General features: G+C 37.2%; 2 protein-coding genes across 3 annotated transcripts; one reads left to right on the forward strand and one right to left on the reverse strand.

The window, feature by feature from the left end:
• Positions 1-9,443: 9,443 nt before the first annotated feature.
• Positions 9,444-125,220, reverse strand: RNF111 (ring finger protein 111). Its single transcript, XM_043987713.1, is given in 17 exon segments — positions 9,444-11,111; positions 13,638-13,741; positions 14,820-14,915; positions 15,942-16,034; positions 28,235-28,361; positions 31,178-31,303; positions 34,172-34,523; positions 43,688-43,940; positions 48,244-48,560; positions 60,957-61,125; positions 61,127-61,149; positions 62,131-62,199; positions 62,202-62,235; positions 62,237-62,285; positions 66,733-66,856; positions 88,044-88,936; positions 124,905-125,220. Coding segments are annotated over 16 exon segments (2,928 nt in total). The 5' UTR covers positions 88,918-88,936; positions 124,905-125,220; the 3' UTR covers positions 9,444-10,993.
• A 42,736-nt stretch (positions 125,221-167,956) lies between these two features.
• On the forward strand, positions 167,957-212,123 carry SLTM (SAFB like transcription modulator). 2 transcript variants are annotated; one of them, XM_043983049.1, is made up of 21 exons: positions 167,957-168,267; positions 169,733-169,820; positions 180,496-180,560; positions 183,369-183,563; positions 184,034-184,081; positions 188,664-188,691; positions 190,176-190,590; positions 191,162-191,211; positions 193,102-193,220; positions 197,144-197,293; positions 197,400-197,509; positions 197,618-197,781; positions 198,645-198,730; positions 198,935-199,092; positions 201,626-201,806; positions 202,405-202,529; positions 203,037-203,207; positions 203,844-204,158; positions 204,271-204,415; positions 205,721-205,881; positions 208,872-212,123. In XM_043983049.1, exons 1-21 carry the CDS (start codon positions 168,100-168,102, stop codon positions 208,978-208,980), a joined length of 3,051 nt encoding a protein of 1,016 aa, XP_043838984.1. In that variant the 5' UTR covers positions 167,957-168,099; the 3' UTR covers positions 208,981-212,123. The 2 variants fall into 2 exon arrangements, with proteins under 2 accessions (XP_043838984.1, XP_043838983.1); XM_043983048.1 differs by having other exon boundaries at positions 167,960-168,267; positions 190,122-190,590; positions 208,872-212,119.
• The last annotated feature ends 17,113 nt before the right edge of the window (positions 212,124-229,236 follow it).

A 229,236-nucleotide genomic window follows, 5' to 3' on the forward strand; every position in this document is an offset into this window, starting at 1 on the left:
CCACCCCCATGGGACAGTATTTTCAAAACACAGAATTTAGTCTTTTTGTAGCTGTTGGCTGTCTACGATTTTTGAAAGTAATAGATCAGGATAGAAGAAATATTTGGGTTTTACTAAGAGGAAGATTATAGGGAAACTTTGGTATTTAGAGTTCTTAAAAGTTATGCTGCTTCTTTCCTTTCAGGAATTAATGTTTCCTCTCCAGTGTCTTACTCTAATAACAACTAATATTTGCTTAGTGTCATAGGGTTTGCAGAGTGCTTTTCTTCATATGAGATGGCACAAGTATTATTATCCCCATTTTAAATGTAAGGAAATAGAAACTTAAGAATATTCAAACCCAGTTTTCCTCCAACTTCAAGACAACCTTGTTGCTTCTGAATCACATTCACATAGCACAGCTCACTTCTTTATTGATAAATCTTTTCTTCATCCTGTTGCCCTTTCTTACTATTTTCTTTGGGATACAGACCTAGTAGTGGTATTACTGGGTCAAAGGGTATGCACAGTCCCATAGCCCTTTGGGTGTAGGGGATGCGTATTGATTTGAGGAATGACTTAACAAGTTGTGTATGATAGTAATGGAATAGTATTGTGCTATAAAAAATAACAAACAGGATGATTTTAGAAAAACTTGAACGTACAAGAACTGGTATAAAGTGAAGCGAGCAGAACCAGGAAACCTTTGTACACTGTACCAGCAATATCATAAGAGAAGAACTATGAATAACTTGGCTATTCTCAACAATACAATGATCCAAGACAATCCCATTGGATTCATGATGAAAAATGCTGTCCACCTGCAGAGAAAGAACTCATTCTGCCTGAATACAAACCAAAGCACACAATCATTCTCTTCCTTCCTTTCTCTCTTTTCTTTCCTTTATTTCTTTTGTCATCCTCCACAAAATGACTAATACAGAAATGTTTTACATGATTGCACATGTATAACCTATATTAGATTACTTACCACATCAGGGAGGGAGGAGAGGAAAGAGGGAGGGATAGAATTTGGAATTCAAAACTTTTAAAATGTGAAAAAATGTTTTAAATATAACTGGGGGTGGAGAATAAAATATTATTTTAAAAATTACTGGTCTGGGAAGCATGGATGACTAGAAGGGTAATACCATCAATTGAAAAAGGAAAGTTAGAAAGAAGAACAGGGAACATGTTTGTTTATTCATTCATCTGTTCTTTTATTTTCATGAAAGAAGAGTATAGCTCATAAGTTCAGTTTTGGAATTGTTGAGTTTGAGGGCCTTGTGAGATCAAAATGAGCTTCAAAAAGAAGTCAAGATTTAGGAATCAAATTTTGAAAAATAAAAAATATATAGTCAGATAAGAAGAGGGCTGAAAATGCTTTTATCAGGTGGCTACATGACAAGAACCATCAGAGATGAAAAAGCAGGTATCTATAGAACCAAGAAATTACAGATATGTAAGCCAAAAGAGGATAACAGTATCAAGGAAGGTAAGGTTAGGTGGCTCAAATGATTTAGAAAGGAGAGGGATGGGGACTGAAAAGGGTATTGGGTTTGGCAATTAGATTGCTTGGGACCTCTTGGAGAGTGACTTCAGTTCATGGAGAAGCTAGAAACTAGACTGTTGGAAGTAAATAACTGCCTAACAAATTGTCTTATATAAACAAACGATAAATTTTGAGTTGACATACTTAAAATTCAAGGCAACCCTGAATTTTGGTTTCTTATTCTTCATATGACAATGTCCCTTCCTCCTAAACTAGAGAAGAATCTTGTTGTCTAGAGCAAAGCTTCTTAAACCGTGGGTGGAGAGCCCATATAGGGTCTTGTAACTGAATTTTGGGGTCGCAAAAAAAACTTGGCAACAGTAAGAAGTTATTAATACCAGGGCAGCTAGGTGGCGCAGCGGATAAAGCACCTGCCCTGGTTTCAGGAGGACCCGAGTTCGAATGCGGCCTCAGACACTTGACACTAGCTATGTGACCCTGGGCAAGTAACTTAACCCCAATTGCCTCACCAAAACAACAACTACAACAAAAAAAGAAGTTATTAATACCTATTTTATATGCCTATATACCTAGGTTTGTGTAAAAATTTCTCCAGCAATATAAAGTATAAAAAGGGGTCATGAGTGGAACAAGTTTAAGAAGCCCTGGTCTAGAGCTTGAGAAGTTGAGGAAAAGAAAGGAAAAGCATTTCCTTTGGAGAATGAGATTAGAAAGAGGCAAAACCTCTTGAGGAAATTTGCCTTCAGTAGAAGTAGTGGGATAATGAAAGTATCTGTAGGAACCTGGAAAGAGAAGTATAAAAAAACAACCTTAGGAATTAGTGGAGGAAAGAGGAATGGAGCAAGGTCAGTTTCCTTGTCCTAGGCTCCATTTAGTTAGTTGTGAATATCTTCCCATACTGGGAGGCTGAATCAAGACTTTTTTCTATGGACCTGTCTGAAATCAGATGCACCTTTATTACTGTTCTTAACCATAGCCCTAGAATGACCGGTCACTCACTATATTCCATGCTTTCTTTCAGCCACCCTTGTAAGAAAAACAGTGCCCATAGTCCTTGGAGAGGTGCTAAAGGAGACTTCAGTAAATAAAGGGATACAGACATAGTTGGTGCCCAACTAACATCCCCTAAACTAATTAATCTCTTACCTTTGGCTTAATTGCATTTGTTCTATGTTCTCTAAAATGTAAATGGTTGTTAGCTGTAGGAAATAGAACTAGGATCAATAAATACAACTTCATTTCTGACATTTCTTGCAGTAAGACATAAGTTCTGATTCTTTGTCCATGCATTCTCAAAGATGGAAGGAGCAGTCAGGAAAAGAGATATTGCCACTTTTGTGGGAAGATATTGATTTCAGTTGCTGTAATCCTGGGGTTAAAGTAGCTCAAGATCTGTGTGTAAAGGAGAGGAGAAACTAATAGAAATTCTTGACTTTTAGGGAACCAGTTGAGTAAAATTAGACAAAGTAGAAGTGGAAGAGGCCAAGATATCAATGCATCAGGCTAGATCTGGATAGGAATTGTGGAAGTAGGTATAGGGAGAGAGCTTTTCCTTTATTCTGCTGGCGCTTTCCCCCATCATAGGCCCCTGGAAAGTGAGTTAAGGGATGCAGGAAAAAGTATTCTGAAACATTATTTGGAGCTATACTAAAAAAAGTCACTGTGATCCAGCAATACCACTACACAAGGCATATGCTCCAGAGATACCAAAGGAAAAATTCTAATACCTATAAAATATTTATAGAAAAAAAATTTTTTGAGATATCAAAGAACTGGAAACAAAATGAATGCCTATCAGTTTGGGGATGGCTGAGCAAATTGTGGTATGTGAACTCCGGAGAATTGTAAGGCACAACAGGATAATTTTAAATGTATAAACTAATGTAAAACAAAGCAGAATCAAGAGAACAAATTACAAAAAGGTCACAATAACGGTAAAGGAAGATGAAACTGAATGACATAAGAACTCTGATCAATACAGTGACAAATTTTATCACTTGGACTGTTGGTGAAGTATGCCTTCTTATCAGAAAGGTAGTGGACTATATTTTGTAAGACATGAGCAATGTGTTGATTTGTTTTGCTTAATTGTAATTCTTTGTTGACAAGGGAAATTTCTCATGATCAAGAGAAGTCACTGGAAAGTGATGATATATCCTTTTTTTTGGGGGGGGGGTGAGGCAATTGCAGTTAAGTGACTTGTCCAGGGTCACACAGCTAGTAAGTGTCAAGGCTCTGAGGCTGGATTTGAACTCAGGTCCTCCTGAATCCAGAGTCAGTGCTCTATCCACTGCACCACCTAGCTGCCCCAATGATGATACATCCTAAAAACAAACATCAGTAAAATGCTTTAAACAAAAGTGATCCAGAATAAATGGGAGCTCGTTTAGCAAAAGGGAAAGGGTTCCATTCTGGAGAGCACAGAGAAATAGTGGAACAGAGGAGAATATAAACTCTGAAGAAGAACTGAGGTGAACAGAAGTGAGAGTATGAAGAGGGTTAAGAGAAGTGAGAGAGGGGGAACAGCTTTAGCAGGGGTTGACTGAATTTTAGGATTAAGGGGAGCAGGGGCAAGCTTGCCATTTCATAGACATAACCAGTTGATATGGGTCCCTTTTGTCTTAAGATTCTATGAAAACTGGGGGCCTTTACTGCCTCTGAAGACTAATTGGTGACTGTGGGAGATGAAACACACACACACACAGCCACTGCCTTTAGATGGCTCAGATTTAGACTTACAAGACCAGACTGAGGTCTGATCTTCAAGTTTCCTTCAGAGCTGATCCATTGCCACTTCAGGCACCTAAAAACTGAGGCCTGAGAAAATGGGGAGATAGCTAACGTGTCAGATAGATGTTTCAAAAGACCACAACAGGCCACAACTTTGGACTGAATCAAAGATGATGACATTTAATGTGGATTCACTTGGGCTAAAAAACAAAACAAAACAAAAAAACCTAACCCTTTTTTGTGTACGTATGTATGTGGATAGATAGGCATTTCATCTGAAAAAGATCTGGAGATTTTAGTGGTAGAGATAGGTTTAAGTCAGTCTTGTGATAAAAACCTGTTGCTAGTTTAAGCGATTCTAAAAATACTTAGCACTATATAAATGTCAGCTATGTTTGCCATGAAAGTATGTATTGGGGGAAAAAAAAAAGAAAACAAGCCCTTATGAGTCAGCTCACAGATATATAGATAGCATCTCAAAGATGAGTCACATCAGCTTTTTTGAAGAACAGGTAGAAAAGCAGGTGAGTTTAAAAACAAAGGCATCGAGATTTTGTAAGTACAGTTGAATTCAGAAAGGGACACAAAGCAACCAAATTTTTTGTTGCTTTTCACTAGGCTTTTTTATAACAGGGTTCATGAGAACTTTATAAGACTAAGATATAAATAAATGGGTTAACTTTATGTGATGTTGGGGGTGGAAACCCTTTTATTCTAGATCTTTTAATTAATTCCACATCAAGAATACCCTCAAGGGATCCTTTCCCAGAGAAAGGTTCTGGGAAAAGTGGGGAAAGGAGATGTTCAGGTGGCAGTAAATGTCCTTTGAAAGAACCTCTTCTGGCTCATTTGAATATTTCTTCGTTTTTTGGTGCCAGATTTATCAGCACATGTAATTTCCTCTGGTCCAGCAGGTCATCCTTGTCTGTAGGGCTAGAAGGGGAGGGGGGGGGAAGGTGGCACAGAGAAGAGCCCTTATTTCTAAGGTCCCTTTCAGCAGTGCTTCCAGGTTTGCTTCTATTTTCTACTTGAGAAACCAATGCAGTGTTTTGGGAATGAGGGATTGGTCTAGAGGGGGAAGCTATAGTTCTTAGGATCACAAGGTTTCAGGCTAGAAGGTCCCTTACAGATCACCTAGTGGAACCTCATTTTACAGATGAGGAAACTGAGATAGTGATTTACCAAAGGTCACATAGGCACTAAGAAGCAAAGGTGGAAAGTCAAACAAATCTTTGGACTTGAAATCCAAGACTCAAGATACCTCTAGTTATTGTCTGTTAAGATGGGAAACAGGATTTGTGAGGGTATTTAATTTCTTTGAATCAGAGTCCTCAAGAGAAAAAAAGTTGCCTGCTTACCAAATTCCTTTACAGATTAAATCAGATGAGATAGGCTACCTGGGTCAAGTGGGTAAGAGATGAGTAATTAAAGACCAGTGAGTGTGTAGAATAAGGGACAGTGGCTATTTGTGAACAGGGAAGAATGGCATTGAGATTGTGATCAGAGGGGAAAGACACTAACAAAAATCCTGGAAGAAGAGTGGTGCAATGTGATGTAACAAGTCAAGATGGTAGCAGATGAAAAGAAAAACTTTTTTTTAAAAAGGGTCTCAACATTATATGCAATGGCAGCGAATTGTGTGATGATCAACTGTGGTGGACTTGGCTCTTTTCAGCAGTGCAATGATCCAAAACAATTGCTTTTCTTTTTTTTTTTTTTAGTGAGGTAATTGGGGTTAAGTGACTTGCCCAGGGTCACACAGCTATTAAGTGTCAAGTGTCTGAGGCCAGATTTGAACTCAGGTCCTCCTGAATCCAGGGCCAGTGCTTTATCCACTGAGCCACCTAGCCACCCCGCCACCCCAGATCCAAAACAATTTCAAAGAACTCATGATAGAAAATGTTCTCCACATCCAGAAAAAAGAACTGTGGATTCTGAATGCAAATTGAACCATACTATTTCTACTTTTTGGGTTTTTTTTCTTTTTTGAGGTTTTTCCCTTGTGTTCTGGTTCTTCTTTCACAATCTGACTAATGCAGAAATATGTTTAATGTGATTGTACATATATAACCTATATCAGATTGCTTGCTGTCTTGGGGAGGGGAGAGTGGGAGAAAAATTTGGAACTAAAAATCCTATGAAAACAAATGTTGAAAACTATCGTTTTATTTTGTTTTGTTTGCGGGGCAACGGGGGTTAAGTGACTTGCCCAGGGTCACACAGCTAGGAAGTGTCAAGTGTCTGAGGCCAGATTTGAAGTCAGGTACTCCTGAATCCAGGGCCGGTGCTTTATCCACTGCGCCACCTAGCCGTCCCCAAAAACTATCTTTTTAAAAAAATTATTATTATTATTATTATTTTTGGTGATGCAGTTGGGGTTAAGTGACTTGCCCAGGGTCACACAACTAGTGTCAATTGTCTGAGACTGGATTTGAACTCAGGTACTCCTCACTCTAGGAGCAATGCTCTATCCACTGTGCCACCTAGCTGCCCCGAAAACTATCTTTACATGTAACTGGAAAATATATTTTTGTGATTAAAAAAAGGGTCTCAGGTGGTTCATGAATATGGATGAAATCACCAAGGATGAGAGAAGATATGGACAAACACACCGAATCAAATATTGAGATTATCTTAAATGGTAGAAGCTGGTTGACAGTATTTAACAGCAATGATTTAAATATATAAAACTATAGCCAGGGATGATCTTTCAGCTTTGTATCTATACTTAAATGTTTGTTCAATAATAGATTATCTCCAAGATCTCTTTGTTAGAAAATTCCACTTTTCTGGGTTTATATTGTTTTCTCTCAATAGAACGTTAAGCTCTCTAAGGACAAGGACTATTTTGCTTTTTAATCCCCACTAATGGATGAAGAACTAGATTCAGAGCCAAAAGGACTTGGGTTAAAATCCTGTCAAATACTGGCTATGACCCTGGGCAAGTCACAACCTCTCAAAGAAATAAATCTTTTAAGGAATTTGAGCATGAATGGGCCATTACAGATCAACTATCTTAACCCTTTCAACCTAGTGGACAGTATTTAGACTAACCAAAGTCAAACTACAGTTTGTGTCAGATATAGGGGTATGACTGGGTCCCCACTAGCCCATATCCCTTCCACTGCTCTTTCAATCATATCTTGCTCCCAAAGGATTGTATATGAGCAACATCTGTTATACATTTTTCAACCATGTTTTTTATATATGTATATGCAATTATTTACACATATAAGGGAAATATAAAAATGTGGTTTTTTGACAATTATCTTTTTTTTAAAGAATATATTTATTCATTTATTTATTTATTTGTTTTGGGTGGGGCAATGGGGGTTAAGTGACTTGCCCAGGGTCACACAGCTAGTAAGTGTTAAGTGTCTGAGGCTGGATTTGAACTCAGGTACTCCTGAATCCAGGGCCAGCACTTTAACCACTGCGCCATCTAGCTGCCCCGACAATTATCTTTATAATAAATGTTCCATTTAGAATGGCAAAAGTGGCTGTCCTAGCCCATTCAGTTAAACTGTAATGTGAGTTTGAACTCCTTAAAGTTTAGGTGTTTTTCATTGTATTGAAAAAAAAACTTGGCAGGCTAGACAATACAGGAATTTGTGACCTTATAAACAAACTGTATTCCAAAACTCTGTAATTATATTTTTTAGAACATTGAATATTTTCCTTCATAAACATACACAAAGAAAAAACTAATAATAAAATATAAAAATAATTGGAATATTTTAATATTATCATTTAGTGTTCAAGTTTCATAGACCATTAATTTTAATAATAAAACTATTCTTATCCATATCCATAAATAATTAACATGTTTCAGATGGGGAAGAGTCTGCAAGCAATTAAAATGAAAAAAAAATTCAAGTGGAGGAAATATGTCAGGTCATATAAGAAAACAGTCCTATTGTTTTTTTACACATATTTGTTGACAAGTATTTTTCCCATTAAAATGATAGGTGGCCATTCTTACAAATTTTATATTGAAATTACTGGATGCAAGGAAATGAAAAGCACCAAAACAAATAAAGCACAACAAAGTGAAGGAACTCTTTTAACATTTTTCCACTGGATCGTTTTCCTGTAAGGGCAGCATTTTAATGAGTTCCAACATTAACAGCAATTGAAACTAATCCCTTATAAAAATTATTTTATGATAAATAGCAATGTTCTGTCTAAATAATAATAAAAAATCAACAATAGCCATGATCAAACAAGTCAAAGTGTTCCTAATTCTGATTTAATATTACAAACACTTTAGCCCTTTACTGGGAACCCAGGTTTTCTAGTAACTAGTCAGAAGATATTTCCCCAAATCCTTTATACCATTACAGGAATAATATATATATATAGAAAGGCCACTTGTCCTTTATTCCATTAAGGTGGAAGTCTGCCTCCATATTGCAACCATAGCTTAAAACTCATAGTTTGTCTCTGAAAATACATATATTATCATGTGATTTGTTTGTCACCATAAAGAAATTAAATTTAAAAATTAGCTGGCTAATAATCAGTTTTCCCTCCCCCTAGGAATCAAAATTTTTTAAAAATGATAATGTAATACAGAGTTTTTAAAAATTGGTTGAATTTTGTGGAGCTGATAGAGGTGGGATATGCAAGAGCTGTGATTTCATTGGCTTGGGGAATACCTATTGCAGTAAATCCTTCCACCAATGCAGATCTTCAGCACTCAGTAGCTATTTCTTTCTTTCTTTTTTTTTTTTTTTGCAGGGCAATGAGGGTTAAGTGACTTGCCTAGGGTCACACAGCTAGTAAGTGTCAAGTGTCTGAGGCCGGATTTGAACTCAGGTCCTTCTGAATCCAGGGCTGGTGCTTTATCCACTGCGCCAACTAGCTGCCCCCCACTCAGTAGCTCTTTAATTTATTTTAGAAGAGTTGCCTGGGAAAGTGATTTGCCCATGGTCAAACAACTGAAAGGCATCATAGGTAAGCCTTGAACCAGGTCTTCCTGATTTCAAGCTGGCCCCCTTATCCACTATACCATGCTGTCTTTGACTATAAAAACTGTTACTATTACCCCGAAGCCCCCCAAAAAAGAGGATGAAAAAAGGTAAGTAACCTTAATTTAATAAAGACAAAACACCAAATTGGGTGGATTCAAACATTAAGTTATAACACAATTTTAAAAGCATTCTTTATCCCATGATTTTTGATGTTGCTTTATACACACTATGAAAAAACAAGGACAATGGAAATTGAAGGTATTTATTAATCAATCCACTTACAAAGCAGGTGGCTTAATGCAAGCTTATTGACATCTTCACATATGATCCATAGGAACATGTCTTCCACATTATGACAGTAACACTGTCTGGATGCATTTGCAACTTGGGGCATTACTGAGCACATTTAAACAAATAAACTATGCTATTCTGTAATATGAAAGTATTCTGATAAGGAATTTGCATCCTGAAGTGGATTAAAACTTCCTCCAAAGGAGAAATGTTAGTACATTAACTTAACTCTATATACTATATTATTCAGCAAATCTTAACTATAGAAATTAATATTTTTAAACCAGTGATTGACTGTTGGCAATGTATACAGTGGAATTCTATAACCAGAGCAACACTAGGTAACAGCATAATTTGTGCCTCACAGTATCTGCAGATTTATAGTTTTTCAAGTTTAGTGAGAAATAAAACAAGAGACATGTAGATTTAGCTAACTTTATTAACTTTTAACTAATAAAAATCCCTTGAAAATGATCCTGGGACCTTTATAAGTTCTATGAATGCATGGATACCTGCCAACAATTGCAATTCTAAATCTTGATTGAATGTGTTTACAAAATCAATGTAAGCAGATATCTTAACTAGACGTGCTTTAGCTAAAGACTGAAGAACAAAATTCTACATGTCTTTTTTTCAGTTTCCCTAAAAATTCCTTAAATCTGCAAGTATATACAATCCAGCTAATGGAAATTAATATTTAGTGTTCGTTAGAGCTGTTTTACAGCAGGGAAAATTAAATCAGGGAATCAAATTTCTAGACAATGTAAGAAAAAAGATAAATACAATCAGAACAGCAGTATAACTGTATAATATCGATATTCATCTATATCTGCATTGTGCTGAAAGGAAATTTAAAAGGATACACCAAGAAGATTCAAATCAATCACTCTGGTGAGGTTATGCCACCTGCATCTGACTGAATATAATTTGTATTCTGTTCCCAGTATTAAGGATGGTTTTAAACTCAGAACTCATATTGTAAATATACAGCAGCCACTTTGTCCTACTTAAGGAATGTCTTAATACACAATATTATCATTTTCTAGTTTATCTCTATACAGTAAACTAAAATACATGATTGATTAAATTAACAAATTCAAGGTTAGTAATGGATGAAATCATAATTCTCAAAGCTTGGTACTATGTAAAAACAAAAGGACCACACAATTCTACTTCCTAAAGCAGCTAATCTTGCCTGCAAGTTTAGGGTCACAAAGCCCATAATATGTGCAAAGAAATGCAATCAATACAAGAAACCATGCAAAAATACAGTAAAATAAAAAGGGAAATGTAAAATCTAAAAAAAAAAAAAGGCTTTTATAAATACATTAAATCAACTGTATACACAAACTGTAGGTCTAGCATTAGTTGTACCATGTAGCAGAGCCAGCACTCTTTAAGTTCAATGCTTCCAAATCTGCGCAGGTAAGTCATGCCATCTTTGGTTGACTGCAGTACCAGAAAAGATAGGAATGGGAGGGAGGGCAACAGTTCTGGGAAAATGGTGTCAACTTTCACTTGGCAGCTGAGCTTCAATGTCCACTCTGCAAATGGGGCACTTCTTATTAGTAATTAACCACTGGTCGACACATACTTGGTGGAAAAGGTGCATACATGGAAGGCGCCTAAAATATAAAAAAATTTTTAAATTAATGATATGATGAAAACAGGTGGCATCTCTAAAGACCTTATCAGTTATTTCAAGGCCACTAGGAACTTGTTTTCTCTTCATAATGACATTTTAAATGTAATACTTTAGACAAAAGGGATAGGGACAATTTAAGAAAAATTACTAGGATGATTCATTTCTACAGATATAGAAATATACAATACATTATGATCATCAGAACTGCATTGGTAGTTATGTTCCATATGATAACATATCCACCTTTGTTCAGAAGATGGATCAGACTGCTCTTACCAATTACATAAAATTGCAAAATTTTGTTTTGAAAGTATAATTTTTATACCCTTTTATAAAAGTACCACTTTACTAGAAACATGTTAAATAAAAGGGGTTCATTTTGGTGAAGCAAACCAGGTTTTTAGTTAACAAGTTACAGGAGCTCCAAGAGGATTTCCATAGTACTAAGAAAGACGGGATAGCATTAATTTGTCATTTTAAGAACAAAGTCAAGTGACATTCACCCTAGGTAAAGTATTGACAATGAAGTTATTAAGCCAATTTTAATTCTTCATTCAGACTTGCTTATATTTATATAAAAGAAAAAAAGAGAATTTATTTCTACCCCTTTAAGTCTTTTCTCAATTAAGGCAGTTATCCTATGAGTTAAGATAACAAAAGACTTCAGGGTGGGTGCTCTGGTGCTCCTATCAACAACACAGATTAATGCTGATCACTGCCCCTAACCATCTTTGAGTTACTGTGGCAAAAAGAAAAAGAAGAAGAAAAATCACATAGTGGTTAAATGTGATGAGGTTAACCTCTTTCTTTCTTTTTTTTTTTTAATTGATGCAATTGGGGCTAAGTGACTTACCCAGGGTCACACAGCTAGTAAGTGTTAAGTGTCTGAAGCCGGATTTGGACTCAGGTCCTCCTGACTCCAGGGTCGGTGCTTTATCCACTTCACCACCTAGCCACCCCTGAGGGTTAACCTCTTTCAAACTCAGTTATGATGATCCAGGGATGATACAGAGTCCATTACCAGGTCCAGACTTTTTCAGGTTTCAGCCCTATTCGTGGGATTGCACTCTACTGGCAAAGCTTCTAAGAACCAAGGTCAATACCACCCCACAGTGAAGAATTGGAAGAGGACTTCATTGTAGGCGACAAAAAATTATTCTTTTAATACTAATTTATCTGGGGCAGCTAGGTGGCACAGTAGATAGAGCACCAGCCCTGGAGTCAGGAGTACCTGAGTTCAAATCCGGCCTCAGACACTTAACACTTACTAGCTGTGTGACCCTGGGCAAGTCACTTAACCCCAATTGCCTCACTAAAAAACAAAACAAAAAAAAAAACCCCAAAAAACCAAAAACAAAACTAATTTATCTGAAAGCCTCCCCAACTGACATGTTGGTTCACTACTGTAAGATATTTTCAGCTCAAATTCTGAGGAATTACAGTTTTGCAACATATTATGTTGGATTGGGGAAAAAAAGAAACAATCTATTATTTGCGACCTGAGTTCAGAATCTCAAACTTAAGCAATTTTAATTAATTTTATCCACTAATTTACTTCACTAGTGCAGACTATATCCCACTTATATAAATAGAATTGCTTTTGTATCCCACAAGTGAGTTCGACTTGTCACAAGAGATTTTTGTATGAAATGAACTCTGGCTCTTCAGCCTGCTGGGCTGTCCTGTCTCTTGAAATGAATTTCTTCACCTGTAAAACTAGGAGAGTGGACTAGATGATATCTAAGGTACCTTTCCAGCTTAAAATGTACACAACAAATTTTATTTTTCTGGAACTCTGAAAAATAAAACAATATGGCCTCCAAAGGAGAAGAAAGAATACTTCCATCCCAGATTCTCCAAGGTGGTCAACTAAAAACTTACTTGCTAGAAAACAACCCTACCTACCATTTCTACATGTCAAAATTCCAACAACAGGATGTTCTAAAATGGCACCAGTGCATAATATGACAACTGCTATATTCCTTTAAATTTTGGAAACACTCTGCCTCATAAAAATCCTGTGAGGAAAGTAGAGACCCTAGAATAGCTGCTTTCTTACAAAGAAACTTGGGCTCTGAGAAGTATAGGGACCTGGTCACAGTCACAAAGTTCTTAAGTATCTAAAGAATGTTTATAAACAGTCTCTTTGCACATCGTACCTTCACAGAGGAACAAGAAGAGTCATGCCCAAGAAGGAAAGGAATCTAAGCCACTATCTCAATAAGAGATGAAAAAACAAAAGGTGCAGCAAAGTGACAGTAAATCGCTCAAGGTCAAAAGCCAATGAATAGCAGAACTTTAGGCAGAACTTGGATTTCTCAACAACTAGTACAACAAACTAACCCTACTACCTATAGAGGTATGCACTAGACCCCCACGTCAATCATGCCTAACATCAAAACTTGTTTGGAAGAATGTGTTAAAAGAAAGGGTAAATCAGGCTTAATATTTGGTTTTCTAACCCTTGCTATAAACAATTAAAATAATCTGATTATTTTTTAATTACCTCACATCTTCACCTTCCTCTAAAATAGACAAACAAATGGTACATTTTTCCTCTGTGTCTTCCTCAGTTCCCTCTTCCCCATCTTGTTTGCAGTGCAGTTTCCTCTGTGAGAACCAATCAGTTGTTACCTTATTAGTAGAGATGACATTATTGAACAACTGAGTAAAATTTGTTTTTTAAAAAAATCAACATCATAAACATCAACAAAACAACAACACTGAACAATATCAAATATAAGATTTTTAAATAAACACCTCTTGATAGCTAATAAAAAGATGCAGCATGGTAAATAAATCCTAGGAGGCTAGCACTCATACTCTTTTTAGCTTAAGGATTTAACAGATAAAAAGTACTATCATTAATTCAGTGTGAGGCCTTTAACTCAAAGGTAGCATATAAATGTAAAAGATATATATATAACAAATATCATATGATTTCTATCATTTTAAATAGTCAAAATATTTAGGGGAATAATTTTTAACTCACCTTGTACATTTGTAAAATTAATACTTATTTTAAAATACTGTGCATATTTACTGATGTTGCCACCATCAATAACTGGGAATGAGAATAAATAGTTCTAAATTGTAGCGACCCAAGAAATATTAGTGATTTCTCATTACAGCCCTTAAAATTCAAAATAAAAAAACGAGGTAACTGTGGTCTTATGTCTCTGTATATAGCATGATTCATTGTTAGGAGCTTCTTGGTGAGCATGTTTAATTTATCTAGTTCATCAACTCCATGCTTAAAAAAAAGTACAATCACTCAGAATCTAAGGTACAAGAAATTAAAAAGAAATTAAAAGAATGCCATATAATTGCAGAGAATTTGAAAATTACTTAATTCCAGATATCTTCATAAATGTCAAAGATGCCACTGTCTTTATGCCACCTATACATGTTGCTTAGAAGTGGTATTTGGAAATCTACAAGCAAGATTTTCAAAGTTTAGAGTGCAACCTTAAATAACCCTTGACCAAATGCTACAGAAGTAGATAATTTGACAAAAGGAACAAAATTTATCTTAGGAAGGAAGTAACTTGAGCCCCAAATAAAGCAACAAGGCTAACTTAGAAGACTAAAAAGAAAAACAAAAACAAAAATTAAAAAAAAAAAAACCCTTAGAAATATTTTTCAAATTCCCCACACTGGCTATTAAAACTTAAAAAGAAATTCTCACCTTTTTGTATTTGTGTGGGTATGTACATCTTTCAATTGTTCCCTGGGAAGCCCCACGATTGACATTTCCTAACCGCTCTTCCAAGTGAATCAGTTCCTTTAAAAAAAAAAAAGGATAAAAGAACATGAATATCTAAACTAATAACTCCACAAATCAAAAGGAAGATGATTTCAGAGAAGAAAAAAAAAGCCAACAATGATTTTAATTAGTTATATGCCAATTTCTCTGAAATTATAATACAAAAAAAAATTTGGCTGATTGAAAAGAAAAAGTTGAATCTGATGTTTTATTACATTTAAAAAGCATGAAATTAGGATATTCATATATAACAAAAAAAAAATCTAAGAATAACCAAATATCTTCTCCCCTGAAGATTAAATGACCAAGAACTTTCAGATCTGAAACAGACCATGAACTCTGAGAAATATGATTACATTATTTTCTGATTTATGTGGCTTAGTTCATTACAATCTGACAGCCACAGAGAAACTGTAAAGGTCCACAAATCTATATGTGAACAAAAGCATTTCCATTCAAAGTTTAGTGCCAGTAAAATATGCGGTTTAAATCAGAACGACATAAATGAAAATGCTTCCTCTTGACTTGCATTCAGTAAACATTGGCATCAACTAATTTATATAGATGCAGTCTTTGTATTTGAAAAGTTTGGGAAACAACAGACTACTTGATTATACAAATAGCTTTATTCAATTTGTTTGCTGAATATTTATTTCTCTTAACAAGATAAACATGCTGAGATGGAAAGATTTAGAATAAGGAGACACATATTGTAGACCTCTTGCCCTACCCCTAATTTAGCTGTGCAATCACAGGTATCAGCTTTTTCACCAGTAAAATGAAGGGGCTGAATTTCTAAGTTAAAGTCTCTCACATTATGTAAATTATTCATTCTCCTCTATGTGTGTATGTGTGTGTGTGTGTGTGTGTAGTAACTACAAATTCACACACAACGAATGCTAATAATTACCTTGAAAATTAGTTTGCATGCATTCTTTCTCTTTGCACTATACCTCAAGCAGATGCTGAAACTAATAAAAGTTATATGCTTTGTCCTTTATTAAATACGTTTTGGCCAACAGCTACGCTTATTTTATTACAAACCTCAAAATTTCCCCTGAAAGGGCCTCTAAATGATGTTCCATCCAATCCTGATGAAATATAACGGATGTGAGGGTAGCCTGCCATGTCTGGAACCTATTTAAACATAGACACAAGTTAAAACTATTCAGAATAATTTCACTGCATTACTTTTCATGATGGAAAAAAAAAGTTTATTGGCACTCCAAGGCATCAAGAAGTTGGAGTAGAGCCCACTGACAAATCCAAGCTCCAGCCTGCTATTATAGACAGTAGGGTAAGGCAATCCCAATTGGCAGATATTTTAATGATGAGGATATTAATCATTACAGCATCACTGGGAAATAAAATTAGTTGTCAGGTGATGTGAGTCGTCCTTAAGGGGACTTAGCCCTTAGCCCAGTTTGGCTGAGCACAGTACCCAAAGGTGAGCAAAATTAAAACATGAGGGTCACTAAGACTATCTTTTGCCCAGTGGCCCTGACTTTGCACAATCCGACCTTTGGGACTAACCATATTCACAGTATAGCACCACCGTTTTTCAGTCATGTACAATTCTTTGTGACCCCTTTTGGGGTTTTCTTGGCAAAAATCCTGGATTGGTTTGCCATTTCCTTCCCCACTTCTTTTGACAGATGAGGAGCTAAGGCAAACAGGGTTAAGTGACTTGCCCAGCATCACACAGCTATTAAGTGTCTGAGGTCAGATTTGAATACTGGAAGATGAGTCTTCCTGACTCTAGGCCTAGCAACAACAAATTAGGAACCCACAAATCACCTGAAATTTCAGAGAATTTCAGTTTTTTACATATTACTTGGCTCTTTCTATCTTTATCCAAACTCTGTATTTGATATGGACAATGTCATCCACAAGGTTAAGGAAGGGGTCCAATTTAGAAAATAAGCCCTCCTATCCCTTAATATTAGAACAAAAATACTTTGAAGTAAGAAAGGATATGATTTTAAATTCTTTATTATTTAATTAATGCAATTTTATGTGTAAAAACTGTAATCTAATCTGGGGAATTTATTACTAAAACATTTAAGCCTGTATTTCCTGTTAGACACATTTGGAAGCCAGTCATACATATATGTATATATGTGTATATATATATATATATATATATGTGTGTGTGTGTGTATATATATATATACATATATATGTGTATGTGTGTATATATATATATACACATATATAAAAATAAAGTGTGTGTATGTGATTGTATATATATATATACACACACACTTAGATTTCTAATATTCTATTCCTATTGCTTTCTCAAAGTTTACTACTCATTTAAATCTAAAAACTTTTACATTTTCATCTTATCTGCCCTTTTCAAGAATATCTATATTTATCTTTCTATATCCATCTAGACATCTATCCACCTCATATCATCACTTTAAAGACCTAATCTTATTCACATAAAGACCTTATTCACATATATAACTATTACAGAGGAGATGTCAAACGTAAGAACTCAGGTTATATGAGTTGACCACAAATTCACATCAAAATAGTAAGATCTTTCATATTTGCATCCTATTATTTTAACTCAAATTAATTTATTAAGTGAAGGCTTTATCATTGTAATTAGAAAATTTCCACTGTTCACCTGCCCTGGTTATAGAAATTTGCTATAAAAGGAAAAAGGAGGGACAAGGTTATAACAATATCAAGACTGTCCCTTTAAAGGAACAGACTGATGTGACACAATCCAATAAGGGGAAAAAAACTGCTTTAACTGTTTGAATCCAGACAAGTCACAGCCAGTCACACAGCTAAGTTCCACATTATTCACAAGGTAGCATAGCCAGGCTCAGAATTAACCAGGTAGGAAAATGTCTTGTTCAAAAAGAAAATAGCACCATGGGGTTTACTGAGTCAAGAGGTTCCCACCTTCACCTATACAAGTGTGGTAAAAATTACTGTGGTAAAGATTAATATCGAGGGGGCAGCTAGGTGGCGCAGTGGATAGAGCCCCTGCCCTGGATTCAGGAGGACTTGAGTTCAAATCCAGCCTCAGACACTTGACACTTACTAGCTGTGTGATCCTGAGCAAGTCACTTAACCCCCATTGCCCCACAAAACAAAACCAAAAAAAAAGATTAATATCGGAAGTTTGCGCATGCTACTGAGTGGCTTATGAAGGACCTCCCAAAGGGGAGGAAAACACGAGGACCTTCCGGGACCCCAACTCAAAAGTGCGGGGGCGGGGGAGAAGAAGAGACAGGGGACGGGGGACAACAGAAGTTCTCTCTCTCTCTGGCTGTTGACTTAGTTGTGGCGCACTTGGGGACCTGGCAACTGCTGAGTTCTGGGTTGGTGAGTTAACAATGGAAAACCCTAACTTTAGTGTTAAGACTATCTATCTGCATTTCTACTTCTTTATTTCCTTAATTGGGTTCACCTTTGTGTTCTAATTAATTCCCAAGCAATAAAACCTGATCCTTTTTGAAGTAAAGCTCAGAGGCTCCTTTTCTTATTGGCCTGGGAGATATAGATATAGATATAGATATAGATAGATAGATAGATAGATAGATAGATAGATAGATAGATAGATAGATAGATAGATAGATAGATAGATAGATAGATAGGTAGGTAGGTAGGTAGGTAGGTAGGTAGGTAGGTAGGTAGGTAGGTAGGTAGGTAGGTAGGTAGGTAGGTAGGTAGGTAGGTAGGTAGGTAGGTAGGTAGGTAGGTAGGTAGGTAGATAGATAGATAGATAGATAGATAGATAGATAGATAGATAGATAGATAGATAGATAGATAGATAGATAGATAGATAGATAGATATGGTAAAGTATAAAAGGGAGAGATTAATAGTTATATCCAATTTTGACTCTCCCCTCAAAGGGATCTTACGGACCCTCCCACCCTCCCTAGTTTGTCCATGAGCCAGCTAATTTGGTGGACTTTCTCTTTACCTCCCGCCACTGACTTTCCCTCATTTGCCTAATCTCCCTTGCTTTAAACCTCTAAAAGCCTTGCTTTAAAGAACAACATGTTTGAATATTCTGCTTTGCCTTTGATTTTTCTCACTGGAATGCATTGGGACAGCATAACGTCCAGACTTAGAGGATTAGTTTGCTCAATGTTCCTTCATAACATTACTGGTTTTTTCCTCATTCATACAGCAAAAAGTTTTTGGTAAAATAGTCTGAGTGTGAATTTTACAGAAAACACATTTAATATTAGTAGAAAATTCATGTCTGCAGTTGAAATACATTTTAATACCATATTCATAGTTCAAATGACTATGAATGTCATTTTTGCTATTATCATTGTTATACTATGGAGGAAAGTGCCACGTGTCAGGAGAGGCCCCAAGATAGCTCCCTCTGCTGGAGATAACCCAAGTTCAGAAACAGATCTTGACCAATCTTTAGAATCAGATCAGCAGAAACTGCTCCCCCTGCAGGAAGCTATAGAACATAGTCCCTCAATCTTTCTCAGGGAAAGATTATTCACCTGTAGTAGTTCTCAGACTACACCCACTTTGGGTAGCATATGGCATCTTTCTTGAATGGTAGACTATTGGCTTCATTCATTCAATCATAAGTGAAATCATAACTTAGACTATTATAGTACAGTTCCATAAGATTTTACCTCAAATAGCACAATTTCACTAATCACATATTATGTTTTCAATAACAGCATAGAGCACATAAAGGATATTTCATTTATAAATTAAGAATAATGACATTCTGGAATGTCACATATATAGTGAGTACATGATACCTGACTCAAAGCCCCCCAGAAAATCTACTTATGGTAAGTTTCCAGAGTAACTGATATCCATATTCCCCATGGCAAAATAAAGGCTTTGAATCTAAAGTGTATTGTTATTAAGTTGGTTTAAAGATGTAACTTCAATACATACTATTTAATTACAGATACAACTTCAAATTTTCATAAGTGATAGCAAAATAATTTCAGATGATACTCTTCACATTAAGTAAACTTGTAAATTTCCCCACTTTGCCTGGGTCTTCTCTTAGTTTCTCAAATTTCAATACTTTAGAACTTTACAACAGATGATCAGCAAGGCTGACAAAATCTTAAGACCATACCCAAGTAGAAAGTCCCAAGGAACCTCACAGATAAAGAGAACTTGGAAAGGCCTTGGCTACGTTTTCTCCCCCAACAGTAAATTATTAGTATTATCCGTTTTTAAAGCAAACACACCCCATTAAACATTTCCAAACGTCTTTACCACACTCTTTTAACAGTTCAATCCATAATTGAACAGCATCCAGACTAAAAAGAGGTTACTTTTCTAAAACCATTTCTTTTTTTTAATTAATAAAGTATTTTATTTTTTTCTGTTACATGTAAAGATAGTTCTCAACTTTTGTTTATACAAGCTTTACAATTTCAGATTTTTCTCCCTCCCTCCCCTCTCCCCTAGACAGCAGGTAATCTGATATAGGTTTTATATATATATATATACACACACACACACACACACATAATAACATTAATCCTATTTCTGCATTAGTCATGTTATAAGAGAAAAAATCAGCGTAATGATGAAAAACCTCAAAATAGAAAAAAACATCTAACACCATTTCTGACACAAGTTTCCTGAATTTCACAATTTCATGTATTTAAAACATCACACAAAACAAATTGCCAGTCAAATAACAATTCAATCGAATAAATTTACAAATTATCTTACGCAGAATATCATTTATTTTTGGCATTCTATACTGAGTGTATTCAAGACCAATATAGAGTACTTAGATTTCCTGATATTTATGTAATGGTTACCATGAGTTAGGAAATGTAGTAAGCATTTTACAATTATTATGTCACTTGATCCTCACAGCAACCCTGGGAGATGGGTGGTATTATTTATCACCTTTACAAATTAGAAAACTGAGGTAAATAGAGGTGAAGTCATTTCTGGTGTGAATTTCCTTAATGTCAAACAGCAAATGTAATTTGCATTAAAGTTGTTTTTTACCACAATTATCCTAATAGGAAAACATACCTCACTGTAAATGAGACTGCATTAGAATTTTAGTTTAAGGAAAAATTTTGACCAAATCAAATCTGGATTCATGATCATTAATGGTAACATTTAGATTCTTACTTTTCCTAAGGGCATCTTGTTTTCAGTTAGTTCAAGTTCAAAAGTTCATGGGTGTACTCTCAGATCCCCTCAATTTTTTCCCCTTTCTCTCTAAAATCAGCCTAAATAGGGAGGCAGCTAGGTGGTGAGGTGGATAAAGCACCAGCCCTGAATCCAGGAAGACCTGAATTCAAATCCAGCCTCAGTCACTTGACACATTAATAGCTGTGTGACACTGGGAAAGTCACTTAACCTTCATTGCTTTGCCCCCCCCCAATCAGCCTAAATGAGCAAAATTAATTCCTCTTATATTCTTAACATAATCCCACTCAGATACGTTAAGACGATGGATAAAGGACATACCTCACCTTACCCATTCCCCTCCTCCCAAAAAAGGCACATAAGCAGGAAAATTACTTATTAAAAAGAGAAAGAGGGTGCTTAATTATTTTTTTTCCACAAAGGCCTGTAGCAGAACTATTTATACTAGACCAAAGATAACAATATCTTCTTTACCAATCACTTAGTTAAAACTTAAATTTGTTAAAACTCTTACTAAGTGTCTTAGTAGATAGAACAAAGAGAAGGGGGAAAGGGGTGAATTCCTATGAGTTTTCATTTGTAATCTTAAATTGTCAGTGGGAAGGAAGGTACTGAAGAGGACACTCATACCATTCATACCATAAGACAATCCTGGAAAGCACAAGGGAAATAGGGAGAGGGGTTTCACCTGGCAGGCTCAAATTCCCATTCTCCCTCCTTTGGAACTCCCAAGATTCTAAAACGTCTTTCAAGCACAGAGTACTGTCTGTTTAAAACTTCTAACAGGTAATTCTCTAAAAGTTTTTCATATATTTCTTATCACAATGGAATCAAGCTCTTCTCAAACCCCTTGCCCCAATTTGAACCCTATACACTTCACTTAACCTTCCACTCTCATGATCAATGGAAAGGGACTCCACTTTTCTTAAGTTTTCTACTCCTTCCCCTCCTACCTGTGTAATTTAAAATTCTAAATGTGGGTCCTAATCTGTCCCCCCAGTTTTGGGGGGAAACTGATGATAAACGAGTTTAGGTTTTTTAAGGGTTTATTGAAAGATAGTAAAAGATTTCTTATAGCCTGAAAATCCTCACCTTCCTAAACCTATCACTTCTGAAGTCCTCTCCCACCATTCCCACTCTGAAGTCTCACACCAAAACAAAAGCGGAAGAACTCTCTCACCAGCATCCACTTCCTCCTTTTTGTTCCCCTCCCAGAAATGGGAGGTTCTTCAAGCTGATTGGCTAGCACCATTCAAATTCATTGGTTCACTGGGCCTGAAGGAGGTCTCAATGTAAAGTTCAAAGTTTTTAAGCTTCTGAGAACAATGCCTTCTTAAGTACCCTTAAGTACCAGCCAGATGTGATTACAATCTAGTAATCTCCAGGTAGGCCCCTGAGCATGTGCTAAATCTCATCTATCACATTCCATTATCTTGACAAATATCTCTACTTACTTAAAAATTCTTTCATGAAAATTTTCCCTACCAACTTTGAAACTAACCTTTCCTTTTACACTCATTCTTCATTTTTCTTTATCTTCATTCTTTTCTTAAGTTCCTCTCATCTTATTTCTCAATCATAACACTCCACTGAATCTCTCCTATACAGATTTCTTTATACAATATCACTTTATACTTCTGGATTTGCACAGTCTATTTCAATTTAGGTGGGTTAGCTACAACTTTACCTAAACAATTAAATTCAGTTAAATCGTTTCAAACTAGCTCCAGTTCTGCCTACTCTCTAGTATTTTAAAATTACATCTACTGAATATCCCTATCACCCTCCAGGAAAAGGTGAGAGGTTGTTTGTGCTTATCCTTAATCTGCAATCCTCCAAAATCCACTAAAATATTCTAGCAGTCATCATAATTTGGAATTTCACAGTAAAGATATTACATTTTGGTTACAGATTTTTGTCTTTATTTTATGTTGCTATAAATTTGTACATACTGGAAACAAAAATTTTCTTCCTTCTTATCTGAGTCTGCCTCCCAAACTCGACTAGTTAGAAATGCAGAAAGAGACTGTCTTTCTGAAGTCTTGCAAAGTTCCACAGAAAAGTTTCTACTCTTTTCATTCTTTTTCCTTTGGCTGATAAGGTTACAGAAAGTCAGTTTGGGTTTACCCAGACACAAAACAGAGACTTGCTGACAACAGGCTTAACACTTAACACTTCAAGTTCAAAAGTCCCATTTATCTGGCCAGTCTGAACTGAGCTCTACTTCTCAAGGTTTGGACATTGCCTGTTGGGCAGTTTTACCTTGTACAAGCTTAACAGCTTGACTAATGGAGAGACAGCAAGGAGGCTTACTCTGTCCCATCCTTGCCTTTCTGTTCCCTTAGTTTGTTTGTGGTGTTCAGTTGTATCTAGCTTTCTGTGGTCCCGTTTGGGGTTTTCTTGAAAAAGGTACCAGAGTGGTTTGCCATTTCCTTTTCCAGCTCACCTTACTAATGAACTGAGGCAAACTGGGTTAAGCAATTTGCCTAAGGTCTCATACTAAGCATCTGAGGCTGGATTTGAACTCATGAAGATGAGTCTTCCTGATTCCATAGCCAGTGCTCTATCCACTATGTTACCTAGCTACCCCTTGGCAACCTAGTATTGGGCAAAACCTGCTCCTCACCACTACCTCATTCTCTTCATGCAAAAATAAGAATCAATTTTGGGTTTTGCACAGATTTCTCCTTATACTTCCTGAAATTAGGGAATTTAATTCTCTGATCATTTTACAGCTGATTAACTGCTGAGAGGCTATACTCAGATCAAGGATCAGACAAAACTCTGAATGCTGGCTGTAGTAGTAGATGGTAGACTGATCCAGTGATAGTCATGCAAGTGAAGGGTCCCTTTGTGGCTGCCAAAACTGCCTAAATAAATAAATTATTAATTAAAGTCCTGATTCTGGCCTCACCCTGGTTGATAAAGACAAACTCAAGCATCAAGCAGTTGGAGTGGGGCTAGCCCCACAATGAGAAATATACTTTCAGGGCAGCTAGGTGGCATGGTAGATAGAGCACCGACCATGGAGTCAGGAGTACCTGAGTTCAAATCTGGCCTCAGACACTTGACACTTACTACCTATATGACCCTGGGCAAGTCACTTAACCCCAATTGCCTCACCAAAAAAAAAAAATACACACACACACACTCACTCTCTCTCTCTTTCATCTCTTTAACTCACCATTCCCTCTTATCATTGATGCCATTCAAAATCAACAAATATAAATAATTCCAAATTCTGTAATAGTAAAGGAAACTCATGTAATGATTTCTAAAATGTAACCCCAAATAACTATTGCATAAAGTAAAAGTTAGTCTTCCTCTAAATCTCAGTTTACTTAATCTTGCACAAAGGAGTTCTCTGCAGAAAATAGAAAAATACAAGGATGGCTCTGTAAGTTAACTACCTCAAAAGATTTTTACAAGCCACTGTCAAGTTTAATTAAATGCTACACTTATATACCAGGGGGTGTCATTAAAATAGTTGTTTTCCTAATACAATTTCACTCCAAAAGTTTATTAAAAAGACACAAGAGGGCAGCTAGGTGGTACAGTGAATAGAGCACCGGCCCTGGAGTCAGGAGTACCTGAGTTCAAATCCGGCCTCAGACACTTAACACTTACTAGCTGTGTGACCCTGGGCAAGTCACTTAACCCCAATTGCCTCACTTGAAAAAAAAAAGACACAAGAAATTCTACTTTGTGATCTATGACTGTGTGTGAAACATTTTTAAGCTTCATCAAAACAAAATCTGAAGTTTGAGATCTAATATTAACTAAAACAAGTTACAAAATATGGTGTTTCCTAAATTAGTAAGAAGCTGTAGGGGGGTAGAGCCAGGATAACAGAGAAAAAGCAGTGACTTCTCAGAGCATTCTGCAAAATCCCTCCAAATACCTTCAAATAATGCCATAAGAAACTGTTGTTGTCATTGTTTTAAAACAAAAAGAAAAAACAGATTCTGGGTTTAAAGCCTGAGAGAATAAAAGTTTCATCATCACCCCAAATCAATGAAATTTAAGAGGATTTGAACTGTTTAAAACTTAAGTAACATGAAATATATGCTAACAGAGCTTATGAGTGAGAAATCAGATGAAAGAGAGTGACACAAAAATCACTTATACCTATAGCCACTGAAGGGAAAGATTTATGAGATGATTTTAAAATATTTTGATCAGGAAAGATTTATGTATGTAAGATTTGGCATTTCAATGGGGCTTTAAAGGATCGCTAGGCTTTCAAAGGGTAATTTTCCAAGTTTCTACCTCTCCGTCAAGCTCAAGACCTGCATTTCCAACTGCTTATAGGATACCCCCACTCAACATGGCCAAAGTAATATATACATTATCATTTCCATCCCCTGCCTCCACACCTCCCCTCACTTAGAGCTAAAAGGGCTTACACAGGTCACCTGGTTCATCATCCACCATTTACAAAAACTGAGATCCAGTGAAGTTAAGTAGTTAACTACCCAAGAAGACATTAGACAGTATATGTCTCAGATTAAGTCAAGAGCTGTCCTCCTTACCTTGTATACTACACTGTTCTTTATTACTTAAGAATTTCTATCAGTGTAACAAGTCTGGCCCACTCATCTAATAATTGATACCTTGCTGATATCTTTGATTCTTTCTTCTCCCTCACTTCTTCTACCTAGTGACCAAATCCTTTCAATTCAACTTGTGCATTATCTTTTGTCCTGCCCTTCCTACCTGTTTTCACCTCTACTACCACAGCATCAGACTATGCTGTCCTTGTGCCAGTACTTTGACAATGATTTCTTTCTAAGAGCTTCCACCTTTATTTCTCTTCCTGTTAGCCTCATGGTCATTAGACACCACTGCTAAAATATCCTCACAATGTCTCTGGTGCAATTGGACGCCCCCCCCATATTCTGGCACTTCCCCATTTTTTCACCACTCGTAATTCATAGGATTGCCACTCACATATTCTATACATCAAGCTAAATTGAACTCCCTTCTGTCACTGACAGGTCCTCTTCGTGCTGTAATTCACACCTGGAATTTCCTCTTTTCTAATCTTTGCCCATTTCAGATCCACCAGAAATTACCTTGAATTTCCTTGTTGTTGTTCAGTCCTTTCAGTCATGCCTGACTCTGTGAACAATTTTGTGGTTTTCTTGGGAAAGATATTGAAGTGGTTTGCCATTTCCTTCAAGTTATTCTGTGTGACTATTTTTATACATAGTATATTACACACACCCTCACCCCACTCCTGTACTACTGCTGTATTAGAGCAGGAATTATTTTAAACATAAACTTTGTATCCTGCTGATGCTCTAGATATAGTTTTTTTATGGACAGTATACACTTAATATTTGATGAACTTAAAAGTGAACAGTGTCAGGGGCGGCTAGGTGATGCAGTGGATAAAGCACCGGCCCTGGATTCAGGAGTACCTGAGTTCAAATCTGGCTTCAGACACTTGACATTTACTAGCTGTGTGATCCTGGGCAAGTCACTTAAGCCCCATTGCCCCACCAAAAAAAAAAAAAAAAGTCAACAGTGTCAAGTGCTACCAAAAAATCAAGAAGGATCACTAATTATTCGTGGATTTGGCGACTGAAAGGTGATTAGTGATCTTGAAGAAAGCCCTTTTAGCAGAGACAAGATACAGACATCAAGGGGAAAATTAGTGACGGTCCATCATTTCTGCAAACTTTGGTAGTAAAGAGAAGAGATAATTTTGTTTGTTTTTTAGTTTTGATAGACCACAGAATGCTTAGAGATAGAAGTGAAGGAATTAGCAGATAGAGCATGAATTTAGTCACTATTTAAAAGAGGGATTTGGACCAGATGATCTCCGATGAACATTTTTTTTTAAAAAACCCACAATTCCTTCAAAAATTAGTAACTATAAACTTTTCGATATGTGATTTATTAAAAAGCACACGTACATTGAGAAAAGCATTGCTGTAATTTTGTTTTTTGTAATGCGTGTGAGTGTAAGTGTGTGTGTGTGTGTGTGTATGCCAAAGGCACTTGGTTATTTAATAATCAATTACAGCATTTAAATGTACCTCTTATATGAATGTGTATTAACTAAAAGCCTACATACAAATATTTAATAAATTTAAAATAAATCAACATGAAACACTTCCACTCAACAATAAGAAGGAATATAAGTACATAATTGCATGTTCTATCAGATGATGTTGCTAAGTCAATTTTTTAAACTTTTTTGGGGGGGTGGCAGGGGTGGGGGGTAAGGGAACAGGGGAAATGGGGAAGGAAAAACATTCCTATCAACCAGTATCTCATTTTTGCCCAGCCCACAATGGAGACAATTTTTACTACTAAACGTCAAGTATCAAGTGAAAAAAATTGAAAATGACAATGACATTTCAAACTTAAATAGTATTACGTGTTAAATCAATTTCAACACAGTGCTATATTAAACTCACAAAGTAGGATCAAAATTTCAGGCATTCAAAACAGCTTAAATTAGATGTGGAGGTCAAATGTGACTATATAAAAAAATTTCAGTCCTTCTAGGGATTAAATAAAAGAAAGTAGCCAGATCACTGCAAATATTTCACATTAGTCAACAATCATTTATTAAGATACTACTATTGGTGCAGTTAGGAGGCACAATGGATAGAGTACCCAGGGAGGGAGGGAAGGAGGGAAGGAAAGAAAGAGAAAAGGAGAAAAGAAGAGAAGGAAGGAAGGAAGGAAGGAAGGAAGGAAGGAAGGAAGGAAGGAAGGAAGGAAGGAAGGAAGGAAGGAAGGAAGGAAGGAAGGAAGGAAGGAAGGAAGGAAGGAAGGAAGGAAGGAAGGAAGGAAGGAAGGAAGGAAGGAAGGAAGGAAGGGATACTACTATGTGCTAGGCACTGTGATAAGAGCACTGGAGATACCCTGCTCCCAAGAAGCTTATATTTCAAAGCCCACGCCGTACTAATAATAATGGGTCAGAAGTAGTAACAATTTCATACATGAAGGATAAGACTGTAATTTCATCTAAATTATAGCAAATCTACTTCCTATCTTTTACTGGGCATTACTATTCAACATTAAATTTAAATTATTAAAACAACTTATATAAATTCTATGGAAACAAAAAAAAAGTTTAATACTGCATATACTGCCTTTCAAAGAACTATTGAACTTAAAAAAGGAGAACATTTCAAGAAAATTATTCTAATAACAAAAAGTTTACAAGTAGCCATCTTACCATTAATGGAAGAGCTCCTAGTTGTAAATGATGAAGTCGAGGAGGTGCATGGTAATGAGCCAAGTGGGGGTGCAGTGCACCTGGAGGATAGGTCCCTGCAGTCACTCCAGCTTCAATTCCCAATTCCCTGCCAAAAGCAAAAAAGTCAATACTTTAAACTTTAGGTGTTATTCATGTCAATTATCAATCAAAACCGAGATTACTTCTGTGTACCTTTCTTTCTTTCTTTCTTTCTTTCTTTCTTTCTTTCTTTCTTTCTTTCTTTCTTTCTTTCTTTCTTTGGTGAGGCAATTAGGGTTAAGTGATTTGTCCAGGGTCACACAGCTAGTAAGTGTCAAGTATCTGAAGCTGGATTTGAACTCAGGTCCTTCTGAATCCAGGGCCAGTGCTCTATCCACTGCGTCACCTAGCTGCCCCTGTGTTCCTTTCTAAAATTATTTCTTGCTTGACATATTTAGTTGAAAGTGTTACCAAATAATTCTAGTAGTTCAAAGGATTACATTTATCTCAAAATAATAGTTACAATTTTTAATAACAGCAGCTTCTATTTTATTTTGGATCTAGACTCATGACTCCATTTGTTAGTGAACTTTCACTGATCAAATTCCACCAATGTAGATCAACATTTCGATTGTGACTTATTTTCAGAGAAATGCCAGTGGCACTGAGAGGTTAAATGTGACTTGCCTATAGCCAAATTGCTAATATATATCAGAAGTAAAATCTGAACCCAGGTCTTCCAGAATACAAATACTTTAACCACTGGGTTACTTTGTTTTTCTAATTATCAGTACGTTAAAGCTTAAAGTAAGTTTTTATATTAAAGTATGTGTAAAAGGAGCAAAAAATCATGAGATTCTGTCTTTAAAAATACAATACAAAGTAAGTGAAATTCATTTTAGTGCAATTAAGTAGACATCAAAAATGTTTTGTAACAGTTGAATTTTGTGGACTACTAATTTTTTTAACTTGAGCTAAGTTATTTAACTTCTTTGGGCCTTCATTTTTTTTTCTTTGTAAAGTAGGGGCTAGATGATACCTGAGTTTTCTCCCAGGCCTAAAAAGCTATGCAGTTCTATTGCTACAATATACAAAGATAGTACTACATTGTTTAAATAAAGCAAGTTCTTCAGTGTATGCTATATTCTAAAATAAAAGCAGATCTTTGGTTCTGTTAAAGAAGAGACCATGTTTTCATTTATGGAATTTTGGGATTTTTAATTAAAAATGGCTTAAAGAAATCAAACAATATTGTGTCTCTATTAACTCTGCACTGCAGAAAATGCCCAAGACTGGCCTGAATGTCATCCCTCGCCTGCTCCCCACAAGTCAGTCCATCTCCTTGATTCTGTACCTCACTCAAGTTTTAGTACATGCAATTAAAAAGAAAACATAATAGCTGAACCAAAACCGAGTCATTAAACAGCCTGACTGCTGTTTAGATCAGGCATATAGATGCAAACATATTTTATAGGTCTATGCACTTAACAAAACTGGTTCGATTAAGATGAGCAGAACATATATTCAAGGACCCATCAGATTGTTAAAAACAATACTTTATCCTAGAGAATCAACTAAAAAACGAATTAAAACAATTAACAACTTTAGCAAAGTTGCAGGATATAAAATAAATTGACATAAATCATCAGCATTTATATACATGACCAAGAGGAAACAAGAGATAGAAAAAGAAATCCCATTTAAAGTAACTATAGAAAATATAAAATACTTGGGAGTCTACCTGCAAAGACAAACCCAGGAACTCTATGAACACAATTACAAAACAGTTTTCACACAAATAAAATCAGATATAAATAATTGTATAAATATCAATTGCTCATGGATAGGCAGAGCTAATATAATAAAAATGACAATTCTACCTAAATTAATTTACTTATTCAGTACCATACCAATAAGACTACCTAAAAATTATTTTATAGAGCTATAAAAAATAACAAAATTCATCTGGAAGAAGAAAACAATAATTTAAAACTGGTTTTATTTCTGGGACCTGCTTCACAATACTATGATGATGTGCCTTATATATAATAGGCATTTAATAAATGCTTATGGAATTAAGCATTTATTAGAAAATAACATTTTATAGAAAATAACAATAGCTAGCATTTATATAGTACTTTAAGGTCTACAAGGTGCTTTATAAATTATCACATTTAACTGTGACAACAACTCTCTGGGGTAAGTGATATATCATCCCCATTTTAGAGAAGAGAAAATTGAGTCTGGGACAGGTTAAATGACTTGCATGGATCACAAAGTCAGTGCCTTGCTGACTGTCACACATTAAAGTTCAAAGCCAGAATTCCAAGCCTGATCATTTGGGCTACAAGTACACTTCTCTTTCTACTATACCATACAGCCTTTCTAATATATACAAATGCCCTAAAGCAAAATCCCCAAATTTAGAATGTGAGATTCACGTGGACTAACACAGGAGAAGCCCTTCTAGAGAGAATACCTTTTGCATTTATTTATTTACATGGTAGTTTATGCAAGCAAATTGCTTTATCACATCTTATCCTCACAAATAAAAATTGTAAAATTCTCCAAAGACAGTGACTAACAATAATACTTAAATGCACAATATAAACAACTTCCTGTGAATAATGAATTATAAATCAGGGTTGTGCAAACTTGCCTAAAAGGTATGCCTTGTTTACATTTATTCAATCTCATTTTAGGCTTTGAATGGTTTTCCCCAACACCAAAAAAAAAAAATCACTGTGGATTAGGAACCTTAATGTCATTTTGGGGGACTGAAGAGGAATTTAACTGGAAATAAGCTAATATTTGCCTATAGAAGACAATAGTACCTAGATTATTTGGGGCAGAGGTGTATGGACTTGGGGCAGGGGGTGGGGAGATGGAACACTGGTTTGCTACAAGATAACAATCCTCACAAAAGAAAAACAAACAACTCACCAAGCAGACCTTTCTGGACCTTGTCGAGGGTGTGAAGACATTGTCTGAGGCACATGGATGTGATGCCCATGACCATAATTTGGGTGCATCCGATGTGGATGGGGAGGAGGGCGTTCATGGGCCCTCCTAAAAATAAAGAACAAATGAAGACAATTAGAAATAATTTAATACTTACTGAATTACTTTTTTGGGGGGGGGGGGGGAGAGGCGATTGGGGTTAAGTGACTTGCCCAGGGTCACACAGCTAGTAAGTGTCAAGTGTCTGAAGTCATACTTGAACTCAGGTCCTCCTGAATCCAGGGCTAGTGCTCTATCCACTGTACCACCTAGCTGCCCCTACTGAATTACTTTTGTTTGTTTGTTTTTTTAGTGAGGCAATTGGGGTTAAGTGACTTGCCCAGGGTCACACAGCTAGTGTCAAGTGTCTGAGGCCGAATTTGAACTCAGGTACTCCTGAATCTAGGGCCGGTGCTTTATCCACTGAGCCACCTAGCCGCCCCCCCCCCCCGAATTACTTTTAACAAAGGAAAAAAAAGTATGATTCTGTAATCATCTTCAAGTTATTCATATAGCGAAATCTCCTGGTTGATATCAACATAACTTTACAGAGATGGAAGGAAGTTTGGAGATAGATCATCTATTCTAACTCACTTTCTGAGATGACAAAACTGAGGTTTAAAGCACTTGATGTGATATGCCCAAAGCCAAAAAGGTAGTTATAGGACAAAGGTGCTATTTGAACCCAGGTTCTCTGATTCCAAATCCCACACTATTTCCACTGTGACACCTGTGTTCTGTCTTCATCCCCTCAAAAAATCACCATGCTTTAATACCTTTTTTTTTTGGTGAGGCAATTGGGGTTAAGTGACTTGCCCAGGGTCACACAGCTAGTTAAGTATTAAGTGTCTGAGGTCGAATTTGAACTCAGGTCCTCCTGAATCCAGGGCCAGTACTCTATCTACTGCGTCACCTAGCTGCCCCCTATGCTTTAATACTTTAATAATTATTTACTTAATTATGTATCCAAAAAGTATGACAATATTTTTATTTACTCACCCTACCATTGTCACATCCCCTCAAAATATCATTCAATGCAAAAAGTTTCAGTATAAATTTTGCTAACTGCTACATTCAACATTTGACATACATACATATATGTATATGTATGTGTTTATAAGTGTATCTCTAAAAAAAAAAATTAGAAAAAATATTTAGGGGGCAGCTAGGTGGCGCAGGGGGTAAAGCACCGGCCCTGGATTCAGGAGGACCTGAGTTCAAATCCGGCCTCAGACACTTGACACTTACTAGCTGTGTGACCCTGGGCAAGTCACTTAACCCTCATTGCCCTGCCCCCCCAAAAAAAAAAAAAAATATATATATATATATATATATATATATATATATATATATATATAAAAATGGGGCAGTGGGGAGAGTTGAAGGAAATGGTGAATAAAAAAAAAAATCAACAAATTTAAAATTAAAACTTATTTTCATAATTTTTAAAATTTGCCATTCAACTTTTTTTAAAAGTCCCTTTCACTGGGCACAGAAATACATTAATTCCCTGAAACTTTTATACTTATTTCCATTCACATTTTCTTTTTATAATCCTTACTACACTAGAAACAGCAGGGCTCAAGGAAAGAGCCAAGAATCTGAAGCCAAAAGCCCAAAGTTTATCTATTAACTCTGATGTCTGTTACCTGTGTGACCCTGTGCAACCCACTTGTACCATCCCTAGACCTCAGCTTCATAAAATGCAAAAGTGGGCACCACATAACAATTGAGGTCCTTTGATCTTAAGATTTTCCTAAATGTGTAATTCATCAATGGATACAAGTATACAGAACATCCTAAATAAAGCAAAAAAAAAAACAAAATTAAGAGTACTTTTGCACTCTTACTGATTTTTCTGTAAGCTTGTCAATTAGATACCATCCACACAGCTGAATCTCTATGATCACTTTGATGATTCTATAACCAACTGCATTTTTTAGATGTACTTGGCAACAAAATTTATTAATTGGACAATTTTGTGAAAAGATTTACAGGAGTTAAACTACAAATGACTAAAAGGATTTTTAACTTAAACAGAAGACGGTAAATAAAGAATGTAATTTCCTTATCAGTGAAGAAGAGTAACACCTTCATTGTCCAAAATAGTGGAGAAGTTAAATATTTGGCTCAATTTTAATTTCTAAACAATTAAAGACTAAGTAGAACCCCTCTGTTTCAACTTTATGAAAATTCAACTATTTTATTCAGTAGTTTTACTTTTTTTGTTGTTGTTTTGGGTTTTTTTGGCGGGGCAAGGGGGGGTTAAGTGACTTGCCCAGGGTCACACAGCTAGTAAGTGTCAAGTGTCTGAGGCCGGATTTGAACTCAGGTACTCCTGACTCCAGGGCTGGTGCTTTATCCACTGTGCCACCTAGCCGCCCCCAGTTTTACTATTCTAAACAATCTTTTATTAAAAATCTATTTTGCACTACTTTAAGTCATTTTGAATATATAGTACAATGCTCTGTGTGTGTCATAAGAAATTATACACATTTATGTTTTTGTACATTCGCCTTATCTCTTCTTCATTCCTACTAAAATGGATTAAGTGCCATCCAGATAACCCAGGTAATGTAAATGTAAGCATTTACCCTAACTCTGAGTCCTCCCAAATTCCACAGGCTAGTCACCAACTTCCTACCAGATCCTAAGAATGGATCCCAGGGTCTTTTCATCTTCCCCAGAAGCTGAACCCTACTCTTATATGTGCTGGTTGAACGTGAGCACCTTTAGTTTGCTTTTCTATTTCTATCCTGAGTACAAGGCATGCTACTTTGAATGGGGAAAATGCTTTTCTTTTGCGCTCTCTTCTTCTTCCATTCATTCATATACTAACTTTAAAATATAGCTTGGAATTTATTTGCTTTAAATACTTAAAAAAAAAAAGAAAAGAAAAAGGTGAATATGATTTTCTTGCATAAATTTAGAGCTTACGTTGGATGTTGCATCATCCTCCTCCTTTGGACCTCCATCCTCTGGATCACATCATGAGGATGTAGTCTCTGTGCCGAGGGTGCTGTAGCAGGGATATGATGTGAAATTGGCTGGTGTGTAGGGGGGAGATGCTGAGGAATTGGAGCAGCTGTACTGCTTAGATGGTGAGTTGGGGGTGGAGGAGGCACAGGATGAGATGCAGCATGTGAAGTCATCTGTGTATGGAAGGGATGTACAGGATGAGGAATAACATAATCCACTTGAGTTGGGGGTTGAGTCTGAGAAGGAGGGTTCCCATGAGAGTGGGGACATGCAGAAGTTTGATGATGAAGTGGTCTGGTCAAAGAAGGATCTGAAAAATACAATTAAAAGGGTGTTTACATATAGGCACAAAACAGTCTTTATTACTTATTATTTGTCATTAATCAAATAAATGAGAAAAAAATAGCGTTGCAATTAAAGTAGCACTGCAAAGTCAGGGAAACGGTCATTCAAGTGTAACCATGAACAAGTCAACGAACTGATTAGCGTCCAAGAAGTTCCCTAACACAGAAGGCTGTTCTCCACACACAAGTGACTGTTCTCCACCAACAGAGGGCATTATCTACACACTGATGAAATCTTGAGATAGAACAGAAAGGGATAGTATCCTTACAATATATTTTGGCCATACCATTCTCTAAGCTAGATGGTATGTCATGAGTTATTTGCCCAGCTTTACTATTATCAAGACTGTATGCCACTATACAAGTCATTTAATCTCTGGGGGTTAAGTTCTCTTATGCAGAAAATAGGGGAGTTAAATTAAATGATCACTTAAAGCCTCTTCCAATTCTAAGTGACATCTGGCTAATTATGCTTTCAGTAAAAATATTTACATTAAATATACTGTCAGGCATGTTCATGTTACAGAAGCTGTGCAATGGTCAAGTTCATTTCTTTTACATCACAAAGAAAATCTCAAGTGAAAACTCACACCTCAAAGAAACTCACAATTTCTAAATTATTTCTAAATAGTTTAAGGAATAAATCTATGTGAATGAAGTCATATCAACACACTTCATTTATGATTTTGCCATTCATATCTTTTGGATTCCCTAAAATATTACAAATTTCCCACTATACACTTTGTTTCCTGTGATACTATAAGCTGATTATCTAAATATTATCATCATAGTTACAATTGAAAGAACTGATTCTCTCATGTTTTCAACATATCACCCCATTCAGTAAATGAATAGATGACTAGTCAGTCTTAATATCAACCTATTATTTTCCTATTTGACACTTATTTGCAGACAGTCATTCGCTAACTTTCCAAATACTTTTTCAGATATTCAGCATCTCCATCTGTAAAATGGAGAAAATGTCTAAAACCTAGCTTCTTAAAACTGTGCATTACAACCCCATGTGGGGTCGTGTAAAATTTGGCAACAAATTATGTATATTATACTATGTATACCTATTTTACATACCATATACCTGAGGTCTCATAAAAAACTCTTGGGTGAAAAGGGGTTATGAGTGGAAAAATTTAAGTAGACTGGGTCTAAAATACCTACTTGGCTGTGATAATCAAACAAGACTGTATATGAGAACTATATATGCAAATCATCAACTTAGATACAAATATCTGTTGTTGTTTGTTGCTGTTGTCAGCAGCTAGATATATGGGTGGATAAAGCACTGGGCCTGGAAAGTCAATCAAGACCTGAGTTTAAATCCAGACTCAGTCACCTATGAGCTCTGTAATACTGGACAAGTGATTTAACCTCTGCTTGCATCAGTCTCCTCAACTGTTAAATGGGAATGAGAATAATAGCACCAATTAAATAATATTTATAAAATTTTTAAAAGTGCTTAGCTACCATATGAATAAATGCTCTAAATCACTATTGATTAAAGAAATGCAAATTAAAACAACCCTGAGGTATCACCTCACACTTATCAAATTGGCTAATATGACAAAAAAGGAAAATAATAAATGTTGGAGAAGCTGTGGAAAAATTGGAACACTTATGCATTGTTGGTGGAGTTATAAACTGATCCAACCATTCTGGAGAACAATTTGGAACTATGCCCAAAGGGCTATAGGGATGTGCATACCCTTTGACCCAGTAATACCACTACTAGGTCTATATCCCAGAGGGATCATAAAAAAGGGGAAAAGACCCATATGCATAAAAATATTTATAGCTGCTCTTTTTGTGTTGGCAAAGAATTAGAAATTGAGGGGATACCCATCAATTGGGGAATGGCTAAACAAGTTGTGGTATATGAACGTAATGGAATATTACTGTACTATAAGAAATGATGAGTGGGCAGAATTCAGAAAAAACCTGAAAGACTTAAGTGAATGGGTGCTGAGTGAAGTGAAGAGAACCAGAAGAACATTGTACACAATTACAGCAACACTGTGTGATGATCAACTGTGATAGACTTAACTCTTCTCAGTAATACAATGATCCAAAACAATGCCAAGTGATGGAAAATGCTGTCCACATCCAGAAAAAAGAACTGTGGATTCTGAATGCAAATTGAACTGTACTATTTCTACTTTTTTTTTGTTGTTTTTTGTTTTCTTTTTTGAGGTTTTTCCCTTTTGTTCTGATTCTTCTTTCACAGTATGACTAATATGGAACTATGTTTCTACATATATAACCTGGGTGAATAATGAAAGGGCCAGAAGTTCAGTTGGGGAATGACTAAACAAGTTGTGGTATATGAATGTAATGGAATACTATTGTGCTGTAAGAAATGATGAGCAGATTTCAGAAAAAACTGGGAAGATTTATATGAATTGATTCTGAGTGAAAGGAGCAGAACCAAAAGAACATTCTACACGGTATCAACATTTTGTGATGATCAACTGTGATGGACTTAGCTCTTCTCAACACTACAATGATCCAAGACAATGCCAAAAGACATTTATGGCAGAAAATGCTCAAAACATTCAGAAAAAGAACTATGGAGTCTGAATTGTAATACATAACCTATATCAAATTGCTTACTGGCTTTGGGGGCATGAAGGGAAGGGAGGATAGGAGAAAAATTTGGAACTCAAAAAAACATCTTTGCATGTAATTGAGAAAATTTTAAATAAATAATTAAAAGCAGAAAATACAAATGCTGAAAACTATCTTTACATGTAAAATAATAAAATACTTTTAAGATAAACCTAAAAAAACGAGTGCATGGCACAACACCTGGCACTGCTACGTAGATGCTATTACCTTCCCTTTCCCCCACATTATCTAAACTTTTTATGCAATTCAAAAAATCTAAGCAACTTTGTTCTTTCCTAAGTTTTAAAAAATGCATCTTTACTTGAGGATCTAATTTCATATTAACTTTTTTTTTATTAGTTTGTTTTTTTGGTGAGGCAATTGGGGTTAAGTGACTTGCCCAGGGTCACACAGCTAGTAAGTATTAAGTGTCTGAGGTCAGATTTGAACCCAGGTCCTCCTGAATCCAGGGCCAGTGCTCTATCCACTACGCCATCTAGCTGCCCCTCTTCTTCTTCTTCTTCTTTTTTTTTGGTGTAATTTCATATTAACTTTAACAGGTATCAATTTTATATCCTACATAAATAAAAGCATTTTTCACCTTAAATGGTTTTTTTTTGTCCTATTTCACACTTTAGTATCTCACTGGTATTATTTCAACCTTTAGCTACCAACATGCTGCTAATCTTTTCCTAAAACCAAGTTGGTTTCCCTCACAGTCCCAAGATGCTTTGCTCTTTTTTTACCTTTATCCCTTTTTATTTAAACATGAAATGTAGCCTTCTTTATACATTGGCTATGACTAGCCAATCTTTAAAGTAATTCTTCTAAAAAGTGAAAACATTCTACAATGCATCCCTACTATAATCATATTCCCTCTGATTCAATAAGTTACACATGAAAGTGAGTTGACAGATTCATAGTTATACCCTAAATTACCAAATGAGATATAGAGAGGCACAGGGATTAAAGATCACTGATAAAGGGAATTGGGACAAAACTCCATGTCTTAAGTCCTAGTTCCTTATTTTTTTCACTGGTCAATCAATGAGAGAGATAGACAGATAAATAACAAGGATTTATTAAGTTTGTACTATTAGCTTTACAAATATTATCTCATTTGATGCTCAAAAAAACTGTGGGATGTAGGTAGTATTCTTATCCTCATTTTAAAGTTGGGGAAACTGAGCCTGATAGCATTTAAGTAATTTTCCCAGGGTCAAAAATCCATTAAGGACTGTGTGACCCTGGGCAAATCATTTAACCCCAATTGCCTCACCAAAAAAAAAAAATCCATTAAGCGTCTGAGGCCAGATTTCAACTTACATTTTTCCTGACCCCACAACTGGTATTCTATTCAATGAGTCACCTAGCCGTCTCTATATACTCACAATCATTGGGTGTGTGTGTGTCTGTGTGTGTGTGTGTGAGAGAGAGAGAGAGAGAGAGAGAAAGAACAGGGTTGATAAAGAAGTATAAACCAAGGTCCCCATGACTTATAATATTGTTGGGTACATAAGATGCATATGGAAAACAAAATAATAAGCTGAATTGTATGGTACAGACAATAAGTGCTAAGGAACAACAGGTTAATGACAAGAGGAATAGTCAAAGAATAATTGAAAGGAGTGAGTTGAATCTAGTCTTGAAGGAATTTCAGAATTACAAGTAAAGTTAACTAGATAAGCAAAGGCAGAAGGAAAGTATGTATTCTTTGGAAGATATGGAGTAGGGCCAACATTAGACTAAAGAAAACAAAAGACAGAATCATATAATTTTAGAATTGAAGAGACTGTTAAAGATCATCAGGTTCAAAAGTCCTATCATATAGTAAAAAACTGAGGAAATAGAGTCACTCTGGGTTTCCTAACCCTTTCAGCTTTTTCTTTTAAATTTATATATTTTTATTGATTAAATTTTCATCTTTTGATATTTGCCAAAAACTTTACATTACAGATTTCATCTACTCGAAATACATATAATCTTTAATATTGAGGACACCAATCCCTTCTGAATTTACTGTGGAATATAGTATATAAGAAGTTGGATAAAATGTAATTTTTCCCAGATTGCTTTCCAGTTTTCCCAAATTAATGCTTGGGGTTCATAGAACAATGGGTTATTGTGCTCAGTTAGGTCTAATTATTTTCCCTTTTCACCTGTGCCCATTGCCTTCCTTCAAGGTTCAGCTTAAATCCAGTTTCTGCAAGAGACTTTTCAATGTCATTTTCCTCCCCACAACCTCACTGCTAGTGCCTGAGATTACCTCCCATGCATGTAGTCTCCCCCAATTACAATGAGCAGGGACCTTATTTTTACATTTTTTTCCTATCACCAGTAACATCTGGCACATACAGAACATGCTTAAAAAATACCTTTTGGCTGACTTCCAATTCATCTTCTGGCTTTATGATAGAGTTTGAGATCTGGAAGCACTTATTCTCTCTTCATTCCTACCTTTTGTCATCATTTTACATAATATTTTAGATCTCTTTTTCTTCCAAATGAATTTTGTTTAGATCTATAAAGTAGTCCATTTATAATTTTCTCGTTACAGTACTAGCTATGTAAATACTGGTAAAAGTAGTTATCTCCTAGCTTCCAGATGATTCTCCCTCTCTTCTCAAGGAATTTAGCTCCTGGCTCAAGCTCTCTCTCCACCCTAACCCCCTGCCATGATAATAGGAGACTTCACCATACACAATGATAATGATCCTTCAGTCACCATGACGTACTCTTCCATTCCACCTCAATTACACACAGAAGACTCCTGATCTTTGCCATCATACACAAGTGTTCTGCCATGATCAAGAATTCTGAAAATTCTTTACATGATCATAGCTTCCTAAGATTCCATCTCTCCCTTGGCTTTACTCCTCCTTAAACTATTCTTCTTTACCATAACAATCAGTCTCTCTATCCCCAGGTCTGGCCTCACTTTCCTTTTCAATCTCTAATCCTCTAAGTTAACCAGTTAATTGTTACAGTCCTTTATTCTCAACATCCTTTCCCCCTTGTCCCATCACTTCCTTCCAAGCACCAAATCATGGATTGCTTGATTCCCTTATCACTCTATTGGCCCATATTCTCAGCAGAAGACCTATCCTTATACTTACTGGAAAAAACAAAAGCTAGTATTAACAATGAACTCTCTATTCTCCTCAGTACAGTAAATCTCAAAATTCCTTAACAATGTTCCCAATTCTCTCTTCTTTTACTCCAGCATCCAATGGAGAAGCCCTTCTGACCAAAGCTACTAGCACTTCAGTCATCCCTGATTTCTCTAACCTTCAATCTCATCTACTAATTCCCTAACATCCCCCTCAAACCATCGTCCTTTAGCTATGTTCTCACTCACTACTTAACTCTCTGTACCTCTGTCACAATCTGTCCTCTGTGCCTGTAATGGATATTCTCCTGACTTCCAGTTTTTATGAGTCCTATTTTCCTTCAAAGTTCAGTTCAAACACTACCTGTTATATGAATCCTTTTCCATTTTCACCTTCTTCAGCACCAAGTGCCAGAGACAGCTAGGTGGTACAGTGAAATAGTCAATTTCAGTATGGATGATATGTCTCCTTATACATCTGAAGCACAAAACGACATCTTCAAGAATAAGAGGGGGTCAGGGCAGCTAGGTGGCGCAGTGGATAGAGCACCGGCCCTGGAGTCAGGAGTATCTGAGTTCAAATCTGAGCTCAGATACTTAACACTTACTAGCTGTGTGACCCTGGGCAAGTCACTTAACCCCAATTGCCCCACCAAAAAAAAAAAAAAAAAAGAATAAGAGGGGGTATCTTGGACAAGATAGATAATAACTGAAGTGTTTGTGGTTATAGTTTACCTTATTAAATGAAGAAGGCAATAAAACAGGGTCAAAGGGGAAGAACAAATTTTTGGCGACTCCCCTGCATTAATTTACATAATTCCACATGGGATCAGGACCCACAGCTTAAGAAACTTTAGTCTAGTGATAGCTAGCAAGAGAAACTACATAAACTCTCTGCTGTTGACTCACGTACATGAGACAACTGAGAGCTTAGGAAAAGGAAACAATTAAGCTAACCTGGTAGAATTTCTGGTTATAGGACCACAGAATTCTCTGGTACTGAAACTGATCCATGAAATGCCTGATGGTCTAGGAGGGAGTAAAGTTGAATTTATTGTTTCTGGAAGCAATGATTTAAACTGGGAGATCTGGCACCTTTACCACTACCATCTTTAATTATGAGGCCTATTTTTTAGGCATAAGCCATTAAGATGTAGCAGAGTCTGGTACAACTATGTAATGTAGCCCTTTTAATGATATTATCAGACATCACATTTTATGATCTCTCAGACAATTCCCATTGGTTCCTTGTCAGAGGAGGTAAAAAAGTACAGGAGAAGATAGACCAGAGAGTTCTCTAGTACTGAAATGCAACTGAGTGGTACCTGAAAGTCCAATAAACAATAAAGCTGGCTTTACCACATCTGGAAGAAAATTTAAGCTGGGAAGTGGCTGGAAGAGTTGGTACCTTTACTGCATTTTGCAAAATAGTTCATATCAAGAATTCCTTAAGTAGGGGCAGCTAGGTAGCGCAGTGGATAGAGCACTGGCACTGGATTCAGGACGACCTGAGTTCAAATCCAGTCTGAGACACACAACACTTACTAGCTGTGTGACCCTGGGCAAGTCACTTAACCCCAATTGCATTACCAAAAAAATAAAAAATCCTTAAGTAGTGACTCTCAAAAAGGCTCAAGGAGAATGAGAGCAGTGGGATATATTTGACTGGTTTTGAGTCTTTATATATAGTGATATCCTTTGCGGGGAGGGGGTATTCTCCATTTAACCAAGCTGATAAAAGCCAGAGAAGTGTTATGCATATTTCTGATGAAGGGAAGAAAGGTGATAGGAGAAATTTTGGCAGTAGATTATTCCCAGAAAAATTAAGAACATTTTTTCAACAAAATTGGCATGTCTTCCAGAGTAATTAATGATAACTTGGAAGAAAGGGACACTAGAGTACCAAGAGACAAAGATAAACTGGGGTTAAGGATAGCACGGCCCCATAAAGAATATGAAAGGTCCTCAGAGCAAAAAAGAGTGCCCTAACAGAGATTTTTCATTTTATGACTGAGATATAAACTATGAAAGCAATAGTTTGAAGAACAGTGAATGACTTGACTTTTCTTAATAAGACAATCATCCAAGACAATCCCAAAGAACTTTTGATGAAATGTACTATGCACCTCCAAAGAAAGAACTGATATTAATGGAACAAACTTAAGCATTTTTCACTTCATTTTCTTCATTTTTTCTTTTTAATCAAGTTTTCTTGTAGAAAATGACAAATATGGTGATACTTTGCATAATCATACATGTATAACCCATATCTCATTGCTTACCATCTCAGGGAGGAGGGGAGGGAGAGAGAGAGAAATAGAAATTGGAATCCAAAACTACAGAAATGCCCACCACACCAAATAAATGAATGACTGACTATGAACAACTATAAACAATTAAATACATACATGACCCTGAACATAAATAAATAATGGATAGGAATGGATGAATGAATGAATGAATAAATGAATAAATGTGTGGGTTTTGGCTGATCTTTTATTTTTAAATCACCTAAAACTCTCAATTCTCCCCTCCCCTTCCCAAAAAGTCATTCCTTACCACAAGAAAATAATTCAGCAATGGTAAATAACACATCAACCAAGAATAATATTTTAAAGACTGTTACTTAACATAATGGTTGACAAAAAAATCCCATAAGATTTAAAGAAGCAGAGATTTTAAACTACTTTGTGGTAACTAAAAGAGGCTTAACAAAGATTTTAAAAATAGTTTCTGGTTTCTTGGCAGGTTTACTCCACATTTGACAAATCACCTTTACCTTGTAAGTCACTTTTTAGTAAATGGAAAATCCTTATTTCAAAAAGCAAGGAAAAAATGACCACGAAGTCTTTCTTCTCTCACATACCTTAAATGACGAATGATATTTTCATCTATGGGATAATTATAAAATTTTTCAAACATATTGTTCATGTATAAGAAAGAGAACCATACAATGAATAAATATACCTGCACGTGGAGTCAGGCAAGACCTGGGGTTTGAATCCTTGTCTCAGATACTTAATACCACCCATGACCATGAAATGATTTGGAATTCCCTAAGTATCAATTTTTACTCATCTGTAAAAAAGGAGTAATCTCACATCTAACTCAGAAGGTTGTGAGACTCAAATGAGATTTTATATATATACATATATAAAATACTTTTTGAACTCTTAAAGATACATACAATTTTTAAAATGTGAACTACCTTCTAACACTTTTCCTGCATTTTCCTATCATCTGAATTTTCTAGCTGACAGATTTGATTTTTTTAATAAATTAATTTAGAAGGACCCAAGAATATTCATAGTAAGTCAATCCTGAATAGTTCTGATAAATATCCCATGTATACTATGATTAAAATGTGTTTAGGTAAATATGCCCAGTTATAATTATACTTACAAGGGGGTGGCATATAATGTCGGCATGATGAAAGGGAGGCTTGTGGAGGAGCCTGGGGTTGAGGCTGTGCAACCACGCTTGATCCATAACCATCCATTGAAATTGGCTGGCTTGGGCCAGCACTAGCCTGGTGGCCAAAAATTGCAGCTCGTGAAGAAGAAACAGGGCAACAAGGATCAAAGGCAGATGCTCCATGAAAGCCACCATTTCCATGACTTCTGATACCATTGTTGCTCAGGTCTACTGGTAAAGCCTGCTGTATAAAACAGAACTATATGTCCAAATGATTTTTACAAAAAAGGTCAAAATATAAACATTTTCCATGTGACTTTATTAAATTTTTTTAAAGTGATCTATATAAGAATGCATCAAATCAAGAGACTGAAAAACTTTAATCAATAATCAGCCAATAAACAAATATTTATTGTGTCTAGCTTACAGATAACAGCTGATAAGTATCTCTGGTAAAGAAATTTGGGCATAGTTCCAAATTGCTTTCCAGATCAAAACTCTTAACAGTGTGTTAGTATACCTGTTTTCCTACAACTTCTCCAAAAATAATCATCTTTTAAAAAATTTTTCACCAATCAGATGGGTGAGATGGACCTTCAGAATTGCTTTAATTTGTATACTTTAATTATGGCTTGTACTTCTTCATTTGCAACCTGACTATTCATATCCTTTGAATCAAATGGATCCTATTCAAAATTTTTTAGTTTTAATCTCAAACTCACCACAATGCCTCAAGAGTAATGATGAAGAAAAGATCACTTCTAAAACAAAGAAGATAAAGCATTTATTGCTCAGACTCTGACATACAATTGGAGAGTCTGCAGAATTAGAGCATAAATCTTGGCTAAGTTGATATCATTTTGAAATTTAACCATAATTTCAATGCTCTCAAATAGCTTGCATCTACAGAAACCTGTATCATTTATCCTACTATTCTGCAAAGAATTTCTCTCTCTTTCTTGCTCTCTCTCACATGCATATTCATGTATACGTAATTAAAATATCCCAAAGGCAATGTGTACATGGAAGTAAATGCTGCAATATTTACATAGTGACATTTGTAAAAATTATTGTAAGTACAGCAATGAGATTACCAAATGTTTCCATGCAATAAGTTTCCTTGTTGTTTTTGGATACATAACAACTCATGAAACTCGACATACACTTTCCACTATTGTCGTCATAGAGACTGATATAAAAATTTTCATCTGCATCACTAAATAGAATATTAGAAGAATCTATGGTTAATCTAGATGGCTGAACAAATTATGATATGGATATAGTAACATACCATACACTAACAGAAACAGCAAATATGAGGTATTCATACAAACATGGATTCAAATACTTATATGAACTGATTAAAAGTAGGATGGAGAAGGAATATACACAGTAACTACAAGAATGTAAAGGAACACTGCTAAAAAAGCAAGCTGACCTAGAATAAATGCATCTAGGTCCTAGAGGAAAGATAATGAAACACATTTTCTTCCTCTCATCAAAGAAACAGCCAGGTGTAGTGGATAAAATGCTGGACAGTCATAAAAACATGGCCAGAAGCCCACCTCAGATACTTCTTAGCTGCATGGCCCTGGAACACTTGTCTAGGCCTCATATCCCTCAACTATAAAATAAAGAAGTTGGACTCAACGGCCTTTAAGGCCTTTCCGCATCCAAAGAATACCACGGTGTTAAGATACAGTAAACTGTGCTTATGCAATGTTGTGGATGCCTTCAGAAATGGTAGCTGTGTCCAACACTTTTGTTTAATGGACTTTCGTTCATAAGGAAAAGTTATATGGTGGTAGTGTTTATTGGAGTGGGAAGAGAAATGGGGAAATGACTGGTGTAAAAAAGCATCAATAAAATTTGGAAAGAAAGAAAACACTGTATGTAAAACCTGATCATTTAGCTAGCTTAAAAAAACCCCAGCAACGCGCTAACAGGTCTCATACACAAAGATATTTATAACAGCACTTTTTAAGATTGCAAAAAACTAGAAATAAAGTAGATGGAATTGGGGGAGAACCGAACAAATTATGGTATGAGTATAATGTAATAATTCACCATAAAAAACAAATGTGAAAAAACAAACAAAAAAAGCCACAACCCCCATTGCCCCGCAAACCAAACCAAAACAAAACAAAAACAAAAAAAACCCAATGTGAAGAATTTAAGATGACATAAGAGGACTTATATGAACTGATTTAGTAATCAAAATATTTTAAAGGAATCAAGAGAAAAATTTATATTATGATCATAAAAATATAAAGGAAACCATCATCAGTGAAAGGCATCATTAACTCTAATCATTCTGGTGACTTAAGATTTCAGCATCTATTGATGAAGGACACTTTCCATTTTTCGATTAGAGCCATGAATATCTCTTATGTTTAAGACATGACTACTGTGCTGATCTGTTTTGTTTAGCCGCACATCTTTGTTAAGAGGAAGGATTCTATTGGGAGGGAGAACTGTAACTGGGAAATGACAGTGACATTTAAAAAAGAGAGAACATCAACAGAACAATTCTTTTCTTTTTAAATACCAGTGTTATGCACACAATAAATGGTCCAGAATACCAAATCCTGTACAGGCTTCTGAAACCTAAAGATAAACCTGTCTTTTCACTGGTTCTTTGCATGCCATTATGCAGAGACATCCTCCTTCAACCTTTGATCTCAAATACAAGCCAAATAAAGCTAAAAATAGTCTTCTCAGGCAGTAAGAGTAGGACCTAAAAACTGTGTTGCAGTGACTTTCTTGCTACCATAAATAGGGCAGTCCTGAAACCCTCTGGGTGAATGTGACTTAAGCATAACTGATCTAGGATCTGAAAAGCCCCAACTAATGAGTCCCTTTTCTCCATCTTTTTAATGTATTCTTTTTGAGTATTTTAATTATCTTTTTTAGCTTTGTTGCAGTACTACTTTCTCTATCCCACATGCTGCCTATGAAGAGAAATGGCAGAAAGGAGGCAAATAAACAGTATGAGGTCAGAGACTGGTTTGTTTTTTGTCTTTGTAGCACTACTGCCTAGCTTGGTGCTTTGCACATAGTATATATTTAATAAATGTTTCTTAAGTTAGTAAAAGTAGGTATAAAAAGGAAAAAAAAATACTAAGGAGGATACTCTGGGAAGGACGTGAGATTATATGAAAAAGTAGTGATAACATTTAGTGGCTGTGTAGCCTTAGCAATTCTCTGAATCTCTCAGGGTGCTTCAGAAAATTAAGGTGGTAAGTACAAAGCAGAACATCTCCTGTGGCAGAGCATGCTCCTCACCAAGGGGTCCCTATGCCAAGGATATACAATGGCTTCATTTCCCATCAGCTCCTTGGACTCCACCATTCCCCAGAAAACCTCCTCATCAGGAAAATTATGATCCTTTGAGATTACCCTGGCTTTGGTACTCATGCCTCATCAATACCCTAAAGTACTTTGCCCCTCAGACTGGAAGAAAAAGAATTCCTCTTAAAGTCTCCATTTAAAGAGGGCTCCAAACTCCTCTCTTCATTTCCCACCAATTGGACACCCTGGATGGGACTTTATCACCTTCTGCCCCAACGCCAGACTCCAGCTTGTGTCCCTGCTTCTACCCACCTCTCCCCCTTTCAGCTTCCTTCTATTTGCTATCCTTCTCCATGAGACTATCAGTTTTTTGAAGAAAGGAACCGACATTCTTTCTTTCTTATATTTGTATCTCCTGTCCTTAGCACAGTGCCTGGCACTTAATAAATGTTTATTGACATACAGGTCTGTTTCCCTGCCCCTTCTAGCACCTCCCACCAAAATCAGTGGCTTTGAGTTTGTTTTTTTCACTTTAAATTTTTTAGCCTTCTATTGGCACAGTTATATCTTTCTCTCCTGAAATCTGTTCGGTCTCTTTTGGAACCCCCCCCTCCATACATGGCTTATTAATGGAGTGTGTCTGTGAGTGAGTGAGTGACTGTCACCCAGTTTAACACAGAAGAAAAAGTCTGTGTTCATGTTGGTCTCAGTCACTTTTATTACCATCTAAAAAAATTATGTAATCTCTAAAAGGCAACAGGCACAGTGGAAAGCATAGAGTAAAATTAAAAGAAATTCTTTTTATGATTCCACATGTATAATTAGTATCATTTTGCTTGCTTTCTTGAAAATATAAAAAGAATGCTAAAAAAAAGAAGTTAAATTAGAGAACCCGGGTGCAAATTCAACACAGGCTGTATGATGCTACTTTAAAATAAACAACTTCAAAGATGATACAACCTTGAAGTCATAATCCAATGGAACATAAACTCAGTACCCAGTACTGTTTTCCATTTTTGTCTTTATATTCCCTAACACTCAGCAAAGTACTTTACAAATTAAAAAAAAGAGTAAAAATCTTTGTTAAACTAAATTAGAAATCAAAGAGTTCATACTGAAAGCAGTTACAGTATGGGCTCTATGAATTTAATCATGAACTATGTAATAATATGTGAAAATATGAGAGCAATCATTTTTGAAAGTTTCTATACTCCTCGTGAAAAAGGAAGTAACTCTTACCAAATTATACATACCTGGTCATGGTAAGTAGTAGAACTACTACTTGCTCCACATGGTGCCTGCACTTGTGGAGGTCTTTCCACGGGACAACTAGGCTCACTGAACGAAGGAGAAATTGGAACAGCAGGGTGAGGAGTATGGTGGTGGTGGTGATGATGTTGAAAGTGGTGTCCATGTTGTTGAAAACAACTTGTGTGAGGATGCCCTATTCCATGGAGATTTTGAGATGACCCTCCACATGGTGAGTGCTGGGGGCAACAGGAAGGTAATCTTGGCATTGCAGGAGGGCCAGTCTCCATTACAGCACTAGATGTGGTTCTCCTAATATCATCTTGAAACAAAATACAATGCATAAGATAACTGTTAAATAATTGCCAAATATCACCATGAAACTAAAGTTATACTTGAAGAATTAGCTGACCAAAAAATACTTAATGAATACTACTGATTAATTCAGTAAACTGATCATATTATGAAGAAAATAATATTTTACTACATATTAGATGATCAAGAGTTGCCATGGCAAAAAAAAAAACAAAAAAACCTTAGCAGCCATCCTCATGATAAACCTCTCCAAACTTGGTTTAGTTAGCTAATTGTGAGAGAATAGATATAAGAACTGCCTTTTGGACCTGGGAAAGCAGCCTGTGAATGCAGCATTGAATGTTGTCTGTAAAAGCTGTAACAGTTTGACTTACCCAAATGGAAGAATTCCTTAGTTTCAACCATTCGTCCCTTAATTATTTTATTCCCTCAGCTGTATTTTCCCTCCCCCTAACTTTCATTGTGAAAACAATAAAAGATATTATTCTCATCTTTGGAAAAATAAAAAAGAAGAAAATTACTTACCATTAAACATTTTTTTGAAAGTCTATTTTTTTTTGAAGCCTTCCCTTTTTTTTTTTTTTTTTGGCGGGGCAATGGGGGTTAAGTGACTTGCCCAGGGTCACACAGCTAGTAAGTGTCAAGTGTCTGAGGCTGGATTTGAACTCAGGTACTCCTGAATCCAGGGCTGGTGCTTTATCCACCTACCCACCCCTGAAGCTTTCTTTCAACTAAAAACTATCCTATGGGGATACGGTTTGAAATGGAAACAAAATAATTTGCCTATTAGCAGTGTTGCAATTCTCGGTTATGATCAGTGCTGGACTTGAAAAGTTTAAAAGCATGAGTAGTCAAAATTTTTTATCTCAGGATGTATTCCTAAAAAATTGAGGATTCCCCCCAAATAACTTGTTTACTGGGTTATATCTGTTGATATTGGCTATACTGGAAATTAAAATGTGTTAGTATTATTATGAAAATAGTTTTGACATTGAGGACCCTCTGAATGAGTCGCAGGAACCCCTTGGGGTCCCTGGAATACCCCAGCACCATTAGTTAAAGTGAAGTGAGCAAAAACAGGACACTGTACACAGTGACAGCAATATTACAATGTTGATAGGCTATGAAAGCCTTTGCTACTGTTATCAATACAATAATCCACAACAATTCCAAAGGAAAAAAATGTTATCCCCTCAGAGAGAGAACTAATAAACTTGAGTGCAGATTGAAGAGTATTTTCTACTCTATTTTTCTTGCTTTTTTTTTTGGGGGGGGGGAGAAGAGACACACAACATGACTAATATGAAAATGTTTTACATGAGTTCACATTTATGATGGGTATCGTATTTTTTGGGTTCTCAACGTATGAAGGCAAAGGTAGAGGGAAGGAGGGAATCTGGAACCTATAATTTGAAAAATGAATGATAAAGGAAAAAATCATTATCTACTGCCCAAAGCAGATACCAGAAACTTAAGGACCTCTAATATATAACTAATGTATTACAACTTCTTGTTGCCAAAAACATACCAGAAACCTCTGGTATGTCCATCTGGAATCCTCATCATGGCCCATCCCTCCATCTCTCTCTCTCTTTTTTGTTTTTCGGTGAGGCAACTGGGGTTAAGTGACTTGCCCAGGGCCACACAGCTACCAAGTGTCAAGTGTCTGAGGTCACATTTGAATTCAGGTCCTCCTGATTCCAGGGCCGGTGCTCTATCCAGTGCTCCACCTAGCTGCCCCCCTGGCCTCTCTTAAAATGCTCTGTTCAGTGGCCCTCAAGATGTGGCTTGATAAGAGCAATTTGATAAAAATAAAAGAGGTCTGTTGTTTGTTTTCTCCACATTAATACATAACACCAAATTTAAGGATATTAAATTAAATTCTTATTCAATTCAGTTTATTCCATGGAAGAAAGAATACATTTGTTTGAAAGCTAAATATCTTTAAGATTATTAATATAATGACTAAAATACTCTGCTATCTGAGGTCCCTATATTCTTTTTTTTTTTTGGAAGGCCAATGGGGGTTAAGTGAATTGCCCAGGGTCACACAGCTAGTATGTGTCAAGTGTCTGAGGCCAGATTTGAACTCAGGTACTCCTGAATTCAGGGCCAGTGCTTTATCCACTGTGCCACCTAGCTGCCCCCCTGAAGTCCCTGTATTCTTAACACTACATACTGCTTATTAGACTCGAAAAAACCTGGAGGGCAAAAAAATAAATTAAGCAGAAGACAGTTTTCCCCTAACTGGTTGCCCCAAGGATACCTAAATGGAAAGGAAAAAAAGTTCGTTAATGTGGAGGAAAAAAAAGGGGGGGGGGGGGGCTTCACTATTTAAAAAGGTAAAGTCAATTTTTCAAACTATAATGTTTTTACATCTCCACTTTTATTCTATTGTTTGGCTATTCCCATACAATGTATAAAGTTGGCATTTATTCTAATTTGCTAAACAGATGTCCTTATTAACCCATTAGAATAACCACCAAATGTCCTACTGGTAGAAAATAACTTAATTAGTACATAGATTCAAAACCAAAAACTTTGCTACAAATCCCAACCTCTGATCTCATAGAAAAGGAAAATTCAGAACCTGTGAACACATTATGCTAGAACTGTTCAAGCAGGACCTTATTGCATACTTTTAAAAAGTGGTCTTGCAGGGCCCTGGAGTTCAGGGAGGGACCTGAGGTTCAAATCCAGCCTCAGACACTTGACACTTACTAGCTGTGTGACCCGGGGCAAAACACTTAACCCTCATTGTCCTGCCCCACCCCCAAAAGTGGTCTTATGAAAGCAAGCTGAAACAAAGAAAAGTACTCCCACTCTCATCACTAAATACCATATTAAAAAGGGATAAAAGAGGGGGCAGCTAGGTAGTGCAGTAGATAAAGCACTGGCCCTGGATTCAGGAGGACCTGAGTTCAAATCCAGCCTCAGACACATAACAGTAGGTGTGTGACCCTGGGCAAGTCACTTAAACCCCCATTGTCCCCCCCCCCCCAAAAAAGATAACACAACAGGACTAAAATGTAAACAAGAGATTTTATTTTAATCAATTCAAAAATAGAAAAAAGCAGGAAAACTGGAGAGTCCTTGCTAGAGATCCTCTACTTTGAGGACCAGTTAGGAGACAAAGTAGATTAAAAATACTAGCTTTGAGTCGGAAAACTCATCTGGCCTCAGACTCTACTGTGTAACCCCAGGGAACACTCCACTTAACACCCGTTTGCCTTAGTTGCATCTGTGAACATAAGCTAGAGAAAGGCAAATCCCTACTCCAGTCTCTTTTTTGACAAAAAACTACCAAAATGAGGTAGACAAAGAGTTGGGACAGACTGAATGAATCAATAACAAATCTTTTTTTGTGTCACTGACCCATTTGGCAGCCTGACAAAACCTATGGCCCCCTTCTGAGAATAATGGCTTTTAAAAATTCTGAATTGAAGAAAATGTTAAACTTCCTGTTGGATGTTGGGGAAAATAAAAATGTAACTGTTTGCCCATAAATTTATGAATTTATCCAAGGAATGCCTGTATCCCAAGGTTCCCTGGTCTAGATAGAAGTATAAACACTCCTGTCACCTCACTGAAAATTTCATATATCAAAATAAAGCAGAATAAGGGGAAAGCGATGTGAATCATCAGGTAGGAGACTTATGGTGCATCTTTACAAAGCAACAAAAGCTCAGAAAGCAGATGAATATAAACAAAAAAGCTTGCATGAAAGAGTAAAGCAAAACTTCCTCAAGTTATATGCTGCCCATATAAAGGCAGTACAGAAAAAAGGAAAATTGTAGCACTGAGGTAAATAAAGGGCACTTGGGCCTGAATGAGTAAGGGATAAAAGAGGTAAACTAAAGGCTGTCCAGATGAGCTACTACCAATAAAGGCCAAGAGACCAATCCAGGAAGGACATATTCTAGAGACTAGTTTAAAAAATAAAAAAAGACTGCTGCTTTATTATGTTATATAGATATGAAGAAAAAAATGCTTGTTACTACAAGACAATACAAAGACCAAGGTATTGAACATTGGAAAATGGTCATTTTTACTAATGAAATTCACCCTTATGTTCAAGGTGACACCAAAAGCACCATCATAAGAAATCTAGGTAAGTCTCTACGATGTGACCATCTTTTAAAAATTGTAAAAAACAAAACAAAAAAGCTGAACAAAAACGTTTGGCAGATTTTTGGGGGGGGGTAGGGGAATGAGGGTTAAGTGACTTGCCCAGGGTCACACAGCTAGTAAGTGTTAAGTGTCTGAGGCCAGATTTGAACTCAGGTACTCCTGACTCCAGGGCCGGTGCTCTATCCACTGCATCACCTAGCTGCCCCAGGGACAAGACTTTCAGTCATTGAAAGATTAAGAAAAAAATCTGGGGCAGCTAGGTGGCGCAGTGGATAGAGCACCGGCCCTGAGAGTACCTGAGTTCAAATCCGGCCTCAGACACTTAACACTTACTAGCTGTGTGACCCTGGGCAAGTCACTTAACCCCAATTGCCTCACTTTAAAATTATATTAAAAAAAAAAAAAGTCTTGACCCCGCTTGAGGGAATGATCAATTCTGAGAAATATATTGATATAATGAGAAGGAAAATTCATCCAGATTTAGAAAAATTCTCAAGTGGAGAAAGAATACTGCTTCAGGGTTATATAAGCCTTTCCATCCATAGGAAAGATTAAGAAATATATCTAAGAAATGGAGACAAACATGCTTTGATGGCCTATCAAGTCACATGATTAAAAACCCACTGAAAGTCTATAAACTTTATTATTCGGTCATTTTTCAGTTGTGTCCAACTCTATGACCTCACTGAGGGTTTTCTTGGCAGATACAGGAGTGGTTTGCCATTTCCATGTCTAACTCATTTTACTGATGAGAAAACTGAGGCAAACAGGGTTAAAGTAAGTTTGCCCAGCGTCACAAAAGCTAGTAAGTATCTGAGGCCAGATTGAACTCAAGAAGCTAAGTCTCCCTGACTTCAGGACTGGCACTCCATTCACTACACCACCTAGCTTTTCTGAAGCCTTCTTATACCAAGAAATATAATTATTTTCTTTTGTCCCAATTAATTTGCATACCACTCACATTTTAATGCTTCATAAAAAGTTATCAAAAAATTATTAATCTTTCCCCTCATTTATCTTTATCCCATTCTCATCTCAAAATATTATTTGAACACATTTGTAATTTTATTATTACTTCGGCATCCTTACTGCTTTCAACTGGCCCTTTAGCAATTGCTAAAGAAGTCATAGTGGATATGTACAAAGATGTATTAAAAATAAAAAGTTGCAGAAAGGGATCTTAATGGGTATACACACCCACACACACACAGCAAAGGGATGGGAATGTTGCAGAAACCTATCTTAGTAATAATTTCAATCATGAGGATAAATATAACTTGTAGAAGATAAAATGTTCTGCTCATATCATTTTCTTAAATAGCATGCAATTTTTTACATGATTACAGCCTTTCTGGGCAAAAACAAACTGAACAAAAATGATAACAGTTCTAAATTTTACATTACTTCTACGCAAAATTTTATTTTTCTACTGCTTCTATCAAGAGAACACTAGACCAATCTTCCTGTCATATACATACTGGAGAATTCAACAGTATATACAGATGTCTATGTCAGTAAGATAGCTTTCAGTCTGGTCTCTAACATGTTTTTATATGATTTCTTTAACCTCCTTAATCACTCAAACGCCAGGTAAATCCCTAAGATATGTAGTGCCCAAGCAGGTTACTTGCTGAACTGCAATGGCATAGAGTTTCCTCACTGGAAGTTCACTATATAGATGAGATTCAAAAATAAAGATAAAGCACAAAAATAAATTTATTGTGATTGAATAACAGAAAAAGATAAGAAAGGTTAGTTCCATGAGAGTGAAAAGTTAATCATTGAAAAGACAAACATTTTTAAGGGATACCTAGTTGGCACACTGGATAGAACACCAGCCGTGGATTCAGGAGGTCCTGAGGTCAAAGCCTACCTCAGGCACTTGACACTTACTAGCTGTGTGACCCTAGGCAAGTCACTTAACCTCAATTGCCTCACAAAAAGAAAAAAAAAGACATACATTTTTAAACTTTAAAAAGAAAAGATTACCCATTTTAAATTAATAAGAACAAAAGCTCTCTGAATCCATATAAAGCAAAATTACCCAAAATAGGTAAGGAAAAGGTTTAAAAATACTTATAAGATCGCCTCAATAAAGTCATCAGGGTTTATGTCATTACATTTATTCTATAGTTCTAAAGGTTTTAGTAAGTATCATAGCTGTAACTTAGAAAGTATTTAAGTTCCTAAGGACTGGAAATGATAGATATAGGAACTATCCTTAAAAGGGAAAGAGAACAGGTCTGATAGGTAAAATGCCAGTTAGCTTAACTAACTTTTTTTTTATCATAAAAGTATTTTATTATTTTCCAGTTACATGTAGAGATAGCTTCCAACATTTGTTTTTCTAAGATTTCCAGTTTCAAATTTTTCTCCCTCCCTCCCCTCGACAGCAAGTAGCCTGATATAAGTTATATATGTACAATCACATATTCCTGCATTAGTCTTGCTGTGAAAGAAGAATCAGAGTAAAAAGGAAAAACCTCAAAAAAGAAAAATATCAGCACCAAAAACAAAAGAAACAGGATGGTTCAATCTGCATCCATATTCCACAGTTCTTTTTTATTCTGGATTTGGAGAGCATTTTCCATCATGAGTTCCTTGGAACTATCTTGTACCATTGTATTGCTGAGAAGAATCAAGTCTATCACAGTTGATCAACACATAATATTGATGATACTGTGTACGATGTTCTCCTGGTTCTACTCATCTCACTCATCATCAAGCTTAACTAACTTTTAAGAAAAGAGGCAGGGCAGGGGTGGGGTAGGTGGGAAAATACAAAAGTAAAAAATAGATGTATGATGTAAAAAATTTGCCAGACACAAGTTTCAAAGAAAAAGCTAATTCATATGTGAATTGATACAACCATTCTGGAGAACAATCTGGAACTATGCCCAAAGAACAATCAAATTGTGCATACCCTTGGTTCCAGCAATTCCACTACTAGGTCTGTATCCCAAAGGAATCATAAAAAAAAAGGAAAAGGAGCTACATGTACAAAAAATATTTATAGAAACTCTTTTTGTGGTGGCAAATGCCCATCAATTGGGGAATGGCTGAACAAGTTGTGGTATATGAATGTAATGGAATACTATCATGCTATAAGAAATGATGAACAAGGAAATTTCAGAAAAACTTGCAAAGATTTACAAGAATTGATGCAAAGTGAATTGAGCAGAATGAGAACATTGTACATAGTAACAGCAACACTGTATGATGATAAATGTTGAATGACTTAACTCTTCTCAGCAATACAAAGATGTAAGACAATTCCACAAGACTCCTGATAGAAAATGTTATCCACATCCAGAGAAAGAACTGAGGGAGTCTGAATGCAGATCAAAGCATACTATTTTCAATTTGGGAGGATGGAGTTCCATGGGGTTTTTTTCCCTTTTGTTTTTCTTCTTTTACAACATGACTAATGTGAAAATATGTTTTAAATAATTGCACAGGTATAATCTATACCAGATTGTTTGCTGTTTTGGGGAGAGGAGGGAAAGATATTTGGAACTCAAAATCTTTCCCCCAAAAAAATCAGTGTTGAAAATTTTCTTTACATATAATTGAAAAAATAAAATACTATTAATTTTTCTTTAACACCTAACTCAGTGGACCACAACCTAAATAAATGTCAATTTTATGTTATTCTATTAAAAGAGCAAACATGACAATGGAATGTATTATGAAAAGTAATAAACACTCAACAAAAGATCACAGAAAATAAAATGGACAATTTTGATGAGAACAAAATTGTAAAAATTTATACGAACAAAACCAATGCCACTAAAATTAGAAGACAAAGAATCAAACAGAGAGAAAAAAGTTTTGCATTTTGCTTCTATTCTTCAAGGTTGCCCTTTACTTCTATGGATTTGCAGTTCATTCTCTCTTTAGTTTCTTGGTAAGATTTGCCACCTTCAGTTCAAAATTCTCCATTCTGCCAATATTTCTAATGTGCAAACCAAAAATTTTTCTCTCAAAGGTCCTTTATTGCTCTTTTAAAAACATCAAGAAAATCCTGTTTGTAGCTCCTTAAGAATTTACAGGATCCACTGCTTCATTTGGTTTTGTTTAATTTTCCTTTGTCTTAGAATATTTATTCATAGATATCTGATCCAATTAAATGATCAGGAGGCCATAGTGCCTTCTGTTATTAATATCTTTTCCTGATTCTTTAACTGCTTATGCTCATGGCTATAACTGAGTTTTCTTGATTCAAAGATCTTTGATAATTTCAGTGTTTTTCTCCTTATATTCCCTTCACTCCCTTTCTGACTCCTTTCCCTTTGATTTTGGTCACCCTGGTGTTATTCTATGTGCCCAGTTATTTCTGATGGAATAGCTAGATACCAGTGCCTTTTTCTAAAGGCCTAGTAGAGTGCCACACCTAGTGTGCCCTGCTCCAATTCCCTGTTCTTCAGTTCTCTAATCAACTTCTGTTGCAGCACAGAATTCTGTTGCCCCAGGCAGAGCAAGTGTCTACCTTCTGAGTTTTGCTGAGCAGAGAAAAAGGGATAGCAGAATCTGCTGCAAGCCCATGGGATGGCTTGTATAGCCCTGTCATAGAATGGTGGTGAATGTGGGAGAAGGTACGAAATGTGCACATTAGGAATCACCTTCTCTGATGTTAGTTAATTGGGTTGTTACCACATTAGATTTCTTGATATTTTAGACTACAGAGATACCTGAAACGGTTTGTCTCATGCGTAATCCTTTTATTTATTTTCCCCCCCCAGGGCATTGAGGGTTAAGTGACTTGCCCAGGGTCACACAACTAGTAAGTGTCAGGTGCCTGAGGCCGCATTTGAACTCAGGTCCTCCTGAATCCTAGGCTAGTGCTTTATCTATAGCACCACCTAGCTGCCCCGCATAATTCCTATTTTGGAGAAATCTGAGGGATCAGAGAAAGTGTCTAGTCCTCCATCTTGATGATTACAGGAAAAAAAAATTTAAAGCAAGCTTCCCTGGTAAGTCTCACTTCCAATATATAAAGAACCAATTCCTATTTCTAAGAATAAGACCAATTTCCCAATGAATAAAAGGTCAAAAGATATGAACAGGCATTTTAATTTGTTTTTAATTAAATTTTATTTTGCAGCAGGCAATGGGGGGGGAGGGGCAGCAATTGGGGTTAAGTGACTTGCCCAGGGTCACATAGCTAGTGTCAAGTGTCTGAGGCTGGATTTGAACTCAGATCCTCCTGAATTCAGGGCTGGTACTCTATCCACAACACCACCTAGCTGCCCCTCAACAGGCAATTTTTTTTTGGGGGGGGGGTGTTTGGGGTTTTTTGTTTTGTTTTTTGCAGGGCAGTGAGGGTTAAGTGACTTGCCCAGAGTCACACAGCTAGTTAAGTGTCAAGTGTCTGAGGCTGGATTTGAACACAGGTCCTCCTGAATCCAAGGCCAGTGCTTTATCCACTACACCATCTAGCTGCCCCCAACAGGCAATTTTTTTTTTGAAGTGAGGCAATTGGGGTTAAGTGACTTGCCCAGGGTCACACAGCCAGTAAGTGTCAAGTGTCTGAGGCCGAATTTGAACTCAGGTACTCCTGAATCCAGGGCCAGTGCTTTATCCACTGCGCCACCTAGCCGCCCCCCAACAGGCAATTTTTAAAGGAAGAAATTTAAGCTATCAATAGTCATGAAAAAATGCTCAAAATTAGTAATAGAGAAATACAAATTAAAGCAACTTTGACATTTTACCATACACTCATCACACTAACAAAGTTAACAAAAAGAAAAATGACAAATGTTGGGAAAAGAAGAACACTAATGCCTTGGAAAGAAATTTGGGACTATGCCCCAAATTTTCTAAACTGTGCATATACTCTCACTTAGCAAAACTACTGCTAGGTCTATACCTCACAGAGATCAAAGAATGAGGAAAATGTACCATATGTATAAAGGGAAGAACCTTTAATGTGGTAGCAATGAAAGACAAACTATAAGTGGAAGCTCAACAGTGAAGGAATACTTGAATAAATTATATTACACGAATATAATGGAATACTATTTTGCCGTAAGAAATTATTATGAAAAGTATAGTTTGAAAAGAATCTAGGAAGAGACTTAAATGAGAAAATACAGAGTCAAGTGAGCAGAACCAGAATAATTTCTATAAAAACAACAACACTGGGGCAGCTAGGTGGTGCAGTGAATAGAGCACCAGCCCTGGAGTCAGAAGGACTTGATTTCAAATCTGGCCTCAGACACTTAACACTTACTAGCTGTGTGACCCTGGGCAAGTCACTTAACCCCAACTGCCTCACAAAAAAAAAAAAAACCAACAACATTGAAAAGACAAAAAACTTTGAAAGACTTAAGAATTTGGATCAATGTAATTACCAACCATTATTTCAAAAGAACAATAATGAAGCATCCTACCTACCTGTTGATAGAAAAGTGATGGACTCAATATGAAAAAATGAAACACAAATTTGTGGACAAGGCCAATCAATGTGGGAATTATTTTGCTTGACTATGTATATTTATCACAGTGGTTGGTTTTTATCTTTATTGTTGATCAATAAAGGGATAGGGTGGAGAAAGGTGAATAGGAAAAAACATTCTTGTTAAATCATTTGGTTTTGTTTTTGTTTATTGCGGGGCAATGAGGGTTAAGTGACTTGCCCAGGGTCACACAGCTAGTAAGTGTCAAGTGTCTGAGGCTGGGTTTGAACTCAGGTACTCCTGAATCCAGGGCCAGTGCTCTATCCACTGCGCCACCTTTCTGCCCCAAATCAATTGTTTTTTAAAAAGAAAATATACCAAAGCCAAGAAGCAATCATTCTATGTTACATTCAGCATTGGTCAGATTTGCCAGGTAGGTTAAAGCTTTGTTGGGTGTTTATATAACAGAAAAATGAAAAGAAACTTAGGCTAGAGGGAAGAAGAAAATGATTCAAGTGAAAGAAAAACAACCTTGAAAGAAATAATGAGTAATAAATACCTTCATATACTTGAATCATCATTCACGGAACAATGAACAGTTCACCTCCAGAGGTACAAACAAGAAAACTTAACTTTAAAAGAACTGACTATACTAGACACTAATGACTCTAACAGCTCTATAAACTCAATTTTTTAAAAAGCTCCTGGGGGCAGCTAGGTAGCACAGGGGATAAAGCACCAGCCCTGGATTCAGGAGGACCTGAGTTCAACTATAGCCCTCAGACACTTGACACTTACTAGCACTGTGACCCTGGGAAGTCACTTAACGCTCATTGCCCCACAACCCCCCCCCCCCCCCCCCCCCAAAAAAACCCAACACAACCAAAATTAATGCCTCAAAAAAGTCCTAAGTATTTCCAAAGATCATTGGTAAAGAATATAAAATTTTCCTTTGCCCATTGATTTGCTGACTCTAAAAGCAGTTGATTTGAAAAACGCAAATAGATTAAAGGTTCTGTTCTAAAAGGGTATCTATGAAAGTGTCAAAAATTCCTTTGACGATAAAAGACAATCTTTTGACAGATCCTTTCATCATTAATATCAAGTGAGGCATTATAAAAGGTTTGTGCTTGATCAAAGGCTGATCAAGTAATGACATAGTAATGAGTGAGGAATAGCCCCACATGATGTCCCCAAAATTAAATTCAACACTCTTTCCCCCCCAAACATGTTTTGTGGAATCCCTCCCACAGAAAATTTAACCCAAGAAATAGAGAAAACTGCACAGAATTGAGTGGCATAGAAGGCTGGTTATCAATACCACTGGAGAGAAAACCTAAATCCAAGAAATCAGAGGATAATTCCAAACCGCTCCTGTTGCACAATCTCTATCTCCAGTAGGAAATACCAAATTTTTTCACATTGTGGAACAATGCCTATTCTTAAATACTATTTTTTGTTTAATGGACCAGGATTCCCCTTTAATCTTTGAGCACATCTTAATTCTCATTATTATTATGCTTTCGATATCAACCAGAACTGATTAAGCATCTAATACTTCACCAGGACCGCTTAGTAGGTATAGGGACCAAAAAGACAAAGGGAGTCAGTTGAGCTAAAAGATTTTAAGTTATCAGCTGAAAATAAATTTTTAACATTAAATCCCTAATGATGATCGATTTCCCAATATAATTTCCCAAACTACTGTCCAACAAGGCTGAAAGTTTTTCTAATTTAGTAACTGTTGCCTACTGACATAAATATAATTTCTTTCAATTTTAAAAGTGTCAATACTTTCCCTAATAAAATAGGTAAATGAATTTGTTGAAAAGTAAGTGAAGAAGTTGAAAAAGAAATGCTGCATTTTCACATACCTCTGTTGACAGTACCAGCAGTACTACAGCTGGAAGAGCCAGAAGTTTCTGACACTGCAGAGGGCTGGTACTAGAGCACAGCTGAAGGCGCTTCAGAGGCCTGCTCTGAGGTAGATGCATTTGAATTGTTATTGGAAGAACTCAAAACCTAGGATTCCACTCTAGCAGACGGTGGTTGGTACTACTGTGGGTTCTATAAAACAGCATCAAAATAGTAATATATTATTTCAAGTTTAAATTGTTTCAATTTTTTAAAGGTAAGTTAAACATGTTTTCCTAAATTTAAATCTAAAAGGATTTGCTATCAAACATACCATCTTCGCAAATAAAATTCTGTCAATGCACATATGGATAGACATATGGTCCCAAGAAAAATTTCCCTTAAAATTAGCAACAAGATCAAATGAAAGAAAAGTAAAGCAGAACCAAGAAAATAATTTCCATGAAGCCACAACAAAATGTAAAGAAAAAGAGTACAAAAAAGATTCCAATACTTCATTTGTGTAGTGATAATTACTGATAAATAAAGATTTATACATTTTTTGATATAGGCACTATGATTTAACTCTACTTATATGCTACAAGGAATTAGGGAGGGTAAAAGATTCAATAGGAAGTGGGAAGGAATAGTATCATAAAAGAACATCCAAATTAATAATAAACAATACTAAAAATATTACTAGATTAAAAATGTCTCTGAAGTTCATATTATGATAAAATACTACATAACATAGGTGGCCACAGTATTTCATAGTTAATAGGTACAAATTCCCCTGCTGTCAGAGCAGCACACCCTGAGAGGAAGTAAAGGAAACCAAAGTATAGCTCTCTGATACACTCATATACAATGTGGACTCAATGTCAGTAAAGAAAACTTATGACTGTATTCACTACAGTATCCATCTATGTTTATCTTCATTTTATTATCCTATTTTTCCAAGTATAACAGTTTAAATGCTTTGGGGGGAGCGAAACAAACACAAAAACCACTCCCAGTTCATAAACAAGGTGTATTCAAGTGTCTGAGGCCAGATTTGAACTCAGGTCCTCCTGATTCCAGAGTGGTGGCTCTATCCCCTGTGGCACCTAGATACCGCTCTACTAACTTATTATGGGAATTTTCAGCTCTAAACAAATCCTTATATGTAACTGTATTGACACCACTCCAACCTACCATCTTCATCCACAGTAAGGTCACAACTTCTGCGGCATTCTGCCCTCAAGGGCTGTATAACTGTAGAATTCGACTACGGTTACGTGGCTCTTGTGACCGAGTAGTAAGTAGTATGAGAATTTGGGCCTTGGCCCCCAATGGACCTGGAGTGTCGACTGATGACCGAGACCCTTTAAAAATTAAATTTTGCTAAGATGAAATTAATGTGATTTACAAGCTCATATTGAAAAACTATTAGTTTGACCCACCATGAAGTTAAATACCTGTTTTTCCTTATATATACTATCAGGAAAGGACTTCCCACAAGACCTCCCCCCAAAAGACAACCAAATCTATGATTAAGGAAAATCAAAATCCACTAAAGAGTAAATGCAATGTACCCCTTTGACCCAGCAATTCCACTTCTTAGGTCTTTTGCCCAAGAAACTCATGGAAGGGGGAAAGGGACCCACATGTACAAAAATATTTATAGCTGCTCTTTACGTGGGTAGCAGGAATTGGAAGTTGAGGGGGTGCCCCATCAATTGGGGAATGACTGGACAAGTTGTGGTATATGAATATAATGGAATACTCATTGTGCTGTAAGAAGAAATGATGAGCAGGAGGAGTTCAGAGAAACCCTGGAGGGTCTTACGTGAGCTGATGATGAGTGAGATGAGCAGAACCAGAAGAACATTGTACACCAGTATCATCAACATTGAGTGATGATCTACTGTGATGGACTATATCTTCTCACCAATGCATGGTACAGAAGCGGATCTCCAAATCCAAGAAAAAAAAAAAAGAAAGACTGTAGAGTATAGATGCTGATTGAACCATACTATTTCTTTTGTTTTCGGTGCTGTTGTTGTTTTTTTTCTATTTTGAGGTTTTGCTTACTGTCTGATTTTTTCTCTATAACCGGATTAATGCAGAACTAGGATTAATGTTATTATGGATATATATGTGTGTGTTAGATCATATATAGATATATGTATATGTATATAGATATATAGATATAACCTATATCAGATTACCTGCTGTTAGGGGAGGGGGGCGGGGGAGGGGAGGGAGGGAGAAAATCTGAAATTGTAAAGCTTGTATAAACAAAAGTTGCGAACTATCTTTACATGTAACGGAAAAAATAAAATACCCCTTATATGTAAAAAAAAAAATGAATGCTAAAACAATTTGGAACTATCTTCAAAGGGCTAGAAAACTGTGCATATTCCTTGACCCAGCAATACCACTACTAAGTCTATATCCCAAAGAAATCATAAAAAAAGGGAAAGAACCAACATGTACAAAATACTTAAAGCAGCTCTTTTTGTTGTGGCAAGGAATTGGAAATTGAGGGGCTGCCCAATGAACTGGGGAATGGCTGAAGAGGTTGTGGTATATGAATGTAACAGAATACTATTGTGCTATAAGAACCAATGACAAGGAAGATTTCAGAGAACCTGGAAAGACATGAACTGATGTGAGTGAAATGATCAGAACAAGAAACACCTGTACACAGTAACAGCACATTATGTGATGATCAGCTGAGATCGACCTGGTCTTCTCAGCAACCCAAATGCAATGATCCAAGAAAATTGCAAAGGACTCATGACGGAAATGCTTTCCACATCCAGATAAAGAACTGTGGAATCTGAATGCAGACTGAACTATACTTTTTTTCTTTTTTTGAGGAGTTCCAACTTTGTTCTGATTATTCTGTCAAGATGACTAATGTGGAAATGTGTTTAACATGATTGCACAGACATGACCTATATAAGTGATTAGTTGCTGTCTTGGGAAGAGGGGAGGGAAGGGAGGGCGGAGAAAAAATATTGGAATGCAAAATCTTATAACTATGAATGTCAAAAATATCTTTACATATAACTGGGAAAACACTATTAAGATTGAAGTGGGGCAGCTAGTTGGTGCAGTGAATAAAGCACCCGCCCTGGATTCCAGGAGGACCTGAGTTTGATCTGCCTCAGACACTGGACACTAGCTGTGTAAACCTTGGGCAAGTCACTTAACCCTCATTTGCCCCCGCCCCCCCCCCCAAAAAAAAGATTGGGGGAAAAAACTATATATTTTAATGAATGCTACAAATTATCTTTATATATAATTTGGGGGTAAAAACAAAATACTTTTTTTTTTTAAAGCATGGAGGGGCAGCTAGGTGGCACAGTGAATAAAGCACTGGCCTTGAATTCAGGAGGACCTGAGTTCAAATCCCGCCTCAGACACTTGACACTTAACTAGCTGTGAGGACCCCTGGGCAAGTCACTTAACCCTAATTGCCCCTGGGAAGGGGGAGGGGGGAGAAGAAGCATGGAAAGGAAGAGGCAAAGTTAAGAAGAGCTTAAGTGTCAAAAAAAAGGAGTTTAGGGGCAGCTAGATGGCGCAGTGGATAGAGCACTGGCCCTTGGAGTCAGGCGTACCTGAGTTCAAATCCGGCTCAGACTACTTAACACTTAACTAGCTGTGTGACCCCTGGGCAAGTCACTTAACCCCAATGCCCTCACTAAAAATTTAAAAAACTTTAAAACTTTAAAAAAGGAGTTTATATTTGACCCTGGAGGTAACAGGATGCCACGAGAGCTCATTGAATAGACCTTCACTTTAGAAAAATTACTTTGGCAGCTGAGTGGAAGATGGATTGGAATGGGGAAAAACAAGACAGGGAAACCCAAACCAGACAGCCATAACAATGGTCAAGGAGAGAGGTAATGAGGGACCTAAATGAGGGTTGTGTCTTCTGTTAGTGGAAAGAACAGGATACATAGGAAAGATGCTATAAAGGTGGAATCAACAAAATCTCTGCAGAAGATCAGATACAACTGGTGAAAGAGGGAGTGAGGGATCAAGGAGGAGCCCTAGGTTTTGAGCTGTGTAACAGGTACTCTCAACAAAACTAAAAAGTTGGGTGGGGAAAGAATCTGGAGAGGCAAAGATGATAATGAATTTTCTTTAATGTATATTAATTTGAGATGCCTATAGGAAATTCAATTCAAGATGTTCAAAAGGCAGGTGGTGGTGCAGGAATAGTGCCCAGGGAGACAGACTAGGGATTAATATAGAGATCTGGGAATCAACTCCACAGAGATGATAACTGAACACCATCAGAAGTGGAATATACTAACAGCTGTGGTCTCTGGATCAGGTGCTTTGCTTAGCTTATCAGGACTGTAATCTGTAGGATTATTTTTCTCTGAAAATGTTGAAAATCTGTTCTTCCAAAAACTTAGGTATATGGTTCTCTTTCATTACTACAAATTGTAATACCGAGTGCTCATACCACCCCCCCCAAGTTTTTCATCATTTTACTTCAGCTACTTCTTTCTTGTTGATTTTAATCAGATTTAAAACAGTAATTTCACTCAGGGATTCCATGCCTTTTAAAGGATGAAATGATTATTAAATCAAACCAGGAATTTATTAGTTACTGTTTTAAGCAGGTAATTACAGCAGTTGCCCTAGATTACTGTCTCCCATTGTCCCCTCCCTTCCCTGCCCATAACAACAACATGCCTGTGTGCTTGGCTTGACATGCTTCTGAACTTCTCATCTATTTTCTCCTTTCAAAGATTTATGAAAAACCTTAGATGCTACTATCACTTCTTTCTCTTTCATCATCTGCCTTTACCCAACCTGATTTCCTTACTTGCTGTCCATCTCTGAATCTTGGAATTCCTTACATTTAAAAATTTTGTCCAGGCTAATGATTATTTCTTTCTTTCTTTCTTTTTTTTTGGTGAGGCAGTTGGGGTTAAGTGACTTGCCCAGGGTCACACAGCCAGTAAGTGTTAAGTGTCTGAGGCAGGCTTTGAACTAGGTACCCCTGAATCCAGGGCCGGTGCTTTATTCACTGCGCCATCTAGCTGCCCCTTATTTCTTTCTTTTAATGAAAAAAAAAAACAACATACCAAACTATACACTGAAATTTATGACTTTAAATTAAAACCACTCACAATAATACAAAACAAAAAAAACTATCTTTACTCTAATTCTTTTTTCTTCTTTACAGTATTTCATATACATTTTCCCCTAATCTTAATAACCCACATTTTGTTTTTCTTTTGTTTTTATTAAATTTTTTGGGGGGGTGAGGCAATTGGGGTTAAGTGACCTGCCCCCGTCACACAGCTAGTGTTAGGTGTCTGAGGCTGAATTTGAATTCAGGTCCTCCTGACTCCAGAGCTGGTGCTCTATCCACTGTGCCACCTAGCCACCCCCACATTTTTCTTATTCTTAATGACAAAATAGTACTTCAAGGTCAATGGTACCTCAAAAAACTATTTTAAAAGTTATACTTATAAAATTGAGATCCCCTAATATATTAGTGCTAAGTCAAATCTGGAACAAATAAGAAATAAATGGAACATATTAAGAATTCAAATCCTTTAAATTAATATTTAATTTATGGCATGATTAAAAGCATTAGCCCAAAAAGTACTCTAATTTCAATTCTAAATATAAACATGCTGTTATCATAAAAACAAATTCAATTTTGCCCAAACTATGAATAATTTGTTTATCTACTTATGTACATCCTAAACATTATAGTTTTGTATCCCATTTATTTCTATTTACACACATATTATTTAAGGTAATAAAACTCTTACCGGCTAGCTTTCACCAACTGTTACAATCTCCACCTCACTGTCAGTTGAGGTAACATTAATTTCTTCCTTGGCAGTGACCTGCGGAGTGGAGGATGCTTCAATCACCACAACATCCTCATCAATATTTCCAGGAACAAAAATGCAAAGTTTGAAAAAAGATGTTTCTGATAAGATAAGTACTTTTATTTTAAGCACTTCTTTCAAGAAAAAGCTAATTACAATTTTTTAAAAGAATATAGTTAAATAAAGTTTTATTGTGTGTTTTCAATTGAGGGTTAGACACTGAACTGCAACTAGGTCAGTTCACAAACGGAATAAAAAATGTGTGACATCTTAATATCAAACAAACCAAATTTCAAGTTGCAAATTAATAACCATTTTCCAGGGGCGGCTAGGTGCGCAGTGGATAGAGCACTGGCCCTGGAGTCAGGAGTACCTGGGTTCAAATCCAGCTTAGACACTTAACACTTACTAGCTGTGTGACCCTGGGGAAGTCACTTAACCCCAACTGCCTCACTAAAAAATAAAAATAAAAAATAACCATTTTCAATAAGATATTTCCAAACAAAGCACGAGATATATAAGACCTTCTATATTTAAAATAGTAAATTTGGTACACATTAAGATTCAAATGCATAAGTTAAAGTATAAGGAACATAAAGTCCTGAGTCCCAGAGTCATTCTTTCAAATGGCACATAACTGAAGAGCACCAAGATTCAATTTTCTAGTATGACAACAAGAGCCCAAAGCCTACATTCTTTGTAGTTTTTACAGTGACATGTTTCACTAGATTTCCATACACAAACACAAGAGCATTTTGGTTTCCTAGTAGATGGGAAAACAGAAGTCCATGAACAAATACTGACCTAGGTTCTGATTGAGAAAATGTAACAATGAGAAAGATTTAAAATAAAAATGTATACCTGACTTCCCTTATCATATCAAGTACACCTTTATAATAAACTAAATTGCATGAATGAAAGTTTTAACATGGAATATTCTTTGCTTGCCTGTGTAAAACACTATTCTACTAGCAAATTGGTCCTTGGTGTTAACACACAAATTGGAATAAAATGTTCATAATTGGGGCAGCTAGGTGGCGCAGTGGATAAAGCACCAGCCCTGGATTCAGGAGCACCTGAGTTTAAATTCACCCTCAGACACTTGGCACTTACTAGCTGTGTGACCCTATGCAAGTCACTTACCCTCATTGCCTCACAACAAAAAAGTTAATAATTCATCAATGGATGAATATAAATTTTGAAACTTCTATGTGACCACAAGGACATATTCTTGATTATAGATTTCCTAGCAAATAGGAAAATATGCACCTGCCATGAGAAATTCCCAAATACTTAGAAAACACTAGATGTAACATGGCAAAGTGGGAGCATTAGAACTGGAGTAAGACATGAATTCAAATCATGTCTCAGAAACTAACTAGTTCCGTGACTCTGAGCAAGTTACTTAACCTTCCCAGGCTCAGTTTCCCCCTCTGTAAAATGGGCAGGAGGGTAGAGAGGTTAGACTCAATGACTTGTAAGAGTACCTTCCAGCTCTAAATTTATGATACTAAAAGTACCTGGTAGCATAAATTTTAAAGCAATCCTCCTACTTTGGCATTATTATTTAAACCATTAAATCAGTTATGTTCCTACATAACAGTACAAAACAAACATGCTAAGAAGTATTTTCGTCTTATTTAGGTTAATAATTACTGAGAGAGAAAATTATAGTACAATTTCGATTTATCTACCCACCACCCAATTGGGGCACAGAAGTATCTGGAAGGTCAAGGACCCTATCCTCAATCTCTATATGCTAGCAAGCCAGACCTGAACTTGGAAATGAGGTTAAGAATAGAAGTACCAGGAAGCAGAACAACGAATTTAGGATACCAGATTATACAATTTTTACCTTTTCAGATTTCTCTTAATATAAAATCAATCCTCGAGTTTTAACATATTTATGTAATCTTCACACAACCTGTTAGAAAGGACCAATGGCAGCAAATACATGCCAATTCTAGGATTCTATGGGTAAAAAAGCAACATGGTCTTCTTACTATAAAAGGAAAAAGATATGAAAAATTCTTCTCATTCAATTCTTTATTTAAAAACAAAGAACATAAAACTCTACTCAAAAAATATTTCTTTTTAAAATATCAGTCATATAGGAAAGCTTGTTGAATACGAGGGGCAGAGAGAGAAGGGGAAGGCAAATTTCAGAAAGAAAAATAATAGAGACAAAAATCTCAGACACACAGGAGGCAAAGGGAGAGGTTTATAGGTATATGTATTCAGCTCATTTAAATGTATAAAAATAAAATAATCACCAGTTTCCAATGTCCTTTGAAATGTTGATGAATACTCCAGTTTAGAACCTTCTTTTCTATAATTGAGAACCATTGCTTTTCCAATTTTATTTTCAAACTTTTATGGTCTATTGTCAAAATACTTTATTTTCTTCCTGGATTCTGAAAGTTTTGTTAATCTTTGAAGGAATAATTTAGGTTTTAGAAATTTACTTTGGGGGCCAGCTAGATGGCGCAGTGGATAGAGCACTGGCCCTGGATTCAGGAGGACCTGAGTTCAAATCCGGCCTCAGACACTTAACACCTTACTAGCTGTGTGACCCCAGGCAAGTCACTTAACCCCAACTGCCTTAAAAAAACATCCAGGGCCATCTCTAGTTGTCCTGATAAATATCTTGCCACTGGACCCAGATGGCTCAGGAGGAGAGAGCGAGGTTGGTGACATCTGCACAGCTCTCCCTCATTTAAATCTGATTCTGTGCAAGTGATGATCACCCCAACGTCATGGTCCCTTCCAGAACAAAATAAAAAACAACAACAACAGCAATTATTATTATCATCAAAAACTGTTGTATGTTCAGAAAAGCTCAAAGTATTTACAAACATTCCAGAAAATCATCAAAATGTTGCCAAATAAGGGAAGGGGGGAGGGAGGGAGAAAAATTGAAAATTGGAAATCTTATAAAAACAAATGTTGAAAAACTATCTCTACATGTAACTAGGAAATAATAAAATGCTTTTATTCAAAAAAAGGGTAAATAGGGTCAGCTAGGTGGCGCAGTGGGATAGAGCACCGGTCCTGGAGTCAAGAGTATCTGAGTTCAAATCGGCCTCAGACACTTAACACTTACTAGCTGTGTGACCCTGGGCAAGTCACTTAACCCCAATTGCCTCACTTGGAAAAAAATAAAAAGGGGTAAATAACTTTTGGGTCTTTTTCCCAAAGAAATCATGGAAAGGGGAAAGGGACCCACATGTACAAAAATATTTATAGCTGCTCTTTATGTGGTGACAAGGAATTGGAAGTTATGAGGATGCCCATCAATTGGGGAATTGCTAGGACAAGTTGTGGTATATGAATACAATGGAATACTATTGTGCTGTAAGAAATGATGAGCAGGAGAGTTCAGAGAAACCTGGAGGGTCTTACATGAGCTGATGATGAGTGAGATGAGCAAACCAGAAGAACATTGTACACAGATCATCAACATTGAGTGTTGATCTCTACTGTGATGGACTATATTCTTCTCACCAATGCAATGGTACAGAAGAGTTCCAGGGAATTCATGATAGAAGAGGATCCCTCCAAATCCAGAAAAAAAAAAAAACAGGAATTGTGGAGTATAGATGCTGAATGAACACCTACATACTACTCTTTTGTTTTTGGTGCTGTTGTTTTTTCTATTTTGAGGTTTTTCATCATTGCTCTGATTTTTCTCTTATAACATGACTAATGCAGAAACAGGATTAATGTTATTATGTATATATATATATATATATATATATACCTTTATCAGATTACCTGCTATCTAGGGGAGAGGGAGGGAGGGGTAGAGGGAGAAAAATCTGAAATTGGAAAGCTTGTATAAACAAAAGTTGCGAACTATCTTTACATGTACTGGGGCAAAAAATAAAATATTTTATTAATTTTTTTAAAAAGGGTAAATAATAATTTGCCCCATTAAATTTGTTTTAAAAAAAGTTGCCCAATACCTGATAAAGAAAAATAAGAAACAGCAGTGTTTATTTCAGTGCAGATTTAGAAGAATGCTACGGTCCCAACTTTCTGAAGAATACTGAAACCACAAAAAAGATCCTAGCATCTATTTTTAGTGACATTGCACAGTAGCCTTGGATTAAAGGTCTCCAACCACAGACCTTAGGTCTCAATCTAAGCCCATCAACCTGATTCAGAGTGGGGTATTTCCACACAAATTATTTTGACTAGAGATAAATGCAAAAAAGAGCTTTATCTACTAACCACAAGTCACTAAGGGGGTTTAAACTAAAGGTTTTTAAATAAAGTATTACATACAAACTGTATTTTGTTGTTGTTTGTTGTTCAGTTGTACCTGCTCTTCGTGAGGAATCTGCCATTTGGGGTTTGCCATTTCCTTCTCCAACTCATTTTACAGATAAGGAACTGAGGCAAACGGAGTGAAGTGACTTGCCCAGCGTCACACTCTAGTGTCTAAGGCCAGATTTGAACTCAGAAAGATGAGTCTTCCTGACTCCAGGCCTAGCACTTTATCCCACTTGGCTATCCATACAGAGAGCATATAAAGTGTTTAATTTCAAAGTCTCTCAGGCTAGAATTTTCTTTCTTTATTTGCAGGGAAATGAGAGTTAAGTGACTTGCCCCAGAGTTGCACAGTCCCAAGGCTGGTGCCTTTATCCACTTAGTCACCAAGCTGCCCCCAAGACTAGAATTTTCAAAAATCTTGACTATAATTTTTATATTGACAGAGTGACTTTTTCTTTCTTTCTTTTTTTTTGGTGAATTTTTGTCAGAAAGAAAACAAAGTCCTAGCTCTGTCCATTTTAACTAGCTATGCATAAAAAAAAATTCACAGGGCTTTGCTTTTGTCAACACAAATACTGCATCTCTGGTCAAAAAAATTCAAATCCTAGGACATTTAAAATGTGATTTATAAAAATGCCATTTCCACACATCTTTTCAGGGATCTTACTTACTGTGGTAAGACTACTGAAAGTAAAAAGCAAATGAATGAATCAATTGATATTCTATTACTTTACTGCTTAAAAAGCAGTTTTATGAAAAGCAACACATTTATATTACTCCTAAAATTGAGGTAAATAAAGGCTTTTAAAAATCTACAATTTGGTACTGAAAAGTATCTTATCTTTTTTTTTTTTTTTGCAGGGCAATGGGGGTTAACGTGACTTGCCCAGGGTCACACAGCTAGTAAGTTTTAAGTGTCTGAGGCCGGATTTGAACTCAGGTACTCCTGAATCCCAGGGCCCGGGTGCTTTATCCACTGTGCCACCTAGCCACCCCCAATTATCTTAATTCTTTAAAACATTAAAAACTCAAACTGATAATATTTCTAACTTGATCTGAAATTAAAGTAGACCACAATATTTTGTTATCAATGTTATTTCACTGTTAGTGTTTAAATAAATATATGGCCCATAATTTTTAGATGCTAATTTCTGCTACTTCTCCTCAATTCAAATTGAAGATAATAAAATAAAGAACCCAACAAAGAGATCACATGTAAGAATATCAATTAATTAATCATACAAGCATTTAATAAGCACCCATTATATGCCAGGCACTGTCCCAAGACCTGGAAATGCAAATACATAGAATAAAAGCCTACTTTCAAGGATCTTTGTTAATGGTCTAGACAAGTACACATAAAATATATAAGAATATAAAGAGAATAAATTGGCAGCTAGGTGGCGCAGTGGATAAAGCACTGGTCTTGGATTCAGGAGTACCTGAGTTCAAATCCGGCCTCAGACACTTGACACTTACTAGCTGTGTGACCTTGGGCAAGTCACTTAACCCCCATTGCCCCACCAAAAACAAAACAAAACAAAACAAAAAAAAGAGAATAAATTAAAATAGTTAAAGGTAGTTTGAGACTGACAGCACTAGCAGTTGGAGGACATGAGATAAGGCTTCGTATAGAATGGTATGGCACATGAACACAAGAAACATGATACATGAAGGAAAAGGGGGGAAACTTTGATGTGGAGAAGAACCAGTACATTTTAATTACATGGGAACAATTCAAAGGGGATGGAGATGTTTGTGTGAAGAAGAGAGGACAATTTGGTTGGAATGAGAGGGAAAAGATGAGTAATGTCCAAAGAAGAAAAGGTAAGTTGAAACGAGACTGTAAAGGGCTTACAGGCTAAACAGTGAATTTTCTATATGATCAAGAAGCAAAAAGGAAGCCACTGATATTGAGTGAAGTCAAAGAGTAATAAGATCAAAATTGCCAGTAAGGAAAATCACTTTAGCAGCAGGTGTGGAGGTTGTACTAGAATGAGAACAGACTTGAGGAAGGGAAACCAATTAGAAAAACTGCTGAGATAATTTTTGGCAGGAAAAGGAGGGCCTAAAGGAAGGGAGTAGTTTGGGGAGTGGAGAAGACAATCCAATATGGGACATGTAGGTAAAAATGGCAAGATTTTGCAACTGAGTATGGACACGTGGCAGTGAGAAAGAGAAAGGAAGTGGAGGATAATACCAAGGTTATCAACCCAGGAGGATGGCAATACCTTCAACAAAATCAGGCCAGTATGAAAGAGGGAAGATCTGAGAGGGAAAGGAACAAAAAAATGAGTGTTTTTTAACATGTTGATCATGAAATGTTTCTAAGACATGAGCTCCTATTATCTGCTTGACCAAATCTACATCAACATTTAATAACCATTTAATCAATGCCTAATCTACTGAGGTTGACAAAGTTCTCTCTCCATCACAGAAGTTATTAAAAAAAAACCAACCCTACAAATAGGTAAGGATAAAAAGTATGGAAGAAATAATTTCCACCTAATGACTACTGACTCTGCTTTAGAGATTAGTTACTATCTCACTGAAGGATCTCAGAATGATGCCTAAGAATGTATAATTTTTCATAGACTGACAAGTGTTACAGCTCTTTAAAATACAACATAAGAGTTCTATGTTAAAGTGAAACAACAAGACGACTTTCATTTTACCATTGTTGGGGACTGTGTAAGGTTGAAATCATTACTACCGAAACAAGTTTTGGGAATATAGCTTATATTAATTTACCAATCTTATACTAGTAAGGGATTGGACCATGTGTTTCCCTAACTCTCTCATGGTCCCAGGATGAATGGTAGAGGAGCAGAGAGCTTCAACATCATGGCAGTTAGTGCAAGAAGAAAAGCCCCCAAAATGCACATGTGGGTCCCCCAGAGAGGACAGCATGTGGTTCCAAGGAGACCCAAGAGAGAGACAGAGACCATATGGTCCCCAGAGAGTCAACATAGCTGCCGGTCCAGCTTTTTTATCCTTTATAATAAGAGTTGAACTAATTGGGTCATTATACATCAACAAATCTAACTGGTTAGCATTATTTAAATCTGAGTCCAAGGATGATATCAGAGAAAGGAATTTCTGATCCCGAAAGTCCATTCATCTAGGCGTGGCATAATTTCATCAGTAAATCCTTGGGCTATGTAGACAAAAGAATCTATCTCCACCCAAAGCTCCTTTTATTCCCTTAGGTTTGTCCAGATGAGATTTGATGACAAATTTTCAAGGACAGGGGTCTTTTTAGTGTAGGGGGAGGATGACTAAGAAAGTGATCTCTGGATCCCCCAATATATAGATTACTAATAATTATTTTTCTTACAACTGTCAGTAAATGTCATTTAAAGGACTTTATCACGAACTTCCTCCCTACAAGGCTAACCTATTAACCACTATGACAAGCTGTCTCTCCTTACCCTCAATATTACTGTTTTAGATATTTTCTCTAAGTAATAATCCAAATCTTTAATGAAATAAAAAATTAATCCTTTGGGAGATGTTTTTCTGCTACTCCTCCCCCTGCTATTCCCCAATGAAATAAATAAGACAGAAAGGGTACACTGGCCAGGAAGAGCTAGTGATTCCTTCATCAAACAGTAGTTGCTATTTAAGATTTTTAAATGGCACAAACCAATACCGTGGCAACATCTTCTGGGGCAAGAAACCATTAAACTCAGATCCACAAATAAGGGATGATGGTTTAAAATCAAGATCAAGATGACTTCAAAAGTCTCTAAAAGTAGGCTAAAATATGTGATGTGAAAATGACGTGGGATGGATTTAGGGTCAAACTGATCATGAGTCATCCCAAAAGAATTGCAAGACTCAGTGACTCAGTTTAACAAATTTTATTGCAATACTGTAAGTGAACACAGGGAGAGAACCAGAAAAGTGGAAAGGTATCTCTCGAATAGGGGGGAAAAAGACAGTTATATTTATAGTATGGATAAATTGATTATCAGTATCATTATAATAATCTCCACCTTAGGGAGGTACAAGGGAGGGTCTACCCTAATTTGGAGTTCCTGGGGGCTTAAGCCAACCCTAGAAGCAAGGAACCTTTTTCCATGGAGGTGTTTTGAGGGTTTACATGGCATAAGGTGAATCTGGGGACAAATTTGGCCTTTTCTGTGCATGTCACCTTTTCATTCCCATGTCTAGTTTCAAAATATTTTCATTTATCAGTTTGAATTTCTATGCTCTGTCTGTATATCATTGTTATAGTTAAGGTCTCTGTGCCCTTCCTTTTTATGTTCTTTAGGTTTTTGTTATGGGTGCTGATTAATGTAAGTAACAAAAGCATAGGCCCTGACTTGTATTAATGAAGATTCAAGTCTTAAAAATCCCTCTTAGAGTTCAGAATCTAAATTAGACCTTGGATCTTAGGTTTTTCTGTTAACCCCCCTTTTAGGTACTATCAATAGGTTATCTGATAACCATTTTGGCCTCATCCGTCATAATTCAACAGGATAAATGTCCAAGTCTTGTCTTTAGTTTATCAAAGAAATTCATTCCCCAACATACAATATGAGAGCAACAACTTAAGCTACACTTCACATAAAAAAAGCACATGCACCAGGTTTTGCAATCTTGGCCAAAAGGACAATATTAGTAAAGTATGATGGAACTGCTCTTTAAAACCCAAAATAATAATAAATAATAATAATAAAGCACCCAGATCATTAGAAGAACACTTTCAGAATTATGCAAATAAGGGGCAGCTAGGTGGCACAGTGGATAGAGCACTGGCCCTGAGTCAGGAGGACCTGAGTTCAAATCCAGCCTCAGACACTTGACAATTACTAGCTGTGTGACCCTGGGCAAGTCACTTAACCCCAATTGTCTCACCCCCCCCCCCAAAAAAAGAATTATGCAAATAAAATGGCTAAAACACCCATATCCTTTGGAAAGGACATCCAACTTACAGTCATATGCTCCAAGAAGTCAAACAACAGTTTTTAAAAAAAAAAAGGCTCAAATTCATCCAAAATTTCCAGCAGTACATTTTGAAGTAGCAAAGAACTGTTAACAAAAAAGAGACCCAAATTACTAGGGAATGGCTAAACAAGTTATGATACACAAATAAAATAGAATAATTACTGTGCTATGAGAAACAGTGGACATGATGAATACAGTAAAGTATGAGAAGACTTAATATTAGGAACATGAGAGTCCCACTATATTCTTGGATCATATGTAATGATGTGGGATGGAATTAGGCGGCAAATTGATTGAGTTGTCCAAAAGAATTACAAGACTCAGTGACTCAGTTTCCCAAGTTTTATTGCAATACCTGTGAATGATCACAAGGAGAGAAAAGTGTAAAGGTACCTCTCGAATAGTGAAAGAAAAGACAGTCATATTTATAGTATGAATAAATTGATTATCAGTCTCACTATAATTATCTCCACCTTGGGGAGGTACAAGGGAGGGCTTGTCCTACTCATTATAATATTCTCCACCTTTGGGAGATACAGGGGAGGGCATATTCTAATTTGGAGTTCCTGGAGTCCTAAACCAACCCCTGAGGCAGGTACCTTTTTCAATGGAGGAGTGTTTTGGGGGTTTACACATCATAAGGTGAATCTGGGGACAAATTTGGCCTTTTCTATGCATGTCTCTTTCTGGTTCCCATGACTAGCTTCAAAACATAATCATTTTTCTTTTTATTTCTGGTCTGAATTTCTATAGGCTGTCAATTCCTTTATTGTAGTCAGGTCTCCTCAGCCTAACTCCCTCTATTCCCATTATGGGTACTGATTTATGTGGGTAAGAGAACTTAGCATCCAGACTTGTAAGTTATCCATTAACTTTTAGAGCTAATATCTGAATTAAAGCTTGTATCTTAGGTTTTTCTGGTAACCCTTTTTCACCTCCTACATCAGTATGATATAGTTTTTAGTTCAGTTCTGGAAGCCATATTTTATGCCAGTATACTGATAAACAAAGCATTCAGAGAAAGATGACCCATATGATTTTAGAATGAAGTGGAAGAACCGGGGATGTTTATATCCTAGAGTTTGAAAGGAAATTCACAATTGTCTTTATTTATTTGAAAAAGAGTCATGTAGAAAAAAAAGATCATATTTCTGTTTGATCCTAGAAAGGACAACTTATGAACAGTGTTGCAGAGGATCCATGTTGTGAGAAAATAATGGAATTTGGTAGACTCCCAGGGGTCCTACCTGAATGATCATACTCTTTGGGGGCTCTGGATGATTGGATATGGGCCACACCTGGCCTGCCCCTGAGTGACATATGCTGTTGTCGTCAGCAGGGGAACCACTCTCCACATCCAGCTTGAAGGAACTCCCTTTTCAGGGGAGGGAGAGCAAAAGTAGAAAAAAGGGAACCCTCGCTGAGGGGAGCAGTTGTTTTTTTTCCCTGTCAGTGAGCTTCTGGGAGGAGACGGCCAAGAGGCTGCACAGCTGTTTCCTATTAAAACGGGGGGGGGGGGGGGGGGGGGGGGGGGGGGGGGGGAGACAGACACGACACTACACCCCCCCCAGGTGGTGAGTTAATAAAATCGGGTCTGGCTCTTGAATTAGCTGAACGGAAGCAAGTTTGGGGATTGTGTTAGCCTTTGCTAGAGCCAGGGAGCTTATCCATTTTCCTCTTTCCCTATTCCCTTGTCATTGGCTTAATTAATTTCACCTTTGCTGTGTATTTTATTCCCATAAATAAAAACTGATTTTTTTTTTCTTTTGTAGAAAAGAGGCTGTTAATCTCCTTTCTTATTGGCCTGGGAGAAATAACTAAAAAAGGCAGTCTGGAGGGGAGGAAACTTTGGACCTAGAGGTCCTTCATTATTTTCTGAACCCCAATATTACGGTGAGCCACGCAATTAACTCTCCCCATATTAAAATTTGGCCCTTACAATGTTCAATATAAAGACAAACTGGTAACAATTAGACTTACCCCAAAAGTGGAACAAGAGCTAAAAGACTGGCCCCTAAGTAAAAGTATTCAAAAGAGAAGGTTAGATGACAACTTCGTGGGTTAGTTGAAGAAGAGATTCATTTTAAAATCAGGCATGGGTTGGACCAGACAGCCTCTGGGATGCCTTTCAATTCTGAGATTCTCTTTAATTTGATTCATTCCATGGAAAGAGTCAGGATGGTAAAGATTCTAGACACCAAGAACTGTGCAGAAATTTTGGAAATCTTCAGAAACATAGTTATTTTGAACTGGAAGAGTCCTAAAAAATCATCTAGTTTAATCTCATTTTAAAGGAAAAAACTGAAGCTCAGAGAGTTAAAGCAACTTGCTGATGCCCATGCAAGTATTAAGTGGAAAAGACAAACAGAAGTCTTTAACACAGTGCCTAGCACATAGTAAACAGACTGACATGAAAGAGGAAAAATGCCATTTTGCTTCAAAGAACAGCTCTGAGATTAGTGGATGAAAATTATAAGGTAGAAGACTTTAGATCAAGAAAGAAAAATTTAAATTAAAACTCTCTAAGAATTAAATTGAACTACTACAATAGCCCAATTGGTCTACTTACCTCAAGCTTTTCCACTACCCCAATCATCTGCCAAAGTGATTTAACTGTCATTGTCAGAAGCCCCACCCACCCCATTACATTTGAAGTCCTGTACATTATGGTCCCAGCTTACCTTTACAAGCTTATTTTCATATTATATCCTTTCATGCACGGTGGGATCTAGCCAGACTTCTCTTCTTACTTTCCTTATATACAATAGTCCATCATCTACTTTTGTGCATTTGCACTGACTGTCCTCCATGCCTAGAAGGTACTCCCCTTCTAACCCTCATCTAAAAATTCGTAGGATCCTTCAAGATTCAGTTCAAGTGTTTCTCTCTCACTCTCCCCATTTTATCATTTTAATCTCTTTTGTATATATTGTAATGAATATGCAGCCTTCCCCAGCTGGAGTAAGCTCCTAAAGGGCAGGGCCTATTTCACCTTTTTGTTTGTATGCCCACCACCTAGCACAATGCCTGGTACCTCATACATGCTTAATAAATGTTTGTTGATTGACTCTAGAATCATACTTTCTTCCAGCACTCAATACAATGATACCGGTCTACTTCCTGTTCTTCTCATGCTACATTCCATTCCCTGAATCGACAGCCAATTTCATTCACTGTCTCCCATGCCAGTAATGTTCTCCCTTCTCATCTCTGCCTCCTGGCTTCTCTGCATTTCTTTAAGTCTCAGCTAAAGTTCCACATTGTGCAAGAAGCCTTTCCCAGGTATTCTTAATCTTAGTACCTTCCTTGAGATTTCTCCTAACTTATCCTGTGCTCTCTTGTGTTGTACATAATTGTCTTCATCTTGTCTTTCCCATTAGACTGTGAGGTCCTTAAGAACAGAAACTAGGGCAGCTAGGTGGCACAGTGGATAAAGCACTGGCCCTGGATTCAGGAGGAACCAAGTTCAAATCTGGCCTCAGACACCTGCCACTTAGTAGCTCTGTGACCCTGGGCAAGTCACTTAACCCTCACTGCCCTGCAGCCAAAAAAAAAAAAAAGCAGAAACTGTTTCATCAAAAATCCCTCTATTACTTACCATAGTACCTGGCACATAGTAGGTATAAAATAAATGCTACTTGGTCATTCCCCAATTGAGAAATGGTCAAACAGATGAACAGGCAGTTTTTCTGAAGAAAGTCAAAGTTATCTATTGCCATATGAAAAAAATGCTCTAAATCACTATTGATCAGAGAATTGAAAATCAAAACAACTTTGAGGTACCACCTGACACCTATCAGATTGGCTAATATAACAAAAAACGAAAATAATAAATGTTGGAGAAGCTGTGGAAAAATTGGAACAATAATGCATTATTGGTGGAGCTGTGAAGTGATCCAACCATTCTGGAGAGCAGTTGGAACTATGGCCAAAAGGCTATGAGACTGTTTATACCCTTTCACCCAGTGGTAGCACTGCTGGTCTGTATCCCAAAGAGACCACATGTGGTAAAAAGTTTTTAACAGTCGGTTAGCGATAATGGAGAGATGCCAGTTTTTGAAGGACCACCCTTTTGGGGAGGAGACTGTGCCGTGTACTCCACCTCCACCTGCTAAGCACTCCCACTTCCGGGGTGCAAGCTTAAAGGCAAGGAGAGAAAGGAAGTGGGGCTTTTGCCTGTTCTCCTGGTCCGATGACTGGCGCTGCACACAGAGACGCTGAGGGAGGTTGGACTCAACCCGCTCGCCCTAGCAGCATGTGCTTGACGCGGCTCTCCCCCTCAACGGTGGCCTTGGGTTTTTGGTGAGTTTTATATGGAATATAGACTAAGCTTAGACTTAAGACTATTTGTTTTGTATTCTACTTTTCTATCCCCTCTAATCAACATCATCTTGTAATTTCCAAACAATAAAGCTCTAACTAGAGACCAGAGGCTTCTTCCATTTTACTAGTCTGGGAGATAAATTAAGGGAAAGGTTAAAAAGGGGAGGTTAGGGGGCGGCTAGATGGCACAGTGGATAAAGCACCGGCCCTGGATTCAGGAGTACCTGAGTTCAAATCCAGCCTCAGACATTTGACACTTACTAGCTGTGTGACCCTGGACAAGTCACTTAACCCCCATTGGCCCGCAAAAAAAAAAAAAAAAAAAGGGAGGTTAATGCTCTAGTATCCAATTTTAAATCTCACACACAGAAAACGGAAAAGGACCCACATGTACAAAAATATTTATAGCAGCTCTCTGTGTGGTGGCAAAGAATTGGAAATCGAGGAAATGCCCATCAATAGGGGAATGGCTAAACAAACTGGTATATGATTGTAATGGAACACTATTGTGCTGTAAGAAACAATGAGCAGGAGTTCAGAGAAACCTGGAAGGACTTACATGAACTGATGCTGACTGAGAGGAGCAGAACCAGGAGAACATTGTACACAATAACAGCAACATTGTATAGTGAACAATGGGGACAGACTAAGCCTCTTCTCAGAAGTGCCAACGATCCAAAATAGTTTCAAAGAACTCATGATAGAAATATTCTCAACATCCAGAAAAAGAACTGTGAATTATGAATGCAGATTGAATCATACTGTTTCTACTTTTGAAGAGGTTTTTTTTTTCCTTCTTGTTTAAGGTTTTTTCTTTGTGCTATGATTCTCCTTTCACAAGATGACTAATATAGAAATATATTTGATATGACTGTACATATACAAACCTATATCAGACTGCTTTCCTTCTTGGGGGGGAGAGGGAAGAAAAATTTGGAACTAAAAATCCAGTGTAAACAAATGTTGAAAACTATCCTTATATGTAATATGTAACTGGAAAATAATAAAATAAATTTTTTTTAATTAACTAAAACAAACTGATAGATGAATGAATGAATGAATGAATGAATGCATGCATGCTACTTGACTGAGACATACAGGTTAAGGAACCAATCAAAGAAAACTATCAGGCACAATGTGTTAGGGCTATGCCCTAGATTTTTTGCGTTCACAAAAAAGATAAGCTCATTTTAATTCTTTATTTATAACTTCATTGGATTATTAACTTTTCCCCAGTTGTTTTTTTCCTCAAATGTTTTTTTTTTTCACCACAGACACTTCAGGTATTTATTACTTTAAAAATCTATTCTAGGGGGCAGCTAGGTGGCGCAGTGGATACAGCACCGGCCCTGGATTCAGGAGTACCTGAGTTCAAATCCGGCCTCAGACACTTGACACTTACTAGTTGTGTGACCCTGGGCAAGTCACTTAACCCCCCCTTGCCCTGCAAAAAAAAAAATCTATTCTATTTTTTTTTTCATATTGGGAATATGCAACAATCTATCATAGCAAGAACTAATAATTGTTTTTTTTTTGCAGGGCAATGAGGGTTAAGTGACTTGCCCAGGGTCACACAGCTACTAAGTATCAAGTGTCTGAGGCCAGATTTGAACTCAGGTACTCCCAAATCCAGGGCCAGTGCTTTATCCACTGAGCCACCTAGCTGCCCCACTAATGAAATTTATTAATGGGTATTCTGTGAACTCCATATACTTATGCCAGTAGTTACATGAAGACTAATAACCAGGACTGTGTCGGATTATCTTGCATAATTATCAGTATGAGAAGAAAGCTAATTAAAATAGTTTGGACATTTAAAGAGTTTCTATTGCAAAATGAAAGCATTCATTAAAAAAAAAAATCTTCATTTGCATTTTTATCACATAAAATATAACCATTTACAGTTAAGGAACATTATTATTTATGGGGATGGCATTCTTTTCTTGAAAAATTAATTTTCTTTTTACATTTTGTCTATGAATCACAATCACCCTAATAATGGAAAATATTCAGCCTGGATTAATAGCAAAACTTCAAGGCACTAGAGCCCTCAGGAATGTATTGGTTCAAAGAAGGGCTTATTCCTTTCAATGTTAAAATGCTTTTCAGTTTGTACAGACATCATTCTGAAATATATTTATGTGCTTCCTTGACTAAGAAATAGAGTTTATAAAATACAAAAGTTTTCTTGATGACTGAGGATTACTAGTAATATCAATTATAATATACTGTAACAATGTCTTCAGGTTTGCTGAGACTATACAGGGGTATGTGACCCCCCACACCAAATGATTCCACAATGCTCTGCTTTTTGATTAAGTCTTTGTGTCTTTTTATAACAGCCCATTTCTTCTCTTTCTACATGACTATCAATTGTCACTTCTCATCACTGCTATATGTCTGCCTGAAGGAGCCTTCCTTTTCTAATCTGCTATTGACTTGGAATCAAATTATTCAAGTTTAAAAGTGGTAGGCTTGTAAAGAGCTTAGCTCACCAAAGAATTAAGCAAATACATGAATTCATTTTATGACATCCGTTTGGGCTGTTTAGCAAAATTTTTTTTCTTTCTATTGAATTCTGTGTACATAAGTCTGAGTAGCAGCTGCAGTATAACTTTAATATATCAATGGATCTGTGATCTCACTACGTACTCCATTCAATGAACTGAACAAATGCCACCCCATTCCTGACTTCACATTCTAGAAAAGGCTCATTGGTGGGCTCCCATAAATTAACATAATTATTGAAGTACAATGAACACAGTACCTGGATAAGTTCTTTTTGGCTTCATTATTTTTCTCTTCTGTCACAGTAATCTCTGCTCTTTTGAGTTTTCTTCTCATATGTTCTTAGTTACTTATCAGTTCAAACATGTAGCAACAATTGCACTCTCAAAGAAAGGCAGAAGTTCGATGATATATGAGGAAATGAACCAATTTTTTAATGGCACCTTGAGAAATTCTAAATGAAAATAATTCTTGGATAGTTCACTTCCAAAGAATTGGGATTTTATATTTAAGTTTTGTTCTGCCTAACTCAATGAGTAGGTTAATTTTACTAAAGGACAGAATGAAAGGTGAGAGTAAAACTGCTAATTTGTAGCCAGCAGCTTTTCTAAACAAGATTCTGTCTACACAAAATCACAGCTCCTAAAACAATTTTTAAAATCCAGAGGAGCTGCTACATGGCACAGTGGAAAAGCACCGGCCCTGGATTCAGGAGGACCTGAGTTCAAATCCAGCCTCAGACACTTGACACTCCTTAGCTGTGTGACCCTGGGCAAGTCACTTAACCCCAACTGCCTCACCCCCCCCCCAAAAAAAATCCAGTGAAACTGGTAATTTGGTGTTCTCTATTTTTTTTTGAAAGGTAACCAATGAATACATATACAATTCCTCAATTCTGCAAGAAAAATTTTTTAAAGATGAAAGCATAATTCTGAGTGAATATACTTAAGGGAAAACAATACAACATTCTTGTTTTGAGAAAAGGTATCTGGAATAAACTAGGTACTTGAACAACTATAGTTACCTAAGTGGGAGGTACCAGAGTTCCTCTACAAATTATCAAAGAAATGTTCAAATCAAGTACTTCCTATATAACCACTCTATAAACAAATTAGTCCCAAAAGAATAATTTCTGGGCAGTTTTCAAGGTTAGGCAAAAGGATAATAGTTAAAAAAAAAATAATCACCTCTGTGGACCATATACAAAAGTTTTTGCTAAAATGTTGGTTTTTATAACAACTAATATTCAACTTTAAGATGTGTGAAAGCTAAGATATATCAAGATGGTCTAAGAAATATAACTAAATGAGTCCATTTTAAACCCTTTAATTAATTTACAAATAAATCACAATAGGCCCACAGACTACTTCATACACTCATAGTGGAAAAAAATAAAACACCATTATATCTTATGGAAACCAATGTTCCCTCACCATCCTCTAAATTCCTATGCTATCTTTCTCTACCATTTATTTGGCTATTAAATTTATCTATACATTGAACCCCAACTCAAATGCTATTCCTCTTTTAAGACTTCTTTAATCCCATCATTTGATAATGAGCTTTTCCCCCTCTAGACCTTCCTTAGCTAGTATTTTCTCAATTACTCAATCAACACACTTCTCTTTATTCTGTTATTTTTGTGTTTAGTTATTTTAGTATGTAGTATCTATGGCTACTGACTATAAGCTCTATAAGGGTAGCTATCATATTTTATTTTTTGTATTTTGAAGATCCTAACACAGGAGACTGCACATAGTAAACAGAGTGTTTACTGAATTAATTGTGCATTGCTTTATGACATTTATTCTACTGATGAACTGCTATTTTAATCTTGTATTAATAGCTTTTCACAGCTATTGGCATCAATTAAACCAGATTTTAAACTCCTGGAGGGCAGGGGCCAAGTCATCTTTGAATCCTTCTTTCAAAGTATCTTTGAATACTTCAAAATGCTAAAAATTATTTGTCTACCTGAATATATATGCAGGTAAAACCAGAACATCCCAAAGGATATTTGTTTTCAATTCTGAATCTCTGGATTTGTGTTTCTAGAGATAATGCTTGTCACTTATAATATATACATGAGAAAAAAAAACCATATAGAATACAAGTAGTCAGTCCGCTACTTACCAATGGTTTGTATTCCCAAAGTTAATTTATAAGTTGGCTGTTTGGAACTTGGAATGCATTTTCCCATAGCAACAATGTTATAAAGGGTTGTTAGGTTCCCAGAATATCCCACAAACGCCTATTTAACCCATAAGGTGGCTGGAATACTACACATAAGCAACTAATAATAGCAGAAAACAATACTACCTTAATACCAGAAGAGTTTAATACTAAACTGAACAAGATAATTTGTACATATTTTAAATACTGATATTTTAATATATACTTTAAAGACTCCTTTAGTGAAGTTGACTTTTTTCTATCAACTGGGTCATATATTAGCCCATATTTGATAGCTTCCACTCCCAATCATTAACAGGTAATACCTTTCACCCAAAATAAAAATAAAAAGAGTATCTATACTTACATATTGATTCATATACAAAGTATATAGAGGCCTTACCTACTACCTTATTTATTAGTATAAGTTAGGCCTAGAGTTTTTAAGACTTAGTTCATTCCCAGACCAGGCATGAAGGGAGTTTATCTTTAAAAGTAAGACAACTTCCTTTCCAAAAGTTGGGTTAAATGATCCCCTAAGGTTCCTTCTACATCTAAATTTATGTGCCTATGATCCTTAATTCTTTTCCCCATTTAACATCTCCCTGAATAAAAAGATGGTTAGGTAGTCAGAAAAGCATTAATATACATCTCTCTAGACCACTCAGTGTGTTCAATCAAGGAAAGGATTAATTAAGAGTTAAGGGGGCGGCTAGGTGGCACAGTGGATAAAGCACCGGCCCTGGATTCAGGAGTTCCTGAGTTCAAATCCGACCTCAGACACTTAACACTTACTAGCTGTGTGACCCTGGGCAAGTCACTTAACCCCATTGCCCCGTTAAAAAAAAAAGTTAAGTGAGAAAACTTTCTTCTCTGTGGTCTTTTAGGGAAAGGAAATTTTCTTAAAAAAAAAAAAAAGTTAAGAGATGGGAAAAGGTGGAACAATTATGGGATATACCAGAAACCTAAAGAAGTTTTCCTTCAAGGGCTAGCTGCTTCAGCATAAAAGCAGACAAACTGATGAGAGGAAAAAAAAGGGGGAGTTTTAGGAACGAAGGTATAAATGTGAGAAAGGAAAAAGAGATAATAAAGGTCGTGTCCACAGAGATGGGAGTTATTAAAACCCTACAAAAAAACTAAAAGCCCAGGACTGGGACAAGAAGAGGCAAGAATCAGGGATAATTGAGTGACTGCCTATTTGAAAACGAATCCTTTCACTGATGAATTCCAGATAAAGCTCTAATATGTATACTGTCTTTAATCACCTTCAATTATTTACATAGTATCTTGCCAGATTGTTATATAATAACTGCAGCTAGCATTTATAGCTCTTTATGTGATCCCATTCGATCACAAACAATCCTGGCAAGGTAGGTGCTATTATTATTTCCTTTTTACAGATGAGGAAACTAAAGCTGAGAGGTTGTTAAATTGCCCAATGTACCACAGCAGGTCATCAAAGGCAAGATTTAAACAGGACTTCCTGACTCTAAAATGAGCTATGACTATCTAGATGGAAAAGCCACACAAGCAGCAGTAGAGGATGCTGTAATATTGTCTGATATTCACATGGAAACTGACTATGTAACTTTGTCATGTTAGTGGATTAAAATTAAAATAAGTTTAGGAAGAATACCAGTTCTTTTCCTTATTCAATTTCATTTACATTTTTTTGAGTGGTACCTCCTGATAAGCCTGGGGTGACGTACAAGAGAAGGATATGAAAACTACAATACAGTATGGCAAATAGCTCCCAAAGTTCCAAAAGTTTCACTGATGAATTCACTTCCCAAAAGACTCTACAAAGATCTACTTCAGTTAATTTTGGTAAATAAGTTATATTAAAAAAAAAGTTATGCATTGCTCTTACATAGCTATAAAGTTAATCTGAACAAAAACAGTGAAAATATATCCATTTTGAAATGTGTGAAATCTTAATTTCTAAAAATCAATTATTTCAACAAGGATGAGTAAACCCCTACAATATGCCAGGCATTGTGGTAGGTCCTAGAGATACAAATACATATTAAACAAACAGTACCTGCTCTTAAGGAGCTTACAGTCTGGCTGGGGGAGATAGAGGACACTGCTTGAAAACATTTTAAAGAGGCATTGAAGAGAAAAAAACCTTAATTGCTCTACAGCAGCTAACATATTTTATGGCCTTATAATTCAAGATGCACGAAATGCCATACAATTTCCATCGTTTTCCATATTTTATGCAGTCAACAGGAAATTAAAAATCCACTCTGATGCCATTTTGCATTAAGAAACAAATACGAGTAAATGAGAAAAGTATAGTAAGATATGTACTGACTAATGCAGAACCTGTAAAACAAAATGCACAATGACTACAACAATGTAAATTAAAGTATCACTAAAAGGAAGCCAGATTCTGAGAAATTTTTTTTAAATTAACAGTCCTGGGGGCAGTTAGGTGGCGCAGTGGATAAAGCATTGGCCTTGGACTCAGGAGGACCTGAGTTCAAATCCAGCCTCAGACACTTGACACTAGCTGTGTGACCCTGGGCAAGTCACTTGACCCTCACTGCCCCCCAAGACAAAACAAAACAAAAAACAAAACAACAACAACAACAACAACAAAAAATTAACAGTCCTGGTACTGGGGAAGGACTACAAGGACAGAAACACTGTCAAACAAGGTCACTTCACTGTCTTGATTGTTTTTGCTTCCCTGTTTTCTATGTTACAACAAAACATTCAGTTCCCTTGTCATCCCAGAAATGACAGGGATGTAAAAAACAAAATACAAAGCTTTTTTTAAAAGATAATAAAAACCAGAAAATTATATAAACTCATCTTAGTTTTATTCATGATTTGTAATTTCTATGTTTTATATTTCTGTGCATTGAATATTAAAATGCATTGCATAATACTGATTCTCTAATACCTTTAAAACACACTAAAATACCTGTTTTAAAAACACATACACAGGCGAAATATAACAATTAAACTACTCCAATGTTTTTTACTCTTGAGTAAACAGAATCTTAGTTTTACCTGAGGGAATGGTTGCACTGTTTTGGTGGTTTTCACTGGTCGACACAAATAAGTCTTCCTCTCCTTCAGTGGAAGAGCTAGAAGAAGATTCACTACTGAGGTCATTCTCACTAGAACTGCTAGAGCTAGGGAGTAATGCATACTTTCTCCGGACCTCCCGTTTTTTCCTCTGCATTAAAATTCTCTCCTTTTGTTTCTGTGTCCTCTGTGAAGAATTTTTCACAAATCTCTTTCTACACGGAAGTCTCCTTAATGAATTAGTATGAAAACAGGGCCTTTTCATCAATAATCCTGAAACCGATTCTGTCTCAGTCCGAGGCCACTTTTGCGACCGAGAACCATGAGTTCTACTTTTAGCACTCAATATTGCCTGTGAGTGCCTAACAGATACTTCCTTGTCTTCATCAGATGTTACCGTGTCAGAATCTCCAAAATGCAGACTAGATGAAGGGGAAGAAACACAATCACTAAAAGAGGAATCATTATCTTCTTCGCTTTGTGTTTCTAGATGTTGCCTCAATCCTAACATTCCCTGGCTTTCTTTAACAACACAGTTTTGGGTATACGAAGGGCCAGCCTGCTGACTCTTGCGTTTTTTTCTTACAACAATGCCTTTTTCTTGGTCTTCTTGGTTACTATTCATGTCTTTCTCTTGTTTTTGAGAATCATCACACAAGTGAGAGAATTCATTTTCTACTTTACTAGCAATCATCTCAACTTCTGCAGGGAAACTTTTGGCTGCCCCGATGGGCTCAGGGTGCAAGAGGATCCCTTTTAGACTCTCCTGTGTCTTTGGTGCATCAGAAGTTACCTCACTCTTCATATCCGCTTTTAAGGTATAGAGTCTGTTACAATCAGGAGTCCATTGAGTCATGGGAAATTGTAAGAAAGTCCTAAAAAACAAAATATAAAATATTTTTAAAATATGCTTTATCATACTGAAAATACTACATGATTACAAAAATGTTAAATTCTGCTAAAACAGGGGCAGCTAGGTGGCCCAGTGGATAGAGCACCGGCCCTGAATTCAGGAGGACCTGAGTTCAAATCTGACCTCAGACACTTAAAACTTACTAGCTGTATGACCCTGGGCAAGTCACTTAACCCCAATTGCCTCACCCCCCCAAAAAAAAAATTCTGCTAAAACATTCTCATGAGAGGATATTGCTATCTTCTAATCCTTTAATATTTCTATTACTGTACTAATGCCTTTTTTTTTCCTAATTACAGAAGCCATGTTAATGTTAGACACTTTCAAAATAGTGGGCTAGATCATAATTTAAACTTAAAACATACATTGGCACCTTTTTTTCTAAAGTCACAAATTTGGTCAAAATTGGCCTATTTTGGGGGGCAGCTAGGTGGTGCAGTGGATAAAGCATTGGCCCCGGATTCAGGAGGACTTGAGTTCAAATGTGACCTGACACTTGACACTAGCTGTGTGACTCTGGGCAAGTCACTTAACCCTCATTGCCCTTCAAAAAATAAATGAATAAAAACTGGCCTATTCTCTCCAAAAATGATCATGGAACAGAGACAAACGAACATAAAAAGCTTAGCAACTGAACTGAAACTGAGATCTCGATTCAGTCAATATGAATTTCCCTTCCAGTTTATTCTAAGATGGCATATATTTTATGAAACAACAGAGTCTGTTTCTCAATGTCTAAAGTATATGTAATATTCACTCTTGTTAAAAACAAACAAACAAACAAACAAAAAAAACACCTGGCATTAATATAGGTCCTAACTCAAAATATATATCTTATATCTTTCACTCTCATGGCATCATTCTACAAAACATTACCCCATTCTGCTTTACAAATGAAGATAAGAACACATTAGAGAAGGGATACATTAAGATATGAAGGTAGGGGCAGCTAGGTGGGGCAGTGGATGGAGCACCAGCCCTGGAGTCAGGAGTACCTGAGTTCAAATCCGGACTCGGACACTTAACACTTACTAGCTGTGTGACCCTGGGCAAGTCACTTAACAAAAGCAAAGCTCTGTAAGTATATACAAGGAATAGAGAGATGAGAAAGAGGGCACAGAAACAAGGGAAGAGAAGGGAACAAGTATTTATAAAGTGCTAGGTAATTAATAAGTCCTGTACAAATAGTATGTCATTTGACTTCATGATAACCCTGTAAAGGTATGTGCTATTATTAAGCCCATTTTACAGATGAAGAAACTGAGGCAAATACAAAGGTAAGTGACTCGTCCAGGGTCACACAGCTCGTGTCTGATACTGGATTGGCACTCAGGTCTCCCTGACTCCAGGACCAACATTATATCTACCGTCTCACCAAGCTGCCTAGAACTAAGTTAATTTTGTAATTTTTTCAAAAAATGTTAAGGTATCCAAATAGTGTATTTGAGAAGACAGTTAAGTAGATAATAAATTTATAAAGAACAAATACTTAAGGGGGCGACTAGGTGGCACAGTGGATAGAGCACCGGCCCTGGAGTCAGGAGTACCTGAGTTCAAATCCGGCCTCAGATACTTAACACTTACTAGCTGTGTGACCCTGGGCAAGTCACTTAACCCCCACTGCCCTGCCCCCCCCCAAAAAAGTGTATGCCAAGCATCTCATTTTAAAATTAGATGCCTAGTTAATGATAGTAATTTTTGATAGTAATTTTCTTTAACCACTTCAAATCAAACTGCTTTTATAAAAACCAACCAATCACCCTTGTAGAATTTTAGTACTAGATAGGAATCTCAGAGATTTCTGCTTCAATTCCCTCATTTGACAATAGAACAAACTAAGGGTCCAAGAAATTAAATAATATTCCTTTTTAATTGGTAACAGAGCTTGGGCAAACTGATTTTTTAGATGTCTTTGTTTCTAAGCCTTTTAATGTACTACTCAACATCCCTGTAAGATGTCACAAAACTGCACTGAAGGGACCAATACAAATTTATGTTACCTTATCTCAATTGTATCCTCAATAGCTGCCTGGCAATCCATTTACTCTTTTACTTTTCTAAGTGAGCCTCAACACTAAACAGTTCTATATATCACTCAACTATAAATAAAGGAGTTTCAAGTTAATATTGAACTATTAATGACTACTCTGGATCCAGTTAGTAAATCAATTCCAAAGTCACCTAATTACACCACATCTAGCCCACATATCTTCTTTTGCACAAGTTTTGCTAATATCTAAGAAAACCATCTACCAAATTTTCCTGATCTACCAGTTCAGTAACACTGACAAAAAATAAGGTTAATTTGACAGGATATGTAAAAAGTAAGTTCCTTGAGGAAGGGACTGTTTTGGAAGTAGAGAATTTAGGTTCAAGTCTCACCTTTGGGCCTCTGACAAGTCAGGCAGTGTGATGGTGTCCCATACAACATTAAGTGTCCCATACAACATTAAGCTGCAGAACAGCAACTGGTAAATTAGTAAGTGTACACCCCAAAACAGGGTCATAGAGAGAAACTAGATGACTTCTCTAAGATCATGCTTCTGGTATATGGTAAATTCTGAGAAAACTCAGGTTTTCTGATTCGAAATCTAGCCTATGGCCTAAACTAATCTAGGGGTTTATGATGAAAAGGTGGAATCTGTCTCTCTAAGGTTTGGACTTTTTATGATTAGCAGTGTGCATTACTTGGCCCAAATCACATCTGACTTGCCAACATGTTCATTAGCTACTTCTCCCATGTCCCAACTTGAATCAACTGCATCATTAAAACTGTGACTTGGGGCAGCTAGGTGGCACAGTGGATAGAGCACTGGCCCTGGAGTCAGGAGGACCTGAGTTCAAATCCGACTTCAGACACTTGACACTTACTAGCTTTGTGACCCTGGGCAAGTCACTTAACCCCAATTGCCTCACTAAAAAAACAAACAAACAAACAAAAAACCTGTGACTTAAAAGACAGATTAGAGGAAAGTTAAAACTCAAGGCCAAGTCAGGATAATGGCTAAAATGAAGGTGAATGTCTGAATGAAAAGCTATTTACTGCATGCTTAGGATACAGAGGAATTGTACTGAACTCTAAGGATACAAAAACAAAAACTAGAAAGTCCCTGCCCTCAAGAGGCCTAGATAGATGCCTACTAATAATACCACTTTACACAATCTTCAATGTTGCTTGGGCTTGGACTTTGTAAAGATTAAGGAAAATTTGATGTTATATTTATGTAAGTATAATAATTTTCTGATGAACATATTATAGGCTTTGAACTAAATTTTATCCAAAATAAACCAGTACAAATTCTTGAAACAGGAGAGAACATTGATTCAAAAACCATCACCCAATTTAGTACAAGTGAGAAAACAGAATGGCCAAATATTTAACATGATCTATCAGTGCACTGCATGACGCAGAAATCTTTTGAAGGGTACAATAAATCAATAGGAAAACTACTGCTTTCTTTAAGTGAAGATGACCACTTGGGAAAAGAAAGTACTTCAAACCAATTCAATAACTGTTTCTGCAGAAAGACACCTAGTTTACATTGCACCAGATGTCATATAGCTAGCTATATATACCTGACAAAACCTTCTAATATCATTTATTAAGTTTTGAAGAAACGCCTTAAAAGTCAATATGCATTCATTCCAGTGTCTCATGCCATGTATATCTAACTATATATGCTATATCTATAGCATAACGCTATTAAACATTTCATAATAATTGTTATGGGCCTAGCACCCCAGAAGTTTTCTGGGGTACAAAGAACCTTCTCCTTGAGAAACTAAACCAAAGGACAGACAAACCTAAAGAGATTAAGTGGCACTGGATCAGGACTGAGCTAGCTCCAGGACCACCACCCTTCATTCCCCCTGGGGAGATAAGATTAGGTGTGGCTGCTGCCTTCCTGGCATGAGGACAGAGATGGCTTGAGAGATCCTCAGCCATCCCTCACCCAATTCCCCCAGCCACCACCAGGGGGGATGGTCCTCCCCCAATAAGGGAATTTTCCACAGTCAGAAGATCACCCCCATCAGTCCTCTATTAGAGTATCTGCCAGTCTCCTGCTCGAGGAGATAAGGTATCTCAGAGCCTAGCCTTTGTACCATGCCTTCTCCCCAAGAGAAGTCCAAGGATTTCTCTCTTGGTTTCCTTTCCCCAGCACCCTAAATAAACTATTATTTTATTCTAATTGATTTTGTGTAATTCCTAAGAACCCCAATCCCTACCCCTACTCCTATCCTAAACCCCCACCATTTCCCCCATAACATAATGATGGTCATAAAAATGTTAAATTCCATTTATTCTTTTTAGAAAGGCATGGAATTAAATAATACAGTTTAGGAAAAAATACAGTTCAGTGCTTAAAGACTTAAACCTCAATTATTTGGAAAATCAATTCATCCAAAACATATAATTATTCCATGATGTGAGAGAACTGAAGCATTATTTTAATAGGCAAATGACAAAAAGAAGGAAAGTGACTAAACTCAGTTATTGTATTACAGTTGCCTTTATCTGAATATTTAACAATTAACCTTTTCTGTGATACTGTTTTTCACAATACCTTATTTATTTCATCTGAGATACCTTCCTTCATAATCAAGGAGCCTTCCCTAACTCAATGCAACACATTCATTTCTTTAAAATTCAATTTTGTTTTATTTTCAGTTCCTAATCTACTCCTTCCTCCCTCCTCTTTTCTCACTCAAAGAGAAGACAAGAAAAACAAACAAAGCTCATTAGGAATATGTATAGTCATGTGAAAGAAATTCCAGCAATGACCAAAAAAGAAGAGGAGAGGGAAGATAAGAGGAACAAAGGGAAGTGAAGAAGAAAGAAAAAAATATGCTTCAATCTGCACTCTAAAGTTATCAGCTCTCTATCTGAAAGTGGCCTATTTCATCATGAGTCCTTTGAAATGTGACTGGTCACTGCATTATTCAATGTTCCTAAGTCTTTCAGAATTGATTGCAATGTATTTATTAAGGATCTACCATGTGTAAAAAAAAATTGCTACTAGGCCTGGAGAGAGAAAACAATAAAACAATCCCAGTTCTCAAGAAACTAACATGGGGTGGGAAAGTCAGGGGGAGATGGTGGTAAAGGAATACACTTGTAAATTAGTACGTTAATTATGCAATAATGTTAAAAGGGAAAGAGTGCAGAAGTGTGTATGTGAGTCAAAGAATGGGGAGGTAAGTACCAGGAAGGCTTCAAAGAAGAGAGGGCACTTAAGCTGAATCTTAAAAGACAAGGTTTCTGAGAAGTAAAGATCAGGAGAGAGTGTAAGATATTTCCTATGTCTGAAATAATCCAAACAAAGGAAGTGGCTTCTACAAAACTGGGAAGGCAGAGTTTAGAGAACAAGCAATAGAAAAGTTCATTGGAATCTAGGAGATCTTGAAGGAGAGATAGGTGAAATGAGGTTGTGGTGGACCTTACACAACAGGATTTCATGTTATCTTATCCTACAAGCACTAGAAATTCAAAAAAGGAGTTTTTAGTAATGGACTGACACGACCAAGCCTTTATCTTAGGAAAATTATTTTGCTAACAGTGGATGGTGAACTGGAAGGCAGATAATGCCAACATAGAAACCAAGTAAGAAACTATTTATTAACAAGTAATGAACAACTTTAGCAAAGTAGCAGGATATAAAATAAATCCACATAAATCATCAGCATTTCTATACATGACCAACAAAGTCCAGCAGCAAGAGATAGAAAGAGAAATTCCATTTAAAGTAACAGTAGATAATATAAAATACTTGGGAGTCTACTTGCCAAGAGAAACCCAGGAACTCTATGAACACAACTACCAAACACTCTTCACACAAATCAAATCAGATCTAAACAATTGGAAAGATATCAATTGCTCATGGATAGGCAGAGCTAATATAGTAAAAATGACAATACTGCCTAAATTAATTTACTTATTCAGTGCCATACCAATCAGACTACCTAAAAATTATTTTATACAGCTAGAAAAAATAATAACAAAATTCATCTGGAAAAACAAAAAATCAAGAATATCCAGGGAAATAATGAAAAAAATTCACAGGAAGGTGGGTTAGCGGTACCAAACCTGGAGCTTTACTATAAAGCGGCAGTCATCAAAACTATCTGGTACTGGCTAAAAAATAGAGTGGTTGATCAATGGAATAGGCTAGGCTCAGGAAATGCAGTAGTAAATGACACTAGTAATGTAGTGTTTGATAAACCCAAAGACTCCAGCTTCTGGGATAGGAACTCAGTATTTGACAAAAACTGCTGGGAAAACTGGAAGATAGTATGGCAGAAATTAGGCATAGACCAACATCTTACACCTTATACTAAAATAAGGTCAAAATGGATACATGATTTAGACATAAGAGGTGATACCATAGGTAAATTAGGAGAGAAAGGAATAGTCTACCTATCAGATCTTTGGAAAGGAAAACAGTTTTTGACCAAACAAGAGATAGAGGATATTATAAAATGCAAAATGGATAATTTTGATTATACTAAATTAAAAAATTTTTGTACAAACAGAAGCAATGCATCCAAAATTGGAAGGGAGGCAGAAAACTGGGAAACAATTTTTGAGGCCAGTGCTTCTGATAAAGGCCTCATCTCTAAAATATATAGGGAATTAAATCAAATTTATAAGAATCCAAGTCATTCCCCAATTGAGAAATGGTCAAAGGATATGAACAGGCAGTTTTCTGATGAAGAAACCAAAGCTATCTATTCCCATATGAAAAAATGCTCTAAATCTCTAATGATTAGAGAGATGCAAATTAAAACAACTCTGAGGTACCACCTGACACCTATCAGATTGGCTAAAATGACAAAAAAGGAAGATAATAAATGTTGGAGAGGCTGTGGGAAAATTGGAACACTAATGCATTGTTGGTGGAGCTGTGAGCTGATCCAACCATTCTGGAGAGCAATTTGGAATTATGCCCAAAGCGCGATAAAGCTGTGCATACCCTTTGACCCAGCAATTCCACTTTTAGGTCTTTTGCCCAAAGAAATCATGGAAGGGGGAAAGGGACCCACATGTACAAAAATATTTATAGCTGTTCTTTATGTGGTAGCAAGGAATTGGAAGTTGAGGGGGTGCCCATCAATTGGGGAATGGCTGGACAAGTTGTGGTATATGAATACAATGGAATACTATTGTGCTGTAAGAAATGATGAGCAGGAAGAGTTCAGAGAAACCTGGAGGGTCTTACGTGAGCTGATGATGAGTGAGATGAGCAGAACCAGAAGAACATTGTACACAGTATCATCAACATTGAGTGTTGACCTACTGTGATGGACTATATTCTTCTCACCAATGCAATGGTATAGAAGAGTTCCAGGAAACTCATGATAGAAGAGGATCTCCAAATCCAAGAAAAAAAAAGAACTGTGGAGTATAGATGCTGATTGAACCATACTATTTCTTTTGTTTTGGGTGCTGTTGTTTTTTTTTCTATTTTGAGGTTTTGCATCACTGCTCTGATTTTTTCTCTTGTAACAGGATTAATGCAGAAATAGGATTAATGTTATTATGTGTATATATATATATGTGTGTGTATATATATATGTATATGTATAGAGATATATAGATATAACCTATATCAGATTACCTGCTGTCTAGGGGAGGGGGGAGGGAGGGAGAAAAATCTGAAATTGTAAAGCTTGTATAAACAAAAGTTGAGAACTATCTTTACATGTAACGGAAAAAATAAAATACCTTATACATAAAAAAAAAAAAAACAACCAAGTAATGAGGGTTTGAACTACAGCAGTAGCAATGACAGCAAAAAAGGAGATTGACTCAACAGATATTAATAGAGGGAGAATCAACAAGACCTACTTCAAAAACCAGACTTAAAAACTTAGGTCTTCCACTTTCCTTATCTTTCACCCCTTGATACTTTAAGACAAGTCAGTTATCATATTATGTGGCATTTATGGTTATTACTCCATACTCTATTACATGACTTCATGCTTCTTGTTCCCATAATTATCCTAAGCCCAAAAATATATTATTATTTTTTCTAGCTCTATAAAATAATTTTAAGTAGTCTGACTTAAGTAGTCCCCTCCCCTAGGGGCACTGAATTTAGGTAAAATTGTTATTTTTATTATATTAGCTCTGCCTATCCATGAGCAATTGATATTTTTCTAACTATTTAGATCTGATTTGATTTGCATGCAAAGTGTTTTGTTTTGGGGGTTTTTTTGTTTGTTTGTTTTTTGTTTTTTAGTGAGGCAATTGGGGTTAAGTGACTTGCCCAGGGTCACACAGCTAGTAAGTGTCAAGTGTCTGAGGCCAAATTTGAACTCAGGTACTCCTGAATCCAGGGCCGGTGCTCTATCCACTGCGCCACCTAGCTGCCCTGCAAAGTGTTTTGTAATTGTGTTCATAGAGTTACTGGGTTTGTCTTGGCAAGTAGACTCCCAGGTATTTTATACTGTCTACTGGGTAACAGCATTATTGTAAAGATAATTAAATGTGAAAGACTTAGCAACTCTGATCAATACAATGATCCATGAAAATTCTAAAGGACTCATGAAAAATGCTATCCATCTCCATAAAGAACTGTGGACTGTGTGCCTTATAAAAAAATAGCTAACTGCTTGACATGACTTCCTATGTATAATGGGTATCATATTTCTTGCCTTCTCAATGGGTTTTGGAGGAAATTAAGGAAAGGAAAGAATGTGGAACTGAAAATAAAAATGAAGAAATAAAATAAAGGAAAAACAAAACAAAGGTAGTGTTTCAACTGCCTCTTAAACACAGTTTAAGGGACTCTGAGACAAAAGTAAGGTGGAAAGGCACTGTAGACATTTAAGACAGTCATGGAGGGTGAGAGGAGTAGGAAGTGGAAACTTGTATATGACATAATATTTTACCAACTGATTCAAATGAAATATTGATTTGATGTCTACTACGCACAAGGTTCCAAAGGAAGAAAGGATAAAAATATCAAAGTCTCTAGAAGAAGAGGGGGTTTTTTAACCTGATGTCATTAAACATTTTTTTTTTTTTAGTGAGGCAATTGGGGTTAAGTAACTTGCCCGGGGCCACACAGCTAGTAAGTGTTAAGTGTCTGAGGCCAGATTTGAACTCAGGTACTCCTGACTCCAGGGCTGGTGCTCTATCCACACTGCGCCATCTAGCTGCCCCTCATTAAACATTTTTTAAATATTATAATTATATTTCAGTGTAACTGGTTACCTTTAAACATAATTCTGAAAAGGGTTCTAAAGGCTTTATCAGTCCAGCAAAGGAGTCCATGGCATAAAAACAGTTAAGAACCTCTGCTCTACAAGCTTCCTTTCCAACTATGCTCTTAGCTGAGAACCTTGTGTCATGGGGTGCAGAGCACCCCAGAAGTTCTCTGGGGCACATCAAGGAAGCTTCTCCTTGAGAAACTAAACCAGAGGACAGATAATGCCTAGAGAGATAAGCTGAACCAAATCAGACTGAGCTAGCTTCTGATTCCTACCCTTCATTCTGGTCTCCCTTACCCTGGGGAGATAAATTTGGGTGTGGCTTTGGCCTTGTGTTCTGAAGAGGAATCTGTAGCCACCCCTCACCCAATTCCCCCAGCTACCACCAGTGGGGGATGGTCCTCTCTCACTAAAGGAACTTTTCACAGGCAGATGGTACACCCCCATCAGTCCTCTATAAAAGTACCTTCCAGTCTCCTGTTCAAGGAGATTTGGTACCTCTGAGCCATGTGCTTTATGCCAAATCTCCCCATGAAAAGTCCAAGGATTTCTTTCATGATTTCCCTCCCCCCACCCTTCCCTTGCTCATAAATAAACTAGCACCTTATTCTAACTATGTTTTGTGTGCAAGAGGGTGTAATTCTTTAAAGAGGAATTCCTAAGAACCCCAATCCCTAACACAACCCGTATCCCATTTCCCACCATTACACTTGTCTCATATTTTGTTTTCTGACTTTCTAAAAAACTAACAATCTTGTATAAAAAAAAAAATTATGTTCCAAATTCTTTCCATCCCATCCACTGAGAAGGTAAGCAATATGATTATCAATTGTGCATGTGAAATCATGAAAAATATATTTCCATATTAGCTATATCAGGGAAAAAAAAGGAAGAGAAATAAAGAAAGCAAGAAAACTCTATTTCAAATTGTACTCAGAGTTCCTCAGTTCTTTCTCTGGAGGTAGATAACATTTTTCATCACAAGTTCTTTGAGGGGCAGCTAAGTGGTGCAGTAGATAAAGCACCAGCCCAGGATTCAGGAGGACCTGAGTTCAAATCTGACCTCAGACACTTGACACTTACTAGCTGTGTGACCCTGGGCAAGTCAATTAACCCTCTTTGCCCTGCAAAACAAAAACAAACAATAAACAAGTCCTTTGAAATTTTCTTGTATCACTGTACTGATCAAAGTTAAGTCTTTCACAATTTACCACCATTACAATACTGTTGTTAATATATACAGTGATCTCCTGATTCTGCTCATTTCATGTTGCATCAGTTCAAACAGGTCTTCCAGTGTTTTTCTGAAACCATCCCCATGTCATTTCTTAAAGCACAGTAGTACACCATCACAATCATATGCCACAACTTGATCAGCCATTCCCAAAATGATGGGCATCTCCTCAATTTCCAATTGTTTGCCACCACAAAAAGAGATGCTACAAATATTTTTGTATATATAGGTCCTTGCCTCAAATTTTCTGGAAAAAAATTGAGCACATTCTCTGAGAGTTCCTTCTCCCACCTTCCTCTTCTCACTTAACAACCTAGATGTCTTCTGTCACCTTCACCTTGGTCTCATATGAGGTGGCCCTTCTTGCCAAGGCAAACTTGGCTACATGTACAAGTGATCCTATTCCTCCAAGTCTTCTTGAGCAGATTGCTCCCTCCATCACCTCTACCATCTCACTTATGTTTTATCTTTCCCTGTATAATATCTGCTTCTTATTATCTAAACATGCCCATGTCTCCCCCATCCTCAAAAACCTTTTACTTAATCCATTCATTCATGTTAGCTCTCCTCCTATACCTCTTTTCCCTTTTGTATCTAACCTCTCTGAGGCCATCTACAATAGACATCTTTATCTTTACTTCCTTTCCTCTCATTCTGTTCTTAAATCTCTACAGATAGCTTTTGAACTCACTATTCAGGCAAAATTACTCTCTCCAAAGTCACTGCTGATCTCTTAATTGCCAAATCTAATGAATGGTTCAATCTCAATACTTCTTGCCCTCTCTACAGCCTCTGACATTGTTGATCACCATTTTCTCTTTGATACTCTTCTCTTTGTGACTCTTGTCTCTTAGTTTTCCTCCTACATACCTGACTACTCCTTCTCTTTGCTAGATCTTTATCAAGGTGATACCAGACAACAGTGGATATTCTACAGGGCTCTGTTCTGAGCCTTCTTTTCTTATGCTACTTTACTTCATGATTTCATCAGTTTCCATGGGTTCAATCATTAGCGGATGATTCTCAAATCTATTTATCCAGCTGAAAACTTTCTCCTGACTTTCAGTATCACATCTCTGAATCAGGTAACTTGAAATGGATGTCCCATAGACATCAAATTATTAGACATCGGGCAGCTAGGTGGCACAGTGGATAAAGCACCAGCCCTGGATTCAGGAGTTCCTGAGTTTAAATCTGGCCTCAGACACTTGATACTTACTAGCTGTGTGACCCTGGGCAAGTCACTTAACCCCCATTGCCCCGCAAAAAAAAAATTTAATTAAAAAATTATTAGACATCAAATCATTATCTTCCTTGTCCCCACCCCCTCTTTTTCTAAACTTCCCTATTACCAATGAAGGTACCACCATCCTCCCAGACACACAAGCTCACAAGCTAAGTATTATCCTTAACTCCTCACACTCTCTCACCCCCCATATCAAATCTGTTTTCAATGCATATTGATGTTCTTTGTAGCATCGTTATTTAAGTCATTCTTTTCTTCTACACTCGTTTGTGTGTGTTGAGCTTCCCTCTCATCAGAGTAGCACTTTCTGATTGGGTTTTTTTTGTTTTTTTGATCTGCTCATTCTTCCAGCCTACCTTCTTGGACTTTATGTTAGTGTTGGATTCTGTTCACTACTGGGGGAAGGAGGCAGGGGTCTGGCCTGAGCTTCTATCTTTTTATGACCTGCTGTTTTCACAGCTCATTCTAGGGGCCCAAAGTTTTCAGTGTTTCCAAAGTCATATGATTTGAAGAGAAGTTTGTTCACTGCCCTCCTGGTATGGACTTTACAAGTTCCTGACCCAGGTTTGGATCTGTTGGATTGTGTGTGGGTAGGTTGCATAAGACTGCTGCTGAACTTGGTCACTGTTAGCCCACTAGAAGGTTCTGCAGGTTCAGAGCAAATGCACTGTTTGACTCGCCCCCTTTTAATGTTGGTTTCCTGTCCTGGTTATTCCAATGCTGGGTTAAAGGTTAGACGCTCCCCTTTTCCCCCATCTGCTGTCCTAGGCTCAGAGACATATAGTTACGCTTTTTAAATTTGTTCCTTGTTGTATATACAGCTAGTGCCTCTCTCACTCATGACTGTGACTGATCCTATCTGTCCCAAAACTGTGACCCAGAACTGCATTAATAGGCAACAAAGATGCCAAATGACAAGTATATATTACTGTTCCTAGTTCTGGTTCAGGAATCCCTTGTGATCTTTCTGCCCCAGTGCTTCCAACCCTGTTGTTCAGTCTCAGTCCTCTTACCATTACTGGGCACTATAACGCTCTCCATCATTGCCCTGCCTCTGCTATCACTTCATTATGCTCCTAGCCAGCCCCCACTCTGTTATCCAAAGACCTCTCTATATTCCTAAATTGCCCTGGACTGGAAAAATGATTCACTGTGACTTTTCCTTGACTTTCCCATATAGTACACTGTGCTGGGTAAGCTGGGCAAAAATGCTGACTTTCACTCTTGTCATCCTAATCCTTCCTTATAGCCTCTCGTTTTTTGGTGAGGCAATTGGGGTTAAGTGACTTGCCCAGGGTCACATAGCTAGTAAGTGTTAGGTGTGAGGCTGGATTTGAACTCAGGTCCTCCGGAATCCAGGGCCGATGCTCTATCCACTGCACCACCTAGCTGCCCCCTAGCCTCTCTTGAATAGGCCCACTTTTCCCCTCTGACCACTCTGGTATAGGTCCTCATTTCCTCAAGCCTGCACTATTACAATACCATGTTGGTTGGTCTGCCTGCCATGTCTTTCTCCACTTCAGACCATCCACTACTGCACAGCCAAAGTGAACTTCCTAAATAAAGTGCAAGTCTGACCATGTCACCTCCCTACTCAAAAAACTCCAGTGGCCCCCTATCACCTCCATGATTAAATATAAAATCCCAACAATGAAAGACCTTCATAACGCACCCCCAACCTTCCACTTCTTACACCTTACATTCTTTGATCCAGTGCCACTGATCTTCTTGCTGGCCCTCAAATATGATACTCCCTCTTCCATACATTTTCACTGGCTGTCTTCCATGCCTGGAATGTTCTTCCTCATTCCTTACTTCTGGGGGCAGCTAGGTGGAACAGTGGATAGAGCACGGGGCCTGGAGTCAGGAGTACCTGAGTTCAAATCCAGCCTCAGACACTTAATACTTACTAGGTGTGTGACCCTGGGCAAGTCACTTAACCCCAATTGCCTCACCAAAAACAACAACAAAAAAAGAAGACGAGAGACTGTTATTTTGACTATTATATATAAATGAAAAATAAAAGATAGAGAGAAGTATAGAATAATTTTATACACACACATACACTTATGTCTAATGATAACCATCTGTAGTGGGGGGGAGAAAAAAAGAAATTTATAGCTCTTGTATATTTGGAAGGAATAACAATTTGTACATAGATTTGCAGTTTCGTGTGTAATCATCTTTTTTTTAATCATACTGTGTTATGGAAATGTTTGTTTTGTCCTGTGAATTGAAAATAAAATATTTTAAAACTTTTAAAAAAAGATTATTTTCAATTTACAAAATAATTTATCATGTAAATAGCTTGTTTTTACATAATTAATTGCATGTTATCTCCCTCATTAAACTAAAAGCTCCTTGAGAGGGGGCAGTGTCTTTTTACCTTTCTTGCTATTCCCAGGGCTTAGCAAAGTCCGAAGAACATAGTAGTTAATAAATGCTTACTGACTTATTGTCTGACTGACTCGTGTACAGGTAACCTAAGAAAAACTGCTATGAAGGTAGACATTTTAGAAATGAGGAAGCACTCAGAGAGGTTGTGAGGAAAAGGATGAGCCCCTCTCAGAGTGCCTGGGGACAATCCCAGGAGATTAAAGTGTCAGAGAGGTGAATTCAGATTCATGGGGAAGAATAGAAAGAGGTGCTTGAGAGCCTGAAGTTCACAGGTGATGGGGGTTAATTTCTCCCAGAAGAAAAAGGGAAAAAGGGAACAACTCAGAATGGCAGGGGGTGTGTCTGTGCAGCTAGCCAGCACCTACCTGAGCCCTGGGAGTTAGAATGCTGTTATAAAAGGAAGGCGTGCCAGCCTGCACGTAGCTCCACCCACTAGGGAACTGGGCCCATTTTTGCAAAAATGTAATAAAGTTATTTTTCCTTTTTTCTAACATCCTAAGCGCTGTGTCTCAGAGACACTGTTTTTCACAGAGGATAAAGTGATTTGACTAAGATGAAAAAATTCTCTATCATAGAAATGAAATTTGAACCCAAGCCTCAGTGCTCATTCCACTATATATCACAGCTAAACAAATGCCTAAAAATAAATTTTAAGTAAGAATGCCCACACACGGGGGCGGCTAGGTGGTGCAGTGGATAAAGCACCGGACCTGGATTCAGGAGGACCTGAGTTCAAATCCGGACTCAGACACTTGACACGTACTAGCTGTGTGACCCTGGGCAAGTCACTTAACCCCCATTGCCCTGTAAAAAAAAAAAAGAAAAAAGAATGCCCACACACAAAATCTATATAAATTTGACTGCTTTTTCAAGAAGGGGCAAAGGGTGGGAGGGAAAAAGAATTTGGAACTCAAAATTTTAAAAAACAAATGTTGAAACTGTTATAGGGCCTAGCACCCCAGAAAGTTCTCTGGGGCACATCAAAGAAGCTTCTCCTTGAGAAACTAAAGCAAAGGACAGACACAACTAAAGAGCTAAGTGGGACCTGATCAGGACTGAGCTCGCTCCAGGACCACCACCCTTCATTCCAGTCTCCCTCACCCCTGGGGAGATAAGATTAGGTGTGACTGCTGCTTTTTTGGCAGGAGGAGGAGAGAAAGATGACTTGAGAGATCTGAAGCCACCCATCACCCAATTCCCTCAGCCACCACTAGTGGGAGATGGTCCTCCCTCAATAGGGGAACTTTCCAGAGTCAGACAATCACCTCATCAGACCACCTTCAGACCTCTATAAAAGTATCTGCCTGGGGGCGGCTAGGTGGCACAGTGAATAAAGCACCGGCCCTGGATTCGGGAGTTCCTGAGTTCAAATCCAGCCTCAGACACTTAACACTTATTAGCCGTGTGACCCTGGGCAAGTCACTTAACCCCATTGTCCTTAAAATTTAAAAAAAAAAAAGTATCTGCCTGTCTCCTGCTTGAGGAAATTGGTATCTCAGAGACACGCTCTGTACCATGCCTTCTCCCCATGAGAAGAAGTCCAAGGATTTTTCTTTTGGTTTCCCTTTCCCAGCCCCTAAATAAACTACTATTTTATTCTATTGGTTTTGTGTACAAGAGGGTGTAATTCTTTAAAGAGGAATTCCTAAGAACCCCAAACCCCCTACCCTATTTCCTCACAACAAAACTTTTTTGTTTATCTGTAAGTGAGAAATAAGTAAAATTAAATTGTGTTTAAAAAAAAGAAAGCATGCTTTGGGGAAATTACTGTTAAACTGCATTATTTATTTAGGCATAAGAGTAAATAGAGACTGACAGAAGGTGGGAGAGACCCAGAATTAAGATCTGAGTTCAAATATTACCTCACACATTAGATCTGTGACCTTGGACAAGTCAGTTAAATTCTTTGAACCTCTATCTCCTCAGATATATATGACAGCATCTATCATAGGGTTGTTGTGAGAACATAGGTAAAGTTCTTTGCAAAACTTAAAATGTCATGTAAATCGCAAATTTTACGTTATTCATTTCAGGGATCCACTAATGTACTAATCAATGCAGGGGAAGTAACTCTTCATTCTCCCAAGTCAAGAGTACAAAGTAAAAACTCTAGCAAATACAATATCTAAGCTGAAAATGCTGGCTATAATAGCAACTGTGTGTGGCAATTCCTATCAGCATTTCCAGAAGTTTATGAAGACTGTCAATTAACTTATGAAGAGGCTGACATCTGTGGAAAGGAAATGGGATGGGTTCCGGACCTTTGGTGTTCTGTTTTGTTTTTATATTGGGAACTCTTTTTTTTTTTTTTAGTGAGGCAATTGGGGTTAAGTGACTTGCCCAGGGTCACACAGCTAGTAAGTGTTAAGTGTCAGAGGTAGGACTTGAATGAAATCAAATCTTCAAGGTTTTGAGGCAGGCTCTTTATTCACTAGAACAAGTTATAATCTGTATAAAGTTGAAGAAATAGCTACACCGAAAGAATGAATATTTAAGTAGTGACATAGGCAAAAAAAAATTGTAAAAATATTGTAAAAGAAGTCAAGGAACAGGAGAGTGTTCTTTAATAAAGAAGGGAAGTGATAAGAAAAAAAATCAAATGTTTCATTTCTGAAAGAATCACCAAAAAATGGGATAAGGAATACATGAATGGTAAGAAAATAATTTCGTCAGGTGGCAAAATAAGAAATCTTTCAGCAAAAAATACCAAAAACCACTGAATTAGTACATAGTAATTTCTCTAGAATATTGATTTTTGGAGAACAGAAAGCTAACTCTGTTTTATCAGTCATTTACCATGTAAAAATTCAGGAAAAAAGGGTTTTGACCTCTAATAATCCAAATCCATGATAACCATCCTATAAAAATGTCCTACTATAACAAAATCCTAAATCCCCTAATTTTCCTTAAAAACCATTAGGCACAATAAAATTGCTCAAACATAAGACTAAGGGGGCTAAAAGAAATTATTCACCAAATATCCAAAAATTGTCTTTATTTGCATAATTATGACAGGTATATCAACACTCAAAGTGACACTCCATCTCAAGAGCAAAATTGTTCCCCACCAGTGGGTAGTCAAGATTATCAGTAAGCCACAGTCCCCAACTGCCCCCGAAAGCTCAAGGAGATCAGTTCAATAGGTGTGAAGAGGGGTTAATCCTTTCTAAAAAGGTTATTTGTTTAAAAGGAGGGCAGGGGCTATGCCTTTGTTTTTGTTTAAAGAGGAGTGGTACTTAGCCCTATTCATCCCCATGCTAAAACCAAAGTGCTCAGAAAAAGAAAACAAAACAAAAAAAAACCCCAGTAAATGGGGTTCTTAAAACAAGTGCTACTTTTACAGATAAATAAATCTTTCAGGAATTCATGAAGTATGCTTGTATATTTTTAAACAAACTCAATTTTAAAAGGTAATGCAGGAGTTTGTTTTGCTTGAATAGGCATATTTGTTACAAGGGATTTTTTTTCCCTCATTGGTGGGAAGTAGGAAAGAAAAAATAAATTCCAAGTGAAAAAATTTTAAATTAAAAATTAAAGTTTCTAAGAAGTTACAGAGAGTATTACTTCTAAGGCAATTAACTGCAAAAGAGTGAATTCAAATCTCAAAAGGGGAGTGACACATGGTTTACTATATTTCCTATAGCATACCCCAAACAAACCCATGTTAAGCATACTTTAGAGACTTCAAATTTCAGCTCTTCCTAATTCAGTCTTGGCAACTGGGGTTAAGTGACTTGCCCAGGGTCACACAGATAGTAAGTGTTAAGTGTCTGAGGTCAGATTTGAACTCAGGTCCTCCTGATTCCAGGGCTGGTGCTCTATCCACTGCGCCACCTAGCTGCCTCCCTAATTCAGTCTTATCCAGTCTTTTCTTCAGAAGTGGACACGGACAAGTTCTATTCGTCCCCCACTGGGAGAAGGAAAAAGAAGGATCATGTATGAATTTCCAACTCTTTCCTTTTCTTATTTATCAATACAAAATTTGAAGGGATTTCTCTCTGAGATGTCTTAGGAATACATACATATATGTGTATATAACCATATATGCAAACACTAAGAATATAAAGAAATGTAGAATTAGTGAAGTTACCTTAAACATTTTTGCATCCAACCTCTTCATTTTAAGATTGAGAAAGTGATACTCAGAGAAATATCAGAGGAAATGGGGATTGGTCTCCTCTCAGTAAGAATATAATAGTCACCATTCAAATTCCACTCCTCTGAACCAGTTTGAGGAAAAAGGTCTCCCACTCCTCCCCACACCCCCCAGGCAAACAAAATCACATGGTTCAGGGAAACCCGGAGCTGGCCTAGATTAAGTCAGCTCTGGAGCTGTGTCCATATAAGGGAGGAATTGAAGAATTGTCCCTGTATCACCTCCCCCATTGGCTAAGACTCACTGCAGTCCAATTAGCTAGCTTTTGCACATAGACTGTAACCCTTGAGTAATCAAACCAATGATGAAAAAGGGGAGGGTCCATCCGAGTTAGGGATTAGGGGGCAAAAGGGTGCCTTCGAGCCTCCATTTTCGGTCAGCCACCAGCTGCACAAGGGATGGCTCATTCTCATGAGAATAACAATGAATGAGCCTTTGACTTATCACCATCTCTGAGTTCCAGAAAATTATTCTTGGAGTCCTTTTCCTCACAATAGTGACCTTCTTAATGATTAAAACTGAAAATGGGAGCAGTTAGGTGGCACAGTGGATAGAGCACTGGCCTTGGAGTCCGGAGTACCTGAGTTCAAATCCAGCCTCAGACACTTAACACTTACTAGCTGTGTGACCCTGGGCAAGTCACTTAACGCCAACTGCCTTACCAAAAAAAATTTTTAAATAAAAATTTTAAAAACTCAAAATAATACAGGGTGTCCAAAAGTTTTTTAAGCTATCAAAGTTTAAAATTGTATTTAAGGGGCAGCTACGTGGCGCAGTGGATAGAGCACCAGCTCTGGATTCAGTAGTACCTGAGTTCAAATCCTGCCTTGGACACTTGATACTTACTAGCTGTGTGATCCTGGGCAAGTCACTTAACCCCTACTGCCCTGCCCCCCCAATTGTATTTAAATCCATAACTCTCCTTAAACCACAGTGCCCTGAACTAAAACTACAATACCCCAGATGAGGTCTGACAAAGGCAGGGTATGATGGGATCATCATCTCCCTATTTATGGAAAATATACCCCACCACCTCACCCCTAATCCATGTAGGCCAACATTAGCTTTTTTGACTGTCATATCACACCACTAAAACTCCCAGATTCTTTTCAGAATTGTTGTGCATGTGTGTATATCCCCTAACTTAATTTGTGGAGCTGATTTTTATTCCTAAATACAAGATTTTACATTTATCTCTATTGAATTTCATCCTATCACATTTAGTCCAGTGCTCTAGCCTATCAAAATCCTTTTACATCCTGTCATCTAATAAAGCTATACTTCCCAGCTTTGTGTCATCTACAAGTTTAATGTTAAAGAACATAAGGCCAAACAGAAAACACTGGGGGTATTCAACTGGAGACTTTCTGCCCCAGACACTGCACCATTAACAGCTATTCTTTAAGTCAGGCAATCCAACCAGTTCTGTTTACATTTGATTGTATTATCATCTATCCATATCTCAATCTTCTCCAAAAGAATAATATGAGTAACTTCATCAAAACCTTTGCTAAAATCTAGGTCAACTATTGTTCATCCTTCATTCCTGAAGAGGACCTTGAAATTGGGGTGATGTCATGACGTGCCAAATTGAAGTGAGGGAGGGCTGTGCAAGGTCATCAACCTCACTCTCTCCTCCACATCCATCTGGGCCCAGTGACAAGATATATATCAGGATGACTGGAGATGGCCCTGATGTTTAAAGCAATTGGGGTGAAGTGACTTGCCCAGGGTCACACAGCTAGTAATTGTCTGAGGTGAGAGTTGAACTAAGGTCTTCCCAATTTCAGGTCCAGTGCTCTATGCACTGAGCCACCTAGCTGCCCCTTCTAAGTAAACTACACTATCAAAAAAAGGAAATGAGGTTAATCTGGCATGATTTTTTTCTTGATAAAACGATTCTGGCTCTTTGTAACTATCACTTACTTCCCTTTCCACATATAAGTCAACCATCTCTTTCAAGAATTTTGTGGGTAATTAAATTTCAACCTAACCAGTCCACAGTTTGCACTTTTCTTCCTTTTTTGAAAACTGGGACATTTTCCCTTCTCCCCTCTTGTGATGCACCTTTCTCACTTTCCATGATCTTTCAAATAACAGTGACAGTGTGGGTCAGCAATCATAGCTAATAAGACATAAGGATATAGTTCATTTGGGCCCAGCACTCTCTATCTCCTTACTTATCTTGGATACCAACTCCAAAGGAAGTTTTAAGAATATAGCCTAAATTAAGCACTTGTTGACATGACTTAACTCTGGGCAGCCAATGGTAAAACAGAAAGTTCATTGGCTCTGATGTCGGAGGAACAGGTCTCAATTTCTGACTGTGCCACTGCCTGTGTAACCTTGGGCAAGAGACCTAATCATCCTAGGCCTCAGTTTTGCCATCTTTAAAATGAAGGGGTTAGAACAGATGGCCTAGGGGGCAACTAGATCCGCGCAGTGGATAGAGCACCGGCCTTGGAGTCAGGACTACCTGAGTTCAAATCCGGCCTCAGACACTTAACACTTACTAGCTGTGTGACCCTGGGCAAGTAGCTTAACCCCAATTGCCTCACTAAAAAGAAAAAAAAAAAAGAACAGATGGCCTGAAGTCCCTTACAACTCTAGATCTATGAGTCTTGATCCCTGATCCCAACATTACCAAACTATAAAAAAATCACAGTCCTGCAAAATAACAAAAATGTATTGTTTGAAAAAGCACTTGAGACCTTACCCTGTGCCAAGAACTACAGGAATACAAATACAAAAAATTAAGACAGTCCTAGGACTGAAAAAAAAAAAAATGGAATTCTAATAGAAGACAACCAAAATGGGTACGTTTTCATTTGGAAAATTACAGGGATTGTCAGTGAAGCTATAGGGAAATTTACCGATACACCCTTTCCAATAAGGATTAGTAGGCACGAAGCATATAAATTTGGTATTTTTTGGAAACATTGTTGACTGAATACATGAAAATAAAATACCTCTCAGAGTATCAATTAAGATTTAAATCTTAAACTACTCAATTCAATTAAATATTTGCTATGTATAAGACATTGGGTCTCCAAAAAAGAAAAAAACAACAAAGTTCCAAACAGTAAGCAAGGAGTTCAGTGGTATAAACAAGAAAGTCAAGGATACCTACGTTAAATATTAGATTACAATTTATAAGAGACTAATATACAATCCTTGCTTTGTTCTCTATATATGAACATGGTCATGTTTTTGATGCTTGTCAACTTCATAATTTTAAAAAAGGAAAAAATTAAATCACAGAAGTTGTGATAAGGTAGAAAAGGGAAGGACAAAGAAGAAATTTCATCCAAGTACTGTTAGAAAATAAGAGGAGGGGGCGGCTAGATGGCGCAGTGGATAAAGCACCGGCCCTGGATTCAGGAGTTCCTGAGTTCAAATCCAGCCTCAGACACTTGACATGTACTGGCTGTGTGACCCTGGGCAAGTCACTTAACCCCCATTGCCCCTCAAAAAAAAAACCAAACAAAAAAGAAAATAAGAGGAAAGGGAGCTCACTTTCACTTGAGAAAATTATGGAAGTCTTTATGGAGAAAATGGTAGCTGCACTGGAGAAAAAAAGTGACTAACAAGCAGAGGGAACTGTAAATAAAGTATATTTCAGTCAAGCTGGATAGGCTACAATAATAAAAAGTAAAGAAAAGACAAGATTAGTGAAGAAATAATCCATTGGGACAGCTAGGTTTCCCAGTGGATAGAGCACCAGGCCAGAAGTCAGGAAGACTCTTCTTTCTGAGTTCAAATCTGGCCTCACACATTTACTAAGCTATGTGACTCTGGGCAAGTCATTCAACCCTGTTTGCCTTACTTTCCAATCTGTAAAATGACCTGGAGAAGAAAAATGGCAAAACACTTCAGTATTTTTGCCAAGAAAACCTCAAGTGGCACAACTGAACAATAATAATCCAATTTGCCCAACTAGATTTCATTCTTCTCTAAGTTTCACTACAGACTATTTTTCTCCTATGCCCCAGAAGAAACCTCTTCACCCTAAATGTTCACTTGAGTCCTAGAAGTCACAAATTTGAAGTACCCTCCATTCCTACAGCCTCTCCCTCTGATTAGATAGCTCCTCCCAGAATATCCATTTAAGAAAAGCATACTGGGGCAGCTAGGTGGCACAGTGGATAGAGCACTGCCCTGGAGTCAGGAGGACCTGAGTTCAAATCTGGCCTCAGACACTTAACACACTTACTAGCTGTGTGACCCTGGGCAAGTCACTTAACCCCAATTGCCTCAACCAAAAAAACCCAAAAACAAAACAAAAACAAAAACAAAAAAAAGAAAAGCATACAAGGGCAGCTAGGTGGTGCAGTGGATAAAATACCCACCCTGGATTCAGGAGGACCTAAGTTCAAATCCAGTCTCAGACACTTGACATTTACTAGCTGTGTGACCCTGGGCAAGTCACTTAGCCCTTCACTGCCCAACCAAAAAAAAATTTTTTTAAATAAAATAAAATTGTATAAGTGATAAGTCAGGATAGTGGTTTCATTGTTCTTATTTGTCTTTCATTCTCAAAGAGGACCATGACATCCAGGTGATATCATGAATTGTACTGAACTGGATTTAAGTGAGGGAGTGCTTTCTTTGCAAGGTCAACAACTTCACTCTCTCCTCCAGAGCCATCTGGATCCAGTGGAAAGACATATATCAGGACAACTAGAAGTGGCCCCAGATGTTTAAGGCAACTGGGGTTAAGTGACTTGCCAAGAGTCATACAAATACTAAGTTTCTGAGGTCATATTTGAACTGGGGTCCTCCCAACTTCAAGGGCCAGTGTTCTATTCCCTGAGCTACCTAAGCTATCCCAGGATAGTCGCAGTTTTAGTGGAAAGGAGAGGAAAAATGAGAACTATAATAGACAAGACTTGACAACCCATTGGGTATGGGTAATGAGAAAGAGGAAAATACAAAAGAGAAGCAAAAGAAGGGAAAGTTTTAAAATTCACATGAAAGGTCAAAGTCATGGAAAATTCAAGGAAGGATTAGGAAGAGGGAGTGGCATTTAATTAGAACCTTGAAGCACAGGAGACTTTCAAAAGAGGAAACAGAGAATGATTACATTCTAGGAATGGAGCACAACACATGAAAATGCAAAAAATGGGTGAGAAGGCAAAATTCAGGAATAATTTTATCTCAGTTTGGCTGAAATGTGAAATCAGTAAAAATGAGTAGAGATTAGAAATAAACCTTTGATTTTCCTTGGTAGAGGGAACTCCCAGATGAGGAAACTCCCACTCACTAGCTCAGGCTGGGAAGTTCCCTGCAACTTACATTCTCAAACTGGCCTATCTAGAAAAGCTAGCTAAAGCACTAAGAAAAATAAATTGAAGGAATAAGCATCGACAAATAAAAAGTAAAACTATTGCTTTGTCCAGTTGTCTAGGTCTACCTACAAAACCCTAGAGTTCCCCCAAAATTAAGTGAAACAGCTAATTTTGCCAAAGTTCATTTCTACCAAAATGTCAGAAAAGATACATGATAGAAAATAAACTCATAAATATCATAAGCAATATAGAAAAGTAATTCAATGAGCAATTTTGACTACAATTTTTTTTTTAACTTTTGCAGAAAATCAATGCAGCTACAATAAGGAGAAACTGTCAAACTGGGGTAAAAACCTCTATCTACTATATCTGATATATCCAAGATATATAGGGAACAGGGAACTAACTCAAATATTTAAGACCAAGAGACATTCTCCAAATGCAAACTATCAATAGTCCAATGAAAGACTATTCCAAACCACTAATGAGTAAAAAGCAAATGTAACTGTGGTTGCGTCTCACAATTGACAATATGGTAAGACAGAAATAGTCAATGCATTGGTGGAGCTGTGGGAAGCCAATTATATTACACATTGTTGGTGAAGCTGTAAATTGGTCCAGCCATTCTGAAAACCAAGCATGTTAAGACATTTTGGGTGGCATTATAAAATCATGCAATCATTTCAGAAAATACCTTGTAATTATGCAAGAAAATCACTCAATTATTCAACCTCTGTCTCTGAGATCTTAGTGCTGGATACGTAGCCCCAAAAATGTCAAAGACAGACAGATCCTGTACATACCAAAATATTCATAGAAATACTTTTAGTGGTACCATAAAACTAATGAATAAGGGAAAAGGGCATCTGAAAGAAACAGGAGAGTTTTATGAACTCATACATACTGAAATAAACAAAACAAGGCAACAATATATACCTTAACTAGGATAATATGTATATATATATATATATATGTGTGTGTGTGTGTGTGTATATATATATACGTGTGTGTGTGTGTGTTTGTGTATATAATATATGTAATAAAAACCACTAAAACAAAACTAAATGCTTTGGGTTTGTAATATCTAATCTGGGCCCAAGGAAAAAAAAAAAGAAAATGAACCTCTTTTCTTTGGAGTGATGGGGAGCTTTGCTTTCAGACAAAGTCTCTCTGTGTCACTTGGTTCTACTAACTCTTTCTTTTCAACAAAGGAAGGCTAACTGAATTAGAGGCTGTGGAGTATATCCCAAAATGATGATAAAGGAGGGAGAAGATGGAATATCCTATAAGAAATAGCTAGTAGGCTACTTCAAATAATGCATAGGTGAGAATAATATGCTTTGGGAATAAAAATCTCACAGCTTTCTGAGAATTAGACAAAGAGGGGGAAAAAGAAGCCAGGAAAACCTATTGGGAGACTATTCCAATAGTCCAAGAGAGAATGAGTGAAAAGTCATTTATCAAATGCTTACTAAGTGCCAAGTATTGTGCTATGTGCTGGAAATACAAATGCAAAAAGCAAGATATTCCCTGTCCTAAATGAGCTTACATTCTAACAGGAAGAAACGTCATACTTTATAATGTTTTTGTCCAAGAAGTCACAGGAATGCTGACTGGAATCACAGAGCGACTGACTGATAAGTTTCTTCCAGGAATGTTAGTTTGATTTGATTTTTCCCATAGCCAGAGGATCTAAGGGGGAGAGAGTATGTGAAAGAAGACAGTGGGAACAGTAGGTCTCAATTGTACTAGGAACATGGGCCCACTGGGAGGCTGATGTTAGAGCATGGCAGATAATTAGGGAAAGGTGATGATGACCCAACTTGGATGTGTGGCTGCTGGATGACTGGTAAAGGGAATGAGTTAAGAAGGCTAAGGAAGGGCTCAAAAATATATATATTTTAAAAAAAAAAAAAGGTCTTTGGAGATTTAGCAATAACAAAGTGGCCTTAGAGAAAAGAGTTTTATTCAAGCAGTGGTAGTTGGAAGCAAGTTTAAAAAGAACTGAGGAGGGGGCAGCTAGGTGGCACAGTGGTTAAAGCACTGGCCTTAGATTCAGGAGGACCTGAGTTCAAATCCAGCCTCAGACACTTGACACTTACGAGCTGTGTGACCCTGGGCAAGTCACTTAACCCTCACTGCCCCTCCCCCACAAAGAACTGAGGAGTCTGACGTCTGACAGCTTTTTTTCTTTTTTTCTAGTCTGGCTATGAAGAGAATTGAAAAGATACAGACCAATAGAAGAGATAAAAGAATCAAGTGTATGGTTTTGGGGTTTTGTTTTTTAAGAAGGGTGAAATAGGCATGTTTACAGGCAATAGGGAAGGATTTAGTGAATAAGGAAGTATTAAAAATTAGGGAAAGATGATGAAAGAGGTAAGCATTTGCAAATGGGACACTTCTGAAAGGTACAGGAGATGGGTTAGCATTGTTGGGAACATCACTTATTCCTTTGAAACAGATGCAAAGAAGGAAAAATTAAGCCAGAATTAAGGGCCTACTGCATATAAAGCTCTGGGATCCTAAAGCTGTAAAATAGTAGTTTAATATCTGGTAGCAGGAGAGAAAATGGGAAGACAAGAAATGTAAGCAAATAAGAATTATACAAGAGGGGCAGCTAGGTGGCGTACTGGATAGAGCACCAGCCCTGGAGTCAGGAGTACCTGAGTTCAAATCCAGCCTCAGACACTTGACACTTACTAGCTTAGTGACCCTGGGCAAGTCACTTGCCCCCAATTGCCACACTAAAAAAAAAAAAAGAAAGAAAAAGAATTATACAAGATAATCAAGATGCAAGAATAAATCATAAATCTAACAGAGTTTTAGTACAAGAGCTAAGCTAGTTTTTGTCGCTCCCTAATATCTCACAGCAGCAACGATAGTCTATGAGGTAAAGAGCTGAAGTTATATAAAGCAGGTTTTATTTTGTTTCAGTGTTGGCTTGGGTTTTTTTAGTCTGCACTTGCTATTTCATATCCCTATGTGGAAATTCCCTCTATGGATGCAGGAAAAGCAAGCAGATTTTTAAACAATAAATTTGCATTGTAGACTTTATTAAAAACTTAAAAGTTAGGGGTAGCTAGATGGCGCAATAGATAAAGCACCAGCCCTGGAGTCAGGAGTACCTGAGTTCAAATATGGCCTCAGACACTTAACACTTACTAGCTGTGTGACCCTGGGCAAGTCACTTAACCCCAACTGCCTCACCCAAAAAAAAAAAAAAAGGCACAATAAAAACTTAAAAGTTAGACAATAAATGACAGTGGTCAAGTTGAGGCAAAATGTTGTAGTGACTGGAGAGCCAAAGCAAAGACAACCTGGCTTCAGGTCCCCTGTGACTGTGAGCAAATATATCACTTAACTTCTCAGTTCACTAGGTAACTCTGACTATAAGTTGTAGAGAAGATGATGATGTACATTAGCAGATGGAGTTTCCTTACCTCAATAATCTCTTACCCCAAAATAAGCTATAGATGGGTTTCAATTCAACAAACATGTCTTAAGTACCTACCATATGTATTAGGCACTTGAGTAGGTTTTAGCCAAAAAAACAAAAGTTTCTTTCTTCAAGGAATTTATATTCTACTAGAGAAATCAGCATGTTCACAGTAAGTAAATAAAAAAATATGTACGAAGTTACAGTAATTTCTAGAGGCAGAGGGCTCACAAGTGGCACAATGAAGAAAAGTCCATGTTAAAAAAAAAGGTGGCACTTAAGCTGAATCTGAAGGAGGAAAAGGTGAGAAAGGAGTACATTCTAAATATAGGGAACTGTGGCACAGAAGAAAAGATGTAGTATATGGTTCCCCACTAAGCAGGCATGTTTTATTGGACCAGAGTGAAAGTAAAGGCGAATCATATGAACCAAGACTAGAATGAGAAGTGAGAACCATAATTAAATAGGGATTTCTGCAATGGGTAATAAGGTGGTTGAAATGATGTAAACGTTCCTTTCTAAATTTCTTTGTGATTTTGTGGTTCAAAGTTGTCATTCATTAATTTCTTAATTATAAAAATATATTTCCTAATGTAGACTACCCTACACCTTGAGATTAGGACCATTGCCAATACGAAAAAATCTGGAGGCAACATTACAAAAAAACCACTATCACAATATGGAAAAATAGGGATAATAAAAAGATTCACAAAATAAGAATACACACTGGATAGTAACAGTTTTTTTTAATTCTCATGGGAACAATTCTGACATACAAATACATAATCTAAATTAAAATGGACTTAGCCATAATATCAATGATTAACAACCTGTGAAGCTCTACTTAAAGGTCATTTGCTTCTTACTGAGATGAGGAAACCGAGTCCCAGAAAGTTAACTGCCCAAAGTTAAACAGGTAGTAAAGGGGCAGAGCCATTATTTTAACACAACATATAAAAATAATTTTTTGAATTGATGTATCTAACCAACATATATTAAGAAATATATAAAAGGTCCAAAAGCAGCACAGACATCAAATTTTAATAATTTCAAATTCCATTCATTCAAGAAATACTTATTGGGCATCTACTAAATTCATAGCAATATTTGTGTACTCATGTACTAAAATGATTTTCACTGTGCTACAAAATTCAACAAATACTGAACACTGAAGTCTGTTCAACAAAATTGAACCAAGTCAAGACAAAAGACTTAAATACCTGCAAGTGAACAATAAATGACTGGTACTGAGGGACAAAATATATGAAAGATGCAAACAAAAAGAACTTATTCAGCATGAGTTAAAAGACTGTAACAAGGAGTAATCAAGTTTCATTCTGAGTACCAGCTGAGAAATTATAAATGGCAGCCAGTGTCAGGGAGAATTTACTTCATACAATCAAAATGCCTTTCCTATAGCAGAAATGCCTTTCTCCCTATTAAATATATGAAATGATTGATTTTTTTTCAGTCTATTTTTTCTTTCTACAGATGAGCCCAAGAAATACTAACAAAAAACTTATTAATTCAAATTGAAAAAATATTTTTTAAAATTCCTTTAAGTCTTTAAAAATCCAGCCTCAGACACTTGACACTTACTAGCTGTGTGACCCTGGGCAAGTCACTTAACCCCCATTGCCCCACAAAAAAAAACCCACAAACATAAAGAGAAAGTAATTTTGATGATAAGATAATTAATATAGAAAGATTAAAAAATTAGTACTTGGGGGCAGCTAGGTGGTGCAGTGGATAAAGCACTGGCCCTAAATTCAGGAGTACCTGAGTGCAAATCCAGCCTCAGACACTTGACACTTAACTAGCTGTGTGACCCTGGGCAAGTCGCTTAACCCTCACTGCCCTGCAAAAACAAAAAACCAAAACAAAACAAAAAACAAAACCAAAAAAAAAATTAGTACTTTCAGACCTCAAGGAGTTTATATTGTACTGGGAAGATACAACAGGGACACAAGCAAACACATCTTAATTTCAAGTGGGATACAGCAGTAACAACTGGAAAGGATCAGAAAGATTTTCCATAGTAAATGGCACGAGAACTGAGCCTTGAAAAGTTAGATTCTAAGAAATGAGGAGAGAGTAGATCAACAATCAACTAACAAGCTTAGATTTAAACTCAAGACTAAAGTTAAAAAAAAAATCATGCTTGCCCTCAAGAAGCTTCCATTCTAATGCATGTGGAATGTCATTCTGTACAAAGGCACAATAAAGGGAAATGGAATGTCATTTCAGAATGGTGAGTAGCACTGGCTTGGGTAGAATACAGTTGAATGGAGTGATATAAAACAGAGTTGGAAAAGTGAGTCAGATTGTAAAGAATTTCAAATTCTGAACAAGAGAGTTTGTGTTTTATTGTGTAAGCAATAGATATTAATTTTTTTCTGAACACAGGACAGATAGTCAAAACTATTTTTAAAATATTCATTTGAGGGGGCAGCTAAGTGGCGCAGTGAATAAAACACTGGCCCTAGATTCAAGAGGACCTGAGTTCAAATCTGGCCTCATACACTTGACACTTACTAGCTGTGTGACCCTGGGCAAGCCACTTAATCCCCATTGCCCTGCAAAACATAAAATAAAGTTAAATAAAATAAAATATTCGTTTGAAATCTGAGTGAAGGATGGATAGGAGAGAGTAGAGACAAAGACCAAGTAGAAGGTTAGAGCCAGAGGTGATTGAAGACCTGAAGAAGGGACAAAAGGGAGAGAGACATATATATGCAAGAGATACTATAAAGGCAGAATCACAAGATGTGAAAACTGACAAGGAAAAGCAAAGAGTTAAAGAAATTTTTAATTTTTAATCTGGTTGACTAAAATAATGGTGGTATCCAAAAATATATGTGTGTTTATATAAATGTGTATACATACATATATGTGTGTATATGTCTGAAAACATGGATTAGAAAGAAGCTGAGTCCCATTTTGGACATACTGATTTTGAAAATCTGTTGCAGATTCAGGTAGAGATGTACAGCAGCCACTTGATCATTTGAGACTGGAGTTTTTTAGAGAGATGAGAACCAGATACATAGATCTGGAAGTTTATATGTGTAGAAATAACTGAACTCATGAGAGCTGAGATCAAAGAAGATGAAAAGAAAGGGAACCCAGGAGAGATCCTTGAGAATCCCTCATGCTTAAGGGGCAAGAGATGATGATCCAGAAAAGGAAAATTAGAAAGACCAGTCAGAGAGCTGAAAAGAGAGGCAAGAGAACAGAAGGCAAAGGAGGAAAAAAGATATAAAAAGAACCAGAAGTTGATAATGTGTCAGATACTGCAAAGAAATCAAGTAGTATGAGAACTGAGGAAAAGCCATAGGGTTTAGTAGGAAAGAGGTTACTGGTGATCTTGGAGAGACAAATTAAAAAGAGAATTTAAAGGGGAAAGCTAGGTGACGAAGTGGATAAAGCACTAGCCCTGGATTCAGGAGGACCTGAGTTTAAATCCGGCCTCAAACACTTGACACTTACTAGCTGTGTGAACCTGGACAATGTAAGAATTGTGATTTGGGGGACCCCATCTTTGGCTAAAATTGGAAAGCCTCGGGCGCACCCCAGCTCCCTCCGCCCAGCAGGGGTACACAAAGAAACCCTGTGCCCCAGCTGGCCTTGGGTGCCGCCCCTAGGGGTGCCAGCGAATTGGCTTGGGGTATGTGGGTGGTCGGTCCTGGTTTCCTGTGAACGGTTTTTTATTCTGGGGTGGGGGGTAGAGAAGTGGGAGGGAGGAAAATGAGAAGAAGAAGGGGGAGGGAGGGAGAGGGAGAGAGAGAGGGAAGAGTTCACTGTAGCAGGCGAGAAAGTTAAAGGCAGATGCAGGGGCATAGAGTTAAACACAAAGCAGCTGAGTCTGGTGGGCGAGTTTACCGGTCTATTTCCTGCTTGTCTTTGTCCTTATTTCTCCCCATCAATAAACCCTGGTTTGGTTTTGTGGGTTTTTTTGAAAAGAGGCTTTTTAATCTCATTTCTTATTAGTCAGGGAGAAACAATTGGGGAGGGGGCAGTGTGGAAGAGAGGAGGCTCGGGACCTAGAGGTCCCCCGTTGTTTTCTGAGTCCCAATATTGCAGCTAGCCCCCCAATTAACTCTTCCCATATTAAATTTGGCCCTTACAAATTGGTGACCCTTACGGGGATTAACGAACCTGGGGGATCTTTTTAAAAAAAACCCTTATAGCAAGTCACTCAATCCTCATTGCCCCATAAAAAAAAAAAGAGAATTTAAAACCTACAAGGACAGACAACATGAAATCTAACAGTTTTACCTTATAGATAAATTCATTGAAGTTCATAGTCCGTTGGTTAATTAGAGGTAGAGACAAGACAAGAAACCAAATACTACTGTCCTCCAGGCAAGGGTTCTATTACACAGTATAGACCCACAAAGAATGAAAGTGCGAAATTGTTGTACATATTAATCTTCATATCATATAGTACTGAGATGTGATTTTCTGTTAAGAAGCTCTGACCCACAGAAAGGGGTGGAGGAGGACAAAGAACACAATTATGCTTTTAGTAAAGCATAAGGAAGGAAACCTCTGACAGAAGGATGATCTTAAATCCAACTTCAACTTTCATGGTCTTATGAATAAATCATTTCAAGCTTCTTAATTTGAGTTGAAGGGAAAAAAACTCTACCAAATGACTACCAAAAGAAATTTCTTCTTTTTCTTATATTGTCTACTACTGTTATCTGAGAATGATGTGAAGGAGACCATGGGATTTTGAAGGCTGTGGAGCTCTACACAGAAATTCTTCCAATACCATCTCAGCAAATCCTCTCAGAAGTTGAAAAGAAGCCTAACTAAGCTGGGTTAAAATTATCACAGAACATTGGGGAGCAAGTGATAAAATTTTCAGCAACAGCAACTCATGAAACCTGGAGAGAATGAAACTTGCACTGGAACAAAAAAGATCCACAATGATGAAAACAGAAATTAGTCAATTGTTCATCTCACACTTTATGTTATGCTCAAATGGATCTGTGATCTCATCTATCTATATATTCCCTGAATAGATGCAGATCACAGTCCATTCCTGCAAAAGAGGAGGCACCCTCTTGTGTGATTCTTATCTGTGCCTTCCAATAAAGCTGTTACAGGGAAAGGAACCTCTTAAGCTTTCCACTGCCTAGTGTCATCACAATGCCTGTCCATCTTCTTTTTCAATCATGTATTTCCTTTTTATTATTACATTAAATATTATTCTATTTATGTAATGAATTTCTGTTGAAGTGAAATACATCTTTGGAATATGTAAGTGAAATAACACAGAATGTGAACAACTCACCTTTAGTTTTAACTTTTATCCTCAAAATATTCACTGCTACTAAGTATGAAAATTATATTATGAAAATTGATCAGCAATTTACATTTAATACTCAAGTTTAATCTTTCATGTATCCCAAATCCCAATATAGTACTCTTAACTAGAAAACCAAATGACCCTTCCTTTAGTCCAGCTCTCAGTTTTGACTCACTTAATCACTGATTAGTATATGAGTAAGTCTATAAAAGCTGGTCTGTCTCATTGTGAGTTCTTTAATTTAGTATAAGAATTTTTCATAAATGGCTTCCAACATAAAACTAACATTCTTGCTGTTAGCTTGCCCACCTCCTGGTGACTCTCAATACTTCATTAAGTACCTTGCTCAGTCTCCTTCACCCTACCATCTATCCTCTCACCTCCAGAGGTACAGGGGAAAGTCATTATTCCACTGAACATGTTGGTCTTCCAACTCATCAACCCCTTCAATTCCCATGACCTTGTTCTCTACCTCAACCACTTTTCCAGGTAGACCCGCCCTAAACTTCACCATCTCCTGAAATTATACAATCTCCATGATTTTGAACTCTGAAATTCCACTCTCTTATCATAACCTACTATCCAACCTATTGTTCTTCAATCTTTTTCTCTCTCTCACATCTCCTAAACCTATTTGCCCTCATGATATTCTCCAACCCTTCGTTTTTCCTTTGTCCAATATTCAGGCTCTGGCCTAAACTTTCTTCCACTCACACTTGACAGCATGGTTAGCCAGTTCACCTATACACTGTCCTCTATCCTTGAATCCCTTGCCAGTCACTAAAGTTGGGTCAATCTTGCCATCAATCTTTTCTACTATAACTCCAGAAAACTAAAGGAAGTAACATAGTCATATTAAATGTGTGCACCACAAAATCAAGTTATATAATTCAACTAGACCCTCACTGGTACATAGCAATATTTTTATTCTTCCCAGAAAGTCTCTCTTGTACCACACAAGCTGTTCCAAACTTCCTCTTCCAGTCCCCAAATACCTATCTCTTAGATTAGGTGATGTTGCTTCCCACTCCACTGACAAAACTGAGGGTGTCACAGGAACCTTCATTCCCCTAACCCACATTTCCAAAGTCCCATAGCATGTTCAATTGTCCTCACTGTATTTGGCTTAATCTCTGATACTATTCTATTTGTGCCCCTCATCCCACATCAATCATTCCTTTTTCATCTTTCATCTCTCCCTATATACCAAAGGAGACTGTCTACAAACATGCTTAGAATTCCTCACATGCTTAAAAAAAAATCCTTTCCTTGGCCCTGTCATTTCTACAAGCTATGGCTTTACATTTCTCTTCACTTTCACTGCGCAGCTCCTATAGTAACTGGCATTAACTTCTTCACTACTCACTTCTTAACCCTCTTTTAATCAGGCTTATTTTAAACTTTCCCAATCTAGTAAAACTGTTCCTTCCAAGATTACCAATCATCTTCAACTTTTATATCAAATGGCCTTTTTTTGGTCCTCATCCGCCCTGAGCTCTGACCACTTCTTCTTCCTGTACAGTCTTCCCTGGTCATTAGCTGACAATATGTTCTCCTGGTTCAGCTCTCTGACAATGCCTGCGCATGATGGATCATTATGCAGTCATGGTATTAAGATGAATACTTTGAAATTTACCAAAAAATTTTAAGGAATAATCTGAATCAACTAGGTAGGATCAATGGATAGCAATCAACTTGGAGTCAGGAAGACCTGAGATGCACTCTTGCCTTAGATTCTTACTAAAGAGTTCTGCATCCCTGGACAAGTCACTTAATCTTTCTTAGCTCCAGTTCCTTCATCTGTAAAATGAGGTTATTTAATGGGCTCTAAGATTCCTTCCAGCTCCAAATCCATCATCCCACGATGGGCATTTTTTCCCCCAAAAAAATTAAGATGTATTGGAGAGAGAACTGGATTTAGAGTTAGAAGACATGGGTTCAGGTCCAGGTTTTGCTACTTATTAGCCTAGCTACAATGGTCACGTTTTTTAATATCTGTGCCTTAGTTCTTAATCTGTAAATTGGAACTAATATTATCTATACGAACTACCTCTCAGGATTGTTTTACTGCCCAAACTATTTGTGTAAAATGATAAACATTCTATTTAAACACAATGCTACAAAAACTTGATGAAGTACTAACATTGAATTATGTTACATTATTGTTAATTAAAAATTAAAAAACTAAGCATCCCCACTAGGAAATATTCCAAATGCTTTCCTTTTTAGGTAAGGTAAAGAGTATCTGTCGAGATTTTTCTCTAAATTCTAAATTATCTTATTCAAGAAATTTGGAGAAAATCACTGTATCCACTGGTACCATCTTCTTGATTCTAATTATCCCTAAAATTTTTTGATAAATCTTAAAAGTTTTCCTTTTAATACAATGACTATAATTTTTCAAATTCTGAAATGCAAAATCATTTCGTTTCTGTTCACTTTACAATTAAATCGATATTCTGTGATTTCCTTTGTTGCAGAAAACTTCTTTATTTTGACCCAGGCAAAAAATGTGGTTGTTTAACCTAGTAATGGCAAAACAAAACTAGCATTAGAGTGATCCAATGCAATGTTCATGGTCTATCTGTAAGCAATAAATTAAAAATACCAGAATGGAAGCCTCTCTTAGAGAACGATTTCCAATGATCATATAGGCTAAATAAGTGCCCTCAATTAAGCATAAAATGTCCCCCTCAAAAGGCAAAGTTATCAGAAAGACATATAAGCTTGCTACATTATAACAACTCATAAAATGGAGTATATTGCAGCTATGACAACTTACCTCAAATATATATGTTCACTCACCCCACACATATAAACACACATGAAATATTTGAACAATGCAATTTATTTTCACCAACCTATATATAAACACTAACAAGTTAAATGAACGGCCTAGATTGCCTGGGTTGTCGTCGTTGTTGTTGTTGTCTTAAGGTGGGGGAGCTATAGTTCTGATATGAAATGTCCGTAAAAGGCTAGGATAACCTATTTTAGAAAGACTGACACAAACCTCTTATCCTGCAGTTGAGGGTAGATATTCCCACTGCAGCAGCACTGCCACTGACTTTGGCAAAATCTCTAAGGACAATAACAGAAACATTACATTTATCTACATAACGATAATCAACAACACATACACATTTTATGCGTCTACATTTCTGACATTGTGTGGCTTACATTCCCTTGGATTTCAGAAAAAGGCAACCCCTACCCAGGCACAAGACTAATTTAACGTCTTCCAAATCCCTCCCCACACACACACTCGGTTACCTTCATAAGTCCATTGTCAAATTGTACTCCCACGCCACAATCCTCCGTCCACATCGAAGTCTTAGGGGAGACCCGAAAATCTAAGCTAAATCCCCTCCCCCACTACTCCTCACTCTGGGGTGTGGGTGTGTCTGTAGACAGCTCTAGTTTCCCACAAAGTCAAATACAATCTTTCGCAAAGACTCAAACCCCAGCTCCTTGCCGGCCCCAGATAACCCGCCAGTCGCCGACGACCCCAGCCATCCCGGGCCGCAACCCTTCCTCTTTCTCCCCTCCCTGCCGGCCCCTCCCCCGCCGCGCGCACGCGCGTCCTGCGGTCCCTCCCTCTCTCTTTCCTCCCCCTCCGCCCTCCCCCCCCCGCCCCCCTCACCTTAGGCACTGGCCACCCCCTTCCCCCGGGTCCGGGGAATCACCGGCCCATGAGGGAGGACAGGGGATGGAAAGGGGGCGTTGGCAGCTAAGAATCCGCGCTGCTCTCCTTGGCCGCACAGGCCCCGACGGTCCCGAGCAGTGTCTGTCACTGGCACTTCCCCCAGATGAGCCGGGAAGAGGCGCTGTACAGGACCAGCCTAGCAAGCCCAGCCTGCCCCGGCGCGGAGCCCCGAGCTCGGTCCCACAGCCGCCTGCGATCGTTTCTGCCTTGGACTGCGCAGTCCGTACACCGCACCGCCGCCGCCGCCTCAGCCAATCCCTCCCCCCACCACAGCCAGCGCGACACTTAGGCAACTTTTCGACAATCCGGAAAGCGAGGACGCAAAAGGCTGTCCCTCTTCCCACCCCTCTCCGCAGCTATGCGTTTCCTTCTGCGCTTGCGCGAGCTCCTACTCATTATACCCTTCCGTCCTTCCACCCCCCCACCCCCAATCTCTCTGCACAGTATCTGTTCCAAAGCTCATAGAGATCATTTTCAACGGTAATACTAATGATTTCTTCATCTCGTTAATTTTCGAACAAAAAGAAAACACCTAGAGAAAATGTTCCATAATAATGCCAGATTAATAAAAGCAGGACACATGTCTTATACTAAAACATTACTATTAAAATTTTCGTTGCATAAATTAATAATAAAAATGTATTTGATGATACAAGCTAATTTACACGAGTGCTATTGAGGTGCATTTGCCAATGGTGCAGAGGCAACTAGTAATTTTTGAAACTGAGTCAAGCACCACAAAACAGAAAAGGCTCACAGCTGGGAGGGGAACTCAATGCAAGAAGACAGATTCCAAACTGAGGGTACTGCTGAGCCTGATCATCTACACTCTCCAAAGAACTGAACAATTTGGTGGCTTCCTATTTAAACTATTTTTGATAATACAGTCCACTCCAGCAGTTTGCCAAAATGGCTGCCCTGCTGCAACTCCAACAGGACATTTTATCCTCTATAAAGGGGCCTTTGCACAGCCTGCCCCACCATGGTAGTGTCAGTCTTTCTAAAATAGATTAGCCCTAGCCTTTTACGGACTTTTCATATCAGAAGTATACCTCCCCCACCCCATGACGACAACTCAGGCAATATAAGCTGTTCATTTACCTTATTAATGTTTATGGCTTAGTGCAGATAAACTGTATTTCGTGTGTGTGTGTGTGTGTGTGTGTGTGTGTGTGTGTGTGTGTGTGTGTGTGTGTGTAATGTGAGTATATGTATATTTGAAGTCTTTCCTCCCTTCCCCTGAGAAACCCTAGTTTCTTTCAGAGTTGAGCTTTAATAGGACTGAGTACATCAGGCCTTTCCAGATACTTCCGGCTGCTAATGCCTTCCCTGACCAATTTTTACTTATTCAGTACATATCGGTGTGTATGTATGTACATGTCTCTCCATAAGCTGTAAACTCCTTTAGGGCAAGGACTTGTTTTTTTGTCTGTTTGTTTGTTTTCTCTTTGTGTCTTCATTGCCTAGCACAGTGCTGGGCACCTACAAAGAATCTTCATAGCCCATTGCTAATGCTTTTCTTCTGTAATTCCCTTCAGTTTACACTGCTTTTATCTTGTATGTACAATTTTTTTGCAGGCTTCCTCTCAAATGAGAGTATAAGGACATTTGTGTCCTTATAACTTAACACAATGATAGCACACCTAGCACGTAAAAAATTCATAATAAAGGCCTGACCCATTAGATCGATTATTGATTGATTTCTAAATACTACGTTCAATTGTTTCTTCACATTGAACAATGTAGAAGCCTCCTTACTTAGAAGTGGTAAACCTTACAGTAAACAGTGTAGTTTGGGGAAAATGATACTGAAACAGGGTTTAAAACCCTTCCAGTCTCCCCTCCCCCACCCCCACCCCCACCCCCACCCCCACCAAAAAAACCCTCAAACCATAATGTTAGAGATAGAAGATAATTTATTAGTCTTCTAGGCTACCTCCTGGATTTTACAAAACAAGAAACTAAGGCATCAGAAAGAGAAGTGATTTGTCTAAAGTCAAGAAGGAAGACCCATTCAATTTTCACTGAAACTAAAGAACAATTTATACTGTAACATCAATGTTATAAAAACTAACAATTCTGAGGACTTTTATAAACTAAGAATGAAATTAGTAGAAAAATGAGAATAATTTATACAATACTATAAATGCAAACATTTTAAAGGATGTAAGAATTATGATCCATATCATGATTTCAGAGGATTGATGTCCATATGAAATACGTTATCCATTACAGATGGGTGGATTTATAGATAGACTTAGGGCACAGAATGAGACACGGTTATAAATAAAGTTTTTTTGGTTGTTTTTTTTTTTTGCGGGCAATGGGGGTTAAGTGACTTGCCCAGGGTCACACAGCTAGTAAGTGTCAAGTGTCTGAGGCCAGATTTGAACTCAGGTACTCCTGAATCCAGGGCCGGTGCTTTATCCACTGCGCCACCTAGCCGCCCTAAATAAAGATATATTAAATAGATATATGGGCATAGCCATTTAAAAATTTTGTTTTGACTATGCATATATGTTACAAGAAATGTGCCCCTTTTTTATTCCAATGTGATAGGGATGGAAGGGAGAGAAAATAGATTGCTGTTAACTGTGGGTTTTTTTTTTTAAATACAGAAGTGGGAGGTACTACAAGTGTGAAAATATTGTATGAACTTTCAATTTAGGTCACAGGTTTCTTAAATATTTTACTCTATTATGGAAAGATCTCCCACAAAGCAGGAGTAATCTGTAAATGTTTGTAATGTAAAAACAATACACATCAATAAAATTAAAAATATTAAAAAATAAAGAAACAAAAAAAGCAGATTGGCTTGTCCAAAAAAGATACTGTCCTGTATTGAGGAGCAAACCAGGATAAACCATTGGTCCAGTGGAATGAATGAAGAGCCAGTCCAACTGAACAGTGAACAAGAGGCCCTGTCTTTTCAGAGATACAAATATCCTTGGCCCAAGAGTGCTCCTTAAATATGTCCCTCACTATCATTGTATTTTAATTAATGCTCACTTTCTCCATCCCCCCCCACACACACACACATAACCCTGGAGTCTGGGTATATATGTGGGAAAAGATGTCTCTGGCTTTGGGGGAAAATGCTTTGTATTTACTATTCTTTCTATGCCATTTGAATAAATGCTTTGAAAAAGAAAATTCGGTGGAGATAAGATAGTTAAATGGAGCTGAAACCTTGATAAGTCATATACTATTAGAGAAAGGAACCATTTACAAAGAAGAAAACCGAAATCCAGTTACTCTCAGAAAAGGGAGGAGAGGAGAGAAGAAGAGAAAGGAAGGAAGATTTTAATATAATTCTCTTCACTCCTAGGCTAGCACTGTTTTAGGAATTCGTTCTCCCTAACTGTATGGAAGGATCCCTTTCCCTTACAGAGCTTTGGTTTCTGGTTTCATGATTCAGGATAAGCAGCTAAGCATTGAAGGAGCCTTTCAGTTCTTCCATGCATAGCCTCAGCTCATTAGGAATGTTTAAAACAGCTTGGGAAGACAAAGCTTCAAGCAAGGAGAAAACCCCAGGGCTGTGGGGAAGCACATACTATTAATAGTATAACACCCCTTCTGAGATATCCAAACTACCTGATCATTCAATCTACTTTGCTGATTCATCACCTGTATCATGTTCCCCAACTGTGGGTATTCCTCACAGTTCAGTCCTAGGACTCTTGTCCAACTCCACTCTCTAAATAACATTGCCAACTCTCGAGAGTTTCAATATCATCTTTACACAACCATCTCAAAGATACATGAATGTACACATACATATGTACATATGTGTTTACATATCTTTAAGTGCATAATGAAATGAGGAATTTCCAAGAATTCCTAATGAAAAGAATAGAACTGAGTAGACATTATAAAATGGAAACATAGGAGTCAAAAGAAAGACAGAAATTACAGCTGGGAGGGACTATATTGGGATGAATTGTTTACATACAAATAAGAGTATAAGCAAAAAAGGGCTTCACAGATGTCTAATATTTTCAAGGATAATAGAGAAAGGTAAATAAGACAAAGGAACTAGGGGTAGTTTTGTTCTATTTTGACGTTCTTAGAAGATAGAAATGGGAGGAATAGGAGGCTAATGGAGAAGAAACCAGGTTTAAGGAAGAAGCTAGTATAGGTAAAGAAATAGTCATAAGCAAAGAAATTCCAAAGTTGCTATAAATATTCACTTTGAAAAAATAAACTGCTGGGAAAACTGGAAAACAGCATGGCAGAAATCAGGTTTAACCCAGTATACAACAATAAACTATAAAGGTATATATGACCTAAATATAAAAGATGGTACTATTAAGAAATGGAAGGATAGGGGAAAAGATAATGACAAAAGATAAAATGGAAATTTTTAATTACATAAGATTGAAAAATGTTATACAACCAAAATCAGTCCAGTTAGATTCAGAGAGGAAGCAATTATTTGGAATGTTTGTGTTTTTTGTTTTGTTTTTTTAGCGAATGATATGAAATATTATTTATAAGAGTGGGGATGATTGATTTACTTAATTCCCAGGATTAGCATTGAATGATTTATCCAACTCCATCCTATTAAAACTAAATGATCAGGGGCGGCTAGGTGGCGCAGTAGGGGCGGCTAGGTGGTGCAGTAGGGGCCGCTAGGTGGCGCAGTGGATAAAGCACCGGCCCTGGATTCAGGAGTACCTGAGTTCAAATCTGGCTTCAGACACTTGACACTTACTAGCTGTGTGACCCTGGGCAAGTCACTTAATCCCCACCGCCCTGCAAAAAAAACAAATAAAAAAAAACCTAAATGATGGGGGCAGCTGGGTGGCACAGTGGATAGAGCAAGGGCCCTGGAGTCAGGAGTACCTGAGTTTAAATCCAGCCTCAGACACTTAACACTTACAAGCTGTGTGACCCTGGGCAAGTCACTTATAATAAATAAATTTAATTTTTGTTTTCAGTTCCAAATTCTTTTCTTCTATCTACCTTTTTCTCTGTCCATTGAAATGGAAAAAAAAATACACTTACATATATGAAGTCATGGAAAACATTTCCATGTTAGCCATGTTCAAGCTGTACCTTCTCTATTTGGAGGTGGTATAAATATTTTTATACATATGGATACATAGATCCTTTTTCTATGATCTCTTGAGGATATAGATTAGGTACTGGTATTGCTGGGACAAAGGGTATGTGTGGTTTTGTTTGTTTTTTTGGTGAAGCAATTGGGGTTAAGGGACTTGCCCAGGGTCACACAGCTAGTAAGTGTTAAGTGTGTGAGTCCACATTTGAACTCAGGTCCTCCTGACTCTAGGGCCGGTACTCTATCCACTGTGCCATCTAGCTGCCCCAGGGTATGTGTGTTTTATATCTTTTTGTGTATAGTTCCAAATTGTTCTCCAGAATGGTTGGACTGGTTTATAACTCTACCAACAGTACACTAGTACACCAAATCTCCATCATTACTCATTTTCCTTTTCTGTCATCTTAGCCAATCTGATGAATATGAATTGGTACCTCGGAGTTGTTTCTCTAATTATTTCTCTAATAATTATTGATTTAGAGCATTTTTTTTCATATAACCATTGAAAACTTGGATTTCTTTCTCTGAAAATTAATTGTTTATATCCCTTGATCATTTATCAAATGGGGAAAGGCTCTTATTCTTTTAAATTGGTTCAGCTCCCTATATATTTGAGAAACGAGATGTTTATCAGAGAACCTTGCTGTAAAATTTTCTCCACTTTCTGCTTTTTTTTTCTAATTTTGGCTGCATCGGGCTTTTTTTGTGTAAAACCTTTTAAATTTTATGTAATCAAAATTATCCACTTTACCTCCCATGAACCTTTCTATCTCTTGTTTGGCCATGAATTATTCTTCTATCTATCTATATATCTGATAGGTAATTTCTTCTATGCTACACTAATTTACTTATGATATTATACTTTATGTCTAAATCATGTACCTATTTCAAATTTATCTTGGTATATACAATGTGAGATATTGGTCCATGCCTACTTTCTACCAGACTACTTTCTAATTTTCACAGTATTTTTTCTCAAGTAGTTCTTGCTTCAATAGTTAGGATCTTTAGGTTTATTAAACACAAGACTATTGTGCTTATTTGCTTCTGTATACTATGTACCTAATTTATTCCATTGATCAACCACTCTATTTCTTATCCAGTACAAAATTGTCTTGATTACTACTTTGTAATATAGTTTAAGATCTGGTACTTCCAGGTCCCCTTCTTTAACACTTTTTCCCATTGACTTCTGTGATATTTTTGATCTTTGGTCCCTAAAGATGAATTTTGTTCTTTCTAGCTCTGTAAAGTCATTCCTTGGTAGTTTGTTAATGAATAAGTAAATTAACTTGAGTAACATTGCAATTTTTATGATATTGATTCAACCTACCCATGAACAATTATTATTTCTCCAATTATAATTTGCCTTTATTTGCATGAAGAGTGTTTATGTGGGGCAGCTAGGCGGCACAGTGACTAGAGCACTGGCCCCAAAGTCAGGAGGACGTGAGTTCAAATCTCACCTCAGACATTTACCAGGTGTGTGATCCTGGGCAAGTCACTTAACCCCAATTACCTTAAACATCTGGGGCCATCTCCAGTCATCCTGATATATATCTTGCCACCAGACCCAGATGGCTCTTGAGGAGAGAGTGAGGTTGGTGACCTTGCACAGCCCTCCCTCTTTACCTCAGTACAAGTCATGACATCAACTCCTGATGACATGGTCCTCTTCCAGAATGAAGGACAAACAAGAAGAGTTTTTATAATTGTGTTCATATAGGTCCTGTGTATGTGTGTATGTGTGTGTGTTGGCAGGTAGACTTCCAATTATTTTATACTGTATGTAGTTATTTTAAATGGAATTTCTCTTTCTATCTCTTCCTTCCGGGTTTTGTTAGTAACATAAAAATATTAACAGTTTGCATGGATTTATTCTACATTCTGCACCTTTGTTGAAGTTGTTAATTGTTTCAACTATTTTTTTACGTGACTCTCTAAGATTCTCTAATATATCATCTGCAAAAATTAATAGTTTTGTTTCCTTATTGCTTATTCATATTCCTTCAATTTCTTTTTCTTGTCTAAATGCCTTAGCAAATACTTGATTTGCTAAACAGAAGGAAATAACACCCCTTAATAGGAAAGATTATTTAGAATATAAACTTATTTGTAAAATTTTACAGAGCATGATGATAGATAATTAAGAATGGTATTGGGGCAGCCAGATGGCACAGTGGATAAAGCACTGGCCCTGGATTCAGGAGTACCTGAGTTCAAATCTGGCTTCAGACACTTAACACTTACTAGCTGTATGATCCTGGGCAAGTCACTTAACCCCAATTGCCTTACTAAAAAAAAAAAAAAAAAGAATGGTATTGTCTCATAAAGTAGAGAGAAGCAGTGTAGAAACAATTTAAAGAAATCTTAGTGAAGACCCTGAGCTAGTCACTTAACTCCAATTGCCTCACAAAAAATAAATAAAACTTAAAAAAAAAAAAAGAATAAAAACTGGGGGCAGCTAAGTGGTGCAGTGGATAAAACACCAGCCCTGTATCCAGGAGGACCTGAGTTCAAATCTGACCTCAGATACTTGACACTTACTAGCTGTGTGACCCTGGGCAAGTCACTTAACCCTCATTGCCCTGCACCCCCCAAAAAAACCCCCACAAACAAAAAGAATAAAAACTAAGAATAGTAGTCTGATTAGACCAACTGTTCAAAGAAATGATTTGTGACATAATTATATCTATGCTGAAAGAATGAATCACATGACATCTGAAAGAGAAATATCAAATCTGTCAGAAAAAAATGGAACTTTCTTAATTCCTCAAAAATAAGATGATCAAGAGAACACCACTGCTTATGTCTTCCACATGTGTCTAATTCAATGGGAAGTGCCCCCTGACCATAAAAGTCTAAACCCTGTAATCTTACCAAACTGATTAGAAGACTCAACAGATTGTTCAGGTATTTTTCTCATCTATCTCTATTACACATACAAAATAGATATACAGTGGCATGCGTTAGGAAAATCAGTAGTAACAAGGAGAATCAGGAAAGACCACTTTAAAGAAATCATGGTTGATGGAAGGACTTGCAGGAACTGATGATGAGTGATATGAGCAGAATCAGAAGAACATTGGTACACAGTATCATCAACATTATGTGTTGATCAACTGTGATAGACTATAGATTCTTCTCACCAATACAATGGTACAAGAAAGTTCCAAAGGACTCATGATGGAAAAGGTTCTCCAAATCCAGAAGAAAAAAAAAGAACTGTAGAATATGGATACTGATTGAATCATACTATTTCTTTTGTTTTTGGTGCTGTTGTTTTTCTTTTTTGAGGTTTTTCCTTTCTGCTCTGATTCTTCTCTTATGACTAATGCAGAAATATGTTTAATGTCATTATATATATGTATATATATGTGTGTGTACGTATGTATTTATATACACCTATATCAGATTACCTGCTGTCTGGGGGGGTGGAAGGGAGAGAGAAAAATTTTAAATGGGAAATCTTGTAAAAACAAATGTTGATGGGACAGCTGGGTGGCGCAGTGGGTAGAGCACTGGCCCTGGAGTCAGGAGTACCTGAGTTCAAATCCGACCTTAGACACTTAACACTTACTAGTTGTGTGACCCTGGGCATGTCACTTAACTCCAATTGCCTCAGCAAAGAAAAAAAACAAATGTTGAAAACTATCTCTACATGTAACTGGAATATAATAAAATAATTTTATTCAAAAAAATTTATACTGTAAAAAAAAAGAAAGAAATCACGCTTGAGCTCAATCTTTAAGAAAGTGAAGGCTAATACTTTTTTTTGGTTTTGTTTTCTTTTTTGATGTTTTTCATTTTTGTTTTGATTCTTCTTTCCCAACATGACTAATAGAGAAATAGGTTTAATGATTCAAAGTAATTTATAATAAAATTATATTTAAACATAAAAATAACTTTCACTAGATTGATGAATTTTAATTATACAGTTATATCTATAATAATATACTTTTTTTAAATTATAAAGGAGGCACTTAATAAATGCATGTTGGGGGCAGCTAGGTGGCGCAGTGGACAAAGCACCGGCCCTGGAGTCAGGAGTACCTGAGTTCAAATCTGGCCTCAGACACTTGACACTTACTAACTGTGTGACACTGGGCAAGTCACTTAACCCTCATTGCTTGGCAAAAAAACAAAACAAAACAAAAAAAATAAATGCATGTTGAATTAAATGAATAGAATAGTCAATGTCTATAATGTTCTAGCTTTCTTTTTTTGTTGTTCTGTCTTTCATCCATGTTGCATTATGTCCTATAGTTCTTTGCATATTTTTCATCCCTATTACTCTTTTTTTTTTTGTGGGGCAATGAGGGTTAAGTGACTTTCCGAGGATCACACAGCTAGTAAGTGTCAACTGTCTGAGACCGGATTTGAACTCGGGTCCTTCTGAATCCAGGGCCAGTTCTTTATCCACTGCACCACCTAGCTGCCGCCCATATCTATTACTTGGTTTTTGTTTTTGTTTTTGTTTTTGTCAGGCAATTGGGGTTAAGTGACTTGCCCAGGGTCACACAGCTAGTAAGTGTTAAGTGTCTAAGGCCGAATTTGAACTCAGGTCCTCCTGAATCCAGGGCTGGTGCTCTATCCACTGCGCCACCTAGCTGCCCCCTTTATTACTCTTAACGGCAATATTTCCATTGATATATATATATCAGTTTATTCAGCCATTTCAAAAAAAATTATTAAACATTTAAATTTTTTCAAGTTTGGTTACTGCAAGGTATTTAGATTTTATAAGACAATCTTGTTAACTCAAATGAATGTTGAATTAGTAAAATTTCAATGTGACATTCAACCCACCACCTAACAGTTTAATTTTCCCAAAGTATAGACCTGATTGCATCAACTGCTTACCAAAAACAACCCTTAGATGACTCACTATTCCTAACCTCTTTACCTGACTTTCAAAGCTTTTCACAATATGATCCTGAAAATCAGTAAGGTATTAAGGAAAAAGAATTTGTCATGAATGCAGAAGACCTGGGTTTGGGCCCAAGCCCTGCCATTTATTAATTGAATTACCCTAACCAAGTAACTATAATTCTTGAAACCTTAGTTTTGCTGTCTGTAAAAGGCAGTGACTATACCTGCCTGACAGATTTGTTCTAAGAGAAATACTTTGTAAACCTGAAAATGTTATGTGAGGAAATGGGGAATGGTCTCCTCTCAGTAAGAATACAATAGTTACCATTCAAATTACACTCCTCTATGGACCTCTCAGGAAAAAGGTCTCAGTCCCCCTCCTTCCCCTCCAGCAACAAGATCACATGGTTCAAGAAACCCTGAGCTAGGGACTAGGGTTTAAAACAGGGCCTGTGACCCCCCATTCTTGGTACCCACAAGCTGTACACTAGGTTGCCCATTCTCAAGAAAATGACAATAAATGAGCCTTTGACACATCACCACTGCTGAGTTCCAGAGAATTATTGAGCAGGAGGTGTTTTCCTCACATGCTACAAAAATAAATATGAGCTCTTGATTTTATTAAAAATATATCTTTTCAGTTTTATCTCCCATTTATCTCCCATTTCAGCCAAACTAGACTACTTCCCTTTTAATTTCCTGTTTTCATGCTTTACTCATGGCCTTATTCCTCCTCCAGTAACCTTTCCTGGCACTTCCAATTGATTAACATCCCCATTCACATTCTAATTTCTCTATGAATAACCATTTCATTCACCAATTAAAAGTATCTCTTTCTTTTGTGAACAAACATAATACTTTATGAGTCTTTAATTGTACTTTCACATTATGTTATATGATAATTATTGTATCTTATTTTTCTGTGTCAGGGATTGCTGATGCCTATGTCAAGCACTGACACCTGCTCACCAGTGCCACCTTACAGCCATTAAATGTTATGGTCCATGAGGGAAAGCACCATGTGATGTTCTTCCTTGTATCTCCCATAGTTATTAGGACAGTGATATACACACAGTAGTATTTATTAAATTGAAAAGTAACAATTTTATGCATTGTCAGGGAGATACTTTAAATAAGGGGACTTTCCCAGAGTTCTTTAAATCATAGTATTTCGAGTAATGACTACGATATCTGAGTGGGAGGCAAAAGAGACAGAAGGAGTATTTTGGACTCTTCAACCCCCTCTGCTATGGCCATTTCTTCTCCTAGTGCCCAACCCTTCCAACCATGAGGCCTGGATTTCCTAGAATGCCCAGAGGGGAGAAGCATGGTAGAGAGCAATTTGGGTGGCGATCAACATGGGCAGAAAAAGGAGTAATAGTGTAGAGTAAACTACAGATCACCTGGCCAGAAAGAGGAAATAGATGAGGACTTAAGGAAAGAGATTTAAAAGTTTGACACAGAGTTCTAGTGAAGGGGAGATCTAGCTGTCTGTAGGTCAAGTGGCTTTTCCTTAATTTTCTTAGATGCTATGCGATTGAAAGTATGTATATTTAATAGTAATACTGTTTTACATGGGGCAGCTAAGTGGCACAGTGGATAGAGCACCAGCCCTGGAGTCAGGAGGACCTGAGTTCAAATTTGACCTCAGACACTTAACACTTAGTAGCTTTGTGATCCTGGGCAAGTCACTTAACCCCAACTGCCTAACCAAAAAAAAAGACTATTTATCTATGGTGTTTTTAAAATGTAGATTGCCTGTTTATCTCTTTTAACTGTCCCTAGTGTTATTTTTATTTTTCATAAATTTTATTTTATTTTTCAATTAACCAACATTTATTTTCCTTTTTTAAAACATGAGATGTTAATATCTATGATCACCATGTTTTCCCCAGTATCGTTCTCCTCTTCATGGAGAGCCATCTCATATAAAATTAGTAATTTTACAATACAAAAAAGGAGGGAAAAAATCAACATAACTGATAGATACATCAAAAAAGGCTGAAAATATGCTCAATTTGTACCACTTGTGGATTTCTCATCTCTACAAAGGATGAAGTGGAAAAATCTTTTTTTGTTGTTTTCTTTCAAGTTATGACAAAAAAAAATTTTCTTTCCCTGCCTCTTCTCCCCACCGGAGAAGGGGAAGTAAAATCAAACTATTATAAGATATATGTTGTATGACCCTGGGCAAGTCACTTAACCCTCCTTGCCCTGCAAAAAAAAAAATAATACAGAAATATGAAGTCAAACAAAACAAATTTCTGCATTTTTCATGAGCAAAAAATATATGTATCATTCTGCAATTTCAATCCATCACCTCTCTATCAGAAGGTGAGTATCATAGTTCATTATTAGTCTTCTGGAATTATTCATTATTGGTCTTTCTGGAATAATGGTGTTGATCAAAGTTCTAAAGTCCCTCAAAGTTCTTTGCTTTTACAATGCTGTTACTGTATAAATTATTATCCTGGTTCTGCTCATTTAACTCTGCATGAGCTTAATCAACTCTACCCAGGTTTCTTTGAAACCCTTTCCATCACATCCTTTGACATAATAGTATTCCATTACATACATACACCATAACTTGTCCAGCCATTCCTCAACTGATTTGGAACTCCTTAGTTTCAGGTTCTTTTCTACCACAAAAAGAGCTACTTTAATATTTTTGTAGAAATGGGTCCTTGTCCTCTTAATTTGATCTCTTTGGGTTAGCCTAGTAGTGGTACCACTAGGTCAAAAAGGTATACACAGTTTAGTTACTTTTGAAGCATAACTCCAAATTGCTTTGTATTATGACTTGGACCAATTCACAGCTACACCAACACTCCTACACTTGTCATTTTTACTCTCTTGTCTTTTTTTTCCCCTAATCAATCTGATGTGTGAGGTAGAATATAGGACTTTAAAAATTTACATCTCTATTAATGATTTCGAGAATTTTCTTTTTTTTAGCTATGGCTATTGATGGCTTGAGAACTGCTTATTCACATCCTTTTACCATTTATTACTTCAAGAATTACTTCAGGAATGCGTCTAGTTTTTATAAATTTGTACCAATTCTTTTGAAATAAGACCTTATTCAGAGAATAAGGTCTTAGTTAACTGTTTCCTTTCTAATATTAGTTGCATTGATTTTGTCTGTGTGAAAATGGTTTGAATTATGTAATCAAAATTTTTTCATTTTATTTTCTGTGACTCTATCATTTCTTTCTTTATGAACTTTTCCCCTAACCATAGATCCAAAAGGAAATCTCTTGTTCTTCTACTTTGTTATATGATGTTTTATATTTTTCATGTATCTATTTGAAGCTAATCTTGGTATACAGTATAAGATTTTGGCTTAAATATAATTTCTGCCAGACTGCTTTCCAGGTTACCCAGTAGCTTTTGTCATATAATGAGTCATACCCCAGTGACTGAGGTCTCTGGTTTTATTAAATATTAGGCTACTAGCTTCATTTGCTTCTGTATGTTCTATACCAACTTTGATTTTTATTGTTGCCTTGTACAGGAAATACAATTGCCATCCCTCCTTTTCTGGTTTCATCTGAAGCATAATAGGTTCCACTCAGCCCTTTACTTTTATTCTTTGTGGCAAAGAACAATTTCAGTCTTAGAGAAGATATGAGAAAATGTACTTCCCTATTTTATTGGAGAGGTAAGAGACTATGAATATGGAATATAGCATATGCTATTAAATGTGATTGAAATATCAGCTTTAGGGGCAGCTAGGTGGCACAGTGGATAGAGCAACAGCCCTGGAGTCAGAAGTACCTGAGTTCAAATCCGGCCTCAGACACTTAATACTTACTAGCTGTGTGACTCTGGGCAAGTCACTTAACCCCAATTGCCTCACTTAAAAAAAAAAAAGAGGGGCAGCTAGGTGGCGCAGTGGATAGAGCACCGGCCCTGGAGTCAGGAGTTCCTGAGTTCAAATCCGGCCTCAGACACTTAACACTTAACTAGCTGTGTGACCCTGGGCAAGTCACTTAACCCCAATTGCCTCACTAAAAAAAAAAAAGAAAAAAAAAGAAAAAGAAATATCAGCTCTATAGATCTTATAGGATTTTTTAAAAAATGTTAAACGTAGATATAAAATGATAAAAGAAAAAAGTTGCCATGTACATAACAGAACACAGAAGATTAAATATATATACATACATATATACATACATACATATACACATACACATACACATACACATACACATACACATACACATACACATACACATACACATACACATACACATACACATATACATATATATATATATTTGGTGAGGCAATTGGGGTTAAGTGACTTGCCCAGGGTCACACAGCTAGCAAGTGTTAAGTGTCTGAGGTCGGATTTGAACTCAGGTCCTCCTGACTCCAGGGCCAGTGCTCTATCCACTGCACCATCTAACTGCCCCCAGATGATTAAATATAAAACAAGAAATTTCCATTTCAGGAAAACCTATATAACAAATATTATATACTGTTTTCAGATCTGCCTATCTTTTCTTTGCTTCATGTTATAGGATTTTTAAAAAAATCATTGGTGGAGCAGCTAGATGGCGCAGTGGATAGAGCACCGGCCCTAGATTCAGGAGTACCTGAGTTCAAATCCGGTCTCAGACACTTAACACTTACTAGCTGTGTGACTCTGGGCAAGTCACTTAACCCCAATTGCCCCTCAAAAAAACAAAAAACAAAAACAAAAAAATCATTGGTAAAAGCGAGGGTTTGATAGGAGAGGGAGATATATAGAAATGAATATCAAAACAAAAGACATGAACAAAACTAAAAAAGGAAAATAATCTGTTTATAGCATTTATATCTAGGTGGTGCAATAGATAGAGCACCAGCCCTGGATTCAGGAGTACCTGAGTTCAAATCCGGCCTCAGACACTTGACACTTACTAGCTGTGTGACCCTGGGCAAGTCACTTAACCCCCATTGCCTCAACAAAAAACAAACAAAAAAAAACAAACAAAAAATAATTTAAGTCGACCACTCATTAAATTTTAGACATCATAGCTAGAATTTTAGGCCCTTACAGCACTAATAAATGAAATTGGGAAGTAAAAGGCAAAAGAAATCAGTATAATAGATACAATACTAGCTAGCACAATTTTTTTTTAAAAAGAAAGAAAAAAACCTAATTGCCAGTATCAAAAATAAGAAAGGATAGAGGGCGGCTAGGTGGCGTAGTGGATAAAGCACCGGCCCTGGATTCAGGAGTACCTGAGTTCAAATCCGGCCTCAGACACTTGAACCTTACTAGCTGTGTGACCCTGGGCAAGTCACTTAACCCCCATTGCCCCACAAAAACAAACAAAACAAACAAAAAAAATAAGAAAGGATAATTCACAACTAATGAAGAAGACATAAAGGAAAATTACCATAACTAACAATTTAAGTGAAATGGATATTTACAAAAATATAAAATATGAAGATTAATAGAGTAAGAAATAGAGGATTTAAATAAATTAATCTCAGAAAAAGAAATTGAGTCATAAAGGAATTTGTAAGGAAAAAATCCCAGAGCTAAATTAATTTATAGTACAAGAAAATTCTATTATTCAAGGTATAATTAACTCCAATATTGTATCAGCTATTTACAAAGATATGACTACAATATATCTTACCAAATTCATTCTATGATATGGTCTATATACCTAAACCAGGAAGAAAAAAAACAAAGGAAACTATAGACTAATATTGGTAATAACTATCAATATGAAATTTTTAAATAAAATATCCAAGGGGCTGTGCCAATATATTAAAAAGATTATTATCTGACTAGATTGAATTTATACCCTGAATACAGTTGGTTTAATATTAGAAAAATTATAATCACAATAGACATAAAAATAATAAAAATCAAATGAGAGAGATACTGAAAAAACTTTTAACAAAATATAATTCTTTTTTCTTTCATTTTAATCATTAACATTTTTAATTTAATTTTTTTCTATTTTATCAAAAATATCTTTTCTCCTGGTCTCATTCCCGCTACCCACTAGAGAAAAAAAGAAAAACAAAACATGTGTATATGCATACTTTAGCAAAAATCATTCTGACATTGGCCATATCTAAATAATGTTTTAATCCATACTCTGATTTGATTATCTTACTATCAGAAGGTAACATGTTTCAGCATATGTCATCTGGAATCATGGTTAATCGTTTTGATGTGGGATAGAATTAGGGGTCCAATTGATCGTGAGTCATTCCAAAAGACTTACAAGACTCAGTGATTCAGTTTCCCAAGTTTTATTGCAATAATGTGAGCAACCACAGGGAGAGAAGCAGAATAGTAGAAATGTATCTCTCAAATAGTGAAAGAAAAGACAGTTATATTTATAGTATGGATAAATTGATTATCACTCTCATTATAATAATCTCCACCTTAGGGAGGTACAGGGGAGTGCCTATCCTAATTTGGAGTTCCTGGGGTCCTAAGTCAACCCCCGTTGTGCATACCTTTTTCTGTGGAGGTGTGTTCTTGGGGTTTACAGGTTATAAGGTGAATCTAGGGACAAATTTGGCCTTTTCTGCCCTTGTCTCTTTCTGATTTTCATTGCTAGTTTCAAAACATCTTCACTTATCATTAGAATTTCTATACCTTGTCTTGTGTCTCATTGTTATATGACCTGCCCCTTTATGTTCCTATTATGGGTACTGATTACTGTGGGTATGGGAACCTAGCATCCTGACTTGTAAGTTATCCATTAACTGGGGTCTGAATCCCTTTTAGGGCTCATGCTTGGGTCTTAGGTTTTTCTGTTAACCCCTTTTTGCATTCTACATCAATTTCACTGATTATCATCCTGGTGCAGGCCATCATCATCTCACACCTGGACTATTGCTGCTGGTAGGTCATCTTGCCTTAAGTCTCTCTCTACTCCCTACTCCAAGACATCCTGCATTCACTTTCTAACATGATTTTTCCTAAAGTGCAGGTCCAATCATGTCATCCTCCTACTCAATAAACTCCAGTGGCTTCTACTAAATCTAGGATCAAATACAAAATGCTCTGTTTAGCATTCAAAATTGTTTATAACCTACTTCCCTTCTACTTTTCCAAACTTTTTACATCTTAGTCTTAAAAATGCACTCTGGGGCAGCTAAATGGCACAGTGGATAAAGCACCGGCCCTGGAGTCAGGAGTACCTGAGTTCAAATCCGGCCTCAGACACTTGACACCAGCTGTGTGACCCCGGTCAAGTCACTTAACCCCAAATGCCTCACAAATATAAATAAATAAATAAATAATTTTTAAAAAAATTGCACTCTGATCCAGTGACACTGGACTCTTCACTGTTTCCCAAACAAGACACACCATCTTTCAGTTCTGGGCATTTTCTCTGGCTGTCCCCTATGCCTAGAAAGCTCTCTCTCTTCTGCTCTGACTACTGATCTCCTTGGCTTCCTTTAAGTCTCAATTAAAACTCTACCTTCTACAAAAAGCCTTTTTAACCCCTCTTAATCCTAATTCATTGCCTTTGTTAATTATTTCATGGTTATACTGTGTTATTTGCTTTGTATATATTTGTTTGCATGCTGTCTCCCCTGTTAGATTATAAGCTTCTTGAAGGCAGGGACTATCTTTTGCTTCTGCTGTATCCCCATCTGTTTACATAATGTTTAGCCTTATGAGACACCTAATAAAAATTTATAGACTCTTTCAAAGATGTTTGTCTTTACAATGCTGTCATTATTTTGTAAATTATTTTAGTCTTTCTGCTGATTTCACCTGCATCACTTCACATAAGTCTTCTTAGGATTCTCACAAACTGTCTCCTTTATTGTTTCTTATCACAATAGTTCCCTTTAATTCACATACAGGTTAAATTGTTCAACTAGTTCTTATTTGATGGACACTTTAATTTCCAGTTCTTTGCCTCCACCAAAAGAGCTCTTATAAATGTCTTTATACACATTTGTCCTTTTTCCTCTTTTTGCGATCTCTTTTAGGGTATAGACTTAGTAGTGGTATTATTGGGTCATGGAGTATACGCAATTTAATAGCCTTTTAGATGTAGTTCTAAATTGATTTAGAGAAAGGCAAGACCAATCCACATGTCTATATCCTTTGGCATATCCTTTGACCATTTACTAATTACTTTTCAATTATTAATTTATTAATTAGCTGGATGGCTCTTATTCTTATAAGATCCTTATCTTGAAAAGTAGACCTTGATCAGAGAAATTTGCTATAAAAAATGTGCTTTCAGTTGTCTGTCAGTCAGTCAGTCAATAAACATTTACGTAGCATCTACTCTGTGTCAAGCAAGGTGCTGAGTACTGAGGATATAAAAAAGAGAAAAAAACATACTCCCTGTCCTCAAGGAGCTCACTATCAATTGAGAGAGACAACAAGCAGATATGTACAAACAAGCTACATACAGGACAAATATGAGACAATTGAGAAGGAAGGCACTAGAATAAAGAAGGAGTAGGAAAGGCTTCCAGTAGAAGAGCTTTTACTTGGGCCTTAAAGAAAACCAGGGAGTTCAGTAGGTAGAGATGAAGAACTTGTCAAGCACTAGGAAGAGCCAGAGAAATTGCCTGAAGCAGAAAGATTAAAATTAAAGATTATCTCTCCAATTAAAATGGAGTTTCTTGTTCCTGGGACAGCCAGGAGGCCAGTGTTACTGAATCAAAGAGTTAGTGGCAGGGAATAAGGTATAAGAAGATGGAGAGGTAGGAAGGGGCTAGATTATGAAGGGCTTCCTCCCTCCCCCATTTTATTTATCTATTTATTGTTAAAGAGTATTTTGGTTTTTTCCCAATTACATTTCAAGACATTTTTAGCATTGATTTTTACAAAATTTCGAGTTCCAAATTTTTCTCTCCTCTCCCTCCTTTCCCTTCTTCCAAAAATGGCAGGCAATTTGATAGAAGTTATATATGTGCTATTATGTAAAACATATTTCCATATTAGTTACAGTCGTGAATGAAGACACAAATCAAAAAGAAAAAACATGAAAAAAGGTGAAAAAATATGATTTAATCTGCATTCAGAGTCCATCAGTTTTTTTAAAGTATTTTAAAGTAATATTTTATTTTTTAAAGGAACTGTGATCTTGAGATTACATACATATTCTACCATTACATATCCATTATTATTTTTTTTTTTTTTGCAGGGCAATGAGGCTTAAGTGACTTGCCCAGGGTCACACAGCTAGTGAGTGTCAAGTGTCTGAGGCTGGGTTTGAACTCAGGTCCTCCTGAATCCAGGGCCAGTGCTCTATCCACTGCGCCACCTAGCTGCCCCAGTCCATCAGCTTTTTAACTGGATGTGGATAGCATTTTCCTCATGAAGGGCTTTGAATGCCAAATAGAGCATTTGGATGGCTGCATGGAGGATAGATTGGAATAGGGAAAGATTAGAGGTGGGCTGATCCATCAGCAGGTGGGCCTTCCTTAATATGTAATTCTAAGCTTATTACATAGAGTCTTGTAAAGAATTAATTGTTTTTGAGGTTTTTATGACCTCATCTTTTGGCTAGAATTAAAAAAAAACCCTTAGCATGTGCACTGGCCTCTGGGGCTCCGCAAACAGCATGGTGCTCCACCCACAGGTTGTAGCCATCCCATCGCCACGGCGCTGGCACCTCATGTCATCACCACTCACTGACACCTACATGAGCCTGGCAAAATTATAATGATTGGAAGCCTAGTGAGGGCAGTCATGTGACTGTCAGAGAGGCCAGCTAATTGGGTGGGGGCTGCTGGGGTTTGCTAGGAAGGGGGAGGAGAATTGGCTATTCTAGCTGGAAGCTGGAAGGCAACAGGAGCAGGGCTGTATATCCTCAGCTGATTCCTAGGTGGTGGTATTTTTTCAGGTTGTATAATTTCCCTTTCCCCACTTTATTTCCTTTCCCTTGATCTTACTAATCCTGTTTGTGTTTTTTTAAAAGTTTGTTCTTGTTAAAATAAATCCGGTTCTGTTTTGAGGGAGGCTGCCGTCGCCTTCCTTGCCCCAATATTGTGGTGAGCCACTTAGCTAACACTCCCCAATTAAAAATTGGTCCCCACATTCTTTTCCAAAAAAATCAAGAGTAAAGATGTCTACTCTCATCACTATCATTAAATATGCTGCTAGAAATGCTGGCTATTTTGATAAGACAAGAAAAATTAATGGAAAGAATAAGCATAGGTAAGGCAAGCGCAAAATTGTTTTTTGCAAATGATATAATGGGGGGCAGCTAGGTGGCACAGTGGATAGAGCACCGGCCCTGGATTCAGGAGGACCTGAGTTCAAATCCGGCCTCAGACTCTGTTAAGGGCTAAAATTCTAGCTAGTCTCTCTAAAATATCTAATGAGTGGTCGCCAATAAATTATAAGCTTTAGCAAGAGTTAGACTTTTAAGCATTTATTAAGGAGAATAAGAATTTGGTAAAGAGAGAGAGAAAGGCCTAGATTTCTATCTATTAAAGGGAGAGCACATTTCTAGCTCCGCTCTCCACCAGAGTCCAGAGGAAAGAGCCCCAGAGTCAGCGCCAGTCTCTTCCTTCCTCCTCCCACTAGTCCGCGTCACTTCCTCCCGCCAAAGAAAAGACTCCTGGTCTTGCCCTCAAAGACCTTCGCTTCATGGACAGAACTCTTCTACAGTAAGTATCCAGCAGGTGGCGTCATTCCAACCGTTACAACACTTATCACTTACTAGCTGTGTGACCCTAGGCAAGTCACTTAACCCCAATTGCCTCACCAAAAACAAAAACAAAAACAAAAGCAAATGATATAATGGTCTACCAAGGGAACCCTAGAGAGTCAACTAAAAAATTAACTGAGGGGGCAGCTAGGTGGTCCAGTAGATTGAGCACTGGTCCTGGAGTCAGGAGGACCCGAGTTCAAATCTGGCCTCAAACACTTAACACTTACTAGCTGTGTGACCCTGGGCAAGTCACTTAACCCGAATTGCCTCACAAAAAAAAAAAAAATTAACTGAAACAATTTCAGCAAAAGATCAAATCAAGATTATCAATAAAACTCAGCAGAAAAAGGAGAATTACCCCCCAAAATTAAAATGGCATAAAATATTTGGGACTCTACCTAACAAGATACAAATAGTGTGTCAAGATAATGGAATGTGATAGATGAAATTTAGCAGATACTCAGGGGCCTGCCTGGAGACTTGATTTAAACTGATTGAATTGGATAAGGCAACTGACTGCTGACTGGATTACTGCTTTACTTCCAGTTAACTAGATTGTAAACACATCTGGCTGGTACTTAAGGGTACTTAAGAAAGTAATTGTTCTCAGAAGCTAAAAACTTTGAACTTTACATAGAGACCACCTTCAGGTCCAGTGAACCAATGAATTTGAATGACACTACCTAATCAGCTTGAAGAACCTCCCATTTCTGGGAGGGGAACAGGAAGGAGGAAGCAGATGCTGGCAAGAGAGTTCTGCCTCTTTTTGGTGTGAGAGATCAGTGTGGTGGCAGAGGACTTCAGAAGTGGGAGTTTAGGAAGGTTAGGATTGCCAGGTTATAGGAAATCTGTTCTCAATCTTTCTCTTTCTTTTACTATCTTTCAATAAACCCTTAAAAAACCTAAACTCATTTATCAGTGATTTTAGTCAGTTCCCCCCCAAAACAGGGGGGACAGATTAGAACCCACATTTAGAATTTTAAATTACACAATAGAAACTATGTGAATATATCTGCAAACTCATAGTTACAGAAATAGGAGACCTGATTAATAAAAATGATATTACGGGGACAGCTAGGTGGCGCAGTGGATAGAGCACCAGCCCTGGAATCAGGAGGACCTGAGTTCAAATCCAGCCTCAGACATTTAATACTAACTGTGTGACCCATGGCAAGTCACTTGGCCCCAATTGCCTCACAAAACAAAAAAAACAAAAACAAAACAAAATGATATTACTACTTAAATTAATTTAATTATTCACTGCCATTCCAAATAAACTGTGAAAGAATTACATTGTAGACTTATAATAATGATTATAGACAAAATGTAAATGGAGGAACAAAAGGTCATTCTTCTCAAGTCAAATAGTGAATAAAAAGAAAAAGAGAATCCAACAGTGCCTGCCTGCTCTCAAACTATACTACAAAGCAATAATCATTAAAAACTATTTGGCCCAGGGGCAGTTAGGTGGCGCCATGGATAAAGCACCAGCCCTGGATTCAGTGGATAAAACACCGGCCCTGGATTCAGGAGGACCTGAGTTCAAATCTGCCCTCAGACTCTTGACACTTACTAGCTGTGTGAACTTGGGCAAATCACTTAACCCCAATTGCCTCACAAAAAAAAAATTAAATTAAAAAAAAATTATTTGGCTCCAGATGAACAAATAGGAAGGTCATTCAGGGGAACAGATTAGTTACACAATGTGCAGAAACAAATAAAACATAGTAGCATTGTGTTTGATAAACCCAGTAACTAATTACTAGGGCAATAACTTGCTATTTATACAAAAATTGCTGGGAAAACTGGAAAAGAGTCAATCGGAACTAAAATCAAGGTCTCATATAATCTATGAAGATAAGTTCCAAACACACATGACATAGACTGAAGAGCTTATATCATAAGCAAGTAGAGAAGCAAGGAAATAATTATCACAAATGTGAATTAAGGGAAAAGTTCATGATCAAAGGATAAAGAGGATCACAAGATCAAAGTGTATAGATTTGATTAGAGGTTTTGAACAAACAAATCTAGTGCAGTCAAAATGAGAAGGGAAACAGTTAACCTGGAAAATATTTTTTGACAGTAAATTTCTCTGACAAAGGCATGATATCCAAGATGGATTAGCATAGGTTAACATATGTAAGAACAAGAACCATTCCACAATAAATAAATGATCCCCAATGACACACCAATAACCAAATAAAAGATAAGAACACAATGAATTTTCAAAGGAAGATATCTAAGTTGTCAACAACCAAATGAAAAAATGTTCTGAATCACTAATAATTAGAAAAATGCAAATTAAAACAATCCTTCAGTTCCATCTCATACCCATTACCTTTTTTTAAATGATGAAAAGTGGAAATTATTGGAAGGACAGTGGGAAAAGAGGCATTGTTGGTAATGTGCCTATAAATTGGTCCAGTCTTTCTGTGATACCACTACAAGGTATATACTCCCAAAGAGAGTAAGGAAAGAGGAAAAGGATCCATATGTACAAAACATGGCAGCTGGGGCAGCTAGGTGGTACAGTGGATAGAGCATTGGTCCTGGATTCAGAAGGACCTGAGTTCAAATCCAGCTTCAGACACTTAACACTTACTAGATGTGTGACCCTGGGCAAGTCACTTAACCCCAATTGCCTCACAAAAACAAAAAACATGGCAGCTCTTTTTGGTAGAGGCAAAGAAGTGAAAAGTAGGGTGCTCTCCATTAATTGGGGAATGATTAAACAAAATATGTTATGTGAACATAATGGAATATTATTGTGCCATACACAAGAAATTATGAAAGAGACCTGGGAAGACTTGTATAAAATGATGTGGAGTGAAATGAGAAGGACCCTGAGACAATTTATACAATGACAACAAAAGTATAAAGTAAAACTACTTTGATAGACTTAAGAACTCTGATTAATTTAGTGACTTGACAGCAACTCCAAAGAATACATGATAAAACAAGCAGCTGGCATCCTGAGGATGAAGTGATTAATTTAAGTTTCAGAATGAGACATATTTTCTGAAATGTCCAAAGAGGACCTCTTTAAAATTAATACATTGAGGGGCAGCTAGGTGGTGCAGTGGATAGAGCACTGGCCCTGGAGTCAAGAGGACCCCAGATTTGTATAACTTGTTGATTTGATTTTTTTTTTTTTTTTTTTGCCGGGCAATGGGGGTTAAGTGACTTGCCCAGGGTCACACAGCTAGTAAGTGTCAAGAATCTGAAGCCAGATTTGAACTCAGGTACTCCTGACTCCAGGGCCGGTGCTCTATTCACTGTACCACTTAGCTGCCCCGTTGTTGATTTGATTTTTAATTTTATTTTTATTCAAAGATCTATAAGATGGTACTTTCCTATAAAAAAAGAATATAAAACCAGGATAATACATGAAACTATGAATCTCTATCATGTACAGCTTGCTTCTCCCTCCAAATATACAACAAATTCAATATATTAGTTTTTGTGGGTTTTTTTGTTTTCTGGTGAGGCAATTGGGGTTGTGACTTGCCCAGGGTCACACAGCTAGTAAGTATCAAGTGTCTGAGCTTTTGAATTGATCTCTATTGAGAGGAGACATCAGGGGCAGCTAGGTGGCACAGTGGATAGAGCACTGGCCCTGGATTCAGGAGGACCTGAGTTCAAATCCGGCCTCAGACACTTGACGCTTACTAGCTGTGTGACACTGGGCAAGTCATTTAACCCTCATTACCCAGCAAAAAAAAAAAAAAAAGCTAATTTAGAACCATCTGCAAAAGTGCATTCACTGATAAGTGAATCAAGATAGAGAGATTCCGGGGCAGCTAGGTGGCGCAGTGGATAGAGCACCGGCCCTGGAGTCAGGAGGACCTGAGTTCAAATTCGGCCTCAGACACTTAACACTTACTAGCTGTGTGACTCTGGGCAAGTCACTTAACCCCAATTGCCCTGCAAAAAAAAAAAAATAGAGAGATTCTTCCCATGGGAAAAGTCAAGCAGAGGGGTGGGAATACTGCCAAAAGAAAAATACAGATTAGCAAATTCTTGGGAATAGATTTTAACCCTTGAAAAAGGGAGGGGCCATTTCACTTTAGGGATGAGGAAATAAAAGAAGGTCTGTGACCCTCCATTTTTTGGTCACCCACCAGCTGCACATGGGGTGGCCCATTCTTGTGAGAATGACAATGAGCCTTGGACACATCACCATTGCTGAGTTCCAGAAATTATTGTAGGAGTGATTTTTCTTACAATTTGGAGGTCCTGCCAAGATTTTTTTTTTTGATACTATAATTTGAAAGGAGCATCCAGCCTCTGGGTCCCAGCACTCTTTCGACAGGACATCAATGGTTGCATGGACGGTTGGAGCTTGGAGGCCAGGATCCTGCCTCCTGATGAACAGGGGAAGAACTCCAGCAGGTGGAAATGTCCCAAATACAGAAGGATTAAGTGAGCTCAAGGGGTAAGAATTTATAGGATCAGAGGGGAATATCAAGCCATGTAGGTCTGTGAACATGGATCCCATGGGAGGAAAGGGCTCTTGAGTACTTCCTGGGTGGTTAAGAAAGCTGGGCAAGATTGAGGCAAAACCCTTGGGGGTGAGGGTTGGGGGGTGGTGTTAAGCAGTTCAAGTATGTAGGCCCAAAGGCCTATTATAACCAAGCAGTTTGAGTGTATAGGCTGGGTGGTTTATAGGGAACCCTGCACCCAAATTCAAAAAGTCATCAAGGATGGTATTGAAGGAACTGAGTAAGAGTGGCCTCTTAAGAAATCCCTAAAAGGATAAGCCCCTCCTTAGGAAAGCAAGTAGAAAGAAGTTGAATTCTATTTGTGCTGACAGTGAAAAAATGAAAACCTGAAAGGAAAAATGTGTTCTGTGCTTTAAGTGTCTGCAATTGTCAGGAAAGAACCAGAAAGTTATTGAAACAGGATAAAATATTTGGGGATGAATGAGTTTTTAACTCTGGGTGGTGGGGGTTGCCTGCTCCCATGGAGGGGCTTTGGAACACATTAGGCACCATCACAAGATGTTTGTCAGGGCTGGGAGTATCTGTCTCTGTCTCATGTGTGTTTTGAAAATTGTCTTATGTGTTCAAGTTTCTGTCAAAAATGTAAGTTTGTGCTTGGAATTTAGAAGCCCATGCTGTGGCTAGATTGAGGAAGTGGGGGAGGGGCAGAAAGAAATTTGCAGCTCTAGCATTGTCTTGCAAACTAATTAGAAAACTGAATATAGCATTAGTTATTCATTTAAACCAACAAAAGAAAGGAAATCATCCAAAAAGGTTAGTGAATTTGATTGGGCCATCTGGTTAAGAAATTTGGGGATTCATACAAACTAAAGTCAAGTAAAATCTGTTAAAATATGAAATGCTTGGAATAAATGATTCTTGGGTGAATTAATACTAAGATGAAATTGCCAATTGAGGTTCTATAGGAGTTGAATCAATTCTGGTCTCATTTTAAAGATAAAATTATTAAAATCTGAAATTGTAAAGCTTGTATAAACAAAAGTTGAGAACTATCTTTACATGTAATGGAAAAAATAAAATACCTTATACATTAAAAATTTAAAAAAAAAGATAAAATTATTATTATGATGCTCTATCAGGAAATTTGTATTTATAACATGTAAAAGAAAAGGGCCTAACAGTTCATTGTATTAGAAATATTGTCAGAATGTAGGTAATAGTGGTTTTCTGTGAAGTGGACAAGTGCCAACGGTGGGGAGAAAGGGAGCTGTTGAGAAGGCAGTCCCCAGATGTGTAGAACTGAGCACCACATGAAGCCACTGAGTGACACCCATAATGAATCTTGTTCATTAGAGGTAGGATTTGACTTTAGGTATCCCCATGTATCCTGTTCCCCACTTGCAAAGCTGCATCTAACAAAATGTTCTACTATGTGGATTCAGTGGGAAAGCTGCGGCCCCCTGACTCAGGAAATGGACTGGAAAGGTCCCAGCCTCCCACCAGTCAGAAGGAATAAAAGATTATGGGGAGTGGGGGGGGGTGGCATTCCCCCACACAAAGTCTCTGCTCTTGATGCCAGGAGCAGACTTGGAAATCTGGGCCGCTGGGATAGAGTTTTAGATGATGAGCTGGAGGCTGAGTAAATCAACCTAATACAACTATTTTAAAAGTTAATGGTTTAAGTGACTTGCCCAGGGTCACACAGCTAGTAAGTGTCAAGTGTCTGAGGCCAAATTTGGATTCAGGTCCTCTTGACTCCAGGGCCAGTGCTTTATCCATTGCGCCACCTAGCTGCCCCCCAAATACAATTATTTTTAAACCCCCTGAGTGAAAGCAGATTCAGAGAAAGCAGCCTTCTGGAGGCATGGGCCTTACAGGGGCAGGTGGTCCCAGCTCTGTTTCCTCCTGGGCATCATGGGAAGATGTTTCACCTGATCTCAGTAATCTCCAGAGCAGCTGGTTTCTTTGCCCAACCCCTGCCCTAACCTGCGACCTTCCCTGCACTGTGTCCTTGGGTTTCTTTTTACCTTCCAAACTATTCTTCCTCTCCTCATCTGGGAGATGTGCTTCTGTCTCCCCTTCTGAATGCCAGGCCTTGTTGGAGCCCAGGATAGACTTTCCCCATCTCCTTGCTCTGTGCAGACATGTCTTATTTCGGGTGATTTTGACTCTTCTCTCCTCCTGAGCCAGTAAGCCTTTTTCATGGGATGACTCATTTCCTTTTAAATGGGTCCACCATCAAGTACTCAGCATATTCTCAGTCCTTGAGGTAGCAAGAGCTGGGGCTGGGGTGTGGGATAGTAAGAAACTTTTGCTTTTTAACTCTGTCTTCAGTTTCCAGCTGGTGAAGGTTGTACAATCATCTGCTTGGTTGAGTCTGGCCACCTTTAGGGATGGATCTCTGGAGGTACATGAAATCTGGTGTTGTATATATTCCATTGACCACCTCCTGACCCACCTTGCCTGTGGACAGTATTTAGCTCTCAATTCTCAAATTTTCTTCTGGTCATTGGGGGGGAAATATATGATTAAAGAAAACTTCCTTGCTCTCTGGTTCTACCCAATTTCACCTTAGATCCCCAGGTAGAACTAGGGTCCGGGAGTTGGCAATAGTAGAGTTTAACAGTTTCTCCTTCCCTTTTCTTCATAGAAATGATTTAAGGCATAGGGGACTAGAAATTGGTATGGAGGTAGATTATGGGATGTGGAGTCTGAAGAGTCTGTTCCTGCTGACCTGGTTGAAGCGGGCCACACCCTTTAAGCATTCAGCTGGATTCTTTGCCTGTGGGCTACAAAGCCTCCAGATGGAGGGACTGCAGTGGGGAAGAAGGAAAAGCCAGCACATTTTGGCTTTGGCTTGTTATTTGATGAGTTTTGGGGGTAGGATGGGAGAACCTATCTCCTTAGAAAGAAGGAGGAAATTAATTTTTTTTCATGATGGGGAAGTCAGTGCTATGCATCTTTTGCAGGGGTATTGTGTGAATTTATAAATGATAATATATTTTTTCTTTTGCAAATGCAGAGTACCAGGCCATAGAATTAAAATGTTATCATTAGTTATTATAAATCCACAGTTGATTTTATTTAGACCAAAATCTGCCCTAAAAGAAATGATGTGGTCTGAATGTGTGCTCTTCTATTAGGATTATTATGGTAAATTAGGAAGATTTGGCATTAAGAGATCTACTAGTCAGTTTACTTTTCTGTAATAAAGCTTACCTCCCAGGGTTGTGAGGATCACATAATTGTAAAGTGCTTAGCATGGGGTGAATGTTATATAAATGATTTTCTGTGTAGACAGCAAAAATGCTATGGGGAAAATTGGTATAGGGGTTCTTAGGAATTCCTCTTTGAAGAATTGCACCCTCTTGCACACAAACCCAATTGGAGTGAAATAATGATTTATTTGGTGGGGGGGGAGCCAGGAGAGAGGTCCGTGAACTTCTCATAAAACATGACCAGAGAGTTATATGGGACATCTGAGATCCACAATGAAATTGCTAACTGAATGGATACTGGGAGTGTGTTACTGAAATTTCAAAGAGACTTGACATTAGCTAATGCTGTTAACCATGCTTGATGTTGTAGTTTTGTGCTGAGAAAAAGGTATGCTTATTTCTACTCTCATATCTCTTTAACTTTTTCTTACATATTTTATGGTTAAATTTATCTAGTTTTGTGAGGGATAAGTTGAAGTTCCCCACTAATATAATTTTATTATCTATTTCTTCCAATTACTTATTTAACTTTTCCTTTAAAATGTTGCTTTTATGCTATTTAGTACATATATGTTTCTTTTCTTTTCTTTTTTTTTGGTGAGGCAATTGGGGTTAAGTGACTTGCCCAGGGTCACACAGCTAGTAAGTGTTAAGTATCTGAGGCCAGATTTGAACTAAGGTATTCCTGACTTCAGGGCTCTATCCACTGCCCCACCTAGCTGCCCCTCTTCCTATATCTTTTTAAAAAATATCCCTTTGTAAACTCTAATATTAATTGGTTAAATGAAACTGGGATGGTAATCTTTGTCTTAATTTAACATTGAGGAGAAGATACTGGGATAGGGGTTTGAACCAACTGTGTTAGAGACAGGCAGGGGAATGATCAGAATACTGAAGTAAAAATGTAGCCAGGTTATGGGCTGGGCCAGATTTAAAGTAAGCGTGGTTGGTGTGGGTGCTTCCTCAAATGGATGTTTCAGAGGTTATTACAGTAGTTTAGGTAAAAAGTGATAAGAAATTAAAATTGTATGGCAGCTTTTTGAATCAATAGAAAGGAGAGGGGCAGCTAGATGGCGCAGTGGATGGAGCACTGGCTCTGGAGTCAGGAGTGCCTGAGTTCGGAGCCAGCCTCAGACACTTAACACTTACTAGCTGTGTGACCCTGGGCAAGTCACTTAACCCCAATTGCCTCACTAAAAAAAGAAAAAAAAGAAAGGAGATACATACTAGAAATAGAGTAGTAGAATCTAAAGGGCTTTTTAATGAATTAGATATGGGGATGAGAAAGAGTGAAGTTAGGAATGGCTCTGAATTACACTTTAGTTTTATATAACTGGGAAATGAAACAAGAAAGTTTAAGAGTAGCAGATTTGGTAGAGAAAAGACAATGGAGAAGAGAAATAGCTGTTTTGAATACACTGAGCACCACCAAAGGAGCTACTTGGGTTTTGATTATGAAGCTCTTTTGATAAATGAACTGAGCTTTGGGGTAACCAAGAAAACATCCCAATGCATTTATTCCCATTATATTTTATCCTGTAGACGAAATTATTTTGGATTCTATCACACAACCTGTATCACACAACTATACTTACTACTTTTCTTTTGTTTTGGTTTGGTTTGTTTTTTATCTGCAATTTGATAAGCAAATTACATATGTCTTCAAGTCACTGATTAGAGAACAAGACAAAAAGAAAAATATTGGCACAGGGTCAAGAAGAGAGTTCCTAAGGATATTCCTATAGACATTATCCTCTGAGAAGGTATGAATCCACTGATAACTACTCTGATTTCAATCATTTTGTACTAATTCTATATTCACCCAACATTACCACCATGCAGACTACATCTCTCTGTAATGGAGACTTTGCACATGCCCAAATTGCCTAACATGGAGGGACCTGCTTCTGGAAGAAAATATCCTGTGCTCCCCTACTATATCAGTAGCAACAGCCTCTTTCTATTGACCACATAACCAGAACAGACTGCATCTTTTAAAACTACCAAACTCAGACACTCACTTTCATTTGATGTCCAAAAAAGGTGAAAGTAATTTTCACTCTGTGCAGGAGCTCCTTTCCCTCATTCCCCCTTCAATGCTGTCTCCTTTAAACAGACATGTAGCCGGGTTTTGTTTTGTTTTGTTTGTCCTTTTCAGTTCTAGGTACAGGGGGTAGAATCCCTGGACTCTGGAATCGAGCCATGGCAACCTTGGAAGCAGGATTCCAGGTGGGTTATGCAGCCAACCAGTACACCAGGGAAGCTCTGAGAAGCCAGGGTGCCTGTAACTCAAGTCCAATTGGGTTCTGGACTTGGAGCCAAACTAAACTGTTATCCTAATCACCTGACCCACCTCAGGGTATGCGGTGCTAAAGGAGTGGATTATGCTCCCCTCCCCCCATTTATTATTGTTTTACTTTTGAAGTAAATATCCCTTTGTAAAAGTTAATCTGTTAAGTGGCTAAATGGAACTGGATTCCCTCTATAATCAGGGGAATATCATCAGTGGGGCCTCAAACCAATGGCAGAAAGCCTAGATACCCCTTTAAGGGAACTCTAAAAGAGGGGTGAAAAGTAACACACCTGGCTTCCAGGTACCAAAATGCTTAAACTTTTTTTGTGTGTGCTGTAATCCTTAAATACCCTAGGTCTTGCCTACATCAAAGGCCTTCTTTGTATAAAGTTTTTAAAAAAAAAAAATCTAAAACAAAAATTGGACTTTTAATCATATATCCTAATTAAGCTTACATATAATTGTATATAGCTCTCTAGCTCCTAATCATAATATTGGGTTTTTACCCATTTTGGTTTCCCACATCTTATAGATATGCATCAGTCTATCAACAGGAATTCTCTAGTATGACTTGATGCAATGTTAATGTATTAGTATAGTCTAGTCCACTTAAGTATCTTTTCCTTAGTTGTAATAGTTCATTCCATTAGATAGAAGACTTTCTTATTATTTAGAGCAATGCAAAATAAATAGAAATCAACTAATCCTATGAGTGCTTAAAAAAAAAATCACACCACGCAAAGATCACTGAGAAAGGCTCAGCAATCATATCTGTCAGTTTTTAATACCCTGAAATGTAGTTTGTCAGGGCTTGATGATCTGAAATCTTATTTCTGCATATATTTTGTATATACTTGTATATGTACAAATCTCCCCCAGCAGAATGTAAGCTCCTTGAAAGCAGGAACCTTTTCACTTTTGCCTTTGTATCCTCAGTGTCTGTCATAAAGGAGGGCCAAATTACTAATGGGTTATTGGTTGATTGAAGACAAATAGGAGGGGAATGGTATGGTATGATGCTAGAAACAGAGTCATGTTATAGGGGCTGGGCAAAAAAGTCTAAATTATATTTGATAGGCAAGAGGAAAAGACTAAATATTTTGGAATGGAGGAATAACATTATTAGATCTTTGCATGAGGAAAATATATATCTATATATAACAAAAATTAATTTGGCATGATTTGGGATTGAAGAGGAAAGAAAAAGTTAAAATATCAGTTAAAAGGCAGTAACAGTTCAAGTCTTTATTATGTGGTGGTGGTAAAAATAGAGAGGAGAGGCTAGATATTGAGATATTTTGGAGATTGAATTCAAAAGACTTGGTATCTGACTGATATGAAATGTGACGGAAAGGAAAAGTCCAAGTTAATTCTATCATTTCAAACTACTGTTATTCATGGTTCAAGAAGCTGTAATTTCACAAGTGTAGGTTCTTCTTGCAATGTTGCAGATTTAAACCACGTTTAACTTAATAAATGACTTTTGAGAGTTCAAGTAGCCCAAACATTCATCCTTCTGTGACTGACCTAGTGATGAGTCTAGTTATAAGTTGTTATACCAGGACTAAATTATTTTTTTCATAGGTTAGCTTGGGAACTTTCACCATGGTATGTTTTTTTTCTGTTTTTTTACAAAACAGATTTTGAGACTTCTGAAATATAGTCCCTTCTTGCTATAGTTCCTAAAGTGAGGGGACTCACCCCTGTACACAATGTCTTTGGCTCTGGTGTCAAGAATTTAAGGACACTTTCTGTAGCTATTGAAATGAATGATATAAACCATCTTATCAACCATATTCCACCTGCTCTAACTCAGTATTGAGGGGACATTCCTGATCCTACTGTAATGCTGAAAGAAAATCTTGCTCCTTATTCCTTAGACAAAAAGGAGAGTCAGTTTTCACTGGTTTATTTGAGCAAAGGCTTCAACAACTTTATGGGATTTGAGCTAGACTTTGACATATAGAAAATATGATGCTACAGGGAGCCCTGATCCCCACAATCAAAACTTTGTCTCAAGATTTGACTTTACCTTTAATTTTTATTGTTATATTTTATATAATTTAAATTTCCCAGTGTAGTCCTCCTTCTTCCCCTTTATATTTCTTCTCAGAAATAAAAAAGAAAAAACCCAACTTAGCAAAGCTAATCAATTTTTTTTTGTGGGGCAATGGGGGTTAAGTGACTTGCCCAGGGTCACACAGCTAGTAAGTGTCAAATGTCTGAGGCCAGATTTGAACTCAGGTACTCCTGACTCCAGGGCCGGTGCTCTATCCACTGCGCCACCTAGCTAACCCAAAGCTAATCAATTTTACATGCAGTGTTCTAAGCCCATAGCCTTCAAGCCCATAGTCTTCTATTTCTGCATAGAAGGGTGGTACCTTCTCATATTTCTTAAGTGTAATACTTGGCAATTATACTTTCAAAGCATTCAGTTCTGCTTTTGTTGTTTTTTTCATAGGGTCAAAGGATCATAGTTCCAATACCTGGAAGGTATACCAAAGGTTAATGAGTATGGTATAGTGGGAAAAGTGCTAGGCTTGGAGTTAGAAGGGTAGCTTTTAAATCCTGGCTTTATCACTTACTACTTGTGTGATCCTAGGCAAGTCAGTTATACTCTATGGATCTCAGTTTCTCACATATAAAATGAGGTAGTTGGAAGAGATGACCCTGTAAGTTCCATTCCAGATTTAGGTCAATTATCACATGATCAATCAGTGACTGTAATCTAGTTTCTCCCCTTCATTAACAGAAGAGGAAGGTGAAACTCAGTAGGGCTGTGATTTCTCTCTATATTATTGGTACATATCAAGCTCTCCCCCAAACTTTCAACAAAAAAGAAAGTAGATTACTCTCAACTCCCTCCTCTTCTGGCTCTTGCTCTTGATCTTCTCAGAAGTTCTGGCAGCTGTTCACACATACATGAACTTATCTAAGTAAGCCTGAGACTACATACATCTCAAGGCCCTGGCTAGCTTCTTTTTTGTGTTTCTTTCCCTAGGTACAAGGAACTGAACAAAGATCCTGAGACACGTTCTTAGCCTTGGTGACAAACTTGTGAGTTTGAGACATCAGAAGTCCTAATATCAGAAGCTGGTTGCTTAGCTGGAGATGATCTCCATTAAAACTTCTTGGAGGAGGAGATGACCCCTTCTGGAAGTATATTACAGATGAAAGGACTAATAAAGAACTATATAGGGCATGACTTACTAGAAGATATAAACCTTGAATGAGTTGCTCTCAGGGGAAGCTAGGTGGTGCAGTGGATAGAGCACCGGCCCTGGAGTCAGGAGGGCCTGAGTTCAAATCCGGCCTCAGACACTTGACACTTACTAGCTGTGTGACTCTGGGCAAGTCACTTAACCCCAACTGCTTCACCAAAAAAACAAACAAACAAACAAACAAAAAAGAAAAGAAAAGCCTGCTCTTAGGCCTGGAGGGGTGGAGCCAAGATGGCAGAGGAAAGGCAGTGACTTCCCTGAGCTTTCCCCAGGACCCCTCCAAATGCCTCCAAATAATGCCATAGGGCAATTTCTGGAGCAGCAGAACCCACAAAAGTATGGAGTGAGATCATTTTCCAGCCAAAGATGGCTTAGAAAGTTGGCTGGAAAGGTCTGTTGTATCAGGGTGAGAGTGGACTACCGACCCATACAGGCCATGCCAGCACAGATCCAGCCCCAGGCAGGCCACCTCAGAGAAACAGGCCTTGGGAGCCTCAGAGTCAGCTGAGGAAGTGGCTACCTCTGGAACTCAGCTAACACATGGTGAGGGGGTTGAGTGGTTGGCCAGGAGGAGATAACAGGGGTCTCTGCTGGCTCTGAGGCAGTATTCTGTTGTTTTGCCAAATTCAGATCTGGAAAGCAGTCTTGGGAGGCAGCCCAGGCAGGGGAGGGGCACAGGCTCGCCTGAGCTTAGAGCCACAGTGAAACAGGATTCTGTTTCAGGTTAAAGGGCAAGGAGGCCTGTGGTTGCTTGCAGACCAGAGCACAGGCCAGGGGAGTGGTAAATATGCTTCTCCTTAAATCATACCACCTTGGATCCCCTGAAGCTTGGGACAGTGCATTCTGGAAGCAGTGCCCCACTTTAAGAAGGAGTTAAAAGTCAAGAAATAGGCTAGGAAAATGAGCAGACAAAAAATACTGACCCTAGAAAGTTTCTATGGTGACAAGGAAGATTGAGGTGCACCCTCAGAAAAGGATACCAAGGTCAGGGCTCATACATCCAAAGCTTCCAAGAAAAATATGAATTGGTCTCAGGCCATAGAAGAGCTCAAAAAGGACTTTGAAATTAAAGTAAGAGAGATGGAGGAAAAAATGGAAAGAGAAATGAGAGAGATGCAGGAAAGTTATAAAAAGCCTGCTCTTATCATTTTTTATAATATAGATATATATATATATTTTTTTGGGGGGGGTGAGGCAATTGGGGTTAAGTGACTTGCCCAGGGTCACACAGCTAGTAAGTGTCAAGTGTCTGAGGCAGAATTTGAACTCAGGTCCTCCTGAATCCAAGGCCAGCGCTCTATCTACTGTGCCACCTACCTGCCCCTGCTCTTATAATTTTTGAGGCCAGAGTCCTAAGATTGAATCCTTGGCCCTAGTGAGTCTAGAGTTGAGGCCCCATGGCCACAGATCTTACATTTATGTGTTTATTTTACTGTAAGGAAGCATACTGCTACAAAGATATGCTCCAAGGGCACAAGTACACCATCAATGTGATGTTGAAAGGGAACCACTTACATCTGTAAGATGAGACATTCTTTTTTTTTCTTTCTTTTTTTTTTAGTGAGGCAATTGGGGTTAAGTGACTTGCCCAGGGTCACACAGCTAGTAAGTGTTAAGTGTCTGAGGCCGAATTTGAACTCAGGTCCTCCTGACTCCAGGGCTGGGGCTCTATTCACTGTGCCACCTAGCCGCCCCTCTCTTGAGAGACATTCTTAACAGCTTCAGACATATCAGCATTCAAGGTTGGATATCACAAAGGTCAATGATTACTGGCTGAGTAGCTTCATCAGGTTGTTAGGGAATGGAGTTCTTGACATTTTCCTAGAGGCAATACCCAAAATGGTCCTCTCAAACACTGCTTTCTGCCAATTTGTTGATGCAGTTTCCCCAGTGATTGTAGAATAAATAGCCTTGCTAGGCAACTCTGATCAATCAGTTAACTATATCCTTGATAGTAGGCCTTGGCCAATGAGGTGGGAGTAAAAGGAGAGGTAAATGCCTGGGCAGTACTGACCAAATTGAATGTTTGAGGGTTACAGTTGAATAATGCATATGGTAAACTTTCTATGGTTTTATCCAGAGCCATAACTAGGGTTCAGACACTGGGAATTTGTTGTCAGGGCAGGAAATGTAAAGGACCACTTACATACAACTGTATTCATCTGAGAATAAAGGACGATTGAAGACCTGGGGGTGGAGTGGGGTGGAACTGTGGCAAGAATGGACTTGGATTTCTAATAAGAAAGAAGCTCAACTCTCTCATAAGGCCAAGACTAGAAGGACCCAAACCCTAGCCCAGACTAGAGGCAGGGAGGAAGGCTGAGTCCTAGCCCAACAAACTAGTTTACTGAGTAGAGAGAGCAAACCGCCACTCCAGGTCTCTCTGTAAGCCTATTTGGCTACACAGGGAGAAACATCCCCTTCTCTGTCCATGATGGGTCTCTAGAGAAGGGATCCTTTCTGGCTGTTGTACAAGTTGGGCTAAGGGAGCTAGAACTTCTGCCTGTTCCGGAGGTATCTTTCTGCGAACACTGTGTATTTCCCCAATCCCAATAACCTTCCCCCCCTCCCCAAATTTTCCTCTTTCTGATTTCTTGAGGCCTAGAGCTCAACATAAAATGGATGTGCAATATACTACCTCAGTGTTGAAAGGGCATTTCAGGGGTCTCTCTTCCCTCAGAGAAGAGCTGGGCTGATCCTCAGAGGTAGAAAATGTTTCCCTGGGCCTAGAAATTCTTATTGGCCTCTTGACAATGTCTGCCTTGGGGGAAGGAAACATATCAGGTGAGACAAGGTAGGGGAGAATCCCATCCCATCTCAGGCCTTGCTGGAGGCCTATGTCTTCCTAGTAAAGGCTCTAGCATTTTCCTTTTCCCAAGGACTTTTCATTTCCTCAGTTTGCTCCATACTGCTTAAACTTTCCCCAAACTGTTACAATAGTGAGCTTGTGTCTATGCTATCCCTGGAAGGGCTGTTAGAGACCCCTTCCTGCTTAGCTGATAGTCATGAGCCACAGGTCCAGGGACCACTATTTTGGAAGGCCTGGTCCCCCTGTATCCACAAGGGAAGCCAAATTTTCAACAAGCTTGCTGAAAGAGCTAAAGACCTGAAGTCAGAAGACTTAGATTTTATTTATTTATTTATTTGGTGGGACAATGAGGGTTAAGTGACTTGCCCAGGGTCACACAGCTACTAAGTGTCAAGTGTCTGAGGCTGGATTTGAACTCAGGTCCTCCTGAATCCAGGGCTGCTACTTTATTCACTGTACCACCTAGCTACTCCTGGAAGACCTAGATTTAAATGCCAATTCTGACACTAACTCTGGACTTGTGTCTTCTACTGTAAAATGAGAAGTCTGAACAAGGTGGTCTCTAAGGCTTGTTCCAGCTCTGACAGTCTCTGAGTCTTTAAGGTTTAAGCTCCACGTAATTATAACCAGTTTCCTCCTCTATAAAATCAAGAAGTTGGGGCAGCTAGGTGGCGCAGTGGATAAAGCACCAGCCCTGGATTCAGGAGGACCTGAGTTCAAATCCAGCCTCAGACACTTGACACTTACTAGCTGTGTGACCCTAGGCAAGTCACTTAACCCCCATTGCCCCGCAAAAAAAAAAAATCAAGAAGTTGAACCAGATGATTCCTAAAGTCCTTTGTCACTCTAATATGACACTTTGTGGGAGAAAAGGGCGTGTGCGCCCACGCCTGTGCACTTGCACAGGAGGAGGAGCTCAAGCACTCTTTTGTCCCCAGTGCCAAGCAGGAAGAAACAATTAATTACTCTTAATCATTAGGTGGCTAAGATTATTTTATTTGTTTTTCTTTTGGACGGTGCAATGAGGATTAAGTGACTAGCCCAAGTTTATACAGCTAGTAAATGTCAAGTATCTGAGGCCACATTTGAACTCAGGTCCTCCTGAATCCAGGACCAGTGCTTTATCCACTGAATCCAGGGCTGGTGCTTTATCCACTGTGCCACCTAGCTGCCCCTCAGCTAAGATTATTTTAAATGGGAAGGTACTAAATGGTCCTCTTCTTTTAGGGGTGTGAAGCCATTCCACAGCAGTGGCCTCCTGGTTGCCTGGAGTCTCAGCCATGGTATGGTGTCAGCCTCCTTTCCCCAAGCAAAGCTGCCTTTAACGGCACTTACTCTGGGCAGGGCTTGTGGTGCTTGTGCAAGGTGCACCAATTCCTAGTTATAACTCTGGTTTTACCTAGCTGGCAGAATCATTTAAGTCTTTCCCTACAGGTCATTTCCCCAAAGGTAGGCTTTAATTAAATTGAAATTAATTGAATAATTTATTTAATTAAATTGAATTGAGGGCATTCCAGACAGGGGAAACAATTAACAAGACACCAAGGCATGAGCAGGATGCATTCAAAGCAAAATAAGGAGCCCTGTTTGACAACAACAAAGGTTTTTGAGACAAAGAATGTTTCAATATGAGGGTAGAGAACATACTGGGGAGAGATTATAGAGGACTTAAAAATTCATCTAAGAAGTTTGGATTTTGTAGGTGATGGGAAACCATCAAATAAATGGTCCTTATCCTGGACCCTTCTATGAAACAAAGGGTCTAGGTCACCTTTGGAAAATATTTATTTTAATTTTATCTTATTTTTATTCTGAATTTAATATCAAATAAAACAAGCATTTGTATATATGTGTAGAAGAAAAGGAAAAGAGCATTTTACATGAAAGTGCATTCTCTATTATACATAGCCTGCCTTTCAAAAATATATATTCTAGGGGGCAGCTAGGTGGCGCAGTGGATAAAGCACTGACCCTGGATTTAGGAGTATCTGAGTTCAAATCCAGCTTCAGACACTTGACACTAGCTGCGTGACCCTGGACAAGTCACTTAACCCTCATTGCCCCTCAAAGAAAATAGGGGAGGAAGCTGAGGTTCAGAAAAGTGGTTATGGGGCAGCTAGGTGGAGCAGTGGATAGAACACTGGCCCTGGATTCAGAAGGACCTGAGTTCAAATGTGGCCTCGGACACTTGATACTTACTAGCTGTGTGACCTGGGCAAGTCACTTAACCCCAATTGCTTCATCCCCCCCCCCAAAATTCCTCAATGACCCTCTTGTCTTTTTTTTTCTTTTTTTTTTTCAGTGAGGCAATTGGGGTTAAGTGACTTGCCCAGGGTCACACAGCTAGTAAGTGTTAAGTGTCTGAGGCCAGATTTGAACTCAAGTACTCCTGACTCCAGGGCCGGGGCTCTATCCACTGTGCCACCTAGGTGCCCCTGACCCTCATCGTCTTTAAATGCCCACATCTCCCCTATCCTGGAAAAACCCTCACTTGATCCTTCCACCCCTCCATAACTATTGTTCTATATTTCTGCTGCCCACTGTAGCTAAACTCCTCAGAAGACTCAACTACAAGAGATACCTCTACTTTTCCCTTCCTCTAACCTTACCATCTCACTAACATTGTTCTCTCCTAAAGTATTAATGCCCTCTTAGTTGCCAAATCAAATGGCTTTTTCTCAGTCCTCATTCTCCTGGACTTCTCCACAGCCTTTGACACCATTGATCATTCTGATAATTCTTCCCTTTGATACTCTCTTCTTTCTAGGATTTCTGGACACTACTCTCTCCTTATTCCTCTCCTGCTTATTTGACTGATCTTCTTCCAGACCATTTCCTCTAACCATAAGTGTCCTTTAGAATTCTGTCCTGGGTCCTCTTCTCTTCTCCCTCTATGCTGCTTCATTTATTGATCTCATCAGCCCCCATAGGTTTAATCACCATCTTTTTGCTGATGATTATCAAATCTACCTTTCCAGCCACCATCTCTCTGTTGACCTCAAATCTTGTATCTCCAATTCCTTTCAGACATATTGAACAAGATGTCCAGCAGATAGCTGAAACTCAATATATCTGAAACAGAACCCATTCTCTTTTCCCCTAAACTTGGCCTCCCCCTCCTATCTTCCCTATGACTGTAGAGGACAATAGCATCTTCCAAATCCCTCAGGCTCACAACCTAGGAGTCATCCTGAATTCCTCACTATTTCTCACTCCTCTCTGACTACTGACCTCCTTGGCTTCTTTTAAATTCCAACCAAAATCCCACCTTCTACAGGAACCCTTCCCCAGCCCCTTTTTGTTTTTTTGTTTTTTTCAACCCCTCTTAATTCAAATGCCTTCCTTCACTTATTTCTTATCTATCCTGTATGTAACTTGCTTTGTATATATTTGTTTACATGTTGTTTTCCCCCTTAGAGTGTAAGCTCCTTGAAGGCAGGGACTATATTTTACCTTTATATTCCCAGCACTTATCATAGTGCCAACCACATAGAAGGCACTTAATAAATGTTGATTGATTGATTGGGGGAGGGCTACTCCCTCTACTTCCATCTACTTCCCTTTGAGGGATATTTAACTTCACTTTGTAAGAGGGTTATGGAATAGCATTGGATTTGTAATTCAGGAGATAATCTCGTCTAGCAATGTGAAGTCACAGCCTAAATCCGTAAAACAGAGATGTACACTATATCTTATAGGACTCTTTAAAGAAAAGCTGTACAATGCTATTAATAAACTATTGTGATGACTGTTATTGGTTAAGAGCCACAATGTATCAAAAGCAGCTTTATTGCTACAAAGATACACAAACAACCCATATATAGCTTACTGGGCTCTCTCTTCCTCCCTCCAGTCTATACAATCCTTCAAAAGAGGATTTATAACCTCAATTCCAGGGCCTGTTTCTTCATAAGATCCTCTTTTAGGATGAGCTCCTTTGAGTGCAAAATACTCACCAATGCTTTGCCCACAATTGTTTCCAATCCTAGTTCTGGTTACCCTTCATTGCTAGCTTTCTCTTAGGTACTTCTCTTTAATCTTTGCTTTTTGTGTTGCTGTTCTCTCTGGCTCCGGAGTCCAGATCTTGAGAGCTCTGTATTGTCTCCCCTATTCAAGATCTCTGCTTCTGCCCTCTCCTCACATCCTTTGTGAGGTACTTTTTTTTTTCTTGCAGGGCAATGAGGGTTAAGTGACTTGCCCAGGGTCACACAGCTAGTAGTACATGTCAAGTGTCTGAGGTCAAATTTGAACTCAGGTCCTCCTGAATCCAGGGCTAGTGCTTTATCCACTGCGTCACCTAGCTGCCCCCTTGTGAGGTAATTCTAATTGTTTATTGATAACAAGTCAACACTTCTGAACTTCATTAGTACATTTCATGAATCATTCAAGGACAAAGTTTTGCACATCCATTCCTGAGATACATTGAAATGGCTGTTAAACTAACAGAAATTGAGAACTTGAGTGGGTAAACTAATTGGAGGTATTTGCATTCTCTTGGACAACCCCTCTAAACACTTACCTCTATAGTTGAACTAAATCTGATAGTTTCATATTCCACTACAAAGGTGGATTAATTACCTGAAAGAACTGACCCAACAACCCTGCAAAAAAACAACCAAACAAAAATCCCTTGCAATGGGCCACAAGAACTCAGATATTTAGCCTTGAAATTCAGAGAGCAGATCTGTGTTTAAGAGACATGACACTCATATGATAAAATACTCTAAGTCACTATTGATTAGAAAAATGCAAACTAAAACAACTTTGAAATATCACCTCATACCCATCAGATTGGCATATATGATTAAAAAAAAGGAAAATGATAAATGTTGGAGGGGATGTGGGAAAACTAGGACACTAATGCACTGTTGGTAGGGTTGTGAGCTGATTCAACCATTCTGGAGGGCAATTTGGAACTATGCCCAAAGGGCTATAAAACTGTGCATACCCTTTAATCCAGTAATACCACAGCTAGGTTTGTATTCCAAAGAGATTTTTTTAAAAAGGGGTGGGGGCTAGGATCTATTTGTACAAAAATAATTACAGCAGTTCTTTTTGTGGTGGCTAAGAATTGGAAATTGAGGGGATACTTGTCAGTTGGGGAATGGCTGAACAAGTTGTGTATATGATTGTAATGGAATATTATCTATCATGCAATAAGAAATGACAAACAGGGTGATTTCAGAAAAATTTGGAAAAACTTATATGAAGTGATGCAAAGTGGAATGAACAGAACTAGGAGAACATTGTTCAGAGTAACAGCAATATTTACAATAAAGAACTGTGAATGACTTATTCTCAGCAATACAACGATCCAGACAATCCCAAAGGACTCATGATGAAAAATGCTATCCACCTCAAGAGAAAGAAATGATGGCATCTGAATATAGACTGAAGCATACTATTTTTTCCCTTCCTTCATTCCTTCCCTCCCTCCTTCCTTCTTTCTTGAGTTTTCTTGCACAAAATGACTAATATGGAAATGTTTTATACATGATTCCACATGTATAACTATATCAGATTGCTTACCATCTCAGTGAGGGAAAATGGGAGAGGGGAAAGAGGGACAGAATTTGGGAACTCAAAACTTTAAAAAAAATGAATTTTAAAAATTATTTTTACACGTAATTGGAAAATATTATTTAAAAAAAGAGATGTGACACAGCTTTAATTCCATATACATGATAATTGTGATTAATAGGAATAATCCAAGGATACTTACCTGTTAAGGTGGTCCTTCAACAAGGAGATTATCACTGTTCTAGGAGTCTTAATTTCCTTGATGTAAAAACAATGATCATTGCCTTGGAGGCAGCAAAAGGTCCTAATGTTTGACTTTTAGAAAGCATATTTCTTGATTCTGCAGAGCAACATTTTGGGATTGGGTCAACACGTATATACACTCAGTTGGGTTGGCAAAGAAATCAGTGTCTCCTCACTAAAATTTCAATCTGTCCCACAAGTACATAGAGGAAGACCTAGAAAAGGCCACCAAAGCATATTGTTTAAGGATGAGAACTGGGATCAGGTCACAGCCAACTCATTCATCAAGCATTTATTAAGAGCCAAGTATTTACTTATGTTTATGGTGTTTAGCATTTTGTTGGCACTCAATGCCTTCCATGTTTCAAAAACAAAAACAAAAGGCAAAGGAAAAGAAAACCACACAACCAATGGAACGGTGGCTCAATGAACGTTACTGCAGTTAAAACTTGTCTGACCTCACACTTCGCGTAAGGGCGTAAGAGGGCAGCACTCTTCTGGTAGCCGGGCGGGAGGGGGTTGGGCTCCCAACCACAGAGGTCTCAGTGCGCAGGTTCCTCCTTACGAGGGCCTCAGGAATTGGCCTCCAGTGCGCAGGCGTCCCTTTCCATCCGGGTGCTGGCCCCGGCTGGTTGCGGCGGGGTGGGACGAGGGGCGGGGCCTGTGGTTCATTGTGCGCAGCAGTGAGCGACTGGCTGGGTTCTCGGGCCGGCTCGAAGTTGGTGAAGCTGCCGCCGCCGCCGCCCTCGCCCTGCAGCTCAGGAGCTGCCTCCGCTGCGTTCTCCCTCTCTAAAATGGCCGCCACTGCCTCTGGTTCCTCCTCTGCCAGCTCTGCAGCCTCGGGGCAGTCGGAGAGTAAGAAGATCAGCGATCTGCGGGTGATCGATCTCAAATCGGAGTTGAAACGGCGGAACCTGGACATTAACGGGGTGAAAAACGTGCTCGTTTCCCGGCTCAAGCAGGTGAGGCCCCGCTGGGGACGCGAATGGGAGGGGGCGGCGTCCTGTGCGGTCCTAGGCCGCGCCATCCGCCCTCTCCCCTTTTAGGACGCTGCCGTTGGGCTTGCCTGGAGCTCCCGGAGCCCGGAGGGATCTGTTGGTGGGGAGGGGGCCACGGTTGGGGTTGCTGCGCCTCCCCACCAATCCCTATCCCCACGCCCACCCCCACCCCCCACCTGGGGCCGCCGCGCTGCCCGCTCCCCTCCCCCCTATCCCGCCTCGGGTTCACGGGCCCGGCCATGATGCTCGCGGGCTGGTACTAGGCTCTGCGGCCGCGGGCCTCGAAGCCTCTGCGCCGGGGCGGCCGGCCAGTTTGTTCGGGGCCTCGAAGGGGCTTGTGCAAGAGGCGGGCGCATGGCGAGCTCCTGGTCGGAAAGGGGACGGGCACTTTTTGGGCTTTCAGTAAAGTTATCATGTTTGGCTTAAATATCTCTCTCTTTACCTTAATGAAATAGATAGTTAGGGCAGATAGCTGAACTCTATCTTTATATGTGGAATATAGATAATCTATGTATGTAGAGGTCTGCGTTTTCTACGTAATAATAGAATATGTTGTATAGGTACACATTCTGAAACATACATTATATGTTTAGTATATGTTAAATATGTGCAAACAATGTAGATAATACTTTTTATATTACATGGATATATTTACATTTAGAGATCTGAATACGTACAGTTAAGTTTAATGAGATCTAGATACAGATTTATGTCGAGAGAAATCTACGTAAATACACATACATAAAATAGAGATCCAGATATATAAACTTAATGTATGGAGATACACACAGACTTAGGTATATAGCGCTACATAAATGTATGTAGAAAAGTCTATATATATATATGTATATATACTTATTTACATAGAAAGCTACGTAAGTCTGTGTATATAGATGACTACATTTTTAATTCTCACGTCCCATAGTAACGGTTGGGCTTTCAACGGTTGAACCTCTCCTTTATTTCTGGGTATCTCAGGATTGTGGGGGAGGGAAAAATTGCATCATAAGAATAAAGAGAAGACGTTATTAAATTTAAATGGCTCATGATATACAATACTTAAGTAGAACTTAGTAATTAGTTATGTTAATTTTCTGTTGTCTCCCCCCCCTCCCCACCATGGGTCCAGTTTATTTTTAATTGTCCCCCCCCTTTATTGTGACTCTTAACATTAATGTTACAATCTGATTTTGCTAATCGTGTGATTTTTTTTCTGTAAGCATGCTTCATTTACTCTTTTAATAAGTACCTTAATTTCTTAAAGTAGACTTGTGACAGGGCTGCCTATTTTAATATCTTGTATTTTCAAGAGACTTGACTTGTTCATCTTTTATTACTAAAAGGCGGTTAGCTAAATTTGAAATTTTATTTTATTATTAAAACATCAGTTTAAATAGAATTTGTTTATTAACCGATGTTTCTAACATAGGCAATTGAAGAGGAAGGAGGTGATCCTGATAATATTGACCTGTCTTCAGGTGATACTTCCAGCAAGAAAGCAGCAGCCAAAAGCAAAGGTTGTTAAAAGCTTTGAAAATGTGTGTGTGTGTTACATAACTCTATGCTCTTGTGCTATTTGCCCTGTTTATATAGTGCTATTCTTTGCTATTTGCCATTGGCATTCTGCCTTCTCAGATCTAGGAAGATTTCATAGTAATGATTGCCAGAGTGGGGGTGACTTTCATTCTGCATGTAAGATTGATTTGACACAACCTTGACCTAAAACTTTACCTTTGTTATTATGTTACTAATCAAGCCCCTTGATATTTATGCCTTCCTAATGTAAGAAAATGGGTAGGAGTAGAAAAAAAGGGGAGAGGACAGGAAATTAACAAATTTGCTTTTTTGCAAATTAATTTTTTTAATTTAAATTTTTCTTGGCAAATTCTTTTTCACTAGATAAGCTAGTACCAATTTAGCTATAATATTCCATAGCAGCAGAATTCAAATTAGTGTATATTTGTTGTAATTAATAATTTGGAACTGTTTGAGCTTCTTCCCTCCATTTTTTTTTCTTTTCCTTTATAATCAAAACTTGATTTTTTTGGAATTTTATTCAAGACATTTCAGTAATGTGAGACTTAATAGAATTCTTATTTTTCTTTAGCTGTTTCTCATGTTAAACTCTTTAAGCCCAAGTTCCTAAAATTTATCACTAGACTATGTGTCAGTGAGTGCTTAATAAGGTTTATTTCAGAACTTATGTCAATTCTTCTTTCTATTTTTGCAAGGCAATGAGGGTTAAGTGACTTGCCCAGGGTCACATAGCTAGTGTCAGGTGTCTGAGGCCAGATTTGAACTCAGGTCCTCCTGAATCCAGGGCCAGTGCTTTATCCTCTGTGTCACCTAGCTGCTCCCCAATTCTTTTTTTTTTTTAAGTGAGGCAATTGAGGTTAAGTGACTTGCCCAGGGTCACACAGCTAATAAGTGTTAAGTGTCTGAGGCCTGATTTGAACTCAGGTACTCCTGACTCCAGGGCCGGTGCTCTATCCACTTCGACATCTAGCTGCCCCCCCTCCCCAATTCTTTTAACACTAATTAGTTCCTTCTAGTGCTATTTTGAAAATCCTGTAAGTGATAATTGATAAATAGGAATATTGGAATTTCAAATAGTTTAAATACTATTTTTGTGATTATTAAGTAAAACATTCTAATTTTTAGTTTGGTTTTTCAAGTTCTCACAAGAAGGAAGAAATCAAGTGAAAATCAGTACCTAACTTAAGGACACTGAAATTAAGAATTATTTGAACATTATTTAAACTTTGGGACCTGTCAGTTAATTCCCATGTAAAGTACTTCTTGTCAAGTCTCATGTTATCTGATAGTTGATGGGGGTTTTTCCCCCTCTTTCCCTTTCAGTCCCCTACCCTCAGCCCCCCCCTCACCCCTTACTCTCTCTTTCCTTTTCTCTCCACCTCTTAGAACTAGGTGTCCCTATCTCTGGAAGTGTAGCTACCATTTAGGCCTGATCCTGCTGTTGCTCATCTGGGGAGCTTTGACTTAGTGTTTTCTGACCTGGGCTAGTTCAGCTACTATCCTTAGGCAGCTTAGTTGCCTTATACTATTGGGAACTTACCACTGGAGTAGTTCCACTTTGCCTGGCTTAGAGATTCTTTAACTGGGTCCATGAATTTAAAAACAGAATGCTCTGCTAACAGTATTTCAGTCTAATAGATTTACATTATCATATGTATTTTGTCTTATTCATTTAAAACATTATAAGAAAGTGTCCATGACAAAAAAGGTTAAGAACTCTTGTGTTATTATGAATTTTATAGTATCTGCCCTTTAACATAATATATAAAAACATTTCACTTAGCCAGAGGTCACTTATTTGATGACTTTCATTTTGGAACATGAATAAGAAAACACAGATCTGCAAAGTAATAATAGAATTTTTATTTACACGAGTGCTTCCCATTATCTCATATGATAATTAAAATTCTGTGAGATAGGTTTTGTTACTATGCCAATTTAATAGATTAAAAAGCAGATGCATAAGGATTAAAAAGTGACTTGACCTGGGTCACATAGCTAGTAAATGTCTGAAACAGGATTTGAATTCTGGTTTCCCTTCTCCATTCACTATACCAGTGGCATGTCTAGAAAAAGATCCCTACAGGCCACATGCTGACTTTGAAAACCAAGATTTAGATGGTTTTATTAATTGGGTAATCTTTATTTCCTTCCAACCCCTAGCAAGTGAAAAGCAGTGAAGTGGGAGTTACTAGAGGAAAGCTTGTTTTTTGAAATCAGTAGAAAGTGTCAGGGAAAAAAACAGAAACTCCGGAAAGATGGCAACTTAAATCATGATAAACCATTTAGTGTAGAGGAAATCTGTTACATAGTTTAATAGTTAGTCCCTGAGAGCAACTGAATTAATAAGCATGTATAGTTTTTCTTAAAAAAACAAAAAACCCAACAAAACCTCAATTAGGTTTTTGTCAAAGTCAGGAAATGTGTAATCTATTTTCATTTAGATTTATAAGAAATTGGTAATTAAAAGAACTGCATCATCTTCTGTTACCTGGGAAACTCACTTATTTGGAAAAGTTATTTTCCTCTTGATGCCAGATAAATGATGTACCTTAATTTTCTTTATTTTAAAGTATTGTGGCAAGTCATGTAATTACACTAATTGAAGGAAAGACCTTATAAAAATTAAATTTTAAAAGAAATGCAATAATATATGCAGAGAGTTGGGTTTTATGCAATAATATGTGCACTTAGTTTCCCTTTTGAATCCAGTTTAACCTTTCCCCTTTCATTATAGAGATAAAATTTTATTTTTAATCAGCATTTTAATAGTATATTTACATGTAGTCAATTAGCTAAGAAACTTTTATACCTTATTTCTCTTCACTATTTACAAGTTTTTGGGGGCACACATAATAGCTTGCCTATTCTTTTGCCTTCTTAAAATTGCTGTTTAACTCCAGACATAAAGAAAACAACTGCCACGTTTTAGAAAATATTTAATGAATTAAGGAGCATTTATTAAGAGATTACTATGTAAAGCATTGTGCTAAGCACCAGGAGTACAAATAGAAAAGCATAGGATAGTCCCTGCTTTTGTGGACCACAAATTAATTTAGTTAAATAACATTCAGAATCATTTCTACCTACTTATAATAATTTGGGGGTGTGTGTTGATGCAATGAGGGTTAAGTGACTTGCCTAGGATCACACAGCTAGTAAGTGTCAAGTGTCTGAGGCCAGATTTGAACTCAGGTCCTCCTGAATCCAGGGCCGGTGCTTTATCCACTGCACCACCTAGCTGTGCCCTACTTATAATAATTTAACACTTCTCATCTATGATTGTGTTCTTGGAAAAAGTTCTATAACTCAAAACCAATTACTTTTTTTTTTTTTTGCAGAGAACTTACATTGTGTTTGGGGGGGGGTCATTCTTGACCAATGACTTGCCATTCCATTTTCAATGGGAATGACCACAAACACCACTTTTAATTAAAAATAAATTATATGGCTCTAGAATAAGATTTTCTACGTTTGGTCAATTTATTAGTGCAACAGTAACCATTCACAATTATATTTACTATGACATAGTAAATATATACAAAGTTCTTATATCTGATTCCACATTAGCTTCATGAAGCTCTAGGAAGGTTTGTGCTTGAAAAAAATTGATCTAAGAATTTGTCCTACCTGTTTGCCTGGTTACAAATTGAAAAAAGAAAGGTATTAAGAATCAAGTTGTTGGTTCTGGGTTGGGGGGGGGGGTGCTAATGGAAGTATCTGCAGTCTTGAGCTATCACCATAGTACCTCGAGTCTTAATGTTATACTTGATCTATTTGACTAAAATATATGAGCTAATTCTTACATATTTGTACTGAATAAGTCTTCCCTTTGTCTCTTGCCACATTGTTCCCTAGGGTTCTAAACTTCCCCCCTTCTGACCCACTCCTTACTTCCCAATGAGTTTGAATGATTTGACTGAAAGTCTGCCCATTGGTTATAGTCTTGAATGGCCTTTTATGCTACTTCCTGGGCATAAGACAAATTGATAATATGCTATATACCCATTTTCCTTTCGATTACCCAGTCTTGATTCTTATGAGACTCTTGTTCCATGGCTTGGCCACAGGGCCTCACCAGGAGAATAATGAATTACTTTGGTGGCAGAGAACATTGTAGTGAGAGAGAAGAGTCAGCATTTACTTCAAGGTTATTAACCTGGGTGACTGGGCATGGGTGAGATGCGTGACAAAAATGTAAAATGTGGGTTTTTAGGAGAAAAGATATAAATTTTGTTCTGAATGTGTTGTTTGAGGTGTCCATCAAATATAGAATTGGAGATGTCTGATAGGCAGTTGGTACAGGAATGGAGTTTGAATTAGCTAGGTGGGTTATGGTAGCTATCAGCATAGGGATAACAACCCATAGGATCTAAATTGAGAAAAGAAGTACTATATCAGGGCTTCTTAGACTTTTTCCAATAGCTACTTTTCACCTGAGAAATTTTTATACGACCCAGACTATATTGGTATATAAAATAGGTAATACAAATCAAAAATTTGCTGCCAAATTTTTCACGACCTTCATATTCAGTTATTTGACACCATATGGATTCTCGACTCACAGTTTACAGAAGCTTTGAACTAGATCAGAGCCTCAGGTTGTACTTAGGTTTGGGGCATGACATGGATGATAATTCAGCAAAGGAGACAGAGTGTCCAAACAAGTAGGAGAAACGAAAGTAGCTACAAAAATGCAGGGATAAAAGAGTACCCTTTTTTAAAAGGGAAAAACACGTTTCACTATTAAGTTACAATCTTTCTTGGCACTTTATCTGGTGCCATCAAACTTTGAATTTATATCACAGGTTATTCAGGTATATTGTGTATTTGATTTGAAGGATCTCAGAAGATATTTGGTAGAATTTTTCTCATTCCTGACCCTCTGTTATAGATATTGGAGAAGAAACCATGATTTTGTTTTTAAGTTTTCTAGTTGCCTTTTGGCGGAAGGGGGGGGCAGGGCAATGAGGGTTAAGTGACTTGCCCAGGATCACAAAGCTAGTAAGTGTCAAGTAAGTCTGAGGCTGAATTTGAACTCAGGTCCTCCTGAATCCAGGGCCCGCACTTTGTCCACTGCGCCACCTAGCTGCCCCCTCCAGTTGCCTTTTGTTTACACCATGGTGTATGTTTCATTCTATATCTTTAATCCCCTGCCTTTGAGGTGTTTTATCAGTTTTCTGGAATGGAAATTATTCATTGCCATTTGTTTGAGTTTAGCTACCTTTTAGTGTTGTTTTATTTGTATTAATGTGATCCTTTCCATTCTCTTGGTTCTGTTTTCTTTGATCCAAACCACTACATACAGATCTTACCATCTGTTTCTGAATTGCTTGTTGTATTCTGTTATATTCATATACCACAATTTGTTCACCTGTTCCCCAATTAATGAGCACTCATTCTGTTTACTCCTTTTTTGACTGCATCAAACAATGCTGCCATGATTATTTTGTTACTTATAGCATATTTTTGTCATTGACTTTATTGAAGAGTACATGCTTAGTAGTAACATTGCTGGATCTAAGGATAAGAAGAGTTTAGTGACTTCACATAATTTCAAATTGATTTCCACAATTAGATCATTTTACCTGTAGCTTTCTTCTTTATGATCCCCTAGTGTATGCTCATAATAGTTTCTGCAAGGTGAAAAAAGACCATGTGTAACATAAAATGATGATTGTTGGGTATGCTATAAAACTAAATCCATCAAACTTTTTTTTGTTAATTTCAGCTTTTGCAAGAATATCCACATGAATGTGATCAGTTTTCTCTAGGAATATATCACCTCCTTAGTTGTGAGCAAGTAACTTAAAGTTCAAGTACCAACAGTTATTTTGAGGTATATACATAATCTGAAAACTGTTTTGTGCTTATTAGCACCATCTGCCTCTCTTTTTCTTGTTTTATTACTGGCTATATTGAAACTGATGAAGGCTATGAAGACCTGAGTGTGTTTTTGAGTATTTATTTACTATTTTCATGGGTCACCATAGCCAAAGAATCATAGTTGGCAGCCTACTTGTGGTAAGCTTTTCTGTATTTAGTTAAAGCTGACTAAGCTGGTCCTTGGCGGACAGTCCTTGCTGGACTGTGTCAATCTGATTCCTGCTTAATGCTAGAACCTTACATCTGTTAATTATCTCTAGTTTATCAGAGAGACAGAGGTAGGGGGGAAGGGAAGGAGGTAGGGAGTATGAGTACATGTATGCTGCCTTCCTTATATATGAATCCTTTTCAGCGTGATGTAGAATCTGCTAGATGTTATCCTTTGAAAATCCAGTCACTTTTCCACACCTCTGCTATTGCTATAATAGCCTTCTGGTTAGTTTCCCTGCTTGCTTCTGTCTCTACTCTAGTTCATCTTCCATTCACACCTCATTATTGATCTTCCTAATACTCAAATATGCGTAAGCGCACACATAGATACACCCAATTCAGTAAACTCTGGTAGTTTCCTTTTTTTTTTTTTTGGTGAGGCAATTGGGGTTAAGTGACTTGCCCAGGGTCATACAGCTAGTAAGTGTTAAGTGTCTGAGGCTGAATTTGAACTCAGGTCCTCCTGACTCCAGGGCTGGTACTCTATCCACTGTGCCACCTAGCTGCCCCTGGTAGTTTCCTTTTGCCTTCAAGATCAAATATACAATCCTCTGATTCTGGGCATTTTCACAGGCTGTTGTTTTTCTTCCCCCTCTTTACCTCCTTCTCCTAGCTTCCTTAAAGTCTCAGCAAGGTTTTTACAAGAATTTTGTGACAAATTTTTTGTGAACTTTGCAGATTACTGCCCTAAAAGATTATTCCAATTACAGTTTCATTAGCAATGTAATGTATCTTATGGACTAAGTAAGCCCTTAATATATGCCCAGTAATTTGAATGAAAAAGAACATAGCACTGAGTTTTACCTTGAATTCACATAATCAGTTCTTCCATCTCATTCCCAAATCTTCCATGTGTTCTGGAGAGCTATTCTCCCAAGTCCAGAATCCCTTCCCATCCATGTGTATATATACCTTCTTCATTTATCTGTCATAAGTTGTATAACACTGGAATTAGAGAACAGACCATGATGTATACAGGATAGAATTTAGATTTTTCTACAACTCAAGAGGAAAATAAACCCCTGTGTGCCCTTGTTCCTACCTACCCCTTCCTGATTCATGAAGTACTTGATTCATAGATCAGACTTTATACCTTATAATTCTGTGTGACTTTTCCCTCTATTTGAGATGTGCTGTACTTGAACCCTTGCTTATTCTTCCTCTGCTACCACCTGCATAGAATTGAGATTTGAATGCAGTCTTCTCTCACTGTTCACGCTAATCTTTGGTGCTGCTGTACGACTTGGTGAAGATTCTGGCTCTCTTGAGAGTATTTTCCCTTTCATTCCTAACCGTCTCTATCTTCATCCATTCCTCCCTTTTGATCTCCTAGAAGATGATCCTTTTGCTAGGACTTCTTTTTCTTCTTTCCCATCTACCATTTATCTTCACAAAGTTGTAATTCATAGGCTCATAAATTTGGAGTTTGAAAAGACCTCAGAGTCTTAATCTAATCTAGCTGCCTTTATTTATCCATCTATTTATTTATTTGTTTGTTTATTCATTTATTTATTTATTTTTAATTGAGGCAATTTGGGGTTAAGTGACTTGCCCAGAGTCACATAGCTAGTAAGTGTTAAGTATCTGAGGTCGGATTTGAACTCAGGTACTCCTGACTCCAGGGCCAGTGCTCTATCCGCTGCGCCACCTAGCTGCCCCTAGCTGCCTTTATTTTTGCAAATGGCAAACTGAAGCCCAGGATGGTTAAGTGACTTGTACAAGGTCACATAGATAGTAAGCCTCAAAGACAAGAATCAGAGAAACTAAAACAAAGGCCATACTTCTTTCTTTCTTTCTTTTCTTCCTTCCTTCCTTCCTTCCTTCCTTCCTTCCTTCCTTCCTTCCTTCCTTCCTTCCTTCCTTCCTTCCTTCCTTCCTTCCTTCCTTCCTTCCTTCCTTCCTTCCTTCCTTCCTTCCTTCCTTCCTTCCTTTGGCAATGAGGGTTAAGTGACTTGCCCAGGGTCACATAGCTATTAAGTGAAGTGTCTGAGGCCGGATTTGAACTCAGGTCCTCCTGAATCCAGGGCTGGTGCTTTATCTACTGTGCCATCTAGCTGCCCCCAAAGGCCATACTATGTTAAGAATATTTCAAATTGTTAAAACCTAAAAAGGAAATTACAAAGTAGTCCCTGAAATAGAAAAGTCTTTATATAGAATATATCTTCCTGAGTTTTCTTTAATCTTTAAATATTTTATTTGAAGCTATTCAGTGGCATTGTAATAGACTGCTCCCTCAATATTTTGCAAATCATTCTCCCATGTTCTTAATTCACTTCCTTCCCTTCAGTCTTGATCAACTGTTTTGCAATTAAACTGGTCTTATACCCTTGAATTCCTAGCTCCTTCATAATTTCTACTCTTGCAGCCCAGGGTTATACACCATCCTATTCATGTTTGTACTCTTTTTCCCCCCTCTTTTTTAGGGCAATGAGGGTTAAGTGACTTGCCCAGGGTCACACAGCTAGTGAGTGTCAAGTGTCTGAGGCTGGATTTGAACTCAGGTGCTCCTGAATCCAGGGTCAGTGCTCTATCCACTGCACCACCTAGCTGCCCCGATCCATAAAGATTTTAACGGTCTTGAGCATCGAGCTAAAAATGATAAGGTGAAATTTAATAAGGATACACAAAACTTAAACTGATTCAAAACATCAACTTAACCAGGTACAAGATGAAAGTGGGGCTGTTTGAAGATGATCTAGAGGTTTCGGTTGACTGTAACCTTAGTGTGAATCAGTTGTGTGTTATTGGCAACCACTAAAAGAGATATAACTTCCACTTTTATGAGACCATACAATTTGGTCCAATTGAATGAAAGTTTTATCAGTGTGAATCAATTTCTACTTTTATTAGATTAGCTTGAACAGTCAGTTGATATATAATTAAATACTTAATTGTGTGCACAGCATGGTTGTAACTATTTAAAAGAATACAAATATGTGATAATCATTGATTGCCTTTTATGAATTTAAAAATCTACTTGGGGAATATAAAATCAAGAATGCTAAATAGTATATAATGAAATGATGAATTAGATGGTACTAATAGCCAACCTAGAACTAAAACAAGTGATTGCTTAGATTAGGGAAGGTTTTCAGGAAGGAATTGTTGTTTTGAGCTTGGTCACCACTTTTCTTTAATATGATGGAATTTCACAATAAGACAGCTGTGTGCAAGAATATGAAGAGGTTTGGGGGCAGCTAGGTGGTTCAGTGGATAAAGCACTGTCCCTGGATTCAGGAGGACCTGAGTTCAAAATTGGTCTCAGACACTTAACCACTTATTAACAGTGTGACCCTGGGCAAGTTACTTAACCCCAATTGCCTCACCAAAAAAAGAATATGAAGAGGTTTATGTAGTATATCAGTTGAAATAAATAATTGGTATGTTTAGTTTTACTTAAATTATAGGACATTCATAATATATTTGGGATTGTGGAATAAATTTGGTAGCTGCTTTGTAATGCTTAGAACTGGTGCTCTTAATGGATTGGTAGTGATCCGTGATCCATGGGGGCATCTTTATATAGTGGATAGGAGTCAGGTCTGAACCAGAAAGACATTTGAGTACTGCCTCTGACACCGTGAGCAAGTCGCTTAACCTCTGAATGCCCCAGCAACTCTCTAAGACCTTATGTTGCTGATCTGTTTGCTGGGACTTGACTATGCCAATAAAAGTACTAGTCTGTTCTTTAAAAAAGTTAGGCTATTGGGCGGCTAGGTGGCGTAGTGGATAAAGCACCGGCCCTGAAGTCAGGAGTACCTGAGTTCAAATCTGGCCTCAGACACTTAACACTTGCTAGCTGTGTGACCTTGGGCAAGTCACTTAACCCCAATTGCCTCACTAAAAAAAAAAAAGTTAGGCTATGGGGCAGCTAGGTGGCACAGTGGATAAAGCACCAGCCCTGGATTCAGGAGTTCAAATCCAGCCTCAGACACTTGACACTTACTAGCTGTGTGACACTGGGCAAGTCACTTAATCCGCATTGCCCTGCAAAAACAAACAAACAAACAAAAAGTCAGGCTAGAACTGCAAGGAACCTAGGAGATAATCTGCTCTGAGCTCACAGATAGGAAACCTGAGGCCTGGAAAGATTTTATAAGTGGCCTGCCTAGAGTTACAAAGTTAGAGGGCTGATAAAGTACCATGGCTTATTTTTAAAAATACGTTTTTATATTTGTCACCTGTATTTCCCAGTGTTTTGTTTTTGTTTTTGTTTTTTTAGTGAGGCAATTGGGGTTAAATGACTTGCCCAGGGTCACACAGTTAAGTATTAAGTGTCTGAGGCCGAATTTGAACTCAGGTACTCCTGACTCCAGGGCCGGTGCTCTATCCACTGCGCCATCTAGCTGTCCCTCCCAGTGTTTTTCTACATTCAGTTTTAATTGTTTTGCTCTTTTCATTTAAGTTGTAGTCATTGTATTGCCTTAGCTCGCTCTCTATGTTTCTATGTTCCCATGCTGTTCTGTATTTACTACCCATTAATTACGTATCTTGTTCCTTTTTTTCTGCTCTTAAAATGATGAAACACTAGTAGCTAGCCCAGTTTGATTTTTCTCTTAGGTAAGAAACAAGAAACTGACGAACTAAGCGGAGATGCTTCAGTGGAAGATGATACATTTGTCAAGGTAAAGTTCCAGATACTCAGCTTGAGTAATTCATTTCTCTCTGCCAATGGGACCAAGGGCTTAAGGCAGTTGTGTCATTTCAAGGAAAGAAGGGCTTGTTACTGTGTTTATAATCAGATACAATAGGTAGGATACTTTGTGCTTTAGAGACAAAGTTGCTGGTACAGTGCTACTGTCATACATTTTGTAGTTTCCAAAGCATCTTATATAAAGTATCTCCTTTGATATTCACAATAATACTCTCACAGTATACTCCTCAACCCTCATAGTAGTACTGTGAGTTAGAATGAGCAAATATTATTTTCCCCATTTTAAGCATGAATTAATTTAGGCTTGGAGAGATTAAGTATACCTAGGTAGTAAGTATAGAGTAGGCATTACATATTTTGTCTCTTAGTTGAATATTTCCACTGTAAAGAGCTCCTTTTCTTTAAGGTGAGCTTTACCTGGACAAAATAAAGATGGACTTCAAAACTAATAAGCCAGGAAACTATTTACCATTAATTTGGCTCATAGAAAGTACCCCTGTATATACCTTCTGGACCCATTCTGGGAGGCACCTGTATGCAGGAGGGGCATATGTGCAGCTGATAGACCTCAGGATATTTTTCCCCCCCCACGGGTCAATTGGGGTTATGTGACTTGCCCAGGGTCACACAGCTAGTAAGTGTTAAGTGTCTGAGGTTGCATTTGAACTCAGGTACTCCTGAATCTAGGGCCAGTGCTCTATCCACTGCGCCACCTAGCTGCCCTCTCAGGACATTTTAAAAGGTGAAGTTTGCTGTCCTCTCATTTCCCTTTATGCTTCCAGCCTTTCTCATACTTCCTGGTGCCAATTTTCTTTTTTTGTTTGTTTTTTGTTTTGTTTTTTGCAGGGCAGTTGGGGTTAAGTGACTTGCCCAGGGTCACACAGCTAGTAAGTGTTAAGTGTCTTAGGCCTGATTTGAACTCAGGTACTCCTGAATCCAGGGGCTGGTGCTCTATCCACTGTACCACCTAGCTGCCCCGCCAATTTTCTTTTAAGGGCTACTTGCCCTTGAGTTAACCAGGTCCCTCCCTCTGACTTGGCCCTACCTGGAAGTATCCTATGTTAATACATTTCAACTAGGAAAGTAATTAAGGAGTGAATGATTTCCCTTTCCCCAAATAAATTTGATGTAATTTCAGGTCTTCTGGAGGAACCTCCCTTGCAGGGTGATTTTTTTCTTAAATCAAAGAAGCATCATTGTGTCTAAAATTTGGAGGAGGAAAGGAAAAAATTCTGCTTTTCCCAGACCCCCAATTTCTCCTAGCCATCTTGGACAAGATAAAAAACACTTCTAGCTCAATAACCCAGGTTGTGCATGGGACTTTGGACCTTTGATTCCTATAGTAAAGGGTACCTGTGGCCCAAGTTGTCTGTGTCGGGCTCAGAAACTCTCCTACAAACACACACATAAAACAGATTCATAAAGATGTACTAGAGATACTGACTCCCTTCTTTAAGAATGATTGTGCCCCCCCCCCCCAAAAGATGCTCCATCCACTGCTCCACTTCTCTTTCCTGAACATGGCACCCCATCCTGGCTTAATTGGGGTTTCTCTAGCTCCTTGGAACTAGAAATCTTGAGGGAAGCTTCCTGATTTGTCTGATATTCTCTTCTACTTCCTCCCTTTAACTTGCCCATATCAAAGTATTAATTGTAGTCATTTATAGAAACTGCATAGCATTTAGTATTTATGCTTAGTTCTGTGTAGCATATTGCTATATATATCACTAATTATGTCAGATTAACTGTTTTATTTTCAACACTAAACTGTTTCATATATGCTCAGTCTTCATAGTTTATTCAATAGCATGTCATCCACTCACAACATAAGAAGAGGGAACGTTGTTTGTGAACATGTATTGAAAGAGGTAACCATGTCCCAAACCAAAATGGTTAAGATCAATTCATGTAATGGTGCCATGCAACAAACTCCTGTAATCAGTCACCACATTTTCTCAAAGCTGAGCTTTGCAAGTGGTTTGTGAGATTGAATTTTGAAGTATGGCTTGTGGAAATGGTAAAATTTTATTTTCTGTGAAATTATATCTTTTCTGCATCACCTAAAAATGTGGCTTGGGAGTTGTAGATTAATTTTTTGGACATTCAGAATATCTTTAAAAGCAATTTAATTTTTGTTTGACAAAAATGAGAGACTTGGCACTCAAAACACATAGCTTCATTTACTTTGGGATCATAGTGCCTGTCATTTTACAAGGTGTAGTTGATTTGAAAATTTTAAATGTTTGAACTTTGTTTCTGAAATAACTGTCAATTCAGAAATTTAGGGGGAGGGGGATATACTTTTATAAAAATTATTTGGGTGCATATACTCTTTTTTTTTTTTTTTTTGGTGAGGCAATTGGGTTAAGTGACTTGCCCAGGGTCACACAGTTAGTAATTGTTAAGTGTCTGAGGCTGGATTTGAACTCAGGTCCTCCTGAATCCAGGGCCAGTGCTCTATCCACTGCGCCACCTAGCTGCCCCAGGGTCCATATACTCTCAAAGAACAGGTTAGAAAATAATCACACACCCCCCACCATTTTTTTGTTTTTGTTTTTTTTGCGGGGCAGTGGGGGTTAAGTGACTTGCCCAGGGTCATACAGCTAGTAAGTGTCAAGTGTCTGAGGCCGGATTTGAACTCAGGTACTCCTGAATCCAGGGCGGGTGTTTTATCCACTGCTCCACCTAGCTGCCCCGCCCCCACCATTTTTAAAGTAAAATAGTCAGTAGTATTCAGGCTAATGGCCTTGGTTGTACCAACTGTTATTGATATTAAAAGGAAAGTGAATCGGAGAATCAAGAGACCAGTGATCCAGATGGCAATGATGAACTGAAGGACTCTGAAGAATTTACTGAAAATGATGAAGAAAATAATAATTCCAAGGACTTGTCTACTACTGAACAGCATAAAAAAGATCATGAATTAAAACAGGCAGAAGCAATACAAGGAAAAGAAAAAGACCTTGAAAATCAGGTATTTTACCACCTTTGTTAACTGTCATTCAAACTACTCTCCCCTGCCCTTTTTCAAATAACAAAGATATAATTATTTTTCTAGTCAGTTGGCCCCCAAATATTTAATCAGACATTTCATGTTTAACTAAAATCTGAACTATCATATCTCATCCATTCCAAGCCCTGTTTTTGAAAGTAGTTGAAACTAGAACCTACTTTGGAATTTGTTGATATTATTAAAATAATTATTTCTCCATCTCCTTAATGGAGCTTAAAGAGAATCTTTCTGATTTCCTGGCATGTTTAAGTAGTAGCATATGAATTATATAGTGAAAGGAGCCTGAATTATTATTAAATATTGGTTCGGCACCTACTCTGTCATAGATATTCTATAGAAAGCATATGATACATGCATGTTGTGATTTCAAATCGTTTTCATATCACCCAAATATTTTATTCAGCCAAATTTATTATTCTCTTTTAACTTAGGAAAATGAAGGTCAAGAAGGTGAAGATGATGCCTTTCTTACAGTCCCAGTAAGTTTAACATTTGTTTTGTTCATTTGATTTTATGGGAATAAAGGCTCATCGAAGTGACCTTATTTTGGCCTCAAAATCCTATTATGCATAAGACTTTTATGTTGATTTGGATTTCTATAATATATATTAATATTTTAGTTACTACAAAAATGACTAAGAATGACTGAAACCATAAAAAGATTTGTACTATTTTATACAAGAGGCATAAATGAAACTGCAGTTTCTACTCTGAAACAATTGACTCTGGAGGTAATGATTTTTTTAGCCTTTCTGAAACCGATGCTCTGTTGTTTAGTATCTATGCTTCTTACATATTGAAAATTATCCTTAAAATATACTATGTATATGGCTTGTGCTTTTTAGAAAATTAATTATGGGAATTTTATAACACTCTAGGGAAGAAAATTTTTTCTTTCTTTTTTTTGTTTTTTGTTTTATTTTCTTATTTTTAATGGGTCAGTGAGGGTTAAGTGACTTGCCCAGGGTCACACAGCTAGTAAGTGTCAAGTGTCTGAGGCCAAATTTGAACTCAGGTCCTCCTGAATCCAGGGCTGGTGCTTTATCCATTGTACCAACTAGCTGCCCTGGGAAGAAAATTTTTTAACATAAGTTTTATTTCCATCAGATGTCTAGAAACTTGAGCACTGAATTTGGAGTAAAAAGAGCTGAGTTCCTATCTAGATTCTCTTTCTTACTATCTATTTGACTTGTCCGGGCCTGTACTTCCTCATCTGTGAATGAGGGGGTTGGATGAGACGTGATATTATAAGATGTCATGATTCTGTTTTTTATTGAAAAAGCTTGTTCTGGTTAGAGTGGTTTCTTTTAACAGTGGAGAATTGTCTCTGACAGCTAGGTCAACAGAAAGTTTCCAGTTCTATCACAAGGTTATGGGGAGCTTGTGAAAACACTATGTTAAGGATGAACTTTCCTTGGGGCAGAAAGTCTTCTGCTAAATAATTGGTATTTTATTTACTGTAATTCACCAATTGGTCCCTAATCTGATAATCCAAGCCCAGTGGGTGAGTCCTTTGTAAAACCCCTCTCTCTTTTTTTTTTTTTTTTTTTTGTAAAACCCCTCTTAAAAGGTTATTTTGAGTATATATCATCTCGCCTTTAGACTTCATGTCTTCATTGGCCAACCCTTCAACCTTGAAGTGGTTTGAGTTTTCAAAGAGCCATATTGCATGGCTTCTAAAGTGACTCAAAAAAATAGTTCCAGAAGATTATTTCCAAACCTGTTTTGAGCAGTATAACTCTCAAGACCATTTAAAAAAATAGAAACTGGGTATTTTTAGCTAATCATTGAAAAACTTAAAAACTGTATTGTTTTTGTTTGTTGTTGTTTTTTTGGTTTTTTTTGGGGGGCAATAAGGGTAAAGTGACTTGCCCAGGGTCACACTGCTAGTGTCAAGTATCTGAGGCCCGATTTGAACTCAGGTCTTCCTCAATCCAGGGCCAGTGCTTTATCTACTGTGTCACCTAGCTGCCCCCTTAAACTATATTCTAATGTTTTTTGTTTTTTTGTTTTTAAGTGAGGCAATTGGGGTTAAGTGACTTGCCCAGGGTCACACAGCTAGGAAGTGTCAAGTGTCTGAGACCAGATTTGAATTCAGGTACTCCTGACTCCAGGGCCGGTGCTCTATCCACTGCGCCACCTAGCTGCCCCTTAAACTATATTCTATAGCTAAATTCGCCATTCCACAAATAAGTCATTTTTTTTCTTTATGATAGTATCTCTGTCTAGAAGGGATATTATTCCTAGTAAAATTAACACCTGACATAAATTAGTCAATCATTTGGAAAGTTTACCCCCTCAATAAGGGCTAGCTTTGCTGTACATTTTTGCTTCTTTGTCCATAAATCTTTCTTGGACTAGTCTTCCTCACACTAATTTCTCTCTTGGAATTAGCTCTAGCTCTTATAGCTAGAAGCATACATACAATGCGGTAGTAGAAGAGCATTTGTTCTCATTTCTCAGGCAGCATACAAGTTCCTCTGGGGCAAGTAGATATAATAGTGCTAAATATTTAGTAGATTTTATATTTTTAAATCCAGTCTTCCATATATAATGGGATGGCTAATGTGTTAGATCATGGATCTCCATGCTTTCTATAACAGGACTTTATATTTTCTTGTGAGGGAGGAGGATCTCCCTTGCCTTTTCTTATGCTGGTACAGTGCCTTCCGCATAATCTACCTATATATAGGACAGTTTTTCGGTAGGTGTTTAGGAGATGCTTTTTAATAGAATATCAGAAAATAATTTTTTACTTTATTTTGCTGATAAACCAATTGTATCCATCACAGCTTCCAGAACCCAGGTTAAAAGATAGCATGCCATATACAGAGGCTTTTTGTATGACCTTCAGTCTGTGACTAGATATTGTAAACCCAGGTTCGTAATTACATAGGAACAACTCTAATGTGATAGAGTAAGGTGTATATGGTTTATTTTTTATATTTTTATAAGCACTTTAACTTTGAATCCCCTTGAGTTTGGCATAACTAATGCTCTCTGGGTTACTTAGTAGGTGGTCATGGATGAGAACGGTAGAGCCATGGATTCATGTTTTCTGTTGGCCACAGAGGAACACATAATTCAGACTGATTTATCATTTTGCAGATGCATTGGTCACTAGAAGACAGATGAGAGAGTGGATAAGTACATTGTCAATGGAAAAACCATAAAAGTGCTTAGCCTGCTTCCTTAGGGTGGATCAAGTGTTATTTAAATATATAAAGATAATTATGCTGTCTTCATATATTAAATTTCATATTGTTAAGATGTACTTAAAAGGGATCATTTAAAATAAAGGTATGATTGCCATAAACCGGTACTTCTCAGATGTATGTATATATAATTAAAGCAGGCATGTTTTTCATTGTCTTTGTTAATTAACTTTTTTCATATACTTAGGGCCTTTGTGACTTAAAATAGAGGATTTGTTCTGAACCAAGCTCAGAGTCAGGAAATCTTGGGATTTTTAGCTTCTACCTTCTACATGTAGTAGCTTTGTGATCCTGGGCAAATCACTTTAATTTCTTCAAGTTGTAGGACGTGGCTTATTTGCACAGGATCCTAGATAGAGAACTAGAAGAAGCCATAAATGTCAACTAGTCTAACCTCTTCTTTAGTTTTGTTTGTCTAAGGTCTCAGAGAGGTTAGTAATGGACACCTAGGATTTGAAACCTGACTGTAAATACCTCCAAAATCAATACTCTTTTCACTACAACACTAGAGGGTTTCTTTCTAGGTGTTCTTACATTGACAATATTTTTTAAAATTTGAGCGCTAGGTCCTATATAATTGGTTTATGTTCTCAAAGAACAATCATCTTGCAGTTCTCTTTATTCCTTTCCACCAGCTCTCAACCACCCAGCTAAGTAAAATATCATTACACAAAATGAGAAAAGGGATTGGGAAACGATGTACTTGATAAGCTTCCTTTCCCCCCACCACTAGCAATTTTTTTCACATTTAGTAATTCATCTCTAGATCCTTACAATGATTTCTAAAAATATATTTTTACAACCAAAGCATAACAAAATGAAATTATTATTAATTTCCATGCAGTTTATCACAATGGAAGTTTTAAAAAATATTATTGGTTAAAAGAGTATTGCAGTGACTGTTGCTTTGAACCTACTATCATATTTCCTTAGACAGCTCCATTTCCTTTAGTTTTGCGTATTAATGCAAATACAATTGTGTATTAATTTGTAATTCTTGATCAGTTGTTAACTGGGTAATTCGTGACCTTTTAAATTAATTTATTTTTGAGATAACAAATATGATTCAGTCACCTAAATGTAATTTTTAGACCTTTAATGAAATTTTGGCATGTTTTAACGATTTAGCACAATTAAATTTACTTTGAATTAATATTTGTATTCATTAATATCTGTATCCATATATGGATTTCATGAGTTACATTATGTAGGGCAGAATTTTTTCTTATTGGTTGCTTTCCTATAGCACCCATTCAGGATAAGTTTAGAACAAAAATGAATTTTCATAAGTAGGTTGAGGTAAGATAGGCTTCAAATAATACGATACATTTTAAATAGAAACAATTTTGGCTTTTCTATTCCCTGCCTGGGTGGGTTTGGATTTTAATGGTTTTATAATTTTACATATAACCTTTGAAGTCTTCAAGTGAAAGGTATCTGTCTGGTTTTGATTTTGACCTTTTGCAGGATCCTTTTAGGCCCATGAAAACAGACAGACCATTGGGATAAACTTTTTGATAAAATTGCGAATATTGTAACCTTAAAGTAGCCTTTACACTGTTGAGGTGTAGGAGGAAAATACTTCACAACACTCATAATTTATTCTCAAAGGAATTATTCTCTTACCTGAAGTTAATTATGAACATTATTTGAATTATTGAAATGTCCTTGAGTGTGTAGTACCTTTCTCTTCCAAATAAGGTATACTTGGAACAGGCTGCATTTATTTTAATGGAGCATGGGTCAAATAGAATACTTCACAAAACTTAGCAATTCTAATTTGACATAGCTGAGTTTGTTATTGAAGTTATTAATATTTACATATGATTATTTTTTTGAATTTCAGGATGGTGAAGAAGAAGAAAAGGAAAAAGGTATGTTTGAAGTTAAATAGAGTTAAATGGTTGCAGCGATTCTGAAAATGGAAAATTAGGAGGAAGTGATTAAAGAATTCTTGAGTTGAACCTTACTTTTAAAATGGGTTTGTCTTATGGTAATTAGTTAGGTGAACTAAGTACAATATATTGACCAATTTTTTACGTATTTATTTAAAAAATATTTAAGATATCTTTTAGTTAAATAGTACATATCAGTTACTGTGGTAGATATATCACTAAATGTGCATTTCATTAAATCAATTTAAATCCTATTTTTAAAAAAAATTAATCATTTCTAGCAGACGGTAAGTTGATGCACATAACCTGTACTGCAGTAACTCATACGTGCTCCTGGATCCCTAGTATATGACTATATTTGAATTTTTCAACTAGTCCTGAAAGTGGATCACCATCAAAACTTGATTTTCATTTGTTGCTGCTTGGAAATGGCAGTGTGCTTTGCTTAAAGAGTAGCTTTTCAGAAACTTCCATGCAGAGCCTTCTGAGAGAATTTCAGTGGCTTAAAAGAACCATCAGATGAAACCACAAGTACAGCCACCACAGGATGCTACACATCTGGTCATCAAGAGGTTATAGAAGACTTCTTGGATAGAAATCAAAGGATTCTACATACTTTGGACTAGAAAGGACATGGAACAGTGTTTTAAGCAAGGCAGCCTGATAATACATTGAAGCTATCGCGTAAACCTGCAGACTGAAAATGTTTACCAGGGACCATATGCCTGAATGAAGTCTTTCTGTTTTGGGGAGTGCAAGAAAGAAATCGTTGAACATGATAATTGTGGGACTGACTGAACATTGTTGAATATCTGTGAAGCGAGGAGGAAGACTGAAAATGGCCATTTTACTCTGAACATTTGGAGAAGTTCATCTTGGGAGTCTTCTACGGCATCTTTGTGTGTGATTCTGGACTGCACCAGTCAACAGCTGAATTGGAAGACTGAAAAGACAGGAGGACCCTGAAATACTTTGACCAGCTTTGACCCTTATCGTAGACTGTAAACTTTTTCAAGAAGTCACGATGCTGCATAATCCTGAACGTCACAAATCTTAAACTATGATGTCTAGAACATTGAGTAGTCAATCTGTACGTTTAAAATTCTCATGGAGGAAATACTTCGATATGGCATTAGTTTAGAAGCGGATGTGAAGAACTGCTATCTCCTGGATGGAATCATTTTCTCATTATTGTTGTTTGATGGTATTTGTATGTAGAAAATTTTATTTTTTCTCATGAAGAATGAGTGATCCTGGGTAAAGGATTGTTTGTGTTAATACCCTTGTGTTTTTTCTTACCTTCCATCAGTGCTAATAATTTGTATTTTCTAGGTCCTAATCTAGCTTATGAATATGAAATTGTTTAAACTTCTTGTTTTGCCATATTTATTCCTGTTAAATCCTCTTAGATATAGCAGGTTCTGGTGATGGTACACAAGAAGTATCTAAACCTCTTCCTTCAGAAGAGAACCTAGCTGAGGCTGATCAGACAGCTCATGAAGAGATGGAAGGTAACACGTCTGTGAAAGAAGCTGAGGATGACAACATTTCGGTCACAATCCAGGCTGAAGATGCCATCACTCTGGATTTTGATGGTGATGACCTCCTAGAAACAGGTAAAAATGTGAAAATTACAGATTCTGAAGCAAGTAAGCCAAAAGATGGGCAGGATGCCATTGCACAGAGCCTGGAGAAGGAAAGCAAAGATTATGAGATGAACGAGAGCCATAAAGATGGTAAGAAGGAAGACGGCGTGAAGGGTGATGCTGTCGAGAAGGAAGCCAGAGAAAGTTCTAAGAAAGCAGAATCTGGAGACAAAGAAAAGGATACTTTGAAGAAAGGGCCCTCGTCTACTGGGGCCTCTGGTCAAGCAAAGAGGTTTGTTTTTCTATGTCAGTTCTTTACGATACTGAGTTCCAGCATTCAATAAGATCACTCTACATTAAGGGGGTAGCATCAAGAACCTTGTACAGTAATTAGTATCTTATGATCCTGCCTATAATTTTTTGAACGTCATAAGTTACTTTTTAAAAAAAAAATCAAGATCTTCGTATATACAGTTTGTCCTACTGATTGCATTGTCGAATTGTCAGCATTTATTTGTGTTTTTTTTTTTCAAATTGACAAGTTTTTTGTGTTTTATTTTTAAAATCCTTGTGATGATGGTAATGAACAGCTATCAGTTCTAAGAACACAAAATGAAGTCAAGTCCCATTCCTGAAATCTGGAGAAGATGGCCATATATCCACTGAATAGAATTTTCAGAAAATCTAGATCTTCAGGCATCTTGGGGAAAATCAGTGCAAGAATCCCAAGGGAGTCATTTGTTCAAATAACCCAATCCAGCCCTTTGGAATTGTTAATTTGTATCAATAGCCATAGTTTGAAATGCATTTTCTAGCAAGTAGTTCACTTTTTTCAACTTTTTTCTGGTGATTTGCTTCTTTAGCTCTTCAAAGGAATCTAAAGAAAGCAAGACATCATCTAAGGATGACAAAGGTAATGACTTTTATCATTTTATTGAGAGTATGGCACATTTTCCAGAGCTAACAATTCCTTGGCAATTCCTATCATAATTGAAATCCATTATATTTCCAAGGTCTGAACCTTCAAACAAAAGATGGGCTTTTGTAATATATCCATCTCTTAATTGGCTTACAGTATTAGACACATAATGGTTACATATAAAGCACTTGATTGTTACAAGCAGTGCATGTGAGTCTCAGCTATTGGGAAGTGGGTGCATTATATATGTAATTCAATAATCTAAATGCATACTTGTCAGGAAAGGCTTAGATATGTTTTTACTTAGATTCATTGCCAATTCAAAAGTGGCATAAAGTAAGTTAAGCCTTTTCTGTTCTTGCTTTGGGATATTTAAAGAAAACATTTCTGCCCCATCTCTTCCTATCATTCTCTCAGTCCTTGTGTTAATGCTATGTAAGTAAGCATTAAAGTTCATGAGAACTCTCAAAATTAGATCCATTTTTTGTAAACTTTGGATTTTTTTTTTTAAAGCATGAAACTTAAAAGTCTTTATGGATGGATAGAATGTTGGGTCTGAGTCTTTAAATTTCATTATTTTTTCCTTGATGGGAGTGTTTTATACAAAAAATGTAGAAATGGAGTAAAAAATTTTAATGAAATCTCAGACTTTATTTTATTAAATCATGTGTTACCTAATGCTCATAAATTACATCCTTTATATAAAACACTCCATTTGAGAAGAATTTGAGGAGGTCACAGCCCTGAGAATCTTAAAAGCACCTTTTTAATAATTAGTAAAAATTATTTACTTTGTAATATTCAGCAAAACACAGCATCAGAAGTTAATAATCTGAAAATGGGTGGTGTGTATGTATATATACAGAGTAACTCTTATTATTGGCAATAATTGATTAACCACCATTTTCCACTATTACTCCTCCATTCACAATAGTTGTGTGTTGCTCATTTTGTATCACATTTGAAGACATAAAAGGGTGACAGAAGTTTTCTATTTCCTCAGACATTGTAATCAGATCTAGTAAATGATTATTTAAATGCAGGAAAGCCAATAAAATATCCCCATGTAAATTACAATATTCACTTACAATTTAATACCTAGCATGTATATAATACTTTGTTTTACAAAGTGTTTAACAAACATTATCTCATTTAGTCCTCATGATAACCCTGTGAGGTAGGTACTTTTATTTTCATCCCATTTTATAGATGAGGAAATGGTCACAGAATGACTTGCCCAGGGTCACACAGCTAGTAAATATCTGAGAATGCATTTGATCTTGGGTTTTTGCTACTCCAGATTAATGCTCTTATCAACTATGCCACCTAGCTATCTTTAGGCACTGGTCCAAAAGATTATATAGTATTATGTTATCTATTAGCAGAGAGGCTTTCTTTTAAACCTCAGAAACTCTTTTAAAAATTAATTCCCATTTTCTGTTATCCAAAGTAGTAATGGAGATTAGCTGATAGCTTATTACTTGGTAACATCTCTTAAATCACCTTTTAGCCCTTCCATTCCACATACTTAGTCTTCACAGGAAAGATGCAGTCAATAATTTTTTTTTTCTACTTTTACTTACATGTTGGTGAAGTAGGAAGTAGGTAACGTTTTATATTCACATTTTCTGGAATAATAAGATTGTTCAGGGTTTTGTTTGCTTCTCTTTCTAAAAAGAGCAAAATAGATCCCCTTTTACATGTAAAATTGCTATGTTGTTTACATTTTGGGGCCCCAAAATGGAAATTTTATGTTTACAAATTGTAGTTTTGAAGATGTGGTTATCTTGCCTTTTATAAATTAATTAAGACAGTGCATCTCTCATGCATACAAACACTGTTTTCATTACCGTACTTCAGCATTTGATATGACATCTATTTCAGGAAGTACAAGTAGCACTAGTGGCAGCAGTGGAAGCTCAACTAGAAATCTCTGGGTTAGTGGACTTTCTTCTAATACCAAAGCAGCTGATTTGAAGAATCTCTTTGGCAAATATGGAAAGGTATTTTTTCACTAATTTAAACACATTTCTAGTGTGTATTTATGTTCAGTACAGTATGTGTGTGTGTGTGTGTGTATATATATATTATATATATATTATAACTATTATAAACCATGTGACCATTATTGGAAATAATTATTGAGCTGTTTTATATTGGTGTTCAGTATAATGTTTTGGTAATTAAGTTAGCTCAGAAGTTATTTTTAATTTGGTAGTTATTTATTTGTTGGAGGATAATACTTAATACTTTCCTGCAGAGTTAGAACTAAATTTTTAGTCCCTTTGGTAAATTAGAATAGCTAAAAGGAATTAATGGTATTGATTAGTTTAAATAATTACATCCTAGTGACCAGTTGGGATTAATGTTAACTCCTTATAAACTGATCTTGGGAAACTTAGTATGGTCTCAAAACCAGTTTCCTTATTTGCATTTATGACAGGAGTTGTGAAGATAAAGCATAATGAAGCTTTTCAAAACACTTATCCTTTCCCTAAAGTCTGTATGCTGGGGTGACCTTTTCTGTATTAAATGAGATATAATGTGCAAATCTTTTCTAAGAGGGGAATCTTTGGATTTAATTAATTGAAAATGAGATGATTTCAAGAATATGTTTTAATATCTTCCACAGACTCATTTTAAAAGTTTTTGTTGGTTTGTTTTTGGTTTTGTTTTGTTTTTTTGCTCCTTGGGGGTCCTTAAAAGTGTAGCCACTGGGGCAAGTTTTAAGGAATTATATTCAAGGGTACCTTTTGATATGAGGAGTCCGTTTGGGACTAAAAGCTATTGAAGTTAGCATGTAGCTATTAGTAATATTGCAAAATCTTTTCCTAATATCTGTAGATATTTTTCTTTTATTTGAATTTTATGTACATTATAATTATAGAAGCCATGAGCTCTCTTTTGTGATTTCCAGTGTTTGAATTGATTTATCCTTCAGGTAATCTGGAGGTAATTTCATTTTTTGTGCTTGTAATATCATGTTTAGGATATAAAAAAGTGATTTAAATTTTCTTTTATTTAAAAAGTACTCCCTGGTATTGCTAAGAAATACATGTTCACATCTGAGGAACAGACATTTAGATTTAAATATTGCTAATGAACCAAGGGATATTTCTAGTGGCTGTTAAAAAATGATAACTTCACCTAAAATACCTGGCTAAAATTCACTGTTTTGTAACTCATTTACCTCTTAATTATGCTCTTTTTTAACCCGTCATAGACCTATCAGTGGCTCGTTGTGGTGTTTGGTTTTTTTAATTCTCCCTATTTTAGATCTGTATGATTTCCTAATAGTCATTTCTGTCTGCCCATCTAGTTTGAGGCCACATCCTTAGGTTTCCTGATAGGAAAAGTTTTTATCTGTATTTCTTTCAAGGATGCTGGTTTCTTATTGGTCTACATAAGTGAGCATTGATTGTCATATTAGAGTTAGAGTGCCATATGATGTCATTATACATGATGAATGAATCCTTGAAAAAGAAAGTAGGCACTGGCCATAGCAAGCACCTAATAACATGACAAAAATAAACAGATGTAGAAATGACTGCTTGTTGATGACATCAGCTATTTCTATAGTTCAGCGTTCAACATCAGTTTGTTAGAGTTAAGGTCAAAAGCAATACCAAAATAGAAAAAAGAATTTAGTCAGTTTCAATCTATTTTTAAAAGTATGATACCAAAAAAGAAGAAATGAGTTAAAAAACAAACATTGACAGACTTGCCTAATATCATTTCCCAGTGAAGTCTAACAGATGGAAATCAGATGTTACAAAAAGGAAAAAAGAACCTTAGAAAACTGACAGCCAGCAAACATTTTCTCTCTTTATCAAGCTGAGAAATAAGGCATTCACTGGCTATACTATTTTAGTATATAAACTCATTTGTAAATGCTTATAAAGGTGATATTTGAAAATTACATTATTATCTGATAATAGTGAAAAGTAGTGGAAGAAAACATTAGGTTTTATAAACCTTGAGACCCTATTAAAGAGTATTTAGGATTGAAACTAAAAGGATTATTTTAGGAAGGGTCTGCCAAGATTACTATGATAAACTAAAACCGCTCTCCATCAGTGACAGTGAGCCACTAAATTTAGGCTAGTCTACACTTAGAAAAAAGACAGGAACTGTGTCTGGACCAAAGAAAGTACATGCAAAGGAGATCCTTGTTCAGGAGAAAAATTCTGAAGATGTTCAGTTATTATTTTCAACCCACTGAAAGGAGGGAAGATAACAAACACTTGGAAAAAAACAACCGATAAGCATTATTATCAAAGAAACAAATAAGCAAGAAAATATCAGCAATTACTTACCTATAAGTCTGTCCTCCCATCCCTACAAAAATCTTTGAGAATAATTTACATACATTTCAAGGGCATTTCTTGATGAAGGTATGGGAAGATGACAGCCATACTTTTTCAAATGGTATTCTAAACCAGACCACATCTTTACAAACATAGTCATACAGCTTACTGAACAGGACGGACAAGATTCCATGGTACTTATTATTTGTTGGCTCTAAAACATACATTTAATTTGGTGATAGCAAAATGCCACTGTAAAGTGGCAACAAGTTACCTTCTGAGTGTGTGTTAAAACTATACTAAGTTCTTTAACAAGTATAACAACCAAGACGATTTTTTGCAAAAAGCCTCCACCATCCCACCCCCTGGCACCCTGAGTTTAAAATATCAATTGGGAGGTGTATGTTTACCAGAGATGTTTTCCACTGTCATGGAGGATGTGCAAAATGAAGATAAATTCCTTATAGATTATGAGGGTCCTCTGGATGCTTTTTGTTTGTGGATGACATGCTGATTACATCAAGCCTTGGAACATTACAGAATCTTCTAAATGAGATCCATAGTCATTCAACAGAAATCATTAACCATTCACACAGAAGAAAACAATTGGATGAAGAAAACCTATTGTCCACATCCTGACATAAAATTAAATGGACAAGCCTATAGAACTGATCAAATGTTGCATGTCTTTGCTAGGCACCACAGATGCATAGTGAACTGGGCCCTGGAATGAATAGCAGGAGGAAAGACGGCTGGATTGCATATGGGAGATTATGAAGTGCTTTTAATGACCCAGAGCTTCCTCTTGAAGTAAAGATCTATCTTTTAACACCATTATTCTCCCATGATGGTATATAACTTCAAAGGATGAAGTGCCATGATTTCTGAAGAACTAAATTTGCAGGTCTTCTAGAGGGCAATGGAGAGGTGCATAGCGAGCATAAATAGGCTACTGCATATTAATCAATGAAGAATTGCAAAGGATATGTGGCATAAAATGTCAGAGAAATATAACTAGAAAAGGTTTTGGCTGGTTATGTAGCCAGATTGCAGGATTACCCATGGACAGCCTCACTGTGGTAGGTGTGTGTGTGTGTGTGTGTACACGTACGTACGTACTCATGCAATGCCAAGATCAAAAATAAAGCTTTCCCAAACTGGGCAAGGACCTCTTGGTAAGGATTTATTGGACATAAGCAAGAGTTGGACAGGATGAGAAGGTATGGATGGGTGAATAATCTTAAATCATTAAAAGATGTCTGCAGATTCATAGCAGAATATGTAAAAAAATTTAAGTTCATTATTGTAATTAGCTTAACAGTTTTGTAATCAGGAGATGGCTGGTTAAGTATGTTTTATTTTAGAAATAATTTTATACATACATATAAAAATATATTAAGTATATTGGTAACCCTGTGTCTCAGTTCCCATTAAAGTAATTTAAACAAGCTAATTTTAATCAGTTGTATGAGTGACTGTATAGAATGTTTTAAGTGATATTGAAAGTAATAGAGAGTGAAACTTTCTTTTTCAGATTTGAAAGGACATGATTATTTGCTACACTCGTGCTTGTCTTATGATTTTCTAACACTTTGTAATATTTAACCCATTTCTCTTAGGTACTCAGTGCAAAAGTGGTTACAAATGCCCGAAGTCCTGGAGCAAAATGTTATGGTATTGTAACTATGTCTTCAAGTACTGAGGTAGCCAGATGTATTGCACACCTTCATCGGACTGAACTTCATGGACAACAGATTTCTGTTGAGAAAGTAAGCTTTGCTATGCTTTAAATTAATAAATGATAAATTTCAGGGATTGTTTTCCTTGATTTTACAATTTTGGTGTGGGGTTGTATTTTTTTCTTTAATCTTTCAGGTAAAAGGTGATCCTTCTAAGAAAGAATTAAAGAAAGAAAGTGATGAAAAATCAAGTTCAGGCAGAAGTACTGGAGATAAAAAATCTACAACAAGTGATAAAACTAGCAAGTAAGAATTTACTTATTTATCTGGTATTAATAGCCACAGAAATTTTCTGGCACTGTAGTGAAATATTTCTCACTACTTTTTTTTTTTTGTGGGGGGGGTTATGACTAGGACCCAAACTTCAACGAAAAAAGAAGAAAAAAAATCGGAAAAATCTGAGAAAAAAGAAAGTAAGGATACTAAGAAAGCGGAAGGTAAAGATGAGAAGGGTGATAATGGATCAAGTGGCCCAACTTCAGAGTCAAATAAAAAAAGCGAAGAAAAGAAACGAATAAGTATGCAATATACCTTTATTTTTCCATCTGTTCCTCTCTCTAATGCATTATTCTATATTATTTTATAGCAGTGAAGTTGATTAACATTTAATGTTTTAAAGTTGCTAGTTATCAAGGTAACAATGATCGAATATTTGTTCTTTCCTTATCCAACATTTATTGATCTAGGACATAGTTTTTCAGTCAGGCTGTTTTTTTCTCTTTCCATGTTTGGACTCTTGGTATGATCACTGAATTGTGTTTGATTAAGGGAAAGAGGATGGCATGTTGTAGTGCAGAAATGCCAAACTCAAGACATGGTTTTACTGCTGCAGACTTCCAGAGTGCTGCTGAATAAAATATAACTGGGAAATGTTTAACAAAATAAATAAAAATACCATCTAACATGGATAGCATTAATTTGTGTTTTTCTAAGTCAATATGCAGCCTGATATCATTGATGTAGAGGATAGAGACATGATTATTTGGAGGCTTGTGTTTGAGCACCTGCCTTCTCCACATAAACTAGCTTTGTGACCAGAGGCTAATTGTTTGCTCTTTTGGTGCCTAAGGCACCTCACTTTAAAACTAAGTTAAAGCTGATTTTTTGATATGTATTGGTCAAGACTTATCATACCCAGAATTTCCTATATTTATGAAATGACAGCTCTATTGTAGAAAGTTGGGTGTATAGTATTGAGCAATCTGGCTTTATGGTATTTGCCATAATCTCAACCTCCAGTTTCTAGAAGATGTTCTTTTGAGTGTTTGTATATGTGGTACAGATTGACTAAGTAAAATTTTTTTCTAAATGAAATCAAAATAGATTTGTTCTGTTTTTAGGTAATTCATACTTACTTGTTTTTCCTACTTTTTTTCATTAGGTGCAAAGAGCCCTGGTCATATGGTGATATTAGATCAAACAAAAGGAGATCACTCTAGATCCTCAAGAAGGGGAAGATATGATAAAGTAAGTCTATATGGATAAAATCTATTTTACCAACTTTTCTAGTATTAACAGCTTACCAGCAGTTCTCTGTAGCTTTGTATTTTTAAAAATACTTTGATTCCACTATTCTGAGTAAGCCAAAGTGAAAGAAAATAGGAACTATCTTGTTAGCAATCCTTTTAATATGTAGTAGTGGAATTTATCAGATTTTGTCTAATCTCCCAGGTGGCAAGGAACAGGGAGAGAGCTAGTCAAGATAAAAAGAAGGACAAAGACTACAGAAGTCGCAAAGATATATTGCCTTTTGAAAAAATGAAGGAACAGAGAATGCGAGAACATCTAGTACGCCTAGAAAGAATACGACGAGCAGTGGAACTTAGAAGGTATGGGGAAAATATTTTATACTTTGCTGTAGGAATATAAAGAAGGCAAGAGGGTTTGGAACTATAAGAAACCATCAGCATTGTTTAGTCAAACCCAACATTTTTACAGATTGGGGAACTTTGAGGACTAGATGGGTAAAATTGCTTGCCTGAATGTAGTAGGTAGCTGCTGGCTTTGGAATCAGGTTGTCTAGTTCCAAGTTTTATGCTTTTTCTATGATGTGACATTGTTTCATGGCTCTCTGTAGTGATAGATAGAAACTCTTTATCTGCAAATTGATGAGAAAATGATAAAATTGAGGTGTGTTCCTACAGAATTCTTTGCCCCATTGTTGGTGACAGCCAGATTAAGAATAATGGTGAGCACTTTAATATCACATACTAAACGGAGGAAAATGATATTAAGATGATTTAATCTCAAGCCAGAAGCTGAAATAACTGTTTGTTTGAATATTTAAAATGTTAGTAGAATAACTTTCTCTTTTGATTAAAGCTACAGAAAGGGTAGTAATGTTTTGTCGTAGGCTGGTGATTCTCTTAGGCTGTTAATTCTTTATCTTTTGCCAAAAGCACCCTTTTAAAATTCTAAGTTAATTTTTAGTTGCATTATTTTAGCTATTAGTCACTTACATTTGGCAGTGGGGATTGTTTATTGTAAGGTCTCACCCCTTTTTTTAAAACCCCATTAAGATGTGATTGGTACAAGCATTATCACCATATTTGAGGTTGAATTTCTTAACTGTCCCAAGATTTCACTAATCTGCAATTTGTATCTGATAATTTCAATTATCCAGCTGACAACCAAGAAGTAAGAAAGAAAAGACTACCTGTGCCACCAAAATAGATTATCTGCTCAGTCTCATATTTCTTTTTCTAAGCTTAGTAGAACTATATACTTTTCTAGGTCTCAGAAAAATAATTGGTTGTTTATTCCTGTTGTCATGTTATGATATCTGTGAGAAATTTTTTTTCAGAAATTATAGTAGTTTGCAGAAAAGGCTTTTGACAAAATACAACATTCATTCCTATTAAAACCACTTGAAAGCATAGGTATAAATGGATTTTTCCTTAAAATAATAAGAAAAATCTACCTAAAACCATCAGCAAGCATTCTTTGTAATGAGTATAATCTAGTTTTCCCTGTAAGATCAAGAGTGAAACAAGGATGTTCGTTATCACCAACATTATTCAGTATTGTATCAAAAACGTTAGCAATAGCAAAAAGAGAAGGTTTAGCAATACTAGATCTTAATAAGGTAATAATTATTAAACCTTCTGCTACTAAGAAATAGAAAGGTGGATCAGTGGAAGAGAGTATACATACAATACACAGTCTATTTTACTATTATTTAGTTGTTTGCTTTTGCGGGGCATTGAGGGTTAAGTGACTTGCTCAGGGTCACACATTTAGTACAGGTCAAGTGTCTGAGGCCACATTTGAACTCAGGTCCTCCTGACTCCAGGGCTGGTGCTTTATCCACTATGCCACCTAGCTGCCTTTGAATTCATAGTCTATAAAATATTTTTCCCAATTTTCTCCATTCCTTTTAATCTTGGCTACCTTGGTTTTATTTGTACAAACCCCTTTAAAAGTAATGTAATCAGGGGCAGCTAGGTGGCTCAGTGGATAGAGCACCAGCCCTGGAGTCAGGAGTACCTGAGTTCAAATCCAGCCTCAGACACTTAACACTTACTAGCTGTGTGACCCTGGGCAAGTCACTTAACCCCAATTGCCTCACTAAAAAACAAAACAACAACAGAAAAATAATGTAATCAAATCTGTGCCGAATTCTTGCCAGACTTTTCCAGTTTTCCCAACAATTTTTACCAAATAGTGTATTCTTATCTCCAAAACTTAAATCTTTACATTTGTCAAACACAAGGTTATTATAATTATTTGCTACAGAGGACCTATGAAGAAAGAGGCTATTCATCTCCATAGAAAGAGCTGATAAATAAAAGTTATGTACGTAGTATGATTTCACGTAGATTTAGATATCTGAATTAAGTGGTGGCCTTCTCTAGTGTGAGGTGGAGAGGGAAGAAGGCAGACAGTTGGGAATGTAAAATGTAACAAAAACAAATTAAGTTTTTTTAAATTATAGTAATCTGGGGCAAATTAATACAAACACAAATTACCTTTGATACACATCTATCCACCAAAAACACACCATGTTATACGTAATTTAGTATAATGACAGTTTTTCATCAGGAAAAGCTTAAGACAGATGAGAAGTATATATGTGGTTTTTTATTCAAAAAATTTGCAAGATTTTGGTCCTTTAAAAGCAAGAATAATATTTATCTAGAAAATTCACTTAAGTTGGCTTTCAGTATCATGTACACTACAAATGAGCAATGTTATTATCAAAAATGCTTAAGGTAAGCTTTTTATAGGTTTTTCTTAGTCCTTTTTCCAGTTGTACTAAAAATACCAAAGTAAAAATTTCCAACTCCAAATTTAAAAAATTAAGATTCTCTTTTACACAATTATAGCATAACTTAAGTATGTCTAAATACTGATTTTTGTTAGACAAAGAGAGATTGCAGAGAGAGAGCGTCGAGAGCGAGAACGCATTAGAATGATTCGTGAACGGGAGGAACGGGAGCGCTTACAGAGAGAAAGAGAGCGACTAGAAATTGAAAGGCAAAAACTAGAGAGAGAGAGAATGGAGCGCGAACGCTTGGAAAGGGAACGCATTCGAATTGAACAGGTGCATTCAGTAAAGCTTTTCATATTTGATAACTAATAATTTGACCTTTAGTAAAATTTACTTTTCTTATAGTAAGTCTAATGTTAGGGCTTGAATTCAGCTCCTGAATGTTAAGCAGTAGGTATCATTTCAATGAAAATAAAATGTTTTTATAGTTCTTTGTTAAAGTAGTCGTTTATAGACCTCTGTAGCACCATGTCCAGATAAACATAATAATTTGATTATGGAACTGAGGCTGGAGATGCAATCCAAACTCAGTCATCTTATACTTGCTTAAATTTATATCGTGGCTAAATGGGCAGTAATGATCCTCTTAAGTCTTAGAAGAGAAGAAAGCTTCTCTTTCATAAACAAATGTTATCAAATGTGACTCTTTAAGTCATATTTCAGATTCCATTTAGCTACTTTTATTTTAGCCAAATGAAGTTTATGAAGATTCCCCTACTTGAAGCAATTTGCCCCAAATCACACAGTTAATTAATTAGTGATAAATCTGAGGTTAGAAGCCAGAACTCTTTAAACTCATAATCCACTGTTCTTTTTTATGCAACCATTAAATTTTGCTTCGTTCCACCTTGTCTTGTCATCCTTTTTTAAGGAACGTCGTAAAGAAGCTGAACGTATTGCTCGGGAAAGAGAAGAACTGCGAAGGCAACAACAACAACTTCGTTATGAACAAGAAAAAAGGAATTCTTTGAAACGTCCACGTGATGTAGATCATAGGTAGTTCCTTCTTGTTCACTGTTAGCATACACGCGTATATACACACACACACACACACACCACCCCCATTATGCTAAAAATTAGTCAAGTATTCAGTGGACCAGGATGTTGTTAGTGCATAGTTCAGCATGCTTCTGGAGCAAAGAGAGCAAAATAATAGAGCTATCCTGAGAATGACTGGTATACCATTTGATTTGGTGCATGCTGGCACACCACTTGCTTACCCATGCAAAACTTATTTTTATTTTGTAAGAAAACCGATATGCTTATTTTTTTCCCCAAATAAGTCATCTTGGAACACTGATCTTACCAAAGAAAGTTTAGAACCATTAGCTAGAGAGAGCCTACATTATCTGTAGAGAATATAAGGAAAATTTTGTATTTGATAGACATGGAGAATTTTCCTCTGAAGTGTCAGACTTGTGCCTTTAATTTATTCTTATTTTATGCTATTTTTCATTTAAAAATAAACTCTTAATCCAACATTCTTCTCTCCTCCCCTTCAAGGCGAGATGATCCTTACTGGAATGAGACTAAAAAACTGTCTCTAGATACAGATGCACGATTTAGTCATGGATCTGAGTACAACCGCCAACAGAACAGATTTAATGACTTTGATCACAGAGAGAGGGCCCGATTTCCTGAGGGTACAGCAGTACAGTCTTCATCTTTTGAAAGGTAGGTTTACAACAAAAGGCTACTTAAGGTTTCTTTGGCTTAATTGTTCAGTCTATGAACTTTACGGATTCCAGTTGTGTTTAGACAATATTTGATATTTAGGAATGACTTTTTTAGGAATGACTTTTTTGCCTAATGAGAATATGATTTAGTAGTTGAACACAATTTGACAGATAGATATAACAATTGATGGTATAGTGGTTGTCAATTTGATATTGTTGAAAAGTGAATGGCAATTGTACTTACAAGTGTTTGGGAGTTTTCCCCCCCTTTTTTGGGGGATTGCTGGTGGTGGTAGCATGTGTGTATGGAGACTAACATTTCTTTGAGGCAGCACAACAGATAAATAAGTGGAAGGCTGTCAATTACAGTTTCTCTAGGGCACTGAGAACAAATTCTTTGCCCAAAAAGTACATGTGGCTTAGTTTGAGTGGAAATGAGTCATTACATAAATATTAATTATTAACACTAGTAGAAGGGCATTTAAGTTATACAAAGAATTGAGAGAAGTGGCCGCAGTTATTTTAGGTGGGTAAAAAAGAAAACATTGAGTATGTTTCTGGGGGTGTTTATTTGTCTTTAGTTCTTTCTGGGCAAGAAAAATTGAGATATTAACTCTTTTAAAACTGTCAACAGGCGGGAGCGCTTTGTTAGTCAAGGTGAAGGGAAGAAAACACGTCCAACTGCACGGAGAGAAGATCCAGCCTTTGAAAGGTACCCCAAAAATTTCAGTGATTCCAGAAGAAATGAACCACCACCACCAAGAAATGAACTCAGAGACACTGATAGACGAGAAGTGCGAGGAGATAGAGATGAGAGGAGGACTGTGATCATTCATGACAGGCCTGATATAACACATGGTAGACACCCAAGAGAGGGTGGTCCAAATCCTCCAAGACAAACTAGTTGGAAGAATGAAGGTGGTATGAGCACCGAAAAACGGGACACAAGGTATTCTGCTATATTTTCTAATGTTTACCTAGACATACTTCTCTTAACAGAGTTAGCACACTTGCTTTTGGACTTTGATGACCAAGATTCTGATTGCAAGTTTTTCTTTAAGGGGTGAAAGACCAGAGAGATCAGGAAGAGAAGTTTCTGGACACAATGTTAGAGGTGCACCTCCAGGGAATCGAAGCAGTGCTTCTGGTTATGGCAGCAGAGAGGGAGAAAGAGGAGTATTAGGAGAAAGAGGAAGTGGTGGACAGGTAAGTGTCTCTTAATTTGGCATGAATTTTTTTGTGTGTTTTAATTTTTTTTTAGATTGCTCTTGAATTACAGGCATAACCCCAATTAACATTTCCCTAGCCAGCATTATTTAACTGTAGTTGTTCAAGTCTAATCAAACCCTACTATTAAAGGCTGCTTTAATATTTTCATTTATTCACTATCCGTAGTTCCTTTGAAAACAAAGTATCCTCCTACTGAAATTATGTGGAATTATAATATCTCCTACTATGATTTTGTGGAATCAGTGACATTAGTCATTATGCCTATCTTACATTTATATTAAAGAACCTATGAGGAAATGTGTTACAATCAATTCTTAAGGTATACTGCTATTACTCAGAGAGATACTCTGATTATTTTTCCCACTTATAGAAATTAATCATGTTAATTTGTTATCTGTTTACTATGCTTTGGCAATGGGGTCTACAGCTTAAAGTCTTAAAGATTAGCAGTTTTTTTTGTAGTGTTACTATTTGTTGAAAGAGTAACTTTCCTTGAGCAGTTAGAAAGTCTTTGAGAGTGGATTTAAGGGCAAGATAGTTCTTGTTAGGTTGCCATATCCCAGAAAGGACAAATGCTGCATCCAACATGTCAGACATCCCAAACAAATTAAATATAGAGTCATACCTGCTTGATCTCGAAACTGCAGTCTCTGCTTGTATATGGAAACTAACCACACTGTGCTTCCTCTTGGGATATTTGATGGCTACTTAGAGTTTTTGAGATCTTCAGGCAAGGAACAGTCTATGAAACACTTGCATTTTATTTTTATTTTATTTTATTTTATTTTGGGGGGCAGCTAGGTGGCACAGTGGATAAAGCACCAGCCCTGGATTCAGGAGTACTTGAGTTCAAATCCAACGTCAGACACTTGATAATTATCCAATGCCCTGCAAAAAAACCAACCAAACAAAAAAAAACCCACTATTTTTTTTTTTTCAGTTTTCAACATTCATTGTTTAAAATTTTGAAGTCCAAATTCTCTTCCTCCAGTTCCTCTCCCCTCCCTGGCCAGCAATTTGATATAGGTTATACATGAATCACTACCATTTTACATGTCTACCAGCTATATTAAAAATGAGAAAATGCCCTGAAAGCTGCCTAGTTTAAAATGCAGGTGGCGTATCTCTGCCTCATCTCATCCCCATTCTGTGTAGCTTTGGCATGTTTCTGACCCAGACAAATCAGTGTTTTAGATAGGGAGCAAAAGGTAAAAAATAGAGCAGCTAAGCTGACAATACTAGTATGATCTCCTTAGTTTTCTTTAACATACCCTCTTTTAGCATTATTCTGAGGATCGACATGTGGTTGAACGTCACGGGCGTGAAACTAGTGGACCAAGAAAAGAATGGCATGGTCCAAGTTCTCAAGGCAGTGGATATCATGACACGAGGAGAATGGGTGATGGCCGGGGAGGAGCAGGCATGATACCCCAGCATACAAGGTAAAATGACTCTTATTTAATGCTTTTCTGTGTTGTTTTTTTTTGGGGGGGGGTTCCATCAAATATTGTTGAGCACTATACTTCTGCTAGCTCCTTTTTGGGGAAAGATAAAAAATAGAATAATGGTATAGTCTTTCCCTTCATGGATTATCATTTATTTCTTCCCACAATAAGTTGACATATGACTTTTATTTGTTTAAACAAATACTTGTTTTTATTGACTGATCATTTTGGAGAATAAATGTTTATCCATAGATGAGGAACCATACTCTCTAGATTCTTAATCTACCATTAAAAAATACGAGTCCCATGTTTTACCATTCCAGAAATTCCCAGAGCACATCTAGAAACAGTATACTTTCTAGGTTTTGACTAGGTGATTGTCATTACAAATTATATGTGATGATAGAGAAATAACTTCAAAGCCAGGTAGACTTTTGTGTTCACATTCCATTCCTTGATACATACTGGCTTGTATGACCTTAATTAAGCAAATCACATAAACTCTCAGTGCTCTTTGCAACGCTTAAAGACTGGAAGTTGCTTCAAAGGTGCCAACCTATACTGGTAGAGGGAGTTTCCTCATTTTAGAGCTCCCTATTCCAATGAAGTTACAGTCTAGTCTTTATCCCTGATACTAGCTCATATTTCTATAGTCATAGAATCTTTTTTTTTTAATAGTCATAGAATCTTAAAAATAGAAGGCATTCAAAGGTTGGCTGCTCCAACCTATGTATCCAAATAAGAAATTTCTCCTATTTTATTTACATATTTATCTAATCCAGAATTTGCTTGAAGCCAAGGAAGAATCTAATCAACTTTTGTCCCATGTGTAAATCTTGAGTGTTAGAAAGTTTTTCCTTATGTCAAACCTGGGTTTATGCCTCTGCAATTTCATCTGTTGCTCCTAGTAGTTGTCTTCTGGGGCCAAATACAAGTCCCTCAAGTCTTACCTTTAGTTACATCCTAGTTCTTTTGGTCAGTCTCTAGTGTCCATCATAAAATGTAGTGTTCAGACACTCCTTCAGTTATTACCTGACTAGTGCACAGTACAATAGGACTCCCACCTTCATGGTCCTAAACCTCTCAGGGCAGCCTAACATTGTATTAGCTTTATTGGCTACCATGCCACATTGGTGACTTAGTGAGCTTTTAATAGATTAAATCTCCTCATTTTTAAAAATGAACTGTGTCGGTGCGGGCTAGGTGGCGCAGTGGATAAAGCGCTGGACCTGGATTCAGGAGTACCTGAGTTCAAATCTGGCCTTAGACACTTGACACTTACTAGCTGTGTGACCCTGGGCAAGTCACTTAACCCCCATTGCCCCCGCAAAAAAAAATTTTTTTAATGAACTGCGTCTTAGGCACACTTCCCATGTCTTGTACTTGTGAAGTTGTCTTTTTGAACCTAAACTTTTATATTTGTACTTATTAAACTTCATTTTACTAGATTTAGCTCAATATTGTTGGTAACAACCACCTGTTGAAATATTTTCAGATCTTGTTGCTCTCATACTATGTTAACCTGAGCCTAATCTGTGAATACCCCACTGTTGCAGTGTTTTTAAAACCAAATACAGGTGCAGCTAGGTGGTGCAGTGGATAAAGCACTGGCCCCTAATTCAGGAGCACCTGAGTTCAAATCTGGCCTCAGACACTTGACACTTACTAGCTGTGTGACCCTGGGCAAGTCACTTAACCCTTGTTGCCCTGTGCAAAAAAAAACCCCAACAAAACCAAATACAGCATTTCCTTCCCCACCAATAATCAGTATTGACCATTTTCATATATTCACCCAAGGGTTTTTTCTGTAATATGCTATTAGCAACTTCTAGCAGTTCTTCCTTTGAAATACCTTTTTCCTTTCCTTTTCATTCCTTGATCTTCTCCACAGCCCAACACCCTCATATTTGGACTAGTGCAATAGCCAGTCTCCCTTCAGTTAGTCTCTTTTCTATCTCCATACTAATTTTTTTTCCTCCATACTAATTTGATTAACTTGTTAAGAAAACCTTAGATGATATCTCATAATTTAATAATAGGCAACATGATATGGTAGAGCTGACCTCAGTGCCAGGAGTTTCTGAATTCAAATCATCCCTCTGAAGCATGCCATTTGTGTGAGCTTGAGCAAATCATATAATCTCTTTACCTCTTGACAACTAAAGCTATAAGTTGCCAAGCAGATACTGACATTCACTGGTAGAGGGAATTTCTCAAAGGGAATGCCCTACTGATTAAATTACAGGTCTGATTCCCCCTGAGTCCACCATCATCAAAAAAATCAAGTCTAGAGGGCAGCTAGGTGGCGCAGCGGATAGAGCACTGGCCCTGGATTCAGGAGTACCTGAGTTCAAATCCAGCCTCAGACACTTGACACTTACTAGCTGTGGGACCCTGGGCAAGTCACTTAACCCTCATTGCGCCGCCGCCCCCCCCCCTCCCCCCCCCACAAAATCAAGTCTAAACTCTCTTAACCTGATATTTAAGTTTAAGGTCTTTTATAAGCTTACCTCATCCAACCTCTAGTCTTGTTTTCAGTTTAGACAACAGAACTCTTCATTCTATCTATCCTGGTATACTTAACATCCTACAAATGCATCATGTCAGTTTTAACTTCCTTCTTTCCTTCCATCTAAATCATTCACCCTCTTTTAGGATCTAGCTCTCATGACAATCTCTTCTATAAGGCATCTTGAATAAAAACCAACTATTTCATATCTTAGCCTTATCAAATTTTAACATTTGTCTGTAATACTCATTTTAGCAATTACTTATATACTACCCTTATGTTGATTTTTTTTTTTAAATGTGTCTCTTCTACTTTATGTAAGTTATAAACCAGTGGTGGTCCAAGTCTCATTTGTTAAATATATTATTTGGTTCCTATATTAGGTACTTGATTTCTGGATGTATATGCATTGTGGATACTCACTAAAATGTTTTTTTTTTATATGATCTTTAACATTCTTTTAAAAATTTGTTTCCAGTAACTCATCACCAATTAATAGAATTGTGCAGATCACAGGCAATTCTATGCAAAGAGGAAGTGGCTCCGGATTTAAGCCATTTAAGGGCGGACCTCCAAGAAGATTCTGAAATCAGCTGCTTGACATGGTTTCAAGATAATTTATTGAAATCTCTTATAAACTTTTAACAGACAAGTCAGTGGACAAATGACTTATCTAGGAGTTTGGTCAAACTCCTTTTCCCCCTTTTCTTTCTTTTTTAAAAACATGATTGCTTTCCTCAATTTGAGAAGATATTTTAATAGTTATGTTGTAATTTTAAATAGTTTTGTGTATCTTTTGAACATTTTTTCCTTGCAGCACTAGAGTCACATTCAAGAAGCAAAGAATATTGGAATGGAAATGTTTAACACTGTGTGAATATGAAGAGTAGTTTGCAACTGTGTAATAGTCATTTAAGTTACCAGCATTAGCTCTGTGGTGTCAGGCTTTAGAGTTAGCTACTTTGTCATGAGATACATATTTATGACCTCCATTTTGGAGGTTATACAAGCTAAGAAAAACATCTGCTAATTTGTAGAAAATAAAATTGTTTCTTGCATTTCTGAGTATTATGTAACCTATTTTTGCAGAAGGTACTGTTACATTAAGTGCATCTGTGTATCCTAGTAAAAATATTCCTTTTTGAAATAAACCTTCATATTCTGTATAGTTGCTTAAGTGTTGAACATTTTTAATTACACAATGAATGTATTTGGGTTTATGTAGGAATATAGTAAGTATAATGAGGCCTTGAGCTGTGAATGGAACTTTTTTGGAATTTGTGCCATTAAGTTTTTGTCTGAATAATCAACCAGGAAACTATTATCTGATCTGATAAATTCCCTCTCTCAGAATTGTTTTCCATGTTCTCAACTTTGTTGAGATGTGGAAGAAATCCAAGCTTGAAATCAGTGAATCCACTTGGATTTTATATGTAGGAAGACATTGCTGCCTTTGGTAAAAAATAAAAATTCACACCTAGAATTGTATGAGTCTTTGTTTCCACCTTTAGGTTAACATCACACTGTTCTATGACATTAATAAAGTCAAAACCAAAATTATAGTAGATAACTGTTGTTTACTTATAAAGCCTAGTGTGTCTTTTTAGGACTTAGGCCTATCTTCTCAGCTTTTTAACTGAGCTCACCAAGAAGAAAGAAATCTTAGTTATAGAAAGATAACATATGTCTGCTGTCAGTAATATAATTTAACTAATCTAAAATAGAATTAAGCATACTCAAGATTGTGCTTCTCTAGCTAGCACTACCACTGTAACCCATGCTTGAAATCCAATTTTGATGTAAAGGGATGTCATTTCATTTAAAGTCCTGTCAATTCTGTCTCTGTACTCTTCTACATAAAATGGGAAATCCTTTATCTAAAAGACTTGTATACCAGTAATTTCTTAGTGTTTAATATTTATAAAATGCTAAAATTCTTTAAATTTTGCCACTTTAAACACTAAACAGGTAATTAGTGTAGTTAGCACTGGCTTTTAGATGCACAATTTCCTGGCCTTTGATAACCAAATGACTTAAAATCATGCTGAACTGGTGACAGAGCTCAAACTAAAACTGAAGGCTTGATTGCTGGACCTATAGCATTTGACCAATTTTGCCTCTCATTTTTACTTAAAGTACATTTTGGCTGAAACCTAGAACTCTTCAATATCTTCCTAAGTAGGCTTAACTACTTCCAGTTCCTCCTCTGACCACACACTGCTACCCAAGCATCCTTGCTTTTTACTCATTTAGTCCTGTTTCAATCCCTCAGTGGTTTCCTATTGCCTATGGCCAAGTTTGACAACCTTTTAAAATGGGGTATCACCTACTGCAAAGCCCTTCAGATATGTACAGTCCAGCTTGATGTGTAGCCAGGGAGTAGCAGGAAGTCTTTTTTTTTTTAACATTATACAAGCATTTAAAGTAATTCTGTCAGATAAGAGTTTTTCTCACCAACATCATCTTCAGAATCTGACCTGATAATGTCTCTTGACCAGTTGTGGGAAACGTGAAAATGTGAGAAAATGCTAAATAGAAACTTGTCTTGGGTGCATTTTAAAAAGCATAGAACCTTTTCCTCACTCTTCAAGCCTCCCATGGCACCCCTTCCTCAGCAGAAGATGTACTAACTGGTCTTCATTCCCCTCTTTCAGTTGATTGCTTTCTCCAAACACACCTGTTTTCATCTATTTGGTTATGTTGTGGAAGGCTGCTCTGCATTAGCTCCAGCACTAGATTTGCTGAGAAGTGCCTTTTCCTATTGCCTAAGGACTTAGGGCTCACTGGTGTAATTCCAGAGTGGGAGAAATCCAGTTTAATTTCACTTGCTATTTCTTGATCATTATTCTTTGTGATGCCTAGCTCAGGGTTTGTAGGCATAAATATGTCAGAGCTGGGCACTATGCCTCCTTTTTAGGCAGCCATCATAGCTGAAACCACCACATTCGGTTGCTGAAGTCCCAATTATTATTCATTAAAGAAGCATTTTATTATAATACTGTGCTGTAATGTCTTTACAACTGATGCTTTGGATTTGGATTCAGTAATAATATGCAAAATTTGAAATGTATTTCAAGATTGTAGTTTCATAATTCCTTTTATAAAATTTTTTAAAATTCTGTTTTATTTTTTGTTCCCAATTCTGTCTCTCTTCCTTGTCCATCCATTGAGAAGAAAAACCACTTATAAATATGTAAAGTCATGAAAAACAAATTCTTGTTTTTTAGCCATGTCAAAAAAGAAAAGAAGAAAATAGGCTTCAGTCTGGAGGTGAATAGCATGTTTCATGAGTCATTTTGAATGTTGGTTGATCATTGTGTTGATCGGAGTTAAGTACTTCAAATTTTATTATACGTAAGATATTGTATAAATTGTTCTGGTTAGAGTCATTTCACTTCGCATCATTTCATACAAGTCTTCCCAGATTTTTCTATTACAGCAATACCCAGTAGGACAGTAAAGCATCAACTTTGCACATTGGGCATCTCAATTTTACTGATTTTTGAAAAAGTATTTTACAAAGACCAGTAATCTGTAGCTTTGTGATTTTTTTTAATTGCAATTTGTTATCAAAAACATCATTGGAACATTAATATGATGAACTAAAATTGCTTATCATATTTAAACTAAATGCATAAAGAATGAAATATCCTTGGCCTCTACATTATTGACCACTCTGAAACATTCTTGCTGAATTTTAAATTAGGCTTCTCTTAGTGTTAATTTGTTTTTGATCATTCCTTTTCAGTGTCCTTTGCTCATTCATCATTCACCCCTTTGCTTGAGCGTACCTTAGTCTCTTTCCTGACCCTTTTCTGACTATTGCTCATCTCATTAGTTTGTTTGGTTTAAATATTATCTCTAGGCAGATGACTTACAAATATACATATGTAACCCACTCCAATCCTTGAATCACCAAGCACCTGCTGGTCATCTCTGCTTTGATGCCCGGTAAGCATCCATTTCTCCTCAAAAATTCCCTATTTCTGTTGAGGGCGCTGGTCAGGCATTGATTAAATGTCAGCTATGTGCCAGGCACTTGTGCTAATCCTTAGACTGTGTTCCTTCCTGTCATGCAGATTCATAACCTCAGTTCTCCTCGACTCTTCACTTTCTATATCCAATTAGTTATGAAATGTTAACTAACTCTACCTTTGCAGTGTGTCTTATCCTTCATCACCTCTTGGGGTCCTTAACTTATTCCCCCGACTCTGCTTCAACCCATTCTCCACGCTACTCTAAAGTTACTCCTCAAGCACTGGGCTAACTCCCCTACTCAAGAAGTGGCTCCTTGTTACCTGTCAGTTAAAATACAAACTCTGGGTAGGTATTTTAAGACTTTCACACATTGCCTCCTGCTGACATTTGGAGATGGATTATCACTGTCTTTCACGCCCTTTCTACTGTAGCCAAAATGGCTTTCTTGATATTTCTGCATACTCTTCTCTGCATTTTTTCACATGCTTCCATTGTTTTTCCTTCCTTCTGGAAGAGCACTATGATATTGGGGTGATGTCATGACTTGCAAGTGAATTGGATTGAAGTGAGGCAGGGCTATGCAATGTCACTAGCCTCACTCTCTTCTCCAAAGCCTGTCTGGGTCCAGTGACAAGACATAGATCTGGACAACTGGAGATGGGCCCCTCATGCAGGGGGAAACCTTGGCCTTTTTAAGCTAAGGTCTCTCCCAGGTGTCAGTTTGACTGTGTGGCAATGCCCATTCAGTAATTAAGGCTAGGTAAAGAATGCAGTAAAGAATGTCTTCTTTTACCTAGTCAAAAAAAAGGCACCCCAAAAAATGATCTGGGAGGGGAAGACCCGCAGGGTTCTGGCCAAAACTGAAGCAATTGCTTATCTTCTGCTAAGGTAGGATCCCTAGCTTTATTGAAAGCACAACTTCTACTTCCCCACCCCACTGTTGTCCTAGAACTTATTTTTATCTATTGAGCATACATTTTGTATACATTTCAATTTGTGCCTGTTTCTACTAAGAGAATTCGAACTCCTTGAGGGCAGATTATTTCCTGGTTGTCTTTGAATATAATGTCTGGTGCCTGTAACCCTATGAATCCCTCTTGGACCTCTTGTTCTTACTCATTTTTCCTTTTTGATGGTTAAAACATGTGTGTTTCCATCTCCCCGCCTCATTTTGTAATATTTCATAAAAGTATTTCCAGGTTTTTGTTTTGTTCTTCAGCTAAGTGTCATGATGGATAGAACTTTGGGCCTGGAGTCAGCAAGACTTGAATTCAAAGCTGACCTCTCCCACTTCCCTGCCGCCCCTGTGACCCTGGGCAATGCCTTTTACCTCTGCCCCAGTTTTCTCAATTGTAAAATGGTAATAATAATAGAGCCTACCTCTTAGGGTTGTCAGGATCGAGTTAAGATAATAATTATAATTCGATTAACAAGTGTGGGGGGGGCACATATGTGCTATTTAAGTTTTAGCTATTCTTATATTTACTGCTCTTAATTGCAATATTGTTTTCCATTATATGAATATGCAGTGATTTATTTAACAATTCCCATGTAGTTGAGTGTAGAATGCCTAGATTTAATATCTCCATAATTTTTGTATATTCTTAAGAATAAAAACTTATGGGGCAGCTAGGTCACACAGTGGATAGAGCACTGGCCCTGGATTCAGTAGGACCTAAGTTCAAATCCGGCCTCAGACCCTTGACACATACTAGCTATGTGACCCTGGGCAAGTCACTTAACCCCAATTGCCCCGCCAAAACAAAACCAAACCCCCCCAAAAAAATAACTTAAAATTTGCCCATTTTCACTTAATAAAAAATTTAACAAACATGGATATTGTCCATAGACAAAGACCAGAAAAAGAACATAGATTATGAATCTCTTACAGAATCTTCGAAATGAATTTTTATTCACATCTTTGGTTTTTATGTCCCTTAAATTTCCTTTATATTCTTCACATATCTCCCAGAGCCATCCTAAATAACAAAGAATTTTTTTTTTAAGAAGAAGAAAAATACCAAAACCAATTAGTACATTGTAAAAAATCTGAAAATAATTGCAATGCAGGTGTTTTCTCATGACTCTTCTTCGGAGACAAGATTGTTCTTTGTAATTTTACAACATCTGTTTTCACTTGTTTTATGTTCTATCCATTATCATTGTGTATATTGTTTTCTTGGCTCTACTTACCTCACTTTGCATTCAGTTCATTTAAATTTTTCCATGCTTCTTTTCTATGTTCATATTTATTTCATAGAGTACGGTAATAGTCAATTATATTAATGTAACACAATTTATTTACCCATTCCCCAACTGGTGAGCATCCAATTTGTTTCTTTGCTAGTCCAAAAAGAATTGTTATAAATATTTTGTTGTATAAAGAGACTCCTTTCTTACATTGATCTCCTTGGGGTACATTCATAGTATGTGAATATATGGGCCAAAGTAAAGCAGGTTTTTTTATTTTTATTTTTTTTATTTTTAGTGAGGCAATTGGGGTTAAGTGACTTGCCCAGGGTCACACAGCTAGTAAGTGTTAAGTGTCTGAGGCCTTATTTGAACTCAGGTCCTCCTGACTCCAGGGCTGGTGCTCTATCCAAGCATGTTTTTTTAAATAAGTTTTTATTGATGTCTTTTAAAAAAAAAATCAGTGGTAGGGGCAGCTAGGTGGCGCAGTGGATAGAGCACCAGCCCTGGATTCAGGAGGACCTGAGTTCAAATCCGGCTTTAGACACTTAACACTTACTAGCTGTGTGACCCTGGGAAAGTCACTTAACCCCAATTGTCTCACCAAAAAAATAAAAATAAAATGTAGTATAAAAAAAAGATCAGTGGTAAAAAACCCAAATAGAAAAAGAGGCTATTAAACCATACATAAGGATCCCTGTAAGGCCTCATATTAACTTAGGAAACCACATTAATATCTGTTATTTATTGTATATTTATAAAAATATTTCAGAATTACATTTTAACCTGGGGCAGCTAGGTGGTACAGTGGATATGCATGAGGGCGGTTAGGTGGCGCAGTGGATAAAGCACTGGCCCTGGATTCAGGAGTACCTGAATTCAAATCTGGCCTCAGACACTTAACACTTACTAGCTGTGTGACCCTCGGTAAGTCACTTAACCCCAATTGCCTCACTATTTAACCTGCTTCAGCCCTTACTATGGAGTATAGTGGGCCACATGCAGTCCATGGGCTGTTCGATATTTCTATTTAAATCATATTTCCCTCCACTATCCTTCCCTTCTCTTTCCTAGATGACCATTCCATATAACAAATATTTTTTAAAGACAAAGAGGAAAAATCAGCATAACTAATATATTTAAAATATGTGCAATATACCATACTCTGGACCTCCACTGCAAAGGGATGGGATGGGAGGGTTGTCTTCTGATATGTCTTCCTTGAGGCACGCTTGTTCTTTGTAATTTTACAACATTCACTTAATTTTTTTGGTTTTTCCATTTTCCTTGTAGTCATTTTGTATATTTTGTTGACATCTTGTATTAGTTCATGTCAACTTTAACATGTTTCTTTGTGTTCATCACATTTGTTTCTTACACAGTAATATTCCATTGCATTCATATGTCACAATTTAACATTTCCTTCAGTTGATGAGCATCTACTTTGTTTCCAATTATTTTCTATCACAAAAAGTACTGCTGCAAATATTTTGGTTTATGTGGGGACTTTTTTCTTTTCTTTTCTTTTCTTTTTTTTTTTGTGGGGCAATGGGGGTTAAGAGACTTGCCCAGGGCCACACAGCTAGTAAGTGTCTGAGGCTGGATTTGAACTCAGGTACTCTTGAATCCAAGGCCAATGCTTTATCCACTGCGCCACCTAGCTGCCCCGGGACTTTTTTCATAAGCCTAGTAGTAGTAGTAGTATTCCTGGATTAATCTCTTTATTTGCACAATTCTGGATTGCTTTCCAAAATGATTATACTGATTTACAACTCCACCAACTGATACACTTTTGTGCCTGCCTTCCCCCACGCCCTCCAACATTGACTGTTCTCATGATTGTCATCTTTGCCGGTTTGCATGGTATGAGGTAAAACCTCAGGGTAGTTGTGACTTGAAGTTTTCCTATTGATACTGATTTGGAGCATTCCTTCACATGGTCATTAATATTTTGTAATTCAATTCCTTTGAGAACTGTTAATATTCTTTCTCTGTTCACCTTTGTATTGGAGAAATGGTTTTTCATATATGTGTATGTATGTAATATAAATTATTAATTTGCCATATATAAAATATATTAATGTCAATCTCCTACATAAGGACATATTTCCATTTAGAATGTTCTGGTATTTCAGACTGCTTTCCAGTCTTCCTAGCAGTTTTTATTAAAGAAGTTCTTTCCTAAATAATTTATTTTTTTTCCTGTTTACTGAGTTCTATGCTTTCTGATGATCCTTTGTCTAATCTGCTAGGTGGTACAATGGAGAAGAGTACCTGGCCCAGAGTCAGGAAGACTCATTTTTCTGAATTCAAATCTGGGCTCAGACACTGTAGGACTCTGGCAAGTCACTTAACCCTGTTTGCCTCAGTTTCCTCATCTGTAAAATTAGTTGGGGCAGCTAGGTGGCGCAGTGGATAGAGCACTGGCCCTGGATTCAGGAGGACCTGAGTTCAAATCCGGCCTCAGACACTTAACACTTACTAGCTGTGTGACCCTGGGCAAGTCACTTAACCCCAATTGCCTCACCCAAATAAATAAATAAATAAACAAAACAAACAAACAAATAAATAAATGAGTTGGAGAAGGAAATGGCAAACCACTCCAGTATCTTTGCCAAGAAAATTAGATTTGTGCATGACTGAAGAACAACAAATCTGTTCCATTGGGTTTTTTTTTAAACCATTGCCAGATAGTTTTGATGACATAATACAGTTTGAAGTCTGAAAGTGCTATTCCCCCTTTCTATCTCTTTTCATTTTTTCCCTTGATAATATCCTACATTTTTTGTTTTTCTGAAGGAATATTATTTATTGAGTTCTATAAAGTATCCCTTTGACAATTTAATTGGTGTAGCATTAAAAGGTTGTGAATTAATATTGGTAGTATTGTAATTTTTTATCAGATTGGCATAACTCATCCAAGAGCACTGAAAATTCCTCCTGCTATTCAAGTTTTAAAATTTTTTAAAAGAGCGTTTTCTATTTGCATCTATACAAGTATTTTGTGTGCTTTCGTCAGTTGATCCCCACACATTTTATGCTTTTTGTAGAAGGCCCTGGCAAACTTATCACTATGGAAGTTGCCTTTGCCCAGTGACACCCTGACCCAGGAAGATCCCTCCTCCTCTTAAACCTTTTTCTCTAATTGCTGAGTTCTTCCCCTAATCTCAGTTTTGAGGAAATACCCAAGTCAGCCTTGATTATTCATTTACAACTCTCCTGGCTGTCTCCACTTTTCTTCCCCCCCCCCCCCCCCCCCCCCCCCCCCGCACCGCTTCTTTACAATATTTTTTCCACTATTTGAATGTAAACTCCTTGAGGGCAGAGACTTTTCTTTTTTGTATTTCCAGCATTTAGCACTGTGTTTTTTGTAAATTGTAAGCACTTAATAAAAACTTATTGACTCATTCTCGATTTAGTTCTGCCTCTGTGACTCTGAGCAAGTTATTTTAGGTTCTTTGAGATGGTTTCCCCGATGTAAAATAAGGATAACAATATTTGCATTTAATTCTATTCTTAAGCCAATTTTTTAAAGAAAATTTCCCTATTTCCCCTTCTCCCTGTTATTTTGTTTTATTTTGTGCCTTTAAAGGGAAAGTACATCTCTTAATAATCAGTATGTAAAATTTACAACTAGTTTCAGTCTTCATTGTTATTTTTCTGGTCCATGGTTACAAAATGTGTGTCCCAGTTGGTTCTAGGTGTCATAAAAGTTCTTTCAAAAATTCAGACTGATGTAGGAGGCAAAAAAAGGGGTTAACAGAAAAAACCTAAGAGCCAAGCTCTAATTTATATCTGAGCTCTAAGAGGGATTCAGACTCCAGTTAATAGATAAGTTAAGACTTGAGTCTTCATTAATACAAATCAGGGTCTAGGCTCTTGTTACCCACATTAATCACCACTCATAACAAGAACATAAAGAGGCAGGTCAGAGAGACCGTAGCTATAACAATGATAGACAGCATATAAAAATTCTAACTGATAAATGAAAATCTTTTGAAACTAGGCATGGGAATGAAAAGGTGACATGCGCAGAAAAGGCCAAATTTGACCCCAGATTCACCTTATGATGTATAAACCCCCAAAACACACCCCAGAAAAAGGTACCCGTCTCGGGGGTCGGCTCAAGCCCCCAGGAACTCCAAATTAGGATAAACCCTCCCATGTACCTCCCTAAGGAGGAGATTATTATAGTGAGGCCGATAATCAATTTATCCATACTAAAAATATAACGTCTTTCCCTATTTGAGAGACACCTCCATGATGCTCTCCCTGTGTTCACTCATAGTATTGCAATAAAACTTAGTAAACTGAGTCACCGAGTCTTGTAATTCTTTTGCGACGACTCATGATCAATTTGACCCTACATCCATCCACGTCAAGACAACTAATTGTACTTCATTAATTCAATCAAAAGCTATCCATATAGATATCTCTGTGTGTGTGTTTGTACTACTCACCATTCAAAAATTATACATTAAAAGTGCGTATTTATCATTTTTAATTTGGCCATTATTTTAATATACAGTTGGTCATTATTATATATGTGATTTGTGAACATCCAGGAATCTTTATATAAATGTGGATCATTTTACTAAACTTCCCAAAAAGAAAAATTTTTTAAAGAGGGTATTATTTCTTGAGAAGTACTGACAAATTTCTTTCCTTCAGGTAAGAACTTTAGATAAATATTTATTTCTTAATATTTCCAGTTGAAGTAAAAGGGATTGTTACTATGCTTCCACAAGTATGATTCCCCCTACCCCCACACACATTTTCCCAGAAGGCAAATTATTTTGACGACTGGAAGCCCATCTGAATGACAATGGGCTTTTGCATCTTTTACACAGACTATTTAATAGGTGACATGATCAAGCCTCTTCCTAGTTACATAGAACCCATTCTATGGAATCTTCAGCTCATCTTTCCTGGAAAGCTAGTCCTGAATGTGTTATTGTGTCTTAAAAAATTCAATCAAGGGCAGCTAGGTGGTGCAGTGGATAGAGCACCAGCCCTGGATTCATGAGGACCTGAGTTCAAATTCGGCCTCAGATCCTTGACACTAGCTTACTAGCTTGACCCTGGGCAAGTCACTTAACCCCAATTGCCTCACACACAAAAAAATCAAGAATTTATTAAGTGTCTACAATAAACCAGTGACTGTCCTAGCCACTGGGAATTCAAAAGAAAAATGGAATAGTCCCTGTCCTTAATGAATTTTATTTTAATTATTACTGTTATCATTATTGCAGTCATTACTATTTGGTCAAGGGAAACAGCTTAGTACTTTAGGAACAGAGCTGGTAAATAACTTCATAGGTTATCTAATCCAGTTGATGCATTTTAAAGATAAGGAAACTGAGGTCCAGGAAACTTAAGTGACTTGCTCAAAGTCAAAGGCAGAATTTGACACCCTAACCAATGGTTTTTCCACCATACCTCCCTGTCATATACATATTTAAGTACATACAACATAGAATTTAAGAGCTTATATAGGTTACCCAACATTGAATTAATGTTCCTGTTTTCTAGTTAGCCAGGTCAAAGCCAGCTCTTCCTGTCTCTACACCAACATATGTCCACTATGCCAAACTGCCTTTCCTGTGTCCTATATCTGTAATTCATCTGCTAGCATGTTTAGTCAGATTCCTTTTATATGCTCAAGTATTTATCATATTCCAATTGTGTTTTTAGTCCCCTTTTAAATCATGTCTGTCTCATAAATAACTTGAAATTTAAATCTTTATATTTATCTACCTTCACAAATTTCCATTCTGATGTTACATCATCCTTGGAGGTCACCCTGGGTTCTTAAAGGTTGTGCCAGTGGATCACAAATTCAGGAAGGTTCTGCCATTCTGGAAGGACTTCAAGGATGGCCCTGAAAATAGATCGAGTTTATTTTCTGAGGAACGATTTAGCTAATCAAAGAGAGATACAGCTGGCCAACGGGTAACAATAAAAAATAATTTTTTTCCTAGGAAATCCATGAAACAAATTTTAAAATGTTCTCAGCTTTGGTGGTCCCCTTAGCCAGAGTGGTGGCAAGAGGGCAGAAGGAATTAGTGGTATTTTAAATGTTAAATCCTTATCCAGTGATCAATGAATAGACATATTGCTACAGGAGCTTAATCATAACAATTGATATATTTGCTAGAAATGAACCCAGAAGAAAGGTGTAGCTAAATTAGAGGTTCACAGGTATTCCTTGGAGTGGCAAAGAAAGGAATTGGTAGAGTGGATTTTATCATATAAATAGAAACTACAAGAAGAAACATTATTTAATGGGACATTTGGTCATCATGTGTTGCAATAGTGGTATATAAAAAGTTTGAGAGACATAATTTCTAGGTAATTAGTCATTTTATTATGGCTAGTGAATAATTAATAAAAGGATTGGTCATTTGGCAGTCTCTAATAAACCAAAGATGATCATGTCAGCCTATTGACCCTCATATGCCCTTGGAAGAGTGGGTGTCCCCAACAGACTGCAGTCAACTCTGATTGGTTAGCAATTAGAAGAACTAATATAATGAAGGTGGGCCTATTTTAATGAGGGGTTGGGGGAGTTATTCTGATCACTCAGACTACCTCTGCCTGGGCAATCTAGACAAAGGGGGTCCACCTCCACTCAGACCTGTGTGACTAGAACACAGTGGGCCAGATTTCGCCTAGACTAAAATCTCTTTACTTTTTGATCAGATCTAAACTTTCCCAGTTGGGTGGGGTCCTGAATAAGATTGAGGAGAATATTAAATCCAAGTTCATCACTCCTATTCTTCAGGGTCTGATTTGACCTATGTGAGAAAATAATGGGTTTTGGGACACCAAGGGTTCTCAAGAGGATAGTATTGGGATTGATTGGATTGACTTTGCTGATTAACTCACTTAAAGTTGACTTGACTGAAACCACATCTACCTGAGAGCCTGGCCCTCAGGGGGTGTGTTCTCTGAACTCTGACCTTGGCAACATTCTGCTTATGGACTGCCCTAAAGTCCAGTGAACCAATGGATTTGGGTGATGCTAGCCAATTAGCTTTGAGCAGTGTGGAAGGGCTGCCTCTCCTCTGGACCAAGAGGAAGCTTACACACTGAGACAGGCTCTTGGATGCACTTGTGGTGGCTAGATAGGTTTAACTTTCTGAGCCAAGTGTTCTCTCTTTACTAATATTTGGTATGCTTTAATAAATGCTTAAGGCCCAAAACTGGTGCTAAAGCTTCTAATTTATAAGTAACAAATATATTAGAAACCCCAGCTAATTTTCCCTAAACTTGGGACAGAAATAAGGCAACCACATAGTTTTACTCACCACACATAATAGAGAATGAAGAAATAGGAAGAGAATCCTGGATTTCCCCAATAGTAATTGCTTCTTAATATAAGAGAAATAATCATTTCTCTCAGTAGTAATATCAAATATTTGTAAAAAGACCAATATGAAAACAAATGCAGCTTATGCACCTATACCAGTTGCTGAGGCTGAATTAATAGAGAAATTCTATGAAGACTTATAAGATTCTCCAAATAAAGAAGACACTTTGATCATTAGTAATTTTAATGAAGTATGGAAAAGTGTGCACATTGAGAAATATCTGGGAATATATGATTCAAGGAGAAAAATGAAAGGGGCCAAGGACTTAAAAGATTATATAGAAGTCTATCTGAACTGATACAAAGTGGAGTATAACCAGGATAATATTGTATGCAGTAATCTTCCTTCATACATCAAAATTATTCCTTGGAAGATGTAACAACAGAAATGATCCCTTTCCAAGATTCTTTGCTAATAAACATTGAGCAAGGCAGAAAACTGATGCTCGCTAAAAATATTTGCTCAGTTCAAGGAGATCCAACACAGAATCCATTTTGAGGATGGCAATATCCTCCAGATGCTCTTGTTTGTAATTGACTATTAATTATATCACAACCTGTACAACTTCAAAGTCCTTTGGAAGAGATCTGCAACCATTCAAAGGAAATTGGTCTGTCCACTGACACAGGAACGACCATAATGGTAATGTCTATTGCCCAGATTTCAAAATGCAGTGAATTGAACCTTATTGAGCTTGTCCAACAGCATGTGTTGGTCAATCAAAATCAATGGACTGGGGGCAGCTAGGTAGTGTAGTGGATAAAGCACCAGCCCTGGATTCAGGAGGACCTCAGTTCAAATCCGACCTCAGACACTTGACACTAGCTGTGTGACCCTGGGCAAGTCATTTAACCCTCATTGCCCAGCAAAAAAAACAAACCAAACCAAAACCAAACAAAACCCATGGACCATAAACATCCCAGAGTTTAAAAGGAGAATAGACTGGATTGCTTTTAGAACATTTCAAAGCACTTTTCTTATGAAAAGTAAAGGTCCACTTTTTTTTTTTTGAGATTTTGGACAAACCCCTTATTTTTAAAATTAAATTTTACTTTTTCATTTTAAAAAATCTATATTCTTTCCCACTTCCCAGCTCTTATTGGACAAAAACAAAACAAAAATAGAACACCCCTTTAAACAAATATGCATGGTCAACCAAAGGAAATTCCTAATGGGCTAGTCACATGGCAACAGTCAAGGATAAGTGGAATGGCCAGAATTCTTCACAGATACCTTTGTGATGTTGATAGGTAGCAACAAAGTCCTCTAATACATTGGATGAAATCTTTGTGAGCTTTTGGGAAAACATAGCTGAGTCATATAAGGTCAACAGGCTTAGATGGGGTGGTTTGTGATCTGCAGGGTTGATGGGAAGTAGCCACTAGGTGGAGCTATGGATAGGCACTGTGTTTGGAATCAGGAAGACCTGAATTCAAATGCTGTCCTAAACACTTACTAGCCATATCATCTTGGGCAAATCAGTTAACTTCTCTGGGTCTCAGTTTCCTTATTTGTAAAATGAGGAGTTGAACTTGATGGTCTCTAAGGTCCTTTTGAGCTCTAACTCTTATTATCTGAGAACAAAAGCCAAAACAAATAATTTGGAAGTTTATTAAGTCATCCAGCAGAGAGAACTGAAAAAATGGATCCACTCCCTACCCCCTTCCAAGTGTCTGTAAGTTATACATTATATAGCATTCAAAATCAGAAGCATTTTCTAGATAAGACACCTAGGTAGCTTGTGATGGGGAAAACTCACATTCCTTGTATGAGTCTTTGGATCTGACTAGGTTTCAGGTTAGTATAACCAAGGTCCTGAGTTATTAAACAAATCTAGTTTCTATGCAATAGCTCTGGTTTCCATGGCACACAAAGATAGATTCAAACAATGCAGTAAAGTTTTCCCATAGTATGATCCTATGAAGTCTAGATTAGTAACATCTGTTTCAATATGTAAGTGTGTTAAATCAGGTTTAAATAAATTGTGATAATGGTAATAGTGTGTGAAGGTTTTGTGATTAAAAATATGAGACACATAATTTTGGGGTGATTTAATCATTTTATTAATAGACTGGGAGGTTATTAATAAAAGGAAGTCTATTGGCCACTTCTCTCAGACCAAAGACCCCCAATGGTAGTGGGGTCTGTTGTGAATATTTCTTTTTTTGTTTTGTTTTGTTTTTTGGCAAGACAATGAGGGTTAAATGACTTGCCCAGGGTCACACAGCTAGTGTCAAGTGTCTAAGGTCGGTTTTGAACTCAGGTCCTCCTGAATCCAGGGCCAGTGCTTTATCCACTGTGCCACCTAGCTGCCCCCTGTTGTGAACATTTCTAAGTCCAACAAAGTAAAGAAACAGCAAAGTCTCCAAACTGTAGAAGGATAGGTTTATTGAGAGAGGGATCCTGTCTCACAATAAAGCCAGTCCATTCAGGGATAGGACCTGAAAGACCCTGAGCCTAAGGATCCAAGGGTTTTTATACCCCTACAGGGCTTCTAAGTATTTATACACTACTAAATTTAGACAAACCCCTCCCATTATAAAATCTAAATGATACAGAAAAACGAAATTGAGACATAGTAGTCATGATCATAGTAGTCATAGTAGATCATGGTTCGTGGGGACAGGGACGGGACAGGGACATTGGCAAAGTTTTGCTCAGCAGACAGCCAAGTCGGGGATTTAGTCAAGTCAGTCAACCAAATGGGTTTATGTTTAGGGTGCTCAATGCTGATTGGCTACTTCAGCTTAAAAGATACTATTTTTTTCTGTTCATTTCCTTTTTATTATGAACTTGACAAACATTAACAAATTGAACATTTCTCCAGACATGGAAACATACAAGAGGACTATACATGAAACTATCACATACAGCCTAATTTTTAAAGTCTATTTCAAATTTGACATTTGAAATCCAACACTGTCCCTTTTGTCCTCATCGCCTTCTAAACTTCCTTCTAATTTCTGTGTATTTTTAAAAGATTCATTGCCATTCTTTCCTTAGTTTTTTTTTGGGGGGGTACCTATAGGTCCTTTATCTTCTTGGTGCTACATACTTATATCGCTGGGTCAAATGGTATGCTTAGTTTAGAGACTTTTTTTGGGGAGGCAGGGGAGGTGAGTATAATTTCAAACTGCTTTCCACAATGTTTGGACCAATTCTACCAACAGTGCATTAGTGTGTTTCTCCCCTCCCCCCCCCCAGTTCCAACAACAATAGTCATTTTGCCTTTTTGTCAAGAAGATACTATTTTTAGTGTTGTGGTTAACCACGATGTACCTTGGGACCACAATGGGGAGGGACATCAGTTAAGGAGAACTTTACAAGAAATCAACTAAAGAATCTACATCAAGAACAGGTTACATAATATCTATGCTCTGTACTATATTATTATTAACCTAAGAGACTAGAGAACACTTAAAATGAAGTAAGTCACCATTTGTAGTCTATAATACTGATTACTACCATAGTTAAATCATTTCTAAGGCTTAGGGAAAATCTCACTCACAGGTCACACTTCATATACCCTTCTAACTATAAGAGGTCCATCTTATAGGAATCAAATCTTATTGGTTGACATGATTGGAAGTGGACAATATTAAAATGAGGTGCAAACCTCCTGACTCAGATCACTCAAATTTTGAGAATATCAGAGAAAGAATCTAGACCACACCCAAACTGATGGGGCACAATGGTTCCCACCTAAAACTGGTTCTTTCAGGCCAAATTTCATCAGTAATTCAGCTATCTAGACAAACTAGACAAATGGACCTGTCTCCAACCAAGACTCCTTTGACCCAGATGACTTACTTTCAAGGAAAACTTAGACTTTGGAGTGGGGTAGGGTGAGGGCAGGAAAGAATTAAGAAAGGAGGGGAGATCACTGGGTCCCCTAAGATATCAGTTATTAATAATTATTTTATCACAGTTTCATTTGGATCTCAGCTAGCAAAGATCTAGAATTTTTGGACCCTGGTAAATCTTCAAACCTGATCAACACAGTGGCCAACCATGTCGCCTGAGGACTGATCATAAGGCATGCTTCCCATCTTTTAATAAAGGTGATAGGTTCAAAGTTCAGACATTTTCAAATATGACCAATGTGTGAATTTGTTTTCCTTTATTATGCTAATTTGTTACAAGGAGGGGTTTCTTTTTGGGGGGTGGGAATTGAAGCGAGGGCAAGAGTGACTAATGATAGCCAAAATCAGGGGTGGGGGAAAGGAAAAGAGCTACAATTTAGTAGTTTTCTTTTTCTTTCTTTTTTTTTTTTTTGTGTGTGAGGCAATTGGGGTTAAGTGACTTACCTAGGGTCACATAGCTAGTGTCAAGTGTCTGAGGTTGGATTTGAACTCAGGTCCTCCTGAATCCAGGGCCGGTGCTCTATCTACTGTGCCACCCAGCTGCCCCATAATTTAGTAGTTGTTGAAAATACACATCAGGAGCTTCAGAGAGGATTGAAGATAAGCAAAACAGCTTCTTAATGTGATGAATTGATTACAAGCTATGAAAAAAGCTGTATGTAATGACATTTGTGGTTTCATGACAATCCATTTTTCCTCCTCTTTGTATATGGCAAAGTTCAAACTTGGTGGTGGTGGTCAATTTCAGAATAACAAAATTAAACATTAAGAAAAATGTTAGGGGGCAGCTAGGTGGCACAGTGGATAGAACATCGGCCCTGGAGTCAGGATTACCTGAGTTCAAATCCGGCCTCAGACACTTAACACTTACTAGCTGTGTGACCCTGGGCAAGTCACTTAACCCCAATTGCCTCACACACACACACACACACACACACACACACACACACACACAAATGTTAGGGGCAGCTAGGTGGCGCAGTGGATAAAGCACCAGCCCTGAATTCAGGAGGACCTGAGCTCAAATCTGGACTCAGACACTTGACACTTATTACCTATGTGACCCTGGGCAAGTCTTTAACCCTCATTGCCCTGCCAAAAATAAAAAGAAAGAAAGAAAAAGAAAAGAAAAATGTTAGAAGGTTGAAAGTTCAGAAGAGAGCTGAAACTGTGTCAAGATGCTAAGTGATATCAGAAACCTGAAATCGTGTATTTAGAGTATATTCAATTCAACCAGGGGAGTTCACATAACTTGCTAAGATTTGCACCTGTTAAGAACACTGTGGTCAAGCTATGAGTTCTCCAGGTTGTCCTCATAGTTCAGAGTATTCTTACAAGTTAATATGCAAACATTCTAATTTTTGGTGACATTAACAACCTGCATTTACTTTACTGTTGAGATGGAGTGTTGTGCAGTGTGGACCTGGAGTTGACTTGGGTTCAAATTCCACTTTTCATATTGTACTACAGTGAAGAACAACACACCTTCCCCCTCGTGGGACTTGTCCCCACAGAAGACAAAGGCAATAGTATGAAGCCTAAGAGGGCAATTTTGATGAGTGCAGGAGGGTCAGAGGAGAGGTAAACAGAAGGGAAGTGGATATATGGCCCTGCTGGCTGGGATGTGGGATGAGTACCCAAAAGGGGAGACTAGGAATACCAAAGACACTAGTATAATTTTGCTCAAATTAACTATAGTTTAGGATGAAGTTAAAACCTTTATATAATTAACTTAGATGGTTTTTGCATTCTATTACCTATGCAACTTGAACACAAAGAGGAAAATCTGACTCCCAGTTCAACGTCAGTGAGCTATCTTTAAAATGACAGTAATAGTGGATGGAGTACTGGCTAGGGAGCCAGGAAGACCTGAGTTCAAATCCAGCCTCAGACACTTGACACTTACTAGCTGTGTGACCTTGAGCAAATCACTTAACCCCAATTGCCTCATCAAAATAAAATAAAATGACAGCAATTATGTTACTATGATCCAGGTCTCTTGAATAAATTGAAATACATGTGATTTTAGTTGATTATAGCATTAAACTTTCTGTACTAAAATTTACTTCAGGAGGGATTCTCATCAAAAAGTAATTTCTTAGGGGCAGCTAGGTGGTGCAGTAGATAGAGCACCAGCCTTGGATTCAGGAGGACTTGAGTTCAAATCTGGCCTCAGAAACTTGACACTTACTAGCTGTGTGACCCTGGAAGTCACTTAACCCCAATTGCCTCACCCTGCCCCCAAAGGTAATTTCTTATTAACTCCTTACAAGATCAGTTTCTTGGGTTCTCTGCTTCACCAATAAATAAGTAAGTAAGTAAATAAATAAATAGATAGATAGATAGATAAATAAATAAACAAATAAATAAATTGTGCCCTATTACAAATCCACCATCACAGTTGTAGAGTTGTTTGTTGATGTGTTCACTCATTGATTTTTGGTATGGAAAATTCTTATAGGATTGAGGCTTTTGATTTAACATGTCTAAAAAAGAATCACAGTGAATTAGAATAATTCATGATAAGAATTCTCAGAATTTCCTTTGAAACCAAGTACTAAAAATGGAGTTGAAAGGAGCATCCTATATATAGCTATGGAGTTACATTTTGCAGAGAATGAATTTAATAGTCTTTAAAGATGCTGGGGCTGATAAAATGATGACTTAGGTCTGTGGTTCTAGAATATCCTGATCCTAGGGCCCCTTGAAAGTCACAGGCTAGCTGAATACACATGATTTTTTTACAAGTAGGCAACCCTTATTTGTGATCCTCTCCTATATGTATTGACTTTCCTATTCCGGAATGACTGAAACTATGACAGTATAAAGTTTTATGTGACAGTCAACAAGAAACCAGAGGGCAAAGAAGTTTAAAACGAGGTACCTGACAGGAAGTTATGTATATAGCACAAAGGCTGTTTGGTCTGAATATCAAAGTTTATTGAAATAAAATATAATCTATAATAAAAAATACTAAGGATATTATTCACTGGTTACAGTTTTAAGTTATATTTACAAAACATCCAACATTTTATCTAACAATGATACTATCTTTGTTACAACAGTAAACATGAAATTATTAAGTTCCAATACTGAATAATCCTTGCAGTCACAGGAGTCAATTTTATACTTTCCAATTTGTCTAATATGCCTTAAAAAAGGAATATACTTCAAAAAGCAAAACAACCAATTATTTACTGTAACTCATTTTAGTCTGATGTAATTTTTAGCACAATTAATATTTAGAACAGTAAAATTGTCAGAACTTTAGTTCAACTTTAAGAGATACTCTGAAAACTTAATTCAGAGAAAGCCCCTTCCTATAGGTCATCTTTTGGGTTGCTATTTTAAAAAAAATTATTGGGATTACAGATAGTTGAAGGAAATTCCAAGCAGAAATTTTAGACGTAGAGGTCAGGGTTTTTGAGAAACTAAGAGA

Source organism: Dromiciops gliroides, chromosome 2 (assembly GCF_019393635.1).
Source record: "Dromiciops gliroides isolate mDroGli1 chromosome 2, mDroGli1.pri, whole genome shotgun sequence".
Taxonomy (NCBI): domain Eukaryota; kingdom Metazoa; phylum Chordata; class Mammalia; order Microbiotheria; family Microbiotheriidae; genus Dromiciops; species Dromiciops gliroides.

What these genes read in the sequence shown, in the direction of transcription:
- SLTM (XM_043983048.1), top strand. Translation starts at nt 168,100, where the DNA reads ATGGCCGCCACTGCCTCTGGTTCCTCCTCTGCCAGCTCTGCAGCCTCG. An exon ending in ATGCCTTTCTTACAGTCCCA is followed by an intron (nt 184,082 to 188,663) that starts GTAAGTTTAACA and finishes TTTGAATTTCAG; the next exon opens with GATGGTGAAGAAGAAGAAAA. An exon ending in GCCTCTGGTCAAGCAAAGAG is followed by an intron (nt 190,591 to 191,161) that starts GTTTGTTTTTCT and finishes TTGCTTCTTTAG; the next exon opens with CTCTTCAAAGGAATCTAAAG.